Here is a 288358-nt window from a genome sequence, read left to right on the forward strand (position 1 = left end):
CTGTGCATCATGTGCCAAACATAACAATGTAAAGCCAGAAAGTGTTAGAAAAAGCACGCTCCCAAAAAGGGACTGTACGCTTTATAAAAGCAGGAAACGTGAAGGCATATGTCCATACATTAACCACAGAACAGACACATTTAAGCATTTAGGCCACACAGAAAATACCACCACATGACTTGGTCTTTTGTTTATCTGGCTGTTTCATTTAGTGACTGTATGCAAATCAGTGTAAGCCTTTTTAAAACCCCTCATTTGACTTCCAAACCAAAGGTCACATTTCCATATCTCATCTTACGGTTGTTATAGGCTTTAAAAGAGTGGTTTTTTTTCATGCACAAATAAAATCCATCATTATGTGAGCTAAGCTGTTGTGTACTATAAGGAAAACAAAACAAAGATAAGCTTTGGACAGCATTTATAATCTCCATGTAAAGCCAACATACTTGATCATATACCCTGTACGGTTTACTGTGCAACAAAGAATAATAAAGACTGTTAAAAAAGCAAGAAATATAACTCATTCTGTACAGATAGCTGTGAAAATCAAAGAAGATCAAAGAAAAATACTTTTCCTTTCAATCAGTGTTAGAGATAACCTGACACACCAGATGGAGGGTGACTGGATGAACGTTCTGTCTGTCACATCTTCACGGGCCAGTCAGAGCAACAAAACACGTGACGTCGTAGCCGCTACGGAGGTGTGCATGCGCAGCTACCGAGGAATAAACTCCATATAGAACTGCATAACGTGAACCATGGCAACTGTAGACATGTCAGTACACGACTTTTGTCATTTTTGAAAAGAAAATAACTCACTGCTGTTCTTTGTTCTTCTTTTAATGAAGAAATGTCGTCAAGTTCTGATAAAACTGGCACTTTAGCAGCTTCCACGCTAATGTCTTCCGCCATTATCCAGCCTCTTGTTGCTTCTTGCTTACGTCACACCTCCGCCGTGCCTGAAAGTCCTGTCACTTTCTAACCGGGCCCAAACGGTTCAGACGGGAGTTTTGCAAGATGGATTTGCCAGTGAGAAACAAGGAAACTTGCATATCCATCTGCTTTGCAAGGTTATGTAAGAGAAGTGCCGTGCTCTACAGCTTTGACTCTCTAGGACAGGGGTGTCCAAACTATGGCCCCTGGGCCATTTTTGTTTGCCCCCTAGAAATTCTTTAAATTGAACATGACCCTAAGCATGAAGCTTGTGCTACACTATATTATTCTTCTTAGTTTAAAACAAGACAGTGGTACCATGCTAATACTGTAAACAAACATTTTGACAAGGAGTTATAGCTATTTTTTTTTTCTGGACTAAATTGAGACAACATTATAAATAGTAAAAATATATGCAACCAAAAGAATAAAGATATCTTGATTTATAATGCCCTAATGGATTACAGCAGGAAACAGCAGCACTAATGATGTTCTAGGGACGGGGTCAGTGGTAGCCAGAACTGACTAGGACCACTTGAAATCTGTCTTCCCCAAAATCCTTAAAATGACTGGCTATTTGCTTGTAAGCCATCAACTAGCCATTTAAGCAGACCCAATCACTGAGCACATCTTAACCAGCATTAGATTGGCTTTACTAACTTTAATATCAGGGTGAGAGTTATAAAAGTGGCCCCACCATACCTTGTATTTCTATATGTGGCCCCAATGGAAAAAGTCTGGACAGCCCTGCTCTAGGAGGACCAGTCTGGTATGTGAGTGATGAGGTGCAGTCTTGTGACATCCTGAATAGGTCCCTCTGCCATAACCTGTTCACTGTACATTATCCTGTTTACTGCATGGCTTCTTAATGAGGAAAGCAATCATGTAAAGCTATTGAGTTGAGAATTATTTCATTAATTGATAAATGATCCATATCTTCTATTAAACTAAGCTCTGTTGTTATCTGCTATAGAGCTATGTCAGTAGAAGCAAATAACTCTCATAAAATGAGCTTAACTAACTTTCTTACTCACATCTGACTGGACTTTTTTTTCTGACTGGTGTGAAGTAGGAAGAGAGCAGCAGAATCAGCACAAAAACCTCAGCTGTTCTGCCCTTAGCATTATCATTTTGGAGCGTGCAGTTTCGTGCTTTATCCTCTTACCTCCATTGTTCCAACATTTTATTTTTTGTCCCACAGAAAACAGACCCATGTCAAAAAATCCAGAGTTCTTTCTGCAGATTGATCCGATTACAGTTAGTCTTCGATTCTGTGACTGCAGCCATTTCCTTAGTTCTGAACAACAATGATTCATCTCAGATAACAGATCATTACTATGCCCAGCTGGCCAATCAGAATTAAGTATTTAAGTTAGCCTTATGATAGAAACATTCACTTGTGCTAACAGCTATTAAGATTATGAGGAAGGTAATGTAGCATGTGCCAAAGGGTCATACAATGTATCAATACTTTGCTTCTGTTGGTACGTAGTTAAGTGGATATTGTTGCATGGAATATCTACTGTTGTGTGGTGTGTTGTGAGATGTTCTTTATGGGTTATATAATGACTTTTCTCTATGTACCTGAAGAATACAGTCCAAAACAAATTTCCAGCAGGGAAAAAAGGACTCTTCTAAGAAGTGGTCGCTAAACTGAGAGATCGGGGGAGAAGGGCCTTCGTAAGAGAGGTGGCCAATGGGCTTTTCCATTACACTGAGCCGTCTGGCTCTACTCGGTTTGGCTCTGAACAGCAGTCCTGCGCAGCAGGGGCTCTGCTTTTCCACCACAACCCAGATACCCGTTTGAGGGTGCGCCTAGAGCTGATGACGCAGCATTTTGAGCCCATCCGCCTGCTGGGTCACAAGTGATTTCACTACTGGATTAACATTTCTTTATGGCATTACAAAAACTAACAAAACAAAGAAGGAAAGACAGAATTTAAAGCTACATGTTTCTGTCTGATATGATAGTCTTTACATCTTATCAAAGCAAAATCCAACTGTTCTGAAGCTGCGACTGACAGCACTGCACACTGCTCTCTCACTGTGTCTCTCTTTCCTCGATCAATAAACAAACACACAATCATCAAAAAGAAAAGTCTTCTGTTAATTGATTTATGGCTCTTAAGGATAGCAGAAAATGAAAACAATCATATTTACCCACGCAGATGAAATCGGCAGGGGGTTATTTAAAGGGTTCCGTATCTTTGTTTCTTTGTTTGTATGTGTACAAGATAACTCAAGAACGGAAAGTCAGATCTTCACCAAACTTTCAGGGAATATTGGGATAGTGACAGGGAAGAATTGATTAGATTTTGGTGATGATCTGCGCACCTGTTCGTTTTTTCTCGGACTTCGAATTTTGGACACCATAGTAATGAAAGGGAGCGTGAGTTCCTCGGTGGCGCTGCTTAGGCATGGGTCTGCCACCTCAGACGGCCATTCTAGTTTTGGATTAGGCAAAGACTACTGTTTGCTTTAATAGCTCGATTTGATAAATCAATATGACTCATTATTTCAGAAGGACTGTTTCTATCATGGGCTAAATGTGTCAAACATCTCCACCATTTTATTTCGAAAAACGTCCAGAATTTATTTGGCTAGAAGAAGGAGAAAGGGTTAAACTTTTGATTTTAATAAGCCCAGACAAAGTTGTAACCCTGGCGCTGCGCCTGGTGCCCCCTGATTTCAATCATCAATGTGAGAACTCAGGCAGTGCACTACTGTCAGACCATAGTATGAGCACATAAATCTGGAGTTTTTGTCATAAATGTTTCAGTTGAAAACTGAGATTAGACTACTGCAGTCAGTCCCCACAGAGGCAGTGATAAAATGATCCTCCCAGGGATGACAATCTATCATCAGAGGGGGGATATCAGAAGCAGAAGTCCTCCTGGAAAAACACACCCTGCAAACAGCTTAGCATCAGGGCTGGCTTGCTTGGGCCCTGCTCCAGAGCAGGGTCATCCTGGGCATGGCTCATTGCGGCAAAACAGGTGATGGAGAAGTAAGTCAGCATGCCTTGGTATAGCTCTGTGAGGCACAGGCACAATGGAAAAGCCCTACAAGAACCTGATGGTCCCTCTAAGTGAGCTCTAGAGATCCTGTCTGGAGATGGAACAAAGTTCCAGAAGGACAGCACACTGCAGCCCTACACTGATCTGGGCTTTATGGCAGAGTGGCTATGGAAGCCTCTCCTCACTGCAAATACACTAAAGCCTACATGGCTTTGACATGTAGTTTCACATGGATTTGCCTAGTTGGTCACTTGATCACTTTATACTGGTCATTATTATACTAGATGCAGCCAACTTTAGTGGGGTTGCACAAATTCAAGTAAATCCACAATTAGAATTAGAATTTAATTCTAATTAAATTCAATCATTGCAGGTGGAGAGTGACATCCATCTCAATTTGTTAGCTTGCAGTAACCTATTTTGGAAATTACCATAAATGGGGTAAAAGATCTAGCAACACAATAATCTTTACTTAAGAAACAATAAAAATAATTTCATTGATAACTTGCTGAGTTCAATTATCAGCATCTCTGCTGACACTGATGCTTTCTTCTTCTGTTATTATACTTCCAGATGTGCAACAGTTACTGTCTGGTGGTAGCAGGGGCGTAGCTAGGGATTTAGGGCCCTCACAAAAGATATACTAGTATAACAAAGGGCCCCCCTGAACCGGCTAGCCATGCAACAAATGTCATTTTACAGATATCCATGCATTTTGATGTATTTTGAACCATAATTTCTCCTTTTATGAGCAATATTTTTAATATGGTTAAATTAAATGTATTTGCATTATTTTGCAGCGTTGGACTATACCATTTGAACATTTTTAAGGGAGGAGCCCCCCCCCCAAGAATTTAATTTTATTCTATTTGATACAAATTTCAGCCTGTTGACAGAATAATTTAGTCGCTTTTGATTAAATGATGACACTTATTACTAAGAAAAATAAAAGAAAATACACTTTTCATTACAGATTTCTCAAAGGCCCCTCCCTACTTGGGGCCCGGGTAATCGGTGCCCTTTTCCCCCCCTGTGCTACACCTATGGGTGGTAGTACTGCATTACAACCAAGCACCTGTAAAAAATGAGTGAAAATTCTTCAGAAAAGATAAATTCCACATAAATATATTGAGGTTTTTTTTCTACTAAATTAATTTCTATTCAAATTTCCTTAAATTATGACCTTTTACTACTTTTCAGATGAAAACGTAGTTATCAAATGTGTCTTATACAACACACACACTTTTTCTGTTTCTAAATGTGGGCTTTTAGACCAGATAGACTTTCAGTCCATCATGGTTCACTGACCACAATCCCACTTCAGTGCGCTACTGAGTAGAGGTGACATTGAAACTGCAGTGTTTTTACATGTATTTTTAGTTTGATGAAATGACTCAAGCCTGCACCATAAAAAATAACCACTGCACTGACCTCAGTGTGAAATGTTTTCATTTGGACTTTTTGTCTAGTATGGAGGATTTCCAATGAAAACTGTTCACAGTGAAAACTGAGAAACTAGGCCATTGTTATTAGACTGGCACACTGCTGTTGAATATTTTTAAATGTAATTTTTCATGAATTTCCATTCAGGTCTTATTGTACTGAGGCAGCAGCAGAAATTCTGGAGGCAGATTTTTCAAATAAATTTAAAATTTGACCAGACATTCATAAAGGTAAGAGAAAAATATAGAATTTAGAGTTAAAATGACAGGGCAATTTTATGATTCAATACTTTCATGCCAAGATCTACATGAAAAGGTTGGTATCTCCCCGTCCCACAACTTTAACCTCAAGCTTATGAGAAATATTTCACTGAGGGAAGATAATTGGATAAATCCGGGAGCATTTCTCCCTGCTGTATCGGATAATCCTCAGGTCCATAAAATGTTACTTTGTCTTGGAATCCATTTCGCTGACACAATAGCTCGAGACAAGTTTAATAAGCACACAGGAATTATGAGCAATTAGGAATATCTCTGTTTCTCTAATCTTGTTCAGTAGCCTGTCTGGAGCTGGAGCTGGAGCTTCCCAAAGATGCTGAAACCTGTGAGAGTTCACATGGCCTGTGAATGAACTTTTAGCATGTCTCACATCAACCTCTCACCAGAGCCCATATTAAAGAAACAGAGTAGATACTGGATTATTTCCTATTAACTTTCACTCCCTGATAAGAAGCATGAAAAATGTCTCTGGTTTTAAATGAGGTATATCGAACCTTTGTTGAGTGACTGAATTCTATGTAAATAATTCATGTATTGTCTGAAACTGTATCTATTTATTTTAGTTTTACCAACAGTGTGGTTCTTTTTCATGTCCTTCCTCCTGCTATCATGCTGAAAAATGAAGCGCTTTAATCATTTGACTATACTGCTGAAAACTCACTCAACATTTCTGATTTCTCTGCAGACTAAAGACTTAATCTCCTGCATACTTCAAATCAGCACATCTGTCCAATCTCTGCTCAACATCTGACATCATGCAGCTGTTGCCATGGGAAGCCCTTCCTGCTAGGAGTAAGCTGTCTGCACTGTAACACTGTCAACGTTTACGCATGCTTATATAAAAATGAATCCTTATGCATGGGTATACATTCATATACGTATGTGTGAAAGAAAAGACAAACAATTGCAGTGATTTATTTCATCAATGTTGACTTTTTAAAATAAACAACACTATTTGAAAATAAGACTTTATTTCATGTGAGTTCCCCAAGTCAAGATGTCTAATGGATTAAAACTGGTGCAAAATATAAAGCTGTGCTTCCACAAAGTAGTCTTAATCAGTTTGGTTCTGTTCAGGACAAAATGTTTTGCTTTTTTGCAGTCAAAATTTGAGAAAGGAACAAATAACTGATCCATACACCCTCCTGTTTTTTGCACAGTTCTGACGGTGATGGGGCAGAGTGGCATTCCCGGTATGTGAGCAAGTAGACGGAAGTCAGAGTCTTTCAGTTCTTGGTCCTCCCAGTCTCATTATACTCTTGTGAGGCCGGGACGCTGACTGACGGCCAGAGGTGCTGGCTGGCCTCCTTTATAACATTTTAACTTTTCGGCACATCTTTAGATATCGTCGCTCACCGCATGCTGGGTGCCCATGTTAACTAATGCTTTATGTTTGGATACAACCTGCAACGTCATACCTGAGGGTCTGACTAACAAAGATACAGTGCAAGTCAAAAATGCACTGTTGGTCCCTTCTGTGCTGTAGTTTCTACTGTAAATTTGCCTATGAAAAAGAGTCCATTGAATCATCTACCAAAGGTCTAGAGCTCTTTTTTGAGAGAACAGAGATCCACCTGTTTGTTTATTTCTTGTTCAGATTCACTGGGGTGATCTGCTTGGATTCATAGTGGTAAAAGCCAAACCATCATCGATGGGGATTCATATCTATGAGGAGATTAAACAGTTTATCTGTAAAAAGGGAAAAACCATTAAAATGAAAACCAAATCTCTTCTCTACATTACAAATACTGACAATGGAGTGACTACAGCTCTGGTAGAGTTGGTTGTCCCACCATAGGAAGGTTGTGGGTTCGATCCCCAGTAAGCAACAACCCCAGTTTGCTCCCATTGCTGCACTGGTGGCGTGTAAATGGGTATGGATGCGTATGAATGGGATTAGCTGCATTGCAAACTCTGCCATCAGTGTGTGAAAATGGAGTAAATGGAGTGAAAGGGTCTGAATGGGTGGATGTGACCTGCAGTGTGAAAGCACTTTAAGTGGTCAGATAAGAAAAGCACTATACAAGCTCAAATCCATTTACCATTTACAATGTAATATCTTTATACAAAGAGAGCGTGACCATTTATCTATGCCAAACAGTCCTAAAAGGGGACATATTATGCAAAAATCAATTTTTCAGGCTTTTCTAACAAAATATGTGCTCCTGGCCTGTCTACAATCCCCTCAAGTACCATAAAAATCCATTCCCTCCCCCTCTGTCTTTCTCCACCTTTCAGAAAATGTGTGCTAAATCTCAGATTTTCCCCTCATGATGTCATGTGGAGAGTTAGCTCCGCTCCCAGGTTTGGTTGGACCTGTTGTGATTTTAGAAACATCAGTTAACTTTGAAATAAAGTCTGTAATTAGAAGAAAAAAAAACACCGCTATTCCTCTTCTTCTTTTTCTCTACGACCGCTAATGTCAGCCTAAAAACCTGCAGGCTGTACTTACATAATTCAACAAATTATTCTAGTCTTGAAATTAACTATATCTTTATGTGAGGCCGGCTGTGTTAATTGATCCCCAAGTAATTTGAGTTATTAAAAATATTCAACATGCTTTTAGTGATGCAGTCCCAAAACTGCTGAAATAATTGTACCTTATGTTTCATAGTATTGTTTGAACTGAAGAAATAACACTGATCACAGAGAGAACTGACAAGACCATGCTATGTTAATCAGATGGTTATTTTTCCAGTGTTTAACAAATAAAATAAATAATTTTATTTATGTATCAATGAATCATGTCTGTTTTCCAACAAGACAAGCCCTTTTCAATAACAGAGAAGAACATGCTTCCCTGTGTCAGAAATCAATCTGAGCTGAACCTTTGGCAGTTTGATGAGCCCCCGGAGTCCACAGCCCCTCTCAGGTCCCTGCATGTGACAGGGGCCTCATCTGGACCACATCTGGACCTCATCAGGCCTCACAACCACTAGAGGGGGAGGCGGGAAGCAGCCTCACACCAAGCCCAAGGTTGCTCTGCAGAGGAAATTAAGGAAACAAAGGTGTGACACCTGGGTGAGCCAGTATCACCTCAGGTCTCACTTTGACTCAGTTTAAGTTTGGCCAGATGAGTGCAGGAACATCTTAAAGCCACAGACACTGCTTCAAAATAAACGCTGGGAGGACACTGGGTCACAGCATGTAACAGGATAGGGCTGGCTTTAACTGGTCTTCTTTGTATTTAATGAATTTAGATTTCAAAAGACCATTTTAGACAGCAGACTCTATCATTTGACATTAATACATATCCACTCTGACAAATTCCACAGCGTCTTTCACTTAGTTAAGTCATTTAATACTTCCAGCATTTCAAAGTAAGACTCTGCTCTCCATGGAAAGGTAAACCAGTACAAGATGTAGAGAAGGCATCATGATTACCACGTGTACTTAATACTTATAGGACAGCTATTTTCTTCTTTCATGTAGTGATATCATCCATGCCACCCTGCAAATGGACTTTGGATTCAATGACCGCTAATCCAAAAATTGCATCATGAAACCATGATCAGAGAGAGGGGGTGCATAACCTTACAGAGACGTCCCATAAACACTGCCACTCACTCTGTACTGAGGTTAGAGCTCCAGTTATGCTCTTCTGCTACTGAGAGGGGCCTTTAACGGTACATTACAATATAAAATGTGGCTCCATCTTCTTCTGTTGCACAAAGTAAAGCCAAAGTACCCCATTACAGTGCTGAAATATTGCAGGAGTGACATCATTTGGACTGCAGTAGGGATTTGGCAGGTGGAAATGCAGAACTGGCACCACACCCTTCTACTGACCATCCTGATGTGCCTGATCGGCTGTTTCCCACATCCATGGCATTGGATATATTTCACAACCATCTGGACAACACCCCACTTATGCGAAGGTGTAAACTGTATAGTGCAGACCCAACAGGCATTCTTCATGATCACTGGAGTTGATAGTTATCACACACTGCAGTGCTACAGGCTAAATTCCTCAATAGATCTAACACCAGTGATGCAATTTTAATTGCCATCAAGAAAATGCCTTTTCAGACTTATCAGCTAATAACTGTTTCTTTGGGTACACAAGATTGGATTTGTGGTGAAAATAGCTTGTTAGTGGCAGAAATGGGTGGGAAAAGTGGTGAAATGGTGAGATACTTTTCAGCTCCAAAATGAGGTGAGGCAACTTGCAGTCAACATTTTAAAAAGCATCAAGTACTGAGTAAAAGAAATAAACACTTAAATTCAGGTGGTCCAAGCTTTCTTGCTACAATAAAACAGGCTGGTTGTTTTGCTTTGACAGTCAGTGGCACATAGAGAGAGAATGATTTCACATTTCATCCCAAAACAATTGTTAAACTTAACTTTTGTTTAAGTCAAACCTTGTAATAAACAACCTGGTTGGAAATTAATTGGAATTACTAATTATACTAAACTCCAAAAAATCAACGGTAAAACTTTATTTAAGTTGGCCCTGATTACGTAGTAATTTTATGGTCATAAGTATAACTTTGTAGTAATTCCTCAACAAAAAGATGGTAATTACATTGTAATAAGTTGTATTTTACCAAGTAATAACTCTGAAACATGGTAATATTAGGGAAGCATTTACCACGTAATAATTTATTGGTTGGTATTTTACCCTAACCATAACCCCCTTGATAGATAATTGCTGCGATATTACAAGGAATTAATTGCTAATCTATACATAATATCATGTAAATATTTCCCTAATATTAGGACTGAAAAATTTGGGAAAATAATCTAATTGCTATTGTCTCCCATAATATTGCGATTTGATATGCAATTATTTCTGAACTTCCTCATCTCACGTTACTTCCAACAAACAAGCAATAATTCATTCTATAGGTTACTAGAGCCAGAACAATATCAGATTTAACAAGAGCTAAACATTTTTGAAAAACTAACTTATGGGTCTGATTTTGACTCATATTGCGAATTGGATATGAATTTTTGTATTGAAGGGAGTGGTAATTTGAATGTCATTTTCATATTCAATAAGAAGAATGTACAAAAATAAGAAAGTAGGATTTTTTTGCAGACTAATCTAAAAAAAAAAGTCACTTGAATGGTTGCATGATATGTAATGTATAACATCTCTTCTACTACAAAAAAAAAAAAAAAAAAAAAGGTGTAAACTGGTATTTTGGCACAAATTTCAGGTTAAAGAAACACTTCACCTTCTGTGATTTGAAAATCGCAGCAGTCATCTAATTTGCAATTAATTGCCCACCCCTACTTAATATTATTGATTTATTACTTGGTTTGTCAACTTACTACCAAGTAAATTACTACCTTACTGTTGATAAATTACCAGATGATTACCGTTTATTACTATGAAATTACTAGGTAATTAGGCCCACTATAGTAAAGTGCTACCAAATTAACACTTGGACATTAAACAGAATGATAACCTACAATCACAACAGAATGCTAGTTTGGTAAAGATTTGTTTTGCATGTTTTTACTGTTATAGTTTCACCCATTGCTTATTTGATGGAGGAGGAAATGACCGATACTGCAGCAGTAAGGGAATAGTCTTAAGACTTTGGCTTCACTCCCTGGCAGCAATGACTGTGTCCATCTAAATACACAGTCTAAAAGTTGGGTCAAAGTTATTGCATAAATTTAAGTTTATGATGTTTGGTGAAAAAGAATACTGTCTCACTTAAAGAAGACACTTAACTTCCTGCATTATGTGGCAAACTTTTCTTTCCCCAGTGGGACACTTCTCTGCCACTTGGTCATGTTAAAGCTGTTCCTGTTTAGCGAGTTGACAGCGCATTTGACACAAGTCTTGCTCCAACTTCCTCTCAGCCATAACAGACCCGAGGGCAGAGCAGGAGGCAGCAGCACATTCTGAAGGTTAACTCTGCTAATGAAGCCAGGCTGGCCAGCGGGACCCCTTGGGTTTTTTGGAGCAAAATCATCCACACGCCTATCTGCAGGGGGGGGAGAGCGGGACTAAGAGGGTCATCGTGCTTGTTACCAAAGTCCCTGCAGCACCACAGATAGCCTCAGAGCAGAAGCACTGTTAATGAGAAATGGAGGCTCTCAAGAACTTTGTCCCTGAGACTGATGCCGATCAAAACACAACAGGGTCGGTTTTCATTCAGCCTCATTTATAAAAGTGTTCCAGTCTTTTTCCAAACTGTTTGTCTCCATCGTATATACTGTGTTTCAGGTTTGAGTGGCTTTCTGTGGAAGATATATGATGTTTACATGGAATGAGGGATTAAAATCCATAAACCCATATCATTGTATATCTGCACTGGTTCATTAAACATTGTAGTGACCTTCTACATCATGTTGTGGACATTTCACCAAAATTCAGCCTGATGTTTTACATCTTTGCAAAATTTTGGCCCTCCACCAGAGTCCTGAAATATCCACTAGAAACATGCAGGTTTGGCAGCAAATTCGAGACGCAGAAGAGCTTTAACTGTGACCAAACCATACTAAAACAATCCATTTTAAAGAATAAAAATCAGTTTTATTACCGTCTTAAACTTGTCATCAGAACTCAGATAATCACATATGATATGAGAAACAGCCACAATCATCTAAGAGTTATTTCACCTTCTAGTCTGTTTTCCTGCACGGCAAAAAGAAAGTGCGAGAATGTGAGGGATGCAAGGACTGGAGTCAAAGGGTCAGAGAAGGAGTGTGGTTTAACTCCCCAAACTGGCCTCATTTAGGTCCAGCTAATGTAGTGTGACTGGAAGTTTATTGTGATGAGGTGTTACAAGATGAGAGTAAAACACCGATTCAGCAAAGAGCTAATTGATAGCAGAAAATTATGATCAGAAGTTGAAGTAAGATTTTTAGCAACCAAACTCTCTCCTCTCATGTATTCTAACACTAAAACAGTTGGAAATAATTAGGACTTTTTGCCTAACAAAGATGATATAACCGCTAACATGCTGACAGATTACTGGCTGGAGTGTCATTTACAGATGTGTGTGGACAGATGCAAATGAGGTGTCAGCCCAGAATCTGTGATCTGTGCTGGAGCCTTCCCTCTGGTAGGGTTATGCTCCCCTTTGGTCCTTTCCTGTTTTGATTTCCCCCGATACAAACAACCTTTTTATTCTTTGTATACGTGCATGTGGGAGAGCACTGCTGCTTTTGAGTGACTGATTTGTGTTCACATCTGGAGGTACATGGCATGTGGACGTACAGCTGTCTCCTTAAAACAAAAATGTTCTGTACAAGTTCAGTCTGTCAGCACTATGAGGCAGGTGTGTGCTTGCTTATGTTTGCAGGGTTAGTCATCTTTGGATTTGTGTTGGAATAAAAGATACAGCAGTTTTGGGGGGTTTCCCCCCCCACATATCCAGTAAGCTAGTAATAGGAATGAGCCCTTGACTTAAGCTATTCATTGGTTAAGTGAGCTGTCTGGTTAATTTCAGAGAAAAGATCCTACATATAATGAGCTAAAACTGCTAATTCTGCTCTGTGCATATTCACTCTAACACTCTCCACATGTGCATATACATCACACTAGAGCCGTTATACTGTTTGTTTTGGCTGCTACACTCGTATGAATTGATTACTAGCAGACAAGGGGAATAGTCACCACTCTGCACAATGCATCTTTGAGTACAGCACACACAAGTCAGTAACAGAGGCTCTGATTGGTGGAAAGTAGTCAATGTCTTTTTTCGAAAGACAACTGATGCTAAAAAATACTTGAAATACTGGATTTCAAGGCAGTTTTTCAAAGCTCCTGCAAACAAGATCACACCAGAGCCTGTTTTGAACTAGTGATGCACCAATCCAACTTTTACACCTCCAATCCAATGTCTGAGCTAGATCTACTTACACAGATACCAAATTACACAAATTGAATTAACATGGGTATTTTAGCAGTGATACAAAAACTGTTATACTGCTGTATAAAAACATATATTTCACATTTTATACCATTTATTTTTCTTTATAATTCCCTCAGAAAACATTGAAAAAAATTACAAATGGCTGAATAGATTAATGTAAGCAGAGACAGGGCTCACGGTGAAAATAAAAACTGACATGAATCATATACGTAAGTATAATAAAACTGTCAGAAAAATGACCAAAAATCACACCCTTTTCAATTATTATTCCATGAAAATTTCTATAAATCATTAACATCTACCACTGGATAAATATTTATCATTTTAATTATATGTGGCAACATCTAACTACACTATATAATGCTATTATATTATAAATAATGAGTCATTTTTCAAGAAAAAAAAAAAAAAAAAACCTTAGTATGGGCTAGATGAATTGGCCATGTTTCAATATATGTCATTTTACATCCCCAAACAGATGTATGTCCATATATGATCCCTTCACTGTTCATACTAAAATTGCCTTAATTACTAGGAATCTTATGCAAACAAAATCTATCGTGACATTTGGTATATGGTTAATTGTGATGTTAGGGTCAATTTTTTAAACCAAAAGAGGCCTAAAACTGCATTTGTGGGGCACAGCTGGTCTAGTGGTTTAAGGTACGCCCCATGTACGTGGTCAACGCAGGTTCAAATCCGGCCTGTGGCACTTTCTCGCATGTCTCTCCCTAGCTCTCTTCCCTGTTTCAGATTCTTACCACTTTCCTCCATTATCAATAAAGGCATAAAAAGCCCCAAAATAAATCTTTAAAAGCTGCATTTGTGAGTTTTGGAGGAAAACAGGAAGTTTGAGATGCTCTGGGTCCATGCTGATTGGTCAGATGCTGTTATGTCACTTACTGTGACATTGACTAATCTCCACAGATTGGCTGAGAAAAATCATCCTGGTTCTACTGTATCACTGAAAGTTGGGGGGAGGCCTCGAAGGAAGTCTACCAAAGTGCCCATACATGGTTCCTTGCCCTATAAAGGGTTAAACTCCTTGTCAAATTGCTGCCTCTGTTGGCTTGGCGCAGCAAAATGAGGCCTATTGGGGCACAGCTAACAGTGACATGGCACAGGCATGTGCTTACTGTAAACACAGAGATCTGAGCTGCATAGATCAGCTTTCAGGATCAGCCCTGTGTGTTAGCATGTCACAACTCCTGATCTAACTGTTGAGTATGAATCAGTTTGATGTTCAGTACCAGGATTGGATCGGGCCATCTCTAATTAGAACAGGGCAGCTATTGCCGCCAAAAGGTCAGTCTTTTGGGTTAAGCTTGACAAAGTTGTGAAAATTACAATAGAATATTCATCACTGATGTGTTTAGAAGAAAATAAAAACCACAGAGTGGTGACCTGCATAACAGTGACAACATGGATGACCGAATGAAACCGTGAAAAAGAGAGCTGAAAATTGTAAGGTCCCACACAATGCACAGACATCAGTTATATTCACCAACACTTCCTAGAGTTACTGTCTGTCTGCATGTTTGCCACAAGCCGCTGCTGGCAGTGGACCTACGCAAGTTGGTCGCAACATGTCGGCTATTTTTGAGCATGTTTCAACATGTAAAATAAAAACAATCTTAAAGTGTTTCTCGGACTGTTTGTGAGAGACAGTTGCTGTTAGTATTTTTGGACTGGATTCATTGTTCCCTTTCAAACCCCTGAACAAGCCTAGCCCAGAGTACCCCATAGTGTCCTTTCATGTGATTATTACAAAGATCCTGCAGCGCTTTCACTCCTTTGTCTCCAGTATTTTCACCAGTTTGATGAGTTATCTTCTGCCTGTTTATTCACCACTGACAGTGATTTAAAATCTCATTTCTGATCCATTTCAAACAAAAGGATTAGACTCTGTTTTCTACCTCACCCTGAATAATTCACTCTACCAAAGCAAAGTTCTGTCACACTGCTTTTAGACCCCCGACAAAAGATAAAACAGACTTTCAGAGGATTTAACCTCAGTTCATGTCTCCAGCGCTGGAGATGGGGGTTGGGCTGGAGCTTGGAATGGAAACTAATCCACTGTGAAATGGGCCTTGAGGCCAATCCATTGGACCTGTCCAAAAGGAAAACATATCACACACAGAGACCAATCTGATGTCATCAGGATCTGGGGGAGAGAAACCTGACATGTTGTTCCCTCAAGTGGCTGTTGACAGCACTTAAATTTATTGTCCCCTCATTATTTTTGTTCCATGATGAGGTATCAACAATCTCAATAAGGGAGTCAGAATAACAGCCGCAGCACTCATAAATAATGCAACTGCTTGACTGGATACAGACTCAATGGAGGCTCCACAGGCTACAAACCCAAAGTGAGCTCCCAAAGAGACCTTCCAGAATGAGCTTAGGGAGGTTAAAAGGCCTGTCAACAATATAAACAACATCCTGAGTGAAGAAAGAGAGGCCCTTTGGTGTTTTAATCTCGCTTTTTTTCTCCCTTGCTTTGCTTCTCTGCAGCTTTTCGCAGAAGTATGTGGTGGTTTCCCTCACTGGCTGAAACAAAAAGTGCTGTCTTCTGTTACTGAACTTTTCTTCAGCCCTAATCCGTATCTGAAGTGACTCTCCAGAGAGCTTTAGGCACCTCAGAGGTCACAGGAATGATTGTTTAAGCTGACAGTGATACAACAACCAGAGGCGAATGAAGCCAGGCACTAAAGTTGCTAATGCACAGTTGGAGAAGAACCACTTGCGGTGTTATGTCACGTCAGACGAGCTTATTTACAGCCTGAACTCTCATTGAAATCTACCAAAATCTTTGGGTCTCATCTTTTTTTATTCAAAGCACAACTGAATGATCCATTAATATACAAGATATGTATCATATATTCACATGTTATCTCCGTTTTTGCTGTAAGGACTTCTTTGTCAGAGGGACACACTACTGACATATATTTGGATTTATTATAAAATAAGGTCTCTTATTGCACCTTTGTTTCATACGGCCAAGTCAACACGTACATTGGCTTGATCTTCACATGGGATTAAGATTAAGATTAAGATTTCTTTATTGTCATTGTACGAGAGCATACAACGAAATTAAGGTGCTCTCAAGTACCAGGCTAGAAATAATGGCTAATATAAAAAGTCTATCAACTTAATGCTAAAATAAAATAAGACCATCATAATACAATCATACTCTCTATTCCACAAACACTCAGCTTTCTTACTAGAATACACACAAACTCCACATATGTAATTAGAATAAGATACATTTAGGATAAGGTTCGTATTCGTCCATAAAGTGCTGCTAGTGAACAAGTTATTGCACATTTATACTATTGTCATGTTATTGCACATTAATGCTGCCTAGCGCTGAGGTCAGAGTTCAGTATAAAAATTGGCTTTGGGGTAAAAACTGTTCAAAAATCTTGTTGTTTGTGTTCTTATGGACCTGCAGCATTCTCTGGAGGGCAGCAGATATTGACCACTATTCCTGAGTAGTTATGAATTTATGACGGACAGTGGACCCCTCTCTCTGAGGTTGCCAGCTTGTCAGCGTTCTGATGTATGAAGAGAAGCAAACTCATATCCCACTCAGTGAAGATGAATAATTAATACTTGTAGCACTCATTAGTCCATCCGGGGCTTGTGGACTTTCCAACCTTGAGATTGTTTATTGCCGTAATGGCGGTCAAGGTTTTTAATGGCTTTGGTTTTTTCAGATGCTGGTTGGCACTAGTGGCATATTTATCATATATTCTGCAAGGTCATAAGGCATAACCTCGCTTTATAATCAGGAAGTGTCAAATTATTTTTTTAATGTCGTTGTCGTCAATCAGTCTTGTAAATTAATCGATGTACAGTAAAATGATGTTTGGAACAAATCCAAAATATATCATGTTGAGTGTTTCCTGCTTTGACTGCTATTGTTCTGTTATTTATCTGATTGCTGCACTGATCTTTTGGTTGAGGCAGTGTGATGATGTGGGGTGGCATCTCCCTCCTTTGATAAACGATGCCTGTCATCATTGGAGGCAATCTCAATGCAGAAAGATATTGAGATGAGACTCTGCAACCACTGGCAATTTCAGATCCCCACAGTCTGTCACAGTCCAAGATAACAATGCTTCCCACCACAGAGTGGGGTTTATCAGAGACTACCTCCATAATTTGGGAGTGGAGAGGATGGAATAGCCTGCCAACAGTCCTGACCTTAACCCCATTGAACACTTGTGGGATCAGCGTGGGCGTGCTGTTCATGCCAAGGTGACCAACACAACCACATAACGCCAAATGCTGATGGAAGAACGTGATGCCATCCTACAGCAGTGTGTGACCAGGCTGGTACCCAGCATGAACAGGATGGTGCCAGGCTGTCAGGGCGGTGTATGGTTCTTCCACACGCTACTGAGGCTCCTGTTTGTTAAATGAACTTTAAATTGCCAATATGTCTTGTTCCTTTATACATCAATCATCCAATCCACCAAACAAGAGTCAATGGCAGAATAAGCTGTTTGGTACTGACAAAGAAGATCTGCCACCCACATACTCAGCTCTGCTGCTCATCCCACAAATACATGTTCCTTACAAATGTGGCACCATTTAAAAGAGAAATCAACAGGATTTCCAACAGTATAAGCTTCATTACCATGACACATAAATGTCCTTACTGTATTGTACTAAGTTTAGAATAATATCAGTGAACGGATGCAAAAGAGGAGAAGACTCATTACATTAAAATTACCACTGATATTTTAGTGTTTTACAAATCCTAAGTTGCATTTCTTAAAACCTTTCTTCCTTTCCTCCTAACTCTAAATGCAAAGCCAAAATTTCAAACTGTACATGACAAGTGTTTTCAGTTTTGAGTGCTTTGCAAGTCTACAACATCTGTGGTTACCATCATGCATTACAAATACATCTCAATGCAAAACATCTTTTAGTGAGTTAGAATGTGTTTAGAGTTTTACAGTTAAGATCTGCAAATAGTGCCTAACAAGGTAAAATTGTTAAGGTTTTTCTTTTTAAATTGGTTAAGGCCAATACTGATTTTGTTCAGACAATGGGATTCAGTGTTTTAGCATTTGTGAAAATTTAAAGGCATGAGGTCTAAATGAAGTTAAGCAAAAACTAGGGGAACTCCACTAGTTCTGACCTGAAATCCCAAAAGTTTAAGAAGCTGTAAAAGAAAGAAGTGAATGATTAGTATCTTAACACCCAAGGCATCAAACCCTTTGTTACAACTGATTAAACTATTAACAACATCGTACTGTCATTCTGCACCAGAATTACAAGTTGTATAAACTAATGATTAACAGTAATTTATCTAGTTGATTTCACAACCCTGTCAAAAAGCTGTGCCCTAGTAGCTGCCTATCACCAGCAGGCTATTGCTCCAGCTAGCCATACTCTACTACACAGATGTAAACAAGGATGGTGGATGGATAGACTCCTGTGGTTCAGACCTGTTTGGCAATATTTAAATCTAAAAGTTCTATATAGGCTGTGCCAGGTTCAACTTGTATATAACCACTCCATTGGAGCAATCTGTAACAAACACATGAATGTGGATGCTGACCTATGCAGACAGCAGCTGAAGTCATGTAAAGAAAAAAGCCAAAACAGTCTGGCTACAGAGTGTTCATCCCTGATGGCCATTTTCACAGACTGCTCATCTGAGACACCATATATCAAAAATGGAAATACACAGTAAAAGTTACAAATTAAAATCAGCTTTAAACTTTCATTTAGGGTTAGGGTAAGGCTTAAAGTAATGGATAGGATATCAAAAGTTAAAAACCTGACCTGCAAAACCTAATTACAAGACGTTTAATAAAGCCAAGTAAACAGCCTGCTTACAGGAAAAAAAACCTCATCCTCTATGAAAACATTTTAACGCTACAAATGTAGCTTAAGTAGCAATGTTAGCTCCATAAGCTACATAGATAAGGGCGCTAGCCAACAGAGCTATGCAGCTAATGGAGCTATAGCTTAGCTGACAAAGCAGCTGAGTACCTGCATTAGCTTTAGCTGCATTTGCGAAAGCTTATGTTGCTAAAGCTAATTTAGCTACACTGATTTGTGAAATGACATTAAGTACATAGCTATGTTAGTGTTAGCCAAAGCTAACAAAGCTAAAGCGAGTGGCAGTTTGTGTAATTACTTCTAAAACAGTTCTATACATGATTTATTCTCAGACTAGATCTCAGACCTTTTACTCTGTTTTATATAAAACCATTTTTTAAATGCATTCCCTCTTTAAATGCATGCTAATGGGAAAGGTGAGCCCAGGATGGTGTCTGCTTTTGCTCACTAGATTCTAAACCAGATGTAATATGTGTTCCTTTGAGACATTTTAAACAATCAGGGGCCTAACGCTGAAGTAATAGAAGGACCAAAATTTGTGACAGGAATAGAGGTTTGGGCCACTGATTGGTAAAGCAAAATTGGACCTTCGTCTGGCAAATCCGGGCCTTTATGTCAGATTTCTTTGTTGTGTTAACCTTCCTCAAGTTGTTTCCTCCAACCCATCTTCAGATGATAGCCAGTGTGCTGCAAGGTTGAATGTAGTCTGACTTTAACGTAGTAGTATGACTCAAGCACCAAAAAAGTCTAAGATGTTCATAATTACAGTTTCTTTTGACTTCAGACATTTTATATGGAGCCTAAGAGAAATCGAAAGCAACTCTAACTGTGAAATGACTTGTACATAAAATGATGAATAAATTTTTCTTACTTGAGCAAAATTTTTGATGTGAGGATTAGATGGTGGATAGAGTCGAAACCTGGGATGAGAGAGTGGGGAATGACATGGGGTAAATGGCTGAGGTACTATAGCTTTATAATTTACAAACTGCCCCTTTAAATGCCCTTTAGAGCTATGTAATAGGCCTTTTGAGTTCATATATGAAGTGTTTTGGCAGGCAGATGGACAGCTGTCACACATGCGGACATACTTAAAACAAGGAGGGTGGTTCCCTCACAGTGGGGAACTCCCTAGACCCTCAGTGTCTCTTTAGTTGTGGCAGACTGTCCTTTGAGAGCCTCATTAGCAGAGCAGTGATGACTGAGCCTGAGTGAGAGTTGTGTGGTGAAGGTCCACCGGGGCCTCTTGGAGGGCGACCATGCCAGTGGGTTGGACTGGGCAAAAGGAGGTGGCAGTGGACTTGAAAGAGCAGAGGACACGTTGGGTGTAAAGTATCTCTCCCGCGGCCCTTTTAGTCCAGATCAGGTGTCAACACCACATGCCAGAGTTTATATAGCACCGGGCAACAAGTTGTGAGGAAATCTGATCCTGTTAGAGGCGGCGTGTTGGCTTTCCTCACACTCAGGATGCCCTGTGGCGAGCCACCAAGCCACGGTTTCCCCACTATTTGCGGGTGTGCCATTACCTCTTCAACAGTACTAAACCATCCCTCCCTCACCTCTTGCCCCCCCAGTGTGAAGCCTGTCCAACAATTCTCGAGTTTCACAGACACCGCCAGTAAATCCCTCTGACGACAGCCCGGGCGGCGTTGTCTGAAGAGGATCGTCTGACGTGAGCCGCTCCCTTGGAGCTGGTGTGTGGTATGCCCTGGAGAAGGAGAGGACGACATCGCCACTTCTAAGAGGAAGACGCCGCTACTTCTGTGCATGCAACACTATCTTTCCTCGTGCACTATGGCCGTGTAAAAGGCTCCTTTAGTCAGACTGAACTTGTATCTCATCCCTCTACCACCTATCTGACTCCCTCCTATCGATGTCGCTCAGGTCAGAGCAAGCTTGATTTATCTTGCTTGATGAACGAGGAGGATAAAACTTATCTGTATGTCTGGTTGGATGAATATGTAAAAGGAAATATAATGAGAAACACTTCACTTTCGATCCTTTGACAATAAATCATCTTTCACTGAATGCCACTATCTGATTTAACCTTTAGCTTGTACTGAGTGTGAGACAAGAAGCACCACCTGGCACTGGCACAAGAGGTGTCCTATAGACTCGTATCTCTACGGGTGACTTGGTGTAGACACACAGAGGCACTGACTATGTTTACAGTGGCCTTAGAAAAATAAGATAAGTGCAAACTAAAACATAAAAACAAGATATATGCGGACTAAAAAAGGAGATATTGCTCATCATGGGCACATCACTCATCTTGAAAATAAAAGAGGGAGGATTTAAAATCTCAGAAGAGACATATGGGCTCCTCCTCATGGGAATAAATCAGTTTTATTGGTAAAGCTGTGTTTAGTTTGATGACTTCTCCATGAGGCTCTTTTGTAGCTCAAAGAGGGAAATGTCTGGCAGGAAACTGTCCGAATCACAATCTTGGATCCTGGTTTTGCAGATTAATCCCATGATGTTTGACTGTAAATTGCTCATTCTGCATGGCTACAGGCTATTTTTGTTCCTTGTCAAGGCATATCCTGATAGCAGAAGATGGATGATCTCCGAAGTGTGAGGAAAGCCTTCTCCTCCTTGAGAAATGACCTTTTTTTACTTTGAGAGGAAAGTTGGAATATGTAAGATATGGCACCCCTTGAACTCTTCTCGATGTGTTGTAGTCTGACATTTGTTTTACGGCTCATCCAGTTTTACTAGTGTGTATTATGCTATCAGCTGTACCAGGCACCCAAAGGCACCCTACAACCCTACTCATTTTAACGAGAGGACACAGAGGATGTAAAGTTTAGGACTATTTATAGTTTAATCGAATGAAAAATGCTTCGACAGATGTCGTTTATAGCTCTGAAGAGCCTTCTCTGCTCTTGTAAACAATCTTCCCATGTATGACAGCATCACTGACAGAAAGCCCAGTAAACACTCTTTAAAGTCATCCAAAACAAATGATCCTCATTGAGGGGATATAGTCCAGATGTTGTAAATATTGCTGTAACAGGGTTTACACATGGAGGTGAGAGTAATTGGTTTATGCAGTCTGAGGTTGCTTATGTGGACTTCAGCAGATACTAGCACCACACAGTCCCTCTGCCATCTGTGGTGACCTTCAGATTGTTTACTGTTCATTTAAGAGGCTTACATAGCTGGCCACCACTCAAGAGACCAATACAGCTTTAAATAACTATTTTAGAAACTTGTAAGGTCCAAAATTATCAATATTAGGGATGCACATGTCTAGCTCAATAAAGGGCAAAGTCAGATCTCTAGTAGTCACTGTGACTATTCTTAATGACTACTGTCTTGCTGCTATAATGCTCTTAAATCCAATATAAACAACTGCTTACTGATGGCACAGTTAGCATTTGTGAGAATGGCATGGTTTTGCACTATTTTGATCTAGAAAATAGGGATAAAGAGACTGTGTTGAGTTATAGGTCTACTGCTACAGTGTAGAGCAAATGGAGCCAAACAGTAACTTGAACATAAAAAGCATCTGGTCAGTTTTAAAATAAAACACAATACCCGGACTATCAGCTCAGGATGCACATGGTTAAACAGTTAAATTTGTTTATCAAAGTAGTCAGCACGAAATTTACGAATCTGTGAAACTAATTACCCATCATTTTACATAAACACAGGCTTGAAATCCCAGTCGTAATGCTCCTTTAAACTGTAATGAACATCCCACCAGTAAAGGCCACTGTAGCTTCAGTTAATGACCTCTGCCTTCCCGTCACTTCCCGCTTCCCCCTGGCACTTCACCAGATGTAAATATAAGAAGCTGAGCAATTAGTGTGTTGTAGGAACGGCAGTTTTTTAAAAGTAATACATGTAAATAAAGTGGTATTTAGGCTGTCGAGGGTTGTACTCATGTAAAACTACTTAACTGATATGCAAAGAGGCCACATATCAAAGCACAATATTGATCTGCAAAAACGAAGGCTGGCGGACCTCGCTGCTAATGTTAGCCACACTGTACAGAGTATATCAGGCTCACATCACACCTGCTAACACAAAGACCCTGTCATGAATTTGACTGTTTTATAGGTATTTTTTTCTCTTAAGACTAGTTAGTTAAATGCAATTTCAATGAGCGTTCAGCATCCTTACTGTCAACAGTAAATCATATCACTATAGCAACATTACCTCCCAACCTGTGGTCCAAGCCAAAAGCCATCAGTCAGTCGGAGGGTCACAGAGGTAACACAATGCCACTGATAAAGAAAAAAATAATTCTCTAAGTGGAAACCACAGCATTGTATATGAAACCTCCGATCCTTTTTAGAAAATGAACCTTTAACTTCCTAAAGTACTCACCCATGGAGGAATCAAAAAAGTGGAATAATACTGAAGTGAACAGCAGTTTAATAAAGGTAAAGTAATCTATTGTTGACAAACTATTCCCACATGAACTTGTAGGTCTCCTGAGATTTTGTGATCTCTCATCTCCAGTTGGATAGATTTAATTATTTGGATCACATGTTAGATTGAAATATTTAATAACATCTATTTCATAAAATACCCTTTGTTTATAAGCCTAACCTGCACAATGCCCTTTTGATGCTATAAATAAAACAGATTCTATAAATCTATGACCAGGCCATTTCCACTAAAATGTTGCTTCAGTAACTAAATCATATTTTGTTTGTTTACTTATTGAGGGCGCTGTGTTCACTTTGGGCACTGATAGATTAACGGTGAGGCTGTACCATCTTTAAACTGACCATTTATTCTCACACTATAGAGCCACCATGACTGGAAGCAGGAGTTGGTCGTCCCAATATAAGCTTTTCAGCAGTCACTTACTTTAAAAGCACACTAATGAGACACCAAACAACTTCAGTGTAAAGAAAAAAAAAGTGTTGTCTTGGAACTTACATTTTCCAAATATGCCTGTCCTGCTGTTTACAATGCAGTTTGAGGGTGATAGCGATGTGCTACTGAACTCTCTCTCACTCTTATGTTTAGTTGCCCATCATCATCCTACTAGTGGGCTAGCCAACTTATGTGCTAACCTGTTGTATTTTGTGCTCCTCAAACTGGTCTATGTGTTTGTCACCAAGGTGCTCGGTGACCTGTTGAGTGTTTGCTTGCTGCTACAACACTGTTTCATTGCACCTTTAGCATTCAGGTTCAATAAATCTGTTGAGCTGCCATTAGTGTGGCTTTGTAGGTAAAGTAGCTCCTTCTGTTGACCTTTACAGGACATGGAGGTGTCACGGATTGTTGACTGTTATGTGGAGTTGTTTCATTGTGCAAGAAGCATAAACAATTTCCCGATAAATAGCTGTAATAAACAGAAAAAGAATGATAAATTATATCACATACAAATAGACTTTCAACTACAAATAAAAGAGGTAAGCCCTCCTGTAAACTTTTTAAGAGCTCATTAATTTAAAGGTGTCTGATATTAAGATGGGCTGCTCTAATGTTTGATCTCTTACTGTCAAATCTAAAATTACATTTCAAACTAACTGCTGCTCCTCATATATCTCAGCTCATTTCCAGTTAGAGTGTTTTATAAACAAAATAATAATTGCCCTCTGATAGGAAATGAGGGGCACACATGGCAGCAGAGTATTATATTATTGGCTTATAATTCTTAAACATGTTTTATTCCAACGTGACTCATAACCAGGTGCTACTGGTTCCATGGGTCATTGTTGCTTATCTTAGGTCACAAAGAAACAAATGACTTAATGGAGACGGGGAAGTGGAAAATGGTGCAGATTTAATGCCTGGTTTCATCTGGTGTTAAATTGCACCACTTCTGGTGCCTACTGCAGTTGGTGCTGGCCTTTGTTGATTAGTTACTATTTGTAATAAGGCTATTGCATATGACGGGAGCAATTTTGAAAGGAGACAGGGCACTGTTTGCACAGCGGAGCAGTTTGCACGCATTCTTTGTGCAGGTGGCATAGATTTTCCCTTTGCATGTGCTGTGTGGATCAGATGCTAACTTTTTTGCCATTTGCACAGCCAAAAATATGCACCAAAATTCTGCACTGTTCTTTAGTGAATCTGCCCCTGAGATTTTAGTTTCTAAGATTTCATGATAGAAATTGGAGAGGCATCTAAAATCCAAACTATCCATGTTTAACAAATGATCATGCTGGACAAACACACTAAAATGCTGCCTTAGCAGGCAAACAGTACATAGAGGTGACTATGACAACAAAAACAAGAGTTGTTGCCAAAGTAAGTCAGGCGTATCCAACCAGATTTGATCCCCTGCATCCATAGCGTGTCGTCTCCTCTCCACGTTACATCTTTGGCTAGATTCCACCCAACTCAATCAGAGATTAGAAGTCAGAGAAACAAAAAAACACAGATCAGATCTCTTCCCTCAGTCTGTCAGTTTTGCCAGAATGGCCAAAGATAAGGCCAGTCTATCAAGCCTTAAAAAGCAGCAACATCTTTGAGCTGTCCATCTGAGGGAGTCTTCTCTGATTAAGAGTCTGATTTAAGGGTCGTATCAAACAGATGGAAAGCTAGACAGCTCAGAGGCCAATGAAAGAAGAAAAACTGCAATCTTTTCCTGTTCTTAACAGCATGTTAAACTGTGTGGCTTTAAAGTTTCCCTCTCATCTTTCTCTAAAATAATAACAGTTTCCCAGAATGAGCAACTCTGTCAGCATGAAAGAGCATTGCGTGAAATGAAATCTGGGTGCTCCAAATGTTATCCAGAAGATCTAACTCAAATACCCTCATCCCCTCCATGCGACAACAAAGGGATGCTCTGCTGATAATCTTTATTCCGTGCATTGACAGTGAAAGGAGGGGAGGGAAGGGGGGCGACAAGTGAGTTGAAAGCAGCAGGAGCACCTTTAGAGGCTGTTGGACAATGTTTTGGGGGGTAAAGTGACTTTTGTTTGAAGTGGGAGATAAGGAAGGCTGATCTGAAAGAGAATGATGAGAGTCCAGCAATATCCATGAAGTAAATAGCGTGCAAAGCAGTGGCAAACAAGCAATAGCATAGTCATCCGATCCACGCTATGGTGAGACAAAGCCATAATCATAATCTAAATACAGTAGAGCAGATAAAAAAAGGGCACTACAGGATGCTTTCTTCACCACTGTGAATGAACTTGGGCCAATGACAAGCAACTACGTTAAGACTTAAAAATGCACTCAGGGTGAGTTAGCTAGTGTGGTTACATACAACATAATTTCTGTTAATGTTATCCATTGGCAGGGGCTCTATGGTAGTGAATTGCTGCTGGCCCTAACTCTGTCATTCTTAATGAAGTCTGACATGCTGATCAGTGACATGTTTAGGGACTGGTGGCAAAACTTATGGAACACTGACAGGCAAAGTTACATTCATGTATACTCTACATGGAAAGAGAGACTTAAGACTAAACATAGTCCTCATTTATAAACTCTGCAAGATCATGCTCAGAGAAATAGTTAAATCATCAAGTGTCAAGATCTGAACTACTATAGCTCATGCATAGTAAGCTACTGCCAGCAGCTGATTAATTAATAAGGCATTCAAAGGTGTTGGTGTTTATATTGTTGTTTGAAGGTAACAGGACAAGGGCCGATAAACTGGTCTTACTTCAAGCCCGGAGAGGCAAATATAGTCACCATGTTGGTCAGGGTACCGAAGTATAATTTATTTTGAAAGGGCATTTGACCATATGGAAATCAAGAAAACAGCCAGATTCACATGTTTTAGTTTTTTACGAGAACCAATGAAACGAATAAACAATGCCATTTTTGGTTTTTGAATTAAAACGGTAAAAAGAGGATTTTAAAAAAGAGGAGGCTTTTCAAAATAAAAGCCTAGGTAACAGGACAAACTGATGGATGGATGAATTTATTATTTTGTGGGAGTGTCTCTTCAAATTAATATCATTCAGGAGACTCTAAGCACTTTATTAGGCAATTTGGAGTATATTTAATCTTTTAACAGGGCTACAAAGTTAAATCAGAACCTCTCACATCCAAAAAAGCACAGGTTAAAATCAAATTAAAAGTATGACTTTATGGAAGGGCTACAATATTAGATTACATTTGTTTTACATCACTGTGATTACGTTTATTTTTTTCTTTTTTATCATATTATGGAAAGCCTTCATTCTTAGTGACACCAAGACAGCACAGGCCCTTGCAAATGAAACAAAAGTATTGACTGTGTAATTCTGGTTGCACAAGTAGAGGCCAGTGGTAGCTTTAACAGGCTTGTTTCAGAGTCATGTTAGCTGTTAGCAGTATGCTATTGCTATCATTTGAAGCTGTGAGTTGGCAAATTTATCATGTTGTCTGAGTATTTCACTCTTGTCTAAGTTTGTATTGTCTTTAATCTTGATATTTTAGTGAAACAATGTTTTCTAACACCCCTAAAAAGACCATTAGAAGATTCATTTTAGATTGATGAAACGTATTTGATTGAGAAAAGTTGCCACTTCTATTAATGCTGTCCAAAACCTCGTGAAAAACACCCATCTATACCCTCTGTTTAATTGTTACTTAGCAGTACAGTATCACGTTCTGATTTACACCTCCAAAATCATCAATGACCGTCAATAATTGGCAACAATAGTCCAAGTGGATGTACTCCAGCTGACATTATGGGTTTCCACAGTGTTTTCCAGTTCTCAGGATCCCAATTACAGCTGTAGACAAGAGACACGAAAAGCCAGGAAAAAAATCTTTAATGCTCTATAATGGAAAGAAGACCTCAGAGGGATAAAAGAGGAAAAGGGTATTTGAAAAATGGCTGCAGGGTCGTGGGAAGTTTCTGTCATCAGAGCAGCAGATACTTCAGAAGATGAAAGTTGTCATGAGAAGATGTAGTTGTTACACTGTGCAGACACAAAACCAGAAATGTTCAAAAGCTTTCAGATGGAATATTCTCAGACTTAAGTATTACTCTTCTATGAAACTTTCCCAGTTTCTCTGTTTTGATGAGAAACATTCTGACTTTGTCTTAAAAAAAAACTTTAGACATGTGGGATCCATATTATTTTCACCACGGCGGAGGCACATAGCTCTGACTCCTTCTCTGGGATGCTTCCAGCTTGAGAGATATTTATGAACCTCCGTTTTATGCTTTCTTGGTATGGTTTTTGTTCTAATCCAGCCAGCTACAATTTATGGTTCATGTTAGGACTTCAGTACAGGAAGGAGAAAGAGAATGAAAAAAAGTTGTTGCATACATTGCACATGTGCACATCAACAATTGAAAAATGAAATATCGTTCAGCCATGGCAGAATAACACTCAGTTCAGACTGGTAACTGGGCATCTGCCTCGAGTGTCATGCTGGTGTATCTGTGACAGCAGCAGCATCACCTGTAGGCAGAACATAAACACAGGAGACACACAGACTCTGCAGACACAGCACTAAGTTCTCTGGCTATTGATGGTGATATCAGACAGTTTAATGTAGATTAGCCTTGGAAACAAGAAAAACGTGGTTTTTCATCAAACAACGCAGAAGTAGCAGCATGACGTGCATCAGGTCATATGACTAGTATTGCACGTCCTGTGATGTGACTATTGTGTCTAATTAATGGTTATTAACTGGGACCATAATGGGCATGTCCAAAACATTTCCATTATCAGTGTATATCTCAAATTACCACAATGGTAGAGATGGATTTTGCAAACTAAAGTGCCTGTTGGCAGCAACATAGAGGATTCATTCAAAGGCCTGTAACAGAATATGCAGATATATAAACAGTTTTTCAGCTGTAAAGAAACTGTGGCCCACCCAGATTTGAAGAAATTAATGAGGGTGTTCACAATTTTAAATGAGGCTCCACAGTTCTTGAAGCCTAAGAAATGGGAACTGTAAAAATGTATGGTTAATTTTGCCAAATTTAATTCAACTGAAGGAAATCTTTAAAGCAAGCAAAGTCCTGATACAAAGAGGAAATTGTATTGGTTGTGTTTTTCATTTTTCATTTTTTTAAGGTAAAGTTGGGTCTTTTAAAACATATCGGCCAGCTCTTTCTATATGCATTCAGATTATAGAACACACATTTTTTAGTTGTGCACTCTGTCATTTTTATGTTTTGTCTGAAGCAACTGTGCCGCTGTTATATTGTGTGGCTAGACCCCATTCAGTTTAACAAATGGGGCTAAAACAATGGTGGCACTCGGTCACTCTTGGCCTAGTTTTAAGGCTGCATGGGCTGTTTATAATACCACATAATGTGATGTCAAAACAGCCGCTCACAAAATGGTCAACCACCAGCTAGTCAACATTGGCAGGACGCATAAATTCTGTGCTCCATAAAAGCTTATTGAAACATATAAAAAGGACCAATGCTGACAAATTTCAATTGAAATGTTTTACTGTGATTGGGTTTTGTGAAAGAGAAATTCTCATTTTTCATAACTGGCATTTGCTTTTTGGGGGGTTCACACAAAGACAACAAAATGAGCCACAGATGTGTGTTTTGTGTGTGCATTTGTGTCAATCCTCCTCTCCCTTTGTGTCTTTGCATTGCATGCCTGGCACTCCAACTATCTGTCTGCTTTGGCTGCGGCCCGGCTGTTGTTTCTCTGCAGGCTCACGCTCTGGAGATAAGGACAGGAGAGGAATCAAGATAATGCAGAGGCCCAGACATACCCCGCTTAATCCCCAGAGAGCCTGCACTGTGATAGCCTCATTCCATCCCTGATTTAGTGGCTATGACACTACATAATTACCCCGTAAGCACAGATAATCACAATCTGTATCAATGAGCAATTAGTGTAGACACGGGCTGAAGGCCCCCCTGAGGGTGCCAAGTTAGAGGCTTGCAGGAGAGCTCAGGATGATGGCTAGGGAAGCCTGGTGCTCCTACTGGAGCTTTGAAGGACCTTATAAGAAATTTTGCCAAAAATTCAACAAAACCACTGACTTTTTATTTTTTTTTTAACATGTATCTGTTTTTAAGTAACAGCAGAAGCCTCTTGTTCTTTTTTGGATATCTGGAAGCAAAATGTGGCCAATCTCCTGCAATGATGATCAAATAAGGTTGACTGAGTACTCCAAACAAAGTTTGGTGGTTCTCCAAGGCTAAAAAAACTGCCCTTTAACATGCCTTTTCTTATATGTTCAAGTTCTGTTCAAGCAATGTAAGCTGGAGCATGAGTCCAAGAGGGAGCAGGAATGACTCAAAAGCATGCATTATCAAAATGTTATTGCCTTACGATACAGCATGCTTTGTAACAACTCAATCTTCATTATTTTAAAGATCAATAGTATTGAGAAGTACAGCAGCCTAAAAACACTACTGCTCTTTAGTGATATTGCTTTCAAAAACCTGCCATGAATAAAGTAGAACAGTCTAAATTGGACTGATACAGTGCCATTGTGTATTTGTTCAAGTTAAGCTGGATTCATACTTCTGAGCTGAGTTTATGTCACACACTGTAGGCCCACATAGGCCTGAACCCTACTCAGAGGCCTACATACGTAACTGACATGCATCCCTTCCAAAATATAGCTACAAGAAGAAATGATGCAGACTGCAACATTTCACTGTAACTGGTCAGCTGGATGGCACTGAGTGACAGTTCTTTCTATATAAGCATAAACACATTTGATATTCACGCTTCTAGGTCGTAGTGCCTCTGACGGAGTACATGCATCAACCAATGAGAGTGTAGTGTCACCAGCCAGATTGTACTTTCACCGCTCCCAACCATCAACACAGCTGTACCTCCATTCCAGCCAGGATTTCATCCTGAGTCTGTCCCTTGTTTTATAATTTTTGCTGCACCTGTAACGCATGCCTGTCATGGAGGGACAGCAAGAGGGTATCGACAGACATCCGTGTTTTTTTTTTTTTTTTTTTTTCTGAAGTCCCGTGATCACGCGAGGTTGTAGGCAGGTTGGCAGGTGTGTGGTCTCCAGTGATCTGACAGTCTGTCCGAGTTGTGCGTTAGAGAATTAAAGAAGAAAAATCATTTGACACTGTCCTTGTATGTGGTCTCTCCCACATTTTTAAAATAGTTTCAGATTTGAAAATTGTCTAGTGTGTGGCTGGCCAAATGTCAATGAAATCTGCCTCTTTTATTATGGTTTCAGTCTTCAGGTAGGAGAAGAAAAGTGGCATTAAAGGGAATCAGAAACATTGCATTTGGCAGGAAATAATTACTGCAGTTGATGGCGTTGTTGACAACTGAACTCCAGTTGATGTTTGAATTTTAATTTATAGGCCTATATAACTTATATATGTCACCACAATTCTTTCTGTTCACATTATATTATAATCAATGTTTTTTATATTCAGATTTTTAAAAAGCATGGTTAGGTCTTAAAATGGCAACAGAAGAAAGGATGTTATGGGTCGACATTACCAGAAGGAGGACAGCCCAAAACTGCCCACACTGAGAAGAGAGTGGCTGCAATACCTCTGGTATAATTAAAAATGCAGACTAAATATAAGTGGCAGGGGCAGACAGTGATATGCCAGTTTAATGGTGGAAATAAAATACTCTCTTCTTGCAGTGCATGTGACTTAAAAAGAGATCTAAGTGAGTCTTAAATGTCCAGTAGCCTACAGCAATTAAGCATAGTTATAATTCCTATTCTAATTCAATTTCTCATGCCAAACATATCAGTTGTAATTCTTACATTTTAGAGCGCTGGTTGAGGTCCTGTTTTTGTCTACAGCCTCCAGCCATCTGTCCAAAATCACCCCTAACAGGCACTAAATGGAAAGGCAACAGCATCACACATCTCCAACACATCTTCAACTATTGCACCTTATTAACATTTCAACAGCTCTCTGACATATACAGTATTGACAAAAACATTTTTTCCAATATATCCAGTCAATAAAAGCAACATTAAATATCACCAACATTCATCTAGAACATCCATCACTATTAGACAGCAATGTATAATTCATATCCTCCAACAATGACCCACCTCACATTCCAAATAGGAAAATACAAATAGGAAAATGACCACACCATTCACACTGACAATCTGTAACATTATTTTCCCTATGTCCAGTAATACAAACATATAGTTAATGCAGTACAAAATCTTCCAAAGAACACACCTAACACAGTACAAGATACACATCATGGGATAAACAGTGTTAGACATTTGCACTCACTGCACACTCAACACCACCGATCATCACCTCCATGCACTCTGGCTCTGTCCACCAATACATAACTTTTGGAAATGGATAAACACCACCACACTATCCCGATTCCTTGGCTGCTACATCCCACATCCCCCCTGTTTGCATTCTTGTAAATTTAGAAGAACTCTACACCAACTCAAAACAAATCAGTACCTCTGCTCGTAGCCCTAACTATCACCAAGAAAACGAGACTGCTCAACTGGAAAAATAGGAAAGGTTTGCAAGAGCACAATGGTTAGACCGCTTAACACAACAGATATTAATGGAACAACAATCAGCAACACACAAAAACCAACTCCAGAATGTCAGTAAAATTTATTCCACAATTCTCACTGCCATCTCAATGACAGTGAGAAGAGGAGATCAGGGGTTTGAAACCTGCTAGGGCACAAGCAGTAATCCAGTGTGGGCCCTAGGGCAAGGTCCTGAACAGTATGAACTCCTGTCTATCTCACAGATGTACATCGCTTTGGCCAAAAGCTAAATGACATTACAACATTGTAACATATGTCTCTTTCAGTGGCCGAGCAAGAGCAAACAAATCCTCCTCAACTTATTGAGCGCTGTACTGTCTGTCTCCTTCAGTGTCTCCTCTCTTTTCTTCTTTGCAAAAACTGCTGTACAAACGACTTCAGCTCAATATTTGTCAACTCCATCTTCAATACAATATGCTCCGTTTCAGTTGCCATGGTTTTCTGCACACAAACGAGCAGGAGGTGTGGTTGTTGACCGGGAGCTGGCAAAAAAATCACATTGCCAAGATGTGTGTGGCAAGGTATTGCAGGGCGACACAGACACCAAGAAGTATGTTTGTAGTGCTCACAATGGCATGGATATGGTGTAGATTTGACACAGAACCATAAACGATGCTTACGCAGGCCACACACGATAATCGTGACGATTGTCAGGCTGAGTCCCTCCTTCTGACCAACGTCAGCAAGGGTCAGATAATCAGATAGATCTTAAGTTTATCTCTTCCTGTGGTGTGTGTGTCTGACCTGAAGTGACACGCTTCAGCTCAAGATCTTCAACATTAAACATCAATATTTATGACCAAAAAATCCTGCTGTATGTGGTGAGCACTGAGGACAGCTGAGAGCAATGGCCAATCAGGAAGCAAGCTGACAGATGGAAGAGGTGAAGAAATCCCCTGCCATTGCAACGCTAGTAAATGGAAAGCAGAAAGTCAGATGGCTGTCAGAGATGGAGGAAAAGCTTAATGTTTTTTTGCAACAAAGTGAGTGTTCGACAATGTGTACTATAAAACATACCACAGACAAACTGACAAGGGAGGGTGCTGGACTGAAATGGCAACTATAAACAGGCTTAGCATGTGGCTAACAGCTAACCACAGTAGCTTCTTCACTCTATATTTGCATTTGACTGTGAAAGATTTGGCGTTTTGAGAAACGAAGTAGGTAGAGACTCTGATCGTCGGTAAAGAGAATCTGTTAGTGTGTGAAGCTGACCCTCTCGTTCCACACCACACACTATACAAACAAACTGATGACATCAGTAATTATTAGTGGCCATGTGTGGGGTATCTCACAAAGGGTTAAACATCTTAATGTGTGTGGCAGGCTTTAGAACAGTGTCAAGGAGGTTGCATGACATTTTTAGCCAACACAAACAAGAGATTACTAGGTATTCATAGCTTTCAGTCTCTAGGCTATATGTGGAACCGAGAGGACAAAAAAAAAAAAAAAAAAAGAAAAGAAAGCTTAGCGCAGCGGCAGCTACTGCTGGACACTATGTGCCGCTGTCACACCAACATTTTATTCTTCAACCCTTCAAAATAATGTTTGTTTACTGCAAGGACTGCAGGCTGGTGGTGCAAATGTTAGCAAAGCTTGAGACAAATATGACAAAGTTAAACCACAGATAAAGTGATCCTGTGTTTAGCCACATCCAATAAACCTTTTTATTGGCTTTTTCTGTTTCCTCACCTTAAAAATGATGGAGTTGTCTGTATCTGTTTCACCAATAATAGAATTAGCCCCTAGGAACATCCATTATGATCTAATTTTATTTATTCAAGAATGATACCAAGTCAGTAAGGTTTTCAAATCTATTAATGTAACCACCAAACTCAAAGAAGGAGTAAAACTTTGAGCAAACTTTGCAGCAAAAAGCCGAGCAATCACTTTGTTTGCTAAGACTGTCTGTGCTATAAAGGTATGATGAGTTGTTTCTTTTTGTTTGGATTGCCAACTGGTCAGTCTACACTTTTCTGACTTTATTGAAGGGGCCATTGCGTTTAATTCCAAAGTAAATCCAAACTCTCTCAACCTGCTGTCACTTCCCCCTTTTCCTCTGTGCTCATTCCTGACCCTCAACCCTGGCGTTCTCAGACCCTAACGCCCCTTTTGTCGATGTAGGAACGGACATAACCCAGTAAGTCTGTTTACAGCAGAGGTCAAAGGCCAGGCATTTTAACAGACAAGCACACAGCCATGATCGGCTTCTGGACACAGGAGATAGCTCTGCATTGATGCAAATGAACAGGACTTAAAGGTCAGTGTGAGGTAGTGAAGACTATTTGATTTTCTTCCAAGGATTAAAACATTGTTTCCTAGCACCATAACAATCCTGAAACCATTAGTGTCTCTATGGAGTTAAGTGTTTAAAAAAGCAATTAATGATTTATTTGTTGAACAAAGTTCCATTACAACTGTGTTTCATGAGTAGTGATTAACTGTGCTCCGTTATATAACAAAAACGTAATGAGTAATGCTGGGTTGTGTTAAATTCTCAAAATACAAAAGATTCAAAAATTAGCTATTTTTGGAATCTTAGCAGTAGCTTCCCTGACCTCACTTCTGTTCACACTGCTAAAAATCATGCATGTATGTAATTGAGGTAACACCCAGCCATTTGTATGAAGCTTACACTTCATGTAGATTTGCCAAAAGCAGAATTTGATCCCTGAAGCCTCTTCAGATGGCATAATTGTAGAATTAAAAGGATGCACTATGATAACCATTGGCTTTATTATTCTAATATTATTGTGTTAATTAATCTTTAAAAAAAGAAAAGGACTAGAAGCATCCAACAGGCATTTCCCTGCAGTTGCAAAAAGCAAAGTTTTTCCAAAACACTCTAATGTCGTAAAGCTCAAGCCCTCAAATTTCAAGCTTTGACCCACAGACGGCTGCTGTTATTTTATTATGAACACTCTTGTTTTGGTGTCATGCCTTTCCCAACTTGAGTGTAATGGTTAGAAAAGAAGCTGCAAAAGTTTCCCCTGAGGTTTGACATTCCCTCACTTCATCTCCTCTTTCCAGCACAACAGAAAGTAGAGGCCTGTTAAATCAAGGGCCTTATGTAATCATACTCCAGCGAGGGCAAAACAATCACAACTCAGAGCGGCTGAGAGTCAAAGTTCAAGAGAGACATGTTATTCATTTTCACAGAATACTCCAGGGGTCTGGACAGAAACTTTGTTGGACAGACACTGTCAGAAAAGAAAACACAATGCATGACCCTGCATCACTAATCAGTCAGAGTAGCCATGTTTTTCTGCCCAACTCCCCTAGAGAGAGGCCATCAATCCTCCCAATGTAAAGGGGATATATTTTACCCTTTTAAGACAAGTTTATATTGTTCTCAGAGGTCCCCAAAACATGTTTGTGAAGTTTGTGGCTGAAAAGACACTCTAGTATTGGATTTTTGCATGTCAAAAAAACCCTCTGTTTCAGCCAGTCTTAGAACGAGCCATTTCGTGTCTGTGGCTTTAAATGTTAATGAGCTGTCTGACACCACCCCTGGCCACACCCCTCTCAGGAAATGGATCTGGCACTCCTGATGTTACAGACACTTTTATCCAAAGTTCAGGACCTGACTGGGAGTTGAACCATCAGTCTGCCAGACCGTAGTCAGTAGGGTAACCCACTGAGCTATCCAGCGTCTCAGCTGGCAGCTGAGAGGAAGATCAGTAGAGGAGGGTGAAACTTTCCTCCAAGCGGGGAGGGCCAACCAAAGCTTGGGGCCGGTGCTTACTCCCCACGTGAGGTCACAAGGGTAAAATCTAAGAACGGCTTATTTCAGCACACGTGTTCTGAAAGGTGGAGGAGGGGGGTCTGGTGCTTGAGGGGATTGTGGACAGGGCAGGGGCACACATTTTTGTTAGAAAAGCCTGAAAAAGTGATTTTTGCATAATATGTCCCCTTTAACACACTCACTTACTACTCTGAATATGAATTCGACTAAAAATATTCCAGAATCATTCACTTTCTTCCCTGAGCAGGTAGGCCTATTTCCTACCTGGTGGTTATTTCCTTTATTATACGGAAGGCATGTAAACATTGCAGCTGTTTTCATGCAGATATAAGATCCTGTCTGATAGTTCACAAAGGAAAAGCAAACATACCAGAAATCCTGACCAGACGGGAGCAGCTGGTCAGGCCACAGTTGGTCGCCGTGTCCTTGTACACTGCAAAACAACCAATGAGAGATTAGGCTTAAAGTTGGCCCAACTTTCTGGTGAGTCATGTGAATCAAAACCTGAGTCTGAATCAGTTTGATATCACACAGTGTGCATGCTGTTTATATCACACCCAAAAATGGAAAACCAACCAACCATACTCTTGAACTTGGTATATATTCTTTCATCACCAACATCCAATTTCCATATGAAAAAATATGAATGACGTAATCCAGTTTTAACATTAACCCCTATTAAAGAGCATATTTTTGCCATTTTTTACAGCTAAGCACTTTCTGGCTGTGCCCATTTTGGCACCATGAAAAAAAAATTTGCCATGGCAATATAAAAAGAGGCTATTTCTGTAGCTTTGCTTTTAATTTACCTTGTGAGATAGCTATTCCATTGGAGGTGATAATTCAAGCATTAATAGTAATATAAGACTAAATGCCAATAGCCTGGTTATCTTTTTTTAACTTATGATGTGGTCTCATTAATTTTAAAGTGAGTTATAAACTTCTCACAGGAGCTTTAAAGTTTTTAAAACTTTAAATTACAAAGTTAATCCTTTGCAGGGAAATTGTGGTTGTTGTTTTTAGTGCTGCAGACCAATAAGAAAAGGAAAAAATAACTAAAAGATATACAGGGAACCTGTTGGATCAGTCTTTGCATTTTGGTTGTTGGATTAATTGATTATAGTTTATATATGATACTGCCAGCTTATCTTTTTTTAACGTGGACATCAAGTGAGGGCTTATATTATCTGAAAACCTTTTTCCTAGGAATATTTCCAATTCTGCCTTGAAAACATGACATTAATATTCAATGACAAAACCTGGAACACTTGACCTTTAACTGCATCCCAACGGTGTTGGATTTGGTTGAGCCTAGATCTCTCTGCAGGCCATTAATGCACTTCTACAATAAAATCAGAGAAGCATGACTAAATGGAGCTGGCTGAATACATGGAAACAAGTTCTAGTTTTGAAATAGAAACAAAAAAGTTTTTTTTACATGATTGACAAGATAGTGTTTAAATTATCAGAGTGTGATACAGCATATTTCTGTTAAGTTGAACCACATGGGCCTTCTCCAAATTCCCAAAGGCTGCGTAAGCACAGGGCTCTGGCACATGCAGCACTACATTTATTTTCCTTTGTTTAATGAGAATCTGAATATCTACTATGTCCATGTAAACATAAACTCAGCTGTATTTGACCTTCTCCTCACACTGCTGGATGAGCCTCTGATGACACTGCAACAGCTGTGGCTGCTATTCTTTCAGCTCAAAGACACTGTGTGAATGGAGCATCATGTCTGAAGTAAGCATGGACAGTATGTGAAGGACTGTAATCAGAGAGCCTCAGTGCGTAGATAGAGAAGTCAGAAAAGCTGTAAACACTTCCCAAAGAATAACCCTCTCCTTTACACTGTAGCCAGTGCATCTAAGGTGATTTAGTAAACATTCAAGCACCTCTGCTGAAACCTCTTTCAAAGATCCTATCAAAAAGTGCACACAAGTCATGAGTTAGTTTGGCAGTTTTCTCATTTCCATTTCCTACATGACACAGAAATAAGTCCCATCTACTCCAATACACAGTAAGAAGGTATTTGTTTGAATTTCATGCATGTGCAGATTTATGTGCCCCGGTTCCTGGGTCTGTGTCACTAAGGTTGATTAATTCTGACACAGGTTGACAGTTCTCTTGCAGCAGTGATATATTTTACCACACATGTGCAGGGGATTGGAGAGCGTTTAAACTAGTCACCTTTCCCCTGTGAAAGTATCCTTTTAGCTTGATGACTGTGAAGCAGCTCTGTCTCTCCCAATCCGTCAGAACGGCACTAAAACTGTTTGTGTGACTGTGGTCAGGACAGGATCTGGAGTAATAGCAGCTAAACCTGAAAAAACAAGGAGGTAGTCCTCTATCAAAACAAAACAGCTCAATGCAACTGTTAGTAAAATTAACTCTTTGACATTAAATAGGACAAGCTTTTGACAAATCTAAAAATTACAGTGTGTAAAAAAAACAGGATCATAGTTGAAATATTAATGTTCCATTATCAAAGTGGAAGGTCAAAAAGATTTTTTTTCTTTAACTTGTTAGCGTTTCAGGTCAAGAATAGCCCTCTTGCATCTAAACATAGGGATACTTATTTAGATGACATGTCTACTTTACACAGCAATACTCTGCAGGGTGTGTAAATATAGTCAGAGTATGACATTCCCTGTAAAAGTGTCTCCTTAGTTCATTTTACAGCTTTTCGTACATTTTCCTTAATTTAGAAAGGATGGTAGATAAGTTAGGGAAACAAGAAATGGGAAATGGCATTTTGAAAAGGAGTCACAGATCAGACTCAAACCTGGGTGCCCTGCTTGGAGGACTATTGCCTTGGAGTGAGGTAACCAATATAGGCTAACAGCATCCCAATTTTACAATACTACTTTTCCATCAAATAAGCATGGGTCCTTTAAAAGAATTGGACCCTAGGAATGGCACAAACATTAACCAGCCAAGGTTTTTTAATAAAACATCTTTAGCTACCAAAGATTGTGAGTATCTAAAATCAAGACAAAATGTAAGGAAATTTGTGTATGGTAGATTATTTCTTTATTGTAAAAATGCTTCTTACACCTTTGGAAGGTCTGTTTATTTCCCTTTTAAATGGTGCCACTTTTGTAAGGATCATGCATTTAAGGGATGAGCAGTAGAGCTGAGTATGTGGGTTGCACCCATGAAAAATTTGCCAAATCTTCTCTGCCAATACCCAAACAGCTTACCTCCAATTTACACGTTCAGCAACCACGCCACGATCTGCCAGCGAATCATACTGCGGAACATCTCTCTCTCTCTCTAGTCTATCAGAGCATTTCCACAGCCGGTGCTCCAGTCCAGCAGTAGCACGTGCCTGGAGCTCCACTCCTCTCCGTTTCATTCGAGATACACTGCAGGTCTTATTCTACCATTGTCTCTTGATTTGTGGACTGGATGATTGGTGTCTAAGAAAGATGACATATTGGAAATTTAACAATTTATTCATTTAAAAAAACTGACCCCAGTAGTGTGTGGAAGAAACATACACAGCCACAACAGCCTGGCACCTCCTCCCCATGCTGCGTTGTCATCTTGAGTTTGGTCTGTGGAGAGATAGGATTGCCATTGGTTGCTGGATTTCATCATGACATCTCTCTGCACTGAGATTGCCAATCAGGCACCTGATTGTCAGCACCTGGGGATACCAGAAGCTGAAATCCAGAGTCAATAGCAACAGCAAAATGAGATGTTTGGCATCGGCAGAGAAGATTTAATGGGTGCAACCCACATACTCAGCTCTTCTGCTCATCCCCAAAATGCATGTTCCCTACTAATGTGGCGCTATTTGAAAGGGAAATAAACAGGCATTCCCAGCAGTGTAAGATTAAATGAGTACTTGCCCTATGCCTTCTAAGTACAACAGATAAAAGCCAAACCATAATTGATTGTAAAAGTATCTTATGAGTCTGATAGATGCCTCCAGCATGTTACTCTCTCACTGATGGCTGATTATAAGGGTTGAATCTCCAGGAAAATGTGTCATTTCGTTCTCACAGGTTTACAGAGAAACAGACCCCAGTAATCCTATTAATCTTTTGTTTGTGACATCAAGGCCAAAGGCAATTACCAGTCAGACAGTGCCATCAGTGATCCTCTTAAACACATGACCCAACTCATCAGGCTTTGATTTACAACATTACTCTAGCTGAGGGAGAAGAGGAACAAATCCACAGTGTCAGATGTTTTAACAAGTGGCCCTACCTGCTTACAGAATAACAGCTCCTACAACATATTATATCTTATATTTAAAATCAAATACTTAAACTATTTTTAGATTGATAAGGGTCAATATAGCTGAAACAATTTAATTGGTTTTAATTAACAGAAATAACATTATAAGGTAAATTCCGTTCAAGTGTCTTTACAATCTAAGTAAAGGCAATCCCCTTTAGTATTCATGTGTATATGGTACGACGTGATTTATCAGCTCTCTTTGTTACATTTCATATTTCTGTGGTTGAATGGTACACATACTTTAGTGTCAGTGTACTCTAACACGCACCAGTATGCCAACACCACCTCTGCTGTTACTCTCTCCCCACCAGGCTGTGTGCTGATGATCCAGGGGGATTATGGGATGCTAGGAGTATCAAATAATATGCCATCATGCTGACGGACATGTTAAGCTGTCTACATTTCCTGCGTAGCTGCAGTTGGGCATCGCTTGTGAAGCAATAATTGCTAACATTTGTTCTCAGCAGGGTGTCGTGCTGTAAACCGAAAATGTATACAAACATAAGCCTGTCTAAAGGAAATAGGAGACTGTTCTGACCTATACAGTAGCTACACTGCAGCGGCTGTTCAACAGGATACTAATAATGTATTACCATTTCAAACAACATAAGAATGACTGGATTGTGTATCATGTTTTTGAGCAGAAATATAATGTAAAGTAGTCTAACAGATGTGAGTAAGGTCAGTCCTTTGCCTCAGCTGGTGCTCATTCCTCTTGAGGTCTCATGACCTTTACCTGGAGCTTTTCTTGTTGCAGTGCCTCAGACATTCATTATACAGCAATGCTAAACATGTCACAGAATCTGAGTGGATCTGGAAAGGAAGAGCACGCAGCTTAGGAAGAGGAAATCTCTGCACAGCCATCAGTGGTGAGGCGTACAGTATGCACGCATCACACAAGCTGCCTGGAGGCTGCTCTACACTCTCCAGAGCAGATGGACTTCCTCTAAAGTGCAAAGGGCAGAGAGTTTATTGGGCTCAAGTCCTATGGGTGTCTAACAGACTGGGAAAGGGGAAGTTAATTCCACACTTACATACACAAACATATTGTGTTGAACCAAAAAGACTACCACATAGGAGATATGGTTTGCAGTGTTATGGCCATTGCACCTGGGGGCTGTCATCTTGGTCTGGAAGAGGGCCTCCATTTCCCAGAAGGCTGAGCTGATGTGGGGGTTTTGATTACAGAACCTCGTTCCAGGACTCGAAAAAGGTGTGGAATGTGGAAAACCGTCTGTCTGAGAATGTGCAGCTGGTCTAAAAAAACAACAATCAATGGTCTCACAGCAGCTAATTAAAGCTGTGACTGTTATCATGTAGAATAATGTAAAAGAAGTTAGCCAAGGAAGAGTGACCTATGTAAAAACTTGATTAGGATGACAGCTCAGTAAATAGTGACCTTTCCTGTTCTTTAAAAGGATGTTTCATACACTTGTATATGTGAGGTGAGGCTATGAAAACAACTAAGACTAATGCCGTAACACTATTTTATTGAACACAAAAATTTTCATTGTCTTTCATATGTATGTAACATGTGTGACTTTGAACCACAGGGTTTTATCCTCATAAATGCAGCATCAATATTTAATAGCCATACACTGACTTTAAGATGTCTTAGCACTTTCTGAAGCAAACTATGGTTAAGAGCCTGTACGTAAAATGAACTAACCTCAGTGTTAAGCCGTCAATCTAGTACTGTTCTCTACATATTCTCCAGAGAAAATGTGCTTCCTTATTCCATTAATCCACTTGTCTTATCCACTGCCACGTCACCGTCAACACATGTAGGTGACGAACACATGTCCTTGTCAGAGCATAAATGTACACAACACTCTTCGATTCAAATGACTTTCCACACTCTCAGTTGTACAGCACAAAAATATACTGTATGTGACAACTTTCAATGTTAACCTGCTGTTACAACTCCTGCAGACTAATTCAAATATATACTGTTTTTATATCGGAATAATGCTGTGCATTACTTGTACATGTGTCTATAAATGACACTAATCAGAAGTTGGAGGTGTCTGTGAGTTGACAGCAAGTCATCAAGGTCATGTGAGTCAGTGAAAATGCTACTTTAGCAGCCAAACGAGCCATCTGCTTCATCTCCACTGTTAATTGGCTGCAGGTTCACATGCTTTCACAGTTTTCTTCCTTTAACCCGCCTCCCTGGACACACAGTTGTAGGGTTCACTATTCACACATGGAGGTAATAAATACTATTTCTTCTCTTATTTCAAGAGGATATCTACTGCTTCATCTTCTGGGAAGCTAACCTACAGATAAATGCAGTATGAAATTATTTAGTATTTTTCTATGAGGGAGATTAGACTCTACTCTCTGCTACATAAGATAGCCCACACTGCCTCCCATCACCTGCCTCTACCTAATGACACCTGCCCCTGCCATGTGTAAACACACATGCACAAACATTAACACAGAAACACACACTGCCTCATTAGTGTGCCTGGTCTCCATGGAAACACTATACAGGTGAGAGTACTCCAAAGGGGAGAGTTTGGGGGACTGACAGGCTACCCTCCCTCCCATGTGTGTATCCTGGAGCAAGTGTAAGTGTGTGCTGTAAGCTGTGCTTCCTGTGCTGGCTGTGAAGTGTAGGACTTTGGCTGTGACTGCACTCAGGCTTAGCTGTGTGTGGAAAAGCAGGACAGTGCCAGGTCACAGTGACAGGACGTGTCAGGTGCCTCTGGCCAGTGACGTCCTCACGCTTCAAACTCTGTAGGTAGCTCTGTCCTCTGCAGAACCTTATCATCAGAACAACACAAAAGACACACAATAATGTGACTACATTAGCTTTGAGCTTGCACAGCAGCATGAGGAAATATCTCCAGAGATGCAAGAGGAGAGGGAGATTACCTATGACTGAACAATTACAAAATGGTATTTGAATGTTATTCTACTGATGTGGCAAAAAAAAGCCCAACAGGTGTTAAACACAGAGAAACAATAGAGAAAACAGTTGGTCAATTTAATCTAAAACAAAAACATAAATGATAGATCATCACGTTGTTGCTACATAGATGTAGCTTTAGTATAATTATGCATGGCCAAGTGTTGAATGAATCATGCTTTCTGCAGAGTCAGAGCAGTATTTGGGTCAAATTACAACAGGATTATAGCAATACCATTACAAGCATGCTCACATGCACCCATGAGGTGAACGGGTTGAATGGGATAATGCAACTGAGGGGAAGTAAAGGAAGTAGTGGCTAACATTAAATTTAATCAGCAAAGAAGATTCTCACATTTCAACAATCCTGGATGTGATTCATGATTAGACAGTTAAATGTAAGGCCTCTCTACCAGCAGGAAAGAATCCACAGAGGATGAGTTAACCCCTTTGTGTAGGGCTGTGTTACAATAACAGTGGGTTAGGATTGTTTATGCACATAAGGAGATACAACCAGAGGGTGGTCTGGTGGAGTGGGTGCAGGGATAACCCCAATTCAGAGCATGACCAGTCTAATATGTAGGCCAGCGTTAATGTCATGCCTGTGGGTTGGAGGTAAAAAGGCACAGCGCGCTGATGGACTGCATGTGGGGGATGTAGGGTCGGAGTTCATTGTGCTTAGCAGGTTACGAAAAGTGTTCTCAGGCAAAAGCGCAACAAGGTTAGAATGAGACTGGTCAAACTAGAGACTGCCATCTTTTCATGGGGGGAGGACTGACTCAGTTGTAGAAAATGGCATAAAATAACACGAGTTCATGCAAAAAGTAAGAACTATGACTGAACCTGGAGTAAAGAGGTGAAATAAGGTAATGAAGACCACAGGGAGGGTACAGGAGCACTGAACGAAACGTCGAAAAGATGTTAACACTGTTGACTACTATTTGTTCCTACTCTCTTTTCATCACCACCAGTTGTTTTCCTCTATATAACCACAATCTTTTCCTAACCTCATACATGTTTTTATTATTGTTACAATAGCAAAAGATCCTCAAGCCTGAACAAAGTCGTCATTTTATCCACACCACATTATTTCCCAGGCTTTAAGTATTTATTTAAATCACTCCATCAGGCTCACCAGGTCTTGTTAGACTGTTAACCTAACCAAACCTCAACCACAACATTATTAAGTCATAAAACAGCCAAATTTTCAACAGGGAATTGTCATCCTGTGGATGAGGGAATGAAACAAGCACTTACTATGTTGTGTTTGAGTGTTAACCAAACCAAATCTCAACCACATCATTGTCAAATCATAGTTTCAACAGTGATTTGTTATTTTAGTGGGTTAGACCAAAAAATGCTTGCATATGTTGTCCTAAGGAGCTGCATTTTGTTGGCCTGCATTTTAATTAGGGCTGTGAAATAATAACTTTTTAAATAGCAAATAATCTCAGAATTTCTGTAGGTAATTGCAATCAATTAGATTCTTTTTAGTTTAATTCTGAGTTCCACCATTTTCATTTTTAACCCTCGACTGCCTACATACCACTTTATTTCCATTTATTACTTTAAAAAACTGTCATACCGAAGTGCCAGACAGGAATGCAGTGGCCATTAACTGAAACTACATCGGCCTATAGTGGTGGGAGGTTCGTTACAGGATAAAAGAGCCTTATAGACCAGGATTTCAAGCCCATGTTAGAGTCAGTGATACGTAATTAGTTTAACCGACTTGTAAATTCTGCAACGGCTACTTTAATAGATGAATTTAACTGCTTTAGTGATTAAAAGCACGCATCCCTAATTGCAAGCAATTAAAAAAATATATTCACTAGTTTTGTACTAAATTAATCACACTTATGCATTAATGCAGACAGCCTTTGATTTAAGAGGATTTCTTGGGTGATGATGGCCGAGCAGCTGGGTAACGCCTTATGTGTGGAAGATGATACAAAATCATGATGTTACAATGTCATTTAGCAGACACTTTTGGTCATACATCAGACAAGATGTTTGCTTGCTCTTCAATAGCTCAGGTTTGGAACTGGAGTAAAAGCAAAAGAAGCTCAAAAATAAATATATAAAAAAGGGAAAAAGATGACTTGTTGAGTTATTCATGGGCCCTGCTCACAATGACTTGAAGACAGTACAATTCTCGAGAACTTAGCTACTAGTAACCTTTTCCAGAGACATAAAGTTAGAAGACAATTATCTCCTACAGCCTCTTTGATTCTTAAAACACCAGCAAGCACACAATAATACCATAATCACAACTGCAGGGCTAGTTGAAGGTGGTTAAAGGTCGGCTCAAACTGCACAATATTTTTGGTCGTTGCTTCAGGGTGTCAAACTAGAATCATGGTCACTGGACGTCTTGGATGCATCATCAAGTATGTCACACTACGAAAACAATTGTCTTTCCCTATGTGCAAATTTGGGCCCAAGGTTTAACAATGAGTTGCAATGATGCATACGGGCCAAAATCTGGCTGAATTTGTGTAGTCTGAGCTGGCCTTGAGTCATATTATTAGTCTCTGTTAAATTAAGGCATTTCAGTAAGCCATGAGAGAAGGACTGTAAGCTGCCAATCACAATCTGATTGGAATAAAATTCAGTCAACTTTAACTTCACAACTTAGAACTGTCATTATCTCACTATGACATGTCACAGCATCCTCTGTGAACAAAAGGGCCTACAGGAAACAGTCTCAGCATCATAACAGCTCGTTTATAGGTTCCCATGTGTCTGTGTTTTCCTGCTATGCCAGTACTCTCATATCAAGAGAGGCATCCCAGCGTGTGTTGTACAGTTTGTGTGGCCATGGTAACAGAACTCAGTTGGGACTGCAGGAGAGAAATTGGTCAGGTGTGTGCTGTATAGATTTTAAACATTGCTAAAGGTTAACGCACATCACCCTGTGTGCGCTCTGCTGCTCTGACATGCAAGGCTTTCAGCTACCAACCGAGAAATACCATACATGTAGAGAGGATGGAGGAGTAGCATTAGTGTTTCAACAGCTCTCCCTTCATGGTGTGCTGTCAGACATGAACGAGGTCTCCCTCTCTTCCTCTCTTGCTCGTACAGTACGCTGCACTGCAGGTGAGTGTCAGGCTTGAATCTGCTAAAGCTTCATTAATATTAAAAACTGAACCCAACGGCAGATGAGTGAGCACAGCTGTGCCTGGGAACTGGATGTGGGCGAGGCAGCCAGCTCCTCCAGCTGTGTGAATGGAAGGGAAGATGTGCGGAAGACTGTGATGGCTGGTGACAGAAAAGGAGCGGCGAAGGTGCAATCTTCTGTGGAGCTATGAACTGTCATGAAAACAGTCCAATTACCGAGCCATGAAAGGCACAAACTGTCACTTCTAGGACATCACTTTGGGCTTTAAAAAAATGCCATGCAACTCAAAACACCCAGAACTTTAGTGCAGTTTTACTGGAAGTCGAGGATTTCACTCTTAGATGGTTAGCCATGCGGGTCTCTGTGGACTCACAGTAAACGAGTGCCTTCCTCTCTTACCTGACTCTATGAGTTAATGGAAAGTGACACTAAAGATGTGGATGATTTCCTACATCGTGCTTCCAGTCGCTTTGCATTAGCAGGGATGACAGATGATTAAAGAGGGAGACTGAAAGTGGTATCTCACTGAGTGACAGTCAAATGAGGGGAACGCGAGTAAGGCAACAACCTGCAAGAGGCAGGAGCTTGATTACTCTGTAGCTTTCTCTGGCTGCTGTGGATGCATTCAGGCTCCCTAGGAATTTTTAATGAGAAAACGATGCAGATGTAGATAGTCCAGCTGAGTATCTATTAACACTAGAAAAAATACGCATTCAATGAATTCGCCAGAATCACGCTGTTTAAATCACTGCTATACTTCAAATGGGTTATTATCTATGCAGTGAAGAAAACACTTAGCACCTCAGGGGAATAAAACGGTGCCATTTATAGAGTTGTAAATTTATTTATTTATTTGCTGATGGCACATTAGAATCTGTACCATCTGTATTTTGCTAAGGCATATCTTACACAAATAAAAAAATTAGCTGCAGTTATTCAAGCTGCATTTTGTGCACAGTATCATAATTGTCTAATTTGCTAATCTATTTGCTTTTTTTGTATGAACCCACCACAGCTAAATGGTTTCAGCTGTGTGATCTTTGTCCGTGCAAAGTCCATGCAATCCTGTAGATCACTATTCTGACTTAGAAAAAAGAACGTTTTTAATACAGTGCACTGTGGCATCTGCATATCTGTTTTACCCCCCAAAATCCCACAGTTCTCTACCCTTTTTCACTTAGTCAAATTTGGTCTCCTGACATTTACAATTTTGGTATTCATTGTTTAGATAATTGGGGTTTCCACCAACCAATCTCTATTTCCAAAAACCTTATTCCTTGCACAGTCCAGAATAAACCAAATCAGTATAAATGCGGGTAGCCTCAGGGCAATCTGCATGTGGGGTTTTCCCCTACTGTTTTCAGGAAAGGATTAGTAAATGTATTGTGATCCTGTCGCACTGTGTTCAACCCTCTTCTTGTCATCTCTTTTTGCACATGAAGCACCAGGAGAACCATGATTCCTCAGGCATCCTTGTCCCTGATGAATCTCATTTGAATTTAATCCACATTATGCTTACAACCACAACAAATTGATTACAGTGTTCTACACAAATTAACGTGCTTCTCCATGTCCCCGAGTCACTTTACAGAAAAAAACAAAGCATGCATGCCACTTAACATTTCCCATACATATCAGCTTACACAACATTGGTTAGGAAAGTAAGTACTGGAGAGGTGAGGGGTCGTGTCAGAGCCCGGTGACCCAGGGCCGGTGTATCTCAGGAGAGGAGTCCCAGCGTGGCATTTTGTGGTAGCTCATATTGCAAAGATGTCTAAAAGTCACAATCCTTCAGGAGTTGAAGGCCAATACCGTACCCACTGCTGAGCCCCTCTGACCCCCTTCAGTCAAAGTGACAAAACCTTAAAGCCTTTTTTTCAGAGTTAACCTGCATTAATGCAAAACACACACTCTCTGATTCTCATAAATGATAAAACAAAGTAATAACCAGCACTGAGTTAATTTCCACAGGCATATTTAATATGCCTGGGTCTTGACCTGTTAAGATGTCAGAGTACAGATTGAGGGAATTCCAAAATTCAGATTCATTGGAAGATAAAAAAAATACTCTTTCCTTGCATAGTATGAAATTGTGGGCTAGAGCAAATGACTTAGGGCTCGCAATACACCAATATTACAACCACATACCTTCTGAAACTCGGCTATCATGTCAACTACCATCCAGATGTTATAGTGCATTATCATAGGACACAGTAACATTAAGTCACATCAAGGCCCCAAGAGGTTTCTACATCATTTCCGTTCTAGCATGCACTGGAAGACTTTCTGCAAAGTCTTGTATCAACAGAAGCGAAGTTGTCCAACATGGCAAGGCTTTTGAGTAACTAAGAAGCAAAGTGCATACAATTCAAAGCTAAACCTCACAATATTCGATTTGGTTTGTGTTTTCCGAGCATTATTTCATGAAAACTATCTCTGGCTCCTGTTGCTGCCGTGCTGCAATTTCAGACGCCAGGCTCAGAAGAAGAGGATGACATCCCCTCATATCTGTCTTGACTACCTTTGGCCTTTCTCACCATGGATGCATGAAGCATGACACACCGCATGCTGGTCATATTCCAGCATGGATTAAATTTGGAATACTTCATATATCTACATTGCTTGTCACAAATTGAATTGCTGATGAGGGTTATTAAACACTGACACATTTCCTAGAGCCCATCCTCAGCTCTGAAAATAGACAGAATTGCTTCCATCTTTTGCCAAATCTTATCCTCAATTTTACCAGCCCCAGATTTAGAAGTAATTCAAATGGACTTTGTATTACGTCAGCCAGCGTGTCGGACATTGTTGAGAATCCTGATCTGCTTTGAGGGACGCTAGTGCAGCCTTGACTAGCATGCTTGTCAAACTGAGCCAACCCTGGCCCCTGTCCTGGGCATCATGCCACAGGTCTATTGCTGGAGGCATGAACTCTTGGGAATGCTGGGATAAACAGTAGGTCACTGTATGATTACAGTGCATGTTCTTTTTTCCTGTAAGACAACACTGAAACGAGAAAGAGACTAAACAAGGATAAGGCTAGAGAAATCTACTCAGTGTCAGCAGCTTCAAATCAAGCTTGTTTATATTTTCCCTAGCTACAAATCAGTGTTTGCCTGAAATTTATTTATTTTACTAAAAGAAAAAAAATATTACAGGGGAAAGTTTTAATCAAATTAGTATCTGCAGTGATAATCCTATTCACATTAATCAGCCATGAATCTGTATATAGTGGATGTAATGGTTATTTTGATGTCATTAAAGGACTAGTCCTTTATTTATTTTGGAAAATGCACTTTTCTTGCCATGGGTTGGGCAAAAGATGAAAGAGACTCTATGCTCTGTCTACATATATGACATGTAGCTGCAACTAACCACCAGCATGCTTAGCTAAGCATAGGGACTTGAAATGGGGATGCACTGGACCAGTCCTGATATTTGATACTGGTCCAATCCCTGACACAAATCTCTACATCAGTACCATCACCGGTTTCATGTCTGCCACTAAAAGGATATTTGCAATGTTCTTATTACTGAGTTAAACATACCTTTGCTTGTAGTGGACACACAAGGCAAAACTGATGCCTTAGTGGGGCAAACTACAAGCCACAATGGCTGGTAAATACTAGAAGCATGTCACACAGTAATATGTGACAATCCTCTTCTCTAGTCTACTGCATGTTTCTCTCTGACACTGAAGAGCAGAGCCAGATGGACCAGCACACTAACTAACTGAACATCACCGCCTCCTCCACATGTCTGTGTTCATGATTAACGTGCAGCACAGTAAACTGGTAAACATGTGTTCTCTCCTCTCTGCAAACAACTGCAACATAAAGTGAGTGCGCTCCCTTTTTAGAGCATCTGTATTGGTCTGTCTGAGACTCTAACACAGGCTATGTGCTGCTAACACAGGCTGTGTTAGGAGCAACTCACAGTTAGCATCCCCATTGCAACAGATTACAAACTTGTCAGAGATGTCTTTCAACTGATGAGTCACTTGTTTTAAGTCCAAAATGACTGATAGAAAGCTTCAACTGTGGTCAAAGAAGCAGCTGCAAACAGTTAATCTGTATAATTGCTGCTACTTCTGCTCAGCTCCATCAATCTCCCCACTTGTTATGTTGTTCAAATGCTTTTATTGTGAACAACCACATCTGGAAATTGGTTGCTTTTGGTTGCAGCAAGTCTGAAGCAAAACTAAAAACCAAAGATGTAGTAACAAACTATAAGTGCAAAGAACTGACAAATAGACTTATTAACATGTGTATGATCTTATTTACAGACATGAGTTGAGTATGCCATTACAGGCTTATTGTAGATGGGTTCATAACACATAAGGTATGCATTCAATACACTGTCCTTTTGTAAATGTGTACTTCTACAACAAATGCCATAATGACCATGAGAAACAAACAGTGACATATTTTAGGTCATACTGCCCAGCCTTACTAATGTAGTAACAAAAGGTCAATAAATGGACCAGTCCAAACAGCTCAGTTCACTGCTTCTCTCTTTTTACAGCAAGCACATTTGTGCTACTGCACTTCTGTCTGCGCTCTCATTGGCCTGTGCATGGCATAAAGGTAGCGAACAACAAAGGCTAAGTAGTTTGGTTGTATTTCACACCAACAACTTTCATGACTACAAGCAATTTATGCACAGCTGACGTACTGAGTCGTGTTGGTTTGACTACAATTTTATACAAATAAAATGAAGCAAAGCAGTTCACTTTGTGAGCTGCAATGCATAGACGTGGGAGGCGTCCCAGTGATGATTGAAAGGGGGAGAACAATGGGTACTATGGTGCAGTTTGGCAGCAGGTAAATAATCTCTAAAGGCATTCATCTGACCTTTAAAAGAATGTATGAGTGCCTTTATTGGCAAAGGTAAAGGATCTCTATCTATCAAGCTATCAAGTCACAGCACAGTGCAGTGCTACAGGCTAAAAACATCCACAGAGCACACGCCAACTCTATTTTAACTGCCATCAAGAACATGCTTTATGTGCTTTATCAGTTTACTTAAGTGCAAAACATTTTGAGCGACAATGCTATCAACACAAAAAACAATGGACAACAAGAGTACACAGCTTTGCAGTGCACTTCAACAAAGGTTCGCTGTGTAACAGAGGGTGAGTGATGCTTTTTCAAGTGGTACACAGACTGTGGGGCAGACTGTGGTAACAGTTTTAGTTGATTTATGTCAAGTGGTTTACAGAGTTGGGAAAACCTGATGCTGCTTTACAGAGAAATAATTCAAAGCCTCATCTTCGCAATAAATACCATGGGTTATAAATATAACACAGGCTTTATATCAGATTGGGTTGGATCAGATCAGTATTGGTATCGGCAGATACCCAAAGACTATGCGTCAGATCTGTATCAGGGCTTGGACAGATACATCTGTAACTAAAAATAGGGAAATAGCCCGGCTTCATTCTCGGGTAAAAATAAGAATGACTTGCTGTTATATGTCTAAAAAACTTAAAAGTAAAACTATTTCATTTTTTTTACTAAGGGTATGTTATTTTATTTGGCAGGATGCAGTGGCTTCCTGTTTTCTTAATAATGGCAGGCAACTGCCCAGTAATATCACTGACAAACTGTTAATAAAACTTGCTGAATGGTGATACAGACCCCTGTGAAATATTCCCCCCATTTCTAGTCTTTAGTCTTAGCTAAGCTAACTGGATACACTGCTGGCAGTCCTGAAGATTAATTGAAGGAGTCAGCATATATTTTAATTCCACAAAAGGTTTAAATAAAAGTATTACTTGTGGCTTCCACACAGAAGCTACAAGTAAGGCAAAAACAATTTTTATTTGGTTAAGCCATATGATATTTCTTGGTTTTCAAAATCTCAGAACTTTTGTAGTTAATTACAATTAATCACATCTTTTTTATCGCATTTTAAATTCCCAATAATTTGCATTCAGAACAGTTTATTTAAATGTCAATTTCGATTTTTCTACCGTCTTAAACAAAGGTTATTTGACTTCCTGTTAAGATAGAGGACCTGCTGTATAGATTGAAGACTTTCATATGAACTTTAATACATACCAAAAGAACTTGTAATGGATTAATAAGGAAATAAGTAACCAAAAAAAGTTAAATGTTTAATTACATAAGTAGTAGATACCTTTTAACTCGTCCACTGAGCTGTCTAAGATTTTTTTTTTATAAAATTACACATAAATGGGGCAGTGGTCGACTTACTTTACAACACTGTGTAACCAAAGTGTAATGAAATAGACCTGTGGTTCTCAACCGGTGGGCTAGGACCCAAAATTGGGTCACTGGGCAGTTTTCAGTGGGTTGCAACTAGGTGTCTGAAAAAAAAATGTTGGCAAAAGTCCTAAAGTCCTTATTTGACATGCATCAATACCTTGTATTTTACCCTAACCTTGTAAAGCAGAGGGATTTCCATTACCGTGTTTCTCACTGGCAAATCCATCTTGCAAAACTCCTGTCCGAACCGTTTGAGCCAGGTTGGAAAATGACAGGACCAATCAGCGACAAGGGGCAGTACAGGCGGAGTCATGGTGTAAGCAAGCAGCAACAAGAGGCTGGTGCAACTGTGGCGGGAGACATTAGCGTGGATGCTGCTAAAGCACCAGTTTCATCAGAACTTGGCTACATTTCTTCATTAAAAGAAGAACAAAGAACAGCAGTGAGCTGTTTTCTCTTAAATAACAACAAAAGTCGTACTGATGTCTACAGTCGCCACGGTTCCCGGAGTTATGTAGTTCTCTGTGGAGTTTACTCTTTTGGTAGGCGCGCAGCTCGGTAACGGTGACGTCATGTGTTTTGTTGTTCTGATTGGCCCGTAAAGATGTGACAGACAGAACATTCATCCAATCACCCTTCGAGTTTTTTTTCAAAGGCTTTGCCCTTTCCCAAACGCTGTGTATGGGAGGTTTTTCAGATGGATGTGCATCCATCTGGCTTCCCAGGTGAATTTTATCCTGTTTTACTGTGAAATTGGGTAAATTTAAATGTTTGATCAGTAATACAACTAATTTATCTCCCCCTCTTGCAATAAATTGCTACTTTTCCCACAATGATGAAGTAATTTCACAAGTTCTCTGGAAAACTGGCAAAAATTAACACATAATGATGGGGGTAGAGAGTATAAAATTAGTCAGTTTTGTCCCTTTTCTTTTTTATATCAGGCGTTTTGGTCCAATCATGCTCCAAACTGCAACATATTCACTTAATCAAACATGCGTTGTTGAAAATTGTTAGGAAACTTGGGTCGCGATCTGTATATAATATTCAGAAAATGTGTGCAGTTCAACTGTACACAAAATAAACTATTTAGTGGTCCTGTAATAGGTAAAACTCCAGATTATAGTACAGCCTGTGAATTATGATATCAGTTTTTGACAGAAACATGTTTAACTCTCAGCAAAGCCCCTGGCCTTTGAGACTGAATATCAAGCTCATCCACAAGGGATAAGGTGGGAAAGAAAAGGTCTGCTACCACCTGCCTTTGGACACAGCAGGTGGGTTTTCCTCTTGAGATTTTAAGGTGGATGTGTTCGTTTGTTTCTGTGATTGGCAAGCCAGAGGTGAGAGGTTTGACGGAGGCTGCAGGGCACTCATAAGAGTCAGCCTGGACCCACTTGGTATGCTGTGGGCTCCCAAGGGGCAGAGAGGTAGGACGGGGGGCTTCAGTCCCTGCTAATCTAGTTGGCAGATGACTGACGTCTCCCTGTCCATCAAAGTGTGACCTGGGGCATACTTTTAATGAGATCCATTCCACATGACAGGCGCCACCTCTCCCTGGGCTGTCTGTCTAATCGCCTCCTCTGTTCCAATCAGATTGCCGGCTACATGTGTTGCTGGTTTACGTACAGAGTGAGTGGGACTGTGTGTATGAGTGTGTGTTTAGAGGGTGAGCTGCTCAGAATGTCTGTTAAAATGTTTCAGAAAAGGAAGTGATGTTGAGACCTGTCAAACTCAACACCAGCCTGTCAACTGCTTCTGTCAGCCTGCATTGTACACTACAGTATTGTTTCCATTAACAGCTCCTTTTAATTTGGAAATGAGCTTGTCAACTTTGTGTTGCAGCACAGCTTTGCAAAACTCAAACATAGACAGGGTATGCTGAACAGCTTACATTGTGCAACAGCGAAACTTGCCCTACGTTTGTGGAGGCGAGAATATTTATTCAATAGTTTAATCTGTCAACTTTTGCTTCAGAGTAGATGTGCTAATGTGGAATTTATTCACATGGGCCAACACCCATCATACGCCTAGAAGAAAACTGCTGGAGCATCTAAGCGTTGGCTGAGCTGACATGGCCTGTTGGTTTGGATCAGAAACACATTTCGCTAAAAGGTTATGTAACTTCTGTCACACATCTTTAGAGAATTCTTAGATTAAGAGACTGAAAAAGAAACAATAAAATACAGCATATCTTTACAAATGAGAAAAGGAGAGACACATGGGAACAGGGATTCTGGCTTCTTTTATGTTGCACAACTTTTCAAGTATTGCTAAATGTGAAAGCTGGTGTCCATGTGGTTTTAGGCAATAAAGCATCTGACTGCTCTTGGTGGGTTCAAAGCAACAAAGTGAGGGAGCCTCCATGCCACAGTTGACAAATGAGCACAACAGTCTCAGTCCACAGAAGCCAGCAGCAGATCCTAATATGTACAAGTCAACCTTTCTGTGTCAAACTCACACAGAGGACAAGTTGAGGTTAGCTGACTTTGGCTGGCAGCTGCTGGCACAACTGGTCCGACAGAGGCTCTACATTTAACTGCAGAGTTTAGAGCCAGATGTGCCAGTTAAAGGCTGGAAATGGTCTCTAGTGATTCACTGTAAAGCTGTCAGCATGTGGTAATAACAGGGTATAATACTGGTCGAGCAGCATTTTCTAGTTGAGCATTTTTCCCTTCAGATTTACAGTCTAAACTTAAAACAAAAAGTAAGGCAATTTGTGTTTGGTACATTATTTCTTTGTTGTAACAATGCTTCTTGGCAATAAATCTTATACTGTTGGAAAGCCTGTTTATTACCCTTTTAAATGATCCCACATTTGTAAGGATCATGCATTTGTGGGATGAGCAGCAAAACTGAGTATGTGGGTTGCGCCCATGAAAAATGTGCCAAATCTCCTCTGCCAGTGCCAAACAGCTTATTTTGCTGTTGCTATTAACTCTTGTTTTGAGCTTCTGGTACCCTCAGGTGCTGCCAGTCAGGTGCCTGATTGGCAGCACCTGTGAACATGGGCCCTGCTACAGTGGTCAGTAGATGTCTGCTTCAAGAATCGGCATGCCACATTTAACTGATCTGGATAGGACCCGTCGGTTGGGCAACTTCAAGCTGGTGTCCCGCAAAACCAAGTTGCGGCATTGTTTGGAGTGAACCCTAGTACCATCTCCAAACTGAAGGCCAAGTTCCATATAACGGGGAATGTCAGAGACAGGCTGCGAAGTGGGCATCCCAAGAAGACAACACCCCAAGAATACTGTTTTGTCACTCTGGCAGCAAGAACTCTATCCTCCAAGACAACAACACTCACCCCCACAGATTGGGGTTTATCAGAGACTACCTCCAGAATTTGGGAGTGGAGAGGATGTAATGGCCTGCCAGCAGTCCTGACCTTAAACCCATTGAACACTTCTGGGATCAGCCTGGGTGTGCTGTTTGTGCCAGAGTGACCAACACAACCACGTTGGCTGACTTGCGATGAATGCTGGTTGAAGAATGGCATGCCATCCCACAGCAGTGCGTGACCAGGCTGGTGACCGGCATGAGGAGGAGGAGGAGCCAGGCTGTTGTGGCTGTGTATGGTTCTTCCACACACTTTTGAGGCTCCTGTTTGTTAAATGAATAAATTGTTAAATTGTCCATATGTCTTGTTTCTTCCAACTTCAATCATCCAATCCACCGAACACCAAACAAGAGTCAATGGCAGAATCAGCTGTTTGGCAGTGGCACATTTTTCATGGGCGCAACCCACATACTCAGCTCTGCTGCTCATCCCACAAATGCATGATCCTTACAAATGTGAGATCATTTAAAAGGGTAATAAACAGGCTTTCCAACAGTATAAGATTTATTGCCAAGAAGCATTGTTACAACAAAGAAATAATGTACCAAACACAAATTGCCTTACTTTTTGTTTTAAGCTTATTAGAATAAATTAATTGAGTACACTACATATAACTTCTGCAGATTTTAAACCAAGGAATGCTAGGACAGCAGTTGCTGCCAAATCATACTGTGCCATGCTATCACAGACACAAAGCTGTATTTTGAAAAATGGCTCAGTTACAATACAACAATCCTGTAAGAGAAATTCTGTGAAATGTGCGGGACTGATTGGTAACTTGAGTGTTTGGCTCAGGGAGTGCTGATGGGAAAGCAGACGGTGACTGCGGGACTTTCTTCTGGGATTGACTATGGGATCCACTGACAGTTGTGACATCCCCCCAACAACATTTTCACAGTTAATTAAATTGAGAGCTAAGCCACAGAGAAAGACATAGTTTAGAGTATGTGCTTGATGTGCCATACTGTCTCCAGACAACTTACTACACAATCTTTCACAACACAACTGCTGCTGCTGGAACAGATGTCAAGCAGACTTACTCTTATTCTAGACCAGGGAAAAGGTTTCTTTAAGGCCATTGTTCATGTTACATAAAGAGTATTTTATTGTAAGTCACTATATTTGTATCAGTCTTACTATACGATGCCAAAGTCGTGATTTTTTTCAACCATCATTCTGTCCCTGCTTCCAGCTCTCCATCTGTGATACTTTAGAGTCCAGGGTTTGAATCAAGATGGATTTCATTAACTTTAATTCAATTTAGGTGTATTTTGGCAACAGGCAGAGGGGAATCTGAAACAACTCTGAAACCAAACTAAAAGAAATGTGGCAGTGGTTTCAGAAGAAATTATCAGTAAAAGCACACATTGTAACACAATTTGGTGTTTCTGTTTGTTTTGCTGTTTTTATGATCCTCTGTCCTTTCTTCATCTGTCTTTCATGAACACACAGGCATAATCTTTCTCTGTTTCTCGCTCTCTCACTCACATACACAACTGTTTGGTTCCCATCTCTCCTGTCATTTTGAATTCTCGAGCCACCTGTTTCACGGCCTCATCAGAGCGAGTGATGACAGGAGGATGAGATGGGGAGAGAGGGGGAGGAGGAGCAAGGGGAAGGGTGAAGGACAAGGGACTTTATAGTGTCCAACTAGAGTGACTGCAAAAGTAGGTTAAATTAAAGACAGGCATTTGAAATATGTATTTCAAAAACTGTTTATATTTAAACTTTCAACACCAAATGAGAGCACACATTCCTGGGGTAGACTGAAAAGGGCATGCTTTTCGGAGCACTGTAAAACCTAATCAGGATATGCTCTTCCATTGTGTTCAGCATACCATTCATGTGATATTGGGTTTGCATCTCACAGACGGGACCTTACTGAGTGAGTGGGTAACTTCACTCATGGTGCAAACATGTTGGACCTCAAAACCAGCTCAAATACCAGGAACATGGGCAAAATAATCTTAACATTGATTCCTGCATAACAGGCAACATCAGAACACCATTTCTGGGGCGCAGATGGTCGAGTGGTTTAAGGCACTACCCACGTATGCGGACGGCCTGGGTTTGAATCTGGCCTGTCGCCCTTTACCTCATGTCTCTCCCCCCTTTCTCCACCTTTCGGAAAATGTGTGCTAAAACAAGCCGTTCTCAGATTTTCCCCTCATGATGTCATGTGGGGAGTTAGTACCACCCCCAGGTTCGGTTGACCCTCCTCCACCCTCCACATCCATTAAGCTACATCCATTTCCTGAGAGGGGCGTGGTCAGGGATGGAGTCAGACAGCTCCTTAACATTTAAAGCCACAGACACAGAAACAGATCGTTGGTAACAGGGCTGAAATAAAGGGATATTAGACATGAAAAATCCTATACTGGAGTGTTTTTTCAGCAACAGACTTAACAGGTACGTTTTGGGGACCTCTGAGACCAATATAAACTTTTCTTAAAAGGGTAAAATATGTCCCCTTTAAAAAAAATCATTTTTAACAAGCTTTTACTGTTCAGTGTGGAAGGTTGTAGTGAAGTAAAACCGCTAACTTCCACATGCTACCAAGCTCACAATACATACATGTTGGCGCAGATAAAATATCACAAATGAGAAAACAGAAAAAAAGTACTTGAGATATTTAATTACTGACCAAAGAGGTCAACTGACACAAAGACCAACGTATTGGATCCATGCTGGTAATTTGTCTTGTGAAGAGTGACAAAGTGCAGGAGATAACAGCCGTGTTTGCATTTACAAGAGAAAGAGAAAGTCAATAAACCGAGGAATAGGAAAGAAACAGCAGCATAAGAGAGGACATCTGTGGTGTAGTGTAGCCTTTTCTGTATCTTTCAACAGCAGACACCAACATAATGAGCGAAAATTAGCAAGAAAATAAACAACAATTTGTACACTTTGGGAAGGTCTTCACTCATTTTGAATGATTATAAAAGTAGGCTACTGGAAAAGTCCCATGTTTTCCCCTATCAGACCACAATCTACATAATACTGAGTTAAAGTGAAAAAGCTGACCGCTTTTGGGGCAGTGTAAGACAAAAAGCACAGTCATTTCCTCTCTTCAGTCTCTCCTTCTAGCTGGAGACCTGTAGCTAGATCCCACTGAAGAATGTCACTGACAGACCAGACCCTCAGGAGACCAACGCCAACAAAACTGCATGGGAAAAATATTACACAAACCCCCTCAACCAACCACAGGTAGCATGGCTGGGGCCACCTTCAGCCACAATGTCATGCTAAATATAAAACCATTGTTATTGTTTGCAGTTCTTTTACTACGATGAACACAAAGGCGGCGGGGGGAAAAAAGGGCTGATGTAATGTAATACATACATGCTCCCCTCTGCTTGATACTGGGTAGAGAGTCCACCAGACACACAGGGAGACGGATCAGACCTTGTGGAGCCTGTTAGGAAACAGCTTTAATTCATACCAAATCATCCCACCACAGCTGCCCTCCTCCCTCTGTTCTAGGCAGGAGACACATGAGCCACATACAATGAGACAAACTTGTCATTTAAAGGAAGGCAGCTGTCCCACTTTTAGCTTCGCAGTATTCCCTCCGAGTCAGCTTCTGTGATAAAAGACTGGGGAACAAACAGGAACAGAAAAATGAAAATCAGCCACAGACTGAGTTTTCATTAGGTAAATATACACAGAAGAAAAGAAAATAAAGGAGAAGATGAAGCTAAACAGAATGTATAGATTCACTAACCTTCACAGTTATAGGCATTACAAAAATGCTTTTGTTTTAGTTTTACTGCGGACAATACAGTTCTTGCTGGCATCTCTCAATGCCAATGAAAATAAAAAAAAAGTTCCAATATTTTTCTAGTTTGACTTCACTCACTAATTACATTTTGGGGTCTGAATAGGAATCTGCAAACAGAGGATGAATGTCTCTCCTGAAGGCCTGAACATGCTTGAAGAATAATAGACAAATACTGCTGTATTTATTAATATAATAAAGTTAAATTTCTGTGTATATTATGTTACAGTCAAAGGAAAGAAAAGCAGAAACTGCTCCAAACACATCAGACTGACCTCAGAGTCAGCTTTTTTTAGTATTTTAATTTCAGTTAACTTTTTTGTGTGTTATTGCTACATTTGTCAAAAATGGTCTTTAAATTCTGCTTACTCACAGTTTATATATATCATGTGAAACTTAATTTTAAGGCTTTTCTATCAGCGGAGATTTATACTCAATACAATACCAGTGAATTATTGTAAATGATATCTAAAGCTAGATTTGGTGGAGGCTGTTGTATATTTCAAGACAAAATAGGACAGGCAGAGACAATATTAGTAATACAAGTAACTATTTCTGCTCTCAGGTGACTAAAAAAGCCAAAGTTTTCAGGGCCTGATTCAAGTTTTCTCCCTGTCTGCCAGCTTTGCGATGGAGGTATGACTCTGCGAAGGGTGCAGTTATCTTTTTCCCATTTAAATGCTAATGAGCGTACTGCCATACTAGTCAAAGCGCTGTGGAAACAGTGAGAAATTTTAATATCTTATCACACCAAAAGGTAACAGCTCTCCCAGTGAGGTGGAGGGATGAGTACATGTTCCCTCATTAAATTCTACACAAACAGTGTGTCCCTCAGAGAGCCACACTGTGTGCATCCTCGGTAATGTGTGTGTAACGTGCTGATATGGCAATGTGCATGGTCAGATGCGTGAGGATGTGTGTACCGACATCTGTCAGTGTCATCTAGATGTGTACGTAGATGCAGATGTGCAAATGCACTTGTCGCTTCACCTCACCAGTAATGAACAGCTGTTAATTGCCTCCCCATCATGTGGTGAATGCAGCGGACAGAGGTTAAGGTTGTTGCAGTCTGTTAATAATTACACTCAGGGCTGGTGGGGTCAAAAAGGTTGTCAGGAAATCCACTGAATGAAATAAAGCTGATATGAGAAAATGGCCTCATATTCCCTGTTTCCACGAAAACCATCGGTGTCTTCAAGAAAGAAAGGTATTGATTATATTCTTGCTTAATGTAAATTGGATCTCATTAACAATGTGGGGAGAACTCTGTAAGAATGACAATAATCTCTGCAGAGATGCCTTTGTATCCTCTCAAACATTTTAAACAGATGAGTTAAACTTGAAGTCACACTCAAATGATCGTTAAAAGGGGCAGGTTTAGAGAAAATGGACTGATGTAATATCACAAATATAAATCTTCTCAAGAGAAAGAAGAAAAAAGTATCTTGCTGTCAGTATTTAAACTTAGATTTACAAACTTGGCATTCTCTCTGCAGATTGAAAAGTCTTAACGTCACTTTCAGCAGATTCTCCCTGGATATGTTGCCTCTGTGGTCTGGCACCCAATGGTGGTCTTTGCTTTCAACATTATCTTTCACAATATCTCCTCTGAGTTGCTACAGACACAGAAAGGCTTGAGGAAAAACTGGAAAGCAAAAGGGACTTTTATGAAGGCAGGCACTCCTCAAAGCCAGGATTCAATAATTGCTTTCCTCTTGTCTCACGCAAGTGACAGATGGTGAGGCCACCAGAGGCCTGAAGATGGGAATAATATTGTTGATTAAAAAGAAATATAGGAAACAACATGCAGCTGTTGGCTGCAAGACAGAGGAGGAAAGACAAAAAGAAAGAGGAACGAGAGAAAGAATAGGAAAAGATGGAGCTCAGAAACAAATGACACAATTAGACTTGGCTGGTGCACAAATATTTCAATTGAAGGCTGTTTGAACACCTGATATGTGAAGTTTTGGGAAGAGATTTCTACTTTTTGACTGATGTATTCTGGGTGAATCCTGAGGGATTGGGAATTGTGTTCCAGATATGTATAAAAGTTGTTATGTATTTGGTTCAGTGCAGTCTGGTGCTCAGACCACCCTTCAAACATGAACGCCCACCTGCATATGTTAACAGGGTGCCTCTTTGTATTTGTACGAGAGTGCGAGCAGAAAAAGAGGCTGATGATTTTTCAAGATTGGCCGAGATTTTAAATGGACTGAAAAATACTAATATCTTCAGCGATGTGTGCATGAGCTCGTAAGTGAGGAGGTAATTGTTTCCCAGAGCCCTTTGCTGGTATCAGGGGAAATTTAACACTTTTAATGGCAAATGCTGATGCTGAGCTTGCTTCCTCCTTCTGCTACTAGCAGCAAAGCAAGGAATCACATTGCCAAGCCTCTTTTGAATGGGTGAATGTGATAATTGTTTTTCCAAGACATCTTTTAAAGAGAAAAGCTCCACTAAAAGCCAAATCTTTCTACTGACATTTAGTCTAAGTGTCTAGCATCTCTTTTTGTAATGATGTCAAAGGATTTTTTTCAATGTAAAAGGGAAAGAAACAAGGGAACCACAAATTATGCAAAATAATTTGCAAAATGTTGACTCAAGTTCAGAGTGTAATAAAGTTTGGTTTTTTAAATGGAGTAGCAGTTTCAGGGAAATTACCACCCAGTCAGTTTTTCTGCTGTTAAGTTTTATGGTTTTGTCACTGTAACATTATCTTTCCTGTGAACACAAATGAGACAATAAATCAAGTCAACAGCCATGATTAAAAGATAAAAAGCCTTTGTTTCCTCCAAACACTGCTCTTATATTTCCCATACCTGCAACAGTAAAGTCTGTAACACTGCATGTAACCAAAGCTACCATGTTAATCATTTATGGAATAATAAGCATGCATATGAGGTGTCAGCTGCGTTGTGCATTGACTGGATAAGAAGCAAAATAAGCCAGTGTGATCAGGGAAGGGATTGAGTGAGATTAAAAGATTTAAGGCTCCATTTGCCCATGAATATCTGATGCCTATCTGAGGCAGGAGGCAGTGATCCTCTGCCGGGTTGACAAAGTGTCGGAGGAAATCTACCTTATCTGCATCTGGCCACTTTTCAGTAGTTTCTTATGTGCATGTGCACATTCCTGTTGCGCCACAAAATCAGACGGCAGCTGTTAGTATCAACTGAAAATTTGCTTTTTCTCATACTGAATCACTGGTGCCTTGGTTTTCTTCTTTCTTCCCCCTGAGTCAACATACAGTAAATGATTCATTCTTTATTTGAGGAGCCAACACTTTTCCCCACAGGAGACTGCCAATACAAGCAGATACTGAGCAATTGTTTTGCTCAGACCTGCTGAAAGCTCCTTCAAATGACTCCAAATAGGCTCTGTCAGCAAAAAGATATCAGTTATCAAGTTGTGAGATGACCTCATTTATATTGTTATTTTCAAGCAGTCATGGAAAACATTTTCTCCGAACATTATTCATTGAATCAAAACACCTTAGATCTGTTTAAGACCATATTTTAGCAAGCCCCCCACACACTGTATGGGTCAATTTGCCTATGTAAACTATTAATCCTCTCAAACAAAATTAAAGCTATACATTACATTACAGGTCCCCCCTCTGTCAGGTGGCATTCTTTGTACAAAAATTGCAACATTAAAGGCATGTTTAAATCAAAAATGATGGTTGTTGGCATGTATTGATCGGTTTTAATCAGAGCTGTTCAAAGATTGAACTTTTTGATCGCGATTAATCTCAGAATTTCTGTAGTTAATCATGAATACCTTTTATCGCATTTAAAAATTCAATTATTTGCATTTAAACTTTTTTGTTTTGTTAGTTTTGATTTTTCTATTGTCTTCAACTAACGGTTAATTATTTCCTGTTTGGATACTGACCTACTTTTATAGGTAGACTGAAGATTTTCACATGAACTTAACTCTAGAAAAAGAACCTTGCTATGGATTGAAAATAAAATAATAGAACATTAAAAGGTTCAAATGACTTCTTAGTTTTCCACTGAGCTGTCTAAGTAGTTTAAAATAAAATGAGACATTAAGGAGCGGTGTGTGGACTTATTTAACTGTGACTGTACGGAGATGCTGACGTGCCTTAACCTTAAGTTAGCCTTAAGTGTGTTGAGGGGGACAATAAAGTATGCCATTGATCGTGATTTTTAAAATGACTGCCCTAATTGGGAACCTTGATTAATCGTGATTAACACGATTAATCTCGACAGCCTTTGTTTTAATTTTAGTTTTAGTCTTAGTTTTAGAGGATAATGGGAAGAGTTGGAAACAGGCAGGAAAAAGTGGGTTTGAAACATGCAGGAAAGGAGCTGCTGACTTTAACATGTGTGCATAGGGCACGACCTAACCACAAGGCCATTGGCTCCCAACCTCCCAGAATGCCAAAGGTCTTGGGGGGGGGGCTTAAATTAGCACATAGTGACTAAAACCATGATAAAACAGTTATTAAGTAGTTTATACTAATGTCTTTTGATAAGAAAGGCATGCATAGGCCTTTTCAAGGGTTTTATCAGTGAAACGATTCAAATCTATGTTGATTTTTGGAGGCAGTGTGCCACTTTTTCTTCTCCCTTGGATCCTGTCAGGGCTCTGCCGACAGGATCCAGCATTGTGAGTATTCTTGCTACAATACCCTGTCTTTCTCTGTGTTACGCTCTAACTCGTCTCCTCGACCAGGCGTGCATCTTTCAAACTCTATAAACTCCAAAACTTTGAATGGAAACACAGCCAAAATTATGCTGGGAATGACTGTGTTTCCACCCCACCGGGAAAGGAGACTCAGACTCATCCGCATACTTACAAAACAAAAAAAAGCGAAAGGTGGCATTCAACATTTCAGAAAACTCAAGACACAGTTACATCAGTATGTTAGTGAACCGTTCAAGAGGGTAGTACTCATGCTAACCCAGGAGTTAATGGGAAATCCTGATATGCTGAAGTTTGGTGCTTAAGTATCTGAAGCTAATTACCCTTGGATTTCGTGTAAATGATAATTTAACAGGAAACACTTTGATTTTTTAGTTGTAGCAGAACATTTTCACAGCCCCTCCCTTTTATGATGGAACCATGAAACCTTGACGTCTCCTCTGTCTGCCTTAACAGATCATTCTTAACCATTTTGAGAAAGTTTAAAGTGGTGTGTGGAAAAAAAATGCATTGCAGACTTGTGTTTTTTTTGCTTGATTTTGGGGTTGGACGGAGCGCAGAGATGCAAAAGGTAGGTTCCCTCCCCCATGGGTGTGTCCACTGGCGGAGGACCTCAGTGTATCCACCTGCAGAAGCCGCTTGTTCCCAGCACACTCTACTTGAGCGCCGCTACGCACGGGTCAGTCTGCGTCCGCCACTCATCACCAGGAAAAACTCTTTGTTTCTAACATCATTTAGCGGGAAATACGGACTCTTTGATGCGATTTAGAGCTCACTTCAAGTTAAAGCGGCCGTGTCAAGTTAATTTAAATCCAAGCTTTGTTTGGCTGTGGGATAATCGTGCAGGATCTGCAGCGGATACACTGATACTCGTGCGTGCGGACAGAGGAGCTCAAAGGATCTGGGTGGATGGTTTATAACTGTTGAACAGCTTTATCACAGTGTTCATTGGACGTAACTAGAAGGTAGGTCATACATGAAGAGCTGTTACAATTCATGGCGAAGCAGTTTTAGTATTTTCGGGCTACTCTTAATGATTTGATCCAAAATCAACAGGACACCTCATGTGCAGAGTCGAGGATAAGGCAGTGATGCATGCGCTGAATGTGGATGTATAGTCTCTGATGTATGTTTTTCTTTAAAGTCTTGCTATCTGTTCTGTTTCTCAGACTAGATAATTCTAAAGTGACTTAATTTCAAGCAGATTTAGTCTATTTTTGTGCGTCAAATTCTCATCCGTATGGGATGTAGTAATGCCCTTATATTAATGTATTTTGGTGGACGAGTTTCATTGAGAGTTTATGCTGCATGTGATGCTGTATTTACAAAAAACAAATCTGCCATGCGCAGCGATTTCACTCATATAAGAAGCTCTTGGTGCCACTTTACACAATTTAAAATCCCAGGTACGCTTATAAATGTCGCGTGGTTCATGTTCATGCCCTCATATCTCAAAGCTCAGTCACGCTTTATTTTGGTGAACGGTCTTGCTTTGGAGTTGTGCCTTCAGGGCTCAACGTGGAACTTGATCTTAAACCCTGACTGACAGTTTGACCTCAGACTCAGATCCACGTTTACGAGCAGATCAGTTCAGTTTATGGATAATTACAGCTAAACGTGTTTTACTGCGTCCAAGCGTGGCACAGCTCTTTGTTTATTTTACGCTGCCTTCACGCACAATTGTGGCACCTTTTATTCATGCTTTGAAGTTGTAGAGTCTGTCACTCTTTTTTTATGGGGGACAAATTTAACTCCAGCTCCCTTTTGTGGCAGATAAAAGCATGTTGATGCGCTTTGTGTGTGCACGACAGTGCGCACAGGGCTTCATGAGCAACTCCTGCACTGCTTGCAGTATTCCTTTGGCTGTAGGCTACTGTAGATTATTGACTGGGTATTCACGGAAGAAAAAAAAAACAATTTGCATGGGGTATGATTTACTTTTATAGAATGGTTTGTATGTAGTGGCTCTTGCTGGCGTTCCCAGCTGGATAGAGACTCCTTCATTCAGATTGTCTCCCTGGATGTACACAGAAGCAGACAGAGGCAAGAATAACTGTGGGCGGTTAGGAAACGCACAGTAAAATGAGAGACCAAGCAGAAACCACAGCAGCAATGATGACAATTCAATTCTGAGACAGTTGAGTTTCTTCCCAGACTCCTACAGCCCTCTGGTTTTCTGCTTCAGGTAACTTGGCATATATTGCATGCCCTAATGAAATGACACAGTGAGGCATTTCCAGCAGTAGATTGTTACATAAAACAGATCCTATCTCAGTTCTATCGATTTCTATTTTATCACTTAAGAACCATAGCTTTTCTAAGAATCAGAGCACTGGCTGTGAGAGAGCATTTTCAGCTCAGTGAGATGGTTTCTGTAGTTAGTGTGTGAGGCAGAAGTTCAGGCACATTGTCTGACGTTCATCCCTGTGTGTCCCTCAGCTCCTGGACTCTTCCTCCTCTCCTCTGTTAATACACAGAGGGACAATGTTGTGGGACAAACTGTGCTGGCTGCTGGCCCTGTTGGCCCTAACGTCTGGGGGGCTGCCCCCCTCCGAGCCCCTCTCTGCCCCCAGGATCTTCCTGTCCTTCAAAGGTAAGACCCAGAAACCCTGTGACTCTCTTAGTTCAGTTTTTGTTTTTCTTTGCAGACATGCTGATTTGGTTTAGTACTCAATCAAATCTTTTATTCCTCGCTCTTGTTCCATAACTGGAATGGGTGAACTATTGGCACAGCTGAATTCAAGACTTGGCATCTATTCTCTTGCTGCTTTACAGAGAATTTGATTGTGTGTTGATGAGAAAGAGGGGCGAGGAGATGTGCTGCTGAACATTCAGGGTCAGAGAACGTGTCTTCTTTTAATCGCCTGGCTGCCATCAGTTGCCCAAACAGGTCCTTTGTATGACCTCGGCTCTCCTCTGAAATCAAGTCAGATTTAACACTTGGCTGGACACACACTTGGGGCACATCCAGCATGTTATGAATGTTTGCTGGTGCCACATGAGACCATGTGTGTGTGGAAGTGTCCTGTTAAAATAGGTCTCCATGGTGTATAGTCTCTTGAGCTTTTTCATTCCTAGGGCTGGTGTAGCCAGTGTGTCCATGTAAAGCTTTTATGGAACGTTTTATACCTGTTTCTTAAAATACTCATGTGCAGCTGTGTTGAATTAGAAGCATTATGAACAAGGAGTGTCATGATCCCAGAATTTTAAATATCCATAGATACTGGTAAAAGTCTAATGGCATACATTTCACAGGAACAAAAATGTAAGTCTTGGACACACAATATTATGTCATTTTCAAAAATTGCAGGCAAACATATGCTCTCTGTGCAGCTTACACAAATCCGTTGATAACCAACAAGTCAATTGAGACAGTGTGCAAGTCAGATTTTTCATGGATTAATTCGTCTCCATTGCATCTTAGAAGACAGACAGTTTAATTAGAGCTTCTGTCTTTGTCAACACTGTCAGTCATTGACAACTCTGTCATGAACACCAAATAAAACGGTGTGTTTTTTCCTCCAAATGATGGAAAATCTTATTTTTTATGATCCTTAGATGTGTATCTTTTCAAGACACCCCTTCCTAATAAGTCAGTAAGTAAGTAAGCCAATACTTTATTGTGTTAATTTGTTCCTCTTGTCATGTTTTCCCCAAACTGATGAAAACCTGAACCTGGAAGGCTTTTTCACTGACTTTGTGTCTTGCTGCTACTCTGATAATTCACTTACCTATGTTTTTTCCCTAAAAATCCCATCTCATCCTCTGCTTCTCTAATAGAGTTGGATTTCATCCCCCACTGGTCTCACATTTACTAGTTAGAAAGAGTTCATTTATTTTCTGCTGCTTCTAATTGAGTTTCTTTTTGTTTTTAATTAGTTTCTGGGGGTACTTTATGCCTCACAGAGCAACTTCAGATAGCCAGAGACTAGAAATGCACCTTGGCTGTGCATTCTTTAATTGTATTGGTATTGCACCATTCTGCGGGGAACAGCGCTGCAAAGTGCTTTTATTAATTATGTATGTGCCGGTTAACTTAACCAAATAATAGGCTTTAGGATCCATGATAAGTGTTCTGTGCTAGTATAGATTTGTTGTAATAAGTGCCGTCTGAGGAAAAAAGAAGCATCAAATTTTCAATGAGTATTTATATTTAGATAACAAAAAGGGACAGTGAGATGAGCTTCAAGTGTAGGCGGCTAGTTCTAGCAACTAATAGTGCATTTTTGTTGATTTTGCCTCCGTGTGTGACCCAGCCTCACATGATTTTTCATAAAGGTTACACACTTTCACTTCCTACTGATTATTTGCATTTATTAAACGAGAAGGTTTTTGCTGCTTTTGGCTGGAATCCAGTATTTTGACACTAGAGAATCAACACTTAGTCTTTTCTTTCAAAATATTTGCTCTCTATCACAGCATCAGGCAACGGATTATAAGCATATATACACAAAAGAAGTAATAGATAATATCTTGGCTGGGATATATACAGTGTAAACTCTGCAATTCAGTGGAACCATCTGCTATAAACACTGTCCTCTAAATCACATCCTGCATATAATGCCATTTATTTATCTTTCTCTTTATATTAACACCATATACTGACTTTTCAGCTATTGGGCCAGGGACTTTATATTAAGTGCATGTTTTCCTAAATCTCTGCAGATTTAAAAGCTAAAAGATTATCAAATGTAAAAAGGACAGTCAAAACAGGGTAGGCTGTCACATCATGTCCTGTATGTCCTGTACATGTGTAAGTCATACTTTTTGACCCCCCCCCCCCCCCCATCTTGTATTGGTCGATTTTGGTGAGCCTGTGTGAATTGTAGCCTAGCCCATCTGCTTTAAGGTTCAACGTGTTGTGCATTCAGAGATGGTATTCTACATACCTTGGTTGTATTGAGTGGTTATTTGAGTTACTGTTGCCGCTTTATCATCTCGTACCAGTGTGCCCATTCTCCTCTGACCTCTGCCATCAACAAGACAAGCCACTTAAATCCCCTTTCTTCCCCATTCTGATGCTTGGTTTAAACATCAGCAAGTCATCTTGATCATGTCTACATGCCTACATGCATTAAGTTGCTTCCATGTTATTGGCTGATAAGCCATTTTTGGTTAACAAGCAGTTGAACAGGTGTACCTAATAAAGTGGCAGATGGGTGTATATAAAACAATAATAATACAAGTAATATTTAATTTGAAGGTCAGGTTTGCTGGAATTACTGTTAATGTCAGTCTTTTTCATTATCATCATGAGCTTTAAAAACTTTTTTTGCACAGATCCAGGAAAATCCTGTACTGTACTTCAGTCAATTTTTATGAATCTTTTTTGTATAGCGCCGATTCCAAACAACTGTTATCTCAAGACATTAACAAAGAGAGTAGGTCTACATTTGGCAACTTTTAGCAAAGTGTTAGTGGTGAGGGCAAACAAACAGAAACCTCGAGCTGAACCAAACATTTGTTGTGAACAATCAACTGTTGAAAGTCCTTGGATAAGCATTTTATTTTTTTGTTTTATTTTTAATCAGATTGATTCAATGGGTTTCTTTCCTAAACTTTTTCTTCAATAAATTCAATTTCACATGCTTGCTTTGTTTTACTTTTCATCAACACTGAAGCTCAAAGTCAACAGAATCTTCAGATGTGAAGAATAAAATAGGCTTCGATGCCTGCAGATCTTTAAAGCCTCAAGTTTACAATGCAAACAAGTGTAAGAAAGCTAAGCTGATAATTTAGTCCTTTGAGGTTCCCAAAGCAGCTACTGAGTGTGTTAGTGCAAGCTGAGTTATTAACTGTGATAAGGACCAAGAAAGCAAACAGAAGCTAAGACCAAAGGAATGTCTACACGGAGCTCACAGAGATAGATCATCAACCAGGACTTCAAAAGAGACCCAGCACTGGACTTCTGTGAATCTCTCAAACCAGATTTTGACCATTTAAAAAAGGGCCGCACGTAAGATAAAGTAATTTTTCAACTGGAGTATCTGTTAAAGATGACACAAAGAAAATAAAAGCTTCTCTTATTGTCTTCTCTGTCATGATGCCTGGAGGAGTCCGGCTCAGATCAGCTGCCGAGAAGTCCTATATTTACTTTCAAACAAGGTCTGTAATCAGATGCTATTTTAGTGTGTGGGGCTTGGCGAGGTTGTGACCCTTCAGACAGAAGCCAGTCACACCCGAGGTTAACTGCCCTCAAACTGTGGGAGAATGGCAGCATATTAACAGGTAATAGCTTGTTAAGGCCCATTTGAAAGTGTTTAACTTTGTTTTTCCTTCAGCCCCTTTGGTCCTTGGAGGAACACCTGGGTGCAAGGTTAGCTCTGGGAAGAAAAGCAGGCGGTCCTGTAATTGGACTAGTTCTCAGGGACAATCTTAAGGTTATGACAGCCTTTCCACTTTTTTCACTTTCTGTCAAATTGTCCCACAATGATTGTCACAGCTCAACAAAGACTTCCCTATCGGCTCATCTCTCCCGACAGTTTCAGGGTTAGAATCAGCAATGGCAGCATGTCCTCTACCTATGTTTCCACAGGATAAGTGGGAGCTTTCACTGAGTTTGAACTTTACTGCAACAATAGACCTCATATGTGATTATATAGGTAGATTTATGTGTGTGTAGTACATTGGAGGGGCCCTTTTTCTAGTTTAACTCATCTCATTCCTCTCTGTAGGTGGTCCTGTTGCTGACTTTTTGACTTCTCTGCTAAACGAGAAAGTACTATTGTAAAAATCAAGAGATATGGCACATTTTCTTTTGATTGTTTGAAGGATACCAAAGTAAAATTTTGATTTTGACCTCTCCTCTTTTACGTTTGTGTAAATGGTATACTCCAGAGCAAAAAGCCTTAGCCAATACTTGCTGCAATCAAATCTCAGTAAATCAACAAGCTGCTGACAGTTAACCCAGGCTTACCTGTCTGCCAGCCAATCAGAGTCAATTAATAATTTAGCCAGTGAACTCCAGACATACTTTACAGACAAGGTCAGGGCCGTTCCTGGCCAAAGTGAGGCCCAAAGCAGATTCTGATATGAGGCTCCCCAACACTGCGACCCCCCACCCCCCGACTACCATCACCCAACATACTCATTTAACAATATTTATGCAAAATTATCTCTTTATAACTATGAGAAATATTATTATATTAATAATTAAAACAAAGTCTTTGCAATTTAACCTGTTAGATGCATATAAGAGACACTGTTCTTAGTTGTAATTGGGTCTTCATCAAGGATAACACACCAAACACTACCACAGACCTGTCTTCCAGCAAAACTAGTTTTTATCTGAAAAAGTCACAAAAATTATCATGCTTTAAATGATCACATTCCTTGTTATAATAATAAAAATAATGTTGTCTTTTTCCATCTGTGCTTTTTTTAAGGTAATCACAGTGGGTTAATTATTTTCGTCATAACATTAATACCATTTTATTAGCCATCTGTTTTATTAGGGTCTTCTCCTCAAAATTAAACTGGCATAAACCACAGGATCTTGCCCCATCACCCCCCCTCAAACACACCCATGCACCCAATCCCCTTCACTCAGACACAGCAGCTCATCCATCTTGCTTCTTTCTCTTCCTCACTGGTTTTCTTCTTCAGTGTTATCATCAGTAGTCTGGCTTTTATTAAAACACCGTAAACTATACGTTGTCTTTATTCATTTATACCCACAAAACAGCTGATCTGCGCCAGGAAGTTCAACGTCAGTAAATTCCTGATCAGAACCAGCGCGGGAACTTTATGAAGTTTTATCATAAATTCACAAACTAAGCGATGGTAGAAGTTAATGTTTGACAAGAGAGCTTGCAGAATAATGGGTGACAGATGCAATGACAGTTTCTGTGCTGCAAATATCAGAAGAGAGAATGCGAGAGCAAGCAGACACTGCGCTCACTTCATTGATCACGGATGGCATCGATCTCCAAAAAAAGACATCTTTAGGGTTAATTTACTATTGTGTGATGGCCAGGTAAAGTTTATGTTTGGTTAACGTTGTATATGCAATACCTGGATCATATTTATCATGCAAACACTGGACTGATGCTCAGAGAAAGAGAGGGGAGAGAAAAATGCTCAAAGTGAGGCCCCCACAGGGATGAGGCCCTATGCGTTATGCATAGTTAGCATATAGGCAGGGTCAGACCTGGACAAGGTGCTCACCTGCAAACGAACATCATCAAATTGCCACAAGTGAACAGACTGCCACCTGCTGCTGTGATTGGCTTATCAGCACTGAGAGCACAGAGATTGAAAATGCATTTGTTCTGCAAGTTCTCTTTGAAACCCTCCTGCTGTTCAGATAATGTCATTAATTAGCCACACCATCTAAGCACATTACACATTATAGTGGCTGTATTACATCCATCATTAAAGATGTTTAACATAATGAGATGTATATGAGATGAGCTTTTTATAAATATCCACGGAAGAATCAAGAAATTTTTGTCTTATTTTCTTGTGCTGCAGTTTTGAATGATTTACCTTCATGATCTAATGTCTCATTTGATATCGCACATAGAATTGGCTTTTTGTATTTATTCAATAGGAAAGTTGAACAGAGACAGCAAATACGGGGAAGAGAGTGGGGGAAGACATGCACCAAACAGGACCAGGGTCCAGATTCAATCCTTTGACAAGTGTGTTGGAGACTATATCCTCCAAAAACAGGCGCTTACTTTTTCAGCTAAACAAAAAAAACAAACAAAAAAAAATCTAGCCAAAACAAGACCTTAACTGACACTTTCCTACTTCTCATTTCTTTGAGACAAAGCACTCAAAGAGTCCACTGACACTCTGAGTAGCTTTTGGTTTGTGTTGATTCTGCAACTCATGTAGACAAAGGAATACCTTTAACTTTTGCTGATCTAGTCTTGTACATGTTAGGTGGTAACTTATAGATTCTTTTTTTTGTGCTGTTGTTCATGTTATCTGACAAGTACTACACAACAAAGGTCAGGCATTCAAATAACTTACTGTGGTACCATGACCTTGTTTGCATTGGCCCTTATATACAGTAAGCTCTCTTGAAGGTGGCAATGCTGTTTGGGCTGTGATGGCAAGAAAGACAATGTAGTGGGCGTAGTGGGCCATGAGAGCATGGAGGTGGATCTGGGATGCTGGAGATCACTGTTCAGCCCTCTGGAGGCTTAACGAACCACTGGTGAGGGAGGTTTTCCACTTCACAACTGTTGGCTTCTTGCTGCTGATTGGTTGGCATGGTTGACTTGTAGTGGCAAACAGTAATGATTTACTTGGTTTAAGGACTTCTTCACTGAGTGATAATCATTTCTGTACAGCGCAAAATTCAGTATCTTGTGTTTGCTTCAAATCTGGATTAGCCCCTACCCCTCCACCCACCCACGGTTTGTTAAACAAAGTGAAGCGCAACTAATAAACGGGCATCTTTGGGTTGTCACCAAGGAAATTTTGACCATTGTTCCTTGATTTCCTGCATTTGTCAATTGTTTAAGCAACAATTTGTGGTGGGAATTTAACTGTGTGTAAAATAAAGTTATTTACTAACTATTCTAATCTAATTTTCACACTAAGCAGGAAGATTAGATTTTTGTTTTTGACACAGTAATTTCAAAAATGATGGTTTTATGTAAAAGATCTCATGAGAGTAATATGGCTGCTTTATACACTTAAAATCAGACTTCCAGAGACTAAAATTCAACCGTTTCCTAATCGCATGCAAGTGTCTTACATTGTGTTGCATCATACTTAACTTGTGAAATATTCATTTAATATGTTATTCTCTGCCCTGAAATTTTCAGATTCCCCTAAATAGTATGACATCTATCCTGCTTTTATTTTGAATGTGGACAAATGAAAGGATAGCACTTTTTATTTACAAGCCTTTGACAACTCTAAACTGATTGGTTTTTCCTAAGAGTTGACAAAAGTCAGAGCATAACATTTTAAAAATGAATATGGCTATTACTACTGAGCACTTTGTCCTATTTATAAAAAAAAAGCTAACAAGCGCTGTTGAGTGATAAAAGTGCAAGATGATCAAGGAAATTTCCTTTCAGAGACTCCTGATCCCTTGTCATCTACCTCTTTTCTTGTTCCTCGCCCATGTCAGGAACCATTGAGGAAAATAGTATTGTGAGGACAGGTGAAAACTTAGTGCTGTGTCACGTCACATCACAAAGGATTGTTCACATGCTGTAGGTAAAATAGGAATCAGTTTATCAAGTTTATTTTGACAGTGACGCTTGCTTGCATTGTGCGTAGGACATGCACAAGCCTTACATGACAGCTAAACATAAAATGTGAATGATTTCACCACAGTAAGTTTATGTTGCAAGGAAACATTTTGAATTTAAGTGATTTGAAACTTGTTAGTCAAGCTAAAAAAGCAGCAGACAGAAACTGACTGGTCAGCTGTTTAACTGACAGCTGGTGCTTGTGGAAAGCCCTTATAGAGGAATCAGTATTCGTTTTGGCATGTTTTATAAGCAGCTACAACTCTACACAGTTGTTTCGTTACCAGGGTTTGTGAGGATAAGAGGGAATAACAGTAACCAATACTTTGACTATGACTGGAAAGTAGTGCAGGCAGGGGCGGCAGGCTGTCTGAGGGAGAGAAGAGTTACATGTTTATTTTTGTCAAACAAGCACAAGTCTGCAGCGACACTGGTTTACTAGGTTTTCTGTGAAAGCAAATAATCTTTTTGCCCAGACTAAAGTCCACTGTGTCCACTCCATCTGAACCACTCACATACACTGCATTATCCAATCCATATCCTCTGTGTCCCTGCTGCTACCAGCTGTGCTTGTTTACTGCTTTCCCAGCAGATAATCATCATCAGTACATGATGGGAACAAGTTTGTCACAGCTACATACTGTCTCTGTCCTAGATGCATTCCAGTTTCTGAGAAGTTATGAAGGCAGGATGCTTTTATCTTTTGGTCACATTGCTACTCAATCGTACACACAGTACTTGGACGCAGCAGGCTGTCTTCATATGCACAACACATTCAACATTGTACCTGTTTGCATAAGTCAGCGGTCCAGTACTCTGTCCCCTCTCCCAATTATCTCCATTAGAAAATGTCATGGTACTACACAATGTTTCCACAGACCAATGTGTGGTGGCTGTGGCACGCAAGCCTGCAGCAATTATTACAATAGTTTGCTACTTTCTCTCCAGAGATGCTGCTGGGGGAGGAAGGGAGGAGGAGGGGGGGTGCATCCCAGCAACCTCTGCTCTGCAGGATGCATGCTGTCAAAGTCTGATTATTCAGGAGAGGGAAACAGAAGGTGACAGCTCCCCGTGCTAAATATAGTGTCCCTCCTGTCTGTTTCTTTCTCTTTTTTTATCTCCCTCTCCTCCCCTGCCTTTACTCCACACTCACACCCTCTCTATCTGCTCAGTGATAAGAGGTTGGCAGTGTCAGGTGAGGCAGGAGAGCACCCAGTATGCCGCCTACAGCTGGAGCGTGCTGTTTTAGCACACTCGAAAGGCGAAATGGGAGGTCTCTGAAGTGCCTGGACTTTCCTTTAGAGGAAGGCACAACGGTGAGGCAGCAAAGGAATGTATGAAAGGGGAGTGGGTGGACATGTGCAACAGAAAGGGTTTGCATTTTTGCTCAGCTAATATGCAGAAAATGCAGCACTAACTTAGAAAGCAGGCTTGAAAAGAAATACTGGGTTTCTTTTGTTGATCTCTTTGTAAAACATTCAATATTCTCTTATCAGCCATAACTTTGGAGCCACAGTCTAATGCAATGCAGTTCAAGAGTGGTAGCATTAATGCTACTCTTACAATGCTTCTACATTTAAATGGGTAAAGAAAAGGTTATTCTACTTTATATTAATAGTTAAAGCCAAAGTGGATGTTGGTGGTGCTGTACTGGAGTGCATTTTGCTGAAGTATTCTTCATGTTTTGCCCTCCTTGTGTATAATAATGGATTGGATCAAATATAAGAAATGGCTTTCAATGTCACATACTTTGCTACATCAGCAACTTTCAATGATAAATATAAAAAAGAATTTTCTGACTGTGCCAGCAAAATCTGAAAATATAGAAGTGAGATAAAAGCAGAAGTTATTTTAGGGTTGTTGTATTGAGGTAGGTGGATTACTCAGGATGTCATAATAAATGCTGACTGTTAAACTAATGATATCAGTGACAGATTTTTTTTTAATTCCAAGGAAAGTGGGAAAGGCTAGGTGAGCTGTTGTCTGCCATCTGGATAGTTTTCCAAGCACTTAAAGTCTGAATTCCATCCAAAGAGTAGAAAGATACATAAATCTAAAGGAAAAGATTAAAACTTTGCTATTTATTCCTCCAGAATGAAGTAATATATAATTGATCATATATTTAGCTATGTGCACTGCCCCCTCAGTTGTTACAAGCATACATGACTTAATGGTCAGCTGTAAATGTCCCTTTCATTTTGCCTAAAATGCATGACACCATTAGTGATGCTAAATTAGCTCTCTCTTGCTCTGTTTCAGCACAAAAAATGATGCAGTGTCTTTGCTATCAACTTGGGGTTAGCCCCAAAGTCTTTGGGCAAAAATTGGAGATAAGTGATGTCACCGTTAGCATGAGTTGTCTTAAAACTGTTTACTTAACTTTGGTCCTTGCACACCAATATGCAATCTTTGCAGAGTCAGCACACAGGTCTGCACAAACAGGTAACAACACAAACTCTTTTCTAAGTAGAATAGGTATTCTGTCTGGCTTTATGGGTTACGAGTTTGAAAATAAAAAACATGTCCACAAGTGCTGGAATTCACTGTTGTGGCAACGGCGTGGAGAGTAGTGCATGTGTTAGGCAGGAATGAGAGGGGATGTATAAACAAGAACTGCAACAGTGTTTGGCGGATCAAACAAATTGGGAATAAATGTGACCATTGATAATGCAAATATTATAAACTTGTGTTATTTTGATATAAAAACTTGTGTGGGTCATCTTTAAGCGTCAGCAGTCTACTTAAAGGGCCTTTAAAAATGATCAGGCCTGTGACACTTTCCTGCATGTCTTTCCCAGTTCTCTCATCCCTGTTTCCGATTCTGTCCACTGTCCTCCTCGGTCAATAAAGGCACAAAATGTCCAATAATAATAATTACCTTGGGGGCCCCAGGGCCTCCGATTGAATAGCCTGGTGCTCAGCCATTTGGCCCTGTATTAGTTTTCATAAGTTTAACTTTCTGTGGAAATTTACATTCATCCTAACCCAGGTGACCAAGATTTACATGATATACAACCATGGAAAAGGTGAAGACCTTTTCCAATGCTTGTGTCCCTTTTTTTATGTAAAAAAATCCTCGGATGTTACTTCACCAGACAAAGAAGGTTAAAAGAAAGTATTATGGCATGTGTTTTTCTAAGTCTACTGTACACATCACTCTGAAAATGCAGCACCCATGACCTCTGTTGTTATTATTGGCCTATTTTCAGCAAAGAACAAAAAAATGGAATAAAAATTCTTTGATTTTTTTTTTACTCAAACCAGTCAAACTTTGTTGATAAAGCACTTTTCAGACAAATTAAATTGCAGATAAGAGTAATAGACCAAAATCAAAACAAAGTGTTAAAAATACAATTACATCATTTTATTCACTGAACAGGCTTTTTTAGGTGAAGAAACCCAAATGCTGTATTAAGCGATACTTCTGTTCAACTCTGTCAGTGTCAATAGCTCTGTGTCAGAGATCTTATGTGTGCATTGACTGTACATATGAGATGCCTTCACTCGATAAATAGCCTTCCTAGTTGCCTGTCTGCTGTGCAAAGGGGGGCAACACTCAGCAGGAGGTGTGTGACAGACACACTGTGATGAATGTGTGTTTTTGTGTGTTAAAGTGAGTGTGTGATAGACAGGGCTTTCATAAAAAAACATCCTGTTGTCTCTTTGGTCTCTCCTGCAGCCAATTTTGTGGATTGAAATGTGACAGACAGGATAAAAATAGACGTAAGCGACCGTGGTACATCAGACAAATGTCATTTTTTTGTGTCTTCTTTGAAGAGCTTGATTGGCTCCTGTTGCTGTGTCTTTGTCACTGATTTCCTTTGGGTCCGTTCAATCATTATGAAAAGTGGATTATTAGACAAATTATTAGAGGCAGAGACTGCACTTGCAGAAGAAGAGGAAGGTGGGTTAGAGGAAGAGGACAGTAGTTGTGGTTAGAGACTGAGTAAGTGAGGGGATTTTAATGACTTTTACTCAGAGAGGAATGGGGAGAAAGTCTTTTAATATTTATGTCAAGTCCATGCGGTTACGTGTGCCTTGTTTATGTTTGTGTGCTCATATTCTTGCACAGCTTCTGCAAAGCTCTCTCTATATATGACACTGCTTTGGTTCCGTTGCCATAGCAGCATCTACCTGTCACTCCTCACAAACCAAATCGGGTTCAAATGCTCCTCTCAGCAGAGGAGAAGGTGGGATGTAATCACAGCGCTGAGCTTATTTCCCCTGGTGTCTGCCGTCTTGTCTGCTCACAGGAAAAACCCGGAGTGAAGCGGCATGGAGGCGAGGAGGCTTAGTTAAGACAAACGAGAAAATAAATGAGCTCAAACAATAGACTTTGAAGAGGCTGCAGGGTGATCTGGTGAAGTTTCCCAGGGAGGGTTTATTGGGAAAAAGAGAAGGATTGTTTTTTTCTAGACAGGATCTCCAGATGTGGCAGAGGAGAAGGAGTCCTTGAGGGAGGGGGAGGGGTACTGGGTGCACCCTGGACTGAAATTAAGGAGACAGCAGGTCAAGGGCACTTCTCTACTTGTTTACTCAGACAGCTATCATTCATTATCATTTGTCTGTCAGTGTCCAGATCTAGTTACGGCAGTGCCGTGACCTCGCTCATGTGGTTACCATTGTGAACACTTGGGGTGGGAAACTACTTGGAACACGCACTCTGTCATGTTTTGTGCACTTACTGACTGTGTGTGTTTTTATGTTTTTGCTACTTTAACACCCTGGTAGACATCATATCAACTTACAAAACTTGTTGGGTTTAAGCTCAATTGCCTTCAGTGACCGCTTAAAGAACAATACATCATTATATCAGTACACAGAGGAAAACAAGTGCTATTTAGTACTCAGTAATAACAGACACAAAATAAACAGAAAAGGACAAAGAAAGCAAGATGCAAGAAACATCTGTAATACTTGAGTAACATGTAACAAAGGAGCAAAGTTGATCTGAACTATGAGTCATAAGACTGATTCATCAAACAAAAGGAAATTAGAATGGCAAGAGTTTTGATTTTGTATGCCAAAGTCTTTTGAATGAACAAAGGAAACATTTTCAATCAAATCTCTGCTCAAGTTATTGTGATTCACAATTTCCAGACTTTGTACTACATGCATGATTGAGATGAAACATAAGAATGGTCGGTCAGATGAGATTAAGTTTGAAAATTTCTTGTGGGCTGTGAAGTTAAGTTGAGCATTTGATGTGATTTATTTTCATGTGAAATGTTTTTGTTAATAATAATAAATCAAAATGGGATGCAGCCCTTTATTTTACTTTGAATGCATGTGTCTGAACTAGGGCTGTCAAACCACTACATTTTTTAAAATCACTGTTAATCTTGAATTTCCTGTTCTTGATCACAATTCATCTTATTTAATTTGGACTTTTGTACCATCTAAAACTTCCTGTGTGGAACTTCACTGGAAAAGGAACTTGTTAGGGATTGTAGAGATAATAAGGACAAAAAAGTAAATACTAGATCACACAAGGTGCAGATAACTTGTCTTGTCCACTGAGCTGAGTTTTTAAAATGAAATGAGACATGAAGTTCGTTTAGACCACAGATTCATGATTAGACGGGTAAGAATTTGCAGCTGCAGGGTTCCTACAGATCCTTAAAAAGTCTTAAAATGTCTTATTTTTACGAGTGAGTGCTCTGAAATCTTTCTCTTCTACCTGCATTTATTAGATTTTACACAAGAGTTATTCATCACTAAATCCCCCTTGTCAACACCATTGTAGGGTGGCAACGCAATTCCACAGCACGTGTATTGCCTGGTCGACTCGTTGACCAGGGGGATCTTGCTTGGACAAAAGCTTTTCGATCAAACAATCAGCCCACCGAATGGAAGCCGTCAGCCCTACAGCAGTGTTTATGGGCTGAAGTTTTGGTGTAAAAAATAAAGTGGAAAAGAACTGACAATTTCTAAAATTAATTAAATTCTAATTTGAACACAGTTTCCATTTCCTATTTCACATTGACCTGCTTGCAACATCCTGTTATCAGCTGTTTTTGACTTGACGAGCTGATTTCAATGGCAACCTCGTCAGACCGCTTCAACCATCACCAGTTCTAAAAAAGTCTCATTGTGTCACAGATCTTTTGTCTAAACTGGGCTGCAAGGAGTAGTGGTGGACTATCTTGCATTGCTGTTGCTGGAGGGAGGCGTTGCAGTGGCTTATCAAAAGTCTCAACAGTGTATACAGCCAGAGGATTATCGAACGCACGGTGAAGTCTGCTTCACAAATGTAGGAACAGCTGACATTGATGGATCATAATGGTTTATTCCAAAAACCTGAACTTTCAGGGCCTTAAAACTTTGAGTACAAACTAACATTGTTAAAAACAGAAGCACTTTTGTAATGCTAGGATAAAAATAGACAGTCAATGATTGTATGAAGTCTTGACTCAAAAGATGTCAGGAAATTTAGTTTCCTCCCTGGAGTTGCTTTGCCAGACCTTTACTTCAGCCGCCTTCAGTTGCTGCATTTTTGTGGGTCTTTCCACCCTCAGTTTTGTCTTCAATAACTGAAAGTGTGCACTGTTGGTTTGAGATCAGGTGGTTGGCTTTGCCTCTGAAGAATATTTCATAGATGTATGTGCTCTCCCAGGGATTACTCTGTGGGTTCAGGGTTGGTTACTGTGTGAAGTAAGTCAATATTTTTGCTTTAAATCAAGATTAAGACATAAACTGGGTACAACTTTGGAGACAGATTTGTTAAGTTGGTGGGCCAGTTTGTACATTTTTATATGTATTAGTTTTTCTCAAATTTTTTTGTCAAGAAAAACATCAAAACATTTGCCGCCTCCAGCTTCTCAAGTGGCTTTTGGAAGACTTTTGGGGTGCAACTATCCACCGTACAGGAAATGTGGGGAGGATAGGGCTGCAGAGATTTGCATCAAAGTGCTGAGCTCAGGACTTGAACCTTAGGCTGATACATTCAGGACTGTAGCCTATATATTGGGGGTTCTTCAATGAGGACTGATCTAAACCAGCACCCCTAAAATGCAGAGTAGTTTGTACTGTCAGAAAAGACAACAATTTCTCTGTTTTGTTAGTGATAGCATGTGTTTCTGAAGGGAGAGTGACGTTAGATTGCAGGAGACATGCTGTGGGAGAGTTACATCTGACGAGCTATTGTTGGTATCATGTGTCTGTGAGGATTTTCTGCATTCCTATCACAGTAATGTTATCTGAATTCAACATGACTGACTACAGACTTGTTCTCCTCCCCTGTGGAGGAGCTTCTCTAGGAGGAGAGGAGGTAGAGAAGGAGACAGAGAGACAGAAAGACAGAGAGACTCAGATAAGAAGGGCAAGAGTCAGACTGTCAGGAAGATAGAGCGAGCGCAGGGAAGTATGAAGGGACTGATAGAGCAGACTGAGATGGGGTTCTGAGCATGCTAATGGACTGTGGGGCATCAGTGTCAGGTGTGCTATCTCAGCCTGAGCATGGATGGATGGATGAATGGATCTGAGAATAAAAAGGAGAGTAGTGTGGGTGCATGAACATCCTGCAGACAAATGATGTGTCTGCTTCCTATTAGCTGTGTTTGAGCGTTGGCTGAGATGGTTTACCTCAGCTGGTGACTGCTCAGACTGTTAAGCTATGAGCCAGTGCTTGACAATAACCATGCACCCTGGGGTTAATGAAAAGTGCTGGCTTTAAACAAACTTACAAATTGTCCAAATGATTCTCTTCATAGGTTGCGCTTTGTTACTTTAGTGTTTACGGACAATGGCTACGTTTACATGAGAGCTATAATTCCCCTTTAATTCAGAATAAAAATTAAATCCTCTTTAAAAAGATTAAAAATGACCTTTAAACACCTAATTCCGAATGAAAATGACCATTCCGAATTAAACTTAAATCCGAAGTAAGTAGCTGGTTTATTCTGATTTTAAATCTGAATTGAATAATTCCTCGATCATGTATATGTTCATTCCGCTTTAAATTAATTCCGGTCATTCTGCGCAAGCTCGTTCCCTTGTCCTGTCGCGAGGACGCACATATTCCGCGCTAGTGGGCACATATTCCAGGATGGCCGCCCGAAGCATGCGTTGGACTCAAGCTGAGACTATTTTTTTAATAAGAGCCTTAGAAGATAGGGATATAATGAGAAGAGTGGATGGACGGAAGCAGACGGAGTTTGTTTTCTTCCGGTAGATGTAAATACGTCACGTCCGCCCCCTGTCCAATCAGAACCCTTCCCAACCCCCAGACCTTAAGCGGAATTGAATAAAGGCGATTAAACGTGTTTTCCATGTAAACCTCAATTTGGAATTACTATTTCCATGTAAATGTGAAGGAGAATACTTTAATTCTGAATTATTTAGTCACTTAAGTGTCCTAATCATATTTAATGATGAAAATCAGAGAATAAAGTTATAAAATTCAGATGATTCAGATATTTCACAACCACTCTGTAGAGCAGGGGTGCCTAAACCTTTTTCAGGATAACAGGGCCAGTAGTTCCTTGAAGTTGGTAAAAAATAATCCAGTGTATATTAACATATGCTTAGCAGTTGACTATGCTTAAAGAAAACTATACAGCCACCATCACAGCTTTCCATCAATGGATAAAAACACAAACAACCAGTGAGTGCTGAGGATGCCCTAGTCAGCCCTGGCACCACTGGGTCCACAACGGCTCAAGACGAGACTGCATGGTCTGTGCAGCAGAGAGGAGACACTATATACTGACGGCTCTCCAGGCATTAATGTTGCTGCAGAAGGCTTTATGCTACACTGAATAAAAGGCTGTTCAGTAATGTTTGACAAAGCATCAGTTGTTATACCTTGGTAATGAGAAAGTTTGTAATGTTTGATAGATTGTCCAAGGGTAAGTGTTGTAAGTACTTTGACAACCTGCAGAATTTAAACTAAAGCCTAGAGTGGGTTCCATACTGCATTTCTGTTCAGCAGCATAGAAAGTATGATGTGAGGCCAAAGTCTATGTATTTAGAATGGTTTCTTTATGCTGAATATTTATAAAATCAATTTTGCTCCTTCTGTGCCAGTTTGGAAAAGTTTCACAGCACATACTTCATGCCATAGATGAAAGGTCAAACTTGTTTTCAGGCTGACACTGTGCAACCTCAAACACCCACTACCTCCTGTAATCTTTCAGGTGTGGGAGATTCAGACTAATAGTCCATCAAGCCTGTGTGTGTGTACAGCGTACATTGGATGGAGACCAGGTATCTGTCTTTGTGATTATGAGAGAAATTAGTCCTGTGGTTCAGCCTGACCATGATCCTGTGGGAGGCTGCAGGAGTGCTGTCTCACTATTGGATTAAAAAAGAGCCTGAACATTCCTCCTCCTCCTGTCAGAGCTGTATTTCATCTTTTGGCTTCAACCCTCGCCTCCTTTCATACGCTCTACATTTATTCTCTCTGCAGGATGCATAACTGGTGAAAACTGAGCCTCAGTCAGATGCTAACATCATTACAAAGCCCACCTTCAAGGTTCAAGATGTAAACGCTTGGTAAATAGCAAAGCCCTCCTTGTCAGATTGATCTCGCTTCAATCGGATTTGTATTCCCTGTGTTCCATTAGCTGCTGTGGCTTCGGGCGAGTAATGCCTGAGTTTGAAGGTCAGACCTTGTGAGTGAGACACCCCCCCCCCATGTGTGGGCGAGCCCCCCTCCCCTCGAACCCATCTCATCCTGGAAGAACAACAGAGACGAGACGAGCGGAGGAGGAAGGGGGCCGAATGTGGTTGAACATGAGGCTTCCAGGCCTTGTTTTTTGGGTTCATGCTCTGATGGGCTCCCTGATAATGTGCTGATTGTGGATGGGAGGAGACAGCCTCTCATCCCTGATCATTGTGGAGGTTGCATTGACACCATGCCAAGTTTTTTTTTCTTCCATCCCAGCCCTGTTCACGCCTCTTTGCCTCAGTGCTTTGTTAGTCGGCCCTGTTCTCAGGAAGCCCTCTAGGTGTTCCTAATGGTATGTTGGCAGTGTTGTCCCATAGTATCTGTGCCATATGTGTGTGTCTGTGTGACTGCATACATATGTATGAATGAGAAACAGGAGTGCGGGCCTCCTATGTTGCTGTTGTTATTGTTGTTGTTGGTGTCGACGCCTCACTCATCCCGGTGAATGGACTGCTCAGTCTCAATAGAAGAGGGGCGTTTGTGTGGGTTGGGTCCATCATTCATTTACTTCATTCATGTCCCCGGGGAAGCGGAGGGGGGAGTGGCATACAACACTGGCACCACAGCAATACCCATCTCTCTCCGTCCTCTTCCTCCTTCGGCTAACTTTCTCTCTCTTTCATTACTCTCTCCCTCACTTTATTCTCCTTTTGGCCCAAATGCCGAAACAGTCATCAGTCAGAGCCTGGCTATGATCCTGGGCTTTCATGTTCAGTGCGATTTCATGTTAGATGATTCAATGTGCTCCTCAGCGCCATGTGCTTCGTCTGCGCTATGATGATGGAAGACCACAGACAGCCCCCTCAGAAAACTCATAGGAAGTGGTACCTCCTGGCACAAACACACAGAAACAAACTCTTTTCCACGGCTGACAGATCGAGTTTTAATGCGGTCGACTCAGCTGAGAATCCCACAGAGCAGACAAAAACTGTCTCCTGACATTTGGGAAGATCTCCAACTTAAATGTTGCTTTGTTCAAGTGTAATCGCATTTGGAGGGTATAAAAAGCTTGGAATTCATTAGTCCATGGCTTCTGATTATACCAATGTCACTGGCGTAAAGGATTGGTGCACAGCGTGAAATTTACCTTTTCACCACCGTGGACGGATTACACTGTCCTATTAAACCATCTATGCATGATTAATTAAACTCAACCCATTGCAAGGCATTATGAGCAGATTAGATGCTGTGGTTCTAAAAGGATTGTTCTCTGTCTATGGCAATAATTTATTACAGGGAAACAATATTGTCTTATGCAAATCAGACACAGGATGTGTGCTCAAGTTTGACCAGTTTGCATAGCCTTATAGCTTTTAGCATCGACATCTTTGAAACGGTTGCCATGCTGGTTTAGCTATTTCAAGATAATTATGCATCCAGCATTAGTCTGCAGAAATTGTTTGGATTTGTTTCACACATCCATCTGGAAAACCTTCAATACTAAGCGTTTGGGAAAGGGCAGAGGATTTGAAAAAAACTCGGAGTGTGATTGGATGAATGTTCTGTCTGTCACATCTTTACAGGCCAAACAGAGCAACAAAACACATGGCGTAGCTGCGACTAAGGTGTGCGTGCGCAGCTACCGAGGAATAACGTGAACCATGGTGACAATAGACATATCAGTACATGACTTTTGTCATTTATGAAAAGAAAACAACTCAGTGCTGTTCTTTGTTCTTCTTTTAACGAAGAAATGTCATCAAGTTCTGATAAGGCACTTTAGCAGTATCCACGTTAAGCTCTTCCGCCATAATTGCACCGGCCTCTCTCGCTGCTTGCTTACGTCATGACTCCGCTGTGCCTTAAAGTAATGCCCCTCGTCACTGATTGGTCCTGTCACTTTCTAAATGGCCCAAGCTGAGATGGGAGCTTTGCAAGATGGATTCGCCAGTGAGAAGCAAGGAAACGGGCGTATCCATCTGCTTTGCAAGGTTAGCCTGGAAAGGGTAAGGATTAAAAACTATAGTCCACCAGGTTCTTTTTTTAATGCCTTTTATTGTTGCTTTATCCAAGGAAATTTCACAAAGAAATTGTGAAAATATTGCATTGGACTGGTGGCATAAGCAGCATCTCCAATTCTGCTATTCCAAAACTTTAACTGTTTTAAACTGAGAGTTGTGCACTGAGATTGCTAAACTGCAGCACTTTAGTACAGAAAATATTCTCTGCCTGCCAAAACAAAAAAGCCTTTTACGGACACAAGCTAATCTGGCATGCCAGGACTGCTTCTTTCATTCACTGCACTGGGCAGCCTCCTTTAGTTTGTGTTTGGGAAGGGAAGAACCTTTGAAAATATCTCACAGGGTGATTGGATGAATGTTCTGTCTGTTGCATTTATTGTGGGCCAATCAATGCAACAAAACACACAATACAGTTAGCATGCTGGCAGCAGCTTATTTTTTTGTTTTGTTTTGTTTTGTTTTGTTTTTTTTACTATCAGTGGAGCCAGTTATTGGATCAAATTATGCCAATGCTGGTCAGAGGAGCAAAGAAAAGCTTTCAGTGCAGTTCTTCGCTCTTCTTTTATGAAAGGAATGCTGTCCAGTTCTAATGAAACTGCTGCTATAGCTATAGCTGAGCTAACCACTACACTGGCTGTAACTGTTTTTAAACTTGTAGTACACCTTAACCACACCTGTTACTACCACAAATGAAAGCTGAGACCTATTAAAGGCGAGCAAAAACATCCTTCAAGCCAAAAAAAGTCTACAGTCAGGTTCTTTGTTCCTCCTAAAATAAAGAAATGAGGTCCAGTTCTGATAAGAACTGCCTCTATAACTACATCTAAGCAAATGACCTGTTGTCATTGTTGACTGGCTTGCTGTACAATTAAACCCCGCCCACAGCTACCCCCTCATTCTCCTCAAATGATGCTGGTTGGTCAGGTCAGTCTTAGAAGGTTCATAAATATTTCAGATTGAAGTTCAGCAAAGTTAAGAGTCAACCCACCATATCGCCTCAAGTTTGTCCTTCATTGGTGGTATTACTCTTCTAAATTCACACTGAAAGAAACAGTCTGATTCTGCAACAATTAGATCTAGTTCAAGCAGTGGCGGTTAGTAAAGGTTATCTCAAGCTGAATAACATAACTTTGTAATAAACATGGTAACTGTTTTCATCATTAATCCAGATAAGGACATAAACTAAAGATAAGGCAGCAGCTGTGGAGAGAAGTACTGGCTTTGCCTCCCATTAATGTCAACGTTAGGCTTCTGTTTCATATCATGAGACGGACTGTCCTTGACACACTTTTGAGTATCACAGTCATCAAAAGCAGGCGGTGAAATTCAACCTGGCAGATTAAGCTGTAATAAATGTCTCCTTCTTTAATTTATTTATCTTTTTTTTATGCGGTGTCTGACTGTGTGACGATCAAACGAAAATTTCTCAGCTCTCCCAACTCTTTCTTGTGAGAATATTTGGAATGATTCACAAGTTCTTCAAATGATCAGAACCAGACTGCTGGAAAAGCTACAAGAGAAAATATGGCGAACTGCAAAACAAACAAGCCCCAAGCAGGGGAAAAAAAAAGGCTTGTCTGCTGTTCAGATCTGATGAATGAAAAACAGATAACAAAGATAGAAGACAGGAATGTGAGAGAGCTAGAGCAACTGCTTTGAATAAAAAAAAAAATCTCTCTTCAGTCCTTGTGTAGTGTTTGAGCAGCGTGTGTTTGGCTGCCTTATCAGTGCAGAGCGGATGGCTTCGCACTGATTTATGAGCAGGTATGACAGTGAAAGATAAGAGGGTTTTTAGCCTCCATGTGCCACCTTCAACACTCCATGTGTGGACAGATGAAGTGACTATGACCATGATTTCCTATACTGTCATGCAGGTTGACTAAAGACTGATAAGCATCTGGACTACCTTTCTGAATTTCCGCATTATATCTAGTAACTATCTCTTTCAGAACAGGTTCTTCACGCTTTTTCTGTCTTTGGTCAGACACATCTTGGCATTTGCCCCCTGAAAATTTAAATACAGATGTGTTGCTTACAGTAAAAGTATTACACAAAGCTGAGCGGTTACAATTCACTGAATACTATCAAAAAATAGTGGTTCTGAGATACCATACAATGGATATTAATGTCCTGCATCATGACTGTTTAACCACTGGAAAGGTCATTTCATCATTTCTTATCTCATTCTATGTGCGCAAACTAAATCTCTCTGAGCATAACTGCCAACAATAACATGCCAGAGAATTTGCAGTTGATTAGCTGTTGGCATTTGGGTTTAAAAAAAATTATCTGTACTGGGGCAAATGTTATTTGCACATTTCATGCCTGGTGTGCTGTAATTGCAGTGTGGTATTTACATTAAGGCTTTATGCAGACAACAGGGCTTGTTGTGGGCTGTGTAGGGCAGACATGGCATCTTACATTGTATTTGTGTTTGAGTTTTTATCTTTTTTTTGTTGGGGCTTTGTGGCATAATTTTTTGAGAACAGGATGGTGGATAGCACAGGAAATCATCTGAGAGAAAGTGGCGAATGACCTGCAGGCAAGGAGCCATGGGTCAGAATTGAACCTGTGCTTCTCTCTGTAAATAGAGCATGCCGTAACTGCTAGACCATTTGCCCCCTATGTTCAGTGGTTTTATGCTTCTATTACTATCCTTAATACAAACATGTTTTAGTTTTGCTACTTTTTGGCTGACTGCTGAGGTCAGCCCTACAGATGGTTCTGGCTGTGCCTGACTGACTGACTGACTGACTGACTGACTGATCTTACTTTCAGAGTCATACTATACAGAGTTGGGTTTGATTGTACTGAAAGCTTGGTAATGGCTGCCTCCACTGCTGGAAATACCCTAAATATAGCTTAAGCATTGCATCCTTTTTACTAGAATTGGACCACGTTTCTGTTTGACATAAAGCATAAAAACAACCTTATAAGCTTTTCATGTTAGAAAAAAAAGATTTTTTCACAATTCTGCAATTCTGACAATTTTTGTCAGAAATGGACAGCATTCCTTTAAAGCAAGCGCAGAGAGCAACATGGAAAGCTTTCCGCGACAGAAAACGATGCTGTCACTCTTCTGCTTATCTGCTTTGGCAAGAGTATGAAATAGTTATGGGGAAAGGGTTAGTTGTCGTGAGTGCTTGTATACAAGGCCTGCTAGTGGAGTCATTAGCTTGGACTTAGCCGTGGTAGCGCTTTTGTCTGAACTGTACATTGTTCTTTATTAAAACAAGCACAGAGAGCAACACTGAAAGCTTTCCATGACAGAAAAGATGTTTTCCCTCTACTCCCAGTCTGCTGTAGAATGGGTTTCCGATCATTACGATGGGCTTGTCCAGTATATATTTTGACAAAGAAGAGTTATTTATTTTATTATTATTATTATTTTAATGAAAATCACAGAAGACTACTCATGCTGTGTTTTTTTGTTTTTATGTAAAAAAATTACAGCATTAAACATATTAAAAGTCATTGAACTGGTGCTTGTCTAATAAAATATAGTTTTATATAAAGCATTATGTAAAATTTGTGCTCTTCTGAAAAGAAAAGGATTTAGACTCCGTCCACACTGAGACGAAAACAATATATTGCTGTTTCATTTTGAAAAAGTTTTCCGTAAGACAAAGTCATTTCAGGAACCACTGAAACGACTGAAAATGCTGTAATGCATATGCCATGGCACTGCAACGCTGCCACGGAAATGCACCAAAGGAGAAGAAGAACATCACAGAAAACTGACACAAGCTTCTAGTTGTCCTTCTGGTTGTTCTCCGCGTTGGATTTAGGAACATGTAGTTTATGCATTTCGTGGTGGTCGTAAAGGAGCATCAGATTTTGCTGTAAAAGCCATAACAAGCTCAGTAGCTTCTGTAGCACGAACACAACCCTGTAGTCCGCCATTAATGTTTTGGTCAAACGTGCGCAGGCGCCTTAAGGGAGATACACTATGTGTGACGTAATTGTTTCAAGAACGATGTGGATATCCGTCCACACGAAGACGAAATGGTAGCCATTTACGGATGTATGCACTCTGGGACCTGTTTTCAAAAAGTATCATTTACAATCACCCGAAACGCCATTTCCGTGTGGAACGCCGATCTGACATAAAACTTTTGCATATACACCTGAATTCGTTTCCGTGTGGACGGGGGCCTTAGTCCAACAGTTTTTGGCAAAAAAATGCAGTTATATCAATCATGGGTCCAAAAAAAGGCTTAATTTTTCAAATTTCAAAGCCAAATTGGTACCGAATAAAGAGCCGACAAAGCCGGCTCTTCTTGCTGAACTGAACCATATGATCTGGATTTCTGAACGGGAATTAGGATTCGTCAGTCCTCAACCCACAGACATTAGGGACAGCACAAGTACACCCCCCAACAAAAAGTCACTCTGCCACAACATACAATTCAGTCAGGCATTTCAACAGGCATCCCAGATAGATGCAGTCAGCCATATACTAGGTTTTAGTCTTGTTCTCTTTTGTCTGCAAAACCTTACATTTCAATGTGCAATCGACTTTGGAGAACTTATCCACATGCTTATAATTTTAATATTCACTACAACCATTCTAACAACCTTTCCCCACTGCCCTTTAGCAGCCGCACTCTGAGTGGCGACCCTTGTAGTCACGGGTGAGAAAAAAATGTCACAGGGTCACGGGGAGGGATGTCCCATCTGTCCATCAAACATGAAAGCAGCCAAGTCAACAGGCATTGGAGTTTTAAATGGGAGGGGTGAGTGCGTCAGTCAGTGCAGGGAGTAAAAGGCAGGGATTAAACAGACAGACAGTAATCTATAGGTCTGTCAGCCTGTCACTCAGCCTGACCTTGGCTAGCTTTGCTTTAATTGCAGGCTGGGAGGAGAGAGTGGAGACCAGACAATTCACATTATCCATTAAACATTTTAATGGCTGCCAACATGTTTCATCTTGAATGACACTCTTTTTTTAAAAGCACATTTTTTAACCTTTTGGAATGTAAATGGTTGTTTTAGCCTGTAATTATTTTCTGTGAAGCCCCTTAATTTTAAAGGCCATCCATGCTGGGAGATCGTTGTGTGCAACATTCCTCTGGTCACATACTCGATGTAGTGCTTGTAACCACATTAGCAAAATGTGCAGTCCTTACTCGGGAGTCTGGATAGTCAGCATAAAAGGTGTTGTGGTTTCTTGTCTGTAGTACATTTGTGGTCCAAACTGTTTGAACTATTTAAAAATTGTCCATGTGACAACAAAAAGTATAGGGGTTATGTTAAAATTTCACCTTAAGCCACAAATCATCAAGCTATTCAGCATATAGATTATAGGTCAACTGATTATAAGCTTGACTAATTATTGAAGCCGATATTTGGTATTTGACCAATTATCCATGTCTGAATTTTATTTTACCCTGAAAGGATAAAGTTAATTAGCCTAATCAAAAACTGCACTACTTTGTTTCCACTGCAAAGTGTATCTTCCCCTCTGTCTCTGTTGTAACTCTCCATGGTGTGACCGCATGTCTATACAGCACAATCTCATTTGCTTGACGTCACATGAGTAGTAGCCAGTCAACACTTAAGCTGGGGTACCACGGACGTGGTGAACGGATGGCATCACTTTCTGTGTTTCTCCTGTAACTGTGTTGTTCTGTGCTGTTCCTCATGATGGAGTTAGGGCTAAATGGTTTCTATTCTTTAGTTTTTTTGGTATAGCAATTTTACTTTTGTCACATGAAGCACATTTTGAACATTGTTAAAAAACACTAAGGTTCCAAATATCAGTTATCAGTCTTATGAACTACTAATAATTATTATCAGTATTTGCTAGTAAAGACTCCCTCTCCAACTGAAAGGCATTTGAAATGATTGAATCAACATCCATTTAAAAAATGTTTGAAACTTTTTTCTTCTCCTCTGCCAGACTGTCTCAACAAAGTTAGACTTTTACAGTTCTGCATGATGATAAGGATATTTTGGCAAACTTTGTAAAAGCTTTGAAAATGTGTTTATTTTGGGTTCACTGGCTGTCATGAGCCACAGTGAAGCCTCTGTGTAACTTGTTGAACTGAGACTTATGACAAACTGATGAACAGACTCTACTCTGGGGGATGTAATGGACCAAGAAATGACAGCATTTATGTTGCAGATGTGAACACTGCATGAAAAATGAGGAACTGACCAGAAGTTTTTCAGTACTAACCCCTGGCTACACCATATTACAGAGGACTTGGCATCCATTCTCAGAGGTATTTTTAATGTTGTCAGATGATGATAGACAATGATTGCAGATGGCATTCAAGATGGCAACATATGTAACTCCAAAGTGGATGGTCCTGTGGAACCTTTTTTCATAGAAACAAAATGGATTGCAAATGAAAATAGACTTACAAAAAAAAAATCAGAAATATTGGGGTCTTTTTCCTGCAGTCAGTGCAATTCAAAAATGCTACCAAACCCAACATTTTCCATCACAATGTTCTGAAACATTCCCACTGTCTGCATTCCATTCTGCCATACCCCCCCCCCCACACACACACACACACCCCACACACACCACACCAATGCTCTGACTCCCTCCATTCCTGCCATCATCATCTCCTTCAAACAGCCACTCTTCCACTTGGAAAAAGATGAATACCCTTGACTGATGGTCATCATCTCTCACTTTTTTCCTCCACTCCTCTGCTCCTATTTATGCCAAACAAATGGACAGACAGACAGCAAATGGACAAGTTAACGTAGACGTCCTGTCACTCACAGCGTCCAGTCAGCTCATTCTCACCAGTGGGTCTCTCTGCTTCCTTTTCTTCCCTCAGCTCTCATCAAACATTCCTGCTGTGTTTCATTCACTGCTTGGTTCTGGTTTTTGGCTGTTTTAATATGCTAGCAGTGATTTTAAATTCAATTCAAAATAAAAGAAATTTCTTCAGAAAATGGCAAAAACCCAAATGGTTGTGATGAAAGGAAGCAGTGGGATGCTTTCCTCTGATAGGAATATCAATTTGCAATATTAATTCTTGCATATGCGACTTTGAAACTTATCAAATACTGGACTCAAAACTGGTGAGCTACACTTCAACAGAAAGACAAAAGAGTCTAAGATAAATGTGTTTGATAGATGATACTGGGTGTTAGCAGAGTCAATAATGAAAACAGTGAAACAACAGCAAATAGCATCTCAAATGTGTGTAGCTCAAACTGTTCACACTTCAGCTGAAGAAGAAAACATAATATTGTTCCTGTGCAGCTCCCCAGTAAAAACAGCTCAGGAGTTACCTATAATAACTTTCCTGGGAAAATGAATGTTTTTTTGTTTGATAATGTACTCAAAAAATCATCCTGCTTCAGAGCTGGTGATATATTTTTCTTCACAAAGCTTGTAGTTGTAGAGCTTAAGAGATTGAAAAGGCGGAGTTTGTGCTCTGAGTGTAATTACCTTCAGACTGATCTGCCAGGGTCGAAGCCTTATTGATCTGTGAGTTCAGTGGTGCACAGTCAGTCACTAATGGAATAGATTACCAGAGGAATGTTATGTTTGATCTGCTTGCAAAGATCCTTTCATCGGGGAGTTTATTTTGAAAAATCTTAACCTTCTACAATCCCTGAAGGCTCAGTTGGCTGTGACTTTACTGAGGGATACCAAACCAATTATGTATATTTTATTGGATAGCTCATTAGTACTTGTCAAAGATACTGAACTGATGAGTTGAGATAATTATCTGTTTATGTACTGTATGGAGAAACAAGACATATGGCCCTATCTTACAGAATGAACTTGGGTTGTTTTTAATGCCTAACTTGAAAGAATTAAATGTGTTTTCACTCACTGTGAACCCATGCTCCTTTTAGTTTAAAATCCTTCAGCTGGACTGTTGGCACATTGCAAATATTCAGAAAGCAGAACGCAAAAGAACCATAAACCTTCCACTGGCTGAGGCAGAGTCAGTGGTTCAACATTCATCTGTTTTTTTGGGACAAGTTTTCAGTTTGCAGTATACACAGAAAAGGCACAGTGAGCTTCATACTTGTACAGTTTTTTACACAGTGGTCTACCTCCCCAAAGAAATAGTGCATTTGCTCAATTATGGCAACAGAAGTGAAGTAATTGCAGAAAAGGCAAGTTGAGTAGATTTAAGTCTGCAATTTAACATTGATATTGGAGAATATTCACAGATCATGATATACAACCAAACATGGTTTAAGTAGGAATGTTTTGTAATATACTGTACTGTGCAGAACTTTTAGGCATGCTTGTGCCAAAAATTGAAGCTGAGGTTAGACATAGATATGGCAACAAGCTACATGAGGGCACCACTGGGTAGGAAGGATGATTGGCAAAACCCTGGTCCCTCTGGATGTATTTGCTTATGACCAGTTGCATTAGAAAACAATGTAGAAAAAATATATTGGAAAAAGTCAAGCCCCTGGTCATGCTGTGGATGTCCCAAGGGCCCAGAAACGGTGTGAAAAGAACCAGACAAAAGAAATGCCATCGAGCTTGACCTTGGCTGCTGAGCAACCCACTTGCGTGACAACATGTGTCGAGCTTGACTCTGGCCACTTCCCTTCAGACCCAGGTTGTGGCAAATCAGGCCTGGTGATGAATCCTTAGTGCCCTACATGCCTGAAATGTATGCACAATTGGATTTTCAATAGGTGATCAGATAGTTTTCTATAGGTGCAGCGCACATTTAACTTAAATTCCTGCCAATTGTGTTTGATCATGTGGTGGATATTGTGATTAAAATCCAGTTTATCGTACAGGCCTACTTGGATACACCCTTTATTTACCGTTCTCAGTGTGCTTCACTCCAACATTAGATTGTTTAAAAGGCCCAGGGGTCTACAGTATTTGCTCTGTTTATTAGCTTGCTGTTGCCAGATGCAATATGTTTAATGTTGACTAATCTTTTATTACATCTATTTCAATATCAGAGTTAATTTTGCCTGTTTCACTGAACAAACAGTTTAGATAGTACAATGGTAGTGTCATTAGCACCGATATGTATTTCTTATTATACTGGTTTTATTGTGCCAGGAGAACAGCTGAGTGATCAGATAAGTTAGACTAATTAACCTGAAGGTTAATTAGTGGGCATTTTTCACAATATCATTTTAACCCTATGGTGCTGCTTGTGTAAGTAAGTTTTTACTGAGTCTCAACTTCTGGGTCCCATAGATCTGTACCAACCCACCCTACAGTACTATACCATACATCATCAGTTCAAAGGTTTACTTTCTTGACAATCTGAAACACGTAAACTAAAGGAAATATTGTTGGAAAAACATTAAGTCTACAAGAGGCAATTTCAAATGGCTTGAGGAAGACATTGATGTGTTATGGTTATGCATGCCTTTCTCAGTTTTTGTGGGGAAACTCTTACTTGCTGTTAACTGAGCACAAAGCCTGTCAGACAAATAAGCAGGTCTCCCCTGCATGCTTGTGCTCTAGCACCGATCTGAGGACCATGCAGTGCAGCCAAACGACCAGCCGTCTGATTGTGGAGCATTATCCGGTTGTCCCCTGCTTGTCACATGGCATTAGCGCACAAGGCTCCACCCAGGGACCTGTCCTGACTCGTACCTGGTCGGGGGTGACCCAGCTTTTGTTAAGCCGCAATGTGGGGTCAAGTGGATGTGTGCAGCAGCAGGGGGAGCAGTATTATGTTGAGCGTGCGGAGCCAGATGGGATTCTGGCACTCACCCAATAGTGGCTTGTATTATGATAACTCCTTAGAGGATGTTGGCCTCAGAGCTCGATTAGCTGCCCTGGCTAGCCTTTTGGGAATGAGGGGACATATGTATTTGCATCACAAACCCCTAATTGACCATCTCGTTTCACACCAAGTTTAAGACAAGGAGCACACAAGGCATGTCATTAGAAACCGGCTGCATCACACAAAGGATACCAAATTTTCCTTTGACGCATGCAATTCAATGGGCTGTAGCAGACAGTATGAACTGCATATCTACCATTTATTTTTCAACTTCTGGTTAAGAAAGAGGAATTCTTGCCTGAGTATGCATTATGTCACATTTTTGGAACATTTTAGTCATTTTGCACAACACTGCTCAATGAAACTGTTTTGCAACAGCTTTTCTTGTCCACTGTGGAGAAATTGAGTCTCAATTTGCCTATTATTTGCATGGAAGTATAACTGTTGAACCTAATTTCACATGTCTCCTCAACAGACATGTTTAAGTCTTTCATCATGCTTGAGTTCCATACTACGATCAGGGTGAAGAACAGGCCTGACATTCATAGCAAAATACATCATCACTGCACTCATCACGAACACATTTCCCCTATCACCTTGCTTCTTCCACCTGCGATATGCTGGATTATAAAGAAAAGAGCAAATGTTATCTCAAAGGTTTGGTATGCAGACAGGGGCTAGCGCATGCTGGCAGGATCAGACAAGCTAAGGAAAAGGAAAGGTGTCGGAGGAAGCTAGGTGTTAAATCAAAATAGCATTAAGCAGGCAGAGAGAGAGAGAGAGATTTAAGATAGGGATTTTTGGTGGAGTTTCAAGAATGATAATATCTCTCAAAATAAAAGCCATACAATGTTCTGGATGATGTACAAGGCTGGTGGAAATGTTCAAACAATCTAAGGAGGTTGATGCAAGAAAGGAAAGTGATAAATGATGTGGAGATGTTTGTTTCCTCATCACTCCTCACTTCAAGATTATTCAGTTATATTTGTGAAATCAAGGAAGCAGTTTTTTGGTTATCGGACTTTGGCCATCGCCTGCTGTAGATTGAGAATCATCCAAGTGGACGGTTGATTAAGATGACTAGAAGAAAGGAAATGTTTTGGTCTGTTAAATTTAAGACAGGTTTGGCCCAGACAGTGGTTATAACTCAGAACCAGATGGGTTCTAATGTTATCTGGAGGAGCTCTGCTACAAGGGCTGAACCCTTACGCTTAAAGTGACACGGGAATCTTGAGTTCCTTTTCTTTCCCTATTGTATTTTGGGACAGTAGGTGTTTTTGTGATCTCATGCATTATTGTATAACAGGAAGTACACATAATCAACATATTTCCTACATTTGAAGACAACATATCTATAGGTTTTTAAGGACTTAACAGCACTTTTTAACCTTCTAATTCGATGGGAACCACATTTTTAAGTGATTTCCAAAGAGCTTTTCATTACTGTCACCTAAAATTAACAGTTTTTTTAACTGGTCCCAACCAGGTTAAGACTTGTCTTGATAAAAAAAGTGCATGTTAGAGCTGGAAACAGGAAAAGCACAGGAGTCTCCCATGTTTAAGTCCAGTACTTTATAGACGTATCCAACCACACATCCATCCATCATGTATCCATCAAGTCATCCGTCTTGTTCTCTCAGTCACAATTCCTATGGCTGGCATTTTATAGGAGGACATTCTGACCAAAGTATCTATCATACATCACAATAATAGCATCACTAGTGCCTCTTCCACAAAGCTGGACCAAGAACTCCAGGCTAACAGGCCAAAATGTTACCAAGGGGAACCCCTGACAGATGGAAGATCAAGCCAATACAGAAGTGCAAGAACTGCAGTTCCTTTAGTGTCCACTGGAGGCTGACTCCACAAATCAAAGAATCCCCATCAGGCTCCATACTGGAATGCCCATTTTAAAGCAAAAATAATAATACAGCAAAAATTGAAAACAGTTAAGAGACACCAAACTTTGCAGCCACTTTCAGAGGTTCGCAGGTTCCAGTCAGGTTCCAGTCACATGTTGACAGTGTAGTTCAAAAACAGTTTTGGTGTTTTCAGATCTTTTTTTTTCTTGGTAAAAACAGTACAAACTGATTTATTTTTTATACATAGCACATCCATTTTAATTTTATTAAGGCTAAGAGTTCTGCATGAATTAATATAATTAGGGGTGTGGTTGAGTTGAGTGGCAGTTGGACAAATAGTAGCTGTTGAACTGCAGCCTCAGCTCTACCTCTTTTCCTGTTTCTAGGTTGATTGGAAGTTATGCAGAGTGAGCCTGTCAAACTCGGGGACCACCCTCATTAGGACATCAGACTCACCTTCAGAAACCAAATGCTTATCCATGTTTTATGTAGTCTATGATTGTTTAATACAGCCTCTGAAAGACATGCATTCACTTTATACTAACTTCAAATTCGACTACTTTTATATCCATATCTCAACTGCCAAATATTGAGTTTTCAGGACAACTTTCAACATTTTCCTATTAATAAACACAACTGTTGAAAACGTCCCTCTCTCTTCTCCTCCTACTCCCTCATTCTACCTTTGCCAGCAGTCAAAATCTCTGTCAGTGTTTTGTGTATTTGGGCCCGAAGTTAGAGTGGTTTGTCCTCCATCCAACTCATGATTAGAATACACATTGTAGAGCCCCCGAGTGCTTGTTACGAGCTGTGTTTCTGCTCCTCTAACAGCAGCAGAGGGGTTCTCTGAGTCGCTATTTTGGCTTAGCAGAGGAGCTCCGTCAGAGTTGGACTCAGATTTTCCATGGCTCGCTCCTGCCTGTTTTGATAAATGGACGTTCTTAGGTTCCCTGTCAGGCTTTCTCTCCCCACGGGACCCCTCCCTCCATTCTCACTCCTCTACCACATCATTTGCTGTTGTGGGTGAAAAATGACCACAGGGAATATGTTAGATTCTCAATGTTGGAACCACCCACAGAAGGTAGAGGTGGCTGTTCTCCCCAGTGGACTGTGATTCAACACTAGCTGCTAATGGTCTCTCTAGCCTCCTAATTACCCCCCGTCTTGTTGCCCAGAGCTAGAAACACACTGGCCATGACCTTGATACACCAGGAAGCAAAAGGACAGTTTTAAAATTATGCTTTATTCACTTGTGGTTAAAATTAGCTGGAAGAGAACTGATTTATTGACATCTTTAGGAATATGCTAATTCCAATGCTCCAAATCGACTAGAGGATTAGGGGGAATCAATAAATAAGACTGAACAGACTCCTGAGAAAGCATTGTGAATCTGTGTGTGTTCAGCTGACAGGGAGGGAGAGTATTTGTTCTGAGTGTCAGGTCAGAGGCCACGGAGGGAGAGGAGGATTTTTCCCTCATTCACACTCACTCTGTCTCATTATTCAGCCCTCTCCATAATCCCTCTAACCTGTGTTGTCACCACCAACCATCACAGCCGCCCCGACAGCTCTCTGCCAACGACAGCACAGCTACAACAACAAACACAGCTTCATCATCATTACAGCGTCTAACAGCATCTGCACGACCCCAATCCCACACTCTCGCATGCATAGACGCAAACCCTTTGTGCATTCAAGAGCCAACCACAGACCCAGACGGCTAGCACTGGAGTATTTTGTAAACTAAGTAAAAAGCCAACCAGTGTTTTTCCTTTTCTCCTAAATCCAGAGATTGGTATTGTATGTAAGTATTGTGGCACCAAAGATTAAACGTTTTTTGTGACTCTGTGGAGATTAGAGATATATATGCAGTAGCAACATGGCAGTGGTACCAACACATCCGATACATTCCATTACAAAATACAACACAGATTTTAATACCTAATTTTAGTACCCCCTTCCACTCCAAATGAAAGGCATAAAATAGGTTGTGGAATCTGTGCAATTTATGTCCACTCTCTTTAAGCCAGGTAATGAATTTTGCTTGGTCCACTAAAATCAAAAAATTTACACTTGTTTTCTCTCTAATTCTGTTTTACTGGTTTTATTTAAGATATTTCAATTTATTATTTATGATACAGAGATGCTTTTCATTCTTGTAACATTCCTTTTTTCCACTTTTATAGTTTCAAATCAGGCAACCATTTATCAAGTAACGATTTTACATTGATATCAGACAAAAACCCAAACAATCGCCAACTCTAGTTAAGAGACTAGAAAAACTGTATTATGAAATTTAAAAAAAAATCAATTCACATAGAGCAGATCGATCCAAACAGCCGCAAAAACATGCAAAGTAGCCAGTCAACTACGAAATACACACAATGCACAGACTTCTGACAGTAAATCATAAATACGGTATATCAACATAGCATCTCATCCTACAACCAGGTCAGTGGGTCACAGAGCTAGAACGGCGCCATCAATGAAGGAAAGTTAACTTTTTAGGTAAAAGGCCACAGAATCTAACAACACCACAGATTCTTTGTAGCGAACATTAACCTTTTAACTTCATAATGTACTCACCCATAGCCGAAGCAATAAAATCATGGAATCATGTCAAAATCAACAACAAATCAATCACAAAAAAGGTCAAACAATCTACTGTTGACATACTATTCCTTCATGAACTTGAAGTCCCCTGTGATCCCTGCCCTCTGATTGGGGCTTCCCTGCATTGTGTAGTTCTATAGGTATGCTTTAAGTCTAAGGTCGCTCACCTTTGATCAGAGCAAAATTATGGTGCTGTGTAAAGTTGTATGACGAAATTACTGGTCAGTGACAGCTAGCCAAATGTCACCAACAAGTGTTTGTTGGTTCTCTAACTTTACATGTTGTTTATATAGGATTGGTTTGTAGGAGTGCCAAGTATTCTCTACAGAAGGTCATCACTTAATTTACTTGCCATTCAATTTAAAGATAAACTTCTCTACACTAAAGCTGTATTACAGATGTCTTAGCTACAGCCGCACAACAAGAGTGGCTTTCTACATCACAGCTGTTTACTTTTACTTTGTCCCACATAGAGGTTTTACCTTCAATTCTTGTTTCTGTTTTAACTGTCACTTGGGTTGGCTTTGTGTACTTATTAGGAGATCACCAGCATTTTTGTTCCCCTTTTAGGCAAACTTCTCCTTGAATGTCTTCACATTTACGAGCAGAGTGATGTTTACATCCACTGACTGATGTCACCATCATTTGGAAGAGGATGGTCCTCAAAAATATTAGTTGATTTCATCTTGTTATCAGTAAATGTTTGATTTCAGGCAACAACAAAGCACGTCTCTTCATTTGCAGTGGGAAAATGCAGCCTCTGTGTATGTCAGAACTACTTGATCACTGAAACAGATCATTTTTTTGATTTGGAAAAAGCTGTCTTCCAGCAGTGTTGTTAAACTATTGCTGCTGCTATTTGTAGTTGCAGCACTGCACTTGTTACAACAGTGTTATTCTGCCAGTCATGCATTTCTTAGCAGGTTGATTTTCTGATCTCTCCCTGCTCTCCTCCTGTCCTTTGACCATCCCACCCAGTATCATCATGACCCCCCTGCTCTCTCCTGACCCTGCTGGGAGCATGCACCCAGCCCGACCCCCGCACAGATAATCCTGATTATTCTGGAAGTGTGTAAAGAGGGCAGGATGAGCTTTCACCCCAGACCCTTCTTGTCCTTTAACCTTTCACCTGCAGCCTGGCAGGCCCTCTGGGGGCAGCTGTCTGTGGCCGTGTCCGTTGAGGAAAGCGCAGCATAGCATATCAAATACAATATGTGTGGTAATCTGGCTTCTCTGTAGTATGTTTGTTCGTTTTGTTTTGTTTTTCTCTGATTATTCTGAATGAAAATCCAGGACCTGTGCATTTTTTTTTTTGGTCTGCTAAATCTCTTTTTTTCTCTTTACTGCTTTTCTCTTAAATAAAATAGCTCATTTATAATCTATAACTGTTGTAATAAGTGAAAAGATAAAAAAATTAAAAAGCAAATCAAGAATTCTGCACAAGTCAAAAAATTGTGCCTTTTCGTGCAATTCTACTGTATCCTCCTATTATTGCCACATGTGCAGTAAAACATGAATTTAATGAAAGGTGCAGGCCAGAGACAATGGACTGAAGAAAATACATGACCTTTCCTGTCTGTTGAACCAGAGATAGTCTTCTAGTCCCTCGTGTTTTAATCAACCTTTCCTGTCATCCGAAACAGCAGAAATAGATTTGTTATAATCTCTCGTTTCCACTCAGGGAAGTGAACTCACTACTTAAATCAATCTTTCTCTGCTTTTGATTTGTGCAGTGGGAGACAGGTGTCTCTGATTTGATCTGAGGATCAGAAAGCTCTGCTTCTATCTCTATGTGCACACACACACACACACACACATGCAGACTGATTTGGCAAAGCGTGAAGAGCATCTGAGTGACAGCATCCGGAAGCTCCGAGATAAGACATAATCTGGTGCCAATTATTTGTCCTTGACAGGCGCAGGTAAGCAGCAATCAGCTCCAGTGACATGTGTTCTGAGTCAATAGTCCTGGCCCCGCGTGGGTGGTGAGAGACTGATTATGAGGTGCTGAACGTAGGCAAACATAAAGCTGCGACAAGTTTCAGCTGATAAGGCCCCTTGCTGCTGCTCAGCCGTTCTGGTATCTGCAGTGACCTCTCTGTCCTGCATGTTAACACTTACAAAGATACACTGGCCCAGGATATTTAAAATGCACTCTGGATTTGCACTGGACATACTTGTGCTGCAAAGTCTTGACTGCATGCATGGCACAGATAAATCCAGCAGTCCTCATACCGAAACCCACAGAAACGTTTGTCATTGTCTCCCTGCATGACTCATGTGATCGCCCAATGGAAAAAAAACAACACTTCCTCATCAGCAGCCTCCAGACATGTTCTTGGACATAGTCAGGGAAAGTTTGTAATTATGGTTAAAGTAGTACATTAAAATTAAGAGTATGATTTTATCTCTTTCTTGCCAGTACTTAGTGAAAAAATCAATTTGTTCCCCTTTCATGTTTGTCTCTGAAGCTCTCAGCTTAGTGTAATGGGAAGGTGAGGGAAACTTCTTGCTTCTTTCCAAGATAAAAAAAAAAATATAAAACCACCTTTAAACCTCACTGACATAAACAGTGTGCTCATTTTTGTAATTCTCCAAAACAAGAAGTCTTAAATTTACAACTTGTGTTTTTCCAAGGAATTTTTGCAGTGTAATTTCTTGGCTAGGTGCAGTGACCTGCGCCCTGTAGGGCCACTTCTACAGATTACACACAATAACCCTGGTTTACTGTGCATAGAGACAGAATACATCAAGTTACAATAAGTCTACTGCTGAAATGTAAAGGGGTGTGTTACCTTGTTTTTTTTTTACTTTTGAGAAACCCAGGATGTATATTTGTCTCCATATTTGATTCAAAGATAAGCTTATCACCTGATTTCTTTGGCACCATACTTAGAAGTTAAAATTTACAACTTTCAGAAGTGTCTTGTAGTTGTTGCACTTTAGTATCAATCGCTCAGACCATAACAAACCACACCTCTTTCCTCCTTCCTTACCCCTCTTTCAGTGTTCAGGCATCCATCCATTTCCTACACCCCTTATCCTGTTCGGGGTTGTGGGGGGCTGGAGCCTATCCCAGCTTTCATACACCCTGGGCTCGTCATCAGTCAATTGCAGGGCAGACACACAGAGACAAGCAACCAGGCATGCACACACCTACAGCCAATTTAGAGTCAGCATTTAACCTAACTGGGGCGTGAACCAGGAACCTTTTTTGCTGCAAGGCAACAGTGCTAACCCCTGCCCCGCCTTGTAGCCCGTGTTCAGACATAATGCAGTTGTAGGTGTGATCTCCGTTCAGATATGCAGCTGAAAGTTGCTTTGGTTTTCATCTCTTTTAAACATTTTGTAAATGAAGTCCTTTCTTTGGTTTGGAAAATCTGTTGGCTCTGCTTGACTTCTGCAAGGCATCTCTGCATTTGCTCCTCAGCAAACATCATCCCTAAGTGGAGACATCTTTTTGCTCACAGCCGGGGTTAATGGAGAGGGAGGAATTTTAAAAAAGTTGAAAGCTCATGATCCATATTTCAGCTTCTTGGTGAAGCATAAACATGCAGAGCTGAAAACAATAAACCAGGAGGGAGTTTTAGAAAGTCATAACTCAACCACATATTTATCCATCCATCCAGCTTTTCATGCTTATCTAGAGCCAGGCTGTAGAGGCAGCAGGCAAAGCAAGTCAGCCCAGGCATCCATCTCTTCTGATATGTTTTCTCGCTCCTAGAAAACAATCTAGCTCCTATCTTAGGTGTTTCCAGTTCTGGGTCTGCCCCAGGGTCTCCCAGTTGAATGAGCCCAGAGGGCCTCCACAGGAAGGCAGCTGCCTGGACCACTTTAACTGGCTCCTTTAGCAGCAGTTCCATTTTGAGCTCTCTCTGGATGTCTGAGGTGTCTCAGGACGACTGCTTGTGTCTGCAGTCTCATTCTTTTGGTCACTACCCAAAGCTGGCACAAAGATGGACTGGTAAAATAAATATTTGCCTTTCAGCTCAGCTCCCTCTTCGCCACAACAGTCCAGTAAACTGACTGCAATACTGCTGGTACTGAATCACTCTGCATTTAGCATCAATAAGAGTATATAGTCAGGATAATATTGATATCTGTGGCATTAATGTGTAAAAGCTCTCATACCATTTAATGGACATAAAAGCTATATAAATCTTATTACCTTTGTAAAAAAATGTACACACAAATTAAAGGTTCAACAGTTTCCTTTTGGTGTTGAAAAAAGATTACTATCATGGTGAATTCAAACTAGGTATGCTACAATAAGGAGATCAAATAAATCAAAGAGGAAAAATGTCTTGCACCTACAAGCAGCCATTCACCCTGACCTCCAACTTAAGAGAATTTTACTCTCTGAAAAATCCTGTCACTATTTCTGACAATATTTTATGCTTTTTAGCTCATAGAAAGGAATCATTGTTCATATCCGGATGTTTGATAAGTACCTAAAAGGGAGCTGGGCAACTCTGATATAAATTATAAGCTTTGTGTGTCTATCAGTGGAATAAGAAAACCTACAAAGTGTCCCATCAGTGCTCACATTACTGCAGAAAAGCTTAATCAAGGTGTGACCACACCTCTGTTTTATAAGAACATGAACAAGAGCAGATCAGGAAACTCAGACAACATGCCAGGGATGCCTGGACAGATATTTGGGATTTTCTGCTCCTTTCTTCAGACCCCTCCCTTTTTCTTCTACCCAAAACACACACACCCTGACGGGAAGTAGGGGAGATCTGCAACACTGATAGCTGCGTGAAAAGAAGTGGCAGCAGTCTGGGTGCTGCATCTTTCGTCATCTCCTTACAAATACAAAAGAGAGGTCCCTTAAGTCTCTTTGAGGATGACCCCAGAGAGCCACACAGGCTTTACAGGAAGGCTGCATAGCTCTGCTGCAGAACAGAGCAGAGTGACTACTGTGCAAAGAGATCACATCAACAGGTTGACAGGCTGTGGGCTCAGTTTACCTGCAGATGTCCTGGGATAATAGTTGGATCAGACCGGATTTTATCAAACAAAAAGATCCTCCACAATTTGAAGACTACTCTGCATGTACACTTTCAGCTCTGTCTGCCTGTGTGTCTGGTAATGATTATTACAAAGACCTTGCTTGGAAGCTGGGTGATATACACCAGGTCTGAATAGTCAGACATCAGTACCCTATAATTGCTGAATTTGCCAGCTGGTTGTAAATTCAGGCATTTAACACAATGTCAAGGCTTCTTACTTTGTAACAGTTTTCTTGGCTTCAAGTTTGGGGGTAATTTAGGCTGAGCTGTAACACACAGGAATGCTTCTGATGAATTTGTGCTGACAATAGGGAGTATGAGCGCTTTGAGGTGAACTGTTATCATACCTTACTCCTTATCTCAGCACCCGCCATCGGCATTATGTCTAAATAAATGTGTTTTAACATGTCTCACTTTGCAAAGAGGTAATATTAATCCTAAGTGAGAGATTGCCTCTCTGTTTCAGATTTAAACGCCAAAATGAATAGAATTTATTTAGTACAAGTTTGATAGCCTGTCTCTTTTACCTGAAATGACATATAGTCTTTTATGAGGTTTTAAATATACAGTGGAAGGAGTCCCATCTTCTGTGGATGTAAGAAAATTCTTGTAAATGACAAGCAGCCCTTGTTAACTTATGATCCCCCTCTATTAAGTCCCATAAATCATGATCACCTACAATGCACTTTTGTGTTCTTTAACTGCGGGGTTATGAATAGGCTAAAGCATGTGCATACATGTATTACCCACTGACTGTTTGTACATGGCGGCCAGGACTCTCGTCTTAGATTTCACATACAGTACAATTAGTGATCAGAAATATGCAGACCTCCATGAGAAGTTTTCTTTCTCTTTCATATCACTTTCACTGAGTTCAGCCAAGCATATGCTACATTATGTGTCAGTGGTCTCCTAATAGCAGTCAGCTCTGGAAAAATGAGGCAAGAGCAGTGTGTTTTACACGGTTGGTGAGTGAATAAAAGCTTGAAAAACCACAAAAGGGATGTAATTAAATTCTAAATGTTTATACTTTTCAGAATGCCAGTTTTTAAGAAAATGGATGAGTATTGTTATTGTAAAGTGTTTCTCAGGGTTATTAAATGCTCCTGTAGGAGCGTTCAGTTTGTGTCAGTTTTGGTACCCCAATCGGCAAAGCAGTACCTCACAGTAAATCATGTGCCTTATCATCTCTTTCAACTAGAAAGACTGTAAAATTTAGGGCAGATGCCGATGTTTAAAACTTCTTAGCCAATGCCGATGCTGATACAGATGTTTTTTCATTACTTTTTTATTTAAGACTCTCGCTGTGTCAACATTTTCTGTTGTTTGGCCATGAAAACAGATCAGACTTTGTCCAGCAGTAAAACATACTTTATTTGATTCAGCAGTTAAGTTTAATAGATGACAGTGTCAAATAAATAAAGCAACAACTAAAACAACAGATAAACTTTGGTAACTGATATCTGTTCATGCCACATTTCTTTGCTGATGGCCAATGTTTGTCACGGGTTCAATATCAGCTGATTCTGATGTTAAAATAATGCATCTGTACATCCCTACTCTGGATAAGCCAGTGCAATGTCTGCTTGCAGCTGTAGTGATGTAAAATCAGGACAGCACTGCATCTTATTGTCTCATTTACAGCTAAGTGGACAAGTCAAAGGTCATCCACATATTGTGTTATCAGACATTTGCAGTAGTGTGCAGAACTTTAAGGCAAAAATTTAAGGCTGAAGTAAGGCATAGATGTGGCGGGTAAGCCTGCCTGAGAGCATCATCGGGCAGGAAGGAGGACTGACGCAACCCCGGTCATGCTCTAGATGTCCTTGTATGATACCAGGGGCATAGGAAATTAATCTGTAGAAAAAATAACAAAGTCCACACCTTTAGGGTGGAGTAAGGGGTGTATGTGGTGAGTAAACAGCCTAGGTTACCATCTGGGCGGGGAAGTAATGTTGCCACAAGCCCCTTGTCTTGCTGTGGATGTCCTAAGGGCCTGGAAACTGGCGCCAGTCTCTGGGAGTGTTATTAGGTGTGAAAAGGCCTGGACAAAAGAGATGCTGTTGAGCTTGACTTAGCCTGCCAAGCAACACACGTGTATCAACATGTGTCCAGCTTGACTCTGGCCAACCTCCTGCCCCTCCAGCCCTGGGCTGTGGCACTTCGGGCCCCATGGTGAATCTTTAGCGCCCTACATGCCTAAAACTTGTACACATGACTGTTCCCTTGTGTCCTTTTGCCATAGTAAAGTTCCTGCTTTAATCTCTGATCAACCCACAGATCCTCATTTTCTTTCAAAATAAAAGCAGCTCTTTATATTCAAACAGGAAGTCAATCACTCTTTTTTTACCTTCCTGATGAAAGCCTGATGCTGCAACCAGTCAAAATGTGTTAAGGTCTAGGACTATGCTGTGAAAAAAAGGCATTTTAATTGTTTAAAGAGGGTGCGTTGGCGTTTTGTTAATGTAGTCAGGTATTCTTGGTTTAAGACGGCACATAATCCAAAACGGAACTTTTTTTTTTTAAATATAAACACTGGAATTCAAAAATTATGTAACAGGGAGATTAATTGTAATCAACAATAGAAATTCTGAGAATAATCACAATCAAAACATTTAATCATTTGACAGACCCAATATGTCAGCTTGGTAAGCCTGCTAATCAACTTTTATTCTGCTGATTTTAACACAGACTTCAATATTGATTAATATTATTTATTTATTTATTTATTAGACCAGTTAAATGATACACACAAGACCCAAACACATACAAGTAATACAAGGGCCATAAACATCTATAAACACACAAACAGGAAACAAAAATAATCATGGTCATTATTCTTCTAAGCATGGGTATTTTCTTATTATTCCCTGTCTATTTGAAATAATGCCCTCTAACTGAAAATAGTGTTTCAAAAAGGAAAGAAAAATTGGGACTGTCAAGTATTCGTTTTGATTAATGTTTTTACCTAAAAGGACTTGAGGGAATTTTTAGAGCCAGTGTGAGCAGATGAGTAGGATAAGTATCCTGCAGCTGCTAAAGCAAGTGTTATGAGCGCTACTCCCAGCAGCAATTTTTTCAAGGTATCAGTTGAAGATATCACATTTTGGTTAAATTTGATAAACAGTGCTGATGTGCTATGTTCACTTCACAAAAGCTGATGTATGATTTTGCACCAGTGAAGTGATAAAGTGATGTTTTGTCACAGAACTCACAAGACTTGATGGCAGTATCATTGAGCTAAAATGTTGCTGATTTTCCACATTTGAATAAATACAGAAATGGGTCCTTACAGGGCCAAGTTTCACTCTTCATCCTTAATCTTTGATGAAATTTTTAATAATGCTGTCTGTTGATGTTGCTGTTAATCGACGCCTGCCTTATGATAGTTTGATTGCAACATTATTTTAAAAATCAATCTTGTAACTAATGGCATTATAAGCATTTGTAGGTCATAAAGAAGCATTAGAATTAATTTCAGTATGTTTCATAAGCAGTTTAAAACATCTCACAGAAGCTTTAATATAATTTAGGAGCTGGTTTCTGCTATTCAAACTGAAATGGGAAACCCCTGTGTGTGCAAATGTGGTTATTGGCTTCAAACTTTGAAATTCACTTACCACGTTTTTTTCTGTCTTTCTGGGTCATTTGGGTCATTTTTCATCAAGAATAAATAAGCTCTGCTGCAGCTGTGATAGCTATTGATCCAGTGATCCTAAAAGACATAAATGAGAGGAGAGAGAAAGATAACAGGCTGTCTGACACCCAAAGTCATTTACCGCTATCTGATAATGTGGTTTGATGACTGTTTATTTGTAACGTAACAGGTTATCTGTCTGTCTGCCTGTCCTGTCCGTCTCGTCTGTGTGTCTGTAGCTGCTGTTGTACTTATGACAGCCAGTCACCAGCAGCAGGTTCTCATTCAGACGCGTCTGAGTGTGAATCTGAGTGCTGGGGTGATAAATGTGAGATGTCAGCTGGTGACGTCTGGTGTCCCTGAAGCTCCGGTATCGCTGAGCCACTGGGCCTGCCGGAGCGTGTGGTTGGCAAGAAGAAAAGGATAGAAAAAGAGGCGGGTTGTTTATGGAGAAAGAATAGAGAAAGTTATGTTACTGTTTTTAAAAGAGCAAAGATGCTTAGCATAGAACCTTGAGTGTGGCTATAATTCATTGTCATGTTGCTGTCAACACCAGCACTTATAGTTTGCTCCTCTGTTTAAAGGCTGGGTAACTCTATTTTTGGTGACTTTGCTCCTTTTGTAATAGCTTAAATTTAAGTATGCAAACCCTTTTTTAAAACTGAGATTTTTCTTGAGAAGCTAATTTGTCATTTACAACTGCAGTAACACAGCTGTATCTGTTTACAGTATAACCAGACAACCTCACTTTTAATAGAGGTGAGAAATAGACAGTCATCACGCTATGTGCATCTGTGATCTGTTTTATCATGCACAGAAGTGGTAGGCGGTGTAAGTAGTATGTGATTCATGTAACAGGAGTAGTTATAAGGGTATTTGACTACTGCCAAAAAGGTATCCTGCTGTTTAACAGATGCAGTTTTGACTACTGCTTTTGTGTTATCTTTAAATGACTTAAGATGATTTTACTGGAATTATATGTTATTCATTTTTATTTATTAGCATACCAGTTGGATCACCTTTGTCTTCCTAGTCGAATGCTTTTAATCCAGGCTGTCAGCATTAATGCATTAATCATGATGTGATTGAGCTCTGTAATGAGTAAATTATATTCTTATTACATTAATCATATGCTTTATTGTTCTTTTTAGCATACCTTTTTCGGCATACTTATATATATATATATATATATATATATATTTTTTTTTTTTTTTTTTTTTTTTTTTTTAAATTGTTCAGCTCTTGTTTAAATCTAATCCTGTTAATACTAAAGCATTACCGCTCGTGATTAATCCGGAAAGCTTAATGCGTTAAAAGAAATTATAATGCAACTTAATCATATGATTAAGGTTGACCACAACTTCCTCCCGAAGTCCTCCTGCGCGGATGTTTACGTCCCTGGGGTGAAAAGGTAAAGGTGGGCAGCAGTGATGAGTGAGGAGTCAGACCCAGGTCTGCTTCACGGCAAATTTTGATTTAAAAAGCTGCCTAACAGAAGTCTGGATAAAACAAAAGTTGTGTGTACATGCTGCGGTGATGACCTGTCTTTACACCGAAGCAAAATGAGTCTGAAGTAGCACCTCCGTGCAAAGTGCATCTTTGCTAATGTTAACAAAGACGCCAACAACAACATGGGATCAAGTCATAACGTCAAGCTACACCAGCGCAGTCCAGCAGACCTGGATTTGTCCCCAAAATGACATCTAAGCTAACTAATTCAATCGCTAAAGGGTCGCCAGAGACTGCAGACCATCGACATCGTTGACGACGAGGGACTTCAAGACGTCATCCGGGTCGCCTCAGCTGACCTGTACTACAGAACACCTACGAGAACTACTGTCACAAGAATACGTGAACTGACAGCTAAATAGGCAACTAAAGTGGAGCTCTACATTTATTACACTGATGAGAGACCACTGGACATCAGTCAGCAACTTCAGCTACCTCGGGGTAACAGCACACCTGATCATTCACTTTACAGCACAAGTTATTTTGTACCTGATATGTTTGTCTCCTGGGCTCATTTGCAGTCTATAAATATTATTGCTCAGTGAATTAAGACACTCTGATTTACAAACCACAAATAAGTTTAAAAAATCGTCTTTGTTTAATATTTCTTAATTTAAACACCATACTTGAATTAATTTATATCAAACAAACATGCAAGTAAATGGTAGTATTTTGAATGTGAATTTATAGAAAATAATAATAATACATTTTTTAGTAAAAAGCACTTTCAAAGTGTTGTACATAAAGTTAGAATAATGAAAATAAACACTTGATAATAAGCACATGTAAAAAATCTAAAAATGACTACATCTAAAAAAATTGTGATGTGATTAACTTAATTATTTTTTAATCAATTAACAGCACTAATTAAATCACAATCACAATATTGGAGGAGAAAAAATCTCAATCAGATTATTTTCCCAAATCATTCATTCATCATACAGTACACAAGGAATATCTTTACTTCAGGAAGTAGGAATGGCCATGACATTCACAGGAAGAAGTTGAATGTTTCTTTTAAAAATGGCCGTCATAATGTACAGAGAAAATCAGAATTTTAGCAAAGGCGAATGCTGTAGGGGTCTTTAGCATGGCAAAGTTTGGAAAGTCCAGGTTTAGACACTTAAAAGTTAGGATATTATTGTCTAGATAAAATTCCAACCTAAACACTACAGTGTTGCAGTTTTTTCAAGTATTTATTAGCAATATGGATCAGGGATGTGAGAGGCAGCCTTTGTCACGAAATACCAGTGTAAAGGGAGGCGCAAGAAGAGTATCAGTCCACAAAAACTCAAAATGAAAGCTCTTACTGATTGTCTCTTATTGTCACTATGGAGTTATTTTTTTTCCTTGGAAATTATTAAAGGCTAGTCCCAAATAAATGCAGGGTAATTTGACAGAGTGAAGTAAATGAAAGTCTGGACTTTTAATTTTGCAAAGGTTTTTTTTTTTTTTTTTTTTTTTTTTTTTAAGGCACTTGGCTGTCCAAAACATAGCAAAAAAACTAAGTTAAATGTCATGTACATTTTGGGATGAAAACTTTCTTTTTCCATGTTTTTTCTTTCACTTTCTGAGCAGTGAGTTATTTATTTTAAAGAACTAATAATCCAATGATTTCAAAATTCTTTATTATTTCTTAATAATTTCATTTAAAAGTAGCAGTGCAGACACAGAAGCACAACTTGGCAGATAAAAAGAAACCGTTTACAAAGTGCAGCTGTGTCCCAGCTTTTCTGTTCCACTGAAAGTCTGTAAACCTGCAGACCAACAATGATTCCATGAGAGCAGAGACAGTTTGAGAGCATATGTGTTCAGAGGAAACTCATGGGAATTACACGGGTGACAGCCATGTCTTCTCCTATTTACTACCTCATCCAGCCCACTGCGTGCTGTTACGCTGCAGCGTGACGGCAACATTTCACAGTTCCTGAAGGAGCTCAGCTCACCAGCAGCTGAGAAGCTTTCTGGAAGAGGATTCATGTCAGTATTTCAAGTTGTCTTGCGCAGGTGGAGATCATCAAGCCATCTTTTAAGTAGTGAGACATTCTGCTTCCTCCTGGTGAAGAAAAGCTGCTGTAGGAAGTCTTCCTCATCTTCACTGGGTCTCGGATTAGACTGAGGAGGACAGTAGAGGCGTTTGTCTGCTCCCATTGAAGTGGAACATGAACAGGTCCTCTATCTGGTCCTCTAGTTTTCTCTGCAAATAGGAAAGCACAAGTGCAGGCTCAACTTTCTCAAGCTCCACTTTCCCAAGCATAGTTTGAAAGAAGTAATTCTAAAAGAGAGCTCTCCTATCAGATTCTCTAACAGCTTGGGAGGTAATGAGAGGACCGGGAGAAAAAGCTGCTTTCCGTACACCAGATCTCCACTTATCTCCCCTCACACCCTGAGTGTAACTTAAACTCACACACACACACAGCAGTGATCCGCCCAGAGCACTATGTGAGCCATTTGAGAGAAGTTTGATTTCAAAATAGTTCTAGCAGGGATGCTGAGGAATGGACAAGGCAATGTTATGAATGATATAAAATGACGCTAAGCGTGGGAGTAGCTCCTCTGCTGCAGTAAATGGAGAATTCACAAAAACAGATTACTGGAAAGGCTTACCTCCTCTTCACAGTTTAATTTCAATTCAAGAAAGCAAGAATCAAAATGGTCTTGTAGAAACTTCTTTCACCACTAATTGTCTGTCTCTTATCTGTCAGCATTCAATTTGGCCTCTTGTGAGAATTTCTGCATGCCTCTTTGCTGTTCTCAAGCTGTCATTACCAGATATTTTTAGTCGCTCATAATCCCTGTAATGGCAGGATGTAGTTTTACTAAATTCATTATAAGCGAGTTTTTAGGAAGATTTAATATATAAACAAGGTCATGACATCAACATTAACATACAGTCTGTCTAAAAAGCACTGTAATTTCACCTGCTTGTTGAATGACTTCTGTTGGGCCTTGAGTTGATAGTTGGAGGACATTAACTGGTCTTTTGAGAGATTTGAGCTGGTAAGGAGAAAGGTGTTAGAAAAGTTATGAAGATTATAGTACGATTAAGGCTGATTTAAAGCATGCCAATAATGATTAAAGACTTATCATTAATAATTTCAAATTTTAAAAACCTCTCATCATGCAACATGCATTTACTCATTGTCCAGTCTTGAAGTTGTCTATCCTTAACAAATACAGTATGTTCGTATTTTCTAACTATGCTAACTCAAAAAGTATTCTTCTTTGTTGTGTTTTCTTGGTCTGACTTGAACTGTTGGCAGCTCTACTCAGCACTGCCTCCATGGTGGTGATGTGATATTGCAGTGTTTGGTACTTATCCAGAAGCTTCCAGAGAATGTACTGACAGAAAGCATGCAAAGGAAGGACAGATGCCTCAGTCTGTCAGTATGCTTATCAACAAAGGGGAATAAATGAGCTTTTAAAATGTTTTTTTTTGGGATGGATATGCTTTTGAACCATGCCTAAAGTGGCCATTCAAGGAACTGCATTTTTTAGGGCTGTTTGTTTGTATTTATTTATGTGCATATTGTACGCAAAAAAAACTTTGGCAAGCCTCTATCCCAACAATAAGCAGCCTACACACATCTCCTTTGACCACATATGTGTGGCTTATGTTTCTGAATCTTAATTTGTTTTTTTTTCTAATGGGAATAGCTTGAGTAAAACCATTTTTTAACCTCTCTACAGAGTTAAAGTCTACTGGCACCGCTCACCACTTCTCCTTTTTGCTGAACTCAACCGACTATCGGATCCTTCGCATGGACGAGGACCACGACCGCATGTATGTGGGCAGCAAGGATTATATCCTCTCTCTGGATCTGCACGACATCAACAAGGAGCCACTCATAGTAAGACGTGTCCCACACAAACAATAATCCTGGATGAGCTCAGCACTAATTTACATGTTACCAGCTTGTATATTTTTCCCTGACAGATCCACTGGCCTGTGGCGCCCCAGAGGAAGACTGAATGTGTGCTGTCAGGGAAAGACACCAATGTGAGTATGCATGTTTGTCGATGCAGGAAATGTAAACCATTTATCTTATTTCTTAACATTTAAACTGGTTAAATTTACATAACCAGGAAAACCTCAATGAGGTTAAGAATCTCATTTAAAAGCAGCAGGACATTTTAAAGAGTTACAGATGTAAAAACACAGTCTTACTGTTTTGTGGTGGTTTTGGCTGTTGGTCTACTCAAATGAGTTACTTTCAGGTTTCTTATTGGGCTTTTAATGCTTTGAATTTTATTTAAATTTTCAAAAAATGACTAACAAAGATAAGTAAGTCTAAGATAAAGGACAAAGTACATTAGCTCCAGTCCTTGTTTTAACTCTGTTGCAGCTGACCCCTAATGCCAAAGGCACAATAGGTAGAAGTTTTGCACTCAAATGTCTATCATGTAAAAAAAAAAAACACTAAACCTATGTGTATACAGTACCCGCATTACCTCATATATCTTCAACAGTTTTCAAAATCAGAGAAATTCTTAATTTTCAAGGTTGAAATTGGATGTGTCTTGTCCTATCAGCCGCCATGAAACACAGCCACTGTGAAAGATACGACTTGTTTATTTTTGCTGCTGAAACGCTCTATAGCCGTGTTTCCATCAGGGGGTCCGGTTTGATTCAGGTCGGTTTGGTATGGTTTGGTACGCTAAACCCCAAAATAGTTTGCGTTTCCACAGACACCCGTGCTCTCACTTGGGTGGGCGGGGCTGTAAAAGCATGCATGTAAAGTCACAGACAGCGCGAGTCAGCTGTTCCAGCTGCAGAGTTATAGAAAGGATGAGTGACAGAAATCAGTCGGGAATAAGCAGTAAACAGCTCTATTTCAGCTGAAAGTGCATTTAAAAAAATAACTACATCTTAATGATGTTAACCGCTGTCAGTAAAGATCCTCAGCTGATGGAATACGTGTACAGAGACGGTTTGAGTCGTAACGCTACGTTAATATGTGAATATATCTAGTCTAGAACAGTTTATATGACAAAATATGAAAGTTTAGAGCTGTACTGTGAGAATTTGCCACATTGAAAATAAAGTAAAAGTTCAGCTGGTGTTAAAATCAAGCTAGATTAAGTCAGAAATCCAGGGTGCGCTGATCTCATTTAAAAATAGTCTGCAGCCTGAAGTTTTACGAGCCCGTTCAACAACCACAGAGCGATGTTTTCACAGGTTACTGAAAGTAAGACGTAGATTCATAACTAGTTACAGATGAGAGTGAACTGTTCAGAGGCTTCGTATTCACAAAACGTCTGCATTAATTTAGTTTCTCATCCATCACAAATGGATCAGGCTGATGTGAGCCTTCAGGTTCTGCTTTGTGTACTTAAAATCATCCAGATAAACATCAAGAAACTTGATTTGTAGCCAGATACCAGTATCCATAGACTAGGAAACTGTTTGGATCTCCATCGAGTCCAAATATTTCCCATTTAGGCAGATATTGGCCCATTTTTCTCCCGTTTTCGCCCGCTTCTCACAGCAGACTTCCATCTTTGAAGCCCGGAGACAATCAGCTGAGTGACGCACTGACGTGACGTCAGTGCAGCCCCTATTGTTGTGTGTGTAGCTCCACCTTTTTGGTACGGTTAGGTAAGATTGGCACCCCAACGAAGGGTGCCGAAAAGTGGGACGGTACGGGTCGGTTTTTTGGGATCCTTTCTCTATGGAAACACCAGAAAAAGTGTGCCGTACCGCTCGGTGGAAACAACCTATTTGTAACCTCAAAGACTGCCATGTAAAGAAGTGTGACCTTGAAAAAGCTGCTGTTCTCTTGGTGTAACTTATTTATGTTTGTGTTATTGTGTTGCTTACTTTTGATGGACAAAAATTATTCTCAGCCACTGGCTGCATGTTCTGTTGTCTTAGCATATCCCACAAAACATACAACTCCAAGCACCTGGCCTGTCCCCATCAACGTGCAGAGACAAATGTTCAGTTTGCTAACTTTTTTTAAACTGAGGTCTCCATTTGTTAAAAGAATGCCCTCCATAGGTTGAATTTTGTAAACAGTGAATATCAGTGTCCAATTTTAGGGATGAATTTTACAGAATGAGTGAGAAAAACTGTTAAAAGTGGCCGTCCGGGTAAACACTGCAAGCAGTCCTAGAAACCTTTTTGGGAATCTCAGTGCAAACCAGGAAGTCCACTTTGAACAGTTTTTCTCCCTCATTGTGAGGAAGTCATCCATGAAACAAAAATACTGGTTTACTTTTTAACAAAGCGAACTTATGGAGAGCAGATTTAGTCTACAGAGTCCTTCACTATAAGAAGTAAACAGTGGAGGTAGGCAGAGCAGAGCACCACGGCTTTCCTGGTCTCCTCATCATCTTCTGTTATTTTTTTTTTTTATCCCTGAAAAGCCCCCATTTGTCGCGGCCCTTGAGCCAAGTTATGACAGAGCCCTTTGCCAGTGGAATTTACATATCCCTGCATTTTAATGTTTCAAATTTCTACTCAAGCCATTCATGCTATTCATCAACTATCATTACCTAGAATGCCTATGAAAAAGAACTGCAACTCCCAGGTACAGAAATATTTTCCTATGTAAAATTTATCGTTCTTTTACTGTGTGTGGTTTTGGTTTGTTTTTGTTTTGTTTTTTTTGTTTTGTTTTTTTGCTATATTTAGGATCTAATTCTAGTACTCTGGTCAGAGGATGTTGTAAAAGCTTCTTTGCAATGTGTGTCTTGCTGTGAAGCTCTTATTTACTATCTTTGCCTCCCTGATTACTGATTGCATACAGCTGCTACTAATTAAGCTCCTGCAGGAAGTTGGAGCGTGCAAAACATTCAGTCGTCTTCATTTAGTGCTGAAAACACAGTCCATGCCCATATCTGATATGTGCCATGGATATTACTATTTAATTTTAGCATAATCTCAGTTTAGATTTGTGTAGTAATTATTTTTATCCTTTGTTGTCAGGACTGGCATTGAGAATAAATTAGCCACCAAAGCTACAGACCTGTCTGAAGTGTTAATACGATTCAAATATTCAAACGCCCCCACCGCTCGCCCACGAGGAAACTCGTCATTGAAATTCATACAAAAACCTTCTCTTTTGATTTGGTTCACACATACTGACCCCCCTGTAACGCACACATCCACACTCATCTCTTACATGTAAGCAGTGAGGGCTTGCAGGAGCTGTGCAGCGACAGTGATGAGGAGTGGGCTAATAACCCCACTCTCCCCTGCTGGTGGAGAAAGCGGGCTGCTGTTTATCCAACTGGAATGTTCATTTAAGCGTGTTTGGTGACCCCCGTCTCCCACCGCCTTTGGCTACATCCAATTGGCCCCTGTATGTTCCTGTGTGTGCGTACAGACACGCTGTGTATGTGTGTGCGTGTGTGTGAGGTGGGTTTGAAATTTCATCACCAAAATAAGAAATAAAATTGGCTTCCAGGAGAGGACTTGGCGATCTTCGCCACTCTTTAGGGAATGACAGATGATGACAATTCAAAAGCAATTCAGGGGGGATCTCTGCTCAGGCAGGAGGTCAAAGGCAATCAATCCCACTGTGCTTTCTGTGGGGATTCACAAACACATCCTCTCAGACCTCAGACTTATGCGTCTGGCGTGTTTCGAAGATCTGCCTGAATATCTCATCCTGCATGTATTTTTTTTTTTTTTATGCATTACATCCTTTCTTTTTTACCAGCTGTCACCAGCATCCAAACAGATCTGAACAGATATCATCACACTGGACATTTCTGTTCTTAGAGTTTTGATTTGGTCAGATTAAGAGCAGGAAGGCAGCAGCTGTGTCAGAGCAAAATCAAGATTAGAATGCTGCAGACCTCGAAAGCATAAAGCAGCACCTCTTTGACTGCAATCCAAAATATTTTTAATGTTGCATAACTTACATTTCAAATTTAACCACATTGTTGTTAAGTTTTCAAAAGGCCCGCAACAGCAAGCGTGTCTGCATGTCTTCCTCTTAGAAACCCTAATTGGATTTTCAAATCTCTGGTTTCTAAAAGACCTAAATGTTCACTCAGCTGTTCTGTTCGGTTTGACCAAAATGTTTTTCAGTTGTTGAATCTGACAGAACATTAAATTGCTTTTACCCTCAATCCCTACAGTCAAAAAACACACTGCACAGTTTAAAAGCCCTGCTTTTCTTGGTTTCTGCCACACAGTTATATGGTGTTTGGAAACATTTCTCCTCTGACAGTGTGGTCTGATGTGAGGCCTGAGCCAGGCCGACTCTCAGAGCCAGAGAGCAGAGCTGCCAAACACACGGCAGCCAGCAGTGGAGATGATGGATGTGGGGGGTTTAAGCCAGGCAGAGAGGTTATTAACCATCAGTGGGACATTATCTGTTATCTAACTCTGTTTTTAAATGTGGTAACATGTTCGTGATCAGAATTGCCTTTTTGTAACTAAAGCTCCTCATCCCAGTAACACTTTTTTATGTTCAGTTTAGTTTAGTTTAGTTTAATATTTGCAGAAATGTTGAACACATTAAGATATAAAGTACATTTCTGGTTGTGGTAAAACCTGTAAATGGCTAATATGAACATGAAATCCAAAAGAAATACATGAGGTGAAAACAAGCCTACACAATAAAAAAAAAGTGTTCAAAAAAGGAGGATGAATTACTTGTACCCAAGGTGTGTGATGGACAGTTTAAAAGTGGTCATCATGTCCACCGTGCTTTAATATTTGTCTTTTTTTTTACAAAGACAATAGTTAGATGAAAAAAATGAATTTATATTTTGAATTAACAAGAAGCTCCCACATTTTGATGGAAAACTGACTGAGTGGTTTGTAAAAATTACAGGGGTTTTTGTCCATCACGATGGGAAAAAAATGTATTTGTTCATACTTTTTAAAAATTATACCTTTAAAAAAGATAGAAAATCACAACTCTAAATATCTCTGAAGCCAAATTAACAGATATAGGCATTGTTCATTTCAAGAAAGGTCAACAGCTGCTATTTTTTTTCCCTCTCTCAGGGTGAATGTGGAAACTTCATCCGTCTGATCGAGCCATGGAACCGCACCCACCTGTATGTGTGTGGAACTGGTGCATACAACCCAATCTGCACCTACGTGGACCGAGGACGCAGGTCACAGGTAACCAAAGACACTGGCAGGCAGCCATGGAGACATTTTGACCTTTTTCTGTGCACATTTTTAAAAAAACTATCTGTCAGTCAATCTCAGGTCAGAGAATCTACCTCTGCTCTAGTTCTTGGTTTCGTGGTTTCTTCTTCTTTTACTTTGCATTGATTTAGGCTGTTTCACGGTCTGAAGACTCCAAAGAAGTCACGGTCGATTATCTTTTGATCTCTGTTATTATTACCAAATTGCAGTTGAGGTACCTAACTGCCGCTGCTTAGAGATTGTTGAGGCACCAATCTTCTCCGTTACATCTGAGAAAGGCACGCTGACATTTTATCTATAGCAAATAACTTGTAGTCTCCCCCTCACCTGTTTCTACACAGCAGACCCTGTGGCCTGTCTTTCTCTCTGGCTGAGAGCCTCTGAAAGGCCATCATTACCGATGGAGCCTCTCATCCATCATCAGCCTTGTAGCCTGGCCCTCCCTCCGTCCCTTCCTCCATCCTTCCCTCCCTCCTTCCTCACTCCTCGATGGCCTCACAGAGACGCAGCAGCTGCCGACCTGCGTACAATCCACACACACATTAGTCCGCCACTCTGCCTGTTTAGTCTCACTGTTGAATGCAGAGTTCACATTTCAATGTAAAGGTCAGTCCGCCTCTTGTCATTCAGCTTCTCCCTGAAGGCCCAAATGTAATGTGACTTCGCACTGTAAAGATTTTCTGAAGTGGCAGTGGATGTAAACAGAAACTCATTGTTGAGAAATTCCTCCACATGGTACACAGGCAGATGGCTTTCAACATTTCTAGTCTCTACCTTTCTAGGCCAAATGTGTCGCTTTTCCTGCTTTCTTTATGCTTTTTAAAAGCTTATTTTGGAGATTGTTTCAAACTGTCCAGATCTAAATAAAAAAAATTCCAACACTTTGTGACAAACTTAAAAATCCAAAGTAGACTTCTCAGTTATGTAATATAATGTGGATTAATATTGTCTCTTCATAAAATATAAATATGTAACTATTTCTATTGCAATGTTTTGTTCATTTCTACTGTTTGTTTGCCTTTTTTTTTTCTTACTTCTTTGTTCTCTTTTCAGCCCTGCATGGTTTATGCATGGAGTTTCCAGCTTTGTTTGCATGACACTGAGTCTAATCCAACATGGTTACTAAATTATGAATGTCATCCTCAGGGCTTTCTGCAGTCTATTCTGACCTCTTCAATCTGACATTTTTGCCTTTTTTCAGATTTTTAAAGTCTCATTTTTCCCTGGGCTCTTTTTTCAATCTTTCCTGTTTTCTTTTTAAATTCAGATCAGTGATCCTTCTTCTTCATTTCATGAATGGGGCCCAATGTGCCATGTTTCTGTTTTAGGGGTCCCACTACCTACAGTCACCCAAATCTGGAGGGCGAACGAGTCGGGCAGCAGACTACAGCACTACGACAGAGCCTTTGGAGGCGAAGGTGGGCTGAAAGGAGTTTTTAAAAGATAAAAGTTGGTCCCCACCTGAAGTATTTTTTACTCTCAGCTTAAGAAGCAAAAATGGTGACCACAGATTTTAAGGCAGGTAAATGTTTTTTATGAATGCAGAACATTTGCTCCCCTTAATTGGCACTTTATTCAAGAAAAGCATTTTTTTAATGTTCTCTTCTTATAACTTTGTTGTCCCTAAACGTCCTTAAATATCCCACAAATTGTTTTTTACTTCAATTTTTTACAGAGTGCTTGTGTCTCATTTTGAGAGTAGGAGCCAGCCTATGAAGGAAGTAGCCTGCCTGGCCTGTAAAGACCACTCAGACTGACGTGAAATAAGACAGTCCAGTCTACAGAGCGTTTGTGTCACCAGCTGTCCTTTTCCTTGCCATTTTGTTTCTAAGTGCCTTTCCTTGCAAACTAAACAGCTGCACCAGAACTAGCTAGCATTACTAAGTCACATAACCTACAGTGTGTCCCAAACTGCATAATACCGTACTAAACACAGTACAAACAGTTTGAGTGCATAAGTGCGCTCACACTGAGAAGTTTACTCAAATGCAGCATACTACTGGCACGCTCAAAACTGTTCAAGAATTGAGTGTCGAACAATGGACAGTTTGCACCCTCAGTGAACACGATATTGATGATGTAGTGGATATTGTGCTGAAGAAAACAGAGATGGTTAAACTTTGGGGTGTAACGATCCATCAACATGTCGATACATCCATCATTCGAGAGATGATCCAGTCAGATCGATAGACAGTCAAAACATCGATCTACACCATCACCTTCAAGCTACACTTTTATTTTGAAATTCCCCCTGCATGTCTGGTTACAGTTTCCGCCCCCCTGCAGTGTCCTCAGCAAGCTAGCGGTGTAGACAGAGACGACCATCTACGTCTGCATTCTATCAGTATACAGTCGTACTCATATAAGATTGCTTACAGATAAAAACACTGTCATCTCGTTATGGCTGAAGTAGCACAAGTGGAGTCCGATACAGACTCTACAGATAAACAGAGAGGGAAACGTCTGCTGCTGCATGCCTCCTTTGATACACTGATTGTAACCCGACGTCTGACGTTAGATTAACGATTAAGATATAAACAGTCTGACCTAGAACTTTGCCTTACGCTGCATAATCGATCTTCAAGTGGACCCTCCAAAGGATGCAGCTGCTGAAATGGGACTAAGACTGTGGCGTTTTGTTTATGTTTTTTGTATTAGTTTTAAGTGGATGAGGCTAAGTTTACAGAACATGATGCATGCTAACTTTTTCTAAAATAAAAGATTGAGCAGTAAAATGTGTGGCTGTTTTCTTCTACCATATAAAAAGTTCAGTCAAATATGTAAGTTTGTTGGCAGGGTAATTTTGATTAAAATGAATTTGCAAAATATTTTTAATGCTGCAACACTGATAAAACTGTATTTTCCTCCTGGAAAATATATCCATGGAAAGGTCAGGAAAGCAGCTTTGATATTTTTCTGCTTTGTCTCACATATTTTTACCTGTCAGACATTATCAGCTGGCTTTGAAGTGCCCGACTGAACTCCATGTAGACACATACCGAGTGTTGACACAGATGTTCAAGATGTCCTCTTGCACTGTGGAATAATGAATTCTCGTTTGAGCCACTAACATCAGAGGCATGCTGGATGAAATTTTGGATTGCTCTCAGCATTTTCCTCTCACAGATAACTGGCTTTGTGCGCTTTTTTTTCTTCCTCTCAGCAGATCAGACAGTGCTGTGACAGAGAGAGGGTGTGTTTTAGGGTCAGAGCTTGTCATTGTTACTGTTCCTCAACACTGATCACATTATTAGTTTGATGTTTCTGCTTTCAACATTCAAATATAATTAAAGTGCCTTGTACAGTGCATTATGCCTTAAAGAGTGACTTACCCAAGCTCACAAAAACAATTCCTCACAGAAAACAAATCTGCTATCAAATGTGAAAGTAAAACAAAAAAAATGACTAATAATGTTTTTCTGAATTCTTTACATTGCAGGAGTACATTTTCCGCCTTGAACCTGGAAAAGTGGATTCTGGAAAAGGAAAATGTCCATTTGACCCCAAACTGAACAGCGTCTCAGCTTTGATCAGTAAGTCCTTGTTTTTCTTTTCTTAAAGCAAATGCAGATTTTAATTTCTGACCATGAAAAATGAAGAAGTTCTTCTTCTTTGGTTGAAGACTGGTCCATCTGTAAATCCACAAAAAGTCTGTATGACTTTTATTTTATGATGTTACACTACATAATTTTGATATTTTCCATCACCTTTTATTGTGAAAACAAATTTCTGAGCTCCACATTTTTTCTTTTTTTCAAGTAGAACAAAGACAGCCACTTAACAGTGAAACTGGGAAGGGAGAAAAAGCATATTTTATCTTGCTGTATTTTTTCAACATTTTCACTTGTTTTCGGTCTAAAGTGTGCAGCCTTATGTCAGTGGGTGGTCTTTAGCTGTCGGCAGCTTACAGGTGGTCAGGCATGGTTGTGGATCAGTGACCTCCTGCCCTACATTCTTGTGTCGGTGAAAAAGGAAAAGAAAGAGGGAGAGAGACACTATCTTTGGCAACACAATGTCGGCTCATATGTAGCTGACCCAAGAAAATCAGCAGCAGGTTGGTGAGTCAGAGACAAACCACACAGGACAAGCTGGACTTCCCCTGGTTATGGTCCCCCTTCCCCCCTTTTGTTTCTCACAGCTTTTTTGGGGGGGGCATCACTTACTGTTGTTTAGAAGCCAGAAATGCCCATGCTTCCAAATAAGTTTGCTATGCTTTTATTCTGAGATCATGAGATAACAGGTAAGTGATTTCAGCTTGAATAGCCCATTTTAGTTGTCTAGTTCTTTAAAGTGCTTGTTACACCACAGGTCGCACAGACCCATTTGCACACAGTCACTCCACATTGGGAGCAATTTAAAGTTATGTGTCTTGCCCAAGGACAAGTCGACATGTGACTGCAGAGGCCAGGGACTGAACCCTCAACCTTCCGGTAGAGAAACAACAGACTCCATCCGCCCCTTTAAAACCGTTGTGTGGAGGCTATCCTGTTGGATTCAATAATAAACTTTGATTGACCTCCACTCTGGCTGTCAGGAAGTTGTGTAAAGCCTGCTGTCTTTAACAATTCCAATAATTGGTTTAATGAGCGTTGTTAAATAATGATCTCAACATTATTAACTAACAGATAGCTTTTCTCACGCTCTTAGAGCGGGGCTGATGACATTTGTAATGTGTTTTGGCAGTTTGCTGGGGTTTGGAATAGAAATAATAATCATCATTCAGTGTAGAAATTTAAAGCTGTGAACATCACTGCTGCTGCTGCACAAGCCCTGGAGAGAATGATTCAACGATTTAATGAAAATTCAATCAGATGTAGTGGACAACATATCCTTAACGCTAACCTGGAAAATGTGTCATCCATCATGACTTAAACTCTGTGACAACCTTCCCTCTTTCTCTGTGTGACTGACAGATGGAGAGCTGTATGCAGGGGTCTACATCGATTTCATGGGAACAGACTCTGCTATCTTCCGAACGCTGGGGAAGCAGACAGCCATGAGGACGGATCAGTACAACTCCAGATGGTTAAACGGTAACGTCTCAGCTCTGCAGCCAACATTCATTCTTCGACTCATCTCTTTCCAGATCTTTTTTTAAATGTATTCCTCAGCTACTGATGGGGATTACTGTATGTCTCACCAAACATCCCATGTGTTACTCAACAGCACCCTGCATATCATCTAGCATGTCTTCTAGGAATCATTTAGTTGATCTTTACAGCCTGCTGCACGTGACCTCATGACCATTTCACTAAAATACATTACACTAATTGTTGATTGCATGCCTGTGGAGCTTGTGGGTGAGGTCGGCAGTGAATTAGCAGAGGGAAAATGTTGAATGTCAATAATTACTCAGAGTGTCTCTGCTCTCTAATGATCCATGATTGTCCCGGCGTTAGAAATGCCAGTCGGGGGCTTTGGGTTGATGTTGCCAAACCAATCACGGCCTTCCCCAGATTTTCCTCTGACCCTGTTGCCCTGACAACAGTCCCCCGGCTGTGGTACGCTGAATCGGGACACCTGAGTCCTGCTAATCAGCCATGAGGAATCCCCTCAGATATTCCCCCTCCTCCTCCTTTTTCTAGTTTTGATTTGTCCTCATTTGGGACCCTGGTTGGTTACATCGGGGAGGGGCCCCATGTGTTGCGTGTCCAGTGGTGACCCACTAAGTCAGCCAGTGGGAGCGCACTGTGATGCCATTTTAAGCGTTGTCACTAGGAAGAACTACAGGGCTGGGTTTAGGATTTGGGTTAAAGTACTGTTTTTGGCTCCAGGCTAGTATTGCACGTTGTTCAGTGTTACAGCAGTAATCATTCTCGATTGACCTCTGCCTCAACCAGATTCTCTCTGAGCATTCAGATAACATCAGTGGATGGATCTAAATCAGGCTGAATACTCACTGATTATCTGATTTCTTTGATTTTAGATAATCGTGGCCACATTACTTTTAAGGTCAAATGAAATCCGAAACCCAAGTTTGTGGTCCATTTCATGTTTGTTGAGGACTTCACTGTTTTGGATTAAAAGAGACTGAATTACAGTGGCCAGAACAGACACACTGCAGTGCCCCAAAATACTCCCATTTGGAGACAACAACAGAAAAATGTTGGTAATGATTAAAATTGAAAAACATAAACAATGAATACATTATTTTTTTAAAGTACACAATGCTCTAGGAAATGCATCAACTCTAAATCTCCCTAAGGCTACATTCACACTGCAGGCCTTAATGCTCAGATCTGATTTTTTGTTTGACTGTTCACACTGCAGTCAAATTCCAAAAAATCAAATATGTATCTGATTTGGTACCACATATGAAAGTGGCCTGGATCTGATTTGAAAATAACAGATTTAATGTGACTTGTCCTGTTTGCATTTTCAGAAATAAATCTGATTTTGGTGCATGTTTGATAATCACAAATTAAGTACCTTAAGCCTGTAGAGGGTGCTGACTTTGTTGACAGGATTCTGGGTTAACTGGTTTAATTGAAATACTAATTTGCTGTCTGTTTTGGACTTTTGCCTGTTTTTTTTTAATCTAATTTAAATTTGCCATACATTTTTCCAAATGAAAGTGTTTTGTTGGGGTCATTTGTATGCAGATACCATTCTAAGCCATCTACTTTTTTTCCTTTTTTTTTTTTTTTTTGCTTTTAGTATTCAAGTCTGGAAATTTTGTCACAGTCTGTGTGCAACATGACCCAAAAGGCTGCTAATGCTCTCTCTGTCTCGTTTCTTTGTTAAGATCCCACATTCGTCCATGTACACCTCATCCCAGACAGTGCTGAGAAGAATGATGACAAGCTCTACTTTTTCTTCCGCGAGAAAGCCTCTGAGATGGGCCAGAGTCCCATGACCCAGTCCAGGATAGGGCGGATCTGCCTGGTGAGTTATCACACCAGTCAGCAAACCTCATGTTGATCATCACAGTTGAAAGGTTTATGTGTCTCTATAGTGGTTAGTTATAGCCTCATGGTTGTTTCTTAGTCTCTTCAAAGGCCAGAGAGGAAGTTCCCCATGATCATCACTTACCACAGAGTGAAATCAGTGACACTGGCCAATTACCAGAAACTAAATTGTTTGTTTGGAAGCTTGGATTTTTGCTTCCCTGGATAAACTGCTCCAGTGTCAGTGTTTAATTTGGTCAACTTTTGTAAACATACAAAGACAGCCAAACAAAGCCAGAGCTCCTGTTACTCAGGGGTCTTATGCTATGCCCTGGAGTATTCTGAAAAAAACAAATACACATAAATAAGAAAAACTGTCTGAAACTTTTGAACTATCTGCTGTTGAACCTTAAGAAAATGTCTCTCAAAAATGAAGAATACGCGTCTATATCAGAGCTAGTGACTAAAAGTAGTATTTGATTGGTTGAGGTATCGTTTTTAACATATGTAACATCAGTAAGAATAATTTTTAGTTTTTACCTATGAGGAAGCAACACTCAGTGGTGCATAATACCACATTTCATAACAGTTTTTTTTTTCTTTTCAGTAAAATATTATTTTCATGCTGTTGCTGGAGGGAGTGTAAGAAGATCACCATACTCCTTGTAACATCAGACAAGAAACACATTCATCTAAAGACAAATCTGGTTTCCAAATGATTAAATCATCTGCTATCACTGTTTGAATAAGCTTAAAGTTTGGCATGCAGTTAACACCCGAACATAACCACAGACTCTGAGCTGATCCTCCTGGGAACTTGATAATCTTTCACAATATTCTCAACAATCCATTTCAAAACTACTATGGCTTTATCGCTGATAACGCAAATAGGCGTCATCCTCTCAGCGTCATGATTGTTTATGACAACTGAAATTTTATCCAGTGGTCATTCATTCTAACCTTGGGCTGGACAGCCTGAACTGCCATTTTTTTTACTGTGTCTCTTGGACAATAATATTCATATACAACAAGTTTGAAACAGCAAATAGGGGGAAACATATGACAACCTCACTGTGATATCCTGTAAGATTATGAAAATATGTCATTAATATTAAACACATAAGTCTAAGGTTTACCGACAGGGTACTTTGATATATTTCCTACCAGAAATTGGGTATGTCCTAAAGAGAAAAGCTCAACAGTTACTTGAGGGGTAAGATGGAGGAAAACATAACAGGAAAACTCCCTTACCCTGAACAAAGTATATATTTGTTGCTCAAATGTAACCAAGACCTCATTATGGTTGCAAAAATAAAGAGCACATTTTAATTGATTTTGTGAGCCATTTCCTTTTTATAAAAACCCTTTTCCTTAAAACCTGCCCCTGTGCTAAAAACTGCGTACTTGGGCTTGCTTGCTAAAATTTTGTGTGCTAATGCTGAAACCATTCCCCTCTCTTCTGTTCACTTCTGAATCTGCTACTCTTCTGTATTCCTCTCCATGTATGGGGCATTGTCTGTGTGGTTGAAACATTTTTTTTTTAGAATTAACCCATCACATTCACTCTGCCAGTTGCTGGATGCCTTGACTTTACTACTCAGAGGATCCCATACAGGCAGGTGTCTCGACTTTTACAACAATAATGACTCCATACTCATATGTGGTTTAATTTAATGACCACAGGCTGCAGATGATATTCAGACCATTACATTCACTCTGAAAGCACTTTGTGAATAAAACCTTGGCAGTGGTTTCATTGTCAACACAACATTATTTGGAGAACAGTTAAGTTACATGAAAACTTAATTTGTAAGACACAGGGTTGTATCATTAAGATAATGCCGCTTTCATGGTTAATAGAACATTGCAGCCATCTATAAGGGGCCGTGCAAGACATAATTCATTCTGGACCTTTCACATACATACATTCTTCTCTCGCACACATATATTCTTCTTTCACACACATACATATCTACTTCTGATACATACAAATATACTTCTCCTCTCATGTACATACATTCTTCTCTTAAATATATGTACATGAGAGAAGAATGTATGTGTGTGACAGAATAATGTATGGACGTGAAAGGTTCAGAATAAATTATGTCTTGCACAGCCCCTCATAGCCATCAGTCTTGAAGAATAAACTCAACTGGCAAAAGTAAAATCTAAAACTTGGCTTTAAACATTCTGCAGGATGATGTCTAATGTCCCAGACAAAGTCTGTAGTCCTAGTTAGCCACTTGTTAGCAACTGCCTTTTGAAGACTTGAAAAAGCTTCAGTATGCACTTGTGGAGCCCTTCCTATGGAATAAGATTAGGGCCAGAGGTGAGGTAAAAAATAATGCTATGCACATTGAGATTAAAGTCAATATGACAAGAAACAAGTCAAAGCTTTGAGAATAAAGGCCATAAGGCTATAAAAAACAATGGGTGCAGGACAAAAACACACCTTATGAGCCAAAAGACAAAGAATCTCTGTTGTTAAATCTAAATCTGAAGAATAGTATCAAGAGTTCATTGATTAAATGCAGTTTTTTATGGTGTGATTATGTTTTACTTTAATCTCAAACTTTTCTAAAAATTGTATTTCAACATTTTTTTTGTTTAAATTTTAACTTTATTCTCTACATTTCGACTTTTTCTAAAATCTTGAGACAGAATTTCAATTCTATTCTTGACATTTCAGCTTTTTCTCATCTTTGAGATTTTAATCTTGAACTGCATAGCATTAGTTTTTCCTCATGCCCTAATTTTCTTCTGTAACTTTGAGATGTATCTTATGTCATAGAAAAAAAGTGATTGTTTACTACAGACCGTATTTCATGTATGAAACCAAACATTAGCTGAAAAGTATCTTTACACTTTAAAACAATGGAACAGAAAGTGTTAAAATGCTAATTGATTTCAGGATTTTTGGACTCATTACTTCAGGATTTTGTTGCACTGTAAATCATTTCAATCTGTTTCTGGATTACATTAAAATAATTTTATCTTTCACTGATTTTTTTCCCTTCTTGCTGTCACAGTAAATAAAGATAGACACCAAATGTCTCCCAGCTCTGTAAATTTGGGTTCATGGTACATTGTGCAAAGTTCCAGCCCATGAATCATTTTCCCACAGCTTGAGTCTTACCTCAGCAGTAGTTGTTGGCTGACCTCCTGTGCAGATGGGCCAAGCTGAAGCACAGAGCTGATCTTTATTCACACTGGCTCAATAACAACAGAGCCGGTGAGTTTGGACGGTTGTTTTAAACAGCTGCTGGTCAGGCGTAAGATGGATGACAGTTGTCTTTATCCCCCCAGAATGACGACGGTGGACACTGCTGTCTGGTCAACAAGTGGAGCACGTTTCTAAAAGCACGACTCATCTGCTCAGTGCCAGGAGCTGACGGCATTGAGACACACTTTGATGAACTAAGTGAGTTTAATTTACTTTGTCCCTCTTTGATAATTTTTGACCCTTTCAGGACCTTTGCACTGCTCTTTCAACTTAGGATATCGCCCAGGTTTGTCTTTGATCAGCCACCTGTAGATAAATGAATCTCTAGTCCATGTTTGTTATCAAGGGTAAATTCGGTGCCAAATATCTTAAATAATTTCTGATGCTTTTACAGATCAAATATCCCAAATCAGGGAACTTTTAACACATCTGCTCAGAGATGGTGTGAGGCATGTAATGAATACGGTCGTGACCTGACAGAAGTACTGGCAGCTGGAAAGTGAGAATTCTTTCAGCAGTATTTAACTAAGATTCAACACAAGAGGCTGCAGATGGGGAGCTTGTTGACAGATTCAGTATCAACTACTTTCTCATTTAAAGACCCCTTTTCACATTTTCCTCTCCATTTGCTTTTCATACTTGATTCATGATGTCACAGCTTTAAGCTTAAACATCTACTCAAGTTTTACTGCAGCTCTCTCTCTCTCTCTCTCTACATGGGAGGGCACATATGCAGTGTTAACAGCAGCATGTGTCTGCTTATGCACAGCGATACTGTGAAGAATCTCAGCGAGCTGCAGCTTTAGATTAAGGTATCACTGACTCATGCATGTTAAGCCTGACATATCTGTTCCTTTGAACATCAACATGGCTGCTCTAGGAGCTGAAACACCCATAAAGGTAACATCCCCACTCTAAGGCTGTGATCATTCTGCTTTTCAGAACCATGAGCATATTTTTAGAAGAGAATTTGTACAAGAGATAGGAATGCACGCACACAGAGTAATCAAAGTAATGAGCAGCTGGGATCAGTACGACCCCTGTGGATCATCCCGGCCTGTCCGTCATTCACATGACTGACAGGATTAAGGAGGGATTTGTAGTATCCTTGAAAGTCTAATGATGCCTGGTATGAGCAGCAAATCTTTCACTACTTTCTGCTGTTTTGTGCCTGATTTGAAGAGAGAAATCTCACTCACTGGGGATAAAGCTCCTATTTTTACAGAAAATGAATTTTTGGAAAGACTTTAAAATTGATTGTGGTTTTAAACAGCAGGCCAAGACTAATTGGAGCAAACTATTTTTCTCCCCAGAGATAATCTGAAAAGATGGAATAAAACTCAGATGAATATTCCTCGATCTAGGTTCTTAGAGAGTTTTTTTAAAGATGGAGGATGAAATTGCTTTTTGCATTTGCATTTTTGATGTCTTGTATATGTGTTTTTAATATCCAAAGCAGAATAAACTACTTTATTTACCCTCAAATACAACTCAATAAACCAGCAGAGAAGCAGGAAAACATAGAGCGTGACACACAGCGAAAGATCCGCTCTGCCACACTGGCACACAGACATACACACCACAAACAGAAGCAGCACACCTGCACGCACACAAGCAATATATGTTGTGTGGTAGGGCTGTCGCGGTATACCGGTACTGATGATAATCGTGGTATTAAAAAATAAAATTTCAATATCATGTTAAAATGTGCATATGGTAATACCATGTAAATGATCCAGTGCCACTTGAACACAGTTTGGAAACAGAATGGAAACAGAAAAAGAAAAATATGCCAGGGATTGTTCAGTAGACAGTGGATTATTCCAGAGTTAATAGTTGTCATTCTTTAGTTGCACACAAATGCTGTGTACCCTGCTATCCATAAATGATATTGTTTCAGTTAATATTGTAGTTATAGCAGATGTTGCACCTTGTGGATTTTCTGTTTATCAGTTCATCTGGTTGCCTTTTAACTAGCTATTGAGTGTATTTGCACTTTTTATATGCAGTTGTACAGTTACTGTTTTCATACTGTCTCAGTACCTCCTTAGACAGGTATTTTGAGTGTAATTCATCTGCCAAAAGAGAGAACACAACATAAATAAAGTTAAAGATAAATTTGATTGATTGTCCCATTATTATATAAATTTCGTTATTGTGACATTTTTTGCCTACGATAATCGTGAAGGAAAAATCTGATATCGTGACAGCCCTATTGTGTGGCTTACGTTAAATTTAGAATTGGACTTGGTTTTGTTTTTATCGGCCGGTAGGCGAGATTTGTAACCCAGACCTGGCTGGTGCACCAGCCTTGTAGAACGTGATCTTGGCGATGCATATAATTTGGTTATCAATCTGCACTTTCATAGCACTTTTCCTATTGCCTGATCACTCATAGTACTTTTTATACTAGGTCAGTCTTAAGCCTGGTTTCTACTTGGCTGTTTAATCAATGCCATAGCTACCCTGTAGATGTCAAAATTAAAGCTCCTTTGCAGGGTTTTCATCTGGTTATAAAATGGGCTTAAATCAAACACATCTCTCTTTTATGACCCATAGCATCAAACAAGACCGTCAGCAACAAGACTGATTGATATGTTGGTTTTATTTATATCCAAAACTGCTGCATAGCAGGTGTCAAACGAAGTGAGTGACATTGTGCTGCCTAAACAACCTTTTTTAGGATAGGATCTAATTTTTGTGTTAAAAAACACACTACCTACACATATTCAAGGCTAGATTGGCTAATTAGCAAAGTGGTACTAATTGGTCTACAGGAGATGCCAAAGTAACACAAACTGAAAGTACAGCACAGTAGCTTTGACTGTGAATTCCCCGATTTATATACTCAGAACTTTGACTTGATATTAAATGTCCCCAAATGCAGTTAAAGCTGTAATTAAAATTGTTTTTTTTTTAACTGTTGTAACAGGTTATTCAGTGTTGTTTTGAATATAAAGGTTTAAGATCAACCTGAGAAAAGTCTACATTGCAATGCAATACACAACTTGCACTGGTCTAAATTATGGCTTTATTTAATTTTATTTATGCTTTATTACAACACTGCAATGTGCATAATGTTATTACATGGCTCTAAGTGCTGATCAAAGAAAAAAAAACACGATTTCACTGAAAGTGTGAGGAGTGAATGAAGATATACTATGAAAATATTTACCCAAAACCATGAACTAGAGCACATGAGTTGAAGGGGTTTATTTATGTTAACAATATGACTTGAATGCTCCACATTAACTGCAGAAAAATATATATATCTGTTTTGCACATTATGTCTTTTTATGGTGGAAATATTGAATAATTCACCCAGTAGCTATGCATCAACCACAGCTATGAGCGATATGTCTAGTAACATGTCTTGCTCATGCTGTGATGGGGCTTTACAACATGCAAATGTGTGTTCTGCATTAGGAGCACTCAGTCAGTGACAGGAGAGCGCTCTTCTGTCAGCACTGCTGTACTTTAAGCGGTGCATCCACTATACGCAGACGAACACTGGCTGTGAGGTCATTCTGGAGCCCTGAGGTGCTGTGAAACATCCCATAGCTCTGCGGTCATCCTGCCCACAACCACAGACGCTCTGCTGGAAATGTATTCAGTCTGCAGTCCTGCTGGTCCCTGATGGACACCAGCAGAGGCTTCAGAGTGGTTGGATGAGAACTCAGGGGAGAGAGTGGAGTACATTCAGATGGTGAGGCAGGAGAAAAAGCATTTGGTGTTGTACTGATATAAAAAGTGGGAGCAAGAGGAGGAATATAAAGGCACGCAGGCACAAGAGAGTTGAAAAAGTCTGCCAAATAAAAATGAGAATGGATGTGTGGTGATGAAGTTTTATTGCCTTTTCTGTAATGTAATTATGGAGTGAAACATTGTTGTTGTTTTTTTTTTAATTGAGTTATTTTTAATGCTCTTATAGTCCACAAATCCCAAAACAACTTGACTATACAGAGAGACAAAGATTCTTTTTGTTCCAGACTTTGTTTTTTTTTCAGTTTTCCCTGCAATTGTTTGGTTGCACATCTATTAAAGTAGTTATCAAGTAGCTAGTAATAACTGCAGAAATAACAGAAGCAGTTTACTGAGCACACTATTTCTTTCTCTTCTTAAAAAACTACTAATTTATCCCCTTTGCCTTCTTTCAACACTCACAGCAATCAGAGATGTTTGTTCACTACTGTGCCGCTGTGAGCGCCTCAAACAACTCTCTGATCTGTCACATCAGAAACAAAAGTTTCAGTGACGCAGCTTGTTCCAGCTCTCTGCTGATTTATTTCTCTTCTCTTTCACCGCGCTCGCTCTGTAGCCAGCAGGCCTGTCAAACTGGCGTCAGATGGGTTATGAGTTTCTCCTTTGTTTGCCAAAAGTTAATTCTCGCTTTAGTGTGCAGCCATTACCTGTCATTTTCATACCTTGGCACGGAAGGAGATTTTTTTCTTGTTTCAGAAATGATTTGGAGTTGGTGATCAAAGCAGAGTTTTGTTGATTTTGCAGCTTTGCAGAGTCAGAAATGATGTTTGCATACGAGCTCCCCTCCCTTGTGTTTGTTATGTGCATACTGGATAATGCCAAAGGGCACCATGATCAAATCATATGTAATTACATTTCACCCACAATTCCACATGAATAATTGTGGATAACATTTAGTTCTTTAACACCACAGCTTCTTGCGTTATCTCAGATGATGCATTTTTCAAATAAATGTCTTCCTGTCCCCTTAAATAACTGTGAAAAGAGAAGGATTTTACACCTCTTTATTGTCATTATTGTTCTCTTGAGACTTTGCATTACAGGCAGTCATTTTTCTTGTCTTCTTAAGCTCATTTAAAACAAGTGAGCTTTGCTACAGGCATAAGAGAGTCCTATGTGTTTAACTGCAGCTATGGTTCTCAAATTCTCAAGTTCAAATTTGTATCAGTTTTCTTTTTGTGCTGTTTTCTCTCACACTTATCTCTCATGAAGCTCTCAGAGAAGATACACTGGTTTCACAACTGCCTCAGCCCTGCTGTCTTCAGCTGCATATGGCTTCTGTTAAAGTCATGTTTCAGCAAAGATCTCTATTACACTCATATTCCCTGCTGACATTCAGGAACTTTAGTCTCAGCATTCATAGAGTTTAAATTCAGAATTTCACTGAGGTACTGACACCCAAAATTCATGAGGAATCCTTGTTTCGGTCCCCATCCCTGTAGACAAAAAGGCCACTTAAAATAAGGTTGGAACCAGTTGGATTATGGGAGCTAATAAAGTCTGGGAATGTTTCAGTCCAAGACAGAAATAATAATACCAACTGATTATGTTGTGTTTTAGTCTGACTGTTCATTATGACAGTTGTTGTGCCCCTACAAAACACTGCTTCTTTGTTATTGGTGGAATTTAACTTCCTTTACTTCCTTTCAGGTTATATGATCGGATTTGAAACTCTTTTTTTTAGATGAACATTTTATGTACAGGATCTTAATTGAAACATGATTAATGCAATAGCCAGGCAGGCAAAATTATTGTCATAGCTGCTGAAACACACCCATATAACTATCTAGCTCATCATCAAGTTTTCCAAAATGTTAAAACAACACAAAAACTAGCAAATGAAGGTAAGTGAGAGATTTTGCAAGAGTAAAGCCTAGCATCCTAGCATCATGCCTTGCTGTCAATCAAATCAGCCACAACCCTTTTTTCCAATTTATTAAAACCTCTAGGTCCTAATATAATAAAATCAGATGTAATATAACTAGAACTACCACCTGGCAGTTATACAAGGTTGACAACTGCCAGACAGTCAAAGTACAGTGAATGTCAAGAAGGTATAGCTAAGAAGCTACAATATGGTACAAGGTATCTGTGTCCTCATAATATGTATGTTCCAGAAGACTTAGGACCTCAAAAATCAGATCAGTTTACCATCAAGACCAAGTGGACATCAAAGTCATGACTGTATATTCAACTCCCATAGTGTTAAATGTAACAATTTTGGGGGTTAATATCATTCTCATGGGTTCCAGGTTAATCAAGATTATCACCTGACATTGAACTTTGGGCAAAGTCAAGCATCTCCTTTGCTGAAAAATTTTCTTTACCACAGATGGGAAGCCACTAACTCGGCAGACACATTCACTCATGGTGCAGAAGTATCTAACATTAAAAACAACAATCTACACTTTGGGAGTTGAAATTAACTCTTAAATGTTTAACACTGACATTTCTACACTGTGTCAGGGTAGACATTTCTGCAGTGAAATCTATCAACCCATTATTGACATATGACATTAACAGCAAGGGATTTACATGAGGCCCAGAGGCTTTGGCTTCAGACTTATGACCTTCAAAATGAAAACAGTTCATCCATAAGTCGGAGTGGATTTGTGAAAAGTCTGAAGAACATTCCTTAAGGCGTTCTTGAAGTTTGTGTGTCACCAGCATGCATGAAAATGAACTGCACAGTTTTACCAATTGAGAAATTAGTTACAAAGTGCATTTTGTGCCAGGATGTAGGCATGTTGAGTTTGGTTGTAAAAATAAACCTTATAATATAGGGCCTAAAGAGGATTCATTGATTTTTGTAGCCAGCCAATTGATACTTGAGAAACAAAGGTTTTTGCACTCTTTATGGCTGCATTTTAATTTTTAAGATGATTTTTGGGCTTTTTTGCCATTATTCAGATAGGATGGCTGAAGAGAGAAATATGGGGACAGAGAGTGGGGGGTCAGCACCAAACAGACCAGGAATCTATCAGTGCATTGAGGAATACAGTCTTTGTATATTCATGCCTGCTTTGTCCACTGAGTTAAACCAGCGCTCAGCATTTTCATCAGGTTCATCAGGCTGTTGGTGCTTGGAATTCCTCTTTTAAAGCTGTGCTTTTTTATTGCTGCTATACAGAATCAGAATAATTTTTCCTCAGAATTCTCCAGATTATTTGGATTAACTCAGGAGTGTGACTCATCAGCCAAGGTCAAGCTTGACGGCATCTCTTTTGTCTTGGCCTTTTCAAATTTGATAATACACCAGGAGACCACTGGTGGTTTTTGGGCCCTTGGGACATCCACTGCATAACCACAGGCTCATGGCAACCCTGCATTTCAATTTGACAGTACCCTAGGCCATGCTTACTCAATACATCCAACCCCTAATCCACCCTAAGGGTGTCAACTTTATTATTTTTTTCAACAGATTCTTTTCCCATGCCCCTTGTAAAGTGCATGGACTCTAGAGCAGAACCAGGGTTGTGTCAATCCTCCTTTCCATCCGATGGTGCCCTCAGGGGGGCTTACTCGCCAAATCTACCTATTACTCTAGCCTAAATTTAAGGCCTAAACATACCTTAAAGTTCTGCACAGTACTGCACCTCTATAAAGTGGTTAAAATTCATATGCAAATTGCAACAACATTAAAAATCTGCATACATTTGTACATTTCAATCAACAGTTTTTTTACAGTGTCAGATATGTGAGTAAAAATGACAAGTATTCGGCTGAATGAGTGCCTACATTTGTAGGACTTTTAATACTTTTTTTTTTTTTACTGTTAATCGTCTGTCCTTTTATCTGACTTTAAACAATGAAATGTTTTGTGTCCAAAGGTATATTTATAAGGTTTTTAACTCTGATTTCTGTGAAAATCACCAAGTATGTACTCCACCACTGCTTACTCAGTTTTCAAACTGTTACTTATTTTAACAACTTTTGTGTTTTTTCTATTAGGGGATGTTTATATCCAGCCAACTCAAGACACCAAGAATCCTGTCATCTATGGAGTCTTCTCAGTCTCCGGGTAAGTGACTGACAGCTTCTCAAACTCTCCGCCTTTCATGCAGTTTGGAGGGAAGGTGTATTTTGGGTTCCTCCTGCAGCTTTTATTTCATTTCCTCTCAGCCTGGAGGTGTCAGCTCTCTCTGATATTGAAATGCTGCGTTACGTACGGCCCGTCAGATCCAGGCTACAAAGTGAAAACTTAGCTGTGAGAATGTGGAGCCTGGAGGGAGTCTCACTCCTCTGAGAGGCTGACTGAGCCTATAGCTCCTCACAGGTCAGGTTTGATAGCAAGTTGTCATTCAACACACAGCATTAAAATTCAGGCAGACATGAAAATTGAGACTGTGACTGCACACAAGCAGGGTGAGGTTCACAGATAGTCATAATAAACATATCCTGATTAATGTATTTGAGAAACAAACACTGTTATTGTTTCCATCCTCTCACATTTCAACCCAGCTGATAAAAACACACGCCGCACTGATTATAGAGGCCCATGACAGGAGTTACAAACATAGTACACCCACCACCGGAGCTCTGGCGATTCTCTGCAGGACGTGGGTGTTTGTATGTCAGTGTGTCAGACAGCTTGACTCGCTTTGAGTGTGTGTTTGTGCATCATAATGCTTTGGAGCGCTCCTGTAAGAGGCCGGCCGAGTACGTGGGAAGGAAGTAGATTCTAGCAGCCGCAGAGACCAGCAGAACAAACCGTAGTAATTATCTCCTGGAGCTGCCATCTCTGTGTGTTCATCCTTTTCTCTCCCGCCTTCCTCCAGGGCTGTGTTTAAAGGCTCGGCTGTGTGCGTCTACTCCATGGCAGACATCCGCATGGTCTTCAACGGCCCCTTTGCACACAAAGAGGGGCCAAACTACCAGTGGGTGGCTTACACAGGAAAGATTCCTTACCCACGACCTGGCACTGTGAGTTACACATCACTGATTACAAATACACCCATTCTACATCATATTTTTACAGTGTGATTGTATGTTAGTTAACTGATCTTTTTTCATCAATAGTGTCCTGGAGGCACTTTTACCCCCAACATGAAATCCACAAAGGATTATCCAGATGAGGTGATCAACTTCATGAGAAACCACCCCACCATGTACAATGCTGTATACCCAGTACACAAGCGCCCCCTGGTGGTCAGGACCAATGTGGACTATGAGTTCACCACAATTGCTGTGGATCAGGTTGCAGCTGCTGATGGAAACTATGAGGTGCTCTTCCTGGGAACAGGTCAGTACCTTAAGGCAATAAAGGGTATCGTGTTATTTTTCACAAAGATAATGTCACTGTTTGGTATATTATTTGGAAAGTACAAGTCTTCTAGCATTCAACGAGCCATTCATTCTTAGAATAAATTAACAGCACCAACCTGGAACTAAAACAGCTACTTAACCTTTAAAAAAAATAATCGAACATTGATTTAAAAACAGCCAAGTCTTTGGTGTATATTTAGCATGGTTCATACATCAATATAGTGCCTATAAAAAAGTACTCACCCCTTTTATTCATTTTATAAATAAATCATGGTCAATGTATTTTGGCTTTCTGGACAAAAGAAATTACAAAAAAAAACCTTCAATGTTAGAGGAAATCAAAAAGTAGTTCCCTCATAAGATGGAGTGGATATTTAGATGACATATGAGCTGAGTGCAGCCTGAATGGGGCTGTCAGACGGTTCTAAATGTCAGCCAGGGAGAATCATGACTCACTTGTCTGTTGTGTTTCACAGATCGAGGGACTGTCCAGAAAGTGATCGTCCTGCCCAGAGACGACCTGCAGACAGAGGAGCTTGTCTTAGAGGAAGTGGAGGTCTTTAAGGTGTGTCTTTACTTCTCCTTCTCTCACTCTGTATTTTTCTGTTATCTGAAACAAGAAGATTAAAGTTGTTTTCCTATGTATTTCTACAGGTTCCTACGCCAATCACCACCATGAAGATTTCATCAAAACGGGTATGTTAGCTCAAAGTGTCTGACACCAAATGCACATATAAACCATCAGACAAAACATGAGAGTATAGTCAGGAACTCAAATAAGAAAAAAAGGCAAAAAGTAATGGATTTTTGACATTCAACAAAATCTACTAGCTCTTAACACTGCCCAATTTCTTGCAGATTTCTGTCTAATGAATACAAAACGATTTGATAGCCTTCAGAGACACAAATTTACTGTGCACTTTTCAGAATCAAGAGGCGCCATGAATGCATTCTTCTAGAATAGCTGAACAAAAATAAGTTCAAACATCTAGGAGTTTGTGATTTTGTTTATTTGGTTTGTCTGATTGGACTATAAAAATCCATCGTGGCTGCACAGGTGTCCTAAGAAGACACTTAATGTTTTTTTGTTTTGTTTTGTTTTGTTTTGTTTTGTTTTTTTGGTTCAAGCTTAGTGTCGTTCTCTTAGCAATCTGCATACTCAGGATATAAATGAAAGAATAGTTGCAGGGTTTTTTTTTTTAACTTATCTGTAATTAGTCTTATTTAATGAGAAATATTCACATGCAAATCCTCTACAAAGAGTTCCCTGGCTAAACAGAAGCTGGCTTAACAAAAAAGTTAAAGCAATATTCAAATTTGATGCTAATGTTCTGAAAAGGAAAGTTTAAAATTTATTCAGACCACTATTTCTATGCATTACCCAGCAGGAAGGTCCCTGCACAGCAACATGTATAAAAAATGCTTAATTTTAAACCTGTCTACAGGTGATTGAATTATACCTACAGCATGGAGAAAAATGTTTTTAATACAGTACAACAACTGATTGATTCTAATGCTATGGCTTTTTAAACTAATATTTCAAGGACATACTGCTTTAAACTGAACAAGGAGGTAAGATTTGCTGTATCTGAATATTTAATTTTTCTTTTCTTTACCATCAACAGCAACAGCTGTACGTGGGCTCAGTGTTGGGGGTGACCCACCTGGCTCTCCATCGCTGTGACGTGTATGGGGAGGCCTGCGCAGACTGCTGTCTAGCCAGAGACCCATACTGTGCCTGGGATGGCAAATCATGCTCCAGATACTCTAACTCACAGAAGAGGTGAGGATTAAGATGCCAGACACAGGCATGCATGTAGAACTATATTTTACTTTTCATGTGTCAGCTCCAAAATATGTTTAAGTTGAGCTTTTTATTTTGGACTGTTTATCTAAACCTTCTAGGCGGAGCCGTCGTCAGGATGTGAAGTACGGCAACCCGATCCGCCAGTGCAGAGGTTATAACTCTAACAGTGAGTATGAGGTTGACTTAATATAAACCCATCACTGGACCCACACCATTTGGACCAAAATGTTCTGCCACTGTCTGCCTTTCTTTTCAAATATGATATAATTTCTATATTATTTCTTATTTAGCCAATAAGAATACTGTGGAGTCAGTTCAGTATGGAGTGGAAGGCAGCACCACGTTCCTGGAGTGTCAGGCCAGATCTCCTCATATGTCTTTGAAGTGGCACCTGCAAAAGGAAAACAGCGACAGGAGGAAAGAGGTGAGCAAATCTAAGCAGTCTCCATACTCATACGTGATACAGGTCTAATGTTAATCTATTTGAGCAGTGTTAGGTCAAATTTATGAATACAATGCTGGATGTTTCTGCATCTTTCCCTCCAGATCCGCTCCGAGGGTCGCATCCTGAAAACAGAACAGGGCCTCCTGATCCGCTCCCTGCAGTCGTCTGACAGCGGCATCTACCAGTGCACGTCCACAGAGAAAAACTTCAAACACACCCTCGTCAAACTGCAGCTTGTGGTCCTCTCCAGCCGCACGGTCAACAACGTGTTGGTGGAAACAGGCAGCCCAGCTCTCCCCCCACTTCAGTCCAGCGCCTGGACTCCAAGCGTAGGTCAGTATAAAGACCTGCTGACCATCCTGAGCCAGCCAGAGATGGGTCTGATCAACCAGTACTGCCAGGACTACTGGCAGCTGGGCGAGGGAAGCCTTGGGGAAAACAAAGCCAAGAGCCTGAAGGAGCTGAAAGAACAGAAGAAACCCCGCAACCGCCGGCATCATGACGAGCAGACGACACCTGCCGAGACATGAGGAGCTGGATTTACACCTTACCATACTCAAACACCACCCGTGTACCTTTTCACTCCTCCTGAACACTGCTACTCTCCATTTAGGGAAAAGACCCCAGTTAGAAAAATGAAACTATCACAAGGGATGACTGCAACCAAAAGCATCAACCATGAAAATACACAATATTTATTGTAGGCTGTAAAAAGTACTTCTTTGTACCTATCTAGAAAACATGTTTTTGTGAATAGGTAAATCTGTGCAAATATTGTTGTTATTATAATATTATTGTTAGTGTTCTTGTTTATTACAATGTGTTATTATGTTGAGAATATCTTTATGTTTGGTGTTTTTAAGAAACAGCGAGTATGACCCAGGATCTTGGGAGAATCCACACATGGACAAGAACAGTAACTGTTTCAAGCGGCTGTGTTGGATTGAATCTTTTTTTGGCAGCATTTGCTGTCAAAGCTGGAAATGGAGTCTCCTGTTAAACTCATGGACTTCCTTTAACACCCTCACCAGAACTCTGTACTGTATAGCAGACAGTTTTTGTACATTAACTGCAAGATTCAAGCTGCTGACAGAGTTATTCTGCATTTCTTGGGACACATGATGAAAGAAATGCTAACAGACTGAAGCTGTGACAGTCTGTCACTATCAAACAGTCACATGTTAAAGAAAGTTACCTGTGCTGCAGGTAAAGACGTCTCTCCTCTGTGTTGTGGTCCATCCTGGATACGAGTAACAATGGTACATCACCAAAATTCTTCCAGAATCAGTTGCTGCAAAGTGTTTGTTTCTACGTAAATATCACATCTCAATGTTGTATCCTAAACAAACGTGATCTTTGTGATAAGCTTTTTTTTTCCTCGGGGAAAGGGTCTTTTAACAACACGAAAGCTGAAAATATAAGATTGCCTTCTTTTTTCTTTTTTTAGAAAAGAAATTCCATCAGGCAGCTAAATGTGACTTTGTGACAGTTTGTGATTAAAAAGAGACAAGCACCTTCTGTTGCCAAAATGGTAATCATAAAAAAACAGTAAATACTTCACACATATCTGTGGCATTTACACTATAGTCATGTCAGGCATGCAGGTGAATGCTCTGAGCAGGGGCGTGTCTAGGGGGCGGCCTCGGGTGGAACTGCATTACAATTTCAATTGCCTTCTTGTTTATATACTTTTTTGTCCTACTAATTTAAACAAATAATTCAACATTGAAATTAAGAAAGGAGGAAACAAAATATACCGTAGAGACAACAGCTTTAGAATTTTTTAACAAAAAGGTTAAAGTCATGTGATTATAAAATGAGAGGTGGTGGGCAAATTTAGGAAAACTAGGCGTATTGCTAAATTGAAGTTGAATTGCCGTTTTAGGTTTCTCATACTTCATTATGAGTAGATATCTGCACAGCGAGGCAGGGTTTGATTTCACACCTTCTGATTGGGCTTTTTTAGATGCATATACTACGAGTCCTCAAAGAATTTATGGAAATATTTAATAGAATGTTACAACTGTACGCTGCAGTATTTTTATAAATTAGATATCTATAGTGGAACTATAAATGGTAAAAACAAAATTGCTATTTCACATGCCTACTCCACCACCTGCCCAATGAGATATCACAACCAAACATTTATACTCACTCAAATTAACTGAATGTAAAATGTTGCAGTCTGAACATTTGATCGAGCTACAATAAGCTTGAACAAAGAGACAGGACAAAACTAATATGTTTGGAAAGTTAGGGCCGGTGTCCACAGCCATTATTTATTCCTATGCTTGCTCCATTGTAGTTTAGCATTTTCAGCACTTAGCATTCACAGCACAAAGATGCCCTCAGTGGCAGCTTTTCCCCTCTACTCACAGTGCTCTCCACGTCCATGGCCAATCAAAATCAAGAAAGGACTTTTCCTAACAACAAAAGTAGAGAAGAAACCAATCTGACTCGTCATTTCAAGGATAACGTTTGTGGTCTCGAGGAGCTACAAATGTAAGGACGAGATTCCTTTAAATTGTTTTGTTTTCTTGATTATTAGGGATGTAACAGTATCAAAATCTCACAGTATGATAATACCTTGATAACAAGTCCACCTTTTTGATACCTTTCATGTTATCAAAAATAAATAATAAAAATAAAAACTTGGAGATAAAAGTGACATCTGCATTTATCAAAGAACAAATGCACTTTGACTATTACAATATGTGCAAAAAAAGTGCCGTAGTTGTGCATTAGGCTTTAAACTTATACTTTGGCTCCAACAACCTCTATTGTCCACGACTGAAAGTAGCTGTAGGTCTTTGGTGATATAGTCACGATACACCTTGTGGTCTGTTAAGCTCTGCCCCTGCATCGTTGTGAGGAAGTGGGATTGTAAACTCTTCCTTAAGAATCTTTAGGTCTGGCTAAATTCTGCTCCTTGTATCTTCACATATCTTTCCAGGGTGATGATTTGCCAAGTAGCTCCTTGTATCACTCATTTTTCCCCATCGAGTTTGTCACCCCAGTTTGGCACTGTTCAAATATTGTTTTTGTTTGTCCTTTACTTTTTGTCCAATGTCATTTCTCTACACTGGGAAACCAAAATGCTTCCACGCGTCAGATTTAGAAGTCGCTGGAGCCTCCAGTTCTCACTCGCACTATAACATGCTTTTAGCTCAAGCCAGTGAGTGGAGTACAGCGACGGCTGGGTACACAAGGGCTGATGGTAACTGTAGTTCCCATTTCCCTTCACTCTGCTCTGTTAAAAGAAACCTCTTTGCATGTCCATAACGGTATTGATGTGTGTCCATCACTGCGAAATTAACAATACCATTACATCTCTATTAATTCCATATCCTTGAACAAAGGAAAATATTGAGCCCACAAAGCTATTTTGAAAAATATATGGTTACTTCTGAGAAAAGCAGAAGTCAGCAAGCATAATTTAGCAACATTATGCAATAAGTGCTCTGAAACTAAGGTTGTGGAAAAATGTCAGCTGAGGATGCATTACTTTTTATTTTACTATGTTTCCTATGGTAACATAAGTTTTTGTTGTTTTCTAGAAATTGAAAAGATAAACACATTAACTAGCTTTGTTATCCTGAGATAATGATACAAAGACAAGATTTTGAACAGCCAAAATTTTCTCATTATGGCAAAATGGGGTTATATGAAATACATGTCAGTATGTCACCTGAGGGCTCCCATACATCATACTTTTTGCCACTTTTTCAAGGAAAACATTTGCGACCCACTGAATACAGCTCTGTGACCCCCTTTTGGGTCCCAAGCTACCAGTTGAGAACCACTGCTTAAGGCTTTTTCTGCATAAGTCACCACCAAAGTTTGGCCACTCTAGTTCAAAGAAGTCTGGACACGCCCTTAGCTCTGAGTGTTTCTTTTCCTTTAAGAGTCCAAGGTTTTCATTCCTGCCAGTGTTATGCTAAACAGTGGTCTCACTGAAGTCAAGTGAATACTGATCATGCAGTAAATCCACTTTTGTTAGACTACAACTAAATGTGTGCATTTGCAGCCTACAGAAATAGACCTCTTCGATCAGTGCCGGTGGATGATGTAGCTCTCCCAGCTACTTCCTGCCATCTTACCATCAGACATGCCACAGACTTCATATGAAACTGTTTATACTGAGCAACGTCCATACTGTAAGATATAAGAATAAGTCACAAATACAACCACTAAGAAGCTGATCACCACCAAACCTGAAGAGAAACAACATGTACCAAACTCTTCAGAGGGTGGCTTTTCATTGTGCATGGCATGTACAGTGTATGTGTACAGTATTTGTCTAAAATGCTACATGTATGTTGCTGTGAATGTCAGTGAATGTCTTTCTTGTTGTGGGAATATGGAAAAACTATCAGTGGAAGAAAGTGATGCTCATAATCCAACTTATTATGGGACAGAGTACAGAAAGGTCCGATTGTTTTTTAAACTCTCTCTCTGTACGTCTCTTTCTCTTCTCTCTTGTTCTCAGCAGATTTGTACATGATTTCAAACATCTTTTATTTTCTGTTTGTCAGACTTTGCTCTGGTTCATTGCGGTAAAGTAATGTATGATATAATGCACAGTCGATGTTATTGTTATGACTTGTAAAAAAGTTAATATCTTTTCTTCCTCATCAATGTTGCTGACTAATAAATTAAAGCTCTATATTTTATAATAACAGAGGTTCTTTTCTGTTTGCTGTTCGTCTGCAAATACTGTCGAGGGTTTATTGTAGGGCTGTCGAAGTTAACGCGTTAATATCGCGTTAACTCAAATTACTTTTAACGCCGCTAAATTTTTTGTCGCACGATTAACGCATGCGCGTTCTGTATGACCCTCGACCCATCCCGTAGTTTGCCAGACCAGGAAGTGGCGCCGTCGTGATGCGGTACAAGCGAGCAGAAATGGATAAAGGACAGAGACTTTTGAATGACAGGTTCAGCTTTTAGATCATGTCAGATAAAACTGAAGTTATTTTCTCCTACTGTCGACATGAACGAAGTTACAGGAAGTTCGTAGAGTCTTAGATAGCCCGCACTACTCGCTAGCCATGCACACCGCTAATGCAGAGAGCCGCCCCCCTCGCCATGCTGGATTTGTTTACAATGGAGACACTCAGACAACTCTGCAGGGATGGACTCGCTATCTGGCATACCGGGCATTTCCAGGTGTGCCGACGCACTTTTGGGCCAGTAGGATTTATTCTTTTATTTAGGCTATTATATCTGCCATGAACCGGCACCACAGCTGCGCTATTGACTGTTGACTGGTCCGATCACGTCTCCTAAAGGTCCGCTCTCATCCCCACGCAGCTCCTGCTTGAAAGTGAAAGTATTCGGAGAAAAACGAAACTTACTAAAACGATCGACTGGAACTGTGAATAAACGCCAAATTTAAATAACAGTCAATCAAGATGCTGCAAAACTGTCAAAGACTCTGCAGTCCCTACAGGAGATTGTCTGATGCATGGTGAATGTACAGCTGCATCATGGGGGAGGAGGAGAAGACAGAGCAGCAGAGGCTGGTGTGTGACAGGAGAGCAGAGGTTAGTGAATGAGCTCTGTAGAGTATCATAAGCTGAAAGCATTGTTAGACTGTGGGTCTCCTTTATTTAGGAAGAAAAAATGGTTTTAGATTAAATCTGTAGCTCTTCTATGATCTGAAGAATGAAGAGATGATTAAGTTCTCTTAGTCCACCTTAAAAGTTCTCAGTCATTTCTTACTGTCAGCATTTATTTTACATTTGGACTACATTTTTTAGTTTGAAAGTAAAAATATGATAAATAATAGCAGACATTTTTTAAGTAATTACTTGCTTCTTCTCTTGAGCAGGGCAGATGTGTCCACCTTACTCACATCAGAACAGTGAAACACCATTAGATGTGTCTGTGCCTTACTGCTGAGCTCTCAGCAGAGACTTGACTTCTTTATGTCCATGTGTGATGATGAGATCTGTTGTTCAGTGTTCAGCTGCTGAGAACAGAGGAGTTAACTTCTAGAAGACTAAAGTTTGACTCTACATTGTGGTATTACTCAGTAATGTTACATTAAGGTCAGTATCTCCATCTGTTGTGGCTTGAGTTTACCATGATATGCTCTCAGCATATTTTTGCAGCGTTCAGTATCTTTGAGCTCAGACTAGAGAATTTTCTGGACTTTATCTGTTGTTGTTTTGGGTTGTTGACATGAACAAATATTTGCCTAAAGAAAGCCTTTTTGTCCACTTGTGTTGATAAGGGTATTTAAATCTTGAGAAATAGTACTGTAAGGTACATTTAGAATAGACAAAAAAGTGTGATTAATTTGCGATTAATTGCAAGTTAACTATGGAATTTGTGAGATTAATTGCAATTAAAATTTTTAATGTATTGACAGCCCTAGTTTATTGTCTAATATAATGTAACATACTGAGTTCAGTGCTATTTCTAATGTTGCATTTTACATCGATGTAGGAATCAAAAGAAGCAAAACAACAGAGTTAACTACTTCATAGTGTGTAAAGGTGCATCTTTACTGCTGGTATGCAAGAACTTTTCACAAAATACACTTACAAAGTACACAACAGGGAAAATCTCTGGAGCTCAGTCAGAGCGACCATCAGGTTCTTGGTCACATCTTACAAAGGTAACCTGGCACGTCAGATGGATGTGTTTCACACATCCATCTGGGAAAGCTTCAATAGGAAACGTTTGAGAAAAGGCAGAGGCTTTGAAAAAAACTCAGAGTGTGATTGGATGAACTTTCTGTCTGTCACATCTCTACAGGCCAGTCAGAGCAACAAAACACGTGACGTAGCCGCTATCGAGCTGCACATATGCAGCTACCGAGGAATAACGCGAAACATGGCGACTAAAGACATGTAAGTACTCGACTTTGAAAAGAAAACAACTCACTGCTGTTCTTTGTTCTTCTTTTAACGAAGAAATGTTGTCAAGTTCTGCTAAAACTGGCGCTTTAGCAGCATCCACACTAAGCTCTTCCACCAATTGCACTGACCTCTTGCTGCTGCCCTGTTTACGTCACAACTCCGCCGTGCCTGAAAGTACTGCCCCTCGTTGCTGATTGGTCCTGTCACTTTCTAACCGGGCCCAAACGGTTCAGATGGGAGCTTTGCAAGATGGATTCACCAGTGAGAAACAAGGAAATGGGCGTATCCATCTGTTTTGCAAGGTTATTACAAAGGCCCTTCTCCCCCATTGCAGCATATTTTTTGTAGCCTTCCCCAGACCAGAGGTTCTCAACCATTTCAGTCCGCGACCCCCAAAATAAAGGCGCCATTGGCAGGGGCCCCCTCTGTACCTGAAGGTGGCTGAACATAGTCATGCACATTCAAGAATAGTCATGTGCAGACAAGGCTGCCCATTAGGGGGAGAAATGGGAGCATTTTCTGGGGTCCAGCCAAACTGGGCAGCAAATCATGGTCCATTACAAAGTTAAGCTGTGGTACTTTATTTTTGACCTGAGCAATAACCACTCTTATCAAAGAAACAATTTTTTAAATCATTTATGCCGTAAGTAGCCCTCTTAATGATGTAAATCCTTTTGTTAAAAACAGAATTGAAATATGTTAAAATATGTAAAATGTTTTAATAATGGCAAAAAATGACAGGAAAGTTGTGAAATTAGATTTTAAAAGTAGCAAAAATGGGTTAGAAATGCCAAAATTTACATAAAAGTGGCAAAAAAAACCTAAAAAATAGAAAAAATGTGTTAAAATTGGTGGGGAAAGAGTGATAAAAATGGGTTAAATTAGGCAAAATCGATTCAAAGTGGCAACAGTGTAATTGTAAGGCATCTGGAGACCCCCTCTCAGTGTCTCATGACCCCCAATGGGGTCCCGACCCCAACATTGAGAACCCCTGCAACAATCCTGTCTCTGAGCTCTGTAGGCAGTTCCTTTGACCTTACAGCTTAGTAAGTCTTTTCAAGTGGAATAAAAATTACCATGAGATGTGAATAGTCAAAGTCAAGAGCCTCATATTAGTATTTAACACAATATTTGAGCAAAATTACTTTGTTACATTACACAGTTGCTTATAAGCGTTGAGTAAAATGTGATGAAAGGATCATTACAAATGGAAATAGAAAAAGATAATATACTTTATGAGCAGGAAAATGCTACACACACACACACTCACACTGAAGATGCTTGTGTATCTTGTTGACTGTGATTAGATTAGGATCCTAACCAGCCTCAGATTGGGGTCAATGAGATCTGTCAGGTGAAACCACAAAGCTCTTTAATCACTCCACAGCTCATCCTGCAGTCTGCACCATCACTTTAAAAGTGTCAAAATGTCTTTGTCAGATTTGTCACTTTGTAATCAGTGGTCTTCTGACTTGTTTTAACGGCCCTGATCTTATTTTGCTGATCATTATGGAGTGTGTTTTAACTCTTTTAATCAGTTCCTTTATATATCCCACACATTCAAGACCAACCCAGCTTAGATTTTCAATTTGGTCCTGATGTGAGATAAATCTAGTTTTCACAGCACAAACACTCAGCATAAACTTGTTCCACATGTATGCTTCTCTTTGAAAGGCCCCTAAGAGGAGCACAGAGAGATAAGCACTTGAGCCGATGTCCATCTTCCGCTGAGCACAGCAAAGTCCCCTAAAGGTTAGAGCACACCTTCCCTGATGTAGGTCTGTTTCTCCTCGCACCCCACCCCCACCCCCCCCCCCACCCTAAAACGCTCCTGTCCTTGCTCCCCATTGGTCACACTGGGTCATGTGGAAAGGGGAAGCCCGAAATCATCTCCTAAGACGGGAAAATACTCAAGCATTCTCTGGGGTTTGGTTTGGGTAGACGCACCAGCTGCACAGGTGACAGCCCCTGTCCAAAAAAAAACACAGGTCCCATCAGAGAGGACCTACTGCCATTTTTCCTGACAATTTTTTCCTGGAAAAGTTAGGATGGGGGCTGGAGCAAGCGCTGAGGAGAAACACTCCAGAGAGCTGGAGAAGAAGCTGAAGGAGGATGCTGACAAGGATGCAAGAACTGTCAAACTGCTGCTGCTAGGTAAAGCGACAAAGGCTGGATGAAATCTCATCATCTGTTGCCATAGATTCTTGTTAAGGCCCCAATGGAGCCTGATGATAATGGCAGAGATATGAAAATAGCTCATATGTCTGTTTGTGAGTTGAGGTCTACATTTTTCACCTTATTTTTGAGAGGATTGTCCAGGTCTCAATAACTTGTAATTAATGAATGATTTATGCTAACTCTGAATGAATGTGCAGCATGTTTGATTCAGGTGAAGACTTAATATTCTGTGTCGGTGAATTGCTAAGACATTTTGATAATCACTTGACACAATCCCTTGTTAATCCTGAAACAACAGGTACTCGAACAGAAAGAGATTAGCTGTGAAGGACACAGATACTCAAGCTCAAAATCCAAACTGTGGCTGCAGCACTCAAATACAGAACTCTGAGTGAATCACTGATATAGAAGAATCTGCTGTTTGATTGAAGATTTTAATTTTTTACATTTAAGGCAGGTGATCGAGAAATGTCTGAATATTTTGTGTGATTTTGTATGGATTTACAGTGCATTGAGGCAGTTATATACGGTTCTGAATATCTGTCAGATTGCAGGGATGCCATAACAGGGAGAGAAGACAAAAAACATAAAAACTTTCATACACAAAAATAATTATTAGAATCTTATAAGCAAGATTTTTAAGACTTATTCAAGAATCTGCTGGAACCCCATTTGTTAAACCCTGTATTTGCCTGACATAAACTTCTACATAATCTTGAGGGTCATGGGACACTATGTGCAATACAAAACAGGTCATGACTGTTCTTTTTATTATAATATCTAAAGACCCCATTTATCCACCGAAGTATTTGGCAGCACCAACCAAAAATGATGAAAACATACCTTGCAGAAACTTCTAGCAGAACTAGAGTCATTGGTGATCCGCCAGCTACCGCACCCATCCAACCATCACTCATCATGATCGATGTTGTGGGGGGGCAAATCCTAGCTGTCACTGGGCGAGAAACGGGACACAACCCGAATTAGTCAGCAGTCAATCACAGGGCTGACATATCAGTATTTTCACACATGAAACCCTGTTGGTTCAAACTCATGCTTCACAGCAGTTTTCCAGCAGTTTGCCTGTTTGACGGTAGAGGGGTGGGGCCACAGATTTCACTGGGCCCCTGACAAATCATAGTGAATGGGCCCTCCCTGGTTGTGATTTATTGATAGCATCAATGCATTTGTGTTGGATCAGCTGTATTGATGGTAGTCTGTGCCTCTTTTCATCAATTTTACACTCTTTTGTCACTTTTGACTCATGTTAGACACTTAAAACATATTCTGGCATTATTACCTCAATTTTTGTCACTTTTTAATCCTATTTCACTGCTTTTCTGCTCATTTTTGCCACTTTATATCCATTTTTGTCTTTTGTCTCCAGTTTTTCTGCCTGTTTTTGCCACTCTTAACCCATTTTTGTCACTTTTAACCCCTTTTCACCTCTTTCTATGCTGCTTTTTGCTCATTTTAACCACAATCATCCACTTTTTATGCAAATTAATCCACCTTAAACCCATTTTTGACACTTTCTGACATTTTTTTGCCTACATAAACCCATTTTAGCCACTTTTGAACCCATTTAATTATGTTTAAAGAATAGGGTATTTTGAAGTAGGTCATACACGACGGCATAAATCAATGAAAAATTATTTGTTGCTTTGATAAGAGTGGTTATTATTCAGGTATAAAATATAAACATGGTATCACTGTTTAACTTTGCAATGCTCCTTGATTTTGCAGACCTTCATGGGCCACCAATTTGGCAGGTCCCCTTAAAGCTCTCCTTTATCGCCCCCCCTATGGGCAGCCTTGGGTGGGGGGAGAAGGGGGGGAAAGCAAGGAAATTTCAGGGGGAATTTTGGGTTGGATAGCCCTGCTGTTTGCTTTCACAAATGCAGCTCACAGAGAATAATTCAGAAAAATTTATACATGCTGATGATGTAGAGTTGCCGATCAATGAATAAACCCAAGCTTAAAATAAAAAAAAATAAAAAATAAATATGGTACAGTTTTTTGTAATGAAAGAATTGCAATAAAGTCTAGGACTTTTTAATACAAATGACTGAATTTAGTGTGTTTTTCTTCTGTTTTAGGTGCTGGAGAATCAGGCAAAAGCACAATTGTCAAACAGATGAAGTAAGATATTTGACTTTACATCTCTTTATTGTCTTATTGGCTGTACCACTCATACTAATACTGTATTTTCTAACCACTCAGAATTATCCACAAAGATGGTTACTCACTGGAGGAGTGTTTGGAGTTCATTGTCATCATCTACAGCAACACACTGCAGTCCATCATGGCCATCGTGAAGGCCATGAACACACTCAACATTAACTACGGACACCCTGATCAGCAGGTAACAAACACTGAGAGAGTTCGTTTTGTGTAGAAAGAGATCAGGGCTCTAGAAAGCTCCTTAACATATCTTGTCTTCTTGTTTCCACCCTTCAGGATGATGCCAGAAAACTGATGCACCTTGCAGACACGATTGAGGAGGGCACAATGCCCAAAGAGCTGTCGGACATCATTCTGCGTCTGTGGAAGGACTCTGGCATACAGGCGTGCTTCGACAGGGCCTCAGAGTACCAACTCAACGACTCTGCTGGATAGTAAGAAGCTAAGATTTTAACTTGTGCAATCACATCTCATATGGGTATTTGTCCTAAGAGTCATTTTAACCCTGCCTCAGTTACCTGAATGACCTGGAGAGACTGATCCAGCCAGGCTACGTGCCAACTGAACAAGATGTGCTGAGATCGAGAGTTAAGACCACAGGTATCATCGAGACCCAGTTTTCCTTCAAAGATTTACATTTCAGGTGAGTGGTCACAATATTTCTTCTTCACATGGCAGTGTGTACATTTTGGTTGTTTCCTGAAGATCTGAAGAAATGACACAAAATCATTTGTCATCCCAAAGTAACAGGATATAAACCCTGATCCTTCCTGCTCCCACTCTGCTTTAAAGAAAACATGTTTGTGTCTCCCTGCAGAATGTTTGATGTGGGTGGTCAGAGATCAGAGAGGAAGAAGTGGATCCATTGTTTCGAAGGCGTTACCTGTATCATCTTCATCGCTGCGTTGAGCGCCTACGACATGGTGCTGGTGGAGGATGATGAAGTGGTATGATAACTGGGCACACGATATTCTCTGTTATCCAACAACACGTTTAGTTGAAAGACTCATTCATCACTGAGACTTGAGTGAAAAAACACCAATTTTCTTTCCAGAACCGAATGCATGAAAGTCTGCACTTGTTCAACAGTATCTGCAACCACCGCTACTTTGCCACCACCTCCATTGTCCTCTTTCTGAACAAGAAAGATGTGTTCATCGAGAAGATCAAGAAGGCTCATCTCAGCATGTGCTTCCCTGAGTATGATGGTGAGATCTTCTCAACTTAAAAACTTCACCAGTGCTCTAGAAGTACTTACTTACTTGTAAAAGTAAGTTTTTATTATATAATCAGAATTCTCTTCAGTGAGCTCTTTATATTTACAAACGTCAATAAACAGAGATCTACATGTTACTGAATTTTGGATTTAGACCCTTTGAAAGCTGTTCACCTCTTTCTGGCTTGGTTTAATTTCAGCAGGGCAAATACAGGAGCCCTGACATCACCAGTCTCTGTGGTGAATGACCCCACCCCCCTAAGGCTACACCAGTATAAATTCAATGAGCTGTTCATCTCAGTACAGTCTGTTGTTAGCTGATGTCACTGCCTTCATTCAAAGTTAACAGCCAGTTACATGTTATGTTTTTGTTGATTGTGAGGTAAATTTCCCAAATCTATCAGCCATGGTGGCCTACAGGTCAAATAAAGCATCATAACAGAGATTTGTGCTACAAAAAAAAGTAAACTTAATCCCCAACCTCTGTCTCCCTGCTCTGGCACAGAGCCAGGCAGCTGCGCTCTAATCAGAAGCTTTTCTTAGAACTTAAGAGGATCGTATTTCCCATGAGTGGGCGTGGCTTCAGCTCATTCAACAGACACGCCCACACCATCCAAGAGGAGATATTACTGCCTTACTTTTCATGATTTTGAGGCTTGATTTTTATAAATTTAGAGATGTGTTTTTATGACTGGAATTTGACCTGGTGGTTTATAACACAGTGGCTTGTCAGACAACAAACCTAAATTTTAATCACCTCACAGGGACTTTAATATTGATGGGAAAGCATTTTAACACAGCTGGTGTACAAAAGACATGTTACATTCAGGGTGTTTGTGGCAAAAAAATGCAAGCTTACAAATAACAATAAGAATAATAAGAATAATATACACATATATTTTTTTCACTTTTAATTTTCCACTTTTTTGTATTAATTTCAAGTCAAGATTAGACCTGATCACAAGTATCCAATATAAATTTGGGGGGAATTTTTGACCATTCTTACAGAGGTGTATTTGTGAGGTCACACACTGATGTTGGACGAGAAGGCCTGGCTCTTTGTCTCTGCTCTAACTCATCCCAAAGGTGTTCTATCGGGTCAAGGTCAGGACTCTGTGCAGGCCAGTCAAGTTCATCCACACCAAACTCTCTCATCCATGTCTTTATGGACCTTGCTTTGTGCACTGATGCATAGTCATGTTGGAACAGGAAGGGGCCATCCCCAAAATGTTCCCACAAAATTGGGGAGCGTGGAATTGTCCAAAATCTCTTAATATGCTGAAGCATTCAGAGTTCCTTTCACTGGAACTAAGGGGCCAAGCCCAGCTCCTGAAAAGCAACCCCACACCATAATCCCCCCTCCACCAAACTTTACACTTGGCACAATGCAGTCAGACAAGTACCGTTCTCCTGGCAACCACCAAAGCCAGACTCGTCGAGTCCAGTGGCGGCGTGCTTTACACCACTGCATCCAACGCTTTGCATTGCACTTGGTGATGTATGGGTTGGATGCAGCTGCTCAGCCATGGTAACCCATTCCATGAAGCTCTCTACACACTGTTCTTGAGCTAATCTGAAGGCCACATGAAGTTTGGAGGTCTGTAGAGATTGACTCTGCAGAAAGTTCGTGACCTCTGTGCACTATGCGCCTCAGCATCCAATGACCTTGCTCTGTCATTTTACAAGGCCTACCACTTCATGGGTGAGTTTCTGTTGTCCCCAATCGCTTCCACTTTGTTATAATACCACTGACAGTTGACTGTTAAATATTTAGGAGTGAGGAAATTTCCCAACTGGACTTGTTGCACAGGTGGCATCCTATCACAGTACCATGCTGGAATTCACTGAGATCCTGAGAGCGACCCATTCTTTCACAAATGTTTGTAGAAACAGTCTGCATGCCTAGGTGCTTGATTTTATACACCTGTGGTCATGAAAGTGATTGGAACACTTGATTTCAATTATTTGGATGGGTGAGTGAATACTTTTGGCAATAAAGTGTGTGTATGTATGTATGTGTGTGTATATATATATATATATATATATATATATATATATATATATGTACAGTGCTTAAGTGCTTAACAAATTTATTAGACCACCCTAACCAAAGTAAGGTTTATGCCACAGCTGCCCTAAATTAACAGCATTGGTAATTACCAAAATCATTTTTTATGTTTCTGCAATGGTTAATACACCAATATGTAGAAGCTCTTTAACTCAAATGATATTTTTAAAGCTAAAATATAATTATTATTGTTATCCATGAATTTTCAAATTCACTGATTTACAAAAACACTGAAAAAATAGGAAAGCACATTATTATTTCTTGATTAATATGTCAAATTATAGTTATTTACTTGCATTCCTGAACAGAAAAATTAGTTTAAGTGCTTGAATGTTATGCTTGATTTATTTCTGACTTCTCAGAGAAGCCCAGTGAGCGGCTCAAATTTGGGTATAAAAAGGTGAATTCAGTTTGAAATCCCTCATTCCTGTTCAAAATGGTAAAATGTGGAGAGCTCACTGAAAATGAAAGAGTCCGCATTAAAGCACTTCATGATGCTGGATGGTCTTTGAGACAAATATGACAGGTGGTCTAATAAATTTGTTAAGCACTATATATATAATTTAACCCTTTTTCTTTGAGTGATTACAAAACATGTACAGAGCTTATTATTGACCTGTTAATGACCTGTTAAAAGTTCTGATATACAAATATCACAATTCTATCAAATATAAAAACAATGTACCCTCTGAAATTTATAATGTTAGCATTAACAAAGTCAAAATAATAATAAAAAAAAAAAAGACCACTAAAGCCACAAAATGGCATATACACCCTAAGAATTACAACATGACTATCCCATTAAATAAAGTGTTAGGACCACCAACATGAGGACATTCCCAAATTTCTTCCCGAAGTGATCGAGTATTTTTGATTCTGATTATCAATGATTATTGAGAACACTAATCTGTCGGCTGTAATTTGCAACTCAACCACAAGACATCCCTAGTTCCCTCAAATGTAAATACATTTTTATGTGAATTCAATGTTCTTGTATCTCCTTGTATCTTTTTTAAGGCCCCAATACTTATGAGGATGCTGGTAACTACATCAAACTGCAGTTCCTGGACCTGAACATGCGCCGAGATGTCAAAGAAGTTTATTCTCACATGACCTGTGCTACGGACACAGAGAACGTCAAGTTTGTGTTTGACGCTGTCACCGACATCATCATCAAAGAAAACCTGAAGGATTGTGGTCTTTTTTAAGAGCCATGCTGAGAAGAGCAGTGGTGAGCCGATTAGTATTGGTCTGATTATTCAGACTGAAAGGTTCAGACATCCTAACAGTCAACATTTCTTTCTTTATTTCAGGGGGATCCTCAAGAAACCTTTTCTCATTCAAACTGAGCTGAAAAGTTTTCCCTCAAACAAGTGAAAGCAAACATTCTAACCAATTTGTTGTCTTTAAAAGTAAGTCAAAGTTTTAAACCAGAGACTTTGTATCAACTGAGACAAGAAGACAAGAAGACGACTGAAAATCAGCTGCAAAAAAACGATGAGTTGAATTTTGGTTAAGCTTATTTTTCTTAAAAGTCTCTTAAACTCATTTTCAGAAGGCTATGCAATCCATAGTTAATTCATCTAAGGCTGTATTCAGTATTTATTCACTGTTGTGAGTAGATGTAAAGCTAATGCATCCATACTGGTCAGTAAACAGAGTAAACAGAGTAAACTAGGCCCTCCTGCAGAAGTACTCCAGAAGTAGGTTCCAGTTCACACTATCAAGAAGTCTTAGAAAATCTAAGTCCCCGCATTAGTTTAGCAGAATTATTGTATATAATAAATGTTTTCTAAATGACACATTACAAATGAGGTGGATCTAAAGCCCTACAAGGTGGTAGAAGTAAAAAGCTGCAACTTCACTGTCTCTAAGTTAACCGGACTACGGGCCTTACAGCCAGCTATCCTGTACAGAAACTGATACTTATAAACTTTGAGTAAGCTTATTAAAGCTTGTAGAAACCTGAGTAGCTCTCCATTTTTCACAAATAAAAAAGTGACACAGCATGCATTGTTCTTAACTGCTTCATAAAAATGCACTCCTTTTGTAGCACTAAAACTACAACAGTCTCCACATTTAATTAAGAGGATAAATGTTTAGTTTAAGGAAGTATAACTCATAGATTAGAATTTCACATATGGAAGATACATTTCAATTATCTGTAGCCCAGCTTAGCTTTGCAGAAAGAATGTAAACAGAGGTAAGCATCCTGCTCTTGTCAAAGTTCAAAATTGAAAATATGCTTTAATGGCACGAATCGTTGGTTAAAACCTTTGCTGCCAAAGCAGAGTACATAAACAAAACAAAACAAATAGTCATAACGACAATCACTATATCACTATGTATATATATATATATATATATATATATATATATATATATATATATATATATATATATATATAACACACAATATACTCTCTATACAACGACTGCAAAGCATGGGAGAGTGGCAGAGAGTGGAAGAAAACACAATAAATCTTGACTAGAGTTTGCCAAAAGACGTGGTAGACTACTCTTTTTTGGCCACCAGACTAGATACTACAGGTACATCTCAAAAAATTAGAATATCATGAAAAAGTTAAATAGGCTGTTTTTTGTCACTCATTTCAGAAAGTGAAACTCATATATTAAATAGACTCAATACACATATACTGAAACATTTCCAGCCTTTTTTTTCTTGAAATGTAGATGAATATGGCTTACAGATAATGAAAACCCAAAATTCAAGGTCTCAAAAATTAGAATATTGTGAAAAAGTCCAATATTGGAAAGTCATGGTGTTTCACACCCTAATCAGCTAATTAACTCAATACACTTGCAAAGGTCTCCTGAGCATTTAAATGGTCTCTTAGTCTGGGTCAGTAGGCTACACAATCATGGGGAAGACTGCAGACTTGACCGACATCCAGAAGACAGTCACTGACACCCTCCACAATGAGGGTAAGCTACAGAAGATCATTGCTAAAGATGCTTATTCATGGAAAGTTGAGTGAAAGGAAAAAGTGTGGTAGGAAAAGGTGCACCAGCATAAGGGATAACCGCAGCCTTGAGAGGATTGTCAAGCAAAATCCATTCAAGAATTTGGGAGAGCTTTACAAGGAGTGGACTGAGGCTGGAGTCAACGTATCAAGAGCCACTACGCACAGACGAATCCTAGACATGGGCTACAGATGTCGCATTCCTCGTGTCAAGCCACTCCTGAACCAGAGACGTCAGAAGTGTCTTACCTGGGCCGTGGAGAAAAAGAACTGGACTGTTGCTCAGTGGTCCAAAGTCCTCTTCTCAGATGAAAGTACATTTTGCATATCATTTGGAAACCAAGGTCCCAGAGTCTGGAGGAAGAGTGGAGGGGCACAGAATCCACACTGCTTGAAGTCCAGTGTGAAGTTTCCACAGTCAGTGATGATTTGGGCTGCCATGGCATCTGCTGGTGGTGGTCCACTGTTTTCTGAAGTCCACAGTCAACGCAGCCATCTACCAGGACATTTTAGAGTACTTCAAGCTTCCTTCTACTGACAAGCTTTATGGAGATGCTGATTTCATTTTCGTGCAGGGCTTGGCACCTGCCCACACTGCCAAAGGTACCAAAAGCTGGTTCAGTGACCACATTACTGTGCTTAATTGGCCAGTAATTGGCCTGACCTGAACCCCATAAAGAATCTATGGGGTATTGTCAAGAGGAAGATAAGAGACACTAGACCCAACAATGCAGATGACCTGAAGGCCACTTCAGACTCTCCTTAGACACTGAAGACAGCAGCATTTGAAGAGATTTTTATTTCATATGAAAGCGTTCACTGATTTTTTTAAAACCCTGAGTTCTCACCACATGACAATGATCAGATATTATGATGTGCAATTATGAGAAACAGAAAACATGAACTTTCAGCTTTATATGACAGGAGAATCTGTGTCTGAAATAAGATGGAAATAAACATGTTTTCACTCAAAAACATAATAATAATACATTTTATGGCTTTTTGTCTAAAAAATAAACTTAAAGTCATAATCAGTGTAAAACAGAACACAGACATGGAATGACATAATTTGTGCATAATCAACCACGGCCTCAAAATCTATTTCTTTATGTCCTCCATGACGACTAGCATGCACTTTGTAGCATCCACAGAGTAAAAACTGAAGGCACTTTAAAACAGCGTAAGCCCTCCTGCAGCTCCTTGTTATTGTGTAATTGTTTGTTCATGTGCAGCCCTTTTGTTGAATTACTGTTAGAGTCGAGAGAGTCCACCGCAGAGAGGCACTAATCATCATATTTAGCGACGTGGGTGTTTTTAAAGGCTATACATTTTAAATATGTGTGGCTAGATGGCACTGTTCCCATTAACACAGAACTATGATTCACAGCTCAGCTGTAATTTCAAAACATACACACACTCACAGACACACCATGTATACGCACTCAAATCTGACCCAACACCTTGAGAGATTTTCTGCTCTGAAAAGTTCCTCTAAAATCACTAAAACGACCCCAGTTCTCCTCCAGCCATGAAGCAGTGATGCATTGCTCTCCATTTTTCCAGAAGAAAAATTGTTCTGCTGGCTCAGAGCAAAAATACTCACATAAACACACTTTTGATGAATACAGCATGGGATCAAGCTTTTTTCTCAGGTTCAGTTTAGTGTCAGCCTTAACAGCTGGGATGAAGACTTTGATCACGACTGGATCCTCTTTAACATAAGCACCTGAGAGGAGGGTGTGTGCTGAAGGCCTGTTCATGCCAGAGTCACCAGAGGAATCTTCATTCTCAGAAGAGCCCGACCATGTGGTCGATCTGCCTCATGTAGATGCTCTTTAACGGCAGCGTGTAGCGCCGCTCTTCTGGTATTCTGTTACACTGAGAGAAAAGGAAGAGTCAGCGTAAGTTTTAGAGGCTTTAATTTAACATGATTCACTGTTGACTCTGTTTAAGTGGCATGTTAGGCCTTACGTTTGTGATGTTGCTTGGTGCTGGCCGGCTGTTTGGCTCTCTTTCTGCCAGCCTCCCCTCTTCACAAGGAAACAAGTCACTCCATTGTTTCTCCCTGAAGCGCCTCTCTATCGGCACCACATGGCCCTCAGTGGTGAAGATGTACTTGTTATCCGATCTGTGAAGTGGGTTGTCCTCATCAAACAACTGCAAGGCAGAAATAAACAACTGTATATGACTGCATGTAAAGAGGGAAGATAGAGTTTTGTTCCGACTGTGGCTGGATGACACCAACAAAACAAGGTAACTATTTTTAATTGAACACATTAACATCAGTATTTGACTTGTTTTGAGTTTCTAGCAGTGTTTGTAATTATTATAATTTACTTCAAAAAGTTAAATTGCCATAAATTATAGATTCAGCTCATAAAAAGTGAAATATGTCAAGACTTTTTTTGTTTTAATCTAGATGATTACAACTCTCCCTAAACAACCATCTCTTCTGGAAAAGTCTAATTTGCAAAAGTTTCCAGAGACTTCATTCTCTCACTCTGGTTAAATTCACACAGCCACAATCATGGGGAAGACTGCTGACTTGACAAATGTCCAAAAGACAATCATTGACCCCCTTCACAAGGAGGGTAAGCCACAGAAGGTCACTGGTGAAAGGACAGGCTGTTCTCAGAGGCAAAGTATATTTATTGAACGTTGTCTGAAAATGTGGTAAGAAAAGGTGCACAAGCAACAGAGATGAGCTCAGCCTTCAGAGGATTGTCAAACAAAGCAGATTAAAGAACCTTGAGCTTCACAAGGAGTGAACTAAGGCTGGAGTCAGTTGATCAAGAGCCAAGAAACACAAACGGGCCATATGTATTGTGCTTCTAGTGTCGACGAAATCCAGAACCAGATGTCATAATCATCTCACATGTGCCAAGGAGAGAAAGAACTGGACTGTTGTAGAGTCTAGAAGAAGATCTGAGAGGCACAGAATCTAAGGTGCTTGGAATCCAAGATTCTTCAGTCAGTCAGTGATGGTTTTGGGTGACATGTCATCTGCTGCTGTTGGTCAGCTGTGCTTTATCAAGTTCAGAGTCAACACGGTCAGAGATTTAAGAGCACTCCATGCTTCCGTCTGCTGAGAAGCTTTATGGGGATACAGTGAAGCCAAAACTTCCAGAACCTGGTTTGCTGACCATGGTATTACTGTGTTTGATTGTCCAGCCAACTGGTCTGACCTGAACCACACGGAGAATCTCTGGAGTATTGTGAAAAGGTAGATGAGAGACACCAGACTCAACAATACAGATTAGCTGAAGGCTGCTATCAGAACAACATGAGCCTCATAACACTCCAACAGCGCCACAGACTGATTGGCTCCATGCCACATAACATAGATGCAGTAATTTTTGTAAAAGGAGCACCAACCAATTATGGAGTTCAAAAATGGGCATTATTTTCCACAAGGTCAACATTTCTTTGTCATAAATCTTCTTTTGGACTGGTGTTTTGTTACATTCTAATATTTTGAGACAGAGGATTTTTGTGAGCTGCCTTGATGGCTGTCAACGAGGCACCTTCTCTGCCTTCAAACTACCGCTAACGTATGTGTGTACTGCATCTAGGGTCCATGTCACATTATTTTTTAGGATGTGCACAGCCGACACTTCAAACCAATCCAGGATAAGTGTGTAAGCAATGATGTGTCTGCCCAAGCATAGTTTACTTTAGTTCCAAAATTTTAGGGCGTATCGTCTACTGTATTATGCTGAGGCCCTGCTTTGTTTCAGACATGCTCTGGCCATTACTCACCAGGTAAAGGTATTTGCATGTTTCACTGAGGAAGAAGCTCTCCATGCGATCCTCTTTGGATTTGTCCACCACGTGGTGCAGAGTGGCATACCCACATCTGCAAATAACAAGGCTCAGTTAAAACAGACCAATGTTAAACTCACCAAAGATAAATGTAAGTCACACAAGCCTCACCTGACTTTGGCATTTTTCTCAAGGCTCTGAAGAATATCCATTCCTACGTGTAAATAGAAAGGATTTTTGGTCGCCTGTAAGGAGACAAATATCGATCATATAAACAACCACCAGCACCAACCCTGTGTTATAGCAGGTTAGAGGTAGTACCTGGTACAGCAGGTAGGTCGACTCAACCAGCTCTGGTCTTAAAGGGTAGAAGAGCACATCAGGAGCCTGCAGCTGCCAGTTGTATCTCTCCGGCAGAGCACCGAAGCGCTTCCAGATGGCGTAGTAGAAGGCGTGCAGGCAAATGGCATTATCAACATCACCACTCAACACCTAGAGCATGAAACTTAACTTTAGATGAACACAAACACATTCATTTATAAGATCTGCGAGTGTATTATCTAACCTGCAGCCCAGGAAAGAAAGCCTGAAGGGAGTCGATCCAGGTGTTCATGATCTCACCACTAAACATGTTCACATTCACATAGAGGGGTGGGTCCCCCTCTCCTTCATTACATGACTCTCTCCTGGAGGAATACAGAAGCAGACAAGTGTTAAAACACACCTTTTCTTTTTTTAACCAATAAAAATATTTTAGAAGCTGCTTCACTTTATTCAGCTACATCATTATCTGCTGATATTTTCTGTTGTAATCCGTCTGCATCCATCACTCTATTTCTGTCTCCCCAAAACTTGCCTCCACAGATGGCTGTTAGCAGAGGAGTCTGGTTCTGCTCAAGGTTTCTACCTTTCAAAAGGAAGTTTTACTTGCTGTCTTGTTATTTTTTCCTTGCTCATTGTGTAGGATGCCAGAGCATTGATTCTAAATTGGGGCTTGATAATTATAAATTGATTGATTTATTGAATAGCAGTTGCATAGCTGCTTTAGAACTATTTTAGTGGTTCTTTTCTGCTCTTACGCATGTCTCACCAGCTATTTTTGTGACAAGTTTCTCTCCTTCAGGGTAAAAATGCAGAAGGATGTCAGCAGTTTTACTTCCTCTCCTTTGGCCAATCCTCAACAGAAATCCATTTACATATTTAAAGTCCTTGTAAAGTGAAATCCAAACTTTGTGTCTTAACAATCTAGTTATGTTGGATTAAGGCTGCTTAAAATGTGAAAATACTGAGATCTATGAGTGACTGAATTTTTTATTTAGACTGTTAGAAAGCTGTTTACCTCTTTCATAACTAGGTTTAATTTGGGCAGGGCAAAATGTAGTGGCCTATGATGTCACAAGGTGCTATGGTGGTCTACGGGTCATTTAAAGCATCACAACAGAGATTTGTGACAAAAATAGACTTTGTCTCTGTTCTGGCAGAGCCAGGCAGCCACACTCTGGCCATAGCTCACCGTAAGGTCAAGGGGAAGGCTACTTGCTGGAGTGCTTGTCTATTTTTCACTTGAATAAGGTACAGCAGGAACAAACATCTTAGCTGCTGAGGATGTGTTTTTTTAATCCATATTTCACTTGTCTCTAGTCTTGGATGATTAAAAGAAGCAGGCTGTGGCTTTGTCTCTCTCAAAGCAGCAACAGTTCAATCTCTCCTGTCTACTAGTGTTGTGATGCTAGGTTTAGTAAAGTAACTGACAATAGACATGTTCTATTTCCGCCAAGTCTGTCACAATAAAAATCTCCAATTCTAATTATTTGTGAAGACTTTTATTTTAAAGAGTAACATCAGAAAAATGAGTGTTGTTGGCAGCAACTTCACAACAAAGTTATCCGGTGAACTGGAGAGAACAGAACTTCACCTAACTAAGAAAAGGAGATATAAGGAATATCTGAATTGTTAAATACAGGATATAAAAATTAAACTGCAACATTAGCTCTAACCTGTCTGTCATGATAAATGTGATTGTTTCTCTGGTGGCTGACACAGAGAGCTGACAGAGTGTTTTTACTCTGAGAGACTCATATTTCTTGTGAGTGGGTGTGGCTTCAGGACATTTAACTGACACACCCACAGCCTCCTAGAGCAAATATTACTGTCTCATTTTCAGGGTTTTGAAACTTAATTTTATAAACTTAGAGATGTATTTCATGACTCAAATTTGGCCTGGTGGTTCATAACACAGCTGCCCGTATATATATATACATATATATATATATATCTTAACTAATTTATTAGGCCACCTGTCATATTTGTCTCAGAGACCATCCAGCATCATGAAGTGCTTTAATGCAGACTCTTTCATTTTCAGTGAGCTCTCCACATTTTACCATTTTGAACAGGAATGAGGGATTTTAAACTGAATCCATCCAATTTTGAGCCGCTCACTGGGCTTCTCTGAGACATCAGAAATGAATCAAGCATAACATTCAACCACTAAAACTAATTTTTCTGTTCAGGAATGCAAGTAAATAACTATAATTTGACATATTAATCAAGAAATATTAAAGTGCTTTACTATTTTTTCAGGGTTTTTTTGTAAATTAGTAAATTTGAAAATTCATGGATAACAATAATAACTACATTTTAGCATTAAAAATATCCTTTCGGTTAAAGAGCTTCTACATATTGGTGTCTTAACCATTTCAGAAACATAAAAAATGATTTTGGTGATTACCAATGCTGTTAATTTAGGGCAGCTGTGGTACTGTGGCTCAAATTTGGGTATAAAAAGGTGAATACAGTTTGATTTTCCTCATTCCTGTTCAAAATGGTAAAACGTCACGTGCTCACTGAAAATGAAAGAGGCCGCAATGAAGCACTTCATGATGCTGGATGGTCTCTGAGACAAATATGACAGGTGGTCTAATACATTTGTTAAGCACTGTGTATATATCAATCACAGTGACATTCTTTCATAGTGGGACTCACCCTCTCCTCATGTGGTTTTGAATGCTCTCATAAGCAGCCTGGAACATTCTGTAGTCCTCTTTCTCTCCGAATAGGATGTACGATTTGAGCAAATACTCATAAAAGGAGTCCATACCAGCTCCCAGACCACTCTGTTTGCCCACCCACTGTCCTGTTTGGATGTTTACTACATTCCCTAAAGAATCACAGGGGATGCATTGAATATTATAACAGGTCAAGATTGAAGTTAAGGAAGGAAATGAAATAGTCTTTTTTCATGCAACTACATATTTTTGCTCACCTAACAGACCGGTTTCATTGTTCCTCAGGTTCCACAGAGCTCTCACAGCTCGTCTGGCAACCCATTCAAAGGTGGAATCACCAATCAGTCGACTCAAAATCCCAAACTCCACCAACAGAGACCCTGCTCCTGCAGTGCAAGTCTCATTGATGCTATCTGGAGGAACCCCAGTCTTTAAGTTCACCTGGATTTAAGATACAAGTAAGTCAGTGCACTCAGCAAAACTTACATGTTTAAGAAGCCATTCAACTCCATTCTTATATTGGCAGTTTGATGCACCTGTTCTAAAACTCACCCTGGGGTAAGGAATGCCTGTTCTGGTGTTCTCAAAGGCTGGCAGTAAGCGGACAGCCAAGTCATGAGCCAAGTGAAGCAGCTCATTATCGTAATCTTCAAAGCCCACCTTTCCAAACGGATGTTTTGGGTCAGTCAGCAGGATGTGAGATGAAATAAGGCTTCCCAAGATCCTTAAAAGAAAGGAGAAATCATCCATTATGGGTCCTCACAGAAGAGTACAATTACAAAAGGCTTTTGAAATCAAATTCAGTACTTTGAACGTCATTGTAACAAGGCTGATAGATGTGTATCTCAGGATTTTGCTTCAACATTGTTTTAACAATTTCTTCTTGTAATGTGGTATTTGTACCTGATGTTTGCCTCAAAAACTTGCACAGTTGAGTCCTTGTCAAAAGATACAGTGTCTATCACCAGCTTGACAGCTCTCTGGAACTCGCTTACATTTCCCAGCACCTGCAGAGAAACGCAACATTACATAACCTCAGTATGTTGTGTAAACAAGCTTTTCAGGTTTAAATAAATACTGAGTGGTCTTAAGATGTTTCATTAAATGGGTTTTCTTCTTCTTTATTGTTATCTTAGGCATCCTATTACAACTTTGTAAAAAGAATAGTTTAAAAGTACAACTTATTTTTGTACAGGCATTATCTTGGTTGGCCTTGATTTCTGTTTCAGTTTCAGGGGTGACACAGTTACATACCTATAGACAATCTAGAAACTCTGCCTGAATCCATCCCAGGTGCATGCTTTGACTGTTGCAGACAGCATGCTATGCACCACACAGGAAGTGTTGGAGCCACAGCCACAGTGGGACTGTTCATGCGAAGCTGACATTAAGCCCATACATTTGCATTTTTTACCTCACAAAATGGATTTTGCTGCTGTCAAATTTCATATTCAAGAATAATCTCTGTGACCAAACTAAACATCAAGTAAAAGACTAACCATTCCTGTACATAATAATATTTTACTTCAACCTTTGAGTCTTAAAGAGCCATTAAAAAAACTCTGCAGGGTTATGTATAAAATACAAACAAGTGAATAGACTATAACTTACAAGCAGGGTGTCTAAGGTGTCGATCAGTGTGAGGGAATAATTCCCCAGGACATCATTGATGTTGATGTTTGATCTGAAATAAAAACAGAGAAGCAGACTCAATAATGTTATTCAAGGGGAGAGAAATAAAGAAAGCTCTCTGACAAACTGCACACAGATTCAAAATCTAAAAGCAAGAGGAGAGATGAAAAGGGACTGACAAATCTCTTTTGCAAACAGGCTGTAAAGAGCAACAAAAACACCAAATGAAAAAAATAATTAAGTCTTCCTGCAAAAAGAGGACTTCTATTATAAACGATTATTTTCGGCAGTTCTTTACCTTTGATTTTTTTTAATACACTTACTAATTATACTTATTTCAAGCAAACATACTATCCAATGATTTGTGGGGCATTCATAACAATATAAATAATGAAAATGTTTACAAATGACCAGGAACTTTATGTTTTAAGAAAACATTATTAATGAATTCTTAACTATGTATGTTTTGTGCATGTGAAAGGCCAGCTGCACTGTATAAAAACCTGCTAAAGTTAGCATCTCATGAAATCCTCACCTTTAATTTTAAAAAAGTGCTACATTGTTAGTTTAATGATTTTAACACAAAAGGGGGATGATTGGAACTTAGTGAGCAAAAGATATCTCAAGAGGCTGATATCTGACAACCTTGAATAACATAAACCACACGCCTGCCTTCATACCAGTGTAGACCGTATCGCAGCATCTAAGAGTAATGTGGATTCACTTGATAGAATTTTTTAGTCTTTTAAAGGAGACATATAATGCAAAAATCACTTTTCAGGCTTTTCTAACAAAAATATGTGCCTCTGGCCTGTCCACAAACCCCCCCAAGAATTACAACCCCCCCCCCCCCCCCCCAAAGACATGCAAAAATCCAATACTGGAGTGTTTTTTTTAGCATGAGACTTCACAGGCATGTTCTGGGGACCTCTGAGACCAATATAAACCTGTCTTAAAAGGGTAAAATATGTCCCCTTTAAAATTCTCAAGATGAATTGCTGTTTTTCTTTATTCAGAATTTTACACCATCAGTAGTATTTGGAAAACAAACAGGTTTACAGTGGATCCTGAAAGTCTAAGTTGTCAGTATAACAAGTGAAACTTTATGATAGAAAGGTGTGAAGTGTAAAAAGAGTGTACCTTTACATTTCTGTTTCACTTAGAACAGGGGAAACAAATGCACAGATGTGTCTGGCACATAAAAGTGGACACTCCTTGTACTCAATAATAAGTCAACAAATTACGAGTAGAAGGTCTTCCATTTCCTGTTTCAGATTAAAAGAGGATATTTTAGACAGTATAAAGAGAACTAATAGTAACTGGTTAACCTACAACTGATCTAAACTCTGAATAATGAATTTGTATTTTTTAAATACAAATGTCAACTATGAAATATGAAATTTAAAGAATTGAAAACAAGACCCCTGTCTCAGCTTTTATGGACATAACTGATTATTTCAGGTTTAAGACTTTTTGAATTTCAAACAAGCACATTAAGGTTGTCTTCCTCGCCTTTGGGAATAAGTTCTTTTTATTTTTCAATATTTGTTTGTTTAATTCTATGTCATACAGAAATGTGGCCCGGTTCTGGTTAAACAGAGGCCATGCTAAAGCTATATCTGAGTATTCTCAGCAGTGGAGGCAGCCATTAGAGGGCTTTCAGCACAAGTAAACCCCACCCATAGCGCAACTCTGTATGTATGGCTCTAGTTAACACAGTGGAGGCAGCCAATACTACCAGCATTCAGTCCAAGCAAACGCAACTCTGTATTCTATGGCTTACAAATTAGCATCACTCTCTCAGTCAGTTACTTACCCACTTACTTACTTACTCACTTACTTACTCAGACACAGACATTGCCATGTGAAGGGCTGACTTGACTACTGACATTGTGAGGGTCTTACACCAAAAGAAGTGTATTTAAAAAAACATCACTGCTGGCCATAAACTCACTTGTTATTTTGAACGTCTGTATCACATCTTTAAAAATCATTTCAATTAAAATGACTGACTATCCTGAAAAGTTCCAAACCCTTGATAAAAAAATCTATACCTGTTTCTTCAGACAGGTGTGATCAACAGACAAATTCATCAGAGATTGTTTGCAAAATCCTGCACACCATCTAAATTATACAAATACACTGGCAATGTTTTGGCATCGTTTTTTTTTTTTTTTTTTTTCTTTTACAATGAAGACAGTTTTCAGGAATTTTCTTAAAACTGAAAACATAAAAAGACCCTATTTTAGAGGCCTCAGACTTCTATTCTTGTTACTGTTGCTTCATTCTGTCTGATTTTAGAATCATATTGAAGTTTAATCTTCTGATATCATGACAACCCTGTTCTCAATTTCAATAGATTGAACTGTTAAGAAATGAAACTAGGGATTAGATACATAAGTCTGCATACTTCATAGGCTACTTTTCTAGTTCTCTAGCCTCAGTATCTGAGCTGGAAGTCGGAACCACATCTACAGTTTGGTGATATTTCGACATAAAGGAGGATAGCAATGATGAAAACAAAAACAGTCAAAATGCTAAAAACTGTAATGGTACTAGTAGGTATTTGTACGCAGTACCAGTAAATACTAAATGTAAGTACTTGTATAAGGTCTTGAAAAAATGGTGTTGGTGCATCCCTAAAAACACTTCTTAAACCCCCTGCAACTACAGTCAAATTGAAAACAACTTTAAAGAAACTTTCAGCAGCAGCAGGCTGCAGCTCTGAAGGCAGATACGCCTGACTGCTACACAGTATGATGTTGACTAGGTTAAATGCAAATGTTCAGTCTGCAGAGTACTGTTAATATGTAAATGGCTGCCTGTCAGCCCAGGTAGGCAGCTGTGAATGACTCACGGGTTCAGCACGTCAGGTCCTCTCCCCTCACAGTCAATGGGGTTCAGCTCGTCCATGGGGAAGGCATATTTCATGTAGTTGTCATACCCAAAATAAAACATTTCTTTGGCCATGCTCTTCATTTTCTCTCGCAGCGTGTCCGGGAAGGAGCTGTACCTCCGGACATACTCGTCCTTATTCCCGTCGAAGAAGCTCAGGTAGGATCTCTTGGGTGACTCCTCTCCCACCCTTGCACAGGTGCTGGCGGGCACTTCATATCTGGGGCCCTGTAATCGTTGAGACCACGAGCTGCCCACTTGGTCTGTCCCCTTTTCCTCCCTAAATAACAAGTCGAATTTGTGCAAACTGAAACCGAGGGGGAAGTTGAATCCCCAGCTGACGCTAGGACCGAGTCCGAAAGCTAGCCACAGTACACAGCTGAGGGAAAGTCTCAGAACCACCAGACCTACGACTATTGACCGCCATTGCATCTTTGATCCGAGTCGATCTTAAAACGCATTATTCAGATTCACACGCCTCCGAGGTGTGAACGAATATGAAATCCTGTCAGGCTTAAATTACAAGTCCTGAGAGCATTACAGCTGCTTGTAGTGATTCCGCCTTACACGCTTCCTGTCAACATACCAGCCCTCGCAGAAATTGCGCCCTGTGATTGGCCCTCTCCTTATGTCGTCATTCGACAAATTGATTTACGCACGCCCTGTGATTGGTCGAAGAGCTGTCAATATCTTGGTTGCGTTTCGTGGCAGTCATGACGTGTCTAAATTATCCTCTCAACCAATAAGAAATGGCCACAAGAGTGGGGTGCTCCGGGGTGCGGAGCTTTGAAACTGAAGCATGATTTGTTTAGGTCCCTGGGGTTTAAATTAAGGACCAGACTCAAATATGAAGATGAAACAGGTACAGCAAATGCTTCAACTTTGTCTTAGAATCTTGGCAACAAATTGTTATAGAAACCTGTTAAAATGTTAAGCTTTGAGGCAAATTTATCACAATGTTTTTTTAACCGTGCAAATAATTATGTTTAAAAAATGAACTTGAATAGCTTCTTACCACAGAGTCAGTACTCTGGATGTTTTAGATGTCAGGATCTCACTTATCTAAGGTTAAAGGTAAACAAAGAGAAGCATCTCCTGTAAAGGAACATTACACATTTCAAGTGGTGCTTGACATAGCCTATTAAAGAAAGTATATCATATTCACAAGGCCCCATGTTGCCCAGACCACAGTTCAATAGTCTTTTAACAAACATTAACCCTTATATTGATTTAAGGGCAAAACTGTCTGTAAAGCTCTGACAATTCTCAACCTGAGCACAGGTCATTTTTCTTACTTAGAGCTCTGAACATAGAAAAATAATATGTGGCATTCCCCAAGGATCATATCTTTGGTCCGTTCTTATTAATACCCCCATAATTAAGCAGATGACACATAACTGTACAAATATCGAGCTCCTATGAGTTTTAGTACAATACAGCTCTGTTGAAAAGGTCTTAAAATAATTCTATCTACTTTTGCATCACTACAAATTCAATCTCGTATCATCCTCTTTTCCTCAGTTCTTTTATTTTAAGTAATGTATTTTTTTTTAATAAGCTATTTTTAATCAAGTGTGAAACTGCCAGTTTTGCTGTTAAAATGATGATTTTTAGCGAATTAATTCAACAAATGACATTAAATCATTACAATATTTAAAGTTTAATCATTGACTGCCAAAGTTGAGGATATCTGAACATTTAGAATTTTGATAATTTAGGTTTTTGTTGTTGTTGTTGTTGGGTTTTTTTGCATTTAATATGTTTACATATATATTGACAAATTTTTGCTCAGTTCCATGTCTTTCAATGCTAGATGTTATGATAATGCCCACTCTTTAAATACACTTGCTTTAGAGAGTTAAATTTCTATGTATGAATGGTCTTTTATCATTAATTTTTTTTTTACCTTGGCTTACCTAAAATGAAAAAATGTCCTCCCAGTGGGGTCATCAACTACATTTGTCCACACACCCAGATTTTGTCTTGACCTACGCTCTACAGGCCGGTCCATCAAATAAGCTAGAATACTTTTTTTATTTGGTCTATTAGCTGTCTATTATTAATAATTATTTATTGGTATTTCTATTTTCTTTCATATTGATAGTAATTTCTGGGCATCAACACCAAGAACAGTCCCTATTGCCTACATTGCAGCCAGCATCAAGGGAGTAGTTGAGATATTTTTGACTTGAAGTGGAAAGCTGACACAGAAAACTGCAGATTTAATCAGGATTGTATTGATAAGTATGAGTTCATCACACACTATATTGACTAAGGTGGATTTCTGTAAAAACAGATTGAATGTTAATTTTTCCTGATAAAACTGTTTCAATATTAATCATTTTTGGGGTTGATTTAATAGCTGTTGGTATTCACAGATAAAAGGTACCATTAAAACCATGACATCTTTATTCTTCCTTACTTATCCTGAATTTAATCAGATTCTGGGGTCTGGATGCGAAGGCTTGGGGAGCTGATGTGGCTCTTTGGCTGCCAATTGATGATTACTCCAATATTAGGTCATTTCTTGTTTTTAATTTTAAAAACTGTGGCTGAGTAATGCCCGATGCATGCAGGCAGCCTGTGACTTCTTTCCTAATTATTCCCACACATTTCCTACTTAATCTACTGGTTTCCTTAATAAATAAGGGCATAATAGGTAAAAAAAAATAAAAATTGCAGCTAAATTTCTGCACACTTTCTACATTGGGCAAAAATATTATCAGCTTGTTGGTGCTGAAACGTTTCCAGTGGTTTTGTACAATTTAGCCAGCGTACAGAAGTTTGCACTTTTGTTCAAATGAATCCTCTTTGTTCTAATTATGCTTCTTGGCAATAAATTTTACACCATTGGAAAGCCTGTTTATTTCCCTTTTAAATGGTGCCACATTTGTAAGAAACATGCATTTGCAGGATGCGCAGCGGAGCTGAGTATGTGGGTTATGCCCATGAAAGATTTGCCAGATCTTCTCTGCCAATGCCATACAGCTTGTTTTGCTGTTGCTACTGACTCGTTTTAGCTTTTGGTGAACATGGGCCCTGCTACAGTGGTCAGTAGGTGTCTGCTCCAAGAATCGGCATGCCACGTTTGACTGATCTGGATGGGCCCTTGCAATAGGGCAACTTCAAGCTGGTGGTCCGCAAACCAAGTTGCAGCATTGTTTGGAGTGAGTCCTAGTACCATCTCCAAACTGAAGGACCAGTTCCATACAATGGGGGATGTCAGAGACAGGTCGCAAAGTGGGCATCCCAAGAAGACCGTTCCCTCACCCCGTCAGCACTTTGGTACCGTAGGCTGTTTTCTACAGATTCAGTCAAGGTTTGCAGGGCGATATGGCTGACGACTCTCTGCCCAGTCAATCCGGAACAGACGGCACGCAGCCAATCTCTGGTCTCATGGGGCTGCTAGGAGGCCTGCCATGACTGCCCTTCACTGTCAGGCGCGTTTGCGCTGGTGTCTGCAACAAGTGCACTGGAACCTAAACATGTGGAGGAACATTATGTTCAACGATGAGTCCAGATTCTGCCTACGGCAGTGGGATCATAGGGTCAAAGTGTGGAGAAGACACAGAGAACGCTATGCTGATTGGTGCACTGATAGAGTAACATCTTTTGGTGGAGGCAGTGTGATGGTGTGGGGCAGCGTTTCCTTCACTGGAAAAACGAGGTTTGTCATCATTGGAGGCAATCTCAATGCAGAGAGATATCAAGATGACTTTCTGCAACCAGTTGCAATCCCATATTTCCAATCTTGGACCACACTCTATCCTCCAAGATGATAACACTCGCCCCCACAGAGCGAGGTTTATCAGAGACTACCTCCAGAATTTGGGAGTGGAGAGGATGGAATGGCCTGCCAACAGTCCTGACCTTAACCCCATTGAACACTTGTGGGATCAGCTTGGGCATGCTGTTCATGCCAGAGTGACCAACACAACCCCCTGGCTGACTTGTGACAAATGCTGGTTGAAGAATGGAATGCCATCCCACAGCAGTGTGTGACCAGGCTGGTGACCAGCATGAGGAGGAGGTGCCAGGCTGTTGTGGCTGTGTAGGATTCTTCCACACTCTACTGAGGCTTCCTGTTTGTTAAATGGCCTTTATGTCTTGTTTCTTCAAACTTCAGTCATCCAATCCACCAAACACCAAACAAGAGTCAATGGCAGAATCAGCTGTTTGGGTATTGGCAGAAAAGATTTGGCAAGTTTTTCATGGGCACAACCCACATACTTAGCTCTGCTGCTCATCCCAAAAATGCATGTTCCTTACAAATGTGGCATCATTTAAAAGGGAAACAAACGGGCTTTCCAACAGCATAAGATTTATTGCCAAGAAGCATAATTAGAACAAAGAAATAATCAACCGAACACAAATGTCCTTACTTTTTGAGCTAAGTTTACACTTCTTTTCCTGAACCCCTTCATGTTTACTTCTCTCTAATTGAAGGAACCACTGGGGGCTCCTTACTTAGATCTGCCTTTGTTCCTCATACATTTATCTCTTTATCCCCACATCCCTCACCCCCATCCCTTCACCTCTCCATCTCCATTGGGCTTTAGCTGATGGCATTATTTGATAAAGGAAAATTAACCACTCTGAGACCAGTTCAATTCAAAATTTAAAGAGTTACAATTATTTAATCAAAAGAAGAATTTTGTCTTTAGATGGCACAGAGAAATACCCTCTCAGTACCTTTACAACCACTCACCCATTAAATATACAGAGATAAAGCAAGTTGCTCAAACTTTGGCGAACAAAAAACAGAACGATGTCTGACTTAAAAAGCATGCCTTTTATTTCTTGTATATATTGAAGTGGTGTTTTTTGTTTGTTTACTCTACCCAGGCAGGCACACCTTGCACACTGCTTTGCTTCGCTTCAGAGGTGAGAGACGTTGCAAAAGGCACTTTGAATTCTGCCGCTCTCTCACCCTCTGGGCAGCACAAAGGACATCATTCCACCGAGGCTACTGACAAAACAGGGGCCAACATGAACCACACAATCCTGTACAGCTTTACGTCTAGTACATTCAGACTTTAAATAGAATCATATATTCATACACGCACATCTCACATCAGTAAAAATCATACTAGCTTGATATTTGTACAGACCTGCAACAAATGACTTTCTTCACTGCGAAATTTTTCTATAACAAGACACGTCTTTGAAAGAAGAAAGCAGAATCTTGCAAAAGGTTACAGTCAGTCGACAAGAACGAAAACCAGCGAGTCTCCTGGTGTTACGTCTGACTGTGTGAAGAACACAATCTTAATTTTTTAATACCCGTTCAATAGAATAACCCCTTCTTTTGGAGAGTGTTCTTTCATACCCAAGATTAGTGTCATACACTACTGGTATTAACCATCAATAATACATGGATAGTAAAAGGGAGAGCAGAAATTAATGCAATAGAATACAGCTTTGCAGGCTGATAATGCCAATTGTCTTCCTTAGATTTGGTATCAGAGTCACCTTTTTTAGTAGTGCATTCTTTGGGGATTGTGAAAACATGACAAGGTAAAAGGGGGGGAAGGGGTGTGTGTGTGTGGCATGAGCATAACAGTGCAGTATGTGAGTAGAAGACTGTACATCATAGCAGAGTGAAGGGGGTGTGGCATGATAGTAACATGGCAAACACAACTGGAAAACAGCTACTGCATTTTCAGCTCCTCCTGGATTTCGAGTGCTGGATGAGCCACTGAAGTGTGATATCTGGAATTAAAAAAAGATTGCAGGGTCAGTATGAGAGTCATTTTATGGATCATTTCAGAAGTATTCACATATATGCAATCCTGAAAGTTTAGAGGAAATTCCCAGCAGGCTGTCCCTGATATTTTAGGAGTTTGTTGATCACACATGAACCTCTCAGCAGAAGACTATTCCTGCAGGAAAGAAGGGACCAGCTCTCAGGAGGAGGTAGAAGAACAATGCAGAAATAGCAGAAGAAACAGCTGCTATGATGACAATTTCCTACTAATGCTTTGTGTAGTCTGATTTTCAAAATCATCAACAGAAGTGCAGAGAAGAACATACAGATTAGAAAGCATGATAAAGCAGTTTAATGGTCACACTGGTCATTCATTAGTAGCAGGATATATTATCACTTCTCCAGCTTGCCCACAGTAATTTTCCCAAATTTTTCCTGCTGCGTTATCACATCTTTTTCCCTTGAAAAATTTACAAGCAGGGCTGGCAGAAATTTTTAGGTACAGTCGCAGTGAAAAATCCTTCTGTTCTGGCTCAAAACTTAGTTCATGCTGAAAACTTGAGGGCATTTTCAGGATTTTCTAGTAAGTTTGGAAGAATTGTTAGTGTCAGATTTAGCTCAAAAGAACTGTGTTTAACTGCCTCTACCAACATAACTTAAAGTAGTGATATTTGTCATTTTAATAAAGGTTAAGTCCAGTTTGGCATTGGTAGTGACAGAAATCAAACGGATCATCAGCATAAAAAAGGCAGAACCCTTTCTCTACTTTTTACTACAGTGGTAAAACATAGTAATGAAGAACAAGACATTAGCAAGTTAATTTAAAACAAAAATGTTCATAACTTGGTTCATAATGGATGCAGAATTTCCCAGAAAGGGAAGGGGTACTAGCCCCCCTCTGTGTTGGCTCTGGAGGAAGTAAGGGGTGTTACAGAGACAAGTAGGGATCAAGAAGGGTGTAAGCGGGGAGTGCACACCGTGTGTTTTACGACTGTGTATGTATGTGGAGCTAGTGCTCTCCTGCGTTCTCTCACACTTCTAAAATGCCTCAACACAATTTGAATTAAAGGCAAACACACACACACACCAGGGCCAGTTGGCACATAGCATGCTGAGGCATGACTGCCCCCCAGTCCGCCCCATTCACATTTCTTCAAGTCCAGCAGAGCCTGGGTATGGATGCATCATCTCGCCATAAGATGACACGTGCCATTTACAGGAAGTGTGGTCTCAGAGTCAGCACAACGGAGAATAGGACTGTAACTTTACTTCCTTTGAGTTTTATTTTGTGTCATTTTGGTCAGATAAAGGCCTCTAACTCTCCACCACTGTTTAAAATTATTGTTGAGTGGAACAGTCAAACTGGTTATCAGCTATGTGCATGTTGCATTAGCGTGTTTGAGAGTGTGTGAGCAAATTACACTATGCTGAAGCCCACATATTCCATCCATGCCAAGTGAAAAGCACTTGCACAGGTCAAATAAATGGGACTTTAAGCGTGCTTGGGTACAGTGCGGACTGCTAAGTGTTAGTGCACCCTAAGAGATTGTGAATCAAGATGAATTCTTTGACAAGCAATGACAGCAGAGCTTCATTATATCACTGCTGCAGAAATGCACTGAGAAAAGGGCAGATGCTGCAAACATTTAAAGAACCCATTATCCTGAAACTGAAAGGGTGGCACAAGTAGGCCTTTGATATTACAGAGATGTTGCAATGCAATCATTAACAAGGGCATAGTACCAGAGGGTCTTCTATCATTCATTGTCACTCTGCAAAGCAAAGCCCTTCACATGCTGGCTATTCAAGGTGGATTATTCAGCCGCTATGCTTCTCTGCAGTGTGTTTTGGAGGCAGAACGGTGGGGAAAAATGTTGTTCTGTCCCTGATTCAATATCAGACAAAACAACAACGGTGAAATGGACGTAAGATGGTGGTAAGACCTGCCACTGTTGCGGCATTGTCGATTTAAATATAAAGGCTTCATGGTGTAGCTTCCTTATGGTTGTAGAATCACACCTTTAAAAAGGCTTTTGTTGGTAGATGTTCCCAAGACAGCACAGGGAGCAGGTACACAAGAGGCACTGAGGAGTGACAGCCAATAACTGAGCACAAATTGAGTTCAGATCTTTGAAAGTTGGAAGTTAAACTCACAAAAACTGCCCCATTTCTTTATTATCTTCCAAAAACACCCTTGTGTTAACAGGCTTTTAGACATAACTTCTTTGCTATAATCTTGCTTGTTTTTTTACATGTATTTTAATGCTGTTCTGCAGAATGCACTTCGTTAAATTATGTACCACAAATTTGCTTAACAATGAAATCAGAAACATTATCATTGCTAAAAATTCCTCTGAGGTGTTGCTGGGATATCGTGGTTGAAAAGGAGATAACTAAACTTTTGTCAGAGAAAAACAAAAGGAGACACAAATGAGCCCACAATCTTTAAATGTAGCTTACCAATGTTGTCTTTTTCTTTGCAGGAAATTGAGTAGCAGCAGATCTCTCTGTCCTGAATAGCTGACAGATTCCTTTGAAAGAAAAGTGGAACGAACAAGTAAATCAACGATACATTGGTGTGCACTCTGGCTAATAATCAGTCTCATTAACCTACATTGTTTAGGGAAAAAAATCTGTCTTTTATTTCAATTCAACAGCAGAGGGAGCCAGTTCCTTACAGTAATCTAATACCACACAGCTCAAAGTTTTTACAAAAACAAATGAATGATCCTGTGAGAGTTCAAGTGTTCAACAAACTGAACTGAATACAAATACACAGATCTGATGTTTGCAAAACAAACAGACTTTTAAAGAGTCAAATCCCATATTATTCATCCGAGGTAACTTTCATTACAACTGCTCATACTTACATTTTCTCAATGAGCTGCTTCTCGTCTAAAGCAGTGGGAAGGTCTCTTTTGTTACCAAGTACCAAAACCTGAAAACACACAACAATCAAAATCTAAACATGCAGCAAGCCACCAAGGCAGAGCCTACACTCCGCTGCTGTAGACATTGCACGTACTGGTTTCATGAGAAAACTTACAGGAATTCCTTGCAACTGAGGTTTGTCTAATAAATTATGAAGCTCATTTCTGGAAGCCTCCACCTTTTCTCGATCTGCTGCATCAACCATGTACCTAAAAATGAGAAACAACATGAAAAAAGGTGTTTTTATATTCTCACAGACATTTTTTCAGACAAGCATCAGAATTCTAACTAGGATTATACTCACACAATTGCATTAACTCCCCTACAGTACCGCTCCCACATGCTCCTGAACCTTGGCTGGCCTCCTATGTCCCAGATCTGTGGGATCAAGGGAACATCATTGTTAATAAAAACAACATTAACGCCCTGTTATCCGTCTGATGGATTCTTTTTTACCTTGATGGTGACATTTCCTTTGGAGACTTTCCTCATGTTGAAGCCAACTGTAGGGATCATGTCTTCACTGAAGTGCCCTGACTGAAAAGAAAGACACAAGAAGATTTCCTCACTTTAACAAAAATAAGTGCAATTTCTGGCTTAAAACCATAACCTGTTTATTAAGATGGGCAGAGTGGAATAAATCAAGATATTGTCCAAATTGATATAAAATAACTTCCCTGAACATATGTGGTTGTTTAAGCATTTGTGGATATGTGCAAATTTGATCATCTCTGCACAAAGTATAATGTAATATATTTTACTATAAGTTGGTTTTTCAATGGGAAAGACATTTTTAAAGTATGATTTGTTACATGGGATCCCATGTTTTCAAATGAAAATACTATTATTTGTAGGAATGCACAATTTTATTGGCATGATTTCAGTATCAGCAGATATGAGCTTAAAAGTGAATTAACAGTGTTGAAAGTAATGAAAATTCATGCAGAAATTAACAATGAATATTTTGGCTATAAAAATCTGCCTTTATCAGCTGTGAATGAACATGGCTGAATGAACAAATAGGTAAATGAGTTTCAAAGCTGGACCAAGTGTGTTTAAGGACTGAAACCTTTTCATTTTGTTATCGTCATAAATATGTTATAAATTATTTGCAAATCATCACATATGTGGATAATTTGAGATAAACTGATTTCGTAATAATAGTAAAAACATTCAGAAAGGACAAGTTTCTGAATGGTATCAAAACATTTTCTTAGCTTTTGAAACAGAGGAAGTGGCGACTTGGGACAAAGTGTCCACTGACTAGTGAATCTAGGATGTTGTTAATCTGTAATATAGATTTTATCCATAAAACTTTAGAAACTAAGAGCACAGAAAATACGTGTTCCAATCAGAGTTACAAAGCTACTTTAGCCAGATGTGTGATGGCATCCAAGTGCAATTAATCAGCATGCAGTTTTTAATTGCATCTTTCACCTCTGTAATTAATAAACTGAAAGTCCGGCCAGTGCCTCCTTTCCCACATATCTTTCCCCAACTCTCCCATCCCTATTTTTGATTCTACCTACTGTCCTCCCTGTCAATAAACACATTAAAAGCCCCAAATATATATAAAAAAACACCTAGTGTAACTTCCAAAAGTTTTATCCCAACGCCTCCTTTTCTAGGCCATCTGCCCTTAAAATAGAGTTGCAAAGGATAGTGTACAGATGCACAGACAGTACCAGACATTAAATCATGATTAGATTGTTTTCTTAATTGCAGATCTTGCAGATGATTTGCAAGGTTCTGGGATATTTCCCATAATGCACTGTTTGGAGTGTCTCCAGAAAACTCTGTTGCACTTCCCTCTACACCTCCATCCCAACAAGAATCAGGACACCCTGCCCCTAGACGTGAACCTGCAAAATAGGCTAAGTGGTAGGGGCAAGGGGTGAGCTGGGAGTCCGTCTGAAGTAAAAATGGAGAAGGGTTCACCACACCATAAAAGACTGTAACGGAAAATTGTAGAAGGAAAATGTTTCTCAATGTATAATCCCGAAGAATCTGGGGATTTCAAGGTCCAGGTTTCAATTTTCACCTGTTTTGCCACTAGATAGATATGTTGTCTTTGTGCTGTTTTTTTTAATTAAATATGGCATGTAATTTTTCCATATTCACATCTGTTTTATTCATATTTCCCAACTGGTTCTGGAAAGAAGCCAGACTTATGAAAGCAAACATGTAGAAAATAAAAACAGATTATATTTGTTTTACACCAAATCAAGCTCAATACTGCATCAGCATTTGCTAAGGCCTTTGAGAATTTTCATTACTACAAACTGGAAAGGGAAAAATGATCCACATCAGCAGTCAGAACCAGTGGCATTTCCCCCTCTCACATCAGACCCCACAAGCTGTTTATATTTCTTCTCCTCCTGCTTTCTTTGAACACGTACTGTCTGCTGTCCACACATTTCTCAGCACATGACTTTCTGGAGTCACCTGATGAAGCTAAGTGGAAATGAGTGCAGTGGTCTTATGACTAAGAAAGGAGGAGGAACAAACCCCGCTACTACCATTCACTGGCTGCCGAAGCATTTTTTTAAATTTCCACACTGTGAAGGAACAATCAGGGCTATATTCCATCGTCAACCCCAACTTCCTCTTTGAAACTCTACCTGTAAACCAACACCAACAAACACTGATAAGCCTTCTGCAAAATGAGAACATTTTCTGACAAGACGCTGCTTCCTGCAGCGCTCTGTTGCTGTTTCCTGTCTCCGGAGCGACATTTACTCACATTAATACTGCTACTTATCACTGTGGCTGACACCTGAAACTTTACTTTATTGTTACACCAATACTTTATCAGTTAAATTACTAGTTATTTTCTTCATTAGTCCATGAGTTATTTGATGAATTGAATATTGCCTGGTTGAGTTTCTGTTATCTTAGGGTGATGCTTCCAAAGAGCTGCACTAACCCACAAACAGGAAGACAGTTTTACAATGATGTAAAACCCTGAAAATCTTTGCAAATAAAGTGGAACCTTGCAGATTTAATAGAACATAAAATTTGCATAATGAAACAATAAATGAAGTTGTGGGTTGGAGGAATTATTTTACCAGTGGAAAAATATTCTGTAATTGTTGAAGCTCTTAACATGAATTGTTGACACCAAAGCAACTCAACTGAAAAGCACTCTTGAAAAATGGCAAGCTCAAAAATCACTTATATTTATATAAAAATTAAAACAGGCAACATGAGAAAGGCTTGGAAAAAATGCAATCTTTAGATACTAAACATCTCCTTCCCTCTCACTTTTCAAAAACTGAAGGGACTGGCAACGATATACTTAGAGGTCAGTAAGTCATCTCTATCAGTTTTATACATCACTCCATGCCACGTGATGCACAGATGGAAAGCTTGAATGGTTGTCAAGAGGAGCTGGAAATAACTTAAGAGTAACATGCATGTGTGCTTATTCTCCATGGAGAATTAATGACTTCAAATAAAGGCACCCAATTCCTCTTCACACTTCTCACAATGTGCTGCAGAAACTCTGATGCTGTTTAGACAGTGGCATATTGCTTCACCAGAGACGGCCACTTTTGAGAAACACTTTGCAAACTTGCACAACCCTCGAACAGATGCTTCCCATCTTTGGTCACAGGAGGTCAAACTGAAATACACAATTAGTCAGTATGTTTTATTTGTGCAAGCTTTCTATGTGTAGTCTAGTTGCCACTTTATTTCTGCAGCTGACCACATACACACTGCCATAGACAGATCATAACTGAAAATGTTCAATAATAGTTTAAATAGTTTTAAAAGACCCAGGCTCTTTACTTTTTGCAACAGGCTTCTAATTTTTCTTGTTTCTGAGTTAAGGTTAGCGCCAACTTGTTGCAGGAGATATGGCAAAACTCCCATAATATATGTTTATGTTTTTTTAGCTTTAAAGAGAAGAAACGTGTATGAAAGTGACACTACTGGAGGTTATAAGGTGCTGTCAGCTTTGTCGTAACTTTAAAATGAGTTTAGCGGGGATAAAGACACAACAAAGCTAATGTACGTACGCTGTGCTTAGTTTTAGCATGCTACACAATCATAACACAGTAAGAAACTAGCCTTTAAGAAAACACCAGCTGCTAACTAGCTAGCCCTGCTGTCTCTCTGACACAAAACCAACAACCTGCCTGTATTTCAGGCTTGTTTCCATGGGTACACCTGTCCTGAAAGACGTCGTTTAATATCTGAAAAGCAGACAGGGTAGTGTTAGCACACACCTAGCTTGGTTACTGTTATCCCATTATTAAGGCTAATGATATTAGCACTACTCCATAGCGAGGTGGCTAACAGCTGAACACTTACAGCGATCACGTTTACAAATGTTGTTTTTCCCGAGTACTGGAGACCGACCAGCGTCAGCTCCATCTCCTCCTTCCAAAACAGAGACTTGAACCAGTCCAAAAGCCGGTTTATAAGTGCCAGCATCTTGAGGTCGTTGTTTAAACTCCCCTGTGGTGCTGTCTGTTCCTCCCTCCCTGTCAGATGTGGCGTTTTCCAGTCAGGAAGGGAAGTGGGACGCATGCAGCTGTCATATGACCAGTCTTCCAAAACGACCCTGAAACCCTCTACAGGCATACGGGGGAAATACAGTCTACTTTAGCCAAGAAGCAGCAGCTCCGATCACAATAACAAGTCACGATTTTAAGGGTAATCGCATGCCCACTAAATTGCTCTCAGAGGCGGTTTTACCTTCATCATTAGGCCTCGAGCTGCGTGGGGCTTCAAGTTTAGTTGTGTAAGAGGTACAGGACTATTGTACTCAAGTATAGTACAGTCAGTCTGTTTAAATTTACTTACAAATGAAAGTACTAGTCTAAATCTACTCGAACAAAAGTAAAACTATTTATTTTAAGGTTTACTATAAGCACTGAGAAATACTGAAGAGTTTCACAGTAATGGCAAGAACTACAGGTTGTTCAGGTAAGAGCACACCTTTCACGCTCGATTTTTTTCCTGACTTTCTGGAACTTTTAGGGAGTTTTTTTGTTTGTTTGTTTGTTTGTTTGTTTGTTTTTTTGTTGTTGTTTTTTTGTTTTTTTTATGCTTGGGGGAAATTGTTTGGAAATGTTACACAATTTTTGATGAATTTCGGGGACATTTATTTGTAGAGTATTGGTGCTTTGAGTGGAAATTTTGAGTGGAATTTGCCTTAAAATTTCAGGCAAAAAATAAATAAATAAATAAAAAAAGAAATCCCACAAATTCCTTGAAAATTTCCTGAAAATTTTCAAGGAATTTGTGGGATTTTTTTTTTCTTTTTCAGAAACCTTCATAGAAGTATTTGGGGAATGTCCAAGAATGTGTTTTTATGGTATTTTGAAAAATGATTTTTAGTATTTTCATTGACATTTTGGTAATGTCATTGAAATTTTAGGGAATTTTAGGGGATTTTTGTGTTTTTGAAATTGATTTTAATTTTTTGATCATTTTTAATTTTCTAATTTTTTTAAAACATGTTTATATTTTAATAATTTAGAGTAATTTCCCAAGACCTCAAGAACCTTTAGTAAAAAAAAAAATCAAAATGACTTCCTATAAGTAAAGAAATAAATTGGTATTGTATTGTGCAGTAAGATAGGTCTGTTGTACTTATATGAATACATCATGTTTTTGGTGTGAGAACTACTTCCTGTTCAAAGAAGGGTGTCTTTGAATGGGAATTTTTACTGAGTTTTGTGGGGAAAATCATCAAGTACAAATCTAAGTATTCAGAACACAGGGCTTAGTTTTTATACTTATTGGGCTCTGCAACCCAAACAAAAGCATGGGTCTCAGGAGGATGTGTTTAAAAATATATGAAAAATCATAGTACTATAAAAAAAATGATAACAATATTGTATAATGTTAAAACACAAATCATAAAACTCAAGCCTTTATTTAAACATTAGTGCATACATTTATTTATCCATTACTTAATAAAAACAATATAATACAAATTCCAGGAGAACAAATTGGGTCAGGTCTCCAAAGATAGCAATACTTCATGAGCTTTATTAGGAATTTTTTTAAATGAATTATTACATTTTATATACATACATTAATAAACAAATAGCTTAAAATCCCCCAAATCACGATGATATTTGTAGTTATGCCATTGATGATATTCTTTGAATTTCAAGTTTGTACTCCTGCAGTTTGATTGGTTGGCTTGAGTAACTGCAGGTTTGTTTGCAGAAAAAGGTAAGGTACAATATTGTGCACAATTACACAAAGCTTCATTGAGCACTCCTCAGAATTCCTCCTTAGATTCAGATTGTCTTTATTTCATCATCCAGCCTCTGTTATCTTCAGGCACTGACTCTATGGAGGTCTGTCCATGACTGTAAGTGTTCTATCACTGTTTTCTCCCAAAATAGGATTTCAATGCATTAGCAGTGGCTTGGCTGAAAAATAATCATGTGCTCTCTAGAAAGGCACAATGATGTAGAATAACACTGCTAAACAGTAAAGCTAATAGCAGCGTAAGACTTCTGCATAGTGCTGTAAAATGTTAAACAGGTTTGCTTACTCTTCAGCGAGGTACAATTATAAGTCTGTGGAGGTTCTCAGTCAGCAGATAACCCAACAATTAATCCTAAAGAAGGCAGGAATAGGCTGACGTTCTGGAAGTTGTTTCACCATTAAATGTTAAATTTTAAGAAATGTCTGAATTTGTGATTTGTGAGAAAACATCCACAGGGGCAGTTTATGTAATCTGGAGGCCTCAGACAAAGGCCAGTATGAGAATAAAATCAAAATATTTTGAAGCATCTCTTTTCAGTAAGAAAGCCAGAGAAGTACAAGACATACCCAAGACTTCATTATAAAAACATACACTAATGCCACTCGCTTCTCAGCCCTTGGAGGCTATAGATAAATCAAACTAACCTCATTCTTATAGTTTAACATCCATAGGCCAGATATAACTCTCAAAAATAAAATACGTGCTCACTATTGTGGCATTATCTATCATTCTGCCACAAATCACACAAATTTTTTTGTTAGTTGCATGGCATTTTACCACATGTAGTAATTCACTGTTTGATTGCAGTTGCCTATACCTCTACCTAATGGTAAAGGCATCTATGCCATCATCATAGAACAATAAAATAGTCAAAGAATCTTAAAAAATCATGAAACATGCACAGATATTTACAAAACAGTTGTTATAGCTAAAGGCACCATTGAACATATAGAGAATAATAACAGAATGTACCATAGTCTTTGCACAATCTACTATTGTGATTTAGTACTGTTAAATCACTCTGCATACAGAGCTACATGCATCCTTACCGTGACTTCCTGTTTTGACTGCTGAATAGCTTTGCTAGAGCAGACTGTGGCTACATGCCTTAATCAAAGGTATTTCACTTCAGTAGTAATAAAGATATCACTGCATAGTTCTGTCCAACCAGGAACTTCACATTTACAAACCAGCATCTCTTACCTATGATTTCTATGTGTTTGCATAAAGCTTAGATACTTAATTACTTTTCAGTATTATGGTCCAGTTTGAGGTTAAACAGACTCCTAGTTTCATCTTAGACTTGATGTCAGAAAGAAGTGACCTTGTCCACGTATGAGTCACACAAACTGTTGTTCTCAGATTTATCCTGGATGATAAGCTGGAATCCGCTCTCCTCCTTAGACAGGTGAAAGTCACAGATGGAGCTGGGGACGGGTTCAGGTTTATCAGCTGAAACACAAAGAATATAAACACAACAGTTTGATGAAGTAGCATCACATCAACCACTGCTGCTACACAAAATTCTGATTTCATGGCTTGGTGTAGTAAAAGTGTTTAAATCTGGGTTTTTGTCTCTGAAGAAGTAGAGTTATGACAATTATTCCTCCCCAAGGAATATCCTGTCAGACAGTGAAAGTACAGTTGTGGGTCTGGAAGGGCTGGAGCTGTTTCTGTTGTAGTGGGGTTTGTAAATAAGCAAGGGACAAACATGAAGCCCAGTGACCTTTGACCTCTAAAAGCTAGTCAGCTCATCATTGAGTCAGAGGGGACATCTGTGCAAGTTTGAAGGAAATCCCTCAGACTTTTCTTAAGATCATGTGCTCACAAGAACGGCCCAGTAGCATGATCACATGTACATCACTATATATAGCATTAAATGCCCAGATTATTTCCACTTACCGGGTTTATACTTCCTCAGATTCTTTATGCAGGCATAAGACAGGAGCCCAAGAAGAATTAGAGAAATCAAAACAAACCCAAGGCCAAGGATGACATGAATCAACTCTCCATATGTCCTCTCTGGTAAAACAGGAAGTCAGTTAAATTCAATTAAACTAAGTTGTCATTATTGCATTGTCTAATACAGTAAAAGCATATATCAAACAGGCTATAGTTCATGTTAATAAAAAAATCTGTTTACATACCACCTCTATCACAAACAGAGTCATGGGTTTTGTTGCCTGGAAAAAGCTCAGGAAAGCCAAGTAAACTGCACCTGTGGAGCACAAAACATGAATGCTACAGACATGTATGTCTTTAAGGAGAGTTATAACTGACATTAGCTGAAAACTTTAAGTCTTACTCTGTCCGTTTCTTGCAGATGTTCTTCTTCACATCAAAATACTGAGCGTCAGGGCATAAAGGCTCACAATGGTATGAATACCCAATCAATCCTTTACCTGTAGATTTAGCTGCAAAGAAAGAAAGATCCAAATGTTGATATAGGATATAAAAAAAAAAAAAAACAATAAAAACAGGGGCCGGGGCCATTCCCCACTGTGGGCTCGTGACATCATGAGCCCACATATTTCCCCACCCAAATTAAACCAAGCCAGGAAAGAGGTGAAAACTTTCAAAATTCAGTCGCATGTACAGCTCGGTGTTTTCATATGTTTACAGCAACCAGATTTCAACATATCTCGTGTGTTAAGACAAAAACTTTGGATTTCACTTTACAGGGTCTTTAACATAGATATTACAGTTCTGAAATTCTACATATATCCTTAACTTTTAGCACACATCACAGGTTATCCCTTTCTTTTTTGGGGATATTTGAAGACAGAAAACAACAAAACTGCTGAAATGCAAGGCATCTGTGCTCTTCATCTTCACAAGCTGTGGAGCACATGCAAAAACACCTCCTCCAGTTTAGGTCAGAATGAGGTGTACACTTTCAAGATTAAACTGCTCTCCAACCATTATCTCGGTTCATCGGTCCAGCTTTGACAAATTCAACTTAGTACTATTTAAGTTTGGCAAACCTGTATGAATGCATTTTAAAAATCAAGTGTTTTCCAACTCTAGAAAATGACTTTTCTTGCTGTATGTTCAGTCCAAAAATGGGCTAACCCATTCAGAAAGCCTGAATCTGCCCCTGTAATGTATTTTTCTTTTACATCTTAGATGATGAGGAGCCAGAGCTTTATGTTATAAATTCAAGAATAAATAAGTACCTAAATGGTTGGCAAGCCATTTTCGTCAAATTGATGAAGCTAGTCTTTTCTGTCTTGCTTGACATTGTTATGACAAGCTCTCCTTTACCTCTAAAAGTACTATCACTTATAAACACAGGTTGATTTTACATAAAATATGTTACAGCAGCCTAGAAAAATCTAAGGTGAAAAACACTGAAATCTGCACGAAGTTTATTCAGAAGAAAATCAAGTTTTCATGAATTAGACATATCCACAGTTTGCAACTATAAACAGGTTTCTGGTAACCCACATTATTTCCACTGGGCACTTCACACATCTTACCTCCTGGTTTGACACCCACAGAAAAAGTTGCTAGAGTTGTTGTGCTTGAAAACTTCAAACCAGAGTTGTGCCAGTTACATTTCCTTACACTTTACATCTTTTCTTTTCATCCTGCTCTAAATCTATTTCTTTCATCTACAGTAAAAAAAAAAAAAAAAAGTCCTCTCTCACCTGTCCTGTTCAGTCTCTCACCCATGACGCATTTATTTTCCTCACACTTTGAGCAGACATTGTTGGAGCACAGGAAGCCAGGACGGCAAGAGCAGTTTGCATTTGTGGTTGGCGTACATTTTTGAGCATATTCTGTGAATAGACAAGAATTCAAACCACAGGAGTTCCAGGTAACAAGTGCTTTTTTCCACTGTTCAACATGCATCATCAGCATCACTGGCAGGAGATTCACAAAAGAGAATAAAAGTTGTCAATAAGGATTTTAATCTCACCTTGGCATGACTTACACTCCTCACAAGTGTCAAAGAAGTGATACTGATCTGAGAAGGAGCCCTCAGCACAGGAGCTGCACTCAGTCTGGTGGTGCTCTGAGCAGGGCTTTTTCATGTATTTCCCTTCAAAATAAAATAAAATCACATGGATAACATTCACATTTAGATCCCTAAACACAACCTTTTATCTGATATCACATTCTTTCTTATCTGAGAAAACATTTCAACCATTTAAAGCATTAATTGAACAATTTAAATCATATTTGAATGTAATGTTTTAAAGATGATCCTGTCTCTTACCAGGGGGGCACAGGTCACAGCATTGACCGACCACCTTCCGCTGTCGCTCTCCACAGCCTGCAGCATACTGCGAAGTCCAGATAATCCACACACACAGACACAACAGCGAGAGGCTCGGACAAGTCATAATGGCCAGTGCTCTGCTGGAGTGTTTGGGGTTTTTATGTTGTCTGGTATCTGCTGACGTCATATTCAGATGAGAGTTGTGACTGTGGTTATGGTTAGCTAAGACATGGGATGAGATGTGCAAAGCACAGTCAGTGATTTGAAAAAAAGCTGTGTAAACTGAAGGACAACAGTAGTCTAACACTGCATGCCCTATTTATTTATTTATCAAATACATTCACTTATTTACTTTTATTTCTCTGTTTCACTGATCATGAAAGTGTGCAACCAGGACTATTCTTACAGACAGGAGCCATGTTTGGCAACAGCAAACAGAGGAAGTAATGTGGCACAGATTTCAGAGACAACTCACTTATGTCAGTTTGCCCTTTGTAGGACTTTTTTATTTGTAGGTGATTATCGTGTTTCAGTGCTCGCCATGAGTCATTGGCAGATGTGGAACGTACCTAATTACATTTATGTATATTATAAAAATGTAAAAATTATTATAAGAATTACTGTAACTGAGTAGTTTTTTGTGTTCTTTCTGCACATTTTGAAATCAGTACTTTCATTTTTAAGTTTTAACAAGAGAAACCGTACATTAACTTGAGTACAATTACTAATGTTCTTTTTCCTCCTCAGCACACAACAGGAGAATGATTCACATTCCAAAACAGTGCTTTTGTTTTTTTGGATAGATTAATTTATTTGTTTTACAAGTGCACTACAGACAATTAGAGTGAACATCAGTGATATTTCTCCCCCCAGACCCCCCCCCCCCAGTCTCAAATTTTCCAGGTGACCCCCTTAGGATATACTTAATTTTCTACAAGTTTAAGAAAAGCATGAGGTCAGGTGAAAGGTGTCTTTCACTTTGTTATGAGGGCGTGATTCTACCTGAACAATGTTTGCGTGCGCAAGGTGAAGTTTTGTTTTTCTGTTTGTGGGGTGAAACTATGGAATAGCATGAGTGTGGAGCTCAAGCAATGTCCAAAACATGACCAGGTTTAAAAAGAGGCAGAGAACAATGATTTACACTCAGTACAGGGATGCTGAAGGTCTATCCATGCACAGATATGTCAACATTTATATGGACAAAATTACCCCATAGTCTTCTCGCATATTTAATATTCATAATTTGAATTTCAGTTTGTATAGGTGCATGTATAAAAACATTAATGAACATTTAATTTTTTATTTGAAAAAGGTGGAGAAATCAGCCAAACTGATCATTTTGAAAGGATGTTTAATATGCATGTATGTACATATAAAACATTCTCATCAACTCATTCTACATTCTATATGTAATTCTTATTTTTACTAAAAAATGTATGCAAAATTTAGAAAAGTAGGATATTTGCAAACTATTCTAAAAGAATTGACATTTGAATGCTTGCATGATGTATAGTACATAACATCTCTGCTGACAAAAAAGTATTAAACTGATATTTTTAGAGAAATATTACTCCTTCTGCCATTTGAAAATAGCTGTAGGCCATATTGTGATTTAATCTGGAGGTTTGATCATTTTCCAGTATTCATCTTCTCAGTACCTAAAATAAACTTTGAATTAAATACTTTTCACTTTTACTTGAGTAGATTTACAGACAAGTACTTTTACTTTTACTTTACTGAAGTAAATTTTAACCACAGTAATTGTACTTTTACATGAGTAGTGTGGTCTTGTTCTCTTTCCACCTCTGGTCATTGCTTACTTTAGCAGGAACTGTAGATTCAGATATCAAAGTTCAGTGAACACCAAGCTTCAACACAGAAACATTATCATCCATTAGTTTAAGTACCTGCATGCTGACACACAAGATGCAGAGCTCCACTTCTTTCTTTTTGTCATTTATAAATATAACACAGATGTTTTTTGTTTTTTTTTACATCTATGTGGTCCATTTGGATCTTATTCCAAATACTGTGATACCAAAACTACAGTCAGGAGCCTGGAAATAGAGGGTTTTGTGTCACTTTTTTTATCTGACAGGAAGAGGTGAGCTGAATTGTTTTTTTAAGAGTTTTGATTGGTATTTATTCCCGGTTATGTTTTAAAAAAAATCCCTGGTACAGAGGCTGTTGTTCTTGTAGAGGATAGCTCAGGAGGCTGCTTTCTCTCGTTCCATTCCCCTCCATCCCTCTACCCAGCTTCAAATGGTATCTACTGCCCTATCTCTCACACAAAGCCAAAAAAGAAATCTTAAAAATTAGCTTTTTTTCAGGACCAAATCCAAAGGCTGGTAATTTGATATTTCACCTTCTCTCTCTTAGATTAACTAAATCTGATATTATCAGATTTACTCATCAGATTAGTCATAAGGGAATCAAAAAGATTCCAGACAGATGACTGCACTAAATGTAGTAAATTTACATCAAATCCTGTGGACTTTTTGTCTGCTCTGAGATATTTTGAAAGCAGTGTCTATAACACTGCTGTTTCACAACAGAGTTCACACAAACACATTCACACACTGATGATGAAGGCTGCTATATATTGTGTATACAGTTAACTAATCTCACTCAAACACATTTATACGCCATGAAGCAAGTTGGCTTGAAGCGTCTTGCACAAGGACAAATTGAGTCATAGCTGCAGGAGCTGGGAATTGAACCCCCAACCTTCTGGCTTCCAACCCTACCACAGCTGCCCAAGAAGAAAAAAAATGTTCTGATTAACTGAGCCAACAAATCCAGTGTAGTCATTTTAATGACGTCCCCTTCATGTTATGTGCTTGTTTAGTGCTGCACATTGCAGCTCAATAATAATTGTTTTCCTGATGATTAAGTTTTCTTTTTGCAACTTAGAATTGCTTTAATAGATGGTGTCTGGAAGGTGCATTTTTGCTGCTTATAAATTTTACCTGTGAAGATTTTAAATGACAGCAAATCATGTAGCAGTTACAGCATGAAGAAAGGAAGGCGTGGAGATAAAGGCAATAAAGGCCACCCAAAAGAAGGGAAAAAAATTGAAAGCTTTCTGAGGCCGAGATACCGTTAAGGTGCCCAGGGGTTTCCAGGGGTTATATCACGTGCACAGTTGATCTATACTGTGCCATCATCCTATAAGGTATGGGTTTTCCCTTGAGCCAAGCTGAGTCATAATTAGAATACAATATAACTGAGTGCAGTCCCACCTACAGACACAGCTGGGCCCCTCAAAGACCATGTAAATGGCCCCTCCTTAATAGCCGTCCAGTAATGTTAATGCATGCACAATGGATCTGTAGGATTAGTGCTAACCCCCGGGTTAACCCTTGCCTCCTGGTCCTGGATCGATCGGCTTTAACAGCTTACTGAATTAAGTTTATTGCAGGTCCTGGCATGGATTGGCAACTGGCCCACCTATGACTGTACAAAACAAGTAAAAAATAGCTCATACCATTTTGAGAAGAAGGGTTTCCATTTTGAAATAGTTGACAATGAGAGGTAGAGTTCTGATGTTGAGTTTTTAGCTTAGGAGCATTTGGTCATCATTATGCCAGTGTAGGATAAACTCCAGATATCTTACTGCATGTGCACTTTTCCAAATTTCCCCTGGAGACATAAAAACAAGATGATTATTAATGTGAACAAGATTTATTTAGAAGAGACATATTCACAGCCTGATCACATCATAAAGAGGTTTAGAGTTGTTTAACAAAGACTTACTCTGAGGCCACAGGTATACTAAAGCCTTTCAGTGCATTATGTGGTGTCTTGTAGAGCAAGTGAGCAGCTAATTTTGCACTAAACAGGAAGTTCATATTCTGCAGGTATATATATGGTTACAAAGCCCCACTGTTGTGGACAGAAACACTGCTGTCTACTCAAAGTATGTTTATGGTTGCACGTTTTTGGCAAATGTAACCGGCTTTAAATCTATTTTATAATTTCAGTCAATTATCACCACAATGGATCTGATGAGGTTGTCAAACATGGTGGTGAAATGAATGCACAGTTAGAAATAAAATGCAGAGGCTGCTCTCAGCTCTAGGTAATTAGACACCTGTGCAGCCTTTTTGTTGATTTGTCCAAGACATTTGGCACAGTTTGTACTTTTATATCAACTTTACAAATTAGGTTTTAAAAACATAATTTTGAAATTGTTCCAAAACTACCTCTCTGATAGAATGCGTGTTTAAAAATTAGTGCTGTTACTCAATTAAAAATTAAACAAGTTAATCACATCACTTCACTGTGATTAATCATGATTAATCACAGCATTTTTGTATAGTTTAAGAATGTTTTAAAATTTTAGAGGTTGTTATTGTCCAGTGTTTTATTTGTATTCTTTTAATTCTATGTACAGCACATTAGTGCTCATCTGAGTCCTTATTGATACCACTATCAATACTTTCTATAGTTTGGTGGAAAGACAAAATAAGGGCAAATATTTAAACTACAAGTGGTCTTAGCTGAGAAGGGCTTGAGTTAAAAAGCTATGATTCAGTCTGTCGCATCTACTGTATATAAACACATATTCACACATTTTTTATTGAAGTTTCTCATTAAAATGAAATTTTCCCATTTTTTATGACATTTGAACACATCATAAAATATAGAATACAGTCGTCTAATTTACTGAGGTTACCTGAACGCATTATATCTTCCTTCAGCTCATTAAGTTCGGTAATTAACTTTAATTTTGCCAATTCCACCACGGATTTCTACACTGAAATAATATTGTTAACAAACAGGATTGCTCAAAGTTTTGGAACACTTTTCAGCTTTTATCTGAGCAGCTGAGGAAGTTAACAGTCCTGAAGCAGCTGAAGAGAGTGGTATGACCACGGCTTGATCCCGTGTTGTTGTTAGCGTCTTTGCTAACATTAGCAAAGATGTGCTTTGCCTGAAGGTGGAACTTAAGACTTGTTGTGCTTCGGTGTCAAGACAGTTCATCACTGCAACATGTACCCACAATTTTGGTTTTATCTTAACTAACATTCGCCAGCTTTTCAAAAAGAAATTTGCCATTAAGCAGACCTGGGTCTGTCTCCTCACTCATCACTGCTGGTTGTGTCTGACCCGCCTGTCACCTCCTCACGTAAACATCCGTGCTGGAGGACTACGTGAGCAAGTTGTGGTCAAACTTAGTCATATGGTTAGACATAGTTTGTGATGTATCGTTATACAATTTTCTTGCAATATATCGATTATCGCAGTATCGCTGTATCGTGATAATATTGGTATCGTGGACCAGATCATATTCATTTTAATTGTCTTTACTTTTAGTATTTAAATTGTTTTTGCATTTTAAGCTTTCATAATGTCAAGCTGTTGTTGACTTCATGATTCAGAGTATTAATTTCTTGATTTATAAATTATTTTACCAGTTTTATTCATAATTTTCAGGTTTTTATTGTATTTGTTTTGCTTTATCTGTATCTGCTATGTACACCTCAGCACCAATAAAAATGAAGGCTTTCTCTCAATGTGTCTTTGGAGAACTTAAAGTAAATGATAATGAATGATATTAAAAACATTGGTTGGTCAAAAGCCATTATTGAGTCTTATCAAGATGTTGTGGTTTTCGAGGGATATCTCCGAATCAAGCCCACTAACTCTGATTATGACTCATTCCTGCTTATGTGTGATTTATCATCTCGTTTATATTTCCATGTGATAGTCTGATGTCACCTGACCTCCTCATGTGCACGATTTTGTCAAAGAAGTCGCCTTAGATTAAAGCTTCTAGTCTATTGCATATAATCCTGTGCTTGTGTAAATGTTTTGGTGGTATCCCCAGCCTGAATTTATCCCCTTTGAAAACCCCCATCACACGTGGCTCTACCACAAGTGTTATCAAATGTTAACTTCTCCATCTGACAGATGCTCTAACTCACAACCACGCCGCCCTCCTCCTGCGTGTGACGCAACAACAGACGCACTCATTCATAGCTGACAGGAGTCAAAGTACATCATCAGTGCCACCCACTTTGAGGGCGTTGTGGTAAGGGTGGGTGGCAGACGTGGCGTCACTCTCTAAGGGAAGCCCTTAACATTAAATGTATTCAAGTTTACTTAAGGTTAAAGTGTGAACCAGCAGGTTTATAAAAATGATGATGAGCATATAAAGAAAACTAGGCCAGTCTATTATTCTTAGTTAACAAAGCACTACTCACCAAATTAGGCCACCCACATGTTCATTTATGCATTATTACTGTAAGGCTGTTTTCTCATATTGTGCAGCACTATGGGTCCAAGCTTCACCCTCCACTACTATTCAGGCACTGTATGGATAAATAAACAGTGGTGGCATCACTGCCAAATGCAAACGTGATACAACTGATTTGGCTTGACAGCTTTATGCAAGATTTTTTTTTTTTACAAAGTGTTGTCAATCTCGCCCCTGAACCTTTTTCCAGATGAACAGCAAAAGAGAAGCACGGTGAATGGAAACTGGATCTTTCAACACTTTCAATTATGTTTGAACAATCAGTTTAGTGCTAGAAAGTGTGGAACGAGATAAGATTCTTTCATTTTTATTAAAGGTCAAAAGCTGGCTGAAGATAATTACTAGCTTGCTGGGTTCCAAGTTTCTGATTCATATAGAATGGTATCTACCATAATATTGTGGTGCAAACTCACTTGTCACTTTATTAGGTACACCTGTTGCTCACTATTTCAAATATTCACTAGCCATTTACACTGGCAGAAACCAGTGTGATCAGGACTGTAGACATGGCTGAGATGACCTGCAAGTTCAAAATGAGAATCAGAGGAGGAAAGGATCAGGCTTTCAGTTTGCCATAGCTGTTGTAATCTGGAAGGCTTACATGTTTAAGCTAAATTTAGACCCATTTTTCCAGTGTTCATTTGTCTAATTTTAGTGAGGCTGTGTAAGCTGTACTCCTATTTTTCTGTCCTCAGCTGACTGAAATGGAACCAGATATGGTCTTTACTGATGACATAGATTTGAAAATTAGCAGATAATGGTCCCCTTCTTTCAGTTTTTATGTCCTTTAGTCTTTATGGAGAACTTCACTGAGATTTAAGACGTCTATTTTAATGCCTAAATGAGTCACTGTTTATGGGGAGAAACGCTGAATAGTCTTTTGTGGTTTCTCTTGGACTTGTGCAACATCTGGTGCTTCTCAAAAGCAGAGGTGAAGTGGTGCCTGCAGAAATGGGTATACTCTTAATTTACACTCCATGTTTTCATAAACGACCCATCCAGGGGAGGATAAATGGTCTGAATTAGACCATCTTGGATATAAAGTACACCTAAAAACAGGCTTCAGATTTGCACAGTGACACCAAACTTCTCCCACTTGAACTCAAGTAGTAAGGATTATTATTAAACTCTGATGAAGTAAGCAAGCTGAAAGAGTGCCAATAGCTACATTTGCATTAATGAATCAACAAGACAATGATGAGAACTAGACAATACTGAGACCAAGTAAGGAAAGTTCCTTTTCCATCCTAGGAGGAAACACACAGAATACTTTGAATGTTATGAATCAATGGGGATTTAGAGGTGAGTATAAGTATTCTTAAAGCCTAGGAGTTTGTGAATAAAGTTGGCTGTAGGTGCAACAAAAATGAGTGTTTTTAACAGAGAGTATGTACAAATGATGTAAACTACCCTGGTAGATTCTTGCTGTAAACATCTCTGATTCAGGAAGTTGGTGATTGTGTGTGGTTAAAATGAAATAAACAGCAAATCTTTACTCAGTAAGGACTGAAGGGAGCCACCTTTAAAAGTAGAACTGCCTTTTTCATAAACAACATGAGGAAAGGAAATTGATTAAATAAACATCACACACCTCTGTACATGTTAATGCATTTGTAAGCAAGGATTTATGTTGCTTTTGAATGGCTGTTTCCTTTACAGCTGCTTCAAGGTTTAAAGGGGACGTATTGTGCAAAAATCACTTTTTCAGGCTTTTTATAACAAAAATATGTGACCCTGGCCTGTCCATAATCCCTCCAAGTACTAGACCCCCCTCCTGCAACTTTTAGAAAATGTGTCCTGAAACAAGTCATTCTCAGATTTTCCCCTCATGATGTCATGTGGGGAGTTAGCACCGCCCTCAGGTTCGGTTGGCCCTCCCCACTTGGAAGAAAGTTCCACCCTCCTCTCCTGATCAGGAGAGCCACATCCATAAAGCCACATCCATTTCCTGAGACAGGTGTAGTCAGGGGCGGAGTCAGACAGCTCAGTAACATTTAAAGCCCCAGTCACAGAAACAGCTCGTTTTGAGCAGGGCTGAAACAGAGCGTTTTTTACCCACGCCAGTGAAATTGGCAGTGGCCTATGTAAAGGGTTATGTATCTTTGTTCGTTTCTTTGTTTGTTTGTTTATATGTGTACAAGATAACTCGAGAACGGAAAGTCAGATCTTCACCAAACTTTCAGGGAATATTGGGTAGTGAGAGGGAAGAATCGATTAGATTTTGCTGATGATCCGTGAACCCATTCTCGGGCTTCGAAATTTTGAACACATAGTAATCAATGGGAGCGTAAGTTCCTCGGTGGCGCTGCTTAGGCGTGGGTCTGCCGCCTCAGATGGCCATTCTAGTTTAGACATGCTAAAACCCAATACTGGAGTGTTTTTTCAGAAATAAACTTCACAGGCATGTTTTGGGGACCTCTGAGACCAATAAAACTTGTCTTAAAGGGGTAAAATATGTGACCTTTAATCCTTCATAAGTGACTTGATTTAAGAGTTGTTCAGGAAAAGTTGTCATCACTGTAGAAAGTATTTCTTAATGCTGAGAGAAACTGTTACACCCATGAACAAAATTGTTTTGCTTCATACAACAGCTATTAACATTTTTGAAGCATTTTCATCTTGATACAATCAACTTTGAATCAACAGTTTATTAAAAAACATTTAATTGTCTTTCTTTGTTTGTCATTACTATGTTTGATAAAGTATTTCATTAAAATCTACATTACCTACAGTGCAACTCAGCCAATTCAACCAGTAAAAGTTTAAGGTATGAGTTTAAGGAATGGGGTTCAGTTCACAATAAGCAAAGTGCAGTACTGTAGTTCTTTAAAGCTCCACACCTCTTTTATTTTCATTTTGAACTCGATGTGTTAAAACTGAGGCCTGACTGGAGTGACTGATGTAGCAGTTCTGGGCCCTGAGGTGAACATTAGCATGGGGTCCATATTTATTGTTTCCTTCCTTTTACAATTCCTATGTATCTAGGAAAGTCCTTCTTTGTAAAGGTTAGGGAATACATTAAAAACCAACAAAAACAACAAACATTTTTACAAACATTCGAAAAAAATGCACTCACCATGAATTCTTATTTTTTTTAAGAACCACATGATCAGTGTTTTAAAGAAGCACTTTACTGTCCATTCACATGGAAAAGTTGTGGTTTCTCAGCAGGCAATACATGATAATTTAACAAGGATACACAGAACACAGAGGTTTCAGTGTTTTTATAATAATTTTACTTAATTCATTTTTATCTTTGAGTTTATCTTGATTTTTTTCATTTTATTGCAGGGGTGCCAAACTCAAGGCTCGGGGTCTGAATACAGCTACGCCTACCACCCAAGATCAAATCATATTTTTATTATCACCTTATACTGGCCCACCAGTATAAGGTCTGCAAATTCCTCCAGTAAAAAATATAAATTTAGCCTTGACGATTTAGATTTCCTGGATGAGTCATAATAAAATGAAAAAAAAAAGCAAAGACTAAAAATAATAAGATAAAAAAAATCAGGAAATCGAAAGAAGAAATGAATTTGCATTTTCATTTCATGTTTTCAATTTTGCATCTCACAATTATGATTTAAACTTCTGACTTTGACGTATCTCATATTTTGCCTTTATCAATTAGTAATTTTGACTTTTATCTCAAACTTTGAGCTTTAAAACATAATTATGACTTTCTATTTCATATATCTGCATTTTTAAAAACATTATTTGACATTTATTTTCATGTTTTGATGATTTTAACTCACAAGTTTGACTTTCTATCTCAGATTTTGCTCTTTAAATTTTGAGCCTTTTCTTTTATCTCAGAATCATTTATCATACAGACAGACAGATAGACAAATAGATAGATAGATAGATAGATAGATGGATAGATAGATAGATAGATAGACAGATAGATAGATAGATAGATAGATAGATAGATAGACAGATAGATAGATAGATAGATAGATAGATAGATAGATGAAAATTCATGAGGACTTCATCAATTTTATTTGCAATAATAACATCAAAGTTTATAATTTTGTGGTTGTGAAGACCACATATTTTTACAGAAAAAAAAACATGTCTAACTCTAAAACAACTCTACTGCATTTTTTTACACATAAAACAGTAAAAGCAGATATAAAACACACCACACTTGATCAAAATCCATGTTGTTTTAACATTTTTTCAAATAACTATTCCTATATAACTATGTAGTTAGGGTTAGTCACATGCAGGGTGTCAAAGAAGCAGTTTGAACAAAAAAAGTTTCTCAGGAATTGTTTAAACTTGTAACTGTTTAAAGGATCAAATATTACACATTATCAAACAGCCCCATACATGCTTGAATCAGTGCTTTTGCCAGTAAGCGGTAAAAGATAAAGGATTATCAAGGATGGATATTTGAAGCCCACTGTTGTTTAGGCTGAAGTATTTCACTAGAGGGCGCTGTCTCAGTACCAATAAAACTGCATTAAAGAAGATCTTTTGAGTAACAGATCCAATGAGTTACACAACATGCCCTATGTTTCGTAGTGAAACTAAAGTAAATCAAATAAAGTGATTACAGTGATCTGGGGAAAGTCTGAAGTGAGGTATAGAAACGTGAAAGTTGTAACATTTAAAAAAAAATTAAACAGTCTTTCCAACTGCTGAAACCAAGACATGACAGGAAGGTTCACTCAGTGGGAAAAAACAGGCATGATGGGAAATCCCCCAACCCCACATATAACATGTTTTTTCTGCCATTTCTATTCTCAGTTCAACCAACATGCAAACAATGGAACAAACCAGATCAGACAAAACAAAAGCCAAAAAAGAAAAAAAAAAGGCAAAAAAAAAAAAAAAAAATAGAGCAGAGTCTGTGGAGGATTATATGATCCTCAGTCTCACCTCAGTCCATTTAAGGTTTCATCAGTAGTATCCCTGATACTTCCTATAATCGCTCTAGATTTCTCAGAATTGTCTCAGCTGCCCCATGAAACATTTCACATTATGTGGCATCACAGGCATAAAAAGCAATAAAATATGTTTTTTGCCCTTTGAGGAAGGTAGAGAGGATTTCTCAAGATAAAATAAGGCCTTTATGCAATGATCCTGAGGTCATTAAGATCTTATTAAAAGAGTAACTCTTAAGTGGTAAAGCTACCACCTAACTTTAGAGTAACTTGAAGTTAAATGACAACAAAAACAAGAGGTAAGATGTTTTCTTTTCACCCAGTATTAACTTCTAAAACAGAAGAAACACAAGTCAAATATGGACTACAACATTGTGGTAACAACTGCGATAACACAGTTATGGTAGATATTTTTCCTAATAAATTTCCTGATGGAAAGATCATAATATGAAGAAAGTACACATGATTATTCAGGCAATATTCACATAAGATGTTAATTAAAAGTTCATATTATGAGGATAGAGGTTGTTGATTCAGCTCAGGGCTCGCCTGGACATTGTTTAAGAGAAGATTGACTGTCATCTCCATCGCCACTTTCCTCAACAGGTCGACGATACGAGTCCCGTGCTGAAAAGATAAACACATCGCAACATAAGTAAAAGCTCTTTACGTATAGGATTTTGTGCTGTATTTGTCCAGACTTTGGTGAATGGTGGAAAGCCAGCAGTAACACAGCACAATTGGGCATTTTCATGAAATCATCAAGAAAGAGCATAATTATTGTTATTGCATAATTATTATTGTTCCTGTACCAATGAAGATCAATAACGGCATTCAAGCTAAAGACAAAGCCTTCAATGCAATTTTCTAAAAGGAGCTGACTGTTCACAGTAACACTTTAACTGAATTTTTGTTTGCTCAACTTTTACAAAAAAAGAATGCAAAAGGCTTAAAGAAGTATTTTTATTTTCAGTGTAATAAAAATGTTTTGAGTCGTATTCTATCACTGAATTAAGTAGCGCAATAATGAGTTCAGGGACCAACAATTAAAGTCTTGAATTTACAGTACTACCAAAGGGTCAGGGATCACAAGTTCTTGGTTAAAACCCCAATAAATTCAAAGTTATTGATATTTTTCCTATGAACAAGGCATGGTTAGTACACAAGAAGAGCTAAAGCAATACAGGTAATTACTTTTGAATGCAGTCATGTAGAAGTTAAACAGTTTCTGTGCTCTTATGTATTTTATTTTAAACTGAAATTGGAAAAGTGTCTTCCACTGTTTCTGTTGGTATTAGATGTACGTTGATGTTCAGATTTGACTGCAATGTAGCCGTCCATTAAACTCAACAAAGAAACCCCTGCATTTAAGTTTCACTAAAAAAATCAGACTATTTATACCATCCCTCTTTTACGATGGAATATGGCACGGTACAGTATGATACGATACAATACAATACAATGCAATAAGGTACGGTATGATACACTAAGGCAGTGGTTCTCAACGTGGGGGTCAGGACCCCCTTGGGGGTTGCAAGACACTGAGAGGGGGTCTCCAGGCGTCTAAAAAAAACCAAAGAATTTTTTTTTTTATTTCTATTGCTACTATACACTAATTTTGCCAATTTTAACCTGTTTTCATCACTTATCTCCACCAATTTTGCCAATTTTAACACTTTGCCACTTAAAACTTTTTTTTTTTTTTGCCAATTTTAAACCCCTTCCCCCAATTTTTTCTGCCTGTTTTTTGCCACTTCCAAAACAATTCTTTCCACTTTCTGCCTATTATTGCCTCTGTTGACCCATTATTGTCTCTATTAGCCACCTTGTATGTCCAGTTTAATCACATATCACTATTTGTTATGCCCATTTTTGCCACTTTAACCTATTTCTGCCAATTTCTGCCTATTTTTCTGCCTCAGTTTTCTCATTTTTACCTGTTTAAACCAATTTTTCATCCGATTTCACCGATTTGTCCACCCATTTTTAACACTTTAAACCCATTGCAGCCACTTTTTAAACCCCCTTTACCACTTTAATCCATTTTTGCCAACTTATGACCATTTTTTCTTCCTACGCTATCCCATTTTTGCTCATTTAAACATATTTTTCATCCATTTCACCATATTTTCAACCCATTTTTGCCAGTTTAAACCCAATTTTGCCCACTTTTTAATCCCCTTTTACTACTTTAACAAATTTTTGCAACTTTTATCCATTTTGGCTACTTCTAACCCACTTATGCTACTTTTAAAATCCCATTTGATCACTTTTTCACAATTTTTTTTTTTTTTTTTTTTTTTTTTTTTTCCATTTTTGACAAATTTTAACCAGTCTGTCTTTAAGAAATGGATTTACATTTTTAAGTAGAATATTTACTATGGCACAAAATATGTAAAGCAAATATTTCTTTATTTGATTAGAGTGGTTATTTTTCAGGTTAAATATAAAATATGGATATCATAGCTTAACTTTACAATTGACCATGGTTTTGCTGACCCTCTTCTATTTATCCTCCCATACGGGCAGCCATGTCTGCCCTAACTATTCTCGATTGTTGATGGCTGTGTTCAACCACCTTCAGGTACAGTGGAGGTCCCTGGTCTCTGGCACCTTTACTTTTTGGGTCATGGGATGAAAAGGTTGAGAACCACTGCACTAAAGTAAGGTACAATACAATATAGTTCTGTACGATAAAATATAATAAGGCAAGGTACAATACAACACATATAGGGATATTTGTCTTTGTCACCCACAGATTAAGGATCTACCACCGTTAATAATACAGACGCTGCTCTGCTGCAACTATGGACACAGAGTATCACTCTGCTTTCCCTTTATCTCAGATGTTGGATCTTGGAACTGGGAATGACATCAAACTCGAGTATACTGCATTACAGTTACTACACATTCATTTCTCAGGGCACTCAAATTTCTCTGATTTTCCCTGTTGTAAATCTGGGAGTTTACTTCATTTCGAACTCGAGTTCTTACTCATGCTACCAAGCTGTCATCAGCAACGCTGCTGAATAAATTTTATTTATAAAATCTTAACAGCACCCAAGTCACATCTTGGCCTGAATAGCAGGTGATTGGCTCAACGCCAATGTCAACAGCCAAGCAGCTAGCTCTCCCGCCGAAACAGATGCCATGTTGTGAAGATATCAAGCAACAAGTACGGCTCTCATGGGGTGCGCCGGACCAAACAAGAGCCCCCATTCAAGCTTTTTTAGGATGGTCCTCCATTGTCTCAGAACCGGAGGTGCGCTACCAGAATATGCCACCTCTGGGGGAGTCCGTGGCCTCCCACTTCTCTTCTTCATCCCACAAGCCTCAGCTTCCCTCCAAGGCTTGCCAGCTCACAGCCTCTCTGGTGAAGAAATCCTACAAAGCGGCAGGGCAGGTGGCCACCATGACTAGTAACCTGGCCATCCTGCAAGCTTACCAAGCCTGCCTCCTGCGTGACCTGGAGGGTAAGGCCACGGCGGAGACCTATATGGAGCTTGCACAGGCTGTGCCCGGTCCGTGCACTCTTGGCATATTTGGAGAGGACGCACCTCGTTTCTACCTCATGGGCGCTTTTACACAGTGTGTCTGTAAAAGACATGTGTGCGGCTGCTTTGTGGTCCACTCCGCACACTTTTGTGAGGTATTATAGTTTGGATGTGTCAAACACATCATTGCGCATGTTGTATTGTCTGCAGCCAGAGATTGAAATGTTTTGGCATTAGCAATTACTGGCATGGGCTGCTACATTTATTATCAGTAGTTCTCTCTATTTCATCAACATCCAAGTGGTTGATGTTAATACCACATTTTTGTTTTCTATCATGTCTCTTTTCTATCAGTCATAGCTGTTACTGCTAATTTTACAAATATTGCTACCATCATTAATAAAGTTAGAGCAATTTCCTACGAAATTGGAGAACAGTTTATGGCCATTATCATTATTATTATAAATTTGTCTTTCATTTGTTGTTTTGTTGTTTCTCGTGTCCCTCTCCCCTTCCTGCTTTTCTCTCACTCCCACCTCTCCTTCTAGCCCTGTCCAACCCCAGCACAGCGTTGGCAGAGGGCTGTCAACATAAGTATGGTCTGCTTGACATTCCTGCCTTTTAAAGGGAATGTTTATGCCACCACTGTAATGAGGTTAAATACAGCTTGTGCTGCGCTTATGGTGATTAACGCTGGTCTTTATTGTAATAAGATATTGTCGTTATTAACACCAGTCTATTATAATAGGCCACAACAGACAATACAGTCTAGACCTGCCCTCTTTGTCAAGTGTCTTGAGATAACTTTGATTATGAATCAATGTTATACAAACAAAGATTGATTGATTGAATGAAATTAGAGGTAAAAAAGGGTCAAAAAAGGGCTAAAACTGCCACACTGGCGTTGGCGAGTGTTGGCATTGGCCCATTCAGTGGCACTGCTATGGAAATGTTTTCTTTTACAATTTATAAAATAATTTGCAAGCATCTAATACTGACATTTAAAGGTTTCTAAGCTTTCCTTGTGCAACATTTGCGCTACACAAATCACTGCTATCCAATAACATGTGTCTTTTGCCATCTTGTGACATTGTGAGGTCACGTGTAAAAGTTCTATAGCATCATATTCAGCCAAAGAGTGGCATAAATATTCTCTAGCACCTTAAAATTTTTCCAACATTTTCACAAGGATTGTACAAATACTATTTATTTAAAATCCTACTACTTACTTTGTTCTGCTGGTCTTGTCTCTGAGCGAGGATTTATGTACAGCTTGCAGATCACAGCCGTCAACATAAGCAGTGCTATTACAAATATGAGGAGGGCCACACCTGAGGAAGACAAAACAGCTACAATATATGTAATTTTACACCAATTACCAGTCTGATGTGTGGCATTAAAAAGATGGCATGAAATGCTGTACCAATATAGCCTGTGTTAGGCAGATCTGTGGGATGCACTCTTTGCCAAGGGGTGACTCCATGGCCTGAAGTGACAGTAACGATGAGGGGGGTGGTGGTGGTTTCCTTCCTCTGGGTTTCACCCCCCTCATGTGAGGGCTTGGTTGTTGACTGTGTAGATAAAGGTTCAGTTTTGTTTGATGTGGGTGCTTTTTTAATGTCAGTCTTGGATTCGTCACTACAGATTACATCTGAGGTTGGGGTTCCAGAAACATTTTCTCCCACATTACACCTAGAAGGAGGATACAAGATTCGGCTGAAAAGTATGCCAGAAATAGACGAGATAACATCAAGATTTATAAAAGTTTGTGGATTTCATTGTTTTTCCAAGTAGTGTAATGAAGGTGCCTGGCTCTAAGAAAATTTAAACAAAAGACTTGTAATGTTAAAGAAATCCTACAATTAGAGCAAAAAACCCCTAAAGAAAAAGACAGAAATCTTAAATATTAAACTAAGTTTAAACATCTATTTTTAGAAATTAATTTCAGAGGGAATACTTTTTCCATTTTTGGCAGGGTGAGTCAATGCGGTTGTTGAAATATCCAACTTCACATTTTGAGCATTCTGGCAAAGAAAAAAGAACAAATTATTTGAAAGTTCATTTACAGTCATTTAAATGGAGTGTTTTGAGATCCATCTCTGTACCTCCATTCATTTTTCCAGACCCTTTGTCACATTTACAGGTGGAAGAATCCCTGTCACTGGGAACAAACCCTTCACGGCACTGACATCTTGTGTTTGCGTCTGTAGTGCATAGCTCTTGAACAAAGCTTCCAGATTCTACAACAAAGACCATACATCTCTGTGTCAAAGGGAGTGATTTAAGACTTTAAAACAAATGGCTTCATTTTTAAGTGAGCAGAGAGGAAAGCTAAACTTCTCCTTCATTAAGACAAGGTAAACAATGTTTGAAAAATAGTCATTTGTACGCCACTCACCCTCATCACACCTTGTACACTGTTTGCATCGACTGGAATTATTTTCTTCAGGCTGGTAATATCCAGGAGGGCAAGGAGCACAACCACTATTCGCCACTCTTTGACCTTGATTCAGTTCAGAGTGAACACAATAAAGCACATTTTCAGGACAGAAAAGCACGTGCCAAAAGAGGAAGTTAGACGCTGAGAAACAACACTCATATGCACGAGGAAAATAAGTTTTTAAAAAAGTTTTACCTTTTGGGCATTTCTTTGCATCCAAACGAATGATGAGTTCACAAAAAGTAAAAGTGAATAATATCCATTTAAGCTGAGCCATATTTCAGCGGTGACAGGTAGCTGCTTCCTGTGTAAAACACCAAAGACGAACACGAGACACTGAGAAGCACCTGTTCGTAGACATATCATATGAAGACTGATGTCAGGAAACCCACGCATTCCCTGACATACTTTAACAAATCACATCGCTAACTCACCAAAAAAGTTTTTTCATTATCAGAAAAGTTTTAAAGTGATATAGAGAAGTGATGCCACAATCAATATAAAAGTGAAAAGAACTTGTCAAGTCTTACTGAAGAAACAAAGATATGTTACATAGTGTTTCTGGGGTCTGGGAATCTATTAGTCAAATTTATTCATGAAGACTTCAAACATAAAGCAGTCCAAAGTGCTTTACAGAAAAACAGAGCATTCATGACACTACCTACACGGAAAGACACCAAAAAATCAAACATTAAAATGTGAACTATATTTTAACACATGATGAAAGGGAAAAACTATAGGACCATGTGCAAAAGTAAGAAATTAAAATAAAAATATATTTTAAAATCCTCCATAGACATTTCATGTTATGTTTTTTACTCTGAAAGATGTGGTGTTTAATCTTATGGAAGATCTATTTTCTCATAATTTCTGCTTTTAATCTCAGAAATATGACTTTATAATAATTTTTACCTTTTATCTCATAATTATGACTCAGGAATTTTTTTTTTTAATTGCCAAACTTCCACATTTTTATTGTTTTAAGTGGCAGAAATGGACTTCCATAGGAGACAGACTGAATACTGTCTGGCGGAATTTAGGGGTAATGCACAAATGTTGCAATCATATGTACACCGCGTTCCACATTATTATGCAAACGTTTTTCTCTGATTTTCTAAATATCAATGCCAATGACAGTCATAATATTTTTCAAGTCATCAACAGTTAGAGTTTAATTCAAATGTTTTTGAACAGACTTCATAATGATAACTATTCTTTTTTTTTAAATAAAAACCTCAAAATGCACTTTTCCACATGTTCCACATTATTAAGCAGGCCACAGGTTTCAGCAATATGGGAAAGAAAAAGGATCTCTCTGCTGCTGAAAAGTGTCAAATAGTGTAATGCCTTGGACAAGGAATGAAAACATTCGATATTTCAGAAAAAATTAAGCATGATCATCGTACTGTGAAGAAATTTGTGGCTGATTCAGAGCACAGATGGGTTTGTGCAGATAAATCTGCATCTCATGCTGCAAAGAATACCTCTGTGTCATTGGCTGCTATGGGCATAAAAGGAGAGAAACTCATGGTGTGGCCCCCATCCTCCCCTGACCTCAACCCTGTTGAGAACCTTTGGAGCATCCTCAAGCTAAAGATCTATGAGGGTGGGAGGCAGTTCACATCAAAACAGCAGCGGGGAGGATATTCTGACATCCTGCAAAGAAAATTCTAGCAGAAACTCTCCAAAAACTCACAAGTTCAATGGATGCAAGAATAGTGAAGGTGCTATCAAAGAAGGGCTCCTATGTTAACATGGAACTTGTCCTGTTAAGATGTTTTTGATTGAAAAAGCTTTGATTTCAGTAAATATGACCTCCTAATGCTGCAATTTCTACAAATGACCATTTTCAGTTCTTTACAAGCTATAAAATGTTTTAAAAAGTTGTTGTGCATAATAATGTGGAACAGTGCATTTTGAGGTTTTTATTTTTAAACAAATAATTTTTGTCATTATGAAGTTTGTTTAAAAACATTTGAATTATGCTCTAATGGCTGATGACTTGAAAAATATTCTGTCATTTGCATTAATATTTAGGAAAATCAGAGAAAAATATCATTTGCATAATAATGTGGAATGCGGTGTAATTAATGTCACTATGTGTCATCTGCTCTAATATCCCCCCTCCCCCAGCTCTTATTTTGAATTTTATTTGACTTTAACCAGGAAAAAAAAAAAAAAAAACTCATTGAGATTAGAAATCTCATTTACAAGAGTGTCCTGGAAATTTACAGACTACATTAATGTGAAGGCATAAATTGTCATCATTTTTTTGGGACTGGCAGGTAAATTCTCCTACTTTGAGGTGCAAATTGAAACACACAAATCAGGATGATTCAGGGGCAGCCTGACCAAAAAAATTTAAGGGAATTTTCAGAAAAAGGCTTTATATATTTATTGCGTTGGTTGGTTAGTTCATGAAAGCAGGGTAAAATAAAGGCTTTAAAATTTCAAATTTTGATTGCCCCTATTTGTCATAGTTATCATCACAAACGTAAGAACACTGTTTATCAGTTTGAGGTACAAGGACACCCTGGGGTCAAGGTCCCAGAAGATGATAGATATGTGCATGTTTCTGCACATGGGTCGTGGATTTTGCTAGGCTAGGGGGCCCTAGCCGAGAACCACTGGCTTGTAACACTGTTTCGTATTTCAGAGTAATACGTAGAAATAATTTGTAGCACCTTTTCTAGGCAAAAAACTTTCAAACTGACAAATGTCACATTTTTTCTTTGAGCTCCAGTCAGTGATGGTTCTTAAACAAAATTTTATTGTCCGATGAAGCTTGCAGCTTCTTCGCTCTTTTTTCTTTGTTCGGCCATTTCTTACCCTTCTTATCCGCACCTTACCCTTTTTCTTATTCAGACCTAATAGGAAAAGACATTATCAATGGAAACTATACTGCACTGGGTTGTTTTGCCGGTAAGAACATGTCATTACCCCTTCTGGCATAAAGAGCAGATGGAAAACCACAATTCTAGATAATTGCAACCACGCAGACTTGCTGCTTGAGCACGGATGTTGAGAACAAAACACCTCTGCTGAACTCTTCGCTGGCTGTTGTTTTAACATTTAAAGAGGAGCATCACTAAAGTCTTACTATGATCACACCTAAGTGTCTGGATGTGATCCTGATACTGTACAAAGAGAAGTGAAGGGGGAGAAAGAGAAAGGAAACCTCACAGTACAGGTAACTGTGAGTCACTGTTAACAATGAAGGGAATCTGATGGCGACATCTAAAAATAATCTTTATGTGTCAAGATGTTTAAGAGAAACCCAGAGCCTGTCTCGTTATGACACCACAGAAAATCTTACCCAAAGAGCTCTGTCTGGTCTCAGAAGAAGTCTAGACAAGAGAACGTCTTAAATTCTGATCCTGTAGTCTCAAAACATTTTGTATTTCCTTGTTTTGTTGATGATAAAATGTATTTGGTCATCCAATACAGATCCAATAGCCTTAACTGATTCCAAAGCACTAAGATTACGTTCGTTTTTGGTACAACCACGGAGAAGCAAAAACTTAATTCTTAGTGACTAGATAGGCACAAATAAATAATTTTAAGCCCCCGTCACCTAAAAAATGCCAAGTTAACCATTTTTTCAAGATAAAAAGAAGAAAAAAATAAAGGCTGAATTGCTTGAATGAGAAACAGATAGATTCAGATTTCACCAATTCTGTTGATCACAAAAAGTTAAAGCATCCGCAGCTCATCCACATCATATTACCAACATCCAACTTGTCAGCATTCAGATCAACAAAGGTCAGTGAAGGACTACAAAATGTATTTTTAAAAAACAGACAAAAAGATAAAAGTCCCTGTCACCAAAATGCATTTAGACTCTCAGCAGAAGGGACAAAAGATTTGCAGGAAAAGTTAGAAAACTTAGTTTACTTAGAGGTACATGGTAACGGCAGTCTGGGGAGGGGAAAGTGTTCAGTCACATTGGGAGGCCCATGAGGATTGGCAAAAACATGAACAATCCTAAGTAATAACCAATAATATTCTAACAAAATTACTTGAAATTACTTACTAGAGCAACAAAAATGCACCACTGTAATAGCAAAAGAAATGTTTACATCTGCCCATAGATGCTGATAATATTTTGCATCCCTAATACATTGATATTAAATCAGATTTGGGGGGGGGGGGGCAGGCCTGCCTGAAGGTATTATCAAATATATTTGAAGACAAAAAGGTTGATTGATGACGCTCTTTGCCTTCTTTTTCACCTAAGTCTGTTTGCCAATGATCTTGAAACAATACTACGTAGGCTATTTTTGTCCTAAATGAGCAAACGACTTGAACCAAGAATAAAAGAAAACACATTCAAAGCTTTTGATTAATGAACAGTTAAAGTCACCTCTAGTACTTTCAAAAGATCCGTTTCTTCTTCAAATATATCTCTTCCTAGAAAAGAGAATCAGTAATATCAAACTTCAGCTTAGAGTCAAACTCAGTTCTCAGAAATTTTTGTGAATCTACCTCAACATGAATGACACTAGCTTTACTCTCAGTCTTTAGTCTGAAATCAGTCACATGTATTTGTCACATTGTGGTCAACAGAATTCTAATTTTGCTGACTGTTATTTCAGCTCCTGGGCCATGTGATTCTTCCCTGTGTCTTGTTGCCACCCCGCACTGATGAAGACCACATAGGTCGAAACTGGTCCCCGTTTTCTTTGGTTAAATGAAATTTTTGAAAATTAATGCTTCAGTCTTCAAGATCACCTGGCTTTTATCTGGAGTTTACCACACAACAAGAGCAAACAGTAACAACTCTCCCTGACAAGAATTCTGTTCTCCCATTAAGTCCTGCATCTTTCAGTGTACATGCTAAAAAGCAAACATGCACACAACCCTGAGTTGAGTCTGTGTTTGACACAGTTGTATTGTAAGATCACTAAAACCTGCTGGACCCTCTCAGCAAGAAAGTTTAAAATAGAAGCTGATCTGGGAGTTTAAAACAGGAGACAAATCCCTTAATCAGAATGGGAGTTTGCATCTTATCAAAGGTGATGGAAATCAGCAAATGCAAGTGTTGCATCAGTCTGGGTTTTGCCCGGTATAAAAAGTTTTCCATCCTCCACACATTTACTGATAAGCAAACTGATAAGGATTGAGTTTTCCATATATAAAAGACACAACAGTATATTTTTTAATCTTTTCAAAGTTTTCATCTCAAGTGATGTGAGTTCTATCATTGTAGCAAACATTTTTTAAGCTACCTGTGAGATAAAGATGCTTTTTTAGAAAGATGGGGTTACTCTTTTAAACATACTGTGATATTTTAACTCCATAAAATCATGTACACAGAGAGAAAGCATCAAATGTATACAGATATGCAAATAAGCAGTTTGAAAATTAAAAGCAATGCAAAAAAAGTGGCATCCAGACCAGTGTGTTGAAACTAAAGGGTCAACATTTTAAAGAGTTGTGATGGTTAAAATGGATCATGACATTCATAAGCTCAACTTTTTAAAAATTGTTTTTTTGAAAATGTACTTTCCTTTACAACTCAGCACATTACGCTGCAGTCATCTAGTCATATTATGATGTTTCATTTATCCTAACCCTAATTGAAGGCTCTGCACATCCACAGATATGTTTTTAATCCATCTGGTTAATAAGACTCACTGTATGAAAGTGTTTGGGGACTGTAAAGTGTAAAATATCACATTATAATTAATGCAACAAACATTTTCTGGACTAAAATGTCTGTCAACCTGAAGCCTGTTTATTTCAGAGGACTAAAGAAAAATCACCTTGCCTCATACAATGGAAATATTAACTATCTACGGGACTATTTGAGACTGTTACTTCAAAATGAAAAAGAGTAGGTGGCTACAAATGAACATACATGCAGCAGTCTTTTCAAGACAAGCCAACCCTGTAGAGACATGAAGGAAGGAGAAAATTGAACATCTCTGTTTCTGTGTTATGAGTAAAAATTGCCCTATAGAGCTGAAAACACTCGCCATAGACAGTTAAATGCAAATGACTTTATAGAATAATAAACTGTCAGTTATGCTTTCCTGTTGACAGATACCAGTTTAAAGCACAGCTCACTTATCCACTCAATTGTGCACAAAGTTGCAGTTATGTTTTTAAAATATGTCAGATCTCAAGGAAGGTGACCAATTAAAAATCACTTTTATTCAGAAATGATGGACTTTAGTCCTATACTCATCCAGGTTTCTAAAGATTTGGGTCCTTTTATTGAATTTATCAGGAAGGAGAATTGTCTCTAAGCTTCTTTTCTTCTGGATGCAAGGTATGTTGCCTTTTGACTCATGACTAAATGGGTGCATGAAACTGAAGTTTTCATATTATCTAACTGAAAGTGCTATTTTTGGCAGAAAAGTTACTTTGGGGTTCGATACAGTTTTTTTTATTTGCATAATTATGAAATGAGTTTCCTTAAACAGCCAAATTATGTTTTCCATGCTACACTCAGGCTCAACACCCTAAAAATATTATGTGCTTGTTACGTGCATAAACAGGATACACATCAACTCCTGCAGTTCACCCACTGGTATCCTTTACAAAAATCCCAGAGAAATACCTCGTATCAAAATTTCACTGAAATGATGTCATCTCCAACCAACTTTATCTGTGCACCAGATAAAATCCTCTGTACACAGGATGTGTTCTGATGAATGACTGGAATAAAGGAAGAGAGTAAAAGCGGTTAACACAAGCTTTGTCGTCACTGTGGTTGAGTAAGTACATTTGAGAAAATCCTGCAAAACAGACAGCGCAGTAATAGCAATAGTTGATCATGACCAAAGAGTGTGGATTTTCTTCTGTCTGTTGTGGTATTCATAACACAACGCACAAATTTGCAGCATGAGTTTGTCATGCACCAATACACCAGTGCAGATTCCTTGTAAAAATACAGCAGTGAACACAGATGAAAATAAAAACTGTATGAAAAAAAGTACATAGAACTCAAATCCTGTCTCATAGAGTCAAAGAGCAGTATCCTGTAATCAGGCAGTTTTTGTAGTTTGGAGGCCCCTTGAGCATCATTTTGGAGAGAGTATTAGGGCTCACTCCAAAAAATGCCGCATCTTGCTGCATGGGCCCTATCCATATCAGTCAAACATGGCATGCCTATTCTTTAAGCAGACACCTACTGACCGCTGTTGCAGGGCCCATGCTCACAGGTACTGACAACCAGGCACCCAAATAAGAAATAATCTATCAAACACAAATTTCCTGTTTGTTCTAAGTTTATACATATGACATTGCATTAGTCTACTCTTTTGCCCCCAAAGCATTTGTGAGGAGCTAGGACCTATATTAATACAGATGAATCTTTATGACCCATAAAGGCATATAAGGCCATCAACATTAAGACCGGTTATTTCTATATGGTTATCTTTAGTGTCTGAAACTGTTGTCGCAAGGAAGGAACCGTGCGCGTTTTAACTAAATGTTATCTAAGAGAGGATTTACGGTCAAAATAAAGCCGGATTTTTTTAGTAGGAGCTTAAATGTATTGTATTAGTAAAGCTGAAATGGTGCGCACTCCGCCTCAGTCGATGGCAGTGATGCTCAATAGTCGTGTGAACTGAGCGCGATTAAATCTACACGAAGAAGAAAAAGGAGTCACGACCGCAAATCTGTTATGCGACATGTCGAAAAAATAGCTGTGTGAAATGCGGCACTACCGAGCAATACTTGATGTGGTTTAGTTGTAGATGAAAGAGAAACTGTCACATCAGACTTTTACCCAGTAAGTGTAAACAAGTCACTGTCTTTCCGGAAGGATAATTTTCCCATAAGTAAAAATACGCTTTTAAACTTTGTCAAAACAGAATTATAATGGGGTTTACTATCTGTACAGGGCATTAACGCTATACTAACCTCTGTCTGTTTGTTACAGCGGGTCTGTCCACTGAACCTGTCCCAAAAAAGCGATGCTGGTCACCGTTTTCTGCGCGCCGAGGGATCGCCCAGAAACCACCTTCGCCCTCGATGTGTCCCCAGAACTGGAGCTGAGAGACTTTGTAGCACTTTGTGAACTAGAATCAGGAATCCCAGCTGGGGAAATTCAGGTAACTCAAAGCCAGGCTAGTTGTAGCCATTGGGCTAAGCTAGCTGCTAGCAGAGTTGCTAGCATGAATCAGACTTTTGCTGTTTTGGTTGAAAGGCTGTTGCGAAACTTCAGTTATCAACAGCAGACACTCTCCTCCACTAGTGTCCATATCGGTTAAAACCGTTACAAACAGTTTTCTGTATGTACTGGTTCATTAAAACTGATGGAAAGCTAACATAATGGTGAAAGGATGAAGCTAATAGTTCTCAGACTAGTAAACAGGTCGAAGAACGCTGTTTTGTTGGTTATATTGAGTTCATCAGTTTGATTTATCGTCTTATTGCGTTGTCGGACCAGCGCTGGTCTGCAAGTGCCATTGGATAACATCAACTGCTGTTAAATGTCAACCTAAGATGTAAAGTAACGACACCCTGACAGTTAATATATGATGGCTAAGGAAACACGCCAAGCTAACACCCCACAAATTTCACTTAGCTCGATGTGATAGTAATAGTGTGAATAGGATAACCATTAGGTTAAAAATGAAACAAATATTGAAGTAAAGTGAAAGTGGAGCTCCTGTATGTGCGCTCTGTAACACGGTTATATATTTTATCATCACATTTACCGTTATTGCTGTAAACCACAAGATATTTTTCTTAGTATAATAATCATTATTTGCCGTTGCTGTAACTCTTGGAACTTTTCCTGGACTTTATAGTTCAAGTGAAGCACAAAGGGGCAGAAGTCCACATTGATGAGGGTCAGTTTATCTGTACACCTAGCCAATTACTTTGTGAGGTGTACCTGTTTAACTGCTAATATAGGGAAGCATGATATTGAATTTCCGATATTTACACATAAAATAAGTAAGGGTGTTTTCACACCTGAAAGTCAGGACTAAGGTTTTTGTTTTTGTTACATTGTATATATTTGGTTCAGTTGGTTTTGGTTTCACCTTGTCATTTTTGTAAACGGACTTACAGACTTTACATGACAAACCTAACTGATATCATCATCATCTACAGGGGTTGTGTGTCTATAGTTTATCTTGATAGGTTAGAGTTGGTCCTCTTGTATCCTCTCTCTTTCATCCTCTCCAGAAACAGTTGGAAAGGTTCTGTATTTTCAGGTTTTTTTCCAGTTGGACCTTAATAACATTGTCTCTTCTTCCTCCCAGATGCCTCATATTGTTTTGGTGTGGGATTTCCTTTTCTGGATCTCATGCCTTAATTTCTTTTCATTGGTGTGTAGGTCTGGACTTTTTAAAAATGATGCTTTCATATTGGGCATGGACCAGAACATGGTCCAGTTTGCTTTGGACTGACACCATCTCTTTTGGTCGGTCCAAAATCTGGCTGTTAGGTCTGGACCATGGTCCAGGGGAATTTTCACACCTATTGTTATGGTTTGGATAAAACTGAAAAGTCTAAAAGTCCAGACCAAATGACATAGGTGTGAGAGTGACCTCAGCCAATGCCATTATTGATGCTGATATTCAAATACAGTTCAGACCTAAAACTTCAATCATAAAAACACAAAGTGTAAAGTTTAAGGATTATTACAATTACAAATTGAAGTCCTTAAACCACACTTTAAAGTGTAAGGAATGATTATGAATAAAGTCAAAGACTTCAGCTGATGTAGGTCTATTGGTCCAGACTAAAAGTACTCTAACTTATTTTTATGTACTGCCAGTTTTTACTGCTGAGAATAAGGCATAGCCAAAATATGGGTTGCTTATTTCATATCTGCTAATCACTTACATCCCTACCCATCAACACGAATATCACATAATGGCAAACAATGTATCTAGACATGTAGACATTGTCAAGACGATCTGTTGAAGTTCAATCAGAATGGGGAAAACAGGTGATTTAAGTGTCTTAAAACATGCTGTAATTGTTGGTCTGGTGGGCTTCCATGCCATATATGCCAAATCCTGACGGAAAATTTTCTACCAAATTTTAGTACACCTGTGCAATTGTAGCCTCATTTTTCTGTTCTTAAATTAAAGGGGTGTCACCCGGTGTGGTCTTCTGCTGCTGCTGTTGCCCATCTGCAGTACTGTTGATGTTGTGCGCTAGGGGTCACCTGATTCGGGTTTTTCAGGGCTGATACCAGTACCTTTCATTGGTAGTTCGTGGGACCGAACTGATATGCATTTATTATCCCATACAAAATGTACTTAATGTGGCAAAAGTAAAATTGCATAATTAAGGAATTTAAGAAAAAGAAACAACTTAACCCAAAGTCTATCTGCATGAGAAGCATCATAGAGCAATACAGTAACAGAAGGAAAACAGGAAGGAATACCATAAGCTTACTGTGCCAGGGGCACACAGGCCTAAGTTTCGATTGGCTAGTACTCATGTAACAACCAGCCAACTAAATTCCATTGTATAGAGGACATTTGGAGAGACTGAAGAATTTTTAAAAAATAATAATTTTATTGATTATTGGTAAAATAAAGAGCTGATACAGATAACCGGCCAAATGCCAAACATCTGCCAATAATCAACTGACTTCTATTAGGAGATGTTTTTCCACATTTCTCAGTTCCTGTGACCTCTGCCATCAACAAGGCATTTGGCACAGAATATTGTGGTTTACTGTTTTTGACCATTCTTTGTATACCTTAGGAATTTTTTTTTGTAGTGGCAATTTTCTCTTGTCAATTAACAAATTAACACAGAACTCAAAATCGAACCGACTACTGTGGCACAGAGATAGTTGATCTTAGGCCGGATAAAAATGGCAATTTCCAAGGGGAAAAAAAAAGTTTCTTTTGAACTTATCCACAAAGTTTTTTTCTTACAAACAATTTGCTGCTTTTTTGGTGTGCTCCTGGCTCAAGTCTTCCCAAAAAGTCATTCACCTTTCCTGGTGCCAGCCCACCCTTTATACCTGCCCATAATATAGATGTCACCTGGTGCCGAAACTATGGATTCTATCAAAATAAAAGCATTAGTAAATACTCAAATAGTCAAAAAAAATAACGCTAGCAATATTAAACTTAATTCCTAAGTATTCTCAAAAACAAAATAATAACAAATAATTTAATAAATGTTAAATTATTAAACCACATGAGACAATGTCAATGTAAATAAAATGTCAATCACCTTTCGTCCCAGTTATGAAGCTTGGTTTGAAATTCAACAGATTATCTTCAGCATTTATAAATACTTTCTATCGCTGTGAACATTTTACCTGTTGGATGGAGATTTGGGTATAATGGTCGTGTTCTCACACTGTTTTGATGCAATCAGCTGTAGCTCAAGCTTGCAATCTGCTACCCTCAGATTAACTGGAGCCTTTTAATCGGTTAAATAAAAGCTTATGGGTTAATTTTGAAGGCATGTTGTAAACCGATATTGTGTGAAACATAAGTGAAAACAGATGAACAGAGAAACTGAAGCTTAGAGCCATTACCCCTTGTTAAACCTTTGTTAATTTATCATACCTTGTAGCACTATCTTGATATTTTACTAGGTTATAGTGTGTTTTGTATCTTTTTTCAGACATCCTACTGACCTACTCTTTTTCATAAGCAATTCAGTTGGTCCATTATGCAGTATGGTTGTGAGCAGAAGGGGAAAAGAAAGTGAAGATGGCTAACTGAGTAGGATACTCAAACACCATGCCCCCCATCAAGCTACTAACTGTAAAATAATCCTTTAGATCTGGCTTGCATGTTAGTTTCATTAAATCTTCCCTTCAGGTTGTTCACTGAGAAGTGTTGTTGCAAGCAGTGTCACATAACAACTGCAGCTTAATGTGAGAACTGTTCACTTTGACCTTAATGGCTGTGTTTCTGTAAGGCATATTGTGTGTAAAGTGTTATGTAGTTAATCCAGTCATGTGGATGCTATAATCTTTTACATACATCAGATACAAAGGAAGCAAATCTGTATGTGGTCTGTATTATGTTATCTCATATAATTCTGTATTTTTCTACAGATCACATATGTAGAACAGCCCCTAAAAGATCCAACTCGTGCCTTGGGGAACTATGGTGTTAAGGATGGAGATGTGGTGGTTCTCAGGCAAGCTGACAGAAGACCACCACCAACTCAGCCAGCCTTCCCAGGTGACACGTGTGTTTAGGGGAATATAAATCAGATGGTGACGTTTTTATTTAAGTCTTTCAACAAATTAAATCTGTTGGTATGAAACTAGGTGAATCTTTGAAACTGCAAGAAAAGTAAATACCACTTACAAGAAGAAAAAAAATGTTAATTGCTTTAAAATTCAGAGTTCTGAAAAGTTGTTTTTTTTTTGTTTTGTTTTTTTTTATGTGCATAATTCTAATCAGTCATCCTTCATCATCTGTGCTCCTTAGGTCTACCCCATATCGACTTTCGTTCCATCACAGTCCCTGGCACCTCCTCTTCAACCAATCAACGCGGTGCTGTGCGGCCGCAGCAGCAGCAGCAGCAGCAGCAGCAGCAGCAGCAGGTTCCACAACTTTCACAGCAGCAGCCAATGCAACAACGCCCGGCACAACCTTCCACGCCAATGGCCTTTCGCGGCTCCTCTCCTCAGGGGCTTGACGACCCTGCCTTACTTCAGCAGATGCTTTTATCCAATCCACACGAGCTTTCACTCCTCAAGGAGAGAAACCCGCCGCTTGCTGAGGCCCTTCTGAGTGGAGACTTAGGTAAAAAAATACAACAAGATAATAATGTAAAAGAAGCACTTTTAATATCTAGAGCCCACATCTGTGTGGTCCCTCTTGTCGTTATATCAAACAGGAGTTTATGTGTCATTTTTCAGAGCGTTTCACCAAAGTGCTGCTGGAACAACAGCAGGATCGAGCCAGGAGAGAGCAGGAGAGGATCAGACTGCTCACAGCTGATCCTTTTGATTTGGAAGCCCAAGCAAAGATTGAGGAAGACATCAGGTATGGTTAAAAGACCAAATATGAACATCTGCTTTTAGTGTAATGATATTTATACAGAGAAATGAAACATAAGGGAGAGCAGCTTGTTTGTGAGTTATTGTGGAACATGTTTTCACTCTTTTTTTTTCCTCGTCTTCTCCCTCACTTTGTGTTTTGTGTATATTTCAGGCAACACAATGTAGAAGAAAACATGACCATTGCAATGGAGGAGGCTCCAGAGAGCTTTGGACAGGTGGTTATGCTCTACATTAACTGCAAAGTTAATGGGCACCCTGTGAAAGCTTTTGTTGACTCAGGTAATGAGCGTTAAATGCTGATCCTATTTGAACTAGTTACAGTATTCTGGTCATGAACCGGATTAGTACTACATTGTTGGTGTTTACATCATGATTAAGTTTTGATGGTGGCTTAACCAGATAAACAAGATTTACAGATGTGATGATTTTTTTTTTATTTGCAGAATTATCACTGTCTACAAAAACTGTCAGATTCACATTAACTATAAATGGTCAAATCTTTAGCATGACACACACTAGAAGTGCAGATATATCATATGTTGGGGTTTTTAGTTGAAAAAGACTAAAATTGGAGCATGTCTCCTGCATGTTTTCCAACTGCCTCACTTTATCATCTACATTAAACCACCATAAGACAGATACACGAAACAATAACTTTGACACATCACTACTTGCCTTCTTTTTTTTTTACTTAAAATGCAGGTGCTCTATACGGTCTTATAGATGTCTGCTCCTCAGCCTGCCCCTGAGGTTGTGTGGCAAGACTTGCATGTGTGATCTCATTCTCCTTGTGATCTTTACAAGACCAGAATGACTCATCCAGGATCTGGAAGAGCAAAATAATCCTGGAAAGCAGAAATATGTGATGCAGTGACTGAATAGGGAGGTTCCTGAAAAATTATATTAATTATAATTATTATAATTAAATTAGCATTAATTGTATTGTAATCTCTGCACCAGGAGCTCTGAGTTTTAGCAGGTGTAAAGATTTTTGTATCAGCTGATGTTTCTTGTTTTTTAGGAGCCCAAATGACCATCATGAGCCAAGCGTGTGCTGAGCGCTGCAACATCATGCGGCTGGTGGACCGCCGATGGGCTGGTATCGCAAAGGGAGTGGGCACTCAGAAGATCATTGGAAGAGTACATTTGGGTATATGTTATTTTTTGTTTCACCAGAACTTTATTCTGAGCCAAGCCAGTTGCTAGAACCATTGTAAGGTTTAATATTTTGCTCAAAAATGCCCTCAATAAAACTTTATTTTTAACATTTAACTTACCTAAAATTATTTACTCCACCCCTCTGGCCTAAAAGTTTTATTCTAAGCAGTATTTAGAGGTCAAAAATATTTTCCAAATATAACCCACTTTTAAGAATTAATTGCAGTTAATTAAACAATGAACCAAGTTAATCATATAAAAATAGTGATTAATCATGATTAATCATACATTTAAAATACTACTTTGTACTTGCATTTTGGTTTGAGATAAAAGAAGTACAAGTATTTTGTTTGAATAAATAAATATCTAACACACTAGAGTTTTTAAATCTCAGTTTAGTTGTAATGGTTTGTATATTACAATATTAAATCTCTGGGCTGTAATAACAAAAAACTGCAAACTTAATCAGCAGACAAATGCACCAAGTACAAAATAACTGCTGGAGAGTGAATTTAAACTGCTTCCTTGAAGCCCATCGTTTTAATGATGATGGGTCTGCAGTCTTTGGTGACCCATTTAGCCATTGCAGTAATTAGCTTAGTTGTTGTCATTTTGTTGACAAATCCATGTCTGCTGCGGTCTACCAGTGTAGCTTGAAGACCATGGCTTGATCCTGTGTTAATGTTAGTATCTTCGCCAACATACAACTGTGGTTTTAACTGAACTCCCATTCTGCAGCTTTTTGACTCAAATCATGCCGTTATTTAAACATCTGCCTGGCGTTTCATAAATATGAAATCATGATGTCTTGTTGCACTCATTTAGCTCAGGTCCAGATTGAGGGCGACTTCCTCCCTTGTTCGTTCTCCATTTTGGAGGACCAGCCAATGGACATGCTGCTTGGCCTGGATATGTTGAAGAGACACCAGGTTTGAACCTCCTTCTTCCAATCAATGTCTGCAGAAGTTCCCATATTTTTCTTCTTGAGCTCACAGAAAGTAGAAGAAGATTCAATTCCCTTTTTTCTTGCAGTGTTCGATCGACCTAAAGAAGAGCGTGCTTCTAATAGGCACCACAGGCACTGAAACTCGCTTCCTGTCTGAGGCTGAGTTGCCAGAGTGTGCCAGGTTAGCATACGGAGCAGAGGGGCGGGAAGATGCCCGTCCTGATGAGATAGCTGACAGAGAACTGGCAGAGGCGCTGCAGAGGTCCATACAGGAAAGTGGTAAGGGACAGCCTCTTTCTCTGCTTACTTCAATCTGTTTTTCATCGGGCTTTGTTTTTCAGCTCAATTAGAGTTACATTTGCATGTGCCACTTAAAGCTTCTTATTCTCAACCCCATTTATGTAGTCATCTAAATTTTAAGTCATGTGATCACTTCATCCCTTCACCTCAACAAATGAAAGTGTTTTAGATCATGAAAGGGTCAGGACACTGAGAGGATATACAGGGAAACGGTAACCATGATGTACTGAAGAAAGGAAGTTAACATCTTTGCTAAGATCTTTTTATGGTTTAAAGAGAAAAAATATTTCTTTATGATAGGCCAAGAGTTAACACTCACTAACACTAATTTCAATCATACTTCAACAGCTGATGTAAGAGAGCAGTTGAACTGGATTTAGTTGGATGCTTTTTCAGCCTTTTTTTTATGTCGTCAAACATTATTATCAAGAGGAATACCAGAGAAAACACTCCTAACTGTAAATGGGGACATTAGTCCTGAGTGTCTTTATCATTAGTGAGTTCAGCCCAGACTGTTGTTAGAGTTGTTGTTGTTAGATTTAGCATTGAGGAACAGTGCAGATGGTGTGAGAACAGCACTTGGAGCCACCTACAAAGAGAACTAGTGCCAAGAATTACGTGGGAGCTTTCTGTACGAGAAAGCCATGTAATTATGATAAAGCTGATAAGATGTCACAGCAGAAACACTGAATCTATTGACATTTTCAAAGAATAAGATAAAAACTGCAGCAGCTTAAGTATAACAAAATAATCCTTATATTTAAATTGGATTTAAACATCTCTAATCTGGAGATAAAAAATCCCAAATAAATGAGGACAGGCTCAGAAAAGTATATAGTCATTTATGTAAGCTGAAGACACCATGCATGTAAAACCTGTTCATAGGAACAATTTGGACAGCTGCTTTTGTCATTCTGTTTGTACACAGATTTATTAGATCACTTTTTAAATGACTTTGCAATTATGGTGTCATTATTACTCAAGGGTTGTTTTTTTTTTTCAATGTATTGTAAACATTAAATAGGTGAACTGTTCACTGAGTACTGGGGTGTCAATTGTTTTGTTGTATCAACAAAAAAAATCTCTGTCTGGAGTGTCCTGGCCAAGACAGGAAGCAGCAGTTGACAGTTTCTGACAAACAATAAGAGGTCGTACCCAGACAACATAATACAGAAATGCATTACAAGACATAAAGCAGGACATTCAAACAGAAAATATTCCTCAAAGTTTCCCACATTCATAATTTCTCCGGCAAAACATCTGCAGTCAGATGTTTGCCTTTATGTCATGTCTGCTTTTTAAAGCATCCAGAGAGAGAAGTTCATCAGGTTTTAAGTCTCTTTATATGTGAGCAGAACATTTAAAAAATTTTTTTTTCATTTTAGATTATTGCAGATTATAACTCGATGTCCACCTAAAGTTTCTGATACTGACAGGTTTTGTGCAGAGATGATCTTCACAAGAGATCACAAATTCTGCAAGTTTTGTAATACAATCACCAGATGTAAAAGCTAACATATTTACCTGATATACCTCTAGTAAGCCTCAAACTTCTCTCTGGCAGACAAAAAGACATTTAACGTCCCTGATATCTGTTGTCTCATTTTATAGATTTACTCGCAGCAACTGGCTCGCCTGACACTCTTTATGTAAACCCACCAACTGTCTTCTAAGCTCATTCTTTCAGATCTCAACAGTGATAGTTATGAACTGGATTGTGCCAAGTATCAGTCTTCAGACAATGTGAAATTTGGAGTATAGTTAAAAGGAGATGATATTAATTCAGCCAGTTGTCTTAGGGTTTATGCCTGCATCTACCTTGTTTTTTTATCATAAATCTGGATGTTATTTAGCTTTTGATGCAAATGCACAAGCAGGACTTCCTTTTAAAACACTTAAGATTAAGATCATGTTAGCATCTGTTATCATGTTTTTACTTGACCTGGCATTTTATTTTTTTAATGTAGGATACATGTATTAATAACATGCATTTAGGTATTACACATCAAGGTTAGAATAGTTTGGGATTTTTTTTTCATTAGTTTTTAATTTTATTTAGGTGTTACTTTTTGTTTTAAATTTCAGTTTAGTGTTTTTTTTTTCACTGCTGGTGTGTTAGTTAAATTTCAAGTTTGTTTTTCAAGAATATTTTGTTTTAGCTTTATTTTATTAGTTTAAGCTATTACTATTAGTGTTTTTTTTTCAGGAAAACAAGATACTTGTCAGGGGCAAGACAAAGAAAAATAGAAAAAAACATCATACAAGTAAAAAAAAACACACATTCAAACAGGCGACACTTTACTTATAATTTTATTAATTCAAATATATTTCAATACAACTCAAGAATAAAATGAACTGTTGTGTGAAGTTTTCTTCAATCACATCAGACGCTTTTACACTCATAATGCTTGGGTGTACGTTTTAGCCAGTCTGCTGCTGTCAAAATCGTACACTCATCATGCTTGGGTGTACGTTTTAGCCAGTCTGCTGCTGTCAAAGATGAAAACAAAGGAATTTTTTTCCATATTTTATTTTAGTTCGTTTTCTAGCACAGATTTAAGTTTTAGTTATTTTTCTTTTTTAAAGCTAAGTTTTGGTATAGTTCAGTTAACTGAGGTGATTTTTACATTTTAGTTTTAGTTGTTTATGATAACATTGCCACTCAAATCAACAAATAGCCTCTGAGTTGATTCCCAGAAACCTGACATTTCACAGTATTCCATAAAAACATAATACACACATTTTTCATGCTTTATAGGGGACATATTTTCCCCTTTAAAGACAAGTGTATATTGTTCTCAGAGGTCCCCAAAACATGCCATGCCTCAGAAACCGCTGTATCTGCGCAGCGCGAGCCTATATAATCCTCTGAGCTGTAGTAGATGTCCAGATACGAAGAGCAAATTTGCTGGCATCTTAAAAGTGATTTTAAATCATCCATGGCTACAGGATGGACTTTTTGCTGGGTCAAAACAAAAATAATCTTCGCTCAGGTCACGACCCCAGTGGTTGCCATTGTAGCTTCTTCTTCGTTCTCCTCCTTTGCGTGGTTGTAAACCAGCTACGTGCATACTGCCACCTGCTGTTTCAGACCAAGTAAATACACAAGTGCGCCCTGGCACGGTTCGATGTTGCTAGTCTGAAAACAAGCCAGGGGTTAAGGGGGAGGGGGATGGGGAGGAATCGCACCGCGGCGCAATTTCGAACTGAATTTGGCATATGCACTGACTGGGATTTGAACCATCAGTCTTCCAGATCAAAGTCAGCAGGGTAACCCACTGAGCTGACAGCATCTCAGGTGACAGCTGAGAGGAAGATCAGGAGAGGAGGATGAACTTTTTTCCAAGCAGGGAGGGCCAACTGAACCTGGGGGCAGGGCTCACTCCCCACATGGGGTCATGATAGGGGAAAATCTGAGAACAGCTTGTTTCAGCACACATTTTCTGAAAGGTGGAGAAAGAGAGGGGGAAGGAGAATGGATTTTTCTGGTACTTGAGGGATCGTGGACAGGCCAGGGGCACATATTTTTAAGAAAAACCTGAAAAAGGGATTTTTGCACAATATGTCCATTTTAAATCTTAGTTGACTGTTAGGGTAACTGTCAGATGCTGACTGTCAGCATTCAGTGTTGCTCCAACAGCTTAAAGTGTGTGGAAATACAGCGGGCATTTGGGAATGTCAGTACAATCATAAAAGTGTTTCCCATAATGCTTTTCAGGGCTTATATTAACATTTGCCATTGGGTCTTTAAGTCCTAATATCATCTAGCCTGTATTAAGGCTTCACTAGAAAAATGATACCAAACAATGAATTACACTATCATAGTCATGGTAAAATGACTTCGATCAGTTGTCTCTTTTTACTTGACATTAATTGAGCTTTCTGAGGTTAAGTGACAGCCAGGGTCGGTGATTATGCTGTGACCTCTTTGTCAGGATGTAGGCTCAGTATTTTTTTTTTCTTTTGGATGACACTTTTCACATGAGTGTGTGTGAAAAGGCTCACAGGTTGGTGCATGCTCTTGTGTGTGACTGCTAACTTTCTCCGTCCCCTTTGCATGATGTGTGTGGTGTGTGCCCTAACCCCTGAGCAGGACAGCACTGATGCATTTGGAGACAGCTGGAGAGGGCCCTACCAACCAGGTACTGCAAAAATTCACAAGTCCATTGCCAGTGCTAAGTCCATTGCTATTTGTGTCTTTTACTTTGCTGTTTATTTTGCGGCTTAGTTGGTTAGTTGATGTACCTTGTTTGTACTTATACATGTATTTATTCTGAATACATATAGCTGTTATAAGTAAAAAGAAGCATTTGTGTCAAATGGGGATGTAATGATACCTCAGAATCCAGTTAAAATTTTACACAGTTTTACAAGGGATGATTCAAATCTTTAAAACAAATAAAATATACTGTGATACTCCTTTGCCCATTAGGCCTACAACTATATGCATGTAAAAAACAATGAACATACATTATTTATTGATTACATATTAAAAATTGCACCATTTGTGAACAGCAGAGCCATTACATGTGTTTAAAATTAATAGATTAGGTAGATAGATACTTTATTAATCCCAATGGAATTAGTATTGGTAACGTAGTCAATTACAATTCAATTCAGCAGCTGGGTCCACTCACTGCCATCATTAAATTGCTTGCACACGACAATTAAACATCGGCTACAGGTAACCGTTCGTGCCACACTGTTTCGAATGGCGGCGTCAGGGCCAGGATTTGCTGATACCGATGTAGAACCGACAACATCCCTTTAACATACCGTTTCCCCTTATAAAGAGTAGGAGTCAAACTGCAGAACAGAATTCTTGGTATGGTGGTCCACACAAACAAATAATTTCTTTGTGCTGTAAATTTATTTGACTTGAGGGATATTATTGGCATGATATTGGCAGATACTTGCCTAAAAGGTTAATTATTGGAAAGCTTGTGATCATATTTACAGCCATCAGTCAATAACTGGTGAATAAGGATGAGCAGGACCAATAGACCTTTGCCAGCTGTAGTCTCTTTCTTTGTTTGTCCTTATTGCCTAAATTTTAAAAGTGTTTTAAGGACTTAAGTTTAAAGTTTGAACTACGTTTAGATATTTTATATATTGATATTGGTATTGGCTTAAATTAATTTGGAAATGTCAGCATATCTAATATGGGTGAGAGTCCAATTTTGTGAATCCCTATTTGATTAAGGGTGTTATTAACCTATGTATTTTTTTATTAAGTCTTCAATAAAAAAACATTACACAGGATATCATCAGTCACTTTTTCTTGAGAAAAAATCTGCAGTGTTTTCAGTAAGAATACAGCTTCCAAACTAAAAAGGATTACCTTCAATTATTAGGAAAAACAGGAAAACTTGTGTCAAAACTGTATCATAATTAAATCATCCCATCAAGCCAGAACCATGGCATTAATGTACTGGGTTTTTTTATTTTCTAAATTAACCTTTTTAACCACAAAACCTTGTAGACATCAGTCTCTTTAATAGGTGTCTGTGCCAAGACAGGCAGCAGCACAGTTGGCAAAGTTTGTAACAATGAGGACATGGAAGAATCAAAGTAACAAACTGAGTGCATCATTACATCCCTTGTATCAAACTGTAAGAGCAGCGGACACAAAGGTTGATTTTTTTTGTCCTGTGAATGCAGATTTTTGAAAGGGTCCATATGTTCCTGCTGTTTGATATCTAGTTATATTTTCTCCCACAATAGACACTGCAGATGGACAAACTACCTCACAGCCCCCACCATTTACATTACCCAGAACCTTAGACAAAATGTCCTCATCCACCTCCCCCTCCCAAAGCCCGTCCTCTGGCCAGAACCAGACCCTGGATCGCTCTCAGTCTGCTCCAGCCACCCTGACGCAGGCCTCGGCTTCAGGGCTGTGTGAAGACCAATCTGGCCTCCAGGAACTTCCTTCATCTTCATCCCCATCAGAGGATGGAGGTCCTTCGCCTCCTCAGGTCCATCCTTGTCCTCTGCCTGTTAACAGCAGCTCTGAAATGCCCTCTGTTCCGAGTTCCTCAGCAGACATCCTCCCTGTCCCAGCAGAGTTGACGACTGTGTCTCAGTATCTTGGAGGAGAGGTACCGACTGGAACCACAGAGGGGGATGCTGAATCAGATGAAGTCTCTGTCAGTCCAGAGGAGCTTTCCTCTTTTCAACCCATGGAGCAGGAGACAACAGAGGCGGACGCAGCTGATGCCACAGAAGCATGTTCCAGTGCTCCTTGCCATCTAGACTCTGTTGAAATGGAGTCCCCAACAACCCCCCAGACAGAGGCATCCTCTGAGAGGGACCAGCCCGAAGGAGAGCTCCGTTCTCGCTCTGACAGCATCCCATCGCTAGCTGCTGCTCTGAAGGAGCTTCATGAGCTGCTTGTGTCCAACAACCGGGCTCAATCCCAAAGTCGCAGCAGCTCCTGCTCCCCCTCACATCCATTTAGGCCGGAAACTGATGAAGTTGCCTGCGAGCCACAGACTCAGACACCAGAAATCTCCAACATCCCCTCCACTGCCATCACAGCTGGTGCAGAACCAAGCGATGCCAAAGCCGACCATGCTGCTGCTGCTGCCATGTCTGATGAGGGACCATCCAAGTGTCCTGTGCTGGACTTCCCTGGCCAGGATGATCGTCTTAGAGGAGATGCAGCTGACTCTGTGGAGGGACAAGGACCACCACAGCGTCCAGAGGAGGGGAGGGATGGGAGACTTGAGCATGATGAAGCTAATAACATCAACACTTTTCAACCTGAGCCAGAGGTCCCTCCTGATCCTGCCAGGGACCTGGAGTTTCGGGAACCTCCAGAGGGGCAGCAGGGGAGAGGGGTCGCAGATGGACGTGCCTCTGGCACTAATACCCCGGACACTGTAGGCCTCCAGACTGAGCACCCCTTTCTCAGCCCTCTGTCCATGGCAGTGGGCTCACCTGAGGAGGATGTCTCTAGCACCTCGTCTTCCTCTTCCCCTCCTCTCGCTCAGGCGACACAAGTCTCATCTCCGGCCCCCCTTCCTTCCTCCCAGCATCCCTTTATAGAACAATTTCCAGCTGAGCACATCCAGAGAATCCAGGCAGCAGGCTTTTCTGCCATGGAGGCTGCAGAGGCACTTCAACAAGCCCACGGGGTTGTGGAGCTAGCTCTGCTAGCGCTGCTAGCCCGCAGTATCACTGTGCCCACCTAGACTCATAACTAGTCACACTGAGTCCCCAGCCTCCAAACTCAGCATCTGTGTTATTTATACCTTGTTACTGATCCAGCTGTCTCGTCGCCTCTCAACAGGGAGCACGTAAAAAAAAAAAACAGGGAAACACCTTCTCTTGGTTTGTCGTTCAGAATATCCAAAACTAAGGGGACAACCGATAAAACTTTTCTGGATATTGCAGATATGTGAGGTGTGTTTGCATGCAGGTGTTTTGGGTGCCCACCCATTTCATTGGTTTTTAGAGATTTGGTAAGGTAGATTGATTTTCTTTCTTGTTTTTGTCCAACATTGACACATTATTAAATGACCATTTTTTATTTGATTCTTGAAACATTAGACTTTACTATAATCTCTTGTTTGAAACAACATAAAAACTGTTTTGTTTAAAGTCCAGAGCATCAAAAATGTCAGAGTGGAGAAGCATTGCTAATGCTTCTACTCCTAAAACCATTAAAATTTAAAGCAATTATCTAATAGATCATCCTTATTCCTCTGTTTATTCCCATTAATTTTCAAATCAGAACCCAATGCCAGAAAACAACATGTTGGGATCTACTTAAGTTTATGAAAGTTTGATCACTCTTGATCAGGTTTACAATAGTTTCCCTACAGGGGGGTAATCACACTGAAATATCAAGGGAGCCACTAGTGTGTGTTGCTGTCTGATCATACATGGAAGCTTTTGGTGAAGTTTGTGTATTTCAGAGGGTATCTTGTACTGTATGTATCATTCTCCACAGTTTTGGAGTTTTGCCATGTGTAGATTATCAAACAAGTATAAAGTTCCTGTCTAAAAGGTCTCATTTATCTTATTTTGTGTCAAACCAACATAGTTTGTGTTCCCATCTTAAGATTTTCATTTAGTTTTTTTTTTTTTTTTTTTTTTTTTTTTTTTAGAATTTGGCCATCTGCGCCCATCAAATGTCCTGTCAGTACATCATATAACAACTATTTTAATGGCTTTATTTCAGTCACATACCAACTGTGTCAGGCAGATTGAATTATCTACTTTTATCTTGTATGAAATTTTAAACTGCAAATAAAATTGAACTAGTATTTGTACAATGTGTGAGTTTGCTTTGTCTCCAAGGGTTGAAGGCAGAATTTTATTTTTCCTATCGAGTCATTACAACAGCAAACAGAGCAGCGACAAAAACCTGTGTTGTATCTATTTTACGTGCAAAAAAATGTACCCAACACTTTCACACAACATAAAACAAACTGGAAATGAAACGCATGCATGTCAGTGAGGGACTTTTAGATGTCAGATCCAATTTAAACTGAAAGAACAATGTTTTTAAATATTTAAAGATTAATGTGTTTTTCAATTGTATTGAATGTGTAGGAAAAAACATCAATTGAAGTTTATCTTATTTTCCAAAATTGAGAAGCTCTCTTTCTTAATTGTTTACTGCGGGGAAATGGTGACTAACATTGAGCATTATTGCTGTTATGAATGTATTGATGGTATAATCACCACTCAGTCATCCTGAGGCAACTAATTGGTTGCTAGGGGATAGGTCACTGAACTACAGTTGGATGTTTTACCCTTTTATTGATTTTATAAATTATGATTAAATGCATGGGCAGTCATTCAGTCAATCATATGTAGTGTCAAAATGGAATCAGATTTCTACAAAGTAATGTCAATTGAATAAATATGTGTACTGCACTCAGGTGATCTCCATTTCCCCAATTGTGAGACAACTAGCACCAATCAGCTGGACCTCTGTTAAATTAATTCAGTAACTTTAAAGGTATAAATATTCATGCAATCACTCATTTTATCTCAGTTTTTTTGGTGGCATTACTTTGTAGAAATCTATTTTCACTCTGACATTAAAGATTTGTTGTTTTTATGGTAAAAAAAGGCAAATTATATCCATCATGATTGAGTTGTAAAATCAATAAAGGGTTAAAGAAATCCTAGGGGGTGAATACTTTTTATAGGTATTGTATATGAATATGAATTTAATGCAGCCATCTATGAAATAACATGTAATCATGACAGAAACAAAATAAAAACAGTGATAGAAGGCTGGAATACTTTTTCTTTGAAGTAATAAAATATTAAGTGCATAGAGCTTTTTGAATAGACCTGACAAATACAAGTATAGGAGGAGAAATCAAGCCCATTCCAAAGAGCACTTTAGACATAGTCTTGAATCAAAGAAGTTCTATTTTCTACACTTATGAATTAATGACTACATGAATCACAGCCCATCTATTCTTAGTTAGTTTATTGTTTTATCTCTCATTTCTTCTCTTCTTGATGAATCATCATTTTAATATTTGGTCTTTTTTATTTATTTAATTTTATTGAACCAGGAAAGCCTCAATGAGATCAATAATCTCATTTACAAGAGTGTCCTGGCCCAGACAGGCAGCAGCACAATTACAGAGTTACAGACATGAAATTTAACAGTTAAAAACACAGCTCAAACCTGAACTCTGATTTTTTTTAAACATTCAAAGCTCATGTGCCATAATAGCTTGTTTTCATCCTTGGCTAACTAAACCCCCAAAGTTTCACTTTATCACCACAAGAAAAGAGAACTACAAGAGCCTGTGAGCCACACCTGGCTCCAGTTCATGTGATTGCTGCTTTGTAGCACTCAGACTTCATCCATCTGAGATCATTAAGCCTGAGGGGCTCGCCCTGATCTGAGTTCTGTTTCTGGACTCGAGGATATGATGGCTCGACATGAAAGCAGCGATGAAAACAGGAACTGTCTGAGCAGTCACGCTGTCTCTGATATGCTCTCATTTGCTAAAAATTGTGATCTACTGGACAGCTTGTTCTCACAAAAACACACCATGAAGACAGAAGAGCAGCTCTCTTTAGGGTTGACTCCCCTGCAAACAGACCATGCAGGAGACTCTGGAGGACTCGAGGAGAGTGGCAACTCTATGAACCTGGATGAAGACTGCAGGTAAGAGCCGCACAGTGTGTCTAGTAATCAGGGACAAACTTAACCTGACAATCAAATCTCCTTTTCAGTGCTGTAGACATAGCTTCAGCTCTCAAGTCTGTGGCTTTAATGAGCACACAGGCTCTGAGAAAAATGTTCTCAGTTTCCACACTAGAGAGGGAAGATTCAGCTTTGTCTCCACTAGATGATCAGGATAGAAACACAGAAGGGTAAGATGGGCATTAAATCTCTATACTGCTTATGATCTCTGTAAATTTACTAAAAGTGGCCTGTTTTACAAACCAGGGCAGCGGATCCAGCTGAAGAGGAGGGGCGGAGTGTAACTTTCCAGTCAAAGTTCATAGAGTTCTGTAAGTGTCCCTATTGTCACTGATTGAATAGTGTTACATTTAATGTCATGTAAAGAACCTTCTCTTTATGTCTGGGCTCTACAGTCCCTCTGTATCAGGACTACTGTCTGCAGGAGGTGAGAGAAGACATCTTCAGACTCACTAAGAGTTTAGTGTCTGAGCTGGTAACTCCACAGTATCTGCAGGGTCTGCAGTCCCGTTTTAGTCCATGCTGCAAATCTGTGGCTTCGTCCCCTCAATTACAAAATCCTGGAAGAACTCCATCATCACCTCTACCCCAGCCAATCAGGGTGACTCCGTGCACCCTCTGGCAAGACTTGGAGGAAGTGAAGGCATCTGGCCTGCTCAGCAGCTTGACATCCAGAGAGATTCGCCTTCAGGAGGTGAGAAAATGTTACATTTGTCATGATCAACATGTATCTATGAGCATGCTGTATTAACTTGGAGCCAAATGATATAAAATATGACAGGAATATGGACATGGTGTATTTAAGCAACTCTTTAAAGCTTTTGTGAGATTTTAGCTGATAAAATTAGCTAATACGTTACTATTTTTGTATGAAATTATTACTGATATCGCTTTATGACCTACAGCAGTAAACGAAACCATCAGTGACACCAGGGTTGCCAACCTTACTAAATGTTGCAGCAGGCTAGGTGTCAGACAAAGTCAATAGCATCACATCACCATAATAGCCTTTGTTTACATTTTCAAAAGACAAGACTTTCACCAGTAAACACAAGTATGTACGCAGGTGGCCCAGGTTTTAGTTCGCCTGTGGCTCCTTTCCTGCATGTCTATCCCCCTCTTTCTCACCCCTGTTTTCAATCCTATCCACTACCCTCTCAAACTAAAGGCATAACATCCAAAAATATATAGAAAAACATTAGGCATGTGTGTCAGTTATTATATTTGTATAGCACCAAGTTAAAAAAAAAAACTCTTAGGAGTTAAAAATGCATCCATCTCCTGTAAGTACTCCAAGCTTTGCAATCATGTTAAATTAGTCTTTGGTAAACCATTAAGGACGAACTTTTACTTGCTTTAAATAAAATGCATTAATTTCTAGTAGAAATGACTCAGTGTTTCAGTGGATTTTAAACAATTCATCCTTTCTCTGTTATAATGCTCATTAGGAAATTATTTCTACTTCTTATTCTCTGTTTTCCTTTCCCTGCAGACCATCTTTGAGCTGACTGGCTCCGAGGCATCATACCTGAGGAGCCTCAGAGTTGCTGTCAACCATTTCTACATGTCAAAGCCGCTGAAAAAGGCTCTATCGAACAGAGAGCATCATGTGTTGTTTTCAAACATCTGTCAAGTGATGGCAGCCAGTGAAAAGTGAGAGCTTCAAATGTGGTATATCTTTAAAACTTAACTACTTCTATTTTCATTGAGCTGGTATTTGGTGTCTTCTAGGTTGCTGATGGATCTGGAAATCCATCTGGGAGAGAGCGTGTTGATGTCTCAGGTTGGAGACATTGTGCTCCAACACTGCCCAGAGTTTCACCGGCTCTATGTGCCATATGTAACTAACATGATGTACCAAGAGGCTCTCATTAACCAGCTGCTGTAAGTCTCAATCCTGTGCTTCAAACCTCCAGTGTGGCACTCAGATGCATTCATACAGATGTCGTCGTTTTTTAAGGCAGCAGAACAGGGACTTCCTCTCTGTGATCAAGAAGCTTGAGAGTGATCCAGTGTGTCAAAGACGGAGCCTCAAGTCCTTCCTGGTCCTTCCTTTCCAGAGAATAACTCGTATTAAACTCATCTTAGAGGTCAGTGTGTGTGATGGGGGTTGAATTTTTTTGCACGCACAAATGCATTTAAAAAGTTTTTGATCAAAGTTAAGAAAATAAGCAGGCTTTTGGTGGATTTACCTTCATTTCAGAGCATCCTGAAATTGACTGAACCAGATTCTGACTTGATTTCCACCCTTAAAAAAGCAATAGAAGCCATTCACAAGGTAATGCTGTTTATCTTTAAGTCCTAGCTAGAAAAAAAGCTGATGGGGTGTTTATAGATAAGTGATTAGGTGTGTGAGCCCGAAGTACAGAGGCTGTATCTTCCAAGCTAGGCATCATGGTTGTGCCTCTTAAAGGATGAGCAAAATTCAATCTAATGCTGTAGAAGTTAAGAATAAAAACTAAAGATTGTCCTATTATGTTTTCTGAGCAGATAGTGACAGAGTGTGACAAGGGTGTCCAAAAAATGAAACAAATCGAGGAGCTGGTCTCTCTGGAAATGCAGATGGATTTTGGCAAAGTTAAGGTGACAGATTCCTCTTTTTTTCTTGAATAATAATTTGATTCTGTTATATAACTTGCAGATGGCGACCAATTCTGTTTTCTTTTTGCTTCAGTCAGTGCCTTTGGTTGTGAGCGGCCGTTTTCTGGTGCACCAGGGTCCCATGAGACAGCTGACTGTGGACGCTGCGTACAGTTCGAGGATATCATTCATCAATGTCTACCTCCACCTCTTCAACGACCTTCTGATCATCTCCTCAAAGAAGTATTTTTATTAATAGGGCATTTCTAACTCTTGTTAGAAATGCCTTTGATGTGCATGAAATCATGATCCAAATCAGCTCTGAGTATTTTCAGTCCTCTTTGGTGATCGGCTTTGTCTTTTCAGCATTGTTATCTGACTAAACAAGACTGTGTTGCCTTTCTGTCACATTATTTCAGGGATCAGAGGTTCACTGTTCTGGATCATGCTAATTTCCCCACACATGTGCACCTTGAACCCCTGAAAGCCGAGGTCTTGGGTCTTCCTGCAGACTCCTTCCTTTTGCATCTGTCTCAAAGTCGAACTGGACAACCGACTGCTATGATCCTTGTCACAAACACAAGGTAAGACTTGATATTTTTCTGTTCCTTTTTTAATACCCAGTAGATCTCCTGTTTCCTTCTTGGTCAGGTCTCCCTCGAAATAGAGATGCTTAAGCTCTATGGGACTAACCTGGCTAAATAAAGGTTAAATACATGAAAAACATCACTGTCTTCTATTTATAATTCCTGTCTGTGTTCTTGTGAATTGCAGGTCAGAAAAAGAGACATGGATGAGGCTGCTGTCTAAAAAGTGATGGGAATATGACTCTATGATGACTCTTTGTTTTATCAAACTAAGTAGACTTTTTTAACTTAATATTTCAATATAATTTTTAAGAACTGAAAAAGGTTTACCTTTTATCACCTGAGCATTTCCTCTCTGCACTTCATGTTCTTTGTTCATGGCCCTCAGAGCACCAAAACACAAAGCACATAAAATATGCACTGGGTTTTTACTATTAAAACACTGTTAAAGTTAGGGATACTTAAATTTGGGGGAAATTATTTCAATCTTAATTTGTATTTAAATGATTTTTAGTAGAGATGCGCTTTTCCATATGTTTTAAAAGATCAGTCTAATTCAATAAAGTTTTCAATTGAATAAACATGCTGAAAACATGACTCAAAAGCCAGGTCTTTTCAGAGTTGAGAGTGACACAATGTTTGATTAAAAAACAAAATTTCTGAGTGGTTTTAGACTTGCACGGTGTTTAAAAATCCAGAAGGGGTAGGGGATGAAAAAAGGTCAGAGGTGAAGCAAAAATGAGGCAGGCTGATGAAACAAAAACTTCAAAAATCTTATATGCAAAAAGGTCCTTAAACACCAGAGGATGAGTAGTCAGTAGAATAGAAACACCCAGGTGTGGCCTAACCTAAGGTTTAAATCCTCAACTCCCTCCTAAAACATGTGTAAAAGGTTGTTCTTACCTTTACACCTTTCTCTGCCTTATACCAAGTGATAAAACTTAATGCTTTGTGTGGAGGCACCTCAGTGTATACTTAAGCAATTTTATCTCCAATAGCTCAGACTGCATATAGAGGTGGTCTAGGATGCTTTCAGCCTGATTGGTTTGACAGTATAGATGCTCATGCTTACCTGCACAGACCTTTCACCGATGTAATCTGTGGTAGTCTGCCAATAAGTAAAAAATGTGGTATCCATTCATCCTTGTAGTGGTAGGAATTGCAGTTCATTTTAGAGAACTGGATTAACTTGGATCAGCTTAGTACTAAAAGCTCATCTTTTGACTCCTTTTATGTTCATTAAATAACAGAAATTGTAAAACAGAAGTCAATGTTTACCTAAAAGTGCAGGCTTCTAGAACCAGTTCACCCACAAGCTACACTTCATGGACAAAGGTATTTGGCCACACCTGTTAAATATTGAGTTCAGGTGTTTCAATCAGACTTTTTGCTACAGGTGTATAAAATCAAGCACCTAACCATGCAGTCTCTCTTTGTTAACATTTGTGATACAAAATGGGTCAGAAAAGCTCGGTGACTTCAAACGGGGTTCTGTGATGGATGCCACAGTACCAGATGGTTTCTAAGAATTTCATCTCTGCTGGAAATTCCACAGTCAGCTGTAAGTGATAGTATTAGAAAGTGTAAGCGTTTAGGAACAACAGCCATATAGTGGAAGACCACATAAAATCACAGAGGATGGTCAATGACTGCTAAAATGCATGGTGCATAAATGTTACCAATGCTTTGCTGATTCCTGAGTTCTGAATTTCCTCTGGCATTAATGTAAGCACAAAAACTGTGTTGCCGGAGCAGTATAGAATGGGTTTCCATGGCCGAGCAGCTGCATGCAAGCTTTGTATCCCTAAATCCAATGCCAAGCATCAGATGGAGCTCTAAAGCATACCATCACTTGGCTGTGGAGTGACTGATCAAGCTTCCCCGGTTTGGCAGTCAGATGGGTGAGGCCCCTTACCTCCAGTGAAGGGCAATCTCAATGCCTTAGCATGCCAACACATTTTGGACAATGCTATGCTTCCAACTTTGTGGCAACGGTTTGGGAAAGGCCCTTTCCTATTCCAACATGACTGTCACTGAACCCCAGTGCACAAAGCAAGGACTATAAAGGCATGGTTTGAGGAGTTTGGTGTGAAAGAACTTGACTGGCTCACACAGAGCCCTGACCTCAGCCCCATCAGCCTTTGGGAAGAACTGGAATGGATATTGTGTGCCAGGCCTTCTGGCTTCACTTGTAAATCTTGTGAAAAGCCTTTCAAGAAGAATGGAGGCTGGTATATTGAACTACATGCATTTGAATAAAATGCAAATCACTGTTGGTAAAAGGGTAGTAATGGTTAGGCAATGAAATACGTTTGCCCATGTAGTGTATATATGTCACAATATATCATCAATTTAATCTTACCAGTGACCCATTTTTTAAATAGTACATCATAGTTTCCTTTAATAGCATTTTTAATGAAAAGGTTAAAGCCATAAAGGGGCACTGCTTTCCTCAAAGCTCGAGGCTTGATCTGCTCCTGTTCAATTGTATTGCCAATGGCTTTGTGCCACAAAGCATGCAGGGATACCTGACCACAAGCTAGACAAATGTAAATAAATATGCCTGAAAGCCACAGAAATAATGTTTGGGTTGTTATTTAGATAATGGGCAAGCATGTGAGTTCCAGATGCAGGTCATCTCTGAAGGTATGGACACACGTACTAAGTACAGTCAATTTGAGATCTCAATGCCCAAAACGCTCAGCAATGCAAGGTATAAATGACCCTCAAAGTAGAGTCCCCGTCTCCTGTGGTGAATGTAAGCTGGTTGATCCTGCAGTAACACAGTCCTGATGCCATAAATTCTCAGCGAGGCAGTTTAGGAGGAGGGCTACGTCGCCCAGCCCGTCACTGACCTCCCCGCCTGTCCGCAGTATCTGCAAACCACTTTTCTCCTGAAAGTCCCTCGCATCCTTTTCTGTGACATCACAGTGCATGAAAAGATCAAATCTGAGGTTTAAAATTGAGGAAAAATATCTGTCTCTCTTTAGATGGACATTAAAAGAAATATGTACCATGCAGTGGGTTGGTTGTAGAAGGATCTTCTTTCCTTTTCTGAAGAGCAGGAGAAGCTATTCATAAATCAGCTATAACCCGATTAAAAAAACACCTTTATAAATATTTATGCCTCACTTTCTCTTCTATTAATGACCCAAAAGGATCCATGAATAAAATCACTAACAAATCATGTGCTGGCTATATCTTAGTTCACCTACAGAGAGGTGCCTCTATATCAAGTCTGTCTCTTACTTTTTCAAAATGATTGAGTTTGACTTGGATTCAGTCTGCACTGTTACAGTCAAGTTCCTTAAAAAAGCTTTAAAAAGATACTTTGTGCCAACCACCAGCTTCACAATGCGGTCTTCGGATGTCCCCGTCCATTTTGCAATTTGATTTGACAGATCATCGAAGGACGTCCTGTCAGTGAAGGAGAATAGGAAAAGGACGGCGTCCACCTGCTCCTTACATGACTGAAAGAGACAGAGGAGCATGATTGGATTAAAACATCCACTGTGATAGAACCTCTTTCAAAACAGTGCAATAGGAAGTCCATTTCAGTAATGTGAAGATTTCTGTTCTAAATTAACTTCATAACTGATTACAAAAATGTGTGATTAAATAATTCATGTTTTCTTCATACTGGGAGCAGATGGTCAAATCTACGTAAGGCGTTCTCTCCACAGTCCCACAGCTGCAGACGAAAGAAAATCACTCTGCCACTTTCTCTCAGCTTCACTGGCCAATACACCACTGTCGTCTCAACACCTGAAAGAGATGCATGAATTGATTTTATTTGACCTGGTTAATGTCGACACTAAAGAGTATTCACTCCTTTAAACATATGTAGCATAGTAGTGTACAGGAGGGGCCTACCTGTGGTTTCATAGTGCATGTTTGGAACATTTTGACCTGCAAGACGTGCAGCTAGAGCAGTTTTCCCTACTCCACTCTTTCCAGAAAGGAAGATTTTATAATGAACTGTGTCCACGGCTACATGTGGGGGCATCACTGGAGACTCCAAAAGGCCTTTAAAAGAAATCATTACCATCAAAATGATCACAAAAAATCGGGTTTTGTGAGACAAATTTTTGGTTTTGGGGCAGCTTATTGTGATTGAAAATGATGATTTATCTCTGCAAATGTTGCTCTTCTTGCAGAAAAACTGCCATAATTTCTCTTATTTAATATATTTCCTTAAATGAATGGTGTTAAAATACATAAATGGTGAATTTAATTTTTTAATGTTATCTGAATGCACTTGAAACAGGTTTATTAAGGGATGAGCAGCAGAGCTGAGTACGTGAGTTGCGGCCATGAAAACTTAGCAAAATATTCTTTGCCAATGCAAAACAGCTGATTCTGCCATTGGCTCTTGTTTGGTGTTGTTTGGTGGATCAGATGATTAAGGTCTGAAGAAACAAGAAATATTGGCAATTTAACAATACATTCATTTAACAAACTGAAGCTTCAGTAGCGTGTGGAAGAACCATACACAGTCACAACAGCCTGGAGCCTCCTCCTCATGCTGGGCACCAGCCTGACCACATACTGCTGTGGGATGGCATTCTTCAACCTTCAAGTCAGTGGTTGTGCTCGTCGCTCTAGCACGAAATAGCACGAAAAGCAGTGTCATCTTGGAGGATAGAGTTTGGTCCCAGGCTATGTAGATATGGGATTGCCACTGGTTGCAGAATAAGCTGTTTGGCATTGGCAGAGAAGATCTGGCAAATTTTTCATAGGTGCAACCCACATACTCAGCTCTGCTGCTCATCCCACAAATGCATGTTCCTTACAAATGTGGCACCATTTAAAAGGGAAATGAACAGGCTTTATTTCAAAGAAGCATTGTTACAACAAAGAAATAATCTACTGAACACTAATGTCCTTACTTTTTGTGCTAAGATTCTAATTTTATATTTATAAACAGTATGTCAAACTTTAAGAAATCTACCAGTCAGTTCACCAACAGGGATCTCATATCGTTTTCATTGTTTTATTGAGCCATCTTATTTCTTAAGGATTTTATAATTATCCAAAATAACAAAACACTGAAACAGTCTTTGAGGCTTTGTCTTTACAGAGAATCAAACAACTCAAGCAACTGATTTCAGTGAAAGGATTTCAGTTCATATGTTAATCTGAGGGATGTAAAGTTTTAAGCACAGATTAAATTATGTAAAACAGTTAAACACAATGTTTTCAAACGCACTCACAAAAAGTCTTATTGAAAAGCTGCTCGTGTACTCTTCAGACAATGTGTTTAAACAGAATAAATATCACTATGTATTTTTTCCTACCGAAGTTTTTGCGTCTCTTCTTGTGCAGGATTTTGCTGAAATATTCTTTGCTGTCTTTACATCGATGCCAGTCAGCAACCACGACTGAACCTGGAGGAGGAGGAACTAGTGCCATGTTGTAGTCGATAGTAAAGCCTCGAAGCTAACACTTCTAACGCTAAACTTCTACGTTTTTCATTTTAAAGAAGGGAAATTAAATACAACTGGAGCGGCAACACAACACAGAGACCAGAACATCCCTCTCAAACCAGATAACTACAAGTAAACGACATCTTTAGTCGGCAAAGGGATGTTTTTTGTCTAACCGTGGAGACACTCCATAAAAACTTCCGTCAACTAAAACATCCCTTGCTTGACAACCACCATGACGTCACGTCCGCTTCTTCCTTCCTTTATTAGCGGAATGGAAACCAACTTCTAGGCGCATTAGCGCCCTCTGTTGGGTAGTGCTAGGCGGTAGAGCAGACGATAGACAAGGCAGGACTGAATTCCTCTAACTCAGTGGTTCCCAAACTTTTTGGGTTGCCCCCAAGCTCCTTTGGTAGTTGTTGAAAATATTTTCAAGCCCACCTCATCATCACTGTGTACACATAAACGTATATCCATAGATGCTCAACACACAGTCACACCCTTTGCTATCAAATTCCAGCTTTTGGAATGTATCTCAAACATTGTCTGCAAATAGTAAAGAATAGCGACTGCAACGTTTAACTTCCAATTTAAGAGACACGAACAGCTCATTTTGATGTCCAGTCTCTATCTAATTTTGTCTTGATTGAGGTAACACTAGAAAAAAACTATCCCACACTAGAATAAGACAAAAGGAAGGATCTGGCTCTCCTCATACCCTGGCATTTTCCAAGTAAAGCAGAAAGTAAAATATAACTCATCACATTTTCTTGTCTTTGGTCAGTAACTGTGATACCTGGTGTAGATTCATTGTTTGTCCTTTGTTAACTTGGATAGACCTCTCACAAAATGTGCCATGCTCTGGCATTAGTGTCAAAAAAATTTGTGAAACAGTGCTCTGAACTTTTTTCTTACATTGAGGATGATCAACTCTGTTTACTATGAGAACCGCATTTAATTTATTCTTATTGCCAAAGGGAAAAATTGTCACAGATCATAGCACACTCTAAACTTAGACAATTACAATGACTTATCATTTCACAGCAGGGACAAATGCAGCCCTGAATCTTCTCAATTTTATTATAGGCCACCAAAAATGTGAGTACTTGAACCCAAATGCAAAAAGGATTGCCTATTATAATGTGTTTAACATAAATACACTTGAAGATATTATTCCAATGCAATGAACGTAGTTACTGAAGTTTATTTTTTAAACTTAAAAAAATGCATTTGTGATGCATTCAAGAGTTTCACAGAACCAATTAGTTGATAGCCAATCTGTTTCTAATTCCTTGAAAAAATCACTGCAGACCAGGGTGGGAAATTAGCACCAGCCAAATGTGGGTATTTTTGAGCAGTGTCAGTGGATTTTGTTCAACCTACCAGCCACTGAGGCAGGTAAATCAAAATAATGTAAGAAAGTAATTTTGTGACAGTGAACGGCATAAATTGAGTCCCAGTGTTCTGCTCATTCAGACTGACTCCATGATCAGATCTAGCAGACCCACACACTCACTGAGTGGTTGGTTTTGGATCCACAAGCCACAGTGAGAGGTAGGCAAAAAAAAAACCTGCTGCTTCCCAGTGATCAAATGTTGCATATGATACTTGCATTTTTTTAAGTTCTCGTGGCAGATTTTGTTATGTTGTTCATGCTTAAATGTTTTGATGTCTGAAACTGACTTGTGGGTTGCTTGGAGTGAGAAGACCCCCAGGCCACCAGAGGTCTACCCCTGATATTTTATAAAGAGACTTTTCTAATTTCATATGACATTCCCAATCAAACCTATTAGATTTAACTTCCTTTATTGCTGAAGAACTCCAACAAGGCAGTGTTTTTGCATGGCAAAGTTTGCCTGACTATTCTCACATGATTTGTAGAATGTGTAATCTGGGCTCTTTCTTTATTTTACACGTTTTTCTCACTTAATCAAACATGAATGAAATTATATGTGATTTTATTGATTGTTCTTGGAAAAGAAGAAGATAACCTTTATTTCCAAGAGAGAATGTTTGCCTAATGCTTTACATACTGGCTGAAATATCTGCACATGCTTAAAAAGGTCTCTGTGACATTCACTAATGGAGACATGGCAGATTGAGCACTGTTGCCCATGGAGGAGTGCTGCCTTAGAGGTACCATGCTCAGGGGAACATCAGCTGGCACCTCTCCAGACACAAGATCCCCTTACAGATTGAGCTGTGGTGGGGCCTCATGAGACAGCATTAAACTTATGGAAACTTTTTTGTTACAAGAGGGAAAAAGAACCGTTTAAAACACTGGAGCCATGATGAATGGTTGATTCCCTTAACAACCTACAGATGGCGATACATTCCAGGGTTTGGATGTCAGATGCACTGAATAAAGATCCGAACACAACTAATGTACTCTGTGAGCTCTGACAGTCAGGACCCCGCCGCCCTCCAGCTCTGTGGTCACTGATGTGGGGTCCACATTTGATGGAAGTTTGCATTGATGAGAGAAAGTGTTTGTGACTGCACCATTGTCTCCCAACTGCATGAAAAAAGCAAAAGATGCATGGACATAAAGTAGCAGAAATTAGATAGGGTAAAGTTTGAGTCAAATAATTGTTTATATTGTTTTCATAGCCCTTTCTTTAACCTTTCATCACCTCTAAAATACATTGTAAATCAAATTAAAGTATCAATTTAGGTAGTCACTTTGCACAATCAGTCCAATTAAACCATTGATATACAGTGCCTATAAAAAGTATTCCCCCCTTGAATATTTTACCCTTTTGCTTATTTTATAAATCAATCATCAACACAATTTGGCTTTTGATTAAAAATAAATAGATTTTAAAAACTCTCTTCAATTTCAAAGTGAAAACAGACTTCAACAACTTTTTATAGTCATTGTAAATACCAGTAGGTAAGTTTGTTTTTTAATCAATATTCCCATCAGTTATGGGGAATTTCTTACATTTCAAGTCTATTTTGTGAAACATAATCAGTTAAACAGTAGACCTTTCATAGTTTCTGGTCACTATTACAAAATCTATCAGCATATTTTCAGCCTGCCTGCTGGCTCACCTTCTCAGCATGAACATCTATGTGGTTGTTGTAGAAGGTGATGACAACATCCTCTGGAGAAAATTCACTCACATCGACTGTGAACTGGAAAACATCTCCAGAGAGCTGGATCTTCCCCGCTGGATATGCATGACCTGAAAGAAGTTGTACATTAGATCTCCATACCCATAAAACAGGGTGTAACTCTTCCTGTAAGTTTTGTTAATCTGACCTGTAAATTTGTTGTCTCTGCCGGTCTGTAGAAGTGGGGATGGTCCTGGATCTTCAGAGGAAATGCCACAACCTTTCTCCATATAGGCCAGAGGGAGTTTTAGTCTCTATGCAGACGACTTTCTCTTCTACAAAGATCAAAGGGGCGTTATGAGTCCTTTATACTCTATGAGAGTTTGAGGGTGCAGCTTTATGTGTTAGTGGGTGGTGGTGGGGGGGTGTGGGGTGTGAATGATGCAGCTGGACTGGAATATGACACGGATTGTAGGTATTTAATGTGTCAGAACTGTTGTTTAACTGTTGTCAAGGGGTCTAACATTTCTGGCCGCGCCCCTGACTGGGAGCATATGAGACTTTGTGTTTGTGTGAGAAAGGGTGTGGAGATGTTTCTGAGTAAAGGATTAACCTATAACTATCAGTCCTTTTAATGAATGATCTATCATTTACAACTATCATTTGAACCATGGTGGCAATAAGATACGTTAAAGAACAAGTGTTTTTGTAAGCCTGTGTCCGCTTTATTCCAGGAATGACAACACAGTAACACAACTGACAGTGAAACCAAACAGTGAGCTTAAATTTAACATGGCAGAGTGATGGAGTGAAGTTGTGTGTAGGTGTGACATTTAACTCCACCTTGTCAAAGTGACCAAGTTTGATTAACTCCATGTGGATGACAGGTGTAGCCAAAACAAGCTCTGAGAGGGAAACAGTGATAGAAACATGTTTAAATATAAGGAAAGACAAGTGAATAGTCAAAGTGTTTGTTAAAGGGTTTATTTTTCTCATCTAATAAATGAAATCAGAATCATTTTTTTCTGTGCTCTAGCTGATATACATCTTAATAAAACTGAATGCCCTTATAGCTGGGACATTACATAGGGTGGCAGGGCAAATATGTTGACCATGTATTTCAACAGGTGTTGACAGCGATATGAGCTTTTGCTAGTTTTCATCTCATTAAATTGTCAGCTTGAAACCTGAAGCTGATGTACTACCACAACAAATCAAACAAAAATTTTGTTTATATTTTAGTATTTTGAATTAGGTTGTTTGAAAGCTGTCCAATCCACCCACCAAGATGTAAGCCATAAACATCAAGATTAAAAATAAAGTCTTGCATTATTTCACTTTGTATGAGATTAATATAACATTTTTGGAAATGTAAACTGTCTGAAGAAAATCACAGGAACAAAAAATTACTAACATGATATTCTATTTTTGTGTGATGCTGCTTTATTTGATGGGTTGGATTTTGTCTTTAAGGTCATGGCAAAAAGACAACTAGAAATCAAAATGTAAAAGTTGTTCCAGTATCCCTTAATTCACCCACCTGTAGCAGAAAAGACTGATGTTCAAGTCACAAATCAACAATTCTGAAAAACCTGAATGGCTGATGTTACAGAATCTGTTAGTTGACAAGATACTACAATACTAAGTTGAATGAAAGAGCAAGTCTAAAGCCATCAAAATGTATAGGGTTCATACCAGCTTTGGAAAGGATGATCAAAAATAATATGTCAGGTTATTAACAAATTACTCAACAAAAGTTAAAAAAGAATTGCAATCCAGCTGTAAGGCAACGTTGATTTTATTATAACACAAATACATCACCTGGTATAATCTCAGCATATATTCTCATGTAACAAATGACATAAATATACAACAAAATAAATATTAAATAAAATGAACAGTTGTTTTTAAGACATGATGTAAACAAACAAACTGAGGAAAAATGTGATTCAGAGACTAACTACAAAATATATTGTATGATTCTTTACCCTGAGTGGAATAATCTTTCCAAATTTGCACAAAAGTCTCATTAATCACACAAACTGTAGAAAAAAATTAAGGATCCAGAGACACTGGCAGGATAAAGTGAGTGCTTGGAAGAGAAAGCTCTTTATCATGAAGAGCTAAAATAGTTCAGTCATTCAGGAAATGCCAGACAAGTTCTTTAACATTGTCTTATATTTTGCACTTACTTAGTTTCCTTTCCTTGATCATAAAACTTTTTATATTCAACATATAAAATCTATCAGTTCAGAAAGATAAATCATTTTCCTCTGTTAAAATAAAGTACATAAGTGTTTTTGATCTCAGTCCTTTCTGAGTGTCCTCTTCAGTCGTGCCACAGAGGTGTAACAGAGGAGGGAAAAACCTGCAGCACAGCTCAGTTTCACCCCCTCACTAAAGTCCTGCTTGTCCTCGAGTGAAATGGCATGGTCGGTCAGTGCACTTTGATTTGAAGGAATGCTTAGATCACACTGCAAACACGCTGAGAGAGCTGGTCTCATCTTTCAGACCCAGGATGCTGTATGCTATCCTCTTCATGTGACCAGGCAGTCGCACTCCAATATTCCTGATGTCCCTGGAAGGAAAAGATAAATGAGACCCTTTAAGTTTTCTCTTAACAATATGTGCAGCATTTCACATAAAAAAAAAACTCAGTGTGGTCCTGGGATACTTCATCACTCTTCATCAAAAAGTAAGATCAAGTATTTCCAAATCTTAAACCAGTAAATTAAGGATTTTTGTCAAACTGTTGACAGGTTAGCTAAATAAATAAATGATTAAATGGTTAAACTACTGAAAGCTTGAGCTTAAATATGGATTAAAAGTTTCAAATTGCCACAGGCAGGGCTAATGGCAAAATACATTGAAATCTTTAGCAAAACTACTGTAAATAGTTTAAATAAACTATCTTAAGTGAATTACTTAACTGTATTTATATAACTAATGCAATAAGATGCAAAGTGAGACAGTTAAGGGTAATAATTATAGGGAGTGTCTCTTCCGCCACTCCTGGCGGTCAAAGAACAAATTACCCAGCTTGCCCAATGACATTCGACGCATATGATAACATTTGTTACATCATTAAATAATTTAATCAGTTTAAAGTCAGATCAAAGGAACAAATTTGGATCTTGACAGATGGTGTCAATGAAATGCTACTTGAGTTAAATTTGCAGCAGGAGTCTGTGAGACAGAAAAAGCTGCTAACCACTGCTGCCGGAGTTATTCACTAAAGAATGAAAGGAATGACATGGGCAGATCTGGAGGGGAGTATTCCTGCATTAGCAAACCACAAACAAATGTTCAAGCTGAGAGCTCAATACTTTCTCTGTTACATTAAAACGTGGCCTGGTGCCAGATAAACCAGTGCAGAGAATCGGAGCTGCACCTGTGCCATGTGTGCACTTACTCATGCCTCAAGGAGAGCACCTGCTCCATGGTCGTGATCCCAGCACGAGCAAAGCTTTCATTGTACTGGCTCATTTTGATGGAGTCCAGCCACTCAGGCACCGACCTGAACATGGTGCCGTCACCACCGCTGGTGCTCGGGAGCCGAATGGAGACACTGCGAGGAAACAAAGTATATTTAGAACACCTTACATTTATAGCTTCATTCCTATACAATAGAAATGACATGGAGGAGTTTTCTAATGGTAAAAAGAAGAAAATACGGCTTAAGTTATAAAAATAATACATTTAGTTATACCGTGACACTATAAAAGGTTGGACATTTTCTTGCACTACCTTGCCTTGAATTTACATTATTTGAAATGTTTTATTTTCTTACATTTATTAACATTTTCCTTCATTTCAAAGCATGGCCTACTGAAATAAATCTCTTACCGAGGATCAAAGTCGGCAATGGTTTTTAAAGACTCTGGGCTCCTAAGTAGTTTATCCAAAATGTTGACGATGTCTGAGAAGCGAGGTCGCTTGGAGCGGTCATGCTGCCAACACTGGAGCATGAGCTGGTAGACGGTAGATGGACAGTCCATCGGAGCAGGTAGTCTGAAGGCCTCGTCGATTGCCTTCATGACCTGAAAAAGACACAGGGCCAGTGTGAGGGCAGTGTTTGGTTTAGCAGCAAAGAAAAGTGCTGTTTGAATGTTGACATTAACTGTTGTTTCAGAAGAGAAGGTGGGAAACTGCTGGATATAAGGGAACTTCCAATCCCAACCTACCAAAACAGATTCTCAGTGGTAAAGCACATTATAGTTTGACCTACATAAGCCCAAACAATCCTTCATCTCAACCATGCAAAGTCAAAATGACAGATGAAGCATACCTCATGATTGCTCATGTCCCAGTAGGGCCGTTCTCCAAATGCCATGACTTCCCACATGACGATGCCGAAGCTCCACACATCGCTAGCTGAGGTGAATTTCCTGTATGATATGGCCTCGGGGGCGGTCCAGCGGATTGGGATTTTACCTCCCTGACAGAAGAAAACAGTAACAATCATATTTAATGGACGGAAAGATTGGAAACACAAGGCGCTGAAAAACCAGCACTTATGATTGGACACTTGGGAGTAAAACATACCAACGACTGTCTGGTATTATAAACTGTAAAAGAAACAAGGCTTGCTCCTGTTGATGTTGTTTCAAGCTTTAAATGTAGCTGTGAGACTTACTCTTGTTGTGTAGGTGCCCTCAGCGTCGTCCTCCAGAACTCGTGACAGGCCAAAATCAGACACTTTACACTCCAGGTTGCTGTTAACTAAAACATTTCTTCCTGCGAGGTCTCGGTGGACGTAACTCATGTCAGAGAGGTATTTCATCCCAGCAGCTATTCCACGAAGCATCCCAACAAGTTGGTATGAAGGGATCTCTCCATCGCGGCCCTAAAGGGAGAAATGCATACATTTAATGCAGCTTTTAACATACTTTATGCTCAAATTAGGTGAAAAGGAATAGAGCAGAATATCAAAAAACATGCCCGTTTGCTACTCTCATGTCTCATTTTAAATTAAAGTTGGTGAACAGAATCAGCAGAGCCAGAAGAGGAGCCCTGCACTGCATGTGCGTGCATGTCTGACTGAAAGCTGTGCTGCACTCTCTCGCTTTCCTGCAACAATGCAATGCACTATGAATCAACACACCTTTAAAATCACACCACTGGGGAATCATTATGAATGTATTAACCTCCTAAGACCTGAGCTTTTGTGTTTGTTCCTCCCACTTATGCACTACAAGTTAAAACATCAGCCTTGTCTTTAAAACAAATTGGAAATTTACATTTAAAATTCTTTCTGTGTCATGTTTATTTTGTTATTTTATTTATTTATATGGGCCTCACTATTACTGACATAGTCTCAAAAACATGTAAAACTTTGCTTGTTGTTTCTTCATATTTCCCCCTTTTTCTTCACCATCGCCCAACATGAGAAATGACCCAAACTCACACAAATCAGCAGAGTTTAAGTGAAATCAAATATTGAGGCCAGTACAAGAATATAAAAGTAAGTTTGCTCCTACCCTCAGATAGGTGTCGAGCGCTCCATTCTCCATGTATTCTGTCACTATCATGGTATGTTTGACTGAAAAGTAAGAAACAAAAACTCTGTTGAGTACAGGATTGATTTGTATTTGTTGTGAAAGATTGTTGACTTTAATCGTAGAAACTCCACTCACATTTGGTGACAACTCCCTCCAGGCGGATGATATTTGGATGTGAGAACTGACCCATGATGCTGGCCTCGCTCAGGAAGTCCTGCCTCTGTTTCTCCGAGTATCCTGGCTTCAGGGTCTTTATCGCCACAGCAACCTCCCCTCGGGTGGGAGTCTTCATCACACCACGAAACACTTCTCCAAACTCTCCTGATGGAAAAACAGACACAGGAGGAAATGTTGTAGACTGTTTTTCTAAGATTTGACTGAACGTAGGGAAGGTGGTTTAAAAAAACACTCACCAACTCCGATGACTTTCTGTTTGCTGATGGCGTTGGAGTCAATTTCTGTGACGAACTTGTGGATGGCAATGTTCGGGTCCTCATACATGTGTGGATCAACATATGTTTTCAGGGGCTTGAGCTGGTCTGTGGAGGAAAAAGATCATTTAAAACATTGCCTCAATAACTCAATCTCCTGAATATTGCTGTAATAAAATGGTTTTCTTACCTGTTGAGAAGTAGGGATCTTCAGGTCCTCCTCTGCCACGAATCCTTAATCTCCTGAGAGGAAAACATGTAAAATTACTACTGGACTGTACTGAATAAAAGGTGGCCTTTCACCCATATACAGGTGAGTGTCAGCTGACAAAGACAACGCCTGTTTTCAACAGCAGTAATGTCTATTACAGATAATCCCTCCTTGAGCTTGTGGCTCATGATGATACAGGTCTAAGGATGACATTTTTGCAATGACACAGGTGTTGGTTGTTTATATGAAGTGTGTTGTTACCTACCGTTTACGCAGCAGAAGTACGGCGACCACAACAACCAGAATAACAGCAACTCCAACAACAGCTGCCATCACCATGGTGGAGTTGTTCTGGACCTGAGACTCAGCTGTGAAAATAAAAAGAGAAACATATCATCTCAAGTTTGTGGTTTTAAATTTTCAACTGAGATTATTTCATGTTTGGTGGACTGTCTGGTACCTAAAGGTGAAGTGTGAAACTCCTGCTCCACGCTGTAGCTGCCCGGGTTGCCTTCAGGACTGATGGCCTGGACTCTGAACATGTAAGAGGTGTCTGGGGTGAGGTCATTAATCTGGACTGAGCTTTTCTCCAAAATCAAGACTGTGAAGGTGGTCACATCCCGTTCGCCGTCATCATCCTGAAAGGAAGATGGATTAGAATATGTTTTTATGTCCTTAACCCTAAAGTCTGTGTAGATTTCCCCCCCAAAGCTTCAATTTTGAAAGAGGGATTAGACACAAAGGAGAACAAAGTGCTCTGTCTTACTTTTCTGCGGTACATAAGCTCATAGCGGTGATTGATGTGGGCTGGAGGCCTGCGAGACAGGGACCAGGACAGAGACAGACTGGTGGGGCCACGATCATCCAGATGGATCAGCGTCACCTTGGGGGGATCTAACGGTCGGTGAGAAGCAGAAACCAAAATAATGGTTAGTGAGTAATCATAGTCGTTGGAAAAGGACGTTTGGAAATGAAAGCCTCTGGGACTCTTTGGTCAGACTGAATTCCTCTTTGAGGAGTGAGCCATTATTTCTGCACAATGGTTTTGAAAAACAAATACAGCATATGTGAAAAATGTCCAGAGAGTTTTATTACTCTGTAACCCCTACTTACTGATTAACAACATTTTATCACTAAGAGTATTTAAGAAATCTATTTTTAAACAGATGAGTGCCAGGAAATGACAATTCAAAAAACACTAGTATTCAGAGGTTCTTTATCTGCAGTGCTGGCTGAGTTTAGAGTACCTTTGACACACAATGTCTGCTGAGATTTTGATTCTATGGCAGTTTATTCATAGGTGTGGTGAGTAACACCTATGTGAGGTTCAAATAGCTTTGAGTTACACCTGTCTGGGGTTTAACTGGTTTTGACTGGAGTTACTAATAGATCTCTCACTCTGAGAATGACTTTTATTTACAATGTACTTGAAGAACACTTAAAAATGTTTAATTATTTGTTATTATGGTAAAATTTTATGCCTTTTTTCCACTTTTTCTAACATGTAAATTTAGCCTCTGGCAAAGTGAACCACCTAAAAAACAACTATAACATGATAAAGCAGGCAGAAGTCAATATGTTTTTTGTTTTTAATGTTTTTAGTCCTATGTGTTAAAAGGCTGTTTATATTTTTACACCATCCTATGTGTCTGGACCTGGATCAATTATCCCAAAATTTTGGCAATTCCCCCCCTACTTTGAAGGTTTTAAGCATTTTTGTTATGCATTCGCTTTTTGCAAATATGCCAGTTTGAAATAACACAGGTCGTCTTAGCTGTACTTCTTAAGTTATTAATATTTAATTCTTTGTAAGTCTTTATTAGACTTTATTTCCATTTTTAATGGTATTCTTGACACTTTTGTATTTTAGAACCATTTCATGTATAAAATGGGTACCTATTTTAGCTTCAAAAGTACAAAAAATATTTCTGTACACATGGTATTATGTCACCAGCGTCAGACCAAAACCTTGTATCTCCATTTTTTAATTATTTCAATTTTTGGTCATAAATTAGTGCTATTGATAACCCTTTACAATTGTCAGTTGGTTTTAACAAATTTTAAAGCAATAAAAAGTGTCAAAAAGATGCTGACTATGACCATGTGGTGTTACATTAATTGAAAAACACAGTTTTTTTTTCATTCCCTGAAAAGCAGTGATTAAGAAGATACAAGGTTTGGAGATACAGGTGATGTGTAATTGTGTGTATGACCCATACATGTTAATTTTACAGGAAGTTAAGACCTCTCTATTTAAAAATCTAAAAATTGTCCTTTATTTCTACACGTTTTGTCATTTTTTACACATAGAGCAGTTTTGTCTGTTAAACCCAGACAATATGAAAGTAGCAAAGGGCGATGAGAAGAAGGTCTTATGGGCTCGAGCTCACCTGTGTAGTCCAGTGCTGTGGTGATGCTCGCAGTGGCCCTCTCCGTGCCAAACTGTGACACGCCGCTGTGAGCCTCCACAGTGAACGTGTAGTTCAGATGAGAGTCCAGCTCACTGACGACAACAGTCGTGTCCTGCAGGTCTGTAGGTCCAGGCTCAAAACGGATCTTCTCACCACAGGGGACACAAGAGGCACCGTCGCAGTGCTCACACACCACGCTGTAGGTGAGGTCACTGCGGCCCCCGGTTACTAGCGGTGGGCTCCAGGACAGCTGCAGCCTGCCCTCTGCTGACAGGGTGGTGGAGCTCAGGCCATGAGGGGCACTGGGCGGGGCTAAGACAGGATGTTGATGACAGAAGAGTTAGTCTGAGGTTCTAAACTGCCTCTAATGAGCTAAAAATGGACTGTTAGTGAGTGTTTTTACCAGAGCAGGCTGATGTAGGAGGGTCACTGGGTGAGCGGAAGAAACCGTCCTCACATAGACACTCTGTGGCGCCGGCTGCAGAGGGCTTGGTGTTATCAGGACAAATCTGACATAACTGGCTCGATACAGATGGCTTGAAGTAGCCTGGTTTGCAGGCTGTGTGAGAAAAAAGAAGGTGTGTATTAGTTCAGGCATGACCTAAAAGAGTAAGTATGAATAGGCAAACAAAGGAAGGAATGACTGATCAAATGCAAACAATGAAGCTGTCTCTGTAATACCAGTCCTTTCCAACCTGACAGGAAACGTTTGTCATGAGTAACCTATAATCATTCAATCTTTGTACGCAGAAAAATGAGGAGGGATTTCCCTAAAAACCTCCCTGCACTCGCCTTTCTCGCCCGAAGGCCTAATCTCAGGTCGCACTGCTGGTGTCAACCGGACGACATAAGAGCATTAAATCTGTCAGGTGATCTGATCTGCCTTTTACCCTCAGCTCATATCATCTCACTGATCATATTTGTGTTTTCGAGAAAGGAAGTGCCACCTCAAACTTTTTAGCACACAGATAAACAGCCTTCCAGGTTATAGGAGGTTAATGAACATGCACAGTGGACAGAAAGCAGAACGCAAGAGGTGCAATTCAGTCCGAAGCCATTTCCTCTCATTCTTCCTTCCTTCTTTTAACCCCTGACACCAGTCGCAAATTACAGCATCCAAGGTTGGAAAGTTAGAGGACAAGGGAGTCAGGAAAGAGGAAAAACTGCTGGATGACTTTAAGTGTGCCTGTGGAAACAGATGCACATACTTTAGAGGTAGATAAAAAGCTCCAGTGCAGTAAAAACCTTTATGCACTCCCCTCTCTGCACTCCTTCTGCTGCCTTCCTTTTATGTGGTCCCTGCACTGGTGGCCGTGAGAAGAGGTCGAGTGAACCCCAGGTTTAAGACGTGGTTGCGTTACTTCACTGACGAGGCAGAAGGACCTTTGCACTCTGAGTATCGCCTCAGTGGAGGAGAAGGAGCAGGTTGAATTTGAGAAGAAGGGCTGTAGATGAATAGATGAATGAATGGGGGAAGGGGCCAAAGGTCTGGAGCACCAACAGAAGTTCTCCCCGGGGAGTCACTCGGCGGCAATGGGGGTGTAGCTGAGGTCTTTTCGCATAAGAAAAGGGGGCCAGCCCATTTCATCTTGAGTCGGGGCAGCAGGACCTCTGTCACGTACCAAAGAAACCCCAGTCCTATTCATCTATTGTCTCTGAGATTGGCCAGAGTGGTGCCATAAATATGTTGCACTACTCATTATGCAGCGCACAAATGGCAGCATGTGTGCAATGTATGCAAACAATGTAAGCGCTAGCTTTGGAAATGGTGGATTTTTGAAATAAAAACTTGTTGAACATAGTTTTGGTGATCTAAAAATTGATTTAAATATTGCTTTAATTTCCACTCAGTTACCTTTTATTTTCACTTGATGGCGGATATTGTTTCTCTGAGGCTCCTCTTTGACTACAACACATGCGAAAAGGACTTCTGTTCCGCACCGGTGCATCTGTTAATTGAATCTGTTTTTTGCTTTTGAGTCGGCCCATTGTTCTAATGAGTGGGAACATGGATTAGGGAGCTCGTTGCGTGTGTTAACAACCGGATGAAAGAGCAAAGGGAGGCAAAGCGGGGGCATGTCATTGGCTAACAGCTGTCCTGTTGCTCTACTAATCCTCTTGACTAAATTACACTCCACACCTAACTAAGCAGCCACGAAGCTAACCACCCTCATACACCAACTGTCGACTTGCTCCCCACCCTCTGACTCTGACCAAGGACAACCTGCTTATTTGTGTCAGTCAGCATTCCTCCTCTTCTCACTTTACTTCCTTTTCCCACAACAGTTGAGCTCTTGAGCTGAGTCCACATGAGCCTCTGAGGATATCACTTTCAACATAAAACTGGAAAGAGGCACTTGGCTGGAACAAATCACACCATGAGAATAATTGTGATTTATGTAATAAAACATGCTTCCTGAATCCGAACACCCAGGTCATCCTCCAGACGTGTGATGACAATTTCTAAAATATTTCCTGCCGTCCTCTGCCAATTTCCGTTTCAGGTGTTAGGCTCAGAGTCAGCCTGCGGTCAGGAAACCTCAAAGACTGAACATTCCTGTGCCTCACCTCGCTCTGCTGTCCTGTGTTCATATTTTACAACCTCAGTGCACTCTTTGAAGTATTGCACTAATCTTTCAATGGTAAGGATCACTGAAACTAAGAGTAATTTCATTATTAGTTTGGCCTCAAACAGTGGTAGAGCATTACTTTTTTCTAAATGTGTTTAAATTTGGGGTTGTGTGATTTAAATGGGCATAAAACACAGAAAAACAGAACATACTAACAATGTATAACGACTAAAATTGCTGACTTAGAATAAAAGTCTTTAATAATCAGTCAGTAAACTAATGGGCTAATCAATTGATCCCTTTATTCCTTCAGCTCAAGAAATATTCTCATTTAAAAGAACTGACTCAAGACTCGAGATTAAACTTTGCCAGCCAAGGTGACTCGGACCAGTCATTAACTCCTGCCTGACTCAGTCCAACCTCTGGCAGGCGTGTCAGCTCCATCCCTGTAATCTGTGGTTGCTGTAGCCTTGGCAACACACGCACAACAAATACTTGCAAGGAGAAGACACACCACTCAGGTAGTCACGCTGACACATTCACACGGACCCTTCCTTTTAGTCAGCCGCTGCTGGAGGTGACGCGAGGGTGAAAGAATTCCTTTCAGAAATCCCCGCACCATACTGTGCCCTTCCTCCCTCCTCCTTCCTCCTCTGTATCCTCCTCTCCTCCCACGTTTCCTCCAGACAGTTCAACAAACCACACCCGAGGAAAAAACTTCCGTACAAACAGTAGGAACAAATACAGTAAGGACACCACAGCTATGTGTTTTACTTTACATGTTATTTCTTGTGCCTAGAGCTCGAAGGTCTTTCTCGAGGGCAGCACATTCTGCAAAGTTTCTGCATACTTAACCTTTGTCTGTGTGTCACTCACCTTCAACTATGGGCCTCCAAATGTCTTATATGTTAAATTTTTTTCACTGTCTTTTTTATAAAAATATCAAATAATTGATAAAAATGTCTTTAGACTTTTCCTACATTTCATTGTGTTTTGAAGCATAAAAACTATTGTTAAAACTGGCCTATTTGTGCCATTTTTGCCAAAGAGATGTGTGATCTAGTGTAAAGAATAATCAAACAATTATAAAAGAAAAGGAAACTGATTATCTTTTTTCTAATTGTGATATTGGGAAGGGCCAAAACCTGGAGGCATCAAAACAGAAACCAAAGGTTTTGCCAAAGATATCCTTTTTTAAGTTTCAGCCTGTTTCCATATCTAAGAGGTCAATCATGAGTAAATCTAAAACTAACTCAAAGTTCATTTTGAATTAGTGAGTCAATGGAACATTTTTTACTGTACTTTATCGACAGTCATAACCATAAAACAGTGTGTGTCAGCCCATCCCCAGTCTGTGGGTCCTGAGAGAAAAGTGGTGGAAAGAATGTGCTATTGCCCAACAGGTGAAGAAAAGACACTGCTGAAATTTCTCCTGGGAATATTATCTACAGCTCATGGAGCAATCTGCGGTTGCCACAAACTCCAAACAAAGCAAACATGTTTAGACATCTTCCCTTTCCCATACCTTAGCCTGCTGTACCTGACCTACTTGAAGACGTATGGAGGGTTTATGATGGATATGCAGACGAGGCAGACACAATTAACATTCCTCTGTGCTCATTCCTAACACCTTGCCAAAAGTAGTGGTTGCAGGGGTTTAATTTACTCACATGGCAGCACAAACACGTCTCAGCTGAGTGCGTGGTGTATTTCTGGCAGTGCTTACCTTGGCAGGAGTCCCCGGTGGTTTCGTAGCCTGCTAGACACTGGCACTGGCCCACAGGAACCACCCATTCACCGTCAGCTGAGCAGTAGATGCTCGGGGTGGTCTGGCTGACAGCGTGCTCCACACAGGCTCCCTCCACCTTTGTAAGGGTGTCCGCCACAGTCTCCGGGAAGGCCGCCAAGCTCTGCACTGTGGATGGGCACGTTTTGTAGTATACTCTGACAGACAGCAGAGCCACACAGGCCCCCATGTCCTGGAAAGCGAGGTAGAAGCCCCTTCTAGACAGAGGCCCCACTGTCCTGATCTCCTTGTTGACCTTCAGCACGCGGCCACGTGTGACCTCATCAGGAGCGATGGTGGCCACTTTTTTGAACTGGCCTTTACGGAAGTTGGTTCCTACATCAGCGTCGGCCTCAGAGATGTAAAGGTTAAAGGTTTCTTTGCAGGCGACAGAAGCACCATCAAAAGTGTTGCAGTCTCGCACGACAAAATGCAGCTCCACAGACACACGCGAGGCCCCTGGGCGCCTCTGGACAAACGTTGTGCGGAGCCAGTTATCCTGTTCAGTAGAATCTATACTGCAAACACTGTAGGTGTAAAGAAGGGTGCCGTTCACCACCGTCTGGACAATCTCCCACTGCGAAACAGAGGAGGATAAAAAATGAGGAGAGGGATTAGTTTGTTACCAAGCTGCTATAATGAAAGGTTGTGGTTTTCAGGAAATAAGTACAGGCTTCAGATGCTTTGTTCTTGCCGAAAACTGGTTTTATTGATGAGACATCTCTTCTTTCATGCTGAGTGAGAAGCTCATAAAGTAAAGAAGGGAGCTGGAGGTTTTTTTTTCCACAAATTAAGATTATTGGCCTGGACATGTGCTGTGCTCAGTCACAACGTGTGTGGTTCTCCACTAACACACAGAGGGTGCATATGTGCAAGACGCACATAAATCCAGCAAATACTACTGTAGAAAACCAACTGAGATTTATGGCAGCTAAACGAGCTTTATAAGCACATTGCAAAGACATGGCAGCAAAATTGGCAGCAATTAAGACTTTTTAAGAGGGGGAAGCAATGACGAGGAGGAAGATTAAAAGCTTTGATTTTACATTGAAATCTAACACCTCATATGTTAAAGCATTGGTGAGTTCAGGGAATAAATCAATGCTTACATTTACAACACTTTAACTGATGTAAGAGGTAAAGGCAATGAAATGTCTCCAATATTTTAAGATAGTAAAAGTCATACCATTAGAGCGCAGCACTTTATGAGGCTTTAAAGATCACTTAAGCCTGCACTTTTTTAATATATTCTCAACATTCAGACTGAACTAAAAGTTAAATTTAGACCTGTATTTTATTTTCTCTGTGTCCTCTATTGTCTGTGAGGATAAACTTCAACATACTATAAATGGTAAAAAAAAAAAATCTGTATAGATACTGTGGGAAAGTTTTACAAGAGCGAGGCAAGGGGACATCCTATCCGATAATACAAGTATCCTTAGATCTTTGAGAACAGCCAGACAAGAAACATAGCCCACACAGTGGAAGTGGCCGTGTCCTGTTGCTTTATTTAGATGGAAAGCCACTGAACTATAGATAGAGGGATGGTTCTCCACACATGGACCAGCCTTTATGCCTCTTTTACTTTGCGTCTGCCCACAAATGTACAGATGATCTTGCTGCTGTTATCTCTAAATTCAGAGATGGATCATGGGAACGAGAACAAATCTCAAAATGCAGTATCATGGTTTGGAATCGGAATGACAACAATCCCCTGTGATGGTGTAAAAATGTGCAGTAAATCCAAATGTAGGGTTGAACCTTGACATTTTAATGGCATTCATAAGTTCTTTATGAAAGGGTAGCGTTAACACAAGACTCTGCCAAACCTCATGGAGCTGCCACTCATTCCATCTCTCCCAGAGAGCTTTTTTAGTATGAATGAGCAGGAAGAGGCCTCGACCATTGTTATTACTAAATAGGATTCAAATTCCCACATCAGTTTATCTGCAGCTGCTTCTACTCCTCTGACTGTCTTGTACTGAGAAAGGCAATTTTAAGTCTGGAACCCGAAGTCTTAAAAATGCCTGTTGAGGTAAAAATACTCACTCCATTCTCATATGGCAACGTCAACCAGCCTAGCTCGGATCCTGAAGCATTCATATCCAGTAAAACCTCTGCAGAGATGTAAAAAAAAATCACATGACAAGGTTAAAACAAGCATATAATAAGTAATTACATATCAGCACATTAAGAAAATTGTGTAACATACTCAATAGTTAGCAATTTAAACGTATATTTGTTTAAAAGTTCTCCGATTCTAATAGCATATCCACATTTTTCATTTACACTGGCTTTAAAACAATCAGAAATGACTAAGATATGACTTTACAATTGAATTTTCTGCCTTGATCCCCAGGGGCAAACAGCTTTATGGGGGGCACATGCCATGCTTTGACAGTTTAATCAGCCATGTCCGTTTGATTCAAGACTTCATTGACCGTGTCCCCCTGGTCCAGGATACAGAACTAATAATGTCTGAGAAAGGCGTGGGCAAAGAAACAGCCATGACGAAGGAAATACATGAAAGTAGACCACAAGTGAAACAAAAAAAGTCGGACATGTTGGGGCAACTCGCAGGTGGCCCTTAACCCTACACTGACAAAGGCTACTCAGTACAAGCTGGCTAAGTAGGATAACTCTTTCTAAAATACAGGTTGAAATTACTTTAAAATACAATTTAAATCAGTCGAATTTTAAGGCAATATTTAATTCAAGGGATAATCAAAAAATTCAACCAATTTCACCATCTTTGTAAACTGAACTACAAAAATACAACAACATAAAAACACTAAAGAAGTTTTAGAACACAACTGCCACATTTAAAAATTGAAAGTTTAGCAAGTTCCGACCTCCTGACTCATGAGGTGCGGCAAAGCTAGACTCTTTCCTTTAACACAATGCTTTAAAAAAGTAAACTACTTACGTTCTTTTGAGTGTACGCTGGTGAAAACTTGGTTAATAAATAAAAACGAGAAAAAGTAGAACCGACGGAGCTCCATATTTCCTCACAACTTTCTTTCAAAGTCGTGGTTAAATATCCCAAACTCTCTCCTCTTCTCTCCTCCGTCTGCTCCGCTTTTCCAAACACTTCACTCTACCGGCTCAGTGAGCACGAGCCCGCAGGCAACCCATTGACAAACAGGTGGCGTCATAGCCCCGCCCCCGGCGCTTTGGAATGCAGAAGTTGTCCACATATAGTAATGAGGGTGGAGCCAGGACTGTTGGACCGCACCTGTTTCATTGATAAGTATTCAGATATAAATTTTGCTCTGTCATTGTTAATCTCTGTTTAGTTATAATGTCAACATCGTGACAGACGTTCTCAAGTGTCATTTGACCTACATATAATTCACATATGTATATAAAACCAAGCCAACCATAGCTAATGCACTTCAACAGAAATGCAAAACGTAAATAAAAGTCTACATCCTAAACATTCACAAAAATGGGTTAAGCGTTCAGGTAATAATGAGTGAATACATAGGCTACAGAGATGTGTTTTAAATGAATTACCTAATGAAAATCAGCATTTAGTATGCAGTCAGCACAATGAAGACTATATGAAGAATACAATTTTATTCTACAAGCCCTACAAGAGAATACCAAAGCGATGGTGAATGATGTTTCAGACTACTCTGTTGCATGTTAAAGTTCTGCCTAATCTGGTTTTGATCACCTTTTCTCACCATCATTTGTTTACACTAACTTCACTATGCCCTAAGTCCTTTAATTTCAAAATTCAGTTTAGTGGTGCTTACATACTTTACAATTATTTAATAAAAACATTTTTAATAATGCTTTACTGTGTGTCACATATAAAAATCTTTGAGATTTTTAAAATTTCTGTTTAGTATTTTTGTTGTCTTTAGTCCAGTTTTTAAAATTCGTGTGACATTGCTTACACATACATACATACATATCCTTAAAGCCCAGGTTGTCCTGAAAGAAAAGGATGTTTATAGCTTGACTGTGCACACAGGGTTGATGTTTTATAAGCTTTTAAAGGCAATAAGTCCAGGTGAGACAAATGGTTGAAAAACAGCTTAGAGCTCAGAGGGTTGATGCTTCATTAATGCTTTATTACCCTTAAAACTGTGTAGTTATTATAAAGTGTTATAATTTTATTTAAATGAGATTATTTTCCACTAAAGCAAAAAAACTTTTTACCCAAAATGCCGTGAAGCATAAAAGCCAATCAAATAATAATTGTATTACAGTTACTACTATTATTTCCTTTTCAGTGTAAACACATGAAATAGGCTGTATTGGAATGCGGATATAACTAAACTTAACCTTAGGCTTTCTCGTTTTAACAACAGCATCTAATACAAATATTTTAAACTTGATGTAAATAAATAAAACAAAATAAATACAGTGCAACTGTGCCAATATAGGAGAAAGAAAGCTATATGATAAAAACATTTGGATGTTCTTTTCCTTTTCAAATACATATTCAGATGAATCTGGCTGCATGAAAGACAGGGCATTAAGTTACTTTGAACTTAACTTGGGGAAAATTTAATAGTAGACTGGATTTTTAAAACTTAGCTGAAACTGATCTCAGATTTTTATCTTTGAAAATAATCCTGTTTTAGCGTGTTAGCCAGAAAGAAAACTTGTGCTGACCATATTTTCAAGTGTGCAGTGTGCATGTTGCCTCTTATGCACTCTACCTGTTGAGCTCACACTTAATAAATCAGTTGGTTGGCCTTCTCTAAATCTACATAAAAAAACTTGGTTTGCATATTATTGTGCATCAGTCAATGCTGGATTAACTCCCCTGATATTAATGCAGTCTGTTGATGGAAAACCCCCAGCAGTTTTCAGCTTCATTCCTCTGAGTCAGTGATGACCAAGAGGGCTGTATTCATTTTATTCTGACTGCCAGGGGACCAAATTGTTAAACATCACAGGACAATTATTAGACAATGCTAATAGCTTATAATTTAAGAAAAGGACCAAAAGAATAGCATTCATCAGAATTTATTACACCAACAATCACATTTTCATTCTCAAACTCATGCTTAATTTAATGAGCTAAGCAAATAACTCAAGCTACATTCTCAATGCACAAGATAGTAAAGTATATTTCCCCTACATTTCTGTTGTTTGAAATGAATTTAGTGATGCTTCACAAGAGTTTTGCAGAAACAAAATCAAACGAATAAGTTTGTATTTTTTTTCAAAGAGATGGAAAAATATAAATTATCAGAGATGTTATGAACCTACTTCTGTTTCATGTGTGGTAATGGCAAATTTTGTCACTGTTTCTTCAAGTTCACAGTTTTTTGGATATCTCAAAATTTATGTGCAGGCCGCAACCAGTGAGTAGGGAGGCCGCATATGGCCCACAGGCCACCTGTTGGCCATCCCTGCTCTGGGTAGATTTTATACAAAGTTCCAAGGGTTTGCATTGAGCTGGGCCAAATCTTTGCTTATTTTGCTCCCTGAACCTGGAATACTTTCAGCTGAAAAAAGGATGATTTTAAAGCTATATTAACATTCAATTTAAGCGGATCTCTCAATATTTACACCCTTAATATGATAGATAAATAAATAAAGGCTAAATTGGTTCTATCTTCAGGTTTCATCCAGATCATTTTGTTTGACCCTGTCTGAATCTGTGTTTACCGTGGCTTTGTTTATGCACATGGGCTTTAATTAAAGATGGAGGTATAGTCTAATCCAGAGTTAATATATTCAGGTTTGTCACACTTGCAGTTGGTGTGTAAATTTACATTTAGAAATAAGTGAATCTTTTTTCTGTGCTGGATTTGTTTTGGGTTTTAGCAAATGTCTCAAACAATAAAAACTGTATAAGTTTGAGCTTTGGTTGCCTTTCAAAGTAAAATAGTGTTTAAATTGGACAAACTTTTTTTGACCGTCCTCCATGTAATTGCCTGAATCCTCCACATCTCGCCCAGGACTTGTCTTTCCCACGACTGGTAAAGGAGGGGTCAAGTGGGGGGGTTGGTGTGGTATGAATATATGACTACTAATGAGATGCTCCTCATAAAGAACCTTAACAATTTGGGTATGAATATGTGACCACAAAGAGGATCGGACAATAACATCACCTAGCAACTCTTATCTGGAGGAATTTCAGAGTCAAGTCTTTCTCTGTGAAGCGCCGTGTACTTGGAAAGAAGAGCCCCCTCCATCTGAGAGCCAAACACAGACAGCCGCCCCGACAAAGACCCCCCAAAATATCCACTGAAGAGGCGGACATTGTCTTGTCTAACTTCACCATACATGGACATTAATCATACAACAGACAGAGTGAAAGATGTTAGTGAAATAATAGATTAACAAGTTAAGTGTGGGCTGAGTTATGGCTTCCTGACCTTCAACTGACAAGCACTTCAATTGCTTACAAACACAAATTGTGGTCTAACATGATAAATGTGATACCAAGAGGACATTTTTCATCCTAACAAACTGAAAATTCAATAAAAGTTCCACCATGCACTGCAAAATTAACACTCATTATGACATTTCAGTTGTTAGTTCATAAGAAATCAATACCATGTACAATTTTTCTCTAAATGATGGCAGACAATGTATTTTAAAACCAGTCTCCCCACTGGAACAGACAGAATTGTCTCCATTTATGATTTAAGATTGCACAAATCAGTTCTGTGAAGGTTATTTAATGTCAGATTTGATTTTGAAGTACATGTTATAAAAGTGGAAAGTGCAGCATAAGAGCTCATTTTTCAGCCTTAACTGTTACTGTCTAATAAACTTAATGGAGTCAAAAGTCCAGTGCTTGTACCCTAAATGTTTTAAAGTGATTCATAAATCAGGATGCCATATTTTTCATTTTAAATTCCTGAAAATATTTTCTGCACCTTGTTTGAGTGTCAATTTATTTCAGGGACCAATTTTTGTTTTTACGTATCCTGTATTTTCCATCCCAAAAAGAACTGACACCCAGCTTTAAGATCCCGATTTGTCACTTTCAAATCGCTCGACACACTCTGTTTTTGAGTGTGAATCGCCACTCGAAAGGAAACTTCCATCTCAAGCACTCAAACAGCCTTTTCTTTCCTCTCTTCATCCCTTTTGATACACACTGAGGTACGCCTAGGTGTTATTTTCTAGTGTGTTAATGGTGAGACTGCGAGAAGTGGTTTCTGTTGTCAACCAGTTCTCAGAGGTGTCAAAGGTCAACACCCTCTCTAACACACGAGTATGCAAATGCTTTCATTACAATACAGGCTTCTTTTTATCCAGCTACCAGAGCATGCATGTTGCTGGAGAGCAGGCCGCTGAGGCCTTTGGACCCTCAACCACCCCCCCTTACTCTCCCTTCCTCTGGTCCTCGGCTTCTGAGGCCGATGACAGCACAAAAGTACTTCACACTGGGGGCTGGGTCTGCATTTTGTGGGTCAGTGAACAACGGCCGAAGCAGCAACGCCATGTCATTCAGAGCCTGCTCCCCTCACACCCCCGCTGTCCTCACACTTCTCGTGGTATCAGCAAACAGAGAAGGGAAACACTATGGAGAGAGCAGGGGAGGTTTTGTGTGATGCCCACATGAAATGCACCTACTGTTTTCCACCATTCCACCATCTCAGCAAGGGACCCTGAAAACTTGTTAAGAGATGATGGATTAACGCCTTTGTTTCTATGTTTTAAGGACTACAGGATGACCATTAATGGGAGGAGAAGAATTCAGATTATTTGCTTAAGTATAACAGCCGTAGCACAAAATAACTAGGAACAAACACAGGCCTAGAATCTACAAAGACTCAAGTCTTATTTAAAAAAAACTCTTAATCAAAGTACTAGCTTAACATTTAACTGAGTAATTGTTGATGGTATTTACTTCTTAAAAGTTAATAGTTTTGTAAAACTACTAATTGGTTTGTGTATAACAGTTTAACCTAATCCTAACTGCTGCACAGAACAGAACTATATTTGGTTGACTAAAATAAATCAAACAAAAGAAAATACAAAGCCAAGCTATAGAAGAGGTTTAAAAAAAGCTAAAAGATGGTAAAAGCATTAAAGCTTTCTGGGGTCTAGCTGCATGGGGGGCACATAAAGATTAACAAACGGGTGATTGTTAGGCTAAGCTGTGATAACACTATTTTAGTTAACAGAAATACTCAGTGATTTTATTCAAGCAATAAAATACATATTTTATTCAATGTTGCTTAAGTAAAATGCAGCCTGTTTCAAAACATAAGCTCTCTTCACCAACACTACAAGTCTTTTCATCCCCAGTAATGTTAAAAGTTTGGACCAGCCCATGGATCTAAACCATTTGGCTGTTAAAGTCATATGCTCAAAAAAAAGAAAAAAAAAGAAAGAAAGTCAGAAACAAAAGGAGAAAAACTGAGGTAACTTGCTGGGTCACTTCTGAGCCTGAAAATAACTTTTTCACATACTTTTGTAGCTCCAAATGACAATTTTAAAGAGGAGGCTAGCACCAGTACTACTCAAAAACACAGTTGTTGATACTGATAAATCACAACCATGAAGGGCCCAGTTATGTGAGTTTCCAGGGGTGCAGTTATTTCTGTGGGTTACATTATGCTAAACTAAAATTATGACAAGCACAATTCCAACTTCACTCCACCAAACATTAAACTAAACTCCACCAAATTTTCAAATCTTAACACAATATATACCATTAGTCATTGTTAGTTATTATAAATGCAGTTCTATAAATGCCAAAATTCAATATATCTCTTGATCTTTCAGCTGCTTGGGGTGACCATAGAGGCCACCAAAAACATAGTACATTGCACTTTATTTTAACTTTATTTTTCTTTTGAACTAAATTCTTATCGTTCTTATCAATGCAATGAAAACATAACCTTGCAAAGCAGATGGATTCACCCATTTCCATGTTTCTTACTGGCGAATCCATCTTTGAAAGTTCTCGTCTGAACCGATTGGGCCCGGTTAGAAAGTGACAGGACCAGTCAGCGTTGAGGGGCAGTACTTTCGGGCGCGACAGAGTTGTGACGTGGCTAAGCAGCGAGAAGAGGCCGGTGCAAGTATGGCGGAAGACCCCCTCTTAGAGATCCAAGATGGATCCTACTCATAGTAAACATGGGTAACTGCAAGGATCTCTAGGTGGGACCTATATGGGTCTCTTTTGGGCTGATTCACACTTGTAGTTCTCATGAGCAATCAAAGGTGCGGCCACCATGGAACCCACGGACAAACCCACAGGGGACCCATACTGTAGGCAACATACATCCCATTTGGGGCCCTCATGGACATGCTGGTTGGGATGTGATAAATAAAAATTGTGAGTTGTGGTAGATAAAATGATATGGCACAAATGAGGAGAACATACTGTATATTTTGTCTATGAGTTACACTTGGACTAAAGATACACTATCTGGACAAAAGTATTGGACCACACCTGCTACCTATTGAATTTAGGTGTTTCACTCAGACTTGTTGCCACAGTTGTATAAAAACAAGCACCTTGCAATGCAGTCTCCATTTTCTAATCTGTGATACAGCATGGGTCGTTCTGAAGAGCTCAGTCACTTTAAGCGTGGTGCTGTGATGGATGCCACTTCTTAAGTAAGAGGGTTTGTGAAATTTCCTCCATGCTGGATATTCCACAGTCAACTGTAAGTGATGTTATAAGAAAGTGGAAGTGTCTGGGAACAACAGCAACTCAGCCTTGAAGCTGAAGACCATGTAAAATCACAGAGTCAACGACTGCTAAGATGCACTGTGCATAAAAGTTTCCAATGCTCTGCTGATTCCATAGATAAAGAGCTCTGAGGCATTAATGTAAGCATACAAACTGTAGGAGCAGGAGCTTCATGGGATGGGTTTCCATGGCTGAGCAGCTACATGGAAGCCTCACATCACCAAATCCAACACCAAGCATCAGATGGAGTGTTGTAAAGCATACCAGCACTTGACCATGGAGCAGTGGAGATGTACTTTGTGGAGTGGTGAATCACGCTTCTCTGTTTGGCAGTCAGATGGGAGAGTCTGTATTTTGCAGATGCTGGGAGAAAGTTACCTGCCTGACTTCATTGTGCAACTCCAAAATCTTGTGAAAAGCCTTCCAATGTCATAATAGTATGTTCTGATTTTGAATCATGGTATTTTCCTTGGCTATGATGAGTAAGTACTGTTGGGTAGCGTTGTTATCTGCTTTGAGATATTTTGTGAATTTGCTTTGATTGCTTCTTGCTAAATGAGGAAGGACCTCATATTGGCCTCCAAATTACAAAAATGGTCCCTGGCTATCAGGTAATAACCCCAATCAGTGTCAGTGTTTCAATAGATATAAAAACCAGTCTTTGTGACTTTATCCTTATAATCAGACTGGATTTAAATCAAACAAAATCCAACATGTGGGTCCTAAATCAGAGGCCTGGAACGTGACTCTGGGAGACACATCGGATTTCCAAGATAATCCCATGAGTTTTAAAGGTTTTTATGAGCCTATGAGGTAGGAATTTTCCACCCACACAGGAGTGTGTCAAGGATGCGAACAGGGAGTATGTAATCCTTTAAACTTATCTGATAACAATAAAATCACACAAGACAAAGGCTGTTCTGTATGATATAAACAATGAGACGTGAGGACATAAACAGAAGATATGTCAGCTGAACAACCACGTCGCTGTGATGTAGTATAGTGACAGAATCTGATGCGCTGATAAGGTCTACACAAATAAATCACCACAAGAAGTACAATTTGACATAGCTAATCTCAGCATTAAAGGTCCATAAATAAAACTAAATTAACCCACAAACCCACAGATTATAACATTCCTACCAACAGAGCGCTCTCTTATAATGACACTTAATTAAAACCACCGTCCTTTTATGTTCCTGAATAACAGAAACAGGGCTGTTTGGGAAGCTTCTTGAATCTGTGCATCTATTGTCTGCACTGAAAAGCCTTGTGTTGTGCATTGTGGTTTTCCCCTCCTGTTCCTCTCAGTCATCTCATTTTAAAAGCTTCACATGCCTCCTCTGAAAACACTACCTCTCTTCACTGGAATTCGGGGCGTGTGTGTCGTCTGGATGTGGGCTGTTTTGTGTGCATTGTAGCGATGAGAAACAAAAGAGAAGAACACGCTCTGACAAGTTTGCTTCTTGTGAGGAGAGGAAATGTGAGATTGTGGCTGCAAAACTTGCTGTATTACTCACACATTACATGCTGTGGGTCTTTTAGTGGCTTTGCCCTGATCAGTCATCTCTGCCTATTTTGGCACTGACCTCATGAGTCAAAGTGGGTGGTACAAAGACATGCAGGTGGACAGATGTGCAGGAATTCAAAGACAGATGGCTGACAGGATTGTAGGTCCTTTAAAGCTTCTATTGAAATTCAAACGTATCAATAACTGTTTCGATACCACCCCAACAAAAATACAGTCCCATAGGCACCTTGTATCAGTCAATGCCTTTACTCTTTATTGCCACAAATTACATGCAAACTCTCTCACACTGTCTCTTTTACACAAATTGTCTACATTTCAGTAAGTGTATTTGCAGGGTTTAGACAGTGCTATAACTTTTTGCATTAGCTCCAGGTCAAAAAACTGGTACATTTAATTCTACCAATCATTTTTAAATGGATATTGTGCATTTCGACCCACTGGCATCCCCTCTAATGTTACGGCTATTCATAAAAATACTTCTGTACACCTAAATATTTTACCAACTTTGTTGGGTTAACCTTTAAATCATCTTCAGTCTAAAACTACCTAATAAGTTTGTTTGTTTCTGTTTAATGAGTAGTGAAAGTATGCTCAAGCTCTGCCAGGTTGCACGGAGATCAGGCGTGACCAGCCCTTTTCAAGTCCAGCCACAAATTCTCCATTGGGTTGAGGTCTGGGCTTTGACTTTGTTACTTGTACATTCACCTTGTTGTCTTTAAACCATTCTATGTAGCATTCTCTATGTGCATAGGGTCATTGTCATGGTGAGAAATACATTTTCTCCCAAGCAGTAGTTCTCTTGCAGACTGAATCAGATTGTCCTCCAGGATATTTCTGTATTTTGCCGCATTCATTTTAGATGGGTAGTGTTTGGTGTGCACCAAACACAGCACCTTGTCTAATGGCCAAAAAGGACCATTTTGTTCTTAATAGACCAAAGAACATTCTCCCACTTGATCATGGAGTCTCCAGCATGCCTTTTGGCAAACAAATGATTTAATATGAATTTTCTTACACAGTGGCTTTCTCTTTGCCACTCTCCCATAAAGCTTTGACTGGTGAAGAACCCGGGGCACAGTTGCATGCAGAGTCTCTCCCATCTCAGCTGCTGAAGCTTGTAACTACTTCAGAGTAGTCATAGGTGTCTTGGTGGCCTCTCTTAGTCTCCTCCTCACATGATCACTCAGTTTGTTAGGATGGCCTGATCTATGCAGATTTACACATGTGCCATACTCTTACATTTGTTCATGATGGATTCACATGGGATGTTCAGTGCCTTAGACATTTTTTGTATCCATCCCGACTTATACTTTTCAATAGCCTTTTCTCTGAGTTGCTTGGAGTGTTATTTTGTCTTCATGGTGAAATGGTAGCCAGGAATACTGATTAACCAGTGACTCAACCTTCCAGACACAGGATTTTTTTATATAACAATCTCTTGAGACTCATTTACTGCACTCATGTGATCCTAATTTCACTAATTGTGAGACTAGTAGCACTAATTGACTGGACCTCTGTTGAATTATGTCAGTCACTTTAAAGGGGGTGAATAATTATGCAATTACTTATTTTACATTATATATGTATATTTAATTGACATTGCTTGGTAGAAATCTGTTTTCATGTTGACATTAAAGCATTTTTTTTCTAAATAAAAAAGCCAAATTTTATTGACCATGATTGATTTATAAAATAAATAAAATGGGTTGAATATTTTATAGGCAGTGTACATGGTGCAAAGATTTGTATTTGGTGCAACAATGTTTAAATGATAAAAAAAAGTAAACATACAATATGATACATTGTTAGAGTAGATAAAAACATCACTGGGTTAACAAGCCAGAACATGCCTCCAAGAAACAAAGACTGATTTAAATTTGCATTCGTTCTCTGCCTTGAATAAAGCTTGTAATAGCAGGTTGTGTATTCAAATTCAACCCACACTGAGGTCAGTTTAATCCTCGTCTCGCAAGTCAGAGTGGGGGCCCGAAAGTGAAATCCTCTTCAGTAAAGAGCCGTGCTAAATGTAATGGCTGTTGGCAGAGGGGGCCCAATAAAGATGACAGCACACATTCATATGCATTCGATTGTGTGCTCAGCTTGACAAAGTCTGCCTCGCATGCTTAACAAAGGCTAGGAAGGAAGCCAGGGGCTGTGGAGAATGTCTGTAAGAGAGGAGGGGGGCGTGAGGCGACAACAAACACACACTCACACTTAAACACACATACACAGTGGCCCTCCAAGCTTACGTCCTGGGGTCTCTCAAGTCTGTGGTTATAGCAGTGACAGCTGGGCTAGCACGCTCTGCATGGGCTCATTCTCTCTTTAGCAGCACCCCCTCCCCTGCCTTCCACACAAACACACTGTGACGCACACACTTTAAGGCCGCACACGCAGGATGCACCATCCTGTTTACTGTTTACATTTCACAGTGGCCGGCCAACTTGGGAGGGCTCTACATGGTGATCACAGGCATTACAGCTGTTTGTAAGGTAGTGGAGGGGATGGAGGGGGTGTGCAATGTGCAAGTGTGTGTGTTCAGCCTATATGTTAAAGTTTGAATTGAGATTACAATTTAACATGTTTTTATGAGGAAAAGTTAATTTTTTTACTCCTAAAATTGGTCGTTTTCACCCAAAAGTCCTTTAAGTAGCTATTCTAGATGTTTTTATTGAATGTCATGACCCAACTCGGCAAATTTAGCCACCTTGTTATAATCAGATTTCAATTTATTACCCAACTTAAGTTTTCAACACTTTTGAAAAATTGAAAAATAAAAGTCACTCATAAATTTAAAAACCCAAGCAACATAATACTCCCAAATGCTGCCAAATATTTGAAAAGCATGAAAAACTCTAATTTTTTTGTCCTACAATTTCCTTTTTAAAGGTTTATTTGCCAAATTGCTGCTGCTAACAAATGTTATCTGTCAGATGGGACCATGGAGGTGCTGAGTCAAGGTCTGTGTTGAAACGAGCGCTACAACTGTTGAGGAGAGTAAAAAGGGAGGACCAGAGAGGCCGACTGTCAGTGTGGTCAACAACAATCACATCATTATTTGGCCAAAAGGGCACCTGCTTTGTTTGAGGTAGGCCTGGATTCAGAGAGTAATGACGAGAGACAGCTGAACAATGCTGAGCAAACAGGAGCTGATGCTTATCCCCTTAAAGTCAGCACTTTGTATTATTCTGAATTTTCTTTACTGTGTTGTTTTTAAGTTTGTGATAATCGGCAGTCTGCTAAAGGGCAGCTGTTGTTCTACTCTTCCTATAAGTTTGAGCGTAAATAAGACCTGAGGAGAATTTATAGGGATCCTAAACACCAGCTTGTGGCTGCTGCTTCTATGAGAAAGAAGCCAGCAGTCTCAGGGGAAGCTTTGGCTATTGTGCCCACATGTGAAAAATAAACTGCTTTTCAGCTGAAGATGGAGCAGAAAGACCCATTGGTGTTTGATTGATGACAGCACGATAAGCTTCAGTCTGTAAGAGGTACACAGAGAGAAGTGATACCACAAGGAGCCCAACAGAGGTCCCTCTTGTGTGGATGATACTCTGCAGTCTACAGCTGCCCCCAAGTGACAGGGAGCAGTTAGGGACACAAATGCAGGATTTAAGATGGGGAATTTTTCCTCAGCATTATGTATTTCTTTGCATAAGATTACCCATTTTGAAAGGTGTAGTGATATGACATAAAATATGTTAAAAGCATTCAGCTAGAAAACTATGCATTGCCAAAATTTTTTTAAAAAAAGCTTTATTTGATTGAATAATAAGGATACTGTGTCATGCGATTGGCCTAAATTCTACTCCTCAATGCCCTATAAGCGTGTAAAGCTTTGCAGTGAAAAAAAGGAATAAAGAGCAAGAGAAGTCTTGGGTTGCTTCAGCACATTATGTCCATTGTACATCCTGTCTAAAAAGAAGAGAAGTATCTGATTTATATGAGACAGTGGACCATGATGGTTGTAGTGGTTGTTATCTATATGCAGTGTCTGCTAGTATTTAGATCCTTACAAGAAAAGTATGCAAAATTCTTATGCAAATAAAACTACATCATGAGACCATGTTGAGAATTCTAGCATTTCCTTAAATTTCCATCTGTGTATGCATATTAAAATGTTAGTTATGGAAAAATAAACTCATAAAAAGTCAAAGAAATATTTACTGACACATTAAGAAATATTTTACTAAAAATATCTATTTTATTTTTGAGGTACATAAAGACACTTCACAAGGACTCGACGTGCTGCTTCTCCATAAAACTTAGGACACGAGGCATGGAACCGGGACAGGTCAAACCTCACAGAGCCATCATGGGTATCAGGGACATAGGAGTTGGTAAGGTTTCCTTTAAATTCTGACCTCTGTGGGAGGCAAGACATGACTGGCATCAGGATACCATACAAGTACAAGTTTTATCTTATGATTTCAATAGGAGACCATAAAAATCACAAATATTGAATTACTAAGTGAATTTTTGCAGTGGTGAGACTCAAAATCTATATAAAACCTGATTAATGCCATCTAAGCATAATAAAACTGGTATACTGTTGTAAAACTGGTATATTTCACTATTCATAACACTTATTTTTAGGGGCCGAGCACCAACCTCGGCACGAAGACCCTATTGAAACTGTAGCCGTTATTTTTCCTTATATTTCAATCAGGAAACCTTACAGGAACACAGATTATAAATAATCTCAAGTTGACAGAAGGGTCACTGTGAAAATAGAAATGGACAAAAACCATAAGTTAAATAAAACTGTTAAAAGTTATAAAACTGACCAAAAATCATGCCTTTTTTAAGAACTTTCATTGAAAATTTTGATGAGAAAGTCAAGTTTACCAGTGGATCCCTCTTTTATTTTTGTAAACTTACGCTGCAGTATAAAGTACTGTTATCCTGTTATGGTGAGTTATTATGCAAGAACATGCCATGGTTGTTAGACAAAATGGCCATATGTTTTAATAGATGTTATCGTATGATTTTTCATCCTTGCTTGAAATCGTACACACACCAAACCTATCATGACATTTAGCAACACTCTTCACCTTTATGATGTGTGTTTCATTAACCTAGTGGTTAATTCTGATGTTAGGGCCCCTGTTGTGTGATGCAAAGAGATGTAAAACTGCATTATACAAGTTCTGGAGGAAACAGGAAGTTTAAAATACTATGGGCCACTGATCGAAGTTAACATATATGGTCCCTTCTCAATCTCATTCTTTTTCATTACCAGCTAAAACACCTCACAGGTACTCTAAAATATAAAGTACTTTTTCTTTGGTAAAATTGTGGTTATGTCATATCATGTTTTGTTCAGTTGTGTAAGTTTATGTTACCATTTCTCTATTTGTATTAGTGCTACATACTTTTAGAATGCAATTTACTGTTTACTGATTAGTACAAGGACAAGTTAAAAAGTAATAGCCCTAAAATTGATCCTTGTGGCTGAGAAAATGAGCTATTTTATGTTTCATTCCCCATTCAACCTCAGGTCCCAATAACACTGCATTCTCAACATGGAGTACAGGCACCTCTGCTGTGTTTAAGTACAGTACCTGCATGGAAATATACAGTTTCATTCCCACACTGAAGGCAAACGTAGGTTAAATCTCAGAGAATAAGGACCAACACATTCTCTGTGCAGTCTGTAGTCTCAGAATCAGGAAGGTATCACGTGACCAGTGCAGGAAGCTGGCTGGCTTTGACGGCGTTGCAGGATCGTTCATGCCACCACGGGGCAGGTTTGTGTCCACATTACTTTAAAAGGAGTCTTTCTGCGTCTTCTAAGTGTGCTTGTTGGTGCTAACACATTTAACGGTATAGCTCTCTTACTATTTGTACCATTCCCCGGAAATGTTGTGGAGAATTGTGTGTTTGTAATGTTAGCGGAAGTGAAGTTGGACAGCTAGCAGGTGTAATCTGACAAACCGATGAAGTCCACCGTAAGTCCGTCTGCCAATGTGTCTTTATCAGTTTTTATTGCCAACGGAAACGACTACTATAAACTGATTATCTACGTATAATGGGATTTGACGAATCAGCTTAATGTGTGAACTAACTGTTGAGTCCAGCAACTTTTATGTTTTTAGACAGTCTTTAACCGTTACCTACGCTATTGTACGAAAACTACGTGCAGGGGGCGATTGGATTTCTTATTTTAACTCTCTTCTGCCGTCATTTTGCAGATTAAGCTGTGTTTTTAATTTGTATGAAAAATTTAACGCCGTGACATCAACACAAGTTGATTTTTGTGGTGTTTTGTGTTCACCAGAACGAGGAATAGGTCAGCTATAGTGGCAGGCTGGCACACATTTTGTCGGGTAACAGAATTAAGCGCAACACGTGCACGATGCTTTCAGAGACCCTGTAACCTGGAACGATTGTCATTAGCGTAGCGGTCGTTGCAACGTTTCAATGACAGACTACCCATGGCACTCTCCCTTAACTCTCGAAATAAAAGATGATGATAAAAAAAATCATTTCGGATATTTTAAACTATTTAAATGCCTATAAAATGCATGTATTAGAAAGTTGAATTCATTTACTGTTGTTTAGTTCAAACAAGTTTTCAGTGTGTAGAGTTTAATTGATTTAAAGTATTCATGAGAGCAGATTTTTTTATCATGCCTGATTTGGCTCTGCAAAAATAACCAGGCAAAGTTTAGCTTGCAATGTTATCAGTGTATAATATGGACAGTGTGCAGGTGTATTTATCCTGTCATACACACCTGTCTTGTAAATAGACTTAGGCATTTGCTTTTCTGAAGGTAGACAGTGCATTCAGAAGGTATTCAGGCTCCTTCCACTTTTCCAGTAGCAACCTGATGCTACCATCCTTTCAATTAATCTTTTCTCATTAATCTACACTCAGTGCCCCATAATGACAAATTGAAGTTTTTGTTTTGTTTTGTTTTTTTGTTAAAAGAAAACTGGAATTTTACATTGACATAACTGAGCTCTAAAGCTCAGTCAGGTTGGATGGGAACTGCTGTGGACAGCCACTGTCAGGTCTCACCAGAGCTGTTCTATAGGGTTCAAGTCAGGGCTCTGACTGGGCCACTCAAGGACATTCACAGAGTTGTCCCAAAGCCACTCCTGTGTTGTCCTGGCTGTGTGCTAAGGCTCATTGTCAAATTGAAAGGTGTCTGAGGTCCTGAGCACTCAGAACATGTTTTTATCGAGGATATCACTTTGCTCTACCCAGCTTTCCCTCAACTTTGACCAGTCTCCCAGTCTCTGCTGCTGAAAAATCACCCCCACAGCATGATGCTGCCATCATGCTGTACTGTTGGGACAGAATGGGTGAGGTGATGATTGTTTATCAGTCTAAGAGTCCTTCGGGTGGTTTTTTGCAAACTTCAAGCAGTCTTTCGTGTGTTTTGCACTGGGGAGAGCCTTCCGTCTAGCCAATTTATTATAAGCCCGGATCAGTTTAGGGCTGCAGTGCTGGTTGTCCTTCTTGAACTTTGTCCCATATCCAAACAGGATCTCAGGAAGTCAGTCAGAGTGACTCATTGGGTTCTTGGTCATCTCTCTCACTGAGGTCCTTTTCCTTTGTTCGTTCAGTTTGGCCAGGCAACCAGCTCTTGGAAGAGTCCTGCTTGTACCAGACTTCTTCCATTTGAGAATTATGGAGGCCATTGTGCTCTTGGGAATCTTTAGTGAAGCAGAACTTTTTCTATAGACTTCGCCAGATCTGTGCCTTGCAACAATCCTGTCTCGGCAGCTCCTTTGACTTTATGGCTTGGTTTGCTGTGAAATGCATTGTCATCTGTGAGGTCTTTTATTGAGAGCTGTGTGCCTTTCTAAATCATGCCCAGTCAATTTTATTTGACACAGGTGAAATTTCAAGTATTTTTGCAGAGGGTCTGAATACTTATTTCAGAGTGACATTTCAGGGGTTTTTTTTAATATTAATTTGCAAATCTTTTTAAACTTCTGTTTTTATTTTGTCATGAAGGGGTAGTGAGTGCAGATTAATAAGAAAAAAATATATATCCTGTTCGGGGTCGCAGAGGGGCTGGAGCCTATCCCAGCAGTCATTGAGTGAGAGGTGGGGTACACCCTGGACTGGTCGCCAGTCAATCGTAGGGCTGACATATAGAGACAGGCAACCAGGCACGCTCACATTCACGCCTACGGCCAATTTAGAGTGATCAGTTAACCTAATGAGCATGTTTTTGGTGGTGGGAGGAAGCCAGAGTACCGGGAGAGAACCCACGTGTGCACAGGGAGAACACACAAACTCTGCACAGAAAGGCCCTGACCGGGAAGCAAACCAGGAACCTTCTTGCTGTGAGTCAACAGTGCTAACCTCTGCGTCACCATGCAGCCCAACATTTGAGCAAACAAAACTAATATTTACTAGCCGAAGTAAGATGAGAGCATTCAGAACACTAATCACATCCTTTGGTGGTGATGATATACCAAAGGTGGGGTTTTATTATCCCAGGAGTTCAAAATGAAAGACATTTGAACAGGACAGATGAATCAGATGATTTCCTGCTGCTCTGTCAGAAGATTCGTGTGATTTACTTTAGGGCACTTGGCTGTGACTGATGTGGCCACAAAGATACAAAAAATCATGAATAAGACCCATCAGTCATTAGACAAGTCTTCACTGCATGTGATTTGGGTGCTGCATGCTTATCCTTATACAACCCTTAAATGCAAACATAAGAGAAAACATCATCGTAATTTCACCAGTTACTGTGAGCGCAGGATTTTGTGGGTTCTCATCGAGAGTCATTTCATGTATCAACTAAAGACAATTCTTTATGGCAAATGATGGATATCAGTGTAGTCAGGAGGTTAGTTTATCTTTGCTGATGGAAAATGAACACAGCTTTTAACTGCGGATGATTTTCATATTGGAATGTAAATAAGGAGGAAAGATGTCAAAGCCAGAATGGGGAAAATAACCTTTTGTTTTGATTACTGTCAGGAAAAAATAGTTGCTCATCGGGGAAACTAAAGTGGAATGTGGTGTTGAACGGGCTTGCTTTAGGGTGTGCTGCTGTGCTGTTGTCTGTATGAGACGATACAGTGTTTTTTATTTTAGTCTCTTTTCTACATAATGATTAATTTTGAAATTGATGAAGAGAAAGGACTTTAGAGATTTTGTCCAAAGTCCCTATAAATAGCTAGAAAATATCATGAATTTCAAAATAACACTAAAATGTCAGACTTTGTACTGTTTCAGGTTTTGGCTCAGCCTTTATTGTAGGTCTGGACATTTCTACCACATTTTATTCATTTAGAAATCCTACTGTTAGGTGTACTTTGTATGCGATGCCTCAGGGCTTTAGAGCCCACCGCCACCCTCTTAATGAGAAATCTCAACCTACATTTATAAAAGAAAAAAAAAATCAACCACTCATTTACATGTAGAGAATAATGTTGAAGCTTGGGCCTGAGATGAGACAAGAACATGTATAAGAAGTGCGTCACTAGAGAAGACCTGGAAGGACATGCATTAATAATTTCATAATGCTCTATTTCCTAGTCCATTATATTTAAAATCTGTCTGTTCTCTATAGGCCTAGATCTTCAGAAGAAGCGGATTTTCATGAGAAAATCAGCTTTGTTATTCCAATATGGCAAAATAGATGAGTCAAGGTCTTGAGGAAAAAAAACTAAATTTACCTGTATTCACAGAAAAATTGAGTATGGAAATATGTCCACTTAGGGCTTCCATATATCATAGATTTTTGCACCACAGTCTTTATACCAGGCACAATTTCATGTTACAGGGGATCCGTCTTGCAGAGCTTCAAGTTGAAATGCTTGTTCCCAGTCAGAAAATGTTGAGTTCCAGCCCCACGTTGTATGGGAAGAAGCTTTCTTTATATTCTCTAAACCGGACATATCTCATGTTTTTTTTTAACAGAGTTGACGATAAAAGTATTTTCAGGATTATTTTTGTACAGTCAAAGGGAACGTTCAGGCCTCTTTTCTTCTACTTTTTTAGTTCCAACTGATTTTTTCAGTGGTGATCCACGAAATAGAGTAAAATGAAACATATGGATGTATGTACTCAGGGCTTCCATGTATCATAGATGATTTTGTATCAGGCACATTTTGTGTTACTTTGCAAAGCTGATTGATTGGTCAGATTCCATGTCTGTCACCAGCGGATCCAGCTTGCAGAGCTGAAATGCCTGCTCCGAGACAGAGAATGGCCGTACTAATCATTTGAGGAGAAAGAGGGTAACAGCCCTGTTTAATTGTACTGCAACATATAACCATGGCGACTAGTAAAGCAGTTTTATCAAACTGGACAATATTTTACCTACTATGTCTCATGTTTTGTTGCTCTGAATGAATGTGACGGAACATTCAACCAATGATCCCCTGATTTTTTTTAAAAGGTTTTTCCCTTCCTAAACTTAGTCCTTTATGGACTATTGCCCAGATGGGCGAAAAATATCTCATGCTATGAATATTTTAAACCATCTATCTGGCCTGTCACACTGAAACTTGCAACCCACTTATGGATCTCACCAGCTGAGAACAACACCTTTTTGTAACACCCAGCTTCTGTTATTGAGATCAAATAAACATTTCAAATACCTCTAGTGCATGTGCAAAGTTTCTTGTTTGACACGTTGCCATGTTTACTGCATAGAAATGAAAAAAATCCTACTCCTACTCTGACCAAAATAACAGCGATAAGAGCGCATACTTTAAATATTGAAAATGAAACGAACAAAATAGATTGGAAATATTGAGTTTGGAAATGTATATATCCCAGCTGTGGTGTTCTTTTACTAAATAAATACCGTACAACGTTAAACTGAACTTTAAACTGAGTTGTTGTTGAATCAGTCACCTTTACACTGTGGCCTTTGCTGTTTGTGTTGCTGCTGTGTAAACATGATGATTGTGGCATGCGGGAAATCCAGCTGTTACAGTCATTCATAATGAGCGTCATCCTGTGGGTGTTCTGTTCAACTTGTCTGTCTCCCTGTTGAGAGAGGGGAAAATAAATGTTGTTAATCATATTAAAACATCCCGGCCTGGACTTTCACTAAAGCTCCTTAACGATAATCAGCTGCATAATACATCCAAGTGTGTGTAAAAGGCACCATGTCCTCATCAAGGTGTACACATTTATTTCATTACTCATTGTTTACTTTGAGGAAACACAGTCTTTTGAACATTATTAATTGAAGCCTGTACACAGATTAAATGCACAACCAAAACCAAAGATAGAACTCATAACTTTGGTATGAAATTGCTCCATTTTAGAGTAAATGAGTTTTTATGTTTGGACTATTTCATTGTTTTCACTGACTATTCTATTTCCATCATGCATAACTATGTGGTTATCACTTTTTCCCTTGGCTTTCATAACTAAGGCACTGATCATGGGAGCACAGTTGTGACCTTTTTGAGTCATTAGCATTTCAAATTTTGGTTTTAAAGGGAATTTAAAAGAATCTGCCTGAATGTTTTTGAGACTGCCACTCTAATGGAAAAACTGCTGTACAAAGTCTTTGTTACCCCAAATAATATTGTCTAAAATCTGATTAAATGCCTCCAGTGGTGTCACTTGAGTAAGCATTGGTTGGGTCTGATGACTGCAGAAAAAGTCAAGACATTTTATAGAGTTACAAAGAAATGATTTTACCAGACTTCTGTATTCAGCCCTTTATTCCTTTATCTCTACTTAATGCCACATTAGTGGCATAATTTACCAAAGAAATTGAACATTTTCCGCTTAGATATTTTCACGTAGTGTCTTCATGGATCTCTTTTGGTACAGATGCATAGTTTTATGAGAGAATTTAAATCCTTGACCAATTTGCTGTTACATTTATTACATAAATTCATGACACATGTTGATTTACAGGATTCAGTGACATTTAATAAAATGTAATATGGAAGCAAGTCTATAATAGAATCTAATATTGCCTTGCACATAAAAGAAATATCTAATTTGTTATATATTTATTGTTGAGTGCATTTCTGTACTGAAAAAGTAGTGTTATTTCTTCAGTGTGTGAGCATTTTATTGATGCAGAAGCTTGACACACATTCTCATTTTCCAGAAGTGCAGTACACATTACTGGTACTAACCTTTAGCCTTTTTTCCCCACCTAACTCCTCCAGCCTAGCTGCCCCCTCCTTATCAAGCATGACTAAAGATTTGTTTGCTGCAGCATTGCCTGTCTTTCTCAGTAAACGGCTTTCTATCGTTTCAAAACCACCATTTAATTGCACAGACTTTCCCAACATTTCAACAAAAGTAGATCTGTTAGAGGCTTGTTGCCCCCGAGCAAAGTCCAAAGACTTCATAACTGCTCCACCAACATCCACTGATCATTACACTCATCATTTAAACAGCCTTCAGCTCCAAGGGGACTTTAAAAGACAGCGGTGAACAGAGACATCCCCTGATATATTATTACAACTATTTGGTTTTCTATTTTGTTTGGAGAGCTCTGTGTTCCAGTGTACAGGTAATTTGAAGTGTAAGTTAACTGTTAGATTGAACTGAGTTTTCTGTTATGGCTCTTAGATGTTTAAGTTTGGCTGAATTAAAGTCTTTGTATTTTATTTAAACTGGTATAATAGCAGAATCTTTGCAAATGAATATTTTTAAGTGTGCTGATCAGGTATTAAACTTTGGTTTAGTTGCTTACTGATTTATATTTAAATTAATGAAGCTTTGAAAAAAATGAACTTAGATGCTAAATTTTCTTTAATCACAACATTTATTACTACTGAAATGAGTATAATAGAAATCATCTATTTTGACACTGAAATTGTTTGATTTTCAGGTGAAAATGATTTCCTGACTTTATTAGCTAATTATTGATGCACTGCTGCTTTTCTTTAAGACAAGAAGACTGAACACATTTAGATTCATGATCTTTGCCTAGCTTCTTAAGATTTTGATAGGCAGATTTCCATTTTTTTAAAGACCAGTTACCATTCAAAACATTTTTTGGTAGGGAAAACATCTGGGTTTTACAATTCTGCAACCCCCTGACAGTAATTGTGACTGCTTAGTGTCCATTATGCTCAGTAATGTTTGATAATCTCCTTTATGTAATTTGTCTCTTTGCTGTGTTACAGGAGTTTAGACGGTTAGGAGCAGAGCATGTTGGTGTGTGTGATCCTGCTCCTGGTCTCTCTGTGTGCCCAGGGAGGAAACGGCAAGGACACACAGAAACCAGGCCATGTTTCTGTGGTGATAGTGGGAGGTACAGGTGACCTGGCAAAGAAGTACCTGTGGCAGGGCTTCTTCGAGCTCTACGTCAACCAGGTCAGCAGTGGATACAGCTTTTCCTTCTATGGTGGGGGACTGTCACCTGTTGAAAAAGCCAAGCCTGTCTTCTTTGGCATCCTGAAGGCAGTGACCTGTCCGAAGGATGTGTCACAGGAGCGCTGCGCTCTGCTGAAAGAGCAGTTCCTGCGCCTCTCCGAGTATCGACAGCTGAAGACCTTAGAAGATTATCAGGATCTAGCCAAGCATATTGAGCAGCAGCTTCAGCAGGAGGGACTGACTGAGGCAGGGAGGCTCTTCTACCTCTCAGTGCCAGCATTTGCTTACGCAGACATCGCTGAGAAAATAAACAGCAGCTGCAGGCCAGTTAGTGGTGCATGGCTGAGGGTAGTATTGGAGAAACCTTTTGGACATGATTTCAGGAGTGCTCAGGTACTGGCATCTCAGCTGGAGAGCTCCTTGAAAGATGAAGAAATGTACAGAATAGATCATTACCTGGGGAAGCAGGTAAGAAGAATCAACACATAAGGGACTCTGTTATTAGTGTTTGATTTAAGGGCATGTGCTTTTCTTTGTGTACATAGGTGGTTGCAAAGATTCTTCCATTCAGGATAGAAAACAGGAAGTTTCTGGATCCAATCTGGAACAAGCACTACATTGAGAGAGTGGAGATAGTACTGAAAGAGACCCTGGATGTAAAAGGTAATCTGACAAGCCAGATAGACTTTCATACATCCACTGCATGGACATACATCACATTCATCTGAGAAATCTCCCATACAAAGGGTTCAGGAAGGGCAGGACTTTTCAAAAATTTCTTGTAAGGTGAGTGGACAAAGGTTCTGTTTGTCACATACATGACAGGCAAATCAGAGCAAGGAGACAAAATTAGGTAGCAGACATAAAATGCACTGACGATTGATTATCAGCAAAAGCTGGCCTAATTTTCCTCTGTGTTAAAATCTGCTAAGTAGGCATTTTATCAAGCAAAGATCTGTGCTGCCACTGATACACGCAAACTCTTCTCTGCTTTTAACTCACTCCTCTCTCCTTCAAACCCACAACCCATCACTATGTTGATACTGGACATGTTTGCACAAACTTCACCAACAAGGTTTCTACCATCAGTAATCAATTCTCTGAACCTGATCAACTCAGCTTACTGCCACCAGCTAGCGATGCTTCACTTGGCTCATTCTCTCCACTGACAAGAGCAAAGTCGCTACGCTTCTGCTTGATTCAAGTCCCACAACCTGTCCGCTTGATCTAGTAACGTCACATCTCTTGCAGGTGATTAAGCCCACAAGTAACCCTGCAGTAACACACATCATCAACTCCTCCCTGTCAAGTGGTGTTTTCCCCAGTTTTCAAGCAAGCGCGGGTCACATCACTGCTCAAAAAATCTCCTCTCAACTCAGTTGAAAAAATTATTGGCCGGTTTACTTCTTATATTCCTGTCAAAAATACTGGAGCACACAGTCTTCAACCAGCTTTTTGAATACTTCCTGAACAGTGATTGGCTTGATCAGAATCAGTCTGGTTTTAGGTGGGGCCTCTCTACTGTCAGTAACAGAATCATTGTGTTTGGTTAGACCAGTTGGCCAGTCCTCAGTTTCCTTTTCACTATCTCTGCACTTGGTATCTCAGAGTTTGCCCTCTAAACTCATGCCAAAACAGGTTTGGAGAAGAGCAAAAACAGTTTTTTCATTATTAAAAGCTTTCAGTGTGGCTCTTTGCCCTTTTTAATAAAGAAATGTTGTCCAGTTCACTTTAATATAGCTAAATCTGAGCTAACTGCTACACTGGAGACAGCCATTGCTAACAGCTCACAGTACAGCAAAACCCTGCCCAAAGCTACCGCCTTGTTCTCCTCAAATGATGCTGATTGATCAGGACCTTTATTGGTTCCTCACAAATGTTGTGGATTGGAGCTTTGCAAGGTGGACTTGCCAGGTGACAGTCTGGTGTTGATTTGTTTCAATCTGAAAAAGTAAATTATCTACCTATATGATTTTTAGGCCATTGATTATATTCAATTATGACCTAAACTGAGCTTCAATAAAATTGATTTAAAACTCTAAGAATCTTTCCCCATATAGTAAACATATCAATTAAAAATCATCTTGTAATTTGCACTGACAGAGAGAGTTTGTTAATAGGTTCTTTGCAGATGACATTTCATAGATAAACCCTACCAAAAGGCATTTTTTTAGCTGTTTACCACTATGCCAAGAGTTTAAAGTGCAATAATAAAAACATTCTTGATTCTTAAGCTACTTTTGTGTCCTGAAAGTAGGGAAATATCCTGGCAAATTTTTAAAAATATTTAAAAAGTCACAGAGAACTGGCAGCAGGCAGGAATTTAAAATTAGCCTCTGTCTAAAGCCTGGACAAGCCGCCCGTGTATGGTCCCTTTTTACAAAGCAGATGTGTCATATGGCTCAGCTAATTAGAGCTGGTTGTCTAGAGCTGGCTCCCATATGGCTCTTCGTTTGGTACCAGTTTGGCTTTTTCAATGTGGATTAAATAACGACAAAGGATGGAGGAAAGGAAACTGGCACTCAAATGGGAGCTAGCTACAGTGCCTAACATTAAAGAGCTGTTTCGTAGCACAGTTTCATTTATGAACAGCATATCATCCCTCAGTCGCTTACCCCACAAGGTTTATTCGGTTGATATTACATCACAGTTTCAATTAAAACATGTTTGGGAAAAAATTAGGATTTCTTATATGTTAAAGGGCTCAGATAGCCTCTTAGCTCAGTACAAGGCTCTTCAAGACTCTTGTCTCCCCTCAGCTAGCTAGACAACACTAGAAGCTAGAAGGTCTGTAGGACTGAGTATTTGTGATATTGGTCACCACCACCAGATAAATCATTTAAACTGTGGTAAAAATCACTGTTTTATAAAGTGTAGGAATTATATATAATATATGTAATATACTATACTATTATATATACTATATAATTATATATAGTATATATTATATATAGTATATATAATGTACTGTATGTAGAAATTTTCTGATGATAAGTGCAGCATAGAGGTTAATTTAGAGCTATTGAGTTTCCTCAAACCTTTCTTTTCCTCTGTGCAGTCAGAACAGTCAGTAATGTAACATAGGAAAATAAAAAAAACACCTCTTGCTTTAATGGTCATATAATGTGATAAACAATGCCTCTGAAATATGTTAAAAGAGATTTTAATATGGATGGGCTTTTATTTTACATTTTAAGGTAAAGTTATAATTTAATGGTTCTCCTTTCTTTGTCATTAAGGTCGCATTCCTTTCTACGACCAATACGGGGTGATCAGAGATGTGCTACAGAACCACCTGACTGAAGTTATGACCCTGTTGACAATGCAGCTCCCTGTGAATCTGACCAGCAGTGAGGAGGTCCTTCAAAACAAGCTACAACTCTTCAGCTCCCTGCTACCTATAGGAAAGAATCAAGCTGTGATTGGGCAGTACCAAGCATACAAAACTCAGGTTCAGCAGGAGCTCAATGTGTCAAAAGATCACGTCAGTATCACGCCAACATTTGCAGGTGAGTTACTGAAGAGATGTTCATTTCAAAGTGCACAGATGTATCGGTGGGTGACTGAAATCAGATGGCTTTGAGGCTGCTGGTCCTCTAAGATAGAACTGTTTTTGTGCTGATCTCAAACGCGTGCACACTCTGGCCGTTTAATGAGCACAGCAAATTAAATAGTAATGCTACAGCCTCACACACAAGCTAACATGTAAGTTTACTAGCATACCTCAGAGTAAATCTCTACCTATTTTGGATCAGCTTGACTGCTGTGTGGATTCCCATAGACTAGAATACAGGAAATAAAGGGTATGATGGAGGGGTGCAGATTATGAAGATGTATTTTTGGGCTTGTTCCCCTTTATTTGTGGAGGACAGTGTAAGAATGTGGGAAAGGAGTTGTCGATCAGACCCAGACATAGGCTACCTGCCCTGAAGACCAGCCTCTGCACATGAGCCATAATCCAGTTACTAAGCTGTCTGTACTACAGTCTGGTGCAGTTTGATTCCTTTTAAAATAAAAAGTCAATTAACAGTCTATTTTAAGGTGTTCAATAAATGAATGTCAGTTTAAGCCAGTGGTGGGCAGTAAACCGGAATCCGCCACCGGTATAATTTCTGCCACAGAATAGATTTTTGCAACACTATCTACACCAGTTTAAATGCATGCAGGTGTGCACACAGAGGCATAACTGATACCACCATTAGTGTAGCAGAGTGACGTGACAAACAACAGCCGTGACAGATCCCAGTCATTAGCATGTTTCCCTCTGACACCAAAGAGCAGCCAGGTAACAAGCCGAATGCCGCCTGTGAAGCACAGCAACGAGGTAAAACATGTACTCTCCTCTCCAAGTCTGGTATCTGTGACAGCAAGTTAAAGCAAGTGCAGAGCATCTTCATATAATAAAAGCTTAAACAACTGTTTAAAGTTTTGTTTTAGCTTTGAATTGGTTGCTTTAAGTCTATGATGATTCAAAGAAGTGAGCTGTGGAGTTAAACAAGGTTGGAGAAGGAGCTATAAAAAAACTCACTAGGTCTGTACATCCACCTCTGCTAAAGCTAAGTTGAATCAATGATAAAGCCGTTATTTCAGACAGGCTTTCCACAACTAAAGTTTGTAGTTGTAATTTTTCTCAAGTGCTTTTATTGTGAATGGCCACATCAGGAAATGTGGCGTTGTCAGTAGCAGCTTGATACACAACAGCAGGAGAGAAATTAAACTTGAAACTACATGTGCAGCTACAAGGACGTGAACACAGAGTGGCTTATAAAATCTTGTGCTCAGACATAAGCTGAGCACAATATTTCATATTTTAGGGGGAGAAGGGGGAGTGTTGTGACTGAATATGCATTAGGAATGTATCTCTGAATATTGTAATACTGCAATATAATACAGTCTCTAGCATCAGCAGATCAAACCAGGAAGATATTGAAAAATCAGAATAGGCCTGTGGAACTGAAATGGTACATATCTAGCTCTCTTTGATTGTTAGGAACTGGTGTGTTCTTTTTGTTGAATTTTAAAATATTACATTATTCAGCTAACTTTTCTTCCTCTTTGTGTATTTCAGCTGTGTTGGCACACATCGATGAGGCCCAGTTTGAAGGAGTCCCAATTCTTTTGACTTCAGGGAAGATGTTGGATGAACGTGTTGGATATGCACGCATACTTTTCAAGAATGACATCTTTTGTCTCCAGAACCACAACAGCGTTCACTGCAAGCCCAAACAGATAGTTTTCCACTTTGGCCATGGCAACCTTCAATACCCAGCAATCCTTGTGAGCAAGAATTTATTTAAACCTGTTTATAAAGATTTAAAGTGGAAAGAAGTGACAGAGCACAAAGACGTCAGCATTCTGGGTTTGCCTGTTTCAGACTACTATGTGCAGACTCCAACAGAGCAGAAGGAAGCTTATACAGAGCTGATCTCTCATATTTTTGCTGGGCATAAAAATAGTTTCATTAGTACTGAAAACTTGCTTGCCTCCTGGGGGATGTGGACACCACTTCTCATCAGCATAGCCAGCTCATTTCCACGCATCTACCCAGGAGGAGCAGACAATGGAGACCTGCTGGATGTGCGTTTAAAAGGGAAAGAGATTAGTTACAACAGCGAGGTGGTAATCATCAGCAATGATCCCATGAGTGCGACAACAACAAAGGGTTTTCAGGTGATGCAGGGTAAATTCCGGGGCTCTGACATGGTGTCTGCGTGGGCGGAGGAGCTGGTGGAGAAGCTAGCTGCTGATTTGCAGGAAGCAGCTGAGGAAGCGGTGCGTGAGAGTGGTGTTTTCCATCTCGCCCTTTCTGGCGGATCATCTCCCCTTGCTCTGTTCCACCACCTTGTTCTGCATCACTTCTCCTTCCCCTGGAGGGACACCCACGTGTGGATGGTGGATGAGCGCTGTGTGCCAACAACTGAACTTGACTCAAACTTCCGAAATGTCCACGACCATCTGCTGCAGCACGTGAGGATTCCCTACTACAACATCCACCCCATGCCGGTGCAGCTGAACCAGCGTCTGTGTGTGGAGGAGGATGAAGGAGCGCTGCAGTATGAAAAAGAAATCAGGAGGCTGGTTAATGGATCCAGTTTTCACTTTGTGCTGCTAGGAGTCGGCTATGACACCCACACAGCCTCCCTCTTCCCAGGGAGTAATTTGGGAGAGCATGGAGAGAGACTGGTGGCCCTGACAGAGAGTCCCGCCAAGCCTCACAGGCGCATGAGTATCACTTTTAATGCCATTAACCGAGCCCACAGGGTTGGTCTCTTAGTGATGGGTAAAGGCAAACATGAAATGATCACCCAGCTGAGCCGAGTAAAGGACAACCCAGAGAAATGGCCCATCACTGGGGTGAAGCCCTCTGATGGCAGGTTAGTTTGGTACCTAGACTATGATGCCCTTTTAGGATAGTATCATTTCTGGCTGTTTTAATTGACTGGAAGATAATTAACCAGCACTTAAAGGAGCAGTTTACATGTATGACTTTATTGATCACAAATGCTACAACTTCGTACGTGGCTTTCTTCATTGCAACCAGTCATTGGTTACAGTTCTCATTGAAATATCATAGAAATGTATCATGGCTGTCACTCTTAATTTTGACAGGGGAAATGTACATTTAAAGCTGTTTAAAGCTATGAAATTCTTTTTGTGACTGATGCATGTCACCTCATGTGGCTAAAAAAAGCTTTCAAACAAGAGTTAACCGCAAGAAAGAGTTCCAGATAAACCACAATGGGACAGACTGACATCAACAACACAGTAAGATTTTAAGGGTTATAACAATGAAAATTTTAAAAACTAGTAGTCAAAGTGTTGGGGCCTGTGTCCACTAATTTTTAAAAATATCTGTCAGCGCCTGTTCTATTGAGAAATATGAGCTAATGCATTCTAAGCTCAAAAACATCATCATTGCTGGACTCAGTGCTATCAGTTGAAAATTGTGAAACTCTTGTATCTCTTGGGTCAGGCTTTGCTATATCAACTCTGATTGGGGAGAAACTGATTCTTCTCCATGCAGAAATCACTTCCTGCCCCCCATCTGGAGCTCTTCTCTGTGACATGACATCATCTGCAAACAATTGATAATAGCACATTTTTAGCATACAGAGAAATTTATAGCACTCTCACTGTTCACTACCAAGGGAAGTGGCAGAGCTGTTAAACAACATTGTATCCTAGCAACAGTAATCACTGGCAAGAAATGAATTCATATTGAGGTTGTGGGTGCTACCAGCACAAAACGTCAACAGTGGACACAAGCCTTTAAACTCTAGTTGAAAACAGCTGATGTAAATCTTGAAACTCAGAACTTAAACCACCATTTCC

General features: G+C 39.4%; 12 protein-coding genes across 20 annotated transcripts in view; 5 read left to right on the forward strand and 7 right to left on the reverse strand.

Annotated features, from left to right (window-relative positions):
- The first annotated feature begins 65349 nt into the window (after positions 1-65349).
- Positions 65350-146124, forward strand: sema3fa (sema domain, immunoglobulin domain (Ig), short basic domain, secreted, (semaphorin) 3Fa). Of its 2 annotated transcripts, none has more exons than XM_041783010.1 (19): positions 65350-65369; positions 67238-67391; positions 114670-114830; positions 114917-114979; positions 119948-120067; positions 121426-121515; positions 123537-123630; positions 125011-125130; positions 126843-126982; positions 130291-130405; positions 137921-137990; positions 138748-138892; positions 138989-139211; positions 139711-139799; positions 139889-139930; positions 140860-141017; positions 141140-141207; positions 141332-141465; positions 141588-146124. In XM_041783010.1, the coding sequence occupies exons 1-19, from the start codon at positions 65361-65363 to the stop codon at positions 142014-142016; spliced, it is 2424 nt and encodes an 807-aa protein (XP_041638944.1). In that variant the 5' UTR covers positions 65350-65360; the 3' UTR covers positions 142017-146124. The 2 variants fall into 2 exon arrangements, with proteins under 2 accessions (XP_041638944.1, XP_041638945.1); XM_041783011.1 differs by lacking the exon at positions 65350-65369 and adding an exon at positions 65471-65763.
- A 4279-nt stretch (positions 146125-150403) lies between these two features.
- On the forward strand, positions 150404-157870 carry gnat1 (guanine nucleotide binding protein (G protein), alpha transducing activity polypeptide 1). Its single transcript, XM_041782710.1, has 9 exons — positions 150404-150509; positions 152633-152675; positions 152757-152898; positions 152994-153151; positions 153232-153360; positions 153535-153664; positions 153772-153925; positions 157019-157232; positions 157315-157870. Exons 1-8 carry the CDS (start codon positions 150404-150406, stop codon positions 157207-157209), a joined length of 1053 nt encoding a protein of 350 aa, XP_041638644.1. The 3' UTR covers positions 157210-157232; positions 157315-157870.
- A 1897-nt stretch (positions 157871-159767) lies between these two features.
- edem1 (ER degradation enhancer, mannosidase alpha-like 1) lies at positions 159768-170858 on the reverse strand. Its single transcript, XM_041783944.1, has 12 exons — positions 170245-170858; positions 167367-167439; positions 166659-166762; positions 166308-166479; positions 166013-166196; positions 165733-165907; positions 163313-163433; positions 163069-163239; positions 162919-162992; positions 162745-162841; positions 160957-161142; positions 159768-160863 (listed from the first exon to the last, which is right to left on the reverse strand). The coding sequence occupies exons 1-12, from the start codon at positions 170712-170714 to the stop codon at positions 160774-160776; spliced, it is 1917 nt and encodes a 638-aa protein (XP_041639878.1). The 5' UTR covers positions 170715-170858; the 3' UTR covers positions 159768-160773.
- Positions 170859-175055: 4197 nt separating this feature from the next.
- On the reverse strand, positions 175056-183457 carry arl8ba (ADP-ribosylation factor-like 8Ba). 2 transcript variants are annotated; one of them, XM_041783770.1, is made up of 8 exons: positions 183238-183457; positions 183063-183119; positions 179377-179457; positions 179225-179298; positions 179036-179129; positions 178860-178927; positions 178450-178520; positions 175056-175994 (listed from the first exon to the last, which is right to left on the reverse strand). In XM_041783770.1, the coding sequence occupies exons 1-8, from the start codon at positions 183454-183456 to the stop codon at positions 175945-175947; spliced, it is 714 nt and encodes a 237-aa protein (XP_041639704.1). In that variant the 5' UTR covers position 183457; the 3' UTR covers positions 175056-175944. The 2 variants fall into 2 exon arrangements, with proteins under 2 accessions (XP_041639704.1, XP_041639706.1); XM_041783772.1 differs by lacking the exon at positions 183063-183119.
- A 2926-nt stretch (positions 183458-186383) lies between these two features.
- Positions 186384-189507, reverse strand: tnfrsf18 (tumor necrosis factor receptor superfamily, member 18). Its single transcript, XM_041783965.1, has 7 exons — positions 189381-189507; positions 189081-189203; positions 188809-188940; positions 187464-187554; positions 187306-187376; positions 187061-187180; positions 186384-186610 (listed from the first exon to the last, which is right to left on the reverse strand). The coding sequence occupies exons 1-7, from the start codon at positions 189505-189507 to the stop codon at positions 186468-186470; spliced, it is 807 nt and encodes a 268-aa protein (XP_041639899.1). The 3' UTR covers positions 186384-186467.
- Positions 189508-199864: 10357 nt separating this feature from the next.
- Positions 199865-206801, reverse strand: si:ch73-361p23.3 (tumor necrosis factor receptor superfamily member 4). Its single transcript, XM_041783561.1, has 7 exons — positions 206664-206801; positions 206427-206531; positions 206134-206268; positions 205986-206052; positions 205452-205720; positions 205258-205359; positions 199865-201161 (listed from the first exon to the last, which is right to left on the reverse strand). The coding sequence occupies exons 1-7, from the start codon at positions 206743-206745 to the stop codon at positions 201073-201075; spliced, it is 849 nt and encodes a 282-aa protein (XP_041639495.1). The 5' UTR covers positions 206746-206801; the 3' UTR covers positions 199865-201072.
- A 7288-nt stretch (positions 206802-214089) lies between these two features.
- On the forward strand, positions 214090-230111 carry ddi2 (DNA-damage inducible protein 2). Of its 3 annotated transcripts, XM_041782133.1 has the most exons (11): positions 214090-214209; positions 214360-214531; positions 218473-218602; positions 218855-219172; positions 219289-219415; positions 219584-219711; positions 220454-220582; positions 221416-221519; positions 221623-221815; positions 225930-225978; positions 227561-227653. In XM_041782133.1, the coding sequence occupies exons 2-10, from the start codon at positions 214394-214396 to the stop codon at positions 225938-225940; spliced, it is 1278 nt and encodes a 425-aa protein (XP_041638067.1). In that variant the 5' UTR covers positions 214090-214209; positions 214360-214393; the 3' UTR covers positions 225941-225978; positions 227561-227653. The 3 variants fall into 3 exon arrangements, with proteins under 3 accessions (XP_041638067.1, XP_041638053.1, XP_041638059.1); XM_041782119.1 differs by lacking the exon at positions 225930-225978 and having other exon boundaries at positions 227561-230111; XM_041782125.1 differs by lacking the exon at positions 225930-225978 and having other exon boundaries at positions 214157-214258; positions 227561-230111.
- Positions 230112-231672: 1561 nt separating this feature from the next.
- si:ch73-15b2.5 (rho guanine nucleotide exchange factor 19) lies at positions 231673-235789 on the forward strand. The gene is made up of 12 exons (XM_041783975.1): positions 231673-231986; positions 232055-232195; positions 232272-232336; positions 232421-232719; positions 233518-233678; positions 233757-233909; positions 233986-234115; positions 234229-234303; positions 234516-234608; positions 234700-234848; positions 235025-235189; positions 235380-235789. The coding sequence occupies exons 1-12, from the start codon at positions 231745-231747 to the stop codon at positions 235420-235422; spliced, it is 1716 nt and encodes a 571-aa protein (XP_041639909.1). The 5' UTR covers positions 231673-231744; the 3' UTR covers positions 235423-235789.
- A 1799-nt stretch (positions 235790-237588) lies between these two features.
- Positions 237589-240835, reverse strand: cplane2 (ciliogenesis and planar polarity effector 2). The gene is made up of 5 exons (XM_041783976.1): positions 240490-240835; positions 239066-239218; positions 238833-238957; positions 238523-238662; positions 237589-238141 (listed from the first exon to the last, which is right to left on the reverse strand). Exons 1-5 carry the CDS (start codon positions 240602-240604, stop codon positions 237919-237921), a joined length of 756 nt encoding a protein of 251 aa, XP_041639910.1. The 5' UTR covers positions 240605-240835; the 3' UTR covers positions 237589-237918.
- Positions 240836-242958: 2123 nt separating this feature from the next.
- On the reverse strand, positions 242959-244014 carry LOC121507555 (heat shock protein beta-7-like). Its single transcript, XM_041783977.1, has 3 exons — positions 243884-244014; positions 243673-243806; positions 242959-243133 (listed from the first exon to the last, which is right to left on the reverse strand). Exons 1-3 carry the CDS (start codon positions 243963-243965, stop codon positions 242999-243001), a joined length of 351 nt encoding a protein of 116 aa, XP_041639911.1. The 5' UTR covers positions 243966-244014; the 3' UTR covers positions 242959-242998.
- A 648-nt stretch (positions 244015-244662) lies between these two features.
- Positions 244663-259670, reverse strand: epha2a (eph receptor A2 a). The gene is made up of 17 exons (XM_041783008.1): positions 259512-259670; positions 258635-258702; positions 256526-257162; positions 252633-252788; positions 252209-252541; positions 250585-250712; positions 250279-250456; positions 250084-250186; positions 249798-249850; positions 249590-249715; positions 249312-249497; positions 249156-249217; positions 248312-248521; positions 247964-248113; positions 247522-247715; positions 247088-247243; positions 244663-246253 (listed from the first exon to the last, which is right to left on the reverse strand). Exons 1-17 carry the CDS (start codon positions 259585-259587, stop codon positions 246145-246147), a joined length of 2925 nt encoding a protein of 974 aa, XP_041638942.1. The 5' UTR covers positions 259588-259670; the 3' UTR covers positions 244663-246144.
- A 13767-nt stretch (positions 259671-273437) lies between these two features.
- h6pd (hexose-6-phosphate dehydrogenase (glucose 1-dehydrogenase)) overlaps positions 273438-288358 on the forward strand; it is a 16310-nt gene continuing 1389 nt past the window's right edge. The window contains exons 1-5 of one of the 5 annotated variants that reach the window (XM_041782597.1): positions 273438-273494; positions 280837-281494; positions 281572-281689; positions 284266-284535; positions 286095-288358. The exon at positions 286095-288358 is cut by the window's right edge and continues 1389 nt beyond it. In XM_041782597.1, coding sequence (XP_041638531.1) covers positions 280862-281494; positions 281572-281689; positions 284266-284535; positions 286095-287440 — 2367 coding nt within the window. In that variant the 5' untranslated portion in view covers positions 273438-273494; positions 280837-280861 and the 3' untranslated portion in view covers positions 287441-288358. Of the gene's footprint in view, positions 273495-273515; positions 273571-273674; positions 273696-280061; positions 280230-280836; positions 281495-281571; positions 281690-284265; positions 284536-286094 lie in introns of those variants that run through there. The other 4 variants (XM_041782598.1, XM_041782599.1, XM_041782595.1 and 1 more) reach the window with 4 other exon arrangements.

Source organism: Cheilinus undulatus, linkage group 3, assembly GCF_018320785.1.
Source record: "Cheilinus undulatus linkage group 3, ASM1832078v1, whole genome shotgun sequence".
NCBI lineage: Eukaryota > Metazoa > Chordata > Actinopteri > Labriformes > Labridae > Cheilinus > Cheilinus undulatus.

Bases quoted from the DNA above. Each gene is read 5' to 3' on its own strand.
- epha2a (XM_041783008.1), bottom strand. From the start codon at position 259,587: ATGGAGCTCCGTCGGTTCTACTTTTTCTCGTTTTTATTTATTAACCAA. The intron at 258,703-259,511 runs GTAAGTAGTTTA...ACATCTCTGCAG, and splicing joins CAGCGTACACTCAAAAGAAC to AGGTTTTACTGGATATGAAT. The intron at 246,254-247,087 runs GTAAGTGCACAC...TTTTCCTTCCAG, and splicing joins GTGCTCTCCTTGAGGCATGA to GGACATCAGGAATATTGGAG.
- LOC121507555 (XM_041783977.1), bottom strand. From the start codon at position 243,965: ATGGAGAAAGGTTGTGGCATTTCCTCTGAAGATCCAGGACCATCCCCA. The intron at 243,807-243,883 runs GTCAGATTAACA...AACTTCTTTCAG, and splicing joins CAGAGACAACAAATTTACAG to GTCATGCATATCCAGCGGGG. The intron at 243,134-243,672 runs GTGAGCCAGCAG...TTTTTCATGCAG, and splicing joins TAGATGTTCATGCTGAGAAG to TTGGGAGACAATGGTGCAGT.
- tnfrsf18 (XM_041783965.1), bottom strand. From the start codon at position 189,507: ATGACTTGTCCGAGCCTCTCGCTGTTGTGTCTGTGTGTGTGGATTATC. The intron at 187,377-187,463 runs GTAAGACTTAAA...TGTGCTCCACAG, and splicing joins ATCTGCAAGAAACGGACAGA to GTGCAGTTTACTTGGCTTTC. The intron at 187,181-187,305 runs GTATGTAAACAG...CTGTTTTACCAG, and splicing joins CTCTGTTTGTGATAGAGGTG to AGAGGACATATGGAGAGTTG.
- sema3fa (XM_041783010.1), top strand. The intron at 130,406-137,920 runs GTGAGTTTAATT...TTTTTCTATTAG, and splicing joins GACACACTTTGATGAACTAA to GGGATGTTTATATCCAGCCA. The intron at 137,991-138,747 runs GTAAGTGACTGA...GCCTTCCTCCAG, and splicing joins GGAGTCTTCTCAGTCTCCGG to GGCTGTGTTTAAAGGCTCGG.
- ddi2 (XM_041782119.1), top strand. From the start codon at position 214,394: ATGCTGGTCACCGTTTTCTGCGCGCCGAGGGATCGCCCAGAAACCACC. The intron at 218,603-218,854 runs GTGACACGTGTG...TGTGCTCCTTAG, and splicing joins AACTCAGCCAGCCTTCCCAG to GTCTACCCCATATCGACTTT. The intron at 219,173-219,288 runs GTAAAAAAATAC...GTCATTTTTCAG, and splicing joins CCTTCTGAGTGGAGACTTAG to AGCGTTTCACCAAAGTGCTG.
- si:ch73-15b2.5 (XM_041783975.1), top strand. From the start codon at position 231,745: ATGATGGCTCGACATGAAAGCAGCGATGAAAACAGGAACTGTCTGAGC. The intron at 234,116-234,228 runs GTCAGTGTGTGT...CCTTCATTTCAG, and splicing joins GTATTAAACTCATCTTAGAG to AGCATCCTGAAATTGACTGA. The intron at 234,849-235,024 runs GTATTTTTATTA...ACATTATTTCAG, and splicing joins CTGATCATCTCCTCAAAGAA to GGATCAGAGGTTCACTGTTC.
- si:ch73-361p23.3 (XM_041783561.1), bottom strand. From the start codon at position 206,745: ATGGCTCAGCTTAAATGGATATTATTCACTTTTACTTTTTGTGAACTC. The intron at 206,053-206,133 runs GTACAGAGATGG...TTTCTTTGCCAG, and splicing joins GTCTGGAAAAATGAATGGAG to AATGCTCAAAATGTGAAGTT. The intron at 205,721-205,985 runs GTATTCCCTCTG...TCCTCCTTCTAG, and splicing joins CCCTGCCAAAAATGGAAAAA to GTGTAATGTGGGAGAAAATG.
- gnat1 (XM_041782710.1), top strand. From the start codon at position 150,404: ATGGGGGCTGGAGCAAGCGCTGAGGAGAAACACTCCAGAGAGCTGGAG. The intron at 152,899-152,993 runs GTAACAAACACT...TCCACCCTTCAG, and splicing joins ACGGACACCCTGATCAGCAG to GATGATGCCAGAAAACTGAT. The intron at 153,152-153,231 runs GTAAGAAGCTAA...ACCCTGCCTCAG, and splicing joins CTCAACGACTCTGCTGGATA to TTACCTGAATGACCTGGAGA.
- cplane2 (XM_041783976.1), bottom strand. From the start codon at position 240,604: ATGGCACTAGTTCCTCCTCCTCCAGGTTCAGTCGTGGTTGCTGACTGG. The intron at 239,219-240,489 runs GTAGGAAAAAAT...TTTCTTTTAAAG, and splicing joins GAAGAGACGCAAAAACTTCG to GCCTTTTGGAGTCTCCAGTG. The intron at 238,663-238,832 runs GTATGAAGAAAA...TGTCTCTTTCAG, and splicing joins GATTTGACCATCTGCTCCCA to TCATGTAAGGAGCAGGTGGA.
- edem1 (XM_041783944.1), bottom strand. From the start codon at position 170,714: ATGCAATGGCGGTCAATAGTCGTAGGTCTGGTGGTTCTGAGACTTTCC. The intron at 166,763-167,366 runs GTAAGTTATAGT...GTTTCTCTGCAG, and splicing joins ACACCTTAGACACCCTGCTT to GTGCTGGGAAATGTAAGCGA. The intron at 160,864-160,956 runs GTAAGGCCTAAC...CTTTTCTCTCAG, and splicing joins CACCAAGCAACATCACAAAC to TGTAACAGAATACCAGAAGA.
- arl8ba (XM_041783770.1), bottom strand. From the start codon at position 183,456: ATGCGTCCCACTTCCCTTCCTGACTGGAAAACGCCACATCTGACAGGG. The intron at 179,130-179,224 runs GTGAGTATAATC...TCTCATTTTTAG, and splicing joins AGGGGAGTTAATGCAATTGT to GTACATGGTTGATGCAGCAG. The intron at 178,521-178,859 runs GTAAGTATGAGC...TTTCTTTCAAAG, and splicing joins AAGCAGCTCATTGAGAAAAT to GAATCTGTCAGCTATTCAGG.